This window comes from Plectropomus leopardus, chromosome 14, assembly GCF_008729295.1.
Source record: "Plectropomus leopardus isolate mb chromosome 14, YSFRI_Pleo_2.0, whole genome shotgun sequence".
Taxonomy (NCBI): domain Eukaryota; kingdom Metazoa; phylum Chordata; class Actinopteri; order Perciformes; family Serranidae; genus Plectropomus; species Plectropomus leopardus.
The window spans coordinates 6,368,250-6,656,607 of NC_056476.1; the positions used below are offsets into that span (position 1 = coordinate 6,368,250).

Genomic DNA, 288,358 nt, shown 5'->3' on the forward strand with positions numbered 1-288,358 from the left:
AGTTATGACGTGCTTGCTTCTTAGATATGTACCTGGCAGGTCATCACATCATCATTTAACCAACGTTTAGCCGCTGTGGCCCGAGTCTATAGCTTCATTTACACTGCCTGCTCAAGGTGGGAATATGATGCCGTTACGCTGCCTCGCCGTTCTGTATATAATGTCCGATTGCAGAAAGGGGGGACAGAGTGGTCTCTCCTCTGATCCGAAACTAGAGGTAGTATAACAGCACCATCATCATTTGATTCTGTGCAAAATTGCAAGGGCAGAACAAGAGAGTTAAATATTAATCAATCTATAAATATCACTTCTGAATATCTTAAAAGGTTTCAATACTCATTTTCCATACTCCGTATCACTGCACTTTCTCACTCTGTTATTGTTAATGTTTACTACAGTCATTCTGCTGTTCTCTGCTCCTAACCGCCAAAAGTCGCCTTTGTTATGTAATAGCTTTTGTTACATTTATCTTTAACAAAAGAAAAACAAATGTTACAGCCAAAATGTCAATTTTTCCTTGACATAGCAAACACTGATAGTTTTCAAGATATTGCACTTAAGTTAGAAATTCCAGCATCGTGACACCACTACTTTCCACAAAACAGCTTTTCCACAACAGTCTGTGTCCCTCTTTTAACCCATTAGTGACACTTATGAGCTCCAACCACATCAGTTAACGTAAACACATGTAAGGATCTTTGCAGGACCTTGTGGGTTTACACACAGGCCTATTTCAAAGGGGACAGCAGCACACAGAGCTTTGTGCATCTTTCAGTGTCTAAACAGTGTGGCTCTGCATATAACATAATGGAACGGCAACTCAAAGGAGTTGACAGTGAAAACAAAAAGAGCTGAAATAACTTTGTGTTTTCAGTTAGCGCTGAGTACCAGACTGTCATGAGTTTGCAAGTCTGAGTACAAAGACTGAGGGAAGCAGGGGGAGGTCAGAAAACAGAAAATAAACCTGGTGATGACAGGGAGAAGCCGAGATGATGCAAGAAAAGAGAAAGACAGGGACAGTCAATAAGGAACTGATACGTGTAAGTCCTGCTGACCAAGGACATTAAAATTCAAATGTTTCCTGTTCTGAAAGTTTGAATTGGGTTCATGAGAATTAAGTTGCATTTCTTCAGAAAAAGGATGGAAACTTCACATGGAAGCACCATAAAACAGCCACAGATTGTCTCTTTTCTTCTCTGCAAGGATGAGACATCTTAACTGTTAGACAGAATGAGGAACAAATAAAATACGTTGGCAGCAACATGCCACGTCAAATGATGTTTGAGTCTTTAGCCTTCCAGCTAAAAAGGCAGCAATCCCAGGTCAGCTTCACTGGTATTTAACTTTGAGGTAACATCAGCACTCTGCTAGTTACTGGTGAGGCCTGCTTAGCCTCAAAACTATGACACTATCAACAGATCTGTGCAAACTTGTCAAAAGTGAACAACTTCTTCAAAAACACTGTGGGGAAAAAAGACATTATGGGGAACTTGTGTGAGAAATTTTTCTGAATAAATACACTTGAGACACGTCAACAGCCACAGAACATGAAGACAGCAGTTTCAACATTGACAAATGACTGCTGTTATGAGTAGTGATCAAGAAATATTGATAAGTAATTGATAAGTTGACAACCTTTAAACAAAGGTTTGAGCAAGTAAGGGACTGTTCTTTATTCATCAGAGGAGGAGGGTTAGTTGTGACTTTGTTTGGTTTTGTTTTTTGTGACCCTCAAAGCTACAAATATTTTTCCTTAAACCTCTCAGTGACTTAGGGAAAATGTATGACCCTCCCTCCACTATAAATTAGTTATTAGATTTTTATTTTTTTAACTGACCCTTTGATGTTTGAAAGCACAAAGTTGAAAAAAAAATCTTGGAGTTGAAAAAAAAATGTTGTTTTTTACTCTTGTCATGCATGAAAGGGGGAAAAAACGTGTAGTATTGTGATATTTTGAGTGGCAATATTGTATCGATACACAGGCGATACAGTACCTACTTGAAGGATAAAATCAACAGTGTTTTTAGTCCACTAGATAAATATTGCTGCAATAAAAAATATCTAAATAAGATGAAAACTTTAACATACTAGATAAAAACAGGTTTAAAAGTTTAACCTTAATATACAGTTGAAAAGGGCAATAAATTACAGTAGATTGCAATATATATTATCACAACACTAATCATATCACAAAATATTAAGAATCGCAATAATATTTTTCATGACCTTAGTATTGTGATAATATCAAATCGAGGGCCCTGTTTATTCCCACCCCTTGTGCTGATTAGTTTGCGCAAATTGTTTATTTTTGGCAGAACTTTAAATGACACATGGAAAATGTTGTGATTTTGATTAAATGTCACTACTTTAAGCTCAGTTTTGTTAATGGATTTTTTTCTGATGGAAGCATTCATCCAGTCAGTCAGAAATCTGAAAATCCAACAATAGTTTCTGTTTTTACAACTTCTTGTTGTATTAAGTGGTGTAATTTTGGCAATCTAGAAAGAAAAATGCCGGCATGTTTTCTTTATAAATTAATGACAAAACAAATACAAAATACAGCTATTTAAAGGTGTATGCACTTCCCCTAAGCCAGGACTACGCAACGTGCAGCTCCGGAGCCACATGTAGCTCTTTACTCCCTCTCAAAGTCAAAGTCTTTGACTTTTTTTTTTTTTAAACCATAAAAATGAATAAATGTCTCTTTTTTTTAAAACATTTTTACTCTCTTTCATCATTGTTAAAGGCCTGAAGAAATTCTTACACTTTCCAATTGTAATAATTCGCAGCCTATGCCCTATATGAAAAAAAAATTGTCATTTTTTCCACAGCCTGGTGACTTTTCCTCTAAATTTTGCCAAATCCTCAATAGCAGTGGCTAGTCTTGACCCTACCTATGGCATCCAAAAATGTAAATGTGTATGAAGAAAATTTGAATTTAGTAGTGGGTGGAAAGATTTGTTTGCTTTCGATGCTAACAGTGAAAAATTACAGTACCAAAAAAAATTAATACATAGCCAGCCTACTGCAGAGTAGCCACATTACAGTAAATCATATTTCTGACTGCTCATTTAAACCTGTTATAAATATTAAAAGGCCTGTGTATACCTAATGGGTTGTATTACCATCATGCATGAATATGTTTTGAGGCTCCAGGCAGATTTTTAAGATTATTTTTGTTCAAAAATGACTTTATTGATAGTAACAGTTGCTTATCCATGCCCTAAGCAAAAATAAACATAATACGTCCCTTCCCAGAGCTTAAAAAACATTTGACAATACTCCCCCTTTCAGCACCACCCCACCCCCTCTCATAAATAACGAACAGTCCCTAAGGAAACTTGCACCTTCATTGAATCTCCACTATAGAAATACGTGTTATGAATGCAGTTTAAGTGACTTTGTCAGGATTGGTAAGAGTAGTAATCACAATGTTACCTTCCGCAAAGCTTGCACGAAGAGGCCTCTCCATTTGTGACTGTTCTCGTCACTTGAAAAGTCGTATATCTGCTGGGGCTGCATTGCTGTAGCGGCTCCTGGCGTTGCCGTGATCCGGGCTGAACTGTCAGCATCGGCCCCGGATAGATAGTCCTTGTGGGTGGGTCAGTCCGGGGCAGGCACGGTGAAAAAAACTCAAACTGTCCGGCTTGCAAATACGAAGAATATCACCAAACCACACTGCAAGTCCGTAGCAGAGTCGGGCTGAATAACAAAATATGAGCTACAACATAAAATAAGCACATGTAGCTATAAAGTTAACTCGCTAGCTTGGCGGCTAGTGCGGCTAGCCCGCTGCTGCTGTAAACAGCGGCTAACTGAAAAGCTAACGGCTAATAACAATGTTGCTAAGTGTTATACTTGCTACTTGGCGTTTGTCGAAAAGCTTATAATAGGCACATTTAGTCAAGTGTTAAGTGACGACATTGGAGCTCAGCTTGCTGCCAGCTAACTACAGCTACAAGTTAGGTTTGGGTATTTGCTGCCTAAAACACCTGTAACGTTAGCAGGCTAGCAGGAGAGCTAACTGGTGCTACAGGCTGCTGCTGGCCTTGATGCGCTCCGAGTTTTATGTTGTGGCACACGACCCGTTCAGCTCCAAACAAGGCACACTTTCTCCTACGCTGTTTACTTCACGTTTAGGCATCTTTTTCCGGAGTGATCGGGCGCTAAAAATCCAACGTAAATCCCCCCGAGGAACAACGGTGAGTCCGGGGCATGTCCGTGAAGCGGGGCAGCTGAAGAGCAGTCGAGGTGTTTTTGGTTTGAGAAGTCGAAGATGTTCGTACCAACTCCGCTGCCTGTCTGTCTGCTGCTGCTCGCTGCTGCTGCGGCCGACGCGCGTCCGCTGTCAGGCACGCACGCTGCGTAATTTCACATTTTATTGGACAGAGAAAAACAAGGCTGGACTTCTGTCTCATTACATATTATGAGTCCCGTATCTGTAGAAATCAGATTAATACTTAAAAATAAATATATAACATGAAAGCAGCATTAATTAAGTGGCTTTTCTATTGTAAGTGTTTACAACAACAACAAAAAAAGGTTGAAAAATTTTATCGAACAAGTAGATCCATCTTTTCAACACACCCAAACCTGAGGAAATTGGCTTGTTTTTTCTAAAACATGGGGAAAAGTTACAAGTTACGTGCTGCAAGGAAATTACCAGAAATTTAACAAAATAAAGGGAAAGTGAGGGATAAAAAGAAGGGTTAAAAAAGAAAAGACACCAAAAAGGTAAGAAAAACAAAACAAAAAAGTTAACAAAAATATGAATAACAACAGCAACAGCAGCAATAACAATAATAATAGTTTGGGGTTCACAATATATCTGCATGTCATCAGTATAAGCTGATATATGCTTTAAGAATGGTAAAAAATTACCAAAAGGTAAGGAAAAAAGTTATATGTAATAATGTTATTAACAACTACTATAATAATAATAATAATAATAATAATAATAATAATAATAATAGTTAGGGATGCACAATAATATTTGTATGTCATCAGTATCAGCTGATATTTGCTTTAAAATAAAATATCGGCATTAGATATTTACAGGCTGATTTCTACAGATATGAATTACTAATATTTCTATTTATATATTTCTGTAATGACAAAGTAAACGAAACTAAAACTAAATTTCCAGTACATTTTACTGTCACCTTTTCCTAATTACTTTATTGTCCTAATTTGTAGGACATCTTGTGCCAATTTGCTCAAGTCTGAAAGGTTAAATCATGTGAAAGGCGTCTAAAAGCAGCAGAGCACAAGTGACGTTGTTCCAGGTTTCAAAGGGTTAAGCAACCATTAAAAAAAACTTCAAGAACATGAAATATATACATTTTTTGTGCCCACATTGAGGCTCATACTGTGTTTGTTGCTGTGATTCTGCCTCCTTGTGGACAAAATGAACAAGTGCTTTATTGAGGAAATGTTGCAAACTGCTAAGGGACTGTTTGTTACTTAAACAGGGTTCCCACATATTTCCATGGACAAAATTTCCAATTATTTTCCATCACTTTTCATGGAATATATTTAAAATTTCCATGATCATTCACCTGGTATGACACAGACTTCCTCTTCCACCTCAAGGATGCAGTACATTTAAACAGAGGTCGTGGAGCAAAGCATTGCTATGGAAACTTTGGCATTTATAATTCAACATGTTCAGCTAGCTGACACATATGGAGGGTGAAATGAAGCACTGGGAGAAAATTAAGAGACATACAAGAGCTAAGTTAAGTCAACAGCTACAGAAAATAAATTTGCTATTAGGTTACATCACCTGTAAGGTTAGCCACAGAAAATTACTGTAACAATTAAATTTTACATGCAATAAATTACATGACTTTTCCAAAACTGTCAAGGATTTCCAGGTTTTCTGGGGAGGGACTTATATTTTTTATTTTGGCATTTTCTTTAAAATTCCCCCAAATTACACCATTTATCATAGAGTAAAATTATTTTAAAAAACAGAAATTATTGTGGATTTTCACATTTCCAATGGTCTTTGGACACATTGTGTGTGATGAACACATACATCGGAAAACATAACTAAATCAACGCTTAAAATAGTGATATTTCATTGAAATCACTTAAAAGTATCTCATAATATGCAGTCTATACTCAAAAGTCATTTGGCACAAACCACAAACATCGGTACATTTGCGACTCAAAAATATGTATTCATTGTAAAAAATACTTTCACATTCATTTGTCAATAAATGGCATGCAGTGACAGCAATTTTATAGGAACATTGTCTGGAGAAATATTAGCCATATGTAAAGCCTTTGAAGGTGGAACAAAGAGCAAATGTGAGCAGAATTACATGAAATCACAAACAACCCACCCACCCACATACAACAGTTTATAAAACATGTAAGTGCTCGCAGTTGACATCAATGTAAATATGACGTACGATTATTTAGTGTTGACATGATTTTAAATTGTTATTTTAGCAGACAAAATGCCGAAACAACAACACATCTTTTTCCCCAAACTGTGCGTTCTGCAGGTAGAAGTATATGTTACATGAAGACTTTCAACTATCTTCAAAAATTAACACCCTACTTCCTTGTTCTGATCTAGGCATCATCATCATCTTTTACATTATATGATAAAATATACTATTTATGGCAACAGGATCCTACTTTTTTTTCCAAATTAACTTTTGAGATTTTTTCACTCCTGAAAAAAGTTATGAAGCAAATCAAAAGACTTTAAAACGACAATATAATATTTATATCTATAATACATACTATGGACTGCTGCACATTCCTGTCCAAAGTTGCACAGCTGTATGGTTTTTTAAAATTGACATATTGTACATTTTTCTAGCATTTACTGTTGAATTTTTATTATAAGATTTTCTATTCTTTATTTGTGTTTCTTGACTTTTGCAGCACTTAATTTTTTCTTTCTCTTGCACCAAAACGCAAAAGTAAAGTCTGTGAGAACCTGCTGGACAGTAAACCTGATTCATGTAGTGTGAAGTTGTGCCAAAAATCCGTTCTTTGCTGCAAATATTACAAAAGTACCTCCAAATACAGGCTCTCATTTGATATCTATGTAAGTATGACGTAAGATTTTTTAGTCTTGAGATGTTTTAAAATTGTTTTTGATGTCAAAATAATTTGGGCAGACAAAATGCCCCAAAAAACAACCCGTTTTGTCCCTAAACTGTGCGTTCTGCAGGTACAACTGTGCATTACATAAAGAGTTTCAACCATAGAAATAAAATCATTTTATTTATTTCTATGGTTTCAACAATTAAAAAACTAAATAAAACCAACTTTCTCATCCTGAGTGTGGCACAAAACCTCTTTACATTTAACAATTAAATATTCTTTTTTTCCTCTCTTCTTTGAGATTTCTTTTTCTCCCAAAAACAGTTTCATAGTAAACCAGCAGATTAAAATATTCAAATGAAAGTGACAGTTGGCTTTCACGCAGTCAGTTGCTGAGGAAAAAAGCATAACACATTAAAAAAAATCCATACGAGATTTATACTATTAAAATTCCTCATTTAAAATGGTCAGTCTCTTTAAAAAGTTATATTCGAATTCAAAACAGTATCCTCACAGTGACAATATTGAAGCTAAACCTTTTTTTTTTCGATGTCTAAAATTTTCACTAAGAGTAACTCACGACGTACTTTGTTTTTAAGCAGAAATGTGGCGCGAACAAAAATAATTTTAACTTGAAATGTCGTGGAGTAAACATTACGCAACCTGAAACAGCACTACTGCAGTTTAAACTGCCTTAAAAAATGTAATCAAGTCAAATTTATGTCACTTTCTCCCCCTAAATTAAGGCTTGACCTGCAATAAAAATGTCTCCACGCTAATGACAGTGATGCTGAGGTAGTGACAGCCTGATACAGCATAGTTTCACTTTGCCACCTCAAGCTGGATTATTTTTGGTTTTCTGTTTTTACTTCTGCAATCATTGTGTTGCTCTACAGCGAGAAACGGCTCTCCACCTCGTCTGCGATCATTTCACCGATGGCGAGGGAGGAGGTGGCCGCCGGTGAGGGAGCGTTACGCACATGAAGCACCCGGCTGCCCACGTCTCCGACCCCTCCGTCAAACACAAAGTCGTCCACGAGGTTTCCGTCTCGGTCGAGCGCCTGAGCTCGAACTCCAGCAGGACCCCTGAAGAGGAGAAAAACCACAGTTACAGAAAACAGTGTTGAATCCTTTATCTTCTTACTTGTGCTGGCAAATGTGCGTCTATTGACAAACATCTCTATTTACTGTGGTGTGCATGCATTTTTTTAGGTCTTGCATTATTGCTTTACCTGAGCACGTCACTCAGCGACAGTTCAGGGATGTACTTCTGCAGGATTTTAACCTGTGCACCAATGAAAACCCCTCTGTACATCTCTCCAATGCCGTATGTTAAGTTCTTCATTACCAGCCTCTGAAGGCCCCTGCACATAAAAAAAAGAAATACTCATGCAACAATTACTCTGTAATTAGATGATTTCAGAATCTGTGTCCCTGGAAAATTTAGTTCAAGGACACTACACTGGAAGGAAAATAAAACGATTTCCTTTTGTACCTGAAGGACAGAGCATCTGCAAAGTCTCGAGCATTGAAGTCGTACACTTTGTATCCCTCCCTTTTGAAGGCGAGGACGGCGTTGGGGCCGAGCCAAACGCTTCCATCCATCCTCGGGGTGAAGTGAACTCCAAGGAAGGGGAAACGAGGGTCGGGGACCTGCATATAATAGAAAGAAAAAGAAGCAGAAACAATGAAGTATGTATGAATTGTCTGAAATCATTCTAATAACAGTATTAGGGATGCAGAACACAGAAAAAAAGCAGTCAATACAATTTATTAATACTTAATGACACCCATAACCCAATATTTGGAATCGATATGCATTTACAATAAAACTGAAAATATTTCTGTCAAAATTTAGTTTGGAATATCACAAAGTCCAACTCAAAACTGTTTAATTGCCTTAAGCAAATGTCTTAATGTAAAACTGAAACTTTCTTTGCAGGTATTGCAGACTGCCTTCCCCGGTGTTGGTTGAGTGTAAAACACACACTTAATCATTAATTAATTTTAGCGGCGATCATTAAAATAAAATGCTGATACAGATAATCTGCAGTATGACAAATATTGGCCCCAATAATCGAACAGGCTGATAATCTGTTGACACCGTTTTCGGTTTTACTTTAAAAACCAACATCAGGAGCATAAAGAAGTGACAGGGAACAATAGCTAATAAATATCCGGTGTGCACGCCGATTGCTCATTTTATCAATTAGTTTGTCAGTAAAATTTAACATGGATACACAGCAGCACTCAATACTGATCGATCAAAGGGATCAAAACTAAAGATGGAATCCAAAAATGTTATAAATAGCAGAGAATTGGTGCTTGTTTTCAGAGAAAGTTGGACTCAATAACAGCTACACCTGTTGGGATTTCATCACCTCCACGTACCAACAATGATAAGAATAAAATAAATAAAAAGACTGCTGTTGTGAATTCTACCAAACTTTAAACAATAACCATCTCTTCAGCCACTTGAGGCCGCCACAGTTTGAAGTTACAAAGCAAAGCTTTAAGGGAGTGGAGATTTTAAACAGGAGAAACATGAGGAGAGACATCTGAAGATCAAAAGACTCATGTAACACAACTATAAGGTTGGACGTATGGACATACAGTACAGCTCCTCCGCAGACTTACAGGGTAGATGTTTCCCTTCACCAGATAGTGTTTCTCCGGCTTCAGGACCAAATAATCTCCTCTGAAGGGGACGATCCGCGGCTCTCGACTGCATCCGGATATCTGAGACAAGCGGTCAGAGTAGAGGCCGCCGCAGGTCAGGACGTAACGGCAGCGCACCTCGTTACCCTGTGAAAACAGTACAAACATCAGAAACAATAGAACACAATCTAAATACTGTGATGATTTTAACTGCGTGTGTCTTACCTTTTTGTCTCGGACTGCGATTGGATATTTCATTCCTGCAAATAAAATTTAAAAAAATAAAAAAGACACATTGTTGGCCGGATATCAAATTACTCAACAGTTCCTGTTAAATTATAACTGTTGACACCAGAAGTGGAAGTAGTAGTCAGATATTTTTCTTAAGCCGAAGCAGCAGTACCACAATGTACAAATACTCAAATACATGAAAAAGTACTGACTATGTAGACTGCACCATTTTGTTATAATGTATACTATATTTCAATATGAAAAGTGCTATATAAAGGACGTTTTATATATTATCATTATTATTACTATTATAACTGGTCCTGTTTATCACTGTAAGATAATACAGGAGCAGAGATTATATTCTCTATTCATCCTACTCACAAGACGGTGTGGAGCGACAGCATCATGTTTGTTGAAAACACTGCTTATCCTGTGTACGTGTTTTTTTGTTTTGTTTTCAGTTTTTTGTTTCTTGTATTTTTTCTCTCTTCCACTTGTTTTAGTTGTGCTGATACAGTTTATTTTTGTAAAAGTGCATTACACAAAAAACAAATTAAATGTAACACAGGGTGAGTAACTGATAAATGATCACTTTGTGGCTGAAATATTTCTTTACGTACACTTCTTTCCACCAAATGGTCGACACATCGATGTACAGAACCAGTTTATTACCTTCTGTGCTCCCCGCTGGGCTCTCCTTGACCATGGAAATGTCGTTGATCTCAGTATCGGTTACCACCTTGCCGCCTGCCTCCTCAAAGTCTTGGCCGTAACTGAGAGCCACCATCCTCCAGTCCACAATGCCAGTGTAGGGCGAATCCAAGGCCATGATACCCTGTGAGGACGACACACTTTAGACCCTCACTGCCGTCTTCTCTTTTGTGGGAACAACAACGGCGTCTCCGAGACTCTTACCCTGCAGTACGGCTCTCGCTCTCTGATCCCCTTGGCGTCGACAATGCTGAGGTCACGCACATTGTTCTTCATGCCGCGCTCGTACAGAGCTTGAAGTCTGGGAATCTCCTCCTGCTCCACAGCCACGATAAGCTGCAGGAACACACACATCAATAAGTTTGTATCACATGCATGTTGTAATGTTTAGTGGTTTGTATTTTATCTGGTTAAAATGCTCAGGCAGACCTTTCCACATTTCTTGTAAGGGAGCCCTTTCTTCTCGCAGTACTCGTAGGCTAAAGTGGCTCCTCGCACACACAGACGGGCCTTCAGCGAGCCCGGCGTGTAGTAGATCCCGCTGTGAATGACTCCACTGTTGTGCCCACTCTGGTGCACAGCTGGTGAACAAGAAAGTGACAAGAAAATCAAAAGAACAAGATGAAGAAGATGAAAAACAGAAAATGAGGCTTTATTTAGATTTTTCAATTGTGCATCAACAACCATTTTCAATATGTTACTGGAAAGTTTTTTCAGTCAGCTTCAGCTACACTACTCTCAAACCAAGTATGTATTCCTTCCTGTTTCCCATCGGTGCAAAATAATGAAAAATTAATCAAAACTTCATCACAAATGTTTTGATAGTAAAGAATTAATCTGTAGTCAAACTCAATAGCAGCTACTGTACATTTTAATTACCGTAATTTTATGCGTCTTTGTTTTAATTCTTATGTTTTTTTATTTCCTTGCCTTTTCATTTAATAGTATACCATATTTGCTGCCAAGACTGACTTTTTTATTTATATATAAAATTGGTTATAATTGAAAACCCCCAATAAATATATTGTTAACAAAAGACAAACCAAAAAATTGTGAAAAAAAAAGGATTTCCAACTAGCAGTGCATTTGAGTTTGCCTAAATCTTTTCTTTTCTAAGGCACCTGCAATTTTCCTTAAAATTACCCATAAAAAATGTGCCACTTTTAAATCAAAGTCATTGTTCCGTTTCAGATGTGCTAAAGTTCAGCGCCAATTACAGAAAAATTGTTTCACTTTCCAAATATTCACTGGCAGCACTGTGCAACTGGTTTTAATCACCGTGACATGCAAAACGTTTCACTCTTTAGAGCACATCGTCTTCCTCCGTCACATCAACAACCTTCAAAACTCAACCCACCGAGCTCTTTCTCTTTCTCCAGCAGGACGAAGCTGAGTGACGGGTGGCGCAGAATGAGCTCTCTCGCTGTCGCCAGGCCCACGATGCCCGCGCCCACCACGGCCACGTCATACGTGCTGGAATACAGAACACAGAGAGGTTACCGACAGGTCATATTTAAAATGTTTACTGATAAAGAAACCAGCTTTACAGGCTGCAGAAGGTAGAGAGCAGAACAGAATATTTAGGTCACTGGTTCAACGTCCAACTGTACGCGACTGTATGAGCAGTCGATAGACCTTTGACCCTGATCAGTGCAAGTTAACTTATTTGGAGACTCTTCAGCTCTGTTAAAAGGCTACACAAAGTAAATCCCTTCATGAACATAATTACCACAAACTAACTCGTGTGAGGGCTCAGAGTGTAAGCAGCAGTTACAGGATATCAAACTTGTCCTCAATCGACCACAAAATTTCACATAATGAAGCACTTTAAAAGAGCTGGAAGAACACAATGTTCAGCACGAGAGAACAGTTTATATCACTATGCCCTCCCGGATACAAAGGACTCTGGGAACAGTCAACATCTTGTTTTCATTTTTTAAAATTAGAACCAGGCAAATAGCTCTAACAAGGGGAGGAACCAAGAAAACAGACCAGAGAAAAAGTTTGATGATATTTGGGAACATCACAAATGGAATATCTACAACTTTAGGCTAAATCTGGTCCCTGATAGGGTGCCGAGTGGCCCCCAAACCATATTCTAACTCACAATAGAAATACAGTGATTCACAGTGGGAATTGTGTTTGTACTGTTAGTATACGTAAGGTGCCAGAGGGCATTAAACAGCATCAAAATAGAGCCTGTTTATCAAAAAAGTGCCGGTGGAGGATCCTCTGTGCCCGTGATAGAAGTCTTAGCTAAGCTTCTTATGTCCTAAAATCCTAGAAACTTCCTAATATCTGAGAAATGTCCAAAAATCCTAGAGATGTCCTAAAATCCTAGAAGCGTCCCGAGATTCAAGAAATGTCTTGAAATCATCCTAAATTTGACAGGTGTCCTAAAATCTGAGAAATGTCCTAAAATCTTTCAGATTTACTAAAATCCTATAAATGTCATAAAATCGCAGAAACATCCTAAAACCCTAAAAATTTCCTTAAATCCTAGAAATGTCCTAAAATCTGAGAAATATCCTAAAATCTTTCAGATACACTAAAATCCTGGAAATGTCATAAAATCCCAGAAACATCCTAAAATCTTAAAAATGTTCTTAAATCCTAGAAATGTCCTAAAATTTGAGAAATGTCCTTAAGTTCTAGAAACATCCTAAAATCCTGGATATGTCCTCAAATCCCAGAAATGTCCTTAAGTTGCGAGAAATGTCTTGAAATCCTATAAATGCTCTAAAATCCTAAAACCTTGTATGGGGCTACTGCAACTGGCCCCTGACCTCCTGTCATTTGGCCTCCAAGCAAATCAAGTTGAGTATCCCTGCTCTTCACCTGTACGTAGATTTGGGGTCCCCCAAAGCCACATGTGCTAAAAGTTCAAATGTTCAGTTAAAAAATTGCTTCAAGGATTTTTGTCAGTTTGCAGTTAGATGAGTAGAGGGGGCGGCTGCCTGAACTTGTAAAAACGTGTGCAGCTGTTTTCTGCTTCAGCTTGAAGAACATTTGATCCGTTAACTTGTCTTTCATGAATCTGTGTCCTGATATCATGCTCGTCTTATTCAACCAGTGCAGGTGTTACCTGCGTGTTGAGAATCAATAAATTTAAGTTACAACATATGCATTTCAGAGTTTACTCAAAGCAGACTGGAGAGGGGCCCCATTACATAACCTGCCGTGCCATGGCCCCCGAGTAGCCTACAGACTCTATAGGTCTAACATGAAACACATGCTGCAGGCGTGTCTTCACCCAGTGACTTCACCCAGTGACTTCCTGCTGAAACTAACAAAGAAAATCTGCATCTTTTTATAGTGACAGTTTCTTTTATGTCTGTAAAATTCAAAATAAACTACAAGACCCTGTTGATTACAAATAAGGCCATGCACCCCGTTACATTTCTGATGTCCTGCTTCCTTATTCGTCTTCTTGACCACTCCCATCCAAATATCTTGGCCTCTTATCCATCCCTCGCTCCCACCGCAAAACAAAGTTGTGGATTCGCTGTTTTAGCCTCAACCCACCTGAACCATCTTTGCCAGTCTTTTAGATTTGCCGTGACTGCTAAAACCCACATATATAGGCAAGCCTTTTCATAAATGACCTTCATGTGTTATGTCTTTGTTTGTTTTGTCTGTCTCATATTGCTCTGTGTTCTTTTTTGTAATTTATTTTTCTTCATTAATATATATTTTTCATGTGTTTGGGTGTAGCACGTTTCCAAATGTGTGTGCTATTGTTAGAAAAGCTTAACTTACTTAATTTCCCCCTTAAAATGAAAGGGTGAAATTAAAATGAAAAATGAAATGCCATTTTTAAAGAAGCGCTGAAAGATTCTATTACATACCCTTTAAAACTAATTTTCAGGTCACTTTCTTGTCACCTTCTCCCAATTTCTAGCTATTTGTGGGGCATGTCATGCCAAGTAACCTGCTTTTTCCCCATAAAAGAAATCTAACCAGTTTGCTCAGGTTTCAAATGGTGAAACAGCTTAACCACATTTGGATGAAGCTATCATTGTTAGCTAGGCACAATGCAGACACAAATGTTTCGTGTGCAGAAACAATGTGGTGGGGTGTGCAGATCAGGTTCTGCAGAGAGCAGAGACGTTATGCAAGCTGTGTCTTGGTGTTGAATGTCCTTGGAAATGCCTGGAATCAATTAAAAGTTGCGTGACACAAACAGGCAGTGGCTTGTTTACCTTTTTTCCGAACATGTCTGTCTGTTCGTGAGAAAAATAACTGTACCGGAGATACAAGTAGTCCTCAAACTCCTCACGTGTAATTGAAGTCCCACACTGTGTGAAGCCTCCTCTCCGTGGTGTCTTACCTGTGCAGCCGCCTGCTGGTTGTAATAACGTCCTTTATCGGCTGCGCGGCTCCGACAGCCTTAAAAGTCGCCCCGCTGAGTCTCCGGATCATCGTCGCAAAATTTAGCAGCTCCTCACAGTTGCTTTTTCATTGTCCAACTGTCAGAAAGACTTCACTGAGCTCTGTTTTTTTTGTGTTTCCTCCTCCCTGCCGCCGCTGTTAACCCCCCATCCTGCTGCTCTATCCTGAAAGAAGAGACGTAACCACGCCCCCCGGCGTCCCCCCACTCCCAGCCAATGAGAGGGCACGTTTATCCTTACGTCACTAGGTCAAAGGCGACAGCGATGGACGCTCGTGAGATGTAAACAGTCCCGTGTTTGTTGGAGGGCAGGTGAGATTATTTTATCCTGTTCTCATGTGTCGCGGCTTTTTTTGTTTGTTTAGCTGACTCAGTCAACTATATAACAGTAATAAAATAAAAAAGCTACAATAGTAGAGTTTATTTTGTGCGTGTTTTTCAGATATGAGGCTTTTATCGAGGGCAGTGCAGGCTGCTGTGGGTCAGAGGGAGTGGAGCCGCAGACACTTCTGGGGCTGGCTCAATGCAGTTTTCAACAGGTGATACAACAGCATTAATGGGTTAATAATACAGCTACGTGTGCCAACTAATGGCTACATAGCAATGCATAGACAGGCAGTTAACCCTTTGAAGTCTAAATCGTTTTTTATGCTGCGTTTGGATGATATTTACAAGCATTTAAATCTTTGAAACATGAGAAACATGGTTTGATTTTGATTTTTTTTTTCAAAAACATGGAGGAAAGAAGGCAGTCAGCAACATGGCATGCAATATTCAGTAAATTATGAAAAAAATTGTGACAAGAAAAAGGCCTTAGCTAAGAGAAAGAGAATCATTAGAAAATTATCAGATAACTAGCAAAAATATTTTTAAAAAATCCATAGAATTATTTTAACTATGTGATAGGATTTACAGAAAAAAACAAAACATAATTTTGTTTTATTTGAACACTTTTTCATGTTATTTCCTGTTTCTGTTGTTTTACTTTTTTGTTTCCTTTTTTTAAACTTCGGGTAATTTTCTTGTAACATTTTACTAATTTATTTGCAAAATTTTGAGTCATTTCTTGTTAAGTTGCTCATTGTATTTTCCCCCTATATTTTCAAAGAAGAAATCAAGCGAATTTTCTTGGTGTTCAAAGATTTAAATACTTGTGAAAGGTTTCTGAACGCAGCACAAAAAAGTGATGTTGATCCGGACCCTAAAAGGGTTAAGTATGTCTGTATATAGCCTACTGTTTACACCCAGTTGTTCACACTATTTGTTCCCTTTACAACCAGAAAATTCCATTCAAGTTTTATTACATTATAATAAACTCAGTCTCATATTGATAATATTAATATGTTGTCCAGCCCTGTTTTGCTGCATATTGATTCAACACATTATCGTCGGTGGGTTGCTGGTTTTTGTGATCCTAACTCAAGGGCTGAAACTAACAACTATTTCAAAAATGCAAGTCCAGTTTTTTAATGAACACGAGTCTACAAAACGTCCAAATTGATGACCAATGTCCATCACAAGGTGTCACAATCAAATGTTCCCTGTGGCTTTGTTTACTTAGTTTAAGAAACAGTATAAAAACCTAAAGTACTAAAAAAAAATGGTGATCACTCATTTTTTATAAAATAAAATAATATAAAATATGGTGTTTTTACTTGATAAATAACTAATGAAATAAACAGTGAGTGATCTGCTCTGGTTTAAACAGCTGGCCTGGCGGGCAGGACGCCATTTGAACTTTTTCTCTTCCCAGCACAAACTGTCACATTATGTGACGTCAATGTGTTTGGTACACTGAGTGTTTGTTGATGTTTACTCAGGGTCGACTATGAGAGGATTAAAGCTGTTGGTCCGGACCGAGCTGCGGCAGAGTGGCTGTTGAGATGCGGTGCCAAAGTGAAGTTTCAAGGTTTCGATCGCTGGCAGCACGACTACAACAGTCTGCCAACTGGGCCTCTGGGCAGATACAAGATCCAGGCGATAGACGCCACCGAATCCTGCATCATGTACAGAGGGTTTGACCATCTGGGTCAGTGTTACAGTGTGCAGAATATTGTGTTCTTGTCCTTGTGAATTGTCCCACTCTCATTTCCACTTACCTCCAAATGGTCATGGCTGGATTTAACAAGACTAAACCAGAAAAACACACACAACATTAGTGGACTGATGAAAGTTGAAGAGAAAAACCTTGCTTTTCTTAGATTTTTACCATTAATGAGATTTACAAAAGGGTGCAAGTACCATAACTAAGTACAAAACGTTTAGCACATTTACTTATTTGTACTAGCTTAGCTTAACATTCACACTCTGGGAAAACAATGAGATGTGGGAGCTCCTTAGCAACTGAGATCAGCCACTATATTACTGAGACGGTAAATGTTGTTAGCGCCACATTAATGCCATTATTGTTCATAAATCGCTGCCAATGTGCAAGTTTTATGTCACACTAGAGACCAACGCTTTTGTGTTAAAAACAAACCGTCACGCCCCATTTGATTCTGCAATGCCGGCATGCTGTCTAAAATCACACACTGGAGCGGCACTATGCCATTGTAGTTTAGTTCTGTTTAAAAATGCAAAGGTGGCACAAAGAAGGGAAGTAGTAGCGGCCCTACAGTGTGATCTCCAAGTATAACAAAATGTTTTTTGATGTCTTACTTGGAAAGAAAATGCATATTTTTCCACTTAACTGTAATGCTTTTTATCTACATTGGTTTGGTGTGAGTTGCAGAGTGTTGGAGATATCGGCTGTAGAGATGTCTGCCTTCTCTCACATTTTACACCCTCCAACAGTACCACAGCACAGAGGGAGGCTTGCATCTACTGCTATTTGATGATTTCTGGAAAGAGACATTGCTGTTGAGTTTTTTTAACTGTGTATTTTGGTGCTTTAAGCAACATCTCTATTGCCGATATTTCCAACACTCAGCAACTCACACTAAAACAATCTAAAGTGAAAAAGTACTACAGGTAAAAGGAAAAATATGTAGGTTTTTTTGGAGTGAACTGTACCCTTAAGTTATATGAAAATGTTTATTTATACAATATCCTGTTTTCATTCAACAAAAGGGGCCATTGTTCTCATATGTTAAATGTCTTAATGCAAGCAGCTATTCAGTCTTAAAAATAACCTTAAGCTGCTTGATTTGAATCAAGAACTATCTGATCAGAGAATAAGGAAACAAGAAAATCAATCTGAGCAGACATATGATGCCGGCTTTTGATACTCGGTCAGAACCAAAGGAGTGTCAAGTTTCGATACCCGGGCCTATCAGTGTTGGATTAACAGGCTAAAGAGCCTGCTCCAATCAAAGATTAAAGCTAAGTTCAGAAAGTGTAAATTTTGCATTAACCGCGTTAACATGAGCTTGACCTCGACCGTTGACCTGAAAGTGATTCCCCTCTTTGTTAACAAGAAAGCAAAGGCGACGGTGAAAGTGCATCTCTCCCAGACTGATTATCCAAAAGTGACGCAAGTGAGCGGGAGGTTTTACACTCTGCCGGCACACACAGTGCAGCGGCTCTGACCTGGTTGGCTGCTACACTCACACACACTTTGGTGCCAGAGTCCACTCAGATTTATTTTGGTGTAAAGCCCGTTTTTTGGCCTACAGAGGCATAACGCATTCACATGAGTACAACATTATTATCTCATTAATTCATAAAACCGCAGAATTTCTCAAATGACTGCATTATGCCTCCGTATTTGCCTTTGCAAATATATTCAGTAAAGAGTGTGTTTGCTTTGTGTTTATTTTTCCAGATGGTTTGAAACATGTGGACGAAATCAAGTTCAACAAGTGTATCTACATCGAGGACGCCTGCCTGGAGCGGCTGAGCTCAATAGAGAATCTGCAGGAGAGTTTGTACATGATGGAGGTCGTGTCGTGTGGAAATGTGACCGATAAGGGCATCATCGCCCTACACAAACTCAGGTGAGTGTTAATTAGCTGACAAAAGAGTTAATTCAAATCTTATGTTTCTGTGCAAATAAATTTTAAAATCCACATTGTTGATTTAGTGAAAATACCTAATATTATGTATTATTTCCTCACAGGAACCTGGAGTATCTGTTTCTCAGTGATCTTCCCGGATTCAAAGACAAAGAAACGACAGTTAAGAGACTACAAACAGCACTCCCACATCTGGACATAGCGCTGGACCTGGAGTGATTGAAAACAATGTCCTGATATAATTGTAAAATTTGGACACCTTTTGAAAGGTTTTCAGGTAAAAGATCTGAAGAGCTGTTGGCCGGCAGGTAGATCCTTCAGCTATATCGTCAAGTGTATCTACATGTGAATCATTACTTGGTGTGCAGCGGCAGCAGAGAATAATTCAGGTTGATGTGTCACCTTTCAGCTTGAAGTATAATCAAGCTTTAAAGGGACAGATCGTCCTTAAAATCAAAAACATATTTTTCCTTTTACCTGTAGTGCTATTTGTCAATCGAAATTATTATTTGTTTTGTGTGAGTTGCAGAGTGTAGGAGATATCGGCCGTAGCGATGTCTGCCTTCTCTTCAGTGTGATGGAACTAGAGGTCGCTCGGCTTGTGGTGCTCAAAGCGCCAAAAAAATACATTTGAAAAACTAAACAGTTATGTCTCTTTCTGGAAATCATGACCTGGTTACTCAAGATAATCCACAGACCTCGTTGTGAGCAGTTTCATGTAGGGACTAATTTCTTTCTACCGAACTACACCGCTATTTGTATCACTGCGCAGAAGGAAGCGTGCATCTACTGCTAGCTCACCTAGAGCCACTGAACGAGCGAACATTCAGGCCCAAACACACCGAACAGACATTAAAAAAATAGTGTTGATGAAGGCTAACTGTTGGGTCCTTCACGTCGCTGGTATCTTGTTTAAAAAGTTACACCTGAACACGCTGCAACACCTACAACCGACAGCCAACCAGCACGTTTTGTTCAACACCTGCATGAGAGGAAATACCTCTCCACAGCTGCAGGAGGGAAAACCAGAAGACCAACTGGACACATTCAGGATGCTAGTTAGCTCATTAACAACACAACCTGATATTGTAAGAATAATTACATTTACCTTGTGCTGAGATCTGCAACACTCTGCAACTCACACCAAATAATCTAGGTAGATGAATAGCACCACAGGTGAGGGGAAAATCTGTCATTTTTGATTTAGGAGTGAACTGTCCCTTTAAAGAAAACGGCAAAGACAAAAGCACTTTATATTGTTCGATTGAACTATTCAATTTATTATATTCTCAACATTAAATGTATTAAAGGTTACTCCGTATGTGGGTACAAAGAGGAAAACAGTTGAATGAAATTCAAAAGGAGTCTTTTAAATAATTTCTCTTTAGATAAATTTGGCATTCGTTGAATATCTGAGGACAGAAAGATGGCTGTGAACATCCTTAGCACCAAAGTTCGTCAGATAATGTGTGTTTTGTTTCTGTATATGCTACTAAATGTGGGTTAAAGGAATATTCACTCCTGACGTCAATAAATAGTTTCAGAAATGCTCAAAAAAAAAGCTTGTGTTCTACGTTATAAGTTACTCAAGACATAAAACTCACTACCAAAAAGATTCACTCTTTTAAGAGAGTCCATCGTTATATAAAAAAATACATTTGGCAAACCAGGCAAGGCAGTAGTTTTACCTTCAGTCTACTCAGCGACCACCAGCAGAGCAGCACATCGCTCCTTGTCTTCTATACAAAATACAACAAAATCAGCTCGAAACGCAGGCAACATACATAAAAACCAACATGTGTTGAGTCCACACGTCGGGGAATAGTGCATAGACTGACATCAGTATCAAGAGACGCCCGACACACCCCACGTGATGGAAACAAAACCTTTAAAAAGTGGTTGAATCCTGAATTTGCTTCACCTTCTGAGTTTTCAGAAAACGCTGCTCATTGATGGCGTTCGGAGTTGATTCAGCTCGTGTTCAGATGTTCGGGAGGTGGTAGTTGAACTTGCGTAGGTTGTTGTAGTATTTCTTATTGTCCAAAGCCGGGAAGATGCTGCTGCTGGTCAGCTGTGGCAAATACTGCAAGCAGGAAACATAAAATAAAATGTCAAGGATGAAAAAATGGATGTTACAAAGCGCTTCACAAGACAATAAAAGCAGAGTAAAAAAACAATAAGGTAACTGTCAAAAACAACATCACCATTAACAATATAATATTAAAACAAAGTGGTGAAACAAGGTGTTAAACCACAAATACATAAATATGTTCCCTCCCTTCCCTGGTTAGGTCATCAATCATTTTTGGCTGCCAAGTATTTCTTTTTAGTCCCCAGTTTGAACGAGTCAATGATTTGACTGATATTTGATTTTACCTTTTTTTTGTCTTTTTTTACTTGCAAAACATACACATGCATCCACTATTTATCCCAGAATTTCTCTAAAACAAAGCGTTGCTTGCAGATGTCACAGATGTTGGATAGCTGACTTGAAGATATGCAATATTTAAAAAAACACTGACATTAGCCCTCGAAACGGCAGCAAATTTGTGTTTTTTAAGTAAAGTCATTACTCTTCGTGCAGGAGGTTACTGACCCCGGGAGGAAGGTGTTTGCGAGGTAAACGTGTCCTCTTGTTGCTGGAGCGGTCCTGCTCTCGAGATGTGCTCTCACTCTTTTCTTGCAGGCTTTCGAAGTACGGATGTTGGAGGAGCTGCTCACAGGTCAGACGCTCGGACGGGTCCATCCTCAAACAACCCTAAACCATCAAAACCATCGTTTTCAGTACTTTTTATTACCTTTTCTAACACACATATATCTTCAAAAAAAATTAAATAATTAAATACATAATGTGAAACATGCACATTTCACTGGACTAAACTCCAAATTTTATTATGCAAAGCTTGTAAATGTGTCGAGTGAATTAAAAAAAAACCTGAAAACATGAAACAGAACATAAGACTGCAATCACGACATATTTACCTTCATGAGACTCAGAGCTTGATGTGAGAGATTTGGATATTTCTGCTCCAAAGGTTCCTACAGAAAGACAAAAATATTTTAAAAAATCTGTATGTTTTGTGATTTTACTTAATATTTTGCGATTTGTTTAAACTACCATGTCCATTTAACTTTTTCTTGTCTTTCCTCTATTGACTTTTTAACCTTTGTTTGCTGCGTTCAGGCTGGTAAAACTCACTGAATATCTCAATTACAGAAAGAACGACAGTTTCTAAAAACACAGGTGCATTAGGCGATGCAGCGCACCTGGGCACAGCGACAGGAGAGGGGAAAAAAACGACAGCACAGGGACACATACAGCTGTAAAAGTGGCTACGCTCACATGCACACTAATATTCAATTTTTGCCAAATTTGATGCGAGTCATGTAAACAGCATATTGTGTTTGTATATTCTGAATTAGGACGTTTACTCAATGTAGAATTTTTTAATTACGACATGTGGTATTAATCAGGTATTATTTGGGTGTTAAGCTTTTGAAACCAGGATCATCATCACATCATCATTCACACACCTTTCACATGTTTTTAAACCTGTTTTTGGAGGAAAAAAGGCAATGAGCAACTTGGCAACAAATGTTCTGCAAACTGACATTTTTAAAAAATTTAAAAAATATGTTGTTTTTTTTATTATCTGGGCTAAAATGACAAGAGTACTATATTTAAAATTGTCATCAAATATTAATATATATAGTAAATTAATCAGGTATTATTTGTAATAATTTTTAAGCACTTTTTTTCAGTTAATTTCATTGCCTTTTTGTTGTTTTTTGTGGGGTTTTTTTAGTTATTATTTAACTTTCACATGTTTTTTGTTTGCGTTTTTGTTTTTTTCAAGTAATTGTCTTGCACTTTTTACTCTTCTTTATTTTGACATGATAATCAACATGTTAGGGCAATTTTATCGGAGTATGCTGCATGTAAACAGGAATTTAAGTAGAATATTATTTTTTTATTAGCCATTTAAACAGCTTAGAACGAGCATTGTCTATTCTGAAATAAGGGCAAAAAAGGTAATATTTTGTGCATGTAAACACTGATGTCGGTAGGTGGAGCACATCTGTGGGTCTCACCATCTCTTGAGGCTCTGGGATGGAAACTCCGCAGAAAAACTGGTTGTTGCTGAAGACCTGCTGGTGTCGAGGGATCAGGTCTCCTGCAGAGGACGAGAAAGACGAACATAATATCTTTAAAATTACTCACGTGACCGGTTTAAACTATGTACTATACTTACTTGTGTGAAGGTTTACAGATATTTTACAATTTTGTTCTGTCCTTGGAAACATTTCCAGCTTCCAAAACCTTCTTTTTTCATGACATGAAGGAAAAATGTAAGCACAAGTATCCAAAATACAAAAGCCCTTTAATACGTGCCGGTGCCGCAGGGCTGTGTTTGTGTTCTCTCTGCTGTGTCTCTCCACGAACTCCTCTTTGTTTTGGAAAGTGGTTTTCAGTTTGCCTTTGAGCTTTGGGTGTAACACATAATTTTTCTCATTGTTGCTCATCAAGAGACAGTTCCCTGGGCTTAATCAGGGAACACAACACTCATCTGTGATCACGACTATCCTGATAATCCAAAGTATTGCAACATTTTCCATGTGATTCAAAAGTGCATGCTTTATGCATTGTCATTAATTGAAATTCCTTACATTAATGACCACTATACCTAAACAACAGTGCTGTGCAAAAAGTCTTAGGCTACCATAGATGTGTTGCAAAGTTGCAATGAATTTATTTACTTATTAGTATCTTAATTAAGAGGCAAAAAAGAATACAGAGGACACATACAATGCATTAAAACACCAAAAGAGTCAGAAATAAATTACTTCCTCAGACTGAAGTCAATATGTAGTGTCACCTCCCTTTACACGTAGAACCTTATTTTTATTTTAAATAATCTGCTGGTATACCAGAAGATTATTATTCTAAATCTCACATTGTCTGCCAAAGAAAGACAAGGTACACTAACTACTTGCAACTTTAGTCTGTTAAGGTTGTTTTATTCTGAAATATTCGTATTTTTAATACTGTATACATTACAGTACTGTATATAATAACGTTAAGGTTTAGCTATCCTGTTTGTTAAATAACTTTGTGAGAGATTCGAATTACCGAGAGTCTTTCTGATCAGGTAAAGTTGGTCCATGTCGGACTTCCCGGGCCACAGAGGGATCCCCGACAGCAGCTCTGCGAACACACAACCGATCGCCCAAACGTCCACCGGGGGGCCGTACTGAGTGTCTCCCACCAGCAGCTCAGGGGCCCGGTACCAACGCGTCGCCACGTAGTCTGTGTAGTAGTCACATGGACCGGCTGGTGATACAAAACACAGAAACATATAAGATGTGAGGTTTCTTTTTTTTTTTTTTTTTTTACAAATCACACAACCACTCTGTTTTCTGTTAAAGTTCAGTATACTGGTTTTATGTTATGAAATATTTCTCAGTGGAATTTAGTATTTGTCCAAAAGTTTGCAGATAGATTTGAATATTTTTCTGGCTAGTAGGGATAAAATTATCACTATTACCCTGAAAAAGGAAGCGAAAGGGCAGAAAAAGACAAATTCCTTGTTTTAAAAAAAGTATCGTCTTCGTTAAACTGTGTTTTTAATTATCTGGCGACTCCTGACATTTATCTTTGGGGTCCTAATGGAGTTTGGAAACAACTGCTCATTAAACTATACCCTAAATTTATCCCTTAATTTAGTCCAACAGAATTATCAAAAGACTTGATAAGGTAAAGTACCCTTTTCTATTACTTCTTAAAACAACACAATTTATAACACATTATCTTGCTAAAATCAGAAAGTTGGACTTCTTTTAGGAAAAAAAGACAATGAGCAATTTGGCAAGATATGTCCTGCAAACAATTGCAACAAACATCGCAAAAAATTGATTTTGATAATTATTATTAAAAATGAGCTGGAGAAATATAATATTAAAATAACAATTGCCATAATTATATATTGAAAGATTTGTTGCAGAATTTGTTATTTTTAGGCACTTTTCTCCAAATCTTGTTTGCCTTGTTTGTTTTGTTTTTTAATATCTTTTTTATTTATTTATTTATTTTACCAATTTTCAGGTAATTTTATTGTTCTTTTTACTTGTTTCTTGCTAATTTTGGGGTTATTTTTTCATTCATTGCTCATTGCCTTCTTCTCATGTTTTTGAAATACAAATACTACTAATACTAAAAAGCCACCAACAAATATTAGCGTCCACCAGGTGGCACTGTCAAATATCCACCAGCTGTTGAAGAAGCCTTAAAACTCACTGAGAATCCGGGCGAACCCAAAGTCACACAGTTTGATGACTTGATGTTTGGTGATGAGAATATTTTCCGGCTTGACGTCTCGGTGGATGCACTGCAGGAACAGAAGTGATGAAATTAAAATCACGATGAGCTGAATAACGTGCTCAGATGCTGTGTGGTTGTGAGATGCAGAGAGTTAAAGGGTGTGTGTGGGAAACAGTAAAAAGGCAGAGAGACAGTGCTGTTAAATGGGGGCCCTTGTAGGTCTTGTTGTGTCTAGGTGATACATTAACTGCTGCTCAGCCAAGGAGAAGGAATTCTTGTTAAAAAAAAAAAAAAGCCATTAAGCGAAGGGCTCGGTGGGAGGAGACGAGAGGAATTCAAAAACAAGCTGAAGCGAAGCTGACAACTGAAACACACACTGTTTGACTTTATTAAAGAAACTATTCCTCCTAAAGTATAGCAGTATAGCAAGTATAAAGTGCCAACGCAATTAAAGTACCAAAAATTAAAATGACTAAGCCTGTGTGAACAAACTTGATCTATTTATTTGAATGTAAAATAAGTCAAGCTAGACACTACTGACACAATACTGACTGCCAGATTTAAGGCTAAATTGGACCTATAAACAATAATTCAGTTTACGCTTTAAACAGTTTAAGCTGGCTGGACAGATAGCAAGTTATAATGGGGTGGCCAATCAGATTTAAGGCCACGCCCTGGACACGCCCCTGGTTAGTAGTCCTCTCCTCCCGTCACCCTGGGACCTTAAATCGTCTTATTCGTTTGTTTTTGGACTGGGATATTTTGTTTTAGTGCATAACATCCGTAACAGTGTCCCCTACATTAGAGCGAAAACACAGATTGACGGAAAATCTCGTCAATGGCGAGGAAAGAGTTAAAAAAAAAAGAAGACGAAACTATGGGGGAAACCCTGCTGCTGACTGATGACATGTTTTGGACTGATTTAGCAGCAGTTTGACACGCAGCGTAATGTAGTGAGTGTAGTACTGGTGGAGCGAAACCCTGGGCAAAACGCGCGAAATCAAAGCAATTTATGCTCATTATTATCGGCTCTTTTTATCTGCCAAAAATTTGATTATCGGAATTATCGGTATGACGTCATAAGTCCCATTACGATACTTATCGTGCATCATATATATATATAGATTACATTACATTTTCATCTTAAAAAAAAAAGGTCTGTAATCTCAGGCCTCACAAGAACATTATTTGAAATGATAAAACCGCCTTAAAACGTTCTTTGAACATTTGATTAAAACATTATTGCAACTTTAACGTTAGCCAGCGTTGTGGAGGTGGGAGGAGAAATAGAAAAAAACAGAGTATAATTTACTCACATTTTGTTTGTGACAGAAGTTAACCGCCTGCAGAGTCTGCCAGGTTATACTTTTTACCAGATGCTCTGGAACTCTGTAACACGAGAAGGAAATCAACACGTCAGGATGATGAGTTCATTAATCACCAAACTTACTCCTGTAAAACAATCCTTTTGAGGTTGAACAATTAATGTCAACTTTAGAAAAAGTAGCATGAAAAGATTCACCAGCTGAACTTTTCATACTAAGTTAAAACTGATTATTCTCCTGACAACTGAGCAAACAGCATTTGTTGATAAAGGCCATAAAAACTGGTACGAAAGCTCCAGAAACGTCCAATTAGTGAAACTTAAGCTAAGAAATAGGATTTAAATTTGCTATTTTTTTAAAGTATTTTTTATAGAGATATAGAGAGATAGAGATCTAGATACAGAGAGATAGAACTATAAGACATAGAGTTATAGATATAGATAGATATCGAGCTATAGAGATACAGAGAGATAGATAAATAGATATGGAGATATAGAACTATGGATATAGATAGATAGAGATATGGAGCTATAGATATAGATAGATATGGAGCTATAGATATAGATAGATATGGAGCTATAGATACAGATAGATATAGTGCTATAGAGTTAGAACTATAGATATAGAGAGATATCGATATAGAGCTATAGAGATGTAGAGCTATAGATATAGATAGATAGATAGATAGATAGATAGATAGATAGATAGATAGATAGATAGATAGATAGATAGATAGATAGATAGATAGATAGATAGATAGATATAAAGGTATAGAGCTATAGATATAGATAGATATAGTGCTATAAAGATAGAACTATAGATATAGAGCTATAGAGATGTAGAGCTATAGATATAGATAGATATAGATAGAGAGATATAGAGCTACAGAGATAGAGATATAGAGCTATAGATACAGATAGATTTAGCACTATAGAAATATAGAGCTATATAGATAGATAGATAGATAGATAGATAGATAGATAGATAGATATAGAGCTATAGATCTAGAGGTACAAAAGGTATAGAGCTATAGATATAGATAGATATAGTGCTATAAAGATAGAACTATAGATATAGATAGATAGAAATATAGATATAGAGCTATAGAGATAGAAATATAGAGCTAGAGATTTAGATAGATATAGATATATAAAGGTATAGAGCTATAAACCTTTATATATAGATAGAGAGATATAGAGCTATAGATAGATAGATGTACAAACATTCATCTAAAAAATAAACTAACAGCTGCAGAACTAAGATTGTTTGGGTTCTTTGGGTTTTATAGGGTCATTTCTAGTTTTCCAGCTCTGTTTTCAGACGTCTCTTGTCCCTCGGACGGCTCTGTGGAGGACAGCGAGCAGCCTCCACTGTTCGTCTGGATGTCTAACACTGAGCCTTTGTTGGTTCAGAGGCCGTCATCTATCAGTGTTGCCGTGGAAATGGCTAAATCGAGCCTTGTGACGGGCAATTAATAACAATCTCCGCCCCTTCTACCCCACTTTGTTTTCTCTTCTTTTGAACCTGCTGTGTCCCGGCCAGCAGCAGAGGGAGACGACCAGACAGCGAAAACACTCCGTATAAAATGTGGCCAGGCCTAAAGAGTCTCCCCAACAGCAATGCATTCTGGGAGAGCGTCACTGTAAACATTCCTCAGTGAGCGGGTCAGCGTCCCCGGAGACGAGCACCGTGTCCGTCACAGCGGGACAAAGCTCAGTGTACGGTGTGCTGTATATGTAATGCAGAGATAATAGAAAGCACACAGCGCTGTGTTTAATCAAAAGCCACCTTCACAGATTGATGCGCTCATTATCTCAGACTTTATGTCGGTACAGTAAACTCAGCTGTGTGCTCATTTCATATAATCCAGAAAAAATGTCCTTTAATAAAGAAATATATCATTTTCATTGCATCACTAATACAGGTTTCTAAAGCTTTCACTGCTCCACACACACACAGAGGACTGAGTCATACAGTTTAAATCTTCATCATGATTTCAGTAAGAATATTTGAAGCAAGTAAAAATGATTTTAACTTTGAGATTTTGGTACATATATGCTGTTTACAGTTTGCTTCATTTTGTATTTTGTGTTTCTGCAGTTTCATGTTTAACATCGTGACTTTGTGTTTGCTATTTGGGGATTTTTTTGACATTTTAATTGGAATATTTGTTGTTTTATTGCTATAAATTTAACATAAACCAACGTATTTTGGGAAATGTGAAGACTTAAGCAAAATCATACATACATTTTACACTTTTAAATGTATATAAAATGTTAGGGTTTTCTTTTTCTAAATCCATAAAGTTTAAAGAGGTGAATTTTTTAAAATCATATGCACACAAGATAATAATGTGAGCATATGATTTTAAAAAATTCACCTCTTTAAACTTTATGGATTTAGAAAAAGAAAACCCTAACATTTTATATACATTTAAAAGTGTAAAATGTATGTATGTTATTATTTCATTTCCTACTTATTGCAGTTTCATGTTGGTTCCGTCTCTGATGTTTTAATATTTCCTTTTTAAAAATGTTACGTTTGTGCCTGACATATGTGTAATGTCCTTTTTTCTAATTGAGCTGCTCTCTGTTTTTACACAATCTGTATCTGAAAAACCTTCTTCAGTTGTTGCATAGTAGCAGCTTCACTCTTTATCCACATTTATTGTCTATCTCTGTTTGCAAATATATATTAAAAGGTAAAAAAAAAAAAAAAAGTAATCTAAAATAATTATAATTTTCATTTTTGACACTGTGCTACTGTTCAGTATCATAAAAACTATTTAAATGCATTTAAAACCTTCATTTTTAGCTCTCCACCTTTCAGTAGTCTGGCTTGCTTGTCTTAATTATTATTTTATTTTACTGTACTTTTATTTTTTTTATTAGCCAGTCTTAATTATTATTTTACTTTATTCTCATATTTTAAACGCTTTTAATGTCTTATTAATTCTTACTGGTTGGTTGTTGATCTTAGTTATTTAAATTTTATTCCCACTTCTTCACATGTATTATTTATGTGTGTGTTTCAATTGTGTTCACTCATGTCTATTATTTGATCTTTACACTGTCCACATAGAGTTTGTGTGCTTTCACCTGGAATGAAATGTGCTTTATAAATTCAGTTTTGCTTGCTGTTATTGAGGAGACGCACGCACCCTCTGGGATGTCGGTCCAGCTCGTTGAGGACCGTGTGGTCGCAGTACTCGAACACCAGGTGAAGCTTTCGTTTACGCCGAAATACCTCGATCAGATTCACCAAGTTGGCGTGTTTCAGTTGCTGCAGAGACACAAAATATAGAAAAAGATCACACAGGGATCCTCTAAAATCATGCACATTATCAGAGAGATACAACATCCACACAAATACAGCTCAATAACACCAGTAAACCAGTACAGTGCACTGGTGATGGAGCCGCACCAGCTGTGGTTTGCTCTTATCAAACAGACTAAACTGTTAACAGCTGGTAATAAACATGCTGTTGCCCCTGACGACCGTCCCCCTCCTCTCCTATTTATGAGCCCCTGATGTTCAGCTGGACACTAACACACCCACCCACCGCATGACTAATTAAACCACCAATAACTGCACCGCTGCATCTTTGATAATTACGATGCAGCAGAAAACAAACAGGTTTAAGCCTTTACTTTAAAAAAAAGTTAAATAAAATTAGAAAGAATCAATGTTTTTGGTGTTTTTTGTTTGAGAAAACTAAGAACTGACTATTGTTGATAATTATGTTGTGTATTTCCACACTAATAAAGTCTCTAATCACTTAATGCAAGCGAGCACATTTTATTCCACGTGGAGGCAAAAAATGCACAAAGTGGGAGGCACAAGTTGCAGGTACAATACAAAGCCAGCAACCGACCATAAAAGTGACTCAAATGCATGAAAACTGAGAGTAAAACAACATAAAATGATTAAAATGAAAAAATACACAAATAAAAGATTAAAAAATGAGAGTTAGAGCGGATATAAAAAAAAAAATGAAATAAAATAATATACTAAGAGTTGACCTTTAAAAGAGGACAATACATATGAATTAAAATAATAACAGAATAAAATAAGATAAATAGACCAATAAAAGATGAGTAAAACTAAGAAAATGAGACAAAATAATACAAAAAATAATGAGTCACTGAAAGTAAAAGCACACCTGAGTTACGACCAATAAAAGACAGAAAATAAAATAAATAAATAAAAAAAAAATTAAATAAAAATAAAAAAATAACAGGATTACTTGATGTAATGGTTTTAGATTAATTAACTGACACGAGTCTTAAGTAACATTTTACAATCAGACAACCAAAAACACACTTTGACCAACTGGAACAGTGATGCAACCTGGTGCCAAAGTGTTTTTAATTTTTAATTTCCTGCCATTAAATAAAAATCAGAGACATTTCAGAGTCTAATTTACGCTCTTCAGTCAGTCCCGACCCTGCAGGGTTTTTCCTTCACTTGATTACAGAGCTGTAAACCTCTGCTGAACGCTGCTCTTTTCTCTGTGCAGCAGCTACAAAAATGCTTCCCCCTCCGTCTGCAGAATTAACTGCAGGCTGTCCCTCCTGCTGGACGCTCAGCGGAGACGAAGACACTAAAAACAGGATTTGCATCTTCGAAAAGGTCAAATCAAGCTTTCAAATAACGTGTTACATCGTGGTTTTTTTTTTTTTTTGAATGTGAATTATTACAGTGAATTTTCAGGGTAAAATATAAAGTAAACTTCTTTTACACATAAATTGAACTTCTTTAATTAATGCAGACATGATGTTACTCAGTGTAATACCATATTTCATCATGGGTGATTTTTAGACGAGTTGTTTGCATGAATTTAAAGTATTATGAAAACTTCATGGAGGCAAGAAAAAGAAAAAGGAAAGATCAGTTATACCAAAAATAAAATTGTTATTTAGTCAACATTTTAATTTAGAAAGTCAAAATTGGGAGATAAAAATCTAAGTTTTGACCGAAGAGATAAAAGACATTAATGTTTTGGGTTTTTTTTGTTAACTCAATAAATCAAAACTGACTTAGATGCTCATACATTTAAGTTTTACCTGATTTTTTTGTTAATTTGATAAGCCTAAATTTACTTGCTTTTCCCATAAATTTGGCTTTTTATCTCAAAATTTTGGTAAACAATGCAACATTTGATATGATGTTTTTTATTTTTATTTTGATGTATTATCACAAGTCTGACTTAATAAACCAAAATTTTATTTAATTTTATAATCTTTTTATCTTTTTATCTTTTTATCTCATTGTTTTGATTTAACAAGCCAACATTTGATTTGCCATCTCATTTTAAAAATTTTTTTTGTCCCATAATTCCAAATTAATAAACCAAAATTTGACTAAATATGTCATAATTCCTTCTTTTTAATTTTTATTTTTATAATTTTGACATTTTCTTTCCCATGTTTTTACTTCATAAGCAAAAGATTTGATGTGTTATCTCGGGAACTTTGAATAAATAAATAAAAAAAAAATTTCAGCCGTCACCTTGAGCATCCTGATCTCCCTCAGTGCGATCTTCTTGATGATGGGGTCGTCCTCGGACTCCACAAACTTCTTGATGGCGACGATCTGCCCCGTGTCTTTGTTCCTGCACTTGAAGACGACGCCGTAGGAGCCCTCTCCGATCTTCCCGATCTTCTCGTACTTCTCCATCCTCAGGCCACAAACATCCAGAGGTGAAAAACACTTTTTCAGGAGGGTCGGAGGAGGCGGGACGGTCTGAGAGGAGACACAGGAGGGTTCACAGCAGGGACACAGAGAAGAGAGACACCTGGTGCTTTCAGGAATATCTCTCTCAATTAAAGCTGTAATTAATTCATTATAAGATCAAAACTGTATTTTTCCTGCAAAAAGATACAATAATGCTTTTCTAAAACCAAAAATATGTTGGTATATTTTGGTGGCTTTTCATGTTATGATATCAGAAATACAGACACAGTGTGCGTCAATATAATACTATATTTATATTAAAGTTGATATTTTAAGTAGCTGTTTGCTTGATTTTGAAGTATAATTACAAACTGACAGAAAATGAAGAAAAAGAAGTTGGTCAAAACAAAAATAAAAATGCTCTTTATGAGCCAAAGTTTTGACTTACTGAATCAAAATTGTGAAATTTCGAATAAATTAACCCTTTTTAACATGGTTTGACATCAGTTTTCTTGAGCTGTATTCACACACCTTTCACTAGATTTTTGACCCATTTAAGATTGAAGATATTGGATTTCCTTTGAAAAACATTGGCAAAAAAGGAAATAACCAACTTGTCAAGAAATGTCCCCCAAATTGCAAGAAATAAGTAAAAAAAAAAAAAAAAAAAAAGACAAGAAAATTACCTTACAAATAGTTATAAAAAAGAAAGGAGAATTATTATGAAATTATCGAAAAAGAAGGAGAAAATATCCAGAAAACTATATTTCTAATCCTAATTATCTTATTTTTAAAATTATGTTACAGAAAACTATATTTTTCAGGGTTTTTTTATTTATTGTTTTTTGTTGGGCTTTTTTGTGCTTAATTTCAGGTTAATTAACTGTAAAAAAAAAAAAAAAAAAAAAAAGTGATTTTTTGTGTGCTAATTTTTGGGTCATTTCTTGTTTCTTGTTATTTCTTGTCTTCCCATGTTTTTTTTTTTTTTTTTTTTTTTTTTTTTTAGAAACCTAACAAATTTGCTCAGCTTTCAAAAGGGTTAAGAGATACAAAGTCAAAACTATGCCTTTGTTTTATTTAAAATCTCATTTGATATACATTCTTTTTAACAAGCAGATTTTTTTAACCTCTGCATCATGGTCGTGAAAGACAAAACTCATGCACAGAAATGACTTATGCATAATTACCAAAATATACTGAAAAGCACATTAGAGAAATTAAATTTGAGGAAAATTTAAAAAGTATCTGCATCCAAGCTCAGATTGTGTTTAACTTCTAGGAGATAAAATTAAGATAAACCTCTTAAACTTCCTTTAAAAAACAGATTTAATTGCTTAGAAGCAACATTACACCTGTCTACCAACAGTTAGATTGCGTAACGAAACATTTGCAATGCAAAGTATATTAGGTCATTTCCCTGAGGGAGATAAAGAGCGAAAACAAATAACACAGAGTGAACAGCCAGGGGAATGCAATCAAAGTGCTGCACTAATCTGCACATTAATATGCAGCTGCGATCTTAGCAAAAAGGATTATAAACACCTCAGGCTGCATGTTTAGAGTTTGTTAAAAGGTTGTATGTGATGCACAAATTCTGCTCCAGTGTGCTTTTAATCCTGAAGTTTGAGCAGAGTTGCCTCTGAGTGTATACTCTGCTGAGTATAAAAGTGCTCACATTTCAAAATTTTGGGGAGAAATATTTCAGTAGAAACACGTCCAGTTTTTTTTTTTTTTTTTTTAAATAAAGTGAACTTACTTTAGTTTTAGTAGAAAATGTTCGCAGGTGTTCAGTCAGTCAGATGCTCAGAGTTCAGTGAGGAGCTGCAGCTGCTTCCACACGGACCAGGTGGACGATCACAGCTCGACTGTCCCTGAAGACACCAGAAGCGTCACGTTTATATCAGTAAAGGCTGATTGCATAAACCAAAACATCCGGTTGCACCTTCAAAATAAAATACAAAATGTGCTACCATGAGTTCTGTTTCATGTTTTGTGGGTAATTAAAAGACTTTAAAATTGTCCTATAAACATGATGTCTTTAATATAATATAATATAATATAATATATATAATATAATATAATATAATATAAAACTTTTGCACATTTTTTTCCTTTTTATTGCTCTTTTTAATCTTTTTGGCTTTTTGTTTGTTTGTTTGTTCTGTACATAATGTACATATCTTTATTATTATTATTGTTATTTTATTTAATTCTATTCAATTTTATTATTATGTCCAGTGCCTTCCTTTGTGTGTGTATATACATATATATATATATATGCCTTTTTAATAAATTTCATTCAGTTGTCGCTCTCTTATTTGTTTTACTTAAATGTTGGAGCTGGTAAACACTGAGGTTTATTTTGCTTTTTTATTTTATTTTTTACAAAAGTATTTATTTAATTAAAATTACTGTAAAATGTGTAAAATTACTCAAGATTAATTATGGTATGAATTAATAGGTGATTACAGCATAGTGCATTTTTTAAATTCATTATATCTTATGTTGAAATAATCATTTGATTATATTTCGTAACAATAATATAAGCCATTGAATAAAAAGTAACATATTTGCCTCTAAATTACAGTGAAAACTGAAAAATTGCAAATAAATAAATAAATAAAAGTAACCCAAAAGTAACTCAAAAGTGTACTTATGTAGAGTATTTGAGTAAGAGTACCTACTTACAATCTTCAAGTTATTTTCAATAACATCTGTTAAATTTGGCACACAACAGCCAGAAGCTGTTTCACATAGTATAGTTTTCACATATTCACATAGTAGATTACAGTCTTAAAACACACATTGAAACGCAATATATAGTACACAATACAAAACAGAGTACAGATAACCAAAACAGAACAGAGGAAGCAATGAAAGTAAAGAGCACAACCTGTTTCATCATCGGTTTTTATGAGAATCACTGGCTGCCTCCACCAGAGGGAAAACTTGGCAGTGTTGTTTCTGGATTTTATTTTGAAGTCGACATTATCAGACTTCCGGTATTTTCCACTGACTCAACTTGACACATTTCTCTTTTTTCCACCTCAGTTCCCATAGGAACAACTGACTGACTCCACCTCCATAAAAACAGGAAAAGCAGACTCCTCTGTGGTTTTTTTGTGGATTTGTAGAATTTCACACCTGACAGAGTGTCAGAGGTGAATTTCAAAATAAAGAGAAAAGTCAACGGCATCCACCTCCATTATCTGAAAAAAAACACCCAAACACTTAAACAACTTGGTATATTTGCAGATGAAGAATTCACTGATGCTTCCGTCCTTAACTCTTTGAACCTGAACCAATTAGTTTGATTAAAAAAATAAATAAAAATAAAAAACAATGGGCAACTTGGCAACAAATGTCCCACAAATTGTTAGAAATTAGTAAAAAGTGAAAATTACCCACATATTTGTTTTTACAAAAGGGGAGGATTATTAGAAAACAAATAAAAATAAGTAAATAAATAAACAATAAAATGGGTCCAGAACAGGATATTTGTAATTATTATAATAATATATTTAAAATAATGTAACAGAACAAAACCAGAAACATATACAGTATTTTTTATTTTCATCACCTTTTAGGGTCATTTTCTTGTTTGTTTTTTACTTTTCTTCTTTTTCAGCTAATTTTATTGCACCTTTTTACTAATTTCTTGCTCATTTTTGAGCCATGTCTTGGTAATTTGCTCACTGCCTGTTCCCCGTGTTTTTGATAAAAATCAAACCAATTTGCTGAAGTGACGTGTTTTCCTGTCACTCTGAGACTAATTAGTTCAGGTGGGAGAAGTCAGAATGACAGACTAAACAGGGAAATAATGGAAACTAACACTCACCCGTATTCCCCCGCTCCTCCCATCAGAGACTCATCACCAGTGAGGAGTAACCCGCTGCATCAGCTCTCAGAAAACACAAAATAAACCTCAGTCCATTCACGTTATCTTGTTAACAGCTTTTTTTTATTACAAAAAACCGCATACATTAAACATTTTGCGAAGGGAATGCAAAGATGTTAACAAAAAACCTAGCATTGTCCCTCATTTTGTCATTTTATTTTAAATTAAAAAAAATGTACAAAAGTGCTTACATGGTGCAAATAATGAGAAGTAAAAGGTCTATAAAAGATGAAGGTAAAGAGAAAAAAAATATACATTATATCCAACTTCTAAAAACGCAGCAGAGCAGGAGAGAGGCGACTATATTACATAGCAGTAAAAATAACCCAAAGCTGCTCAGGAGCTGTTCACTAGGTAGTTAATCCTCACACAGCAGGACTGTACGGTCACTGTCTGTTAACATGGTCTGTAAATCAAACATACCCTAACAGGAGGTTAATAAATATTGCTTAAATAACCCACAATGCTCGTAGGTTTCTGTTTAATCTGAGCTATTAGTTGACTACAAATCTCCTCTCAAGCCGACTAACGTTTGCCGCTGGCAGTGATTATGAGCGACATGTTACAGACGATAACACAATAAATCTCCCACCGTTTTCGCTAATACAATCACAAATTCTTGTGAATTTTTAATGGCACTTTTTTGTCAATAATACCTCTAGATAACGTGTAACTCAGTCCACAGTACAGAGAAGTGAGAAAATACTAAGTAACAACATCTGAGATTTTATCGTTTCTCGGCTTTCTGCTGTTAACGGTTTTCCGTGTAGAGCGGCGCTACAGTGAGCTGGTGTAAGGCTACGCATGAATCCAGACTGAGGAGGCTCCTCGTCTCACTGACCTGTCCATCCCGAGATCAGTAACAAAAGCTCCCAATAACTGTTTTATACCAGGCGTTTTCCTCTGCGGGTGACAGTCTGGAGTTTCCTCCCAAACACTGAGGCGTGTTATCCGCTTTCTCTGGCTCAGTAACTGTTCTCATGACCTGCTAAGATGTAGAGGTTGCTCAGGGCCGTGGGGTTGTCCGTGGGTCGGCTCTCCAAAACCACCACCCTGCAGAAGAAGAAGACACCACGGTAAGAACAATACACAAAAATACCGAATGATGACGGTCGTGATACCTGGTTGCACGTGGGGCTGTGGTGTTTTTTTTTTCTTTTACTGCCATGAAAAAGCAACAAGTCACAGTGATTTGGTGGTTAACTGCGGACCCCCAAACTGTATACAAAGATGGACAACATGACAGCTCCCCAAAAAGTAACTTTTCAATCTTGATCGCCCCCTGGTGTCTGTCTGCAGAATAGGTCATAAAGCCCGCCCATCCATCTTCGTGAATGGGACACAAGCCAAACTAAACCTCAAAGTACACGCCCAATATTTTGTTTCCAAAGAGGATTTCTGCCACTGAAGGTAGCGCTCATCACCCTGATGTTTGTTTTTATAAGTTTGGTTTTAATTAGTTATCTAATTCTACAAAAAGGGGATTTTTCCACCACGACTGACAGTTGTGAAAGCCAATCGAAGCGCTCGCATTGAAAGGGGCTGCTCGTGTTTGGTCAGGTGGGTGTTTTTTGGCGGGAACTATGGCGCAGGCTCCAGCTCTGCATGACGTCACCGGCGCAAGATCCGGGATATTTTAGCTTCACTTCAGTATAGCGGGGTAACTGTGGGCGCGTCGTCCATCTTTACATACAGTCTATGATGCAGACAGAGGGGCTGCATCAGAGCCAAAGCAGCTCATTTTTCAGTGGATTTATCATAATAATAATTATGGTGAAAAGCTACTGATATGACGTCATTTACAAGAAAAGAGTAAAACGCTTGAGGATCATGTTAGTGGTATCGATCTACTCAGAGAACAGCGAAAAGGACAGTTCACGGTAAACGACACGTTAAGCGTCCTGACGTATCCGTCACAGTGAGATCAGGACGTCAGTGGGTGCATCTTCAGATGCCATGTGGCGCTGACAGGTGAGCAGGGAAGCTACGGTCCATACTGTCCGTTCCATCAGATGAAATTACAGAGGCATGGAGAGACACTCACACCAGGCTGGCAGTGCCCGGGCGGCGGTGAATAAAACATGGGGGGCTGGGCAGAGAGAGGCCTGGCTGCGGTGCCACAGGCAGGGCGGTTTCATCAGGAGTCCTCGGAGAGCCTCCTTTCCTGAGTGCGTTTGTGTGTGTGTGTGTGTGTGTGTGAGGTGAGGAGCTAAATCACACCCTGCTGTGTCTGCAGCTGAAACCGACCATGACACCAGTCCAGAGCTGAAATCTTACATCGATCAACTCTTTTGATAGTTGTTACATCGTTTTAGCTGCTATTCAAGCAAACGTGCCAAACATTTCAGGCTCCTCCGATTCTCAAATGCGTTTACGTTTTTTTCTGTTGTACCATGAAACGATTACAGCTGAGCAGAATCTGAAAACACGCTCTCCTCCTGCAGCTCTGCCCTCTCTGTGTGAACGCTCGTCCACCACACGAGCACAGCGTGATGCACAAACTTGATACGATAACCTGTAAGAGGCCAAGTCACTTATTTTAACAATCTGATTGTGACTGTGATTCTGATGGTGAAAATTTGAAAAGAAAAAAAAGAACAGCGTTTCTATGGGATTACTGCCGTGTTTTCTTTGCAAACTTGCAGGCCTGTAAAGCTCTTTGAGACAAAACCCTCTGATTCGAAGCTCGAGCTAACGATTGCTATATAAACATAAAGATGGGGTGTCAGCGGCTTAGTGGATCGAGCGGGTTAGCTATGCACAGAGGCTGAGTCCTTGCTGCAGGGGTTGCAGGTTCGACTCCGGCCTCGGCCCTTTGCTGCATGTCGTCCCCTCTCTCTATCCCTTTCACACATACACTCTGTCCTATCAAATAAAGGTGAAAAAGCCCAAAAAAAAATCTTTAAAAAAACAAAAAAACAAACATAAGGCTGTGCAGGATCACAACGCCCTGACGATGGACGTGTAGGTATTTTTTTTATATCTTTCCAGTCTTTCCTACATCTTTTTCTCTCCGTCACAGGAGTGCCTGCGACCACTTCAAAAGACGACTCCACCAACTGGTTCTTTTTGGCTCTGTTTCTTTTCTTCAAGCATTTAACCCACCACAGAGCACCTTGTTTTACCAGAATTAACCTGACGCACACAGAGCATGCCAGTCTCCATTCATTTTTTAAACAAAATGAAGCCTTTGCTCCGGTTAGCAGAAGGTTAAACTATCCGCAACATTTTGCAGATACTGACACGTGTTTCATTTAGTCTGTTACGAAATAGCAAATTTCTGCATTGGTATAACAGCCAATACAAACCCCCTCTCTCTGAAATCACCTGTGATTGGCCAAAGTCAAAGTCATCAGGAATAGATTTTCTAAAGTCCACAAAGCAAAGAGATAGGCGTGGGCGATATATCAAATATACTTGAGGTATCGCAGCTTGTTACACTTCAGACATATAAAAATGACTATATCTCGAAAATTGGGCATAAACTGTCATGTCGTTTTTAGTACCCACTGGCGTTTCAGATCTCTCGCTCTTTTCTGTCTGCCTCTCAAAGACACACACACAAAGCAGGGCTTTTGCAGAGCTCCAGAACGCAACTATTTAGTCACGTTTTGTGACCGTGGAGCGCTACTGCGATCTGCAAATACTATTAATATATTAACTGGAGAGCTGTTAGTTTGTTTCCAGCTTACAGTGAATAAATCATCAAGTTTAATGGTGCTGTGGTAACAGTCTAACTCATGAAGCAGTAGTGTGAGCAGGTGAGGTGTTTGGGTTTGTATCTGCAAAGCTCTGATTGCGACTATTTAGTCACGTTTGTGACCACGGAGCACGGAGTGTGACTTGCAAATATTAGTAATATTTGAACTGCAGAGCTGTTTGTTTGTTGCACACTCACAGTGAATGAATCCTCACATTAAATAGGCACCATGGTTACAGTTTAACTTAATGCCAGATAAGCAATTTCAACACATTGGGCTCTAACAAAGTTATGACAGGCATTTCTTACATTTTTTTCAAATCTTATAGATGAATAATTGCATAAAAGATTCATTGGCAAATCTAAAAATTATTAACAGGATTGTGACTTTTAGGTATCTAACATTTAGCTCGACTTTCATGTCTCAGCTATCAGAGCATCTGAAGCAACAAACATGAAACATCAGAGTCAAAAGGGCATTCAAGCATAATGTCAGAGGGGCATTCAGGGACAGTGGGGTTAGTATAGAGAGATCACAAGAAAAACAAAAAAAAGTCAAATCTAAGAAAAAGAACAGATAAAGACAATGAAATCAGATGGAGGAGAGGCGGGTAGAGACCAGCAGCGCAGTGAGAGCTGTATCAGGGGCAGCAGGAGATGAGGGCTGTGGGCTCACAGCGCAGGAGGTGAGCAGGCTGTTTGGTGGTTTCCAGGTAACAACACCTGAGGGAGGACGACCATAACACCAGCGCCTGGTGTTATAAAACCAGCGCCTGGTGTTATGGAGGTCATGGGGCTGATAAATTACACCCACAGTGGTATTTATGAAAACACAGATAAACAGGGTAAGTGAGGAGGTAGACAGAGATCCTGTTTGTTTATGAGGGGATGTGCTTTAAGGGGCCTCTGAGATTTTTTTGCTCCTCCACTCGATGCGTTTGATCAGTCATCTGCACTGACGCAGCTAAAGATTGGAAAATTTCGGCACCAACCTGTCAGATCCAAGGAGGCGGAAGACTCTGCTCGGATCACAAATCTCCTGGGTCACCTGGGGAAGGGAAAACACATCTGACTTAAACTGACAGCCGATTTTCTGTTTGTCTGAAGCGCTGGGTGGTGCTGAGGGGCTTTGAAACACATAAATATTTTGCATGGGCGGCTCCTTAAGCAGCTTAAGCTTAAGCTGGGCAAACTCCAAACATTTCTATTTATCGTGTATGTTATATACTGCACTTTTTAAACTGCTGCTCCAATGTTTTGACTTCTATGCTCACAATGTACGGATCAAATGGCCGGTCAAAACATAGGTGCTCACACTGAATGTAAACACGTCCATTGACAACTCCAATAAAACCTACTTAAACAACATGACCGAGCTCTCTGTCCATCCAGCATTTAAGTTTTATGCTACCAACTGGGCTGAGGTGAAAAACATTTGCAGTTGAGTCTGTCTTTTTTACTCTTTTATAGCTGAAGTCATCAAAAACTTGCATTCACATGTTGCCTAAGCCATCTTGACAATTTAACAAGCTTTAAGCAAGCTTTAGACATTGAATTGATACTGTTATAAGCATAAAAAAAACGTTGCGTGTTTGATTGTCAGAATCGATATTCTAACAGCAGATTCAGGTTCGTGTTTCCATTTAACGATCGACTGTTTACTGGTGACTCAAAAGTATGAGATGTGGTTGTTCGCAAAATTTTAATGCTTCAGAAATTGTTGGCATAGATAGATAATAAATACAGATGAGTGTGTATTATAAAATTGGTTAAAGTTGAATTAAAGACTTTTATGACGATATCTATATGTTCCACTCATTTTCAACAGCTGCGGTCAGTATGAACAAAAAACTACAGCTCACACTGTCGAAAGCATATAGGGACTTGTATACTCATATATTCCTGCTAATGTACACACTAACGCTAAATTTCTCCACCAAATATGTGTATTTATCTGGTCACTGATACCTTTTCACTTCTCACTAATGGATTTGGAAGTCCATCACAATTTGTCAAAGTCAATTTCTTTAGCAAACATCCCTGATCTTTGGTGGTAAATGTCCTTACATCACTTGACAAGCTACTGAACTCCGACACACTTTGTTGTCGGACTGTGTGCGCATCATCAGTTTACAAGCTGTGAAAGGGTCTATTTTTTAGGCTCATTCTCTGTTTTTATCTGTAAAAATTACTCGTGAAAATTTAGCTGATTTTAACTGATCAAAATGAGAGCAATTGTACTGCTGTGTACAAACATCACTGATCATTTACTTAAAACATTTTTATTTAGCTGTTAGGTGTCAAGCTGTATAGTGAAAGAGCTGTCAATCAATTTCAGAGTCAGAAAGTTCCCGTGCTGTGTTTGAATTTTGGTGGCAGGGTGACTGTTTACATTGTAATGACTTATTGTGTCTTTAACAACAAACTGTCTTTATGTTTTTGAACAGACTGTAGGTAACTGAGTGCTGTCTCCAGGGACTCTGTGTTTCTGTGTACCATCCTGGGTCTTACCTGTTTAGTCACAAGATGTAGCCTGACACTTCGCAGTGTAAAAGACGAGGGCCCCTTCAAAACACTCTCTCACGTGTTGACTTGTCATGAAAACTTGTCAACAGATGCGAGATAGTCGGCGTGTGACACCTGCTAGGTGTAAGTCCTTGGCCTCGGGAGAGATCTGATCTGTTTAAGTCTAAACGAGAACAAGGTCTCGGGTGTTCAGAGAAGCACCCACCGGAGCAAACACGGATCAATGGGCCTGCCCCCCTTGAATGCCTTCGCTTTTCAGAGGAATCATAACGAGACAAAGGCTGAATTATTTAGTGCTGCTCCCTGTTGTGTGACGGGTTTCGTTTATGATTGAGCATAAATTTTGCATGGCCGCTGACATTTCAAAAATCCTTGCTGTGGCAGAACTGTCAAGCTGGGCTGAGCGCAGACTCTGCAAACGGACCTTCTGTTTCATACGAGCGCCACGGGGCCACGTCTGACACGGCGGGCTTTCAAAAGCGTGGCCCCTATCGCCATATCACTTTTCATAAAAACAGAATGCTTCACCTCCCTGTGATCTCTTGAACTTTTATTCTGCTGCTGAGCGCGACTCGTGATCAGGTTTACATGGAATCCCTCCCTGAAAGGAGGACAAATTCATTACCTCGTCCCGAAACAAAGACACTTTGTCTGGCTCCACCTGAGGTCTAATCTCCTGGGTTCGTCTACAGCATGTAGCCACGCATGTAAACAGCCAGCACTCAGGGTCTTTGTTGACGAGAGCCTGAGGTGTTTGTTCATGTGACGAACAAACAAGCCTGTATTCACTTCAGGGATGCCGCTAACACTCAGAGTTTATACTCTGTAGTCACTGGGAACACAGGAATTCAATATTTTGGTTTCAATATTAATTTTTAAGTGGAAAAAAGCTTTACAACAAATTAACGGGAAAACGTTGTAGTGAGTCGAATAGCATCTTGGCTTGAGCAAATTCAGAGTGTAAACCTCTTTGTAGAGACTATAAACTTCTTAAAGGGATAATCAATCTCAAAATCAAAAATACATATTTTCCCTCTTACCTGTTGTGCTGTTTATCAGTCTAGATTGTTTTGGTGTGAGTTTCTGAGTGTTGGAGATATCGCCCGAAGAGATGTCTGCCTTCTCTCCAATATAATAGAACAAGAAGGCACTCGGCTAAAATGCAACAGCAAACAGCAATGTCTCTTTACAGGAATCATGACCAGATTACTAAAGATAATCAGACCTTGTTGTGAGAAGTTTCACGTAGCAACTATTTACTCTCTACCAAACTACACCCACCAACCGAATCACAGCACAGAAGAAGTGTGAATCGTCTGCTAGTTCACCTAGCACCACTGAGCTAGCTGATTTTACAGTGCAGCCGAGGAGCACGCCATCATTGTTTACATCTCGTCCGTGAATAGATGCACGCTTCCTTCTGTGCGGCGATACAGTTGGCGGGAGTTGTTTGGTAGAAAGAAAATACTTTCTACATGAAACTGCTCACAACAAGGTCTGTGGGTTATCTTGACTACCCAGGTCATGATTTCTGCAAAGAGACATTGCTATTTTCAAATGTATTTTTGGAGCTTTGAGCACAACAAGCTGAGTGCCATTTAGTTCCATTATAGTAAAGAGAAGACTGACATCTGTACAGCCGATATCTCCAACACTCAGCAACTCAAAACAATCTAGATTGGTAAACAGGAATACAGCTAAGAGGAAAAATATGTATTTTTGAACTGTCCCTTTAAGATAATACACTTGCACTATAGAGCAGAAAGTGCTCGTAACAATTAAGTGTTACAGTATCAAAAAGAGACACTTTTGGAAATTTATATGTCAATGTAACCGCCGTCCACCTGTCGAGGTCATGAGATATTTTACCTCATTAGACTTGAAGCTCTTTCCCTGCATGCCGTGTTTCCAGAAGGCCAGGACGCTGTCCTGAAGGCACACTGTCAGAGGAGAAAGTTAAGAGGCCATGTGTCAGTGCACAACGGTCAAGGTAACCTCTGAAACACTGCCAACTTGATTAAGAGGAACAATGCAATTCATTTTGACTCTACAAAAAGGCCTTTTGTGAATGTAACACACAACCTTAGTGGATATTAAACCTGCTCCTACAGTATACCTGCCAGCTTGTCATGTTGGGAGGTTTTTGTATATTTCCCAAGAGGGAATTTTGTTAAAACATTATAAGGTCACATAGAATTACATTAAGTGGATTTCTTCTTCACACAGTGTAAAGTCTAAGACCTTGTGTGTAAAAGCTTACCAACAGATCCGATGCAGAAGTCGAAGCTGAGCTCAGATGCCAGCTTCTTGTTGGACTTCAGTCGGCCTTGAAGATTAACGATCTTCAAATTTTCTGGGGAGAAAAACAAGGCTGTCAGATTTATGTGGCAAATCATTAATCCTTACATCTAGACTGTAACAGTTTTTCAGTTCAATTTATTCACACAAAAAAAGGGACACCCTGATAAACTATCTACAGCTAGACGATCGATGGCCCAGACACAAAAAAGCAAATATGTAACTTACTTGCTGTCTAGACTTAAAAATAGAAAAAGAAAACAAAAAAGAGAATACATGTTTTATACAGTGACGGAAGTCGAAGCTGATGAAAATAGAAACTTACGGTCTAAACACACCAACACTGTGTCTCTCTCCAGCTGGGTGACATGGATCGCATCAACCTGATTATGAGCTGTGGGAAGGAAAGACGCAACATGAACAATCCTGTTCTCCAACACCCCCTTCAATGCACCATTTGTTTCCTACAAGTCCAATAATTTTCATTTGTTTCATATAAAGTTAGTTCTTCATTACTGTCCTAGTCATTTTGTTATTTTTTGATATAATTTTGATTTAATTCAAACATGTCAAAAATAAAATAGAGAAATGGTCGTACAAACAAGCAGACAGACAAAAAAGGTAATATTTACAGACAATCAAAAACATAAAGCAAAAGAAATAGTCAAACACATGATGACTTGGTTTAAAGATTCAAAAGGAGTTAGGAGAAGTACAAACTTATATAATGACACCCCTTCTTCACAAGTCATTGAATTTTCATTAACAAGCTTGCTTCATAATTTAAACCCATACAATTTTTCCCTTTTAATCCCTGTACCTCGTGAAAATCACGTCTTTATACATCATCTTAAACTGATTTATGTTTGGACATCGTTTAACCTCCACAGTAAAACTGTTCCATATCTCTTGGTACGAACACTGTAAATTATTATTACACACTGTAGTTTGTAGCGATACTTTTTATCAGCCTGTTTCACTTCACTACATCTTTTTTTACTAAGGGGGCTCTCTGTGGCGTCTTTGCCTAATGGAAGCAATGGCACAGTATTTTAGATGCTAATAAGTGAGAGTAAACAGAGATCCATGTTATCATATGTTGTGCCCGGTAGTTCAAACTTCAAAACAGCCCTTCAAAGGGGATGTTGTATCTGACATGATACCAATGATGAACCAACTAAGATGCGAGGCTGCATTGAAATTGACAAATCTGTTTCTGCAGAAATCAGCCATTCTACCACGTCGCCACAAAACACAATGTGTCTTTGTATAGATTTCATGGTATTTTTACGGTATTTTTTTATCTCTCTCTTTTTTTTCTACATGTTAGACTTACTTGTTCCCATTTCTGTGAACCAGGAGGAGCAGGAGTTGAGGTTGATGGTCTCAAAGCGGACCACCTGGCTCGGCTCGGTGCCCTGGCTGATGGCCACACACACCAGAGGATACTCCTGCTCCGGGACCACGAGCATCTCAAACACCTTCAGTGGACTGGGAAGAGGGAAGTCAAAGTGCTGCCGCAGGAAGAGAGAGCATACACCGAGGTCAGTGTCAGTGGTGTGCTGATGTTTAATGAACAAGGTTCTTACACATTTTTCATTTCAAAATTACATTGTTTTATAGACTCAAATTTCCAGACTTCTCTGTAGATTTTTAGACTATGTTTGACATACGAGAGCAAATAGATAAAACGCAGCCATTAGGTTCCCTAAAGCAGGAGGAAAGTGTTTCTTTTCTGATAACTACATCACTGCATGACTCGGAAATGTTTAGACGAGCTTCGTATTTGGTTATTTGTGGTGTCTGCAGTTCAAACATATTGATGCATTTTCTTTCTCTCTAAATGTGGATGTCAGGCATTTGGGGCTAAGCTGTTTTGCATTTGGGTTGCGCTACCTGCCTGCTTCAAATGCTTGTATGATCCATTCATTTTTAGAAATTTTAAATATTAAACCTGAGACCCATTGATAAACTATACGAATAATCTACCTGGCCTGGAATTCATACCTTCACAAGTGGTCTGTCCTTCATGTGCTTCCCTGTCTCTCTGCATTTCTATTCATATATGCACTTATATCATATGTTAATGTCTTGTCTGATAAATCTCTATAAATAAAGTGTTAAAAAAAAGCAATTCTAAATCTAATAATTTAGAAAGCTGAATCAGAACAAAATTCTGGAAACACAAACATTTTTGCATACTCTCTTTTCTTTTTTGCACACTTATCCAGACCCCAAAATTACTAAAATAAAATTATATACTTTTTCATACTGCGAATGAATCCTCAATGATGTTTGGACTTTATTTCATAGTGTAAAGCTCGCACTACTAATGTGTTATGCTTCTAAAAAAAATCCATGAAACATGAATAACTTGTGTTTCAGAGAACAGGAGCAATTCTAGTTCACTGAAGTTATCCTGATCCTTCTTTATTTACACAGATTGATTAAAAAATGTAATCACAGTCGTGCTCCTAAAAGAATATACATACATACTGTACAACCCTGCAGTAAAGACACGAGTCTTACAGGGAACATTTGTGGAATAACAGTGATATTTGAGATGAAAAAACAAAACAGTCAACTGACCTTGATGAGCATAAACCTCTGCATGGGCTCATACCACTGCAGCAGGACAATCCCGGACTGCAGCGCTCCACACAGGTACTTGTGGCCTGTATATGGATTTCTCACTGTAAAAAAGAAAAGACATTTAAGACATGTGGCTACATTGAACTATGAAGGTCCTTTAGAACAGATTATCGGGAATATGTAAGCTAGGAAAACTTAATTTCAAATCAATTTTATACAATTCCCAATCACATCAGATGAAAAGTGATGAGGGCTTACAGAGCAAACAGTGCAGCAAAGTAAAGGGGTACATGTCCAGAATGGAGATGTCCCTGATGTGTTGACTGATATGATGGAGGAGTGAGTAAATAAAACAGAGTGGTTGGGAGCGAGAGGTCACTCACCAATGCAGCACTTGTGACAGCCCTTTGTGTCGGGGATCTTAGTTGTCAGGGCAAACCTCCTGAGGAGAGAAAACAGTCAAGTTGTTGTGACGACAGTCCTAAAAAGAGCTGATGACGTCCAGAATCAGGGAAGTCGGCCAGTGGTTCTCCTTTTTGTCTACCACCGCAGTCGTTTGTCACAATGTGTAGACGGGGAGGAACAAAAAGACTGCACAGCACGAGTGTAGAAACATGCTTTAAGTTACAAAAGCAGAGTTGTGACCTTATCACAGAAGTGACAGGAGTGCTGCTGCGAATGTTACATATGAGACAAGATACAGACCAAACTAAATTATCGCCTCGTGGTTGTACAGAATCTCTTTGCAGACCAGTCAAGTTACAGTTTACGTTCGTCTCATATGTTACCATGACAGTAGACAATGCTTCAAATATGAATGTTGCTGCAAAGAAGCTAAAAATTTAAAATAAAGATGCTTCAGACACATCTTCAACCAGCACAGAAGTTCTTTACAATCAGCACAGTTTCAAGGTGGACACCCAAGATTAGTGTCACCAATTCAGTATCTGACCAAATATCCCCTTCTGTTCCTGAGATATGATATTAAATAATGGCCGGAAAAGTGTTTTTGCAGAACATTATGATGTCATAGTGAAGTTGACCTTTGACTTTTTGGATACAAAATGTCTACGGATGCACATTACTGGATTTTCTGTAGATATGCTGATATATAACAACTCATTTAGCTGATTTTAGTGATCATAAAACCTCTTCTGTAGTGGAATTAATGTCATATTATGCATATTCTTATTGTGATGGCCCACCAGCAGATGGAAACATAAAATACAATGTTTTTTAAAGTATATAATAATCATTCATTGTGCAAAATAAGAAAAAGCATGGTGGCTGATTCTGATTTTAAAGCAGATATTGTCTGATACCAATAATGAAAAAGCCATTTCAGAGAGAAGCAGACAGAAGAGTCTAAAATATGTGTTTGAAGGATATACACTGGGCGCTAAACTCAGTCTGCAGTGAAAACAGGTTTAAAAGATAAGATAAGTTAAAACCTAACGACATCTTACAAATCACAATGTAAAAGTGAACCAACACATCACACAGAGACAGACTACTGACAATAAAGGGAAACTTCGCCATTTCTACGCGCCATCAGTGTGTGCAGGTGAGAAGTGTTTGGTTTTTGCCTCGTGCCACTGGTGCATGTACCTCCACCAGCGGACAGGCGGGGAGCCCCTAGGAGAAGGCAAACACCGTTCATCTGCACACACTGATGACACACAGCTGGTTAAATATCGGCAAAGTTTTCCTGTTTAACTTCACTGTTCTTGTACAGCAGGGTAGGTCTTTGTGTCTTTGTTGACTCTTACAATCAATATAAAGCGAAGAAGCATGTGTATACATAAAATAGGCTATACTCTTAGTAGCTATCTAATCCTGTTCTTTGGGTTTGATTTTAATTTTGAAGGATGCAAGTAACATTTCTTTTCTTCCAAACTCTCTCCTTAAAGAAAATCATTATGAGACAAGCCCCTGGCAAAACAATTTGTTCGAAATCCACAAAAACAGCTGCAAAACAAAAAAAAATCAGTGACATGCGAGTCTGCGGAGCACAGTAGTTATCTGAGCAGGCCGACGCTGTGCTTTGAGTGTATGAAGGATCAACATATTTTGTACGGTCACAGTGACCTTGACTTTTGTGAACCAAATTCCAATCAGTTTATCTTGGAGTCAAAGTGAACGTTTGGGCCAGATGTTATGAATTTCTCTCCAGGCATTCCTGAGATATCACATTCATCAGAATGAGACGGATGGACGAACAACTGAAAACAAAATGCTTCTGCCCCGACAAAGAATAAAACCCCAGATAAGTTGGTCTCACCTGGGTAAGATTTTGTCTGGGAAGCGGTGAGTCTGGAACTGAGCAGCCAGGCCGGGCTTCTTCAGCTGCTCAAACAGCCCGATGAGATTGTGGGAATACAGCTGGAAGGTTTTCCCTGCAGCAGAATATTTAATCATCAGCTTCATGAGTAAAAACATTGATTGATCAAAGCCAGCAGCTAAAATACACTCCCATTCAATATGAAAGAAAAGAACAAACCAAACTTTTCTTCACATTGTAAATATTTTAAACACAATTTCTTGAACAAACTCTGCCGTGAAGCAGCTCTCACATGTAGAAATGTTAGGTGTGAACAGGGGTAAAAACAGAAGTGTGATGATGATGTGAAGCATGATTACCTTCTGATGAAGCCAGTTAGTAGAATATCAAATCAAGCCAGGCGAGAGGAGGATGGACAGTGTCCAAGGGAAGAGAAGAAGAGAACAGAGGTTAAGTATACCAAGGGGCAAACTGCTGAAGGTAAAACCGAAAGTAGACCGCGCACTTTGTAATCCCATCCTCGACTGTTAAGCTGAGAAAAGGCTTCAGCTTCGAGTGGGGCAGCCAAACACAGACAGTTTGGTTTCAAGTGATAGATTTGAGTTCTCTGACAACAGATAAAATGTCTGTTTTTATGTATGAAACAAGCTACTCTTGCTTTTGCAGTTACCACACATTGTAACTAAAAAAAAAACAATATATCTGAGTGCAACAGGCTCTAAAGCCAGATGTGTCACTCATGAGTCACTTTCCTACAAGGACTCAGTTCCTGTAGAGGCTCTCTCATGGCAAACAAAAGAAACAGTTATTTTAGAGCTGCAGATATGGAGTCTTGCCCTCAGGGGCAGTCAGATAACAGGACAAAGAAGCAGCAGGTTATGACAGTGGACAGTGAAGCAGGATGCTGTGATAAATCCATCACTCACCAGATAAAGACATCAGGTTGTTGTTGATAACGTACAGCCATGTACACTTCCTCGGGAACAGCTACAGAGGTAATTAAACAAAGATGGTACAATCAAAGGAGAGAAACTACACAGGTTTCCATCACAGATTTGAACAATACTTGAGTATATTTTATAAATGATGATAAAACACAATTGCGAGATGACTGCATTTCCAATGACTGATGTTATGCGACTTCTCCTCTCGCGATAATATTCCAAGAAGCATGGCGATCGATGTTCAAAACATTAGCAGGAATATTATTTCTTTTTTTAAAGATGAGTTTTTGGCAATTTTGCCTTTAATAGATAGGACAGAAGATTGATTGTGTGAAAGGGGGAGAAAGGGAGGATGACATGCAGCAAAGGGACGCGAGCTGGAATCGAACCCACTGCCGCTGCGGCAAGGACACTGCCTTCAAACATGGTGTGCCTGCTTTATCCACTGAGCCACCGAACACCCAATTAGCAGTTGCAGCCAGCGCACTAGCGAGGTGACACAGGCGTGTTATACAAGCGATAATGGAAAGGCAATCCCGTTCTACGTGAGAGCTGCCACGTATGAGGGATTTTTTGGGAGGTTATAGTCCACGATTTCAAAGAGGAATTTTGGATTCAAGACTTCAGGATGATCCGCTCAACTTTTACAGAGTTGTGCGATGCAATAACACCTCTTGTAGCGCCTGCTGCATCAGGCCTGGGGGAGCCAGTTCCTATTGACAAGTCCATAATGTGACCTATTAAGGCAAAAAAAAGTGTTTCCATTGCAGTTTTGTGAAATATGGCTTTTTCGAATCGCCTGAAATACCACCTCACGTGAGCGTTAAAAAACAGAGGCAGAATTTGTGATAAACAACAAAAACATCGGCATTAGCATCTGCTGTCACCAATTCTGTTGTGTTTAACATTCGGCATGAAATATCACAATGGGTGCATCCCTGGATAAAACTGTGAGTTCATCTGCTCTAACATGCAATTGAACTCAATCGTTAGCATGCCCAACTACTTAGCTTTGCACCCACAATAGTTACAGAGACTTACTTTGCTCAGTGAATACCTCTTATACTCAGTTTAAAAAGTATAAACAGACAGCAATTCTTTTTATAGTGCTGTAAGTAACTCTGGAGAAAGATAGTTAATTATGGAGTCTCATTACCAACACATACTTCTGGTTGCTAGTCGGTTAGTTATCAACAACCTTTCTCCAGAGTTACTTACAGCACCGTTCACTAATACTGGTTATAATACTTGTTTTTTATTGATTGTAGCTGCTGTTACCTGCTCCATTGTGGCTTCATGCAGCTCATTAAGATTCAGCGTATAAATGCCATCCTCCGTCCCAAAGATTAGGTACTGATCTAAAAGGAAAACATTTATTGTTAATCAATTATTGTCAAAAATAAAACATGTTTGTGCGCTGCCCTTGTTGCATAACGTTGTACCTTTGGTGTCTGGATGAATCCATGATGTGGCACAGTTGATCTTCAGTGGACAGCCATCAAACACTTTAGAGAAACAGGCTCCCATCTGAAATGAAAAGCAGCACGGCTCAGCACAGGCTGGCTCAGTGAAGCGCTAAAATGTCAGCCAGGGTTTAATGAGCTGAATCTGAGCTGGAGCTGCGGAGAGGAAACCACAAAGCACAACGCTCCGCAGACCCCAAATATCTACAGAATGTACAGCAGCAGATCAGACAGGAGTTTAATAATAATCAGTGCCTGTGAAACCAGGCCAGCAGGGAAGACAGTGAGGGACAATGCAGAGGGTTCACTCACCAGTACTTTAGGAGTGGGTGGTAGACCGTTGATGGCTGGTTTCTAAGGAGGAGCAGTGGAGACAAAAACCATAAGATATGTAGATGCAGAACTCACAGTCAATTTAGGGACTTAATTTAGCTCCAGCCTCAACAATAAGCTGCACAAAGAAACAATATAGCCCGCTTTCTTTTGTTCTGTCAAAGTATTAAATCTTAAACATGAGTCGAAGCCAAATTTCCCTCTTTAACTGTTGGTGTTTGGAAGTGATGAGGGGAAAACATCATATTTGAGGTTTCACTGCAAGGCCAGCCAGCGAGCTGGAGACACTCCACATATAAAATATAGGCTCTTTGACCACAGATGGGAAGTGCTGCAGTCATGACTGAAACACACATTGCAATGTAATATATTGAGGAATGTCTTCAGACTCACAGGGAATTCCTTCTTCTCCTTCCCTCCGGTGCTGACGGTTGGGTGGCGCCTTGGGACTGCCTTCCATTCACACAGTCATCCGAATCATTATCTGTATTGAGGGAGCAGGAAGATGAAAGTTACAGTTGTGGCATTTCATTTTCATGAAATTTTGTTAATTAGATGATGACTAAATATGTTCATCAACAACATTTTGCGCATGACCAAGATGAAACGATAACAAGACGACACTGATGTCATTAAACGTTAACTGTGACCGCATCAACATGCAATAGATTTGATGAAAAATCTAGGACTAAAACATTGTTGAACAATAAAAAATACTAATATAATTTTCTTCAGGGCAGCAGCTATGTTTCCTGTGCTGCGAGCGCCATATCATAGCGACTCCGGCAGCACACAAATGCAGTCAGGAGGACTTGGAGTAATTTACTTACGTAAGTTTAAGTTAACGATGATAATTAAAGGCCTGTCTGAGTGTATTCCTTTAATTGACACCATCAGACCACGAGACCAAACCCTTTCTGCCAAGCTGCATTTTTAATCACTTAATGTGTCTTTCATCAGCTCATGATAATATCCTTTGTGAAATCAATTTTATTAAAAAGACAAAAATATTTGTTTTTGCATAACTAGATTGACTGACATGTTCAATCCAATCTGAAGACTAAAAAAGAAAACTAGACTAAATATAGATACGGTTTTCTTAGACTATGATAAAAATAAATGTCCAGATTGTTAGTCAGCTAAAACTTAAAGAACAAAATACAAAAAATAGGATGAGGTTGACTAAATATGGTAAAAACTAAGAAGGACAAGACTACATAAGTTAACCTTTAAAAGAAAAAAAAGAAGCTTATAATATTCACACTTGTAGAATATATTTTAAGTATCAAACAAGCAGTTTCTCCATCCAAAGATTATCAGACTCCCTTACCTTTACATTTAGATTTACTGAGAGCTTGTAAAAATGAAATAAGTTCTCATTAAGAGACGCACTTGTTTTAAGAAGACAGACATAATAAAAGACATTATGAAAGACATCTGAATGGGTTGTTGCACATTATTAAAATGACTCACCAGGATCCGAGGCGTGAGACAAAAGGCCAGGGCTGCTGACGCTGACAGAGAGGAAATCTGGAGACGAGTGCTCCGCCTTGTTGCCCAGGTGCTCAGGTGTGCTCTGTCTGCGAGCCACCTGGCTCGGTCCGTTCTCAGAGTTTGGAAACCTCCGAACCGTCAGCGACCTCTCGTCGTTAAGGCCAAGCTCCTCTGACGAGCTGTTCAATCGTGGCTGAGAGGGAAAGAGGGAAAACAGTTTGCCGTTAATTCAAACCACCAGTACATACACGTTGTCTTCTTCTTTATTAGATTTTCAAAAAATCTGAATGAATATACAATAAAACACAAACCAAAAAATAGATCCAACAGTAAATAAATTAATAATTAATTAATAACAAATTAACTTAAAATGAAAGAAAACAGAAATAAAAAGAATGGGGTCATAAAAAAGACCCCATACTTCTTTTTGGATAGTTCTCATTTTCCTTTAATATAAGAGCTAGTTTTTTTGTAAAGATATACATGCAGAGAATTAATTTAGCAATTTTTCAATACTTGTCATACTCATCAATATCTTATCAATACCCGTTTACATTTTGCCATGGTAGCACTATCATCCATTTTGCCTATAAAGCACAGATCTAAAAAGATTTCCTGTTTTTTCTTTATTTTATGCCCTTTTGGATAACAACCTAATAAGAAAATCTTGGGCTACATAGTTTATTTTATTTATAAATCATTTTCCGTAATATATTTTACCTCTTCCTAGAACTTTTGTGTTTTTAATCTTACTACATTTTAAAACACAAAGGAAGCAAATGCAAACTTTTGCACATACCACAAACACTTTTAACATGGACTATTATTGCAAAACTCATAAACATACAGTTAAATATATTTTGTGTCTCACCTTTGGGGGCAGAGGAGGAGGAACCCCTGGCTTGAGGGTTGACCTGAAATTGAGGTTTTGTACGTGTTTAAATGATGTAAACTACTATAGATTAATGTTTTTGAGTTCATCATGAACTCTTAAGATAATGACATCACTCACAGCTCTACTTCTTCAAAGGCATCTTCGAGGTGGGCGATGTGTCCCCTGCAGGACACAAACACAGTGATCAGTGTGGAAACTACAGCTCATCAAAGCTCAGGAGGGGCGTTAATGGTGCAAATGTTTATGTAAAATCCCTCCTTAGAGATAAAGAGAGTATGACTCTAAGGAGAAGGGTGGTGTAGTGGTTCAACCCCTAGTGAGCATCATGGGATGGAAACCACAAGAAAACACATTTGGAAAGCTGTGTTTAGACTTCAAACAAAAATCTCTGAGGTCTGTCTTCATTTACTATATTTACTATGACGTTAGTTAAAAAAAATTAATTCTAGGGTGGAAACAAGGTCTGCAAAAAAACCTTCAACATTGTATTCAACAATTAATAAAACTAGGGTAATAAGCAAGTTATGCAACTTGTGCTTTTAAAGTTCTTTAGATAGTGCCAAATTATTCAAAAACCCATCAGTGGCACAAAGATTTTAAAACAATGCACATTATTGTACAGTCTATTCAGGGTTAAGTCTGAGAAAAACACTTTTACTGTAGAACTACAGGCAGCCGTTTATGTATTTTTCAGTCTTTTTTTTACATCAAACTGTTCTACCTGCCTGCCTGTCTGAGACTCATCGCTACAGCAGTATGAACAGTTTGGATCTATAGCTACAATCAAACCACACACAGTGAAAGGAGAGGGGTCAGGGAGGGTGATTCGTGGATATGTTGGGCGCTAAAGCTCACTGCGAAAAAAGAATGAGGACCAAGCGAGGGGTGGAGTGGATGACGTTGGAAGGGCACTACAGCACACGCAGTGTTAGCGTTACCGTTGGAACAATTCGTCCTCAACGCTTTTGAGCAGGCTCCTTCTTGGGATAGGATGAGAGAGAAAGCGACAGCAAGAGAGGACAGAGAAAAGTGGAAGGAGAAAAACATTTATAGCACATGAACATGTGAGAAGGAGCTTACAGGCCAAAGTAACATTTCAAACTGCAGATGGGGAGAGTGAGTTCATGCACAGACAAAGACAGATTAGCTCCAGTGACGAATCAGGTTAATGTGAGAGACAGTGAGAAGCATTCATTAGAAAATTAATTTACACTGCTTGTCAGCATGGGTATCAGACTACAGAGCATAATAACTAACAGGCTTTAGGCCCAGATCAGACAGAGTGTGTTTTAGGAGCCTGGTGTGGCTTTTTGTAATGGTTTTCAATATAAATAAAGCATTTTGTTTGCTGCTTTAGCATAGCTGACAGCCTTGCGTTCTTCCGCTCTACGCGCTTCGCGTTTTTGTAGGAGCATTGTATAAGCCAGAAAAGCACCCCACACCACTGCAGTTTTGACAGTTATGCTACCAGTGGTAGAGTAAAAAAGACACAGCATACTGCAAAAAGTACTCTGTCTGATCATGGCAGGCTTTAGCAAAAAAAGGCAGTGTAATTTACCTCACCTGCAAGACAAGCTCTGACCTTAGTCAAACTTTTCATTATAAAAAGTCTTGCTGTCTGGAAGTGTTCTTTGTTATGCAATACTCAACACTACCACTACCACAAAAATCTTGTTATTGTGTTTTTGATGTGAAAAGAATCCAAATAATTACAATAAATGCAGACACAAAACTTGACCACATGTTTACTTTCTCTTGATTAAGAAATGCATCCATCTAATAAGTGCGCCAGGTCAAGAGAGAGTGAAAGAGAGAAAGTAGGAGGTTGGAGCAGTTCCCGTGACAACAGTTTCCATGGATTACCTGGTTGTTATTCCTCCCTCTGTAAAGGGACTCCAGGGTGAAGGGAAGTCATTATCTTTACTCACATCCTGTGGAAAGACACACGACAATAGAATTCTAAAAAAAATGTAGATATTATATTTCTGCATGCACTTAAAAATAACTGATCACACACAGAAACTGGCACATGAATATTAGCACTGATTAAACTGAACATGATTATCACCATTTCAGAATGAGCCTCAGTTTCCTTCCGGAGTGGTGGTTCAAACTGGACCTTGTCGACTGTAAATTACAAAAAAAAAAATCAGTTTTGCTTTTTGTTTTTTTTCTTGCACACACCTTTGGCACTAGAGGGCATCAGTGACCAACACTTTACACACACAAAGCCTTGGAAGTAGTACAGTTTAGCATTAGTAGCAGTAACACAGGAGAGAAATCACGTGTAAGAATGAACCAACAACAGATCAACAGACTCCATTACAATGTACCTGCAAAAACACCACAGAGGTCCCTCACTGATTTATTATACTGCTACGTGAATGTTTGGTCTGGAGCCTGATGACTAGTCGGTCACCAAAGATAAACACAGATTACACTTGACATTAACCAGATCTGCTCACTTTAGGTAAATATTGGTGAGAGAGAAAAAATTGCAAATAAATCATGGAACAGATTTCTCCAAGTTTAGATTTGAGGTCACATTCTGTCAAACAGTTGATCCCATAGAGGAGACTGGTTTAGTGTCCAGTATAAACACGGTGCGATCCTGCTGTAGTTATGAAGGCGAAAGAAAGGAACCAACCTGCCAATAAATTCTCCCACATAATCAGCTTCTCATTAACAAAGAAACTTTGTATTCAAGAATTCAGACCACAGATTATTTTGTTCCTGGTGTGTTTTTCAGCTTGAGGAATGCTGATAATGTGGAGGCGCTGATCACAGCAAGAAGGTGAGTCACAATCACACTCATGAAACCAACCAGCAATACATTTAAGAAAGTGAAGTCCTTTTTACACTGCCTGTTCAAGGCAGAAATGTTGCGCAGTTTTTCTGCCTCGCCATTCTGTTTAAGGGTATAGTCACACATGAGTTAAATGAATAAAAATAAAAACATTTGCCTACAGTGGGAACAAAATGCATCTTCGCAACACATGGAGCTCAACTTTGACCAACGAAGTCGCAGCCTCATCTAATAGCAAAGAAGTATGTGTGGAGGAAGAAAAAACAAGCAGAACTAGAAAATTTTATTTATTTAGTCTGGGCAAAAATGAAGAGAAGAGACTTTTCAGCCACAAAGCCATTATCAGCGTCAGAGACAGTGATGCTAATGATGGCTTCCCCCATAGCTGCTTGCTTCTGCATATTCATTTTTGCCCATGTTAATCAAGTGATATTTTTTTGTAAATATCAGTGTTCTGTGTGTTTTTTCATTCTCGTCAAAGCGTTGCACCTCTGCATTTTTGGAGATGATGTTTTTCATTGTGAGTGTGATGGACATTAATTATTGTGTCTAACCAGCCGATATGTATAACACTGGGCATGAAAAATGGAATGTAAGAGAATCAAGATGCAAAACTGAAATCACATTTTGGGGTATTTAGCAAGATAGCAAATAAAAAGATAACTAGCAAGCTAGCTTTCTGTGTGCTTTAAATGAAGTAATGCCTACGTTCAGTGCCAATATTCCCTTGGGGAGCACTGAACACTCGCCTGCAGTCTCTCAAATGTGACCATGCCCTAAAACATCAGCTGGGAGTGGAAGTGGTAACAGCGCCGAATCAATATCTGTGTAAAAAGTGTGAGCTGGTGAGATGGGATGAGTGTGATGTTTTGATGATGGGTTATATGTGTGACCCACCACCGGAAGATAAAAAAAAGAAGTTGGCAGCTAACTGAAAGAGGAAGAAGAACAGCAACCAAAAAAATGACAATGAAGTCTGAGAGCTCCTTACCATCCAAGCAGGGGACGAGGTCAACTGATACATAACAGAGATGGTAAATGATTGTTAATTGCAATGCTATGCTATTTTTTGGGGTTAGAAAGCATTGCCCAATGTGTATATATGATATGTGATTCGTCACACATCACGCCTCTTTTGCTTCTGGAATGCCGCTGTAATATCTAAAATCACAAACTGTGGCGGCATCATGCCAGCGATGTTTGGTTCTGTACAAAAAGCAAAAGGTGTCATGATGATCAAATGAAATATGAGTTCTTCCTTGTTAGAATCTGATTAGTCATCTACAGTGTAATGTTATTTCAGTCAGTCTGACAGGAACCAGGATATCTCATTGTCCAAATTACTCAACTTTATTAGTTGACTTTAAGTGTCCACCCAATGCAGAGGAACTCCTCTTATTAGTGCCACATAAATTTGAAACACAACGTTCTGTTTTATTATCCTTTTTCTCAGGAGTCTTTGGGGGTGAGCTCGGGAATTAAGCAAACACACACTGTCTCACTACACTGTCACTGACCTGCGTCCCCCCTGTGCTTCTCAGTGAAGCTAGGACTTGAGCATGGCCCTCCTTGGTCTGTCCCATTGTTTGCTTCATGTAGGAGGGAAAGTCAGACGTAATTGTGAGAAATATAGATATGGCTAAACAGGAAGTGCATCTGGTACAATCACAGTACGGACAAAGCACAAGACACAATGAAGCACAGCACGTATCGCTACAGATAAATACGACAAAGACACATATCTCACCAGGGGACTATTACTACCTCAACCAAAAATGATAAAATGAGGAACAGTCTGGTACAACAGGCACAACAAAGCGTTCAACTTTATCTACAACTACTGACGACAATACAGACAACAACTTCCCTGAAGGGTTGCAGAATGAGATACTGGCACAATCTACTGAGCTGAATCCTCAGCCTGATTATGAATCAACCAAATTCCTCAAGAAACCTTTATGACCCCTTCAGACAAGCTATTTCACATCACACAGTGGGTAAAAAAAAAGAGGGACCGTTAACTTAATGGACTATACTACATCCACTCTCTCTTCTGTGAATCCCGGGGCTATTTTTATACACATTACCACATGCTGTGGTCTGGAAAAGAGCCAGCCCGTGCTGCAGGATTAGTGGATGACCCTCAGACAAGCCGACAGACCTCTATCAACCTACACAGCCAGTCTGATTGACATGCTGACCAATGACAGGACAGATTCACAGCAGGGGGTTGGCCTTGGTGATGCATTTGGGCTTTTTGTTCACTTACAGTTTATCTCTGAGCGTGTCCTCTCAGCTCTGGCATGTTTGTTGGTGGAACGGATGGTGTGTCTGACTGCAGAGAGGGGCTGAATAAAGCAGAGTGAAAGAGATTTAAAGATTAGGAAGTAGGTTTTGACAGTGAGAGAAGCACTTGACAAGACAAGCACAGAGCAGGGTGAAGTGTTATCAAATATTGTAACACCGACGCTGCGTCGCCTTGAGTCATTTGACACCATTATCTGTTGAAACAATCTGCAAAACCAAATCCTGAAACTTGTATGTTGAGTGAGAACTATGTTTCTATCGATGCATCATCACATTATTATGCATCGCAGAGGCTGTTTGTTTGCAACAGGCTCCATTGCTTGCAGTCAATAGCCTTCAGGGTTTTTTCATTCATGGTGGCCAAGACAGTGCTACTGCTGTCAGGGGGGAGAAAAGCACAATGGTCTTTTAAAAGGCACTGGTACCACCTCTTTGGCTGCCACATAGATGTGATGTTGATTCCAGTTGGAATAATAATGTCCATGGAGGGAATCAAGAAGAGGGGGAAGGGAAGCTTTAGGGGAACATGAAAACAAACTTCAGAAAAGCTCACCTTTGATCATTTTTTGCAAAGTTGCTGAAAAAAACATGCTGTGCTAATATTTACATTCACTGCTGACAGAGACTGTCAGTGTTTGCACTGCAAGTCTGTTTTACAACAACATTTGGTCAAATTTGACAAGGACTAGTTGGGGTTTTTTTTTTCAATAATTTTGTTGTTTTTTTGTAATTTTCCTGCAACAAGACAGTCAAACAAACAAATTGAGCACATTTTACATGTTTCCAAGTATATATGTTCAAAAAAGTTGCCCATGTGTCTTTATCTTTGGCTCATTCTTTGTAGGCTGAGTATACTTTCAATGTTTATGTTTTATAGGTGATGGAATCAGACTTTACCTCAAGGTCATCATCATCCACCTCACTGTAATGCTGGTGGTTGTCCGGGTTGTTCATCTTATCGAGGAGGTCCATAGCGAGCCTCCTTGTCAAACCCGTCTGGGCCACATACACATGCTGCAGACAGATTACAAGTTGTCATAAACCGGTGCATAACTTGAGATTAATAGTTTATACTGGCGGTCTGGAATCCCTTAATCTCACACACAAGATTCATGCTAACTGGAGCATCAAAATCCCTGCAGAAAAAAGTCCAAGTTTCACTGTTGCAGAGTAATTAAACAAACTGCATTAATCATAAGACACCTTTCCTCAGAGACATGCTTTAAGTTAATGATGATAGAAACTATTTCTACAGACAGTACTCTTTGGTGTATGCACACAAGCTGGAGCCTCAGTCTACTTCCTCTGGACTGACACTTTGTTGACATTTTCTATTAAAAAATGTAACTGCTATAACTTTTCTTTCATAAATATACTGTAACTGGATTTTTAACAACCGTTTAGGGCCATGGTCTGACTCTGACCTATAGAGCTAGAAATTCAGCCAAACCACTGAGAGGCTCACTGGGCCAACTGAGATCCTCTACTTCTTTGCCCGGCCTTCAGGATTCACAAATGTAATAAATGCAACTTCTAATCTCAACTAAAGTAAGAAACTGTACATGACACAACACAGACATGACTTTTGAGACTTGGCTGCTGTGCTTCCTGTAACTGTTTTCAGGCTAAAAAACTGAAAAACATTCCTTATTGCAAACAATTCAAACTTTTACTATTTAATGTCTACCACATGTCTAAGAAATGTTACCGATAGAAGTTTTTCTGCAGTCGGCCTCTTCTTTGGGTTCTTTGTCAGAGACACTTTGACAAAGTTATGGAAGGCAGTGGACCTGGGGAACAAGATCGTTTTGTTATAATGCAATGATTGTCACTACTTTCCTCTCAGATCAAATGTTTAAGTATCACAATGTATTCCCAGGACACCATGCTGAATATTCTGGGGCGCTCACCATTTGTTTTTGTCTTTTAGCTTCGGAGGCTGGAAGCTGCTCTTAGACATCAAAAACAAGGCCCTGAGGAAAAACAGAAAACATGGATTAAGAGTGGTTTAGACAGTCTTAAAGAAGGAAATAAGTAAGGTGAGCCAAAGTAAGCCTGAAACCTCTTCTAAAAATAACCTTAATGTATTTTGAGTTGAACAGAATGAGCACTGAAGTAAAGAAAAGGCATGATGAGGCATTACTGTTACGCAAAATAAGAAAGTAGACTAAGAACTTTCTGAGGAGGCTCTGACTCATAATTTTTGAGAAAAGTCAAACAAACCTCATCGGGTGGAGGTCAAACATGGGAGGCTGGAGCTCGGCCAGCTCTATCGATGTGATGCCAACAGCCCAGATATCACACAGCTGGTTGTAGCCACCGTTCTTCTCCACTGCTGCTACTTCTGGAGCCATCCTGCATAGATTAAGTACAAGAATTTAGAGACAGTGCTCCAAAAAGTAAGAAAAAAAGAAAAATAGGTTGGCTAGGAGGCTTATTTGAAGTAAAAGCCAGTGCTGATATGAATAATAACAATATACCCTGTTAATATATATCGGAAAACTGTTTTCTCCATTTAACAGTGCCTTTGGAGGTCAGGTTCAGTAGGCGAAATGTTGTTAAAATACAATTGCTAGATGACTGCGTTTGCATTGAGTGATGATATGCAAATTCTCCTGTCGCAATAACTCTTCAAGAAGCATGGCTTATAAGAAGTTATGTGATGCAATAACACCTCTTGTAGCGCCTGCTGCATCATGCCCGAGGGAGCCAGTTCTGACTGAAAAGCGCATTGCCATAGCATCATGTGACCCATAAAGGCCAAAAAAGTTTTTCCATTGTAGTTTTGCAACATATGGCTTTCTTTAATCACCATGTCATGTTAGCGTCAAAACTTTTTTGCGAGAAATGGAAAGTTTTGCAATTTGAGGATTAATGGATGCACAGCTAATGACGGAACATCGGCCCTGGGGCTGATAACAACTTTGTTTCTTACTCGAAAACACATCACTTGCTGTGTGAATTTAAACTTGCATCAAAAAGGGGAAGCATCTGTCTGACCAGCATGTCCACACAAACTAGATTCTGCCCGATAAAATAAATATGGTGACATAGACACATGACTGGAAATGTTAAAGTAAGTGACTGAATATATTAAATGTAACTCGAGACAAAAAAACAAAACAAAAAAAAACTGTTCTTGAACCTGTTTAACAAAACCTGTCAAAGGCTCAATGACTCATCTGATGAGGGTGACACACCACACTCACCAATAAGGTGTTCCAATGAAGGACTTCCTTTTGGCAATGGTGGCTGTTATTTTGGCTGCAACTCCAAAGTCAGCTGTAACAAGGTTTGACAGGGCTTTTCAGATTATGTAATCCACATACATAGAAAAGCTGCAGACGAGTTCAAGTCCTTGAGAATTAAGATGCTTAAGAGCAACTTACCTAACTTAACATCTCCGTTGTCTGTAAGAAGTATGTTGGCACCCTGTGAAAAAAAATCCCATAAACATTTATTTAACTTTGTGAAAATACAAAGAGAGCATAATAATATGTAAGTAACATGAGACTGAGGCTGAAAATAATGAGCTCGGCTGAAGTGTTGCCCAACTGGTTCATAACAAAGTGCCAATCGTGTCTTGTACTCTCTCAGTAACATCTGGTTTAGTTGAAGAAATAACTGATTTATTTCTGATCTGACTGCCAGTTTACTTGCACCAGTATCACATCTTTTTAACAGTTTCAATGAAAGTGTTTCTGTTGGCTGTGACTGACAGTCTCTCTGGTGGCATCCTGCGGTGAGAGTAGAGGAAACAGGAAGTGCTCGCTGCGTAGAGCTGAGTAAAGATAATAGGTCCGGCCCTGACCTTCTGTGATAACACATGAGGCTGAGGCTGCCGTCTGTGTGAATGCACCAGGCGTGATCGACTTCAGCTCAACCTCAAAACCGCTGAAAGTGACACCATCGGTCACATGCTTTCGAGTGAGCACTTTTCCTGTGACTTCAGTTCACACCTCTGCAGCGAAGCTGCGTCAGAGAGAAGTCAGACCTCTAGACTGGTTGAGGCCAACAGATGAACTCACAGCGACATTGTTTTAGAGCTGTGCAGCTCTGCTTCTTTTGTCAATCTCACTCCTCGCCTTTTCTTTTTTTCCTCCCGTTTTGAGATTAGTTGTTTAAATATTTTACTGTAAATCTCTCTGTGTTGGTAATGAGGCATAGTGTGAGTGGCGCATAAGAATAGGCCTGAACTGGAAAAAAATGAAGACAAACAAAACAAAACAGAACAGGAAGTATACCTTGATGTCACGATGCATCTTGCCCTTGGTGTGCAGATATCCCAAACCCTGTAAAGAAAATTAATATATTGGTTAATATGTTCTACTGAAATTCCAAACGTTGACATATTCATTTGAAAGAAGTATATGAAAGTGAAATTACCTGTAAGGTCTCTCTGCAGACATATGCTATCTGAAGCTCTGAGAGAGGCCCCGTCACTATAACAACACAAAGTCATTCCATGTTTGCATGGCAGAAACAGGTTTTACAATGTATGTACAGCATTTAAAACCAATTCATGACCAAGCCTGTCACCATAACAACTTATGTTGATGGCACATTGTCTCGGAAACCATTAAATAAACAATATTTTAAGTGATATCTCTTGTGACTAAAAGACAACTTAACCAAGCTCCTGAAACACCCCGGTTACCATTTTAATGCGGCTAGTGTTCAGCCTGGAAGCGGGGCTGTTTGCTCGTGGATTATTTGAGAGAACGATAAAGTAGTAAGAACTGTGCTTATACAGCTCAACAAGTGCAGCTGCAGGCTACCAATAAGGTGTCGTCTTTGAGCGTTGTTGGGGTAAGAGGATGGCAGCGCCCAAATAATATAATCGTCGGAAAAAAACCCTGCTGTTTATTCCGGCATTTTGTTGGCTAAATGTTGGGGACATTCTTAGATATACATGTAAACACAACAGGCAATGACTGAGGTAATGTTTATATATTGTGTGCAGTAAGTCGTAGTTACTGTGACAGGCCTAAATCTGACTGCATCGTCCCAGTTTTGAATAAGAGAAAGCTCACCATGATAAATGTCCTGCAGAGATCCTCCGCCACAGTACTCCATACAGATCCAAAGCTTCTCTCGACTGATGACATCAGAGGAAATGATCAAGTTAGGGACATTTGCTTTGCCAGTTGACTAGGCAAACTTTTCATACAGCTAAGTAGCACAAGCATTCTTAAATGATGCTTTGTTAAATGAATTAAGCTGCGCAAATCAGCAAATGTTTCCCGAAACAACTTCACCAACACACGTTAAAAAAAACAGGTGAAATACTTCTGTTGGTGAACTGGATGTCTGATGCGGGAGAGTAGAAAAAATGATGTCAACCCTCTGACTAAAAAGCTAAATATAAGGCTTGTGTGTGACTGTGATCAAACTGTGACAGTTGAGGCGATGATACTGTACGCTGCCCCAGATTCCCACTCACAACTGTGCTACTTTTTACACCTTCTAGAAGGACATGGAAATAATTTTAGTTTAGGAAGCAACTCTGAACAGAGGCTTGAATTTCCCTGCATAAAACTGTGGTTCCTCTAATGTAATTAATCTAGTTTTATAATAATTAAGGCATTGTGGGTTTCTCATTAACATTTACAGTAACTGTTTATGCTCTGTGTGGCGAGACTGTGCTTCACATGCCTGCTGTGATAAGACATGCATCTCTCTGGACTAACTACCATATAAAACAGATCAGAGGCTCATATTCCAGTTAAACCTGCTGGAAGTCTGAGGCAGTGGTGGGCGGACCGGCCCTGCTTCCTCTCAGATACCAGCCACAAAACACAGGCTCCATTAAAACACAAGAGCTGCATCCTGACACTGATGGGCCGAGTCAGCACCCATCAATTGAAAGGGTTGAGTCACATTTTCACACACAGGTGTGACTAAGTAATTAAATACGTCATGTGAGTTTCAGGCAGCTGCCTGCTAAATCCCTTTGACAGTAACGTATGAATTCCACAAATGTTATACCTTGGGACTGGCTGCGAGAGAGGAAAAAATACAGAGTATAAAATGACAAAGCAGGGAGTATTTTAAGCTGGCTCTTACCAGAGGTAGCTCCCAAAGTAGGCCACAATATTGTGGTGCATGCATTCCTTCACCATGAAGATTTCCTGCTGTATGATGGAAAAGTCATCCCCTGGAAACAGAGAGAGAAATCACACAGACACATGGACAAAAAGTTATATTTTCATTTTTTGCTCAAGGGACAGTTTCATTTTAAAATGAGATATTTTCCATTTGGAAATAAACGCCTCACAAAATGATTGTGGGCGTGAAATTACAATGACTCGGGTTACAATTCATCTACAGAATATTTTTTTGGACACTAAACTAACCACTAAAAGCATATCGGATGATACAGAAATGGTGCACACCTTAAACATGAGGTTTTCAAAAACACTTTAATCTTTTTATTTAGTTTGCGAAACTCAAAACCACAGAGCAAACAATATCGCCCCGTATTTCGCTCTGAGCATATGGTTCAATATTTCATCACAGTGTAAATACAGCAGATTATAAAACAGCCAATAACAACAGAGGGAACACCTTGTACTTTCTAAGTTTATGTGGTATAGGCTGATATCTAGGCTGCTTTCCAGTTCTGCAAAGCACACTGCACATCCGACCAGTAGGAAGTAAGAAGACTAAAATATGTAAGCCCAGCTGCTCCCAATTGTGCAGAGACATGCTCCTGGAATACATTAACGGGGGGGGGGGGGGGTTAAGAGCTACCAGACTGTGCCAGCTTTTAGTGCTCTATCAACAGACTGTCATCGAAGTCATCAGTCCAGATTAAGAACATTTAACAGATAAAATCTCTCCCAAAAAAAAAGCACATTCCTTGTTGTGGAAACTAATGTCAACAAACCAATTTTTTTCTGCACATGGCCAAGTGTGTCATTCCTGCTCACCTACGCTGCACGTAAACAACCGTCTTTTGATGGCTGAATTCGGTCATAAAAATCAGCTGTCAAAATAGTCCAAGTATGTAGCAAATTTTGGCAGCTACCACCAGCTGTGGCCTGAGGACAAAAATAAATTCTTGACCTGCACTTTAGTACAACACATAGCTGCAGACACTGTCCCGGTGGCTTGTGGTCCAGCCAAATTAGAACGATACAGGGGCATTTAGACTCTGGAAGAAAACATCTCTGGAGATACATCCTGGACCACAGAGGACATTTTTTTTAGCGCACAAACAAAGTTCTTACTCAGTGAAAAGAGCAGTCGAGTTTCCAGTCTGACTGGGAGGGTTAGGCCCTCTCACGTGAGCGTCTGAATTAAAGTCTGGTTGGAATGCCAACACGTGCAAAACGATCAAGCCGATAAACAACAAACCAGTAAACCTCAGCTACCAATCTGTGTTCAGTGACATCAAAAGGCTTGAGATAATTCAACCATTAAATACCTAAACTACATAACAGAACAACAACTATGTATCTGCATATCTAGTGACTGTGGCCATGTATTTATTAGAAACATCATACTTCTTTACATGAAACAGAATCATCAGATGAATGTAAGTGTCAGGTGGTATCACTTTGTCTCAATAACAAGACTCTTTTAACCATGATGGAAAAAATGAAAGCCTTAAAGGGTAACTTCAATATTTTTCAGCCTGGATCCTATTTTTCCATGTTTTTGTGTCTAAGTGACTCATTTTTTAAATTGGTCCAGTATTGAGAGAGTGCTGCAGCCGCAGCAGTATAACAAGTTGCATTGTAATCCCTAGGGGCAATCGAGGACCAATCAATTCACATCCACTAAAAATGCTCATTTTTCCATTCACAGGTTCAGCTTGTTACTATAGTGTCTGATAGCATGACAGAAAGAACCCTTCTGAAGAAAGTAAAAAAGTGAAAAGAAATTGCACATTTGGTTGTTTGATATTGTGACCAAGTTTCACTGAAGGAGAAGTCTCGTACTGAAATCTTGTGAGACGTGACTTGTTGCAGGGAATAAACATTAGTGGAAATGTTCGTCGGAGAGAGGAGTGCCGGAAAGAGTTTGTTGTGTTGGAGTACAGTGAGTGTAGCTTAGTGTTTTCTAAAAGATTTTCAGTGCCATGGCTGAATATTTAGATCATTTCGACAATGTTGAAAAAGTCGGGTCAGGTTCAGGTTAAGAAATACTGAAATTTACCATGAGCCAACACATGGACATTGCTCACAAGGACATCCCACATCAACATATGTTGATGTCCTAAAGAAAGATGCAGGAGCAGAAAAAAATGGCAAGCTAGCCAGATGCATGAAGGATCGAGACTTGAGACACCGATGGAGGGCTCATCTGAGGACGGCTGATTGATGATGGAAACATCTTTTGCCAGCAAATCGAAAATAACAAAATTAGCAGCGAATTGATCCTACTGAAAAGAGGCAGATTTTGATCTTTCCATTTGATTTGTAAAAAGTAACGAAAAAGCAGAATATAAGCAGAATACATAGCACACAATATTTCTTTCTATCTTTAACACAGGTGTGATGTTGATTGTTCAAAAGGAACATGAGATGTATATGGAAAGACTGAGTGCAGTGTACATCAAACTGGATTAGCTTTAGATGTTGCTATTAACTTGACTTTTTTTACTCAAACTTCCCACTTAAATTCCCTTCATGGGAATTCTCTCATTTGCTCAGCCCGCTGCAGCAGTCCTGTCTCTGCATGCTGGAGACCCGGCTTCAGTAATTTATTCCTACAAGCTCATGATGTCCAAGTCTTTTTATTATGCTTGTTACAAATGCTTTGCAGGTCTATAACCAGAATAAAATAAGTAAGCGCAAGCGCCTATAAAGTGCCAATCATTCAGTTTGAACCCCTTTGTTCTGTAAAAATAAAAGTTTTTTTATGTGGCATAATCGGCATGGACTGAATATCTCGGTCTCACAGAAGCTAGTGCTTTTACAATCTTCTTTGTTTGCTACATAATGGTTGATAAAGGTCATGCTGTTTGGGACTCATTAATTAGGTTGCAATTGGATGTTACTGTATTTCTAATTACAGTGTTGTTTAGAGTCATTTCACAGGAGGAACTACAGTTGATCACAAACATTTTCAGCATTTGTCAACAAAGAAAACGATGCAGGGAGCCACAAAAATGTGAGCAAGTATAATTTCAGTGACATGACTCTCAGCTTGGTTTAAAAAAAACAAAAAAACATAACACAATCTTTCGTCTTGGTGAGTTGAGGCCTAAGAGTGTAGCCACTTCCTCTCAGACTGAGCGCTTCCCTCTGCTCTTTGAATATACACATCCTCACTCACAGCTTCAAGTTTCAATTTTAAACCCCATACCAGTATGATCTGAAGGATGTGCTGTCAGTTTACACATTACATTAAATCTTTGAATACATTTCTGAAAATGGATAACTAATCATTAAGTAGGCACCATACAGGGAGGTTTAAAAACCTTTTAAAAAGTCAGTGCTTCTGTTGTGACGGAGCAGCTTTTCGAGTATAAATGTAACTGCATGAGGAGATGAGAGACATTGTTCCACACCCCAACGGCTTGCAAAAGGAGACACTGCAGGGAGGAAGAGACAAAAAAAAGAAAAGGTCTCTCTGTTCTCCATCCTCCCTCAGTGCTCAGAGAGTAAATGCCAACACTAATTTGTTCTTAAATAGTTGTTTACCATCCAACTTATCAGATTAACCTGCTCTGTGCCCTCTAGCCCCTGCAGCCAGAAGGTTTCACCACTCCTTTTTCTGTCTGCCCCTGACTTATTCGCAGCGTCACTCCTGGTCAAACCTGTTTGATTCTGTGGTCCGCCCAAAGCTGTTTACCTCAAGCACAGAAAGGAGTGACTCTTGCAAAAAGGAAGGGGTAAAGAAAAGAGAGTCCTGCTTTAACAGGATGACCTGGGCATGGGTTAAATCCTCATTCCATCTAAAAAAAAGAGCAAATATGAACAGACAAGATACTGTATGAATAGTGTTTAAAGATGCTGATAGGATAACCTGCCCAGAGCTTTGCAACCGACTTACACGTACAGGAACATTTCTGACTAGACAATTCATCGTTTTAAAGTTTAACAAAACTCTAAAACAGTTTAACATGCATTAATCGTTAGCTGTGCACTAGGCCTAGTTTCACAGTTTCTCTGATTTTTTTGCTACTCTTTACTTATCTTTTAGCATTTCAGTTTCAAGTTTTTTTTTAGTTTTTCAGTTTTTTCTGTATTATTTTCTATAATTCTACATTTAAATATCTTTTGAGTTTTGGATTGTTACTCAGACAAAACATATTGACATATTAAAGATGAAATAACTAATCAATTTATCAAGAATGAAAATAATCATGAATTGCAGCCCTTTTATCTCTACTTCTATTTTTTATAGAATTTATAGGATTTATTTCTATTCACACACACACACACACACACACACGCAAATGCACAAAAACACACAAATTCCCCCCTTTTCCCCTATTCCAGCAGAATATATAAATGCCATAAAAAGAGCTCAAGACTACTACAGACTTATTAGAAAGCTTAGAAAAAACAACAAAGAGATCGTTTGACATTGCAGCTGAGAACCAGGACAAGATGTCACCTGAGGAAAACGAAACATGTAAATCTCAGATAAGAATATCCCCACATCCTCTCACTTCCAGACTAACACAAACAGTGCCATGATGAATGAAAGAGAAAACAAACAGGAGTGAATCTCTTCCTTCACTCACTGGTAATCATCTGGGCTCAGTCTGGCCATTGGCAGTACAAAGCCCTCTATGTAATCCCACTAATCTGGATCGCACTAACTCTGTCACTAGGTCATCACCGCCACAGACACCAAAGCTGAGCACGGTCACAAATGTCCTCCTCTCCTTCTTCACACGAAAGATCGAATATCACACCACTTACGATAATTTATCAGATATCTAAAATAACTGCAGGACTGTTGCCATTTACAAACCAAAGGTCGTCATTTCATGTTTTAAAAAAAGTCCAAATATGTTAAACACTGGGTCTATGAACACATACATTTTTGATCAGTTGTACTGTGCAACTTTTTTCCCTTTTCAGCCTTTTCAGTATTTATTGTGCAATTCATTCAAAACCCTGGGAAGTATCAGAATTATTTTCCAGACTTCTCCTTACTTTTCAGCTCTTACAAATACACATTTTTTCCTCACTGTGACAAGGAAAACTGAGATAATGAGAAAATCACTCTTACCTGGTTCCAACTTAATGATCTTCACAGCAGCAAGCTCCCCTGTTTGTATGTTTCGAGCCTGAAAGACACAACAGCAAGATGGTCAGCAAGGCCTATAACAATACTGTTTGTATTACTGCTTTAATCAAAACTTCTGTTCCAAATGTTTATGACAAAACGAGTACTTTGGATAGTTGACCTACAGAATAGTAGGTTGGCAACTATTTTGCTAATTTATTCAAGTTATTTTTCCATAAAAAACATTGAAAACTGAACATTTTGGAGTTCCAGGTCCTAAAATGTGAGGTTTTGTCACTTTCTGTTTTTCTTATTGGATAGTAAATTGAATATTTTTAGGTTTTGGGCTGTTGGTTGGAAAAAAACAAGTCATTTTTCAACATTTTCTGACATTTTATATCCCAAATGTTTAACTGTTTAACTGAGGAAAATGATCAACAGTAGGGCTGCACAATACTGGATTTTCTGCAGATGTACAATCATTTCCAGCTAATTTTGGCCAACTGCCAGTAATGATGTATAAGTATATATTTTTCCATATCATGGCAGAAAACAGTCTCTCCTGTTGTGGAATTAACATATAGTTATCCCTCTTATCACGATGGCCCACTGGCAGAAGTCAGTTAAAATACAAGGCTTTTTTAAAAATTAACTCTTAGAACTTGTGATTGTTTTTTTTTTTTTTAAATATTATTTTTAAAGCTAGAAAATTAATTGAAAAAAATCTCAACAGATTAGCTGCTGATGAAAATAACAGTTACTTGCAGCCTTGGACATTATATAACAGGTTACTGTATTCTGGTCAGTTACAGTTTGACCTACATAAGCATTTAACCAATAAACGTCATCTGGGTGATCCTCCCGCCTCTGCGAGAAGTGGCGTGAAAACATTTGACTGTTGGATATAAATGGCAGCACCTCCATCACACAAATTCAGCATCTTTATGTTCTGTAATAATGCCAAACTGATAAGTTAATTCTGACCTGAAGTCTGATTAAACAAGCATCACAAGCAATGTTAGAAAGTCTAAACTTTTAAATGTCCCTGCTGTAGATGACCTGAGATTTAGTCTGTCTTAAAGTAGCATAATTTTGCTCACTCTTGATTTGCTTTTTTTCCCCTTTGTCACACTTTGGTACTTTTTTTTCTCCGTGGCAGAATATTAAAAAAACAACAAACAAAAAACTCCATTCATCATTTGTGAAAATTTCCATCTTAAAGTAGGTTGCAGTGACTTCCAAATCCAGGTCAAGACGGGATGCTCCCTAATCCCTGAGAGTGAAGTGATGGGACGAGCAGCTAAATCAACCGTAAACCATAAAACCCTCGAGCGTGGCCACCTTTCAACACACACAGGGAATGTGCTGGTGATTCACACACACATAAACAGAATACCACACACAGCTTCTATTTGTTCTGCAGCTGAAAGTAAGTGCATAGACACAAACAAATAATAGAAAACTATTCTACAAAAATATGCTTTTGTCTTGCACAAGTATTCATGTGTTCACATTATTTCAAGTGACTCTCCATCGTGTTTAAGTAAAGATCCAATACTTGCTCTTAGCTTGTGTCTATCTTTACATTTCCTGAGGTAGCTGAAGCTAACCTGAAAACTAAGCCCAGAAAGAGGAACTGGCTGCTCAAATATGTTATGCACCAAACAACACAAGCTTTAACAACCTCGAGCAACCTTTGACAGGAAGAAGGTGCAGTCTAGCATGTAACAAAGCTCTGGAGAGACCACATCTGACAGAAGATCAATCACCATGTCGGACATAACAGGTGTGCCTGATGTCTAGATCTGAGCTCAGCTACCTGTAGAAAGAATGTTGACTTGACAATAGGCATGAAAATTGTTCTATATCCAACTTTTAACAACTTAAAGTAAGTTCTTGCACGCTGTCAGGACATAGTAAGGTGTACAGGATCAAAAAATATTTAAAACTCTCGACCAAATACTGTTAGTAAAGTGAAGAAAAGTTACAGACATGATCAGGATTTCTTAGTTCCTTCTTTGTCATCTTGGCACATGCTCAGGCAGAGGCAGAGCTACTGCAGTATCAGTACTCCACTCAACTACATAACTGAGCTTTTGGAGGTACCGTTAGTGGTATTTCATCTACTTATACAAACTAAGCTTTTTGGCACGAACAGAGTAGGATTCTGGTACATAATGTGGAGTAAACCTAAATTTCTGGCAAATTAAGGGAAAAAACAACAACTAACTACACTAAGAGCCAATGGAATGACATTATAATGAAGATAAATTAGTTAATATTACCAGGAGGGTTCAAAGACATTTTGAACAATGAATTTTCAAAACTTTATCATATTTTTTCCATAATATTTTATCCCATTTCCATGACTTTAAGTAGTTTAAAAATGGCCTGCCTGCACACCTCTCTGACAACAAGGGGAATACGTGCGTTTAAAAAAACATGGGCGAGGAAAAACATAAAGAATAGATGTGTATCCGTCAAAGGGGTAACGCAAATTTAACAAATGTTTAATAATATGGAAGCAGAATGATGTAAATTTTGGGATATCAGTACATTTTGTGTGATATTTTTTGGAATTGTGTTATTTGTTTCTGGTTTTTTGTCCTTCTGTTGTTAATTATGTTTGTGTTTTTATTTCTGTTTTGTAAAACCTAGTAATAAATAAGTAACTAATGAGAAAGTGAGAAATAAAAACAAGGTATGAAACAAGGTACAATCAAAACTTTTCCAAATCACTGCTGCTGGGGAAACAATTTTTCTAATCTCATAACTTTTCCAAAGATTTCATGACCATGGGGACCCTGCACCATTAAAAAGAGCAAGAATATGTGATTCTCAAATGAATATAACGCGATAACAAATCACCGAAAGCCAGGATTGCTGCGTCCATTAAAAGTAAACTGAGCACAGCAGGCCGAAGGAGGACTTTTCCCAATTTGAGGTGTTTCTGCTGTCAGTGCGGCCCAGAACACACCCATAGAGAAACACATGTTTAGACAGGGGCCTGATCATATTTCAGCCCGCTGCAGCCCTCAGCCTGCGAGCTGTGGGAGAATACCAGGCGCAGCATTCCACCGGTGGCCTGTCTGGGGGTGGGGGCTGGCCAGAGAGGCTTTGTATGGAGAGGGACCATGACAGGCCGCCTGAGCTATTACACTCTGGATCAGATGGGTCGCCTGTTTATCTGTGGCAGATGGATAAACACAAAAACTCTCCAGCAAAACACACCTCCCTACAGCTGACAGACAGTGGGGAAAACGTAGATAAATTATCTTGTTTGGTTAAACTGTCTCTGTGTAGACTTGATTCATTTTTCTCATAACTCGGAGAAACTTTCAGTGCAATGATGGAGCACAGTGTCATCCGTCGCTTTAGTACATGACAATTCAGAATATACCATGATTCTTGTAGGGGTAGACAGATTATCGGCTTGGTCGATTATCGGGGTTGATATGTGGCATTTTGCTGATTATCAGTATCAGCATTTTATTTTAACTATCACCAATAAAATTAATTAATGTAAAAGTGTGCGTATTACACTCAACCTACACCAAGGAAGGCAGTACAGTACAGTAACTTTACTCTAAAATTGCATCCATTTGATAACAATACTGCCATAAAGCAACATTTTCGGGGCGCCTGGTGGCTCGGTGGATAGAGTGAATGCCCCATGTTTAGGGGCTGTGTCCTCACCACAGCAGCCGCGGGTTCGATTCTGGCCTCTGCCCTTTGCTGCACGTCATATTCTCTCTCTCCCCCTTTCACACTCATGCTGTCCTGTCAATTAAAGGCAAAACGCCCTAAAAATATCTTTAAATTTTTTTTTTTTTTAAAAGCAACATTTTCTTTCGATTTTACGCACTAATTTTAACTCTTTTGTCAATCATTTTAATTTTACTGCTGACTAAAATGTTCTGACTCCAGGACAGGCCTGTTTTTGGCAGTTCGGTCAGTTTATTTGACTCTTGAATGACTGCAAATGTGTTGCTGTCTGTGAGTGAAAGACTGCACTCTTACCAAATTTCGTCTGAGTAAACTAAAAATAATTGGGTTAAACTGGAAGGGCGTTTATAGGCAGCAAATAAATATAGTATATGAATGGTTCCTTCTTCTTCCACACTAGTCAAAATATTATGGCAATATGTACGTATCATTATGACAGAATCGTCACACTACCATCCACCATGTCAATAATAATGAGGACAATTTGTAGACCTTAATATTTCTTTAGTTTATTTAAGATTATTTTAGATAAATATGAGTATTTCTACTGAATATCCTATATTGTATCTATTTTGTGGAATGACCACTGCTGCTTTAAAACTGCTGATTTAGACCAGGGATGGGTAATGTGGTCTCCACAGTAAAAACAAGAGGTGATGTGAGTGGAATGGACAAGCAGGTACAAGCATTAACTGTTCATCTAACTCAGCCCAAACGGTAAAACAAGTTCAGGAAATTGTTTCAGTTAACTGAGATGCATCTTGCTCAACCAGAAAAACAATAATACTGCAGCAAATACTATTTTTATTGTTCTGCAAATTTTACTCTTGATTCGAGTTGTTTGACCAACAGTCCAAAAGATATTTCATTTATGGTCATATGTGACCACAAAAAGTTGCAAATCCTCAAATTTGGCATTTATCGTTAATTGCAGATTCACTTTTCTGTTGATCTAATTAACTGTCTATCACTCCAGTTTAACTTGCAGTGATACACAACACAATGCAAGACCGGAATTGACCTCCAACTCATATAACATAAGAAAAATAATGATATGCTACAAGACAATTCATGAATTAAGTAATTAATGAGAACTACTTGGCGCGTTAATTCATGGCCATTCTATTCTACAACATTTTAGACTGAGCAATTAATCAATTCATTGTGAGATTTTTTTTTCTTTTCAAGCCAAAATGTCAAACATTTGCTGATTTAAGCTTCTTAAATGTGAGAATTTACTAGTAAATGAGAAGTCTTTGGATTTTGGACTATTTGTTGAAGAAAAGAAGCAAACTAAGGAAGTAATTTTGCATTGGAGGAAATTGTGACAAGCATTTTTCAAATTTTTTTGACATATTATAGACTGAGCGATTAAGCAATTTATCTTGAAAGTCAAACGTTAAAAGAGAGAATTTGCTGCTTACTTCATCATTTATGTTAGTAAATGAATTGTCTTTGGGTTTTGGACTAAGCAAGTTATCGCGAAGAGTCAAACATTTGCTAGTTAAACCTTTTTAAATGTGAGAATTTGTTGCGTTTGTCATTCATTACAGTAAATGAAGAGTCTTCGGGTTCTCTGAAATTCGGACGAGATGCAGAACTTGGCCATCATTCAACAGCTACTGTCAAATGTGTTGGCCACATGTTATCATGACTTAAAAGACAAACAACTCTCTGTCTTCAATTATGTCAATAAGTCGTGTGATGGTAAACCGAGCTATCTCCAGCTCTAATGACAAGCTGTGGGAAACTACACTGTACCTTGTACACGTCCCCATATGTGCCACTTCCCACTCTCTGAATGAGCTCAAAGTCATGCTGAGGGTTTCTCCTCTGGATTTCACCGCTTGGCCGGGGGAAGATATCCATGGTAGCTTTACACCAAACGATCCTTTACATTTAGTTGATCCAATCTGGTGGCGGTGACTTGATGAGGATCCTGATAAGTTAATCACTGCTGCTCAGACGGTCCTTCTCCTGGCTCCATGTCCTGATAGAGACACATAAGGTTTTATTTATAACTCAGGTATTGTTTTCAATACATTAAGTAAATAATAAACATAGATAGTGTCAGAGAAATGAAAAAGATATTGATATAGTCATGATGTTCATCTTTACTCAAAAGTACCAATGGTATCTCTGTGAAGGGTCTTGTATACAGTCCATTTTAACAATATCCTTTTAAATTCTGATTGTTGTATTCTCCATATGTGTCACGAAAGCGAAGTTTAAATAGAAACGTGTTAAATAGACCTGAATTAAGTTATAAAAACGGTTATTAAGGTTGCAAAAAGTTGACAAATATCTATGTATGTGCGTCAACAGAAAATACATCCTGACATATACAGTGACATCTGTCAAACAACAACAGCTTAACCTAAACTAACACACAAATTAAAGTTACTTTAATACATTCCTGTCACTAAAATACCATCATTATGTGTCCAACGTTAGCATATACCCCGTGGTCACCCCAGCAAATAGCCAGGTCCGGGTCCAGCTTGAGTTAGGGGGCTTAGCATCCAGGCAGCTAACAGCTAATGCTAACTAGCAAACGTTAACTTAGCTTCGCCCCTGGCTCCAACTTCAACCGTCCGTACCTTTTACAATGCAAACACCGTGGACGTCTTCCATTTTAAATCTTTTCGGGTCCTTTGACGGCACTATGGCGTCGAATAATGGCACTAAAAAAACGCAGAAAAGCGTCCCCCTTTGTTATCGAGGAAACAGTAATAAAGTTGTGCTGCTGTTCACTCCGTCTCCTTCAGCGCGGACGTTACAGTCTCGGTAAGTTCAGCCGCTGACATGTCATTTCCCTCCGCTGTCAGTTTTAGAGAAGACTCGTACTCATCGTGTAAAATAGAAACGGTCAAGTAGATTAATAACGTCAAGTATTACTCTTCAATTTATTCTCCCAAAAAAAATCACCCGTAAAAGCAACAGTCTGTTGTTGCTAATCTCTGTGGAGTCGCAGTCACTGGATCCTGGTGCTGCGTTCACGAGCTCCTCGGAAAATCTAAAACCTAACAAAAAATCAATACAATGCAAAATGTCTAGCGTCACAACAACAACAATAATAATGATAATGATAATAATAAGAACAAAAACAATAATAATAACTTCAATCACTTCTCTAAATCCATTTTTTATCCATTGTTTTGCTTTTATGTGATGTCTTTTTATTTTATCTTTCATTTATTTATCTTTTTAATTTATGTTTTGTCTATTTGAGAATTTGGTTTGATTGCTTTTCTTTTTCCTGTTGTTGTTTTTTGGGGCTATTTCTTTGTATTATTTTTATATTGATGCTATTTAGGCACTATTCATCCTATTTTGCATTATTTGTCCTCTGGTTTTAATTTTATCCCGACTCTACCCTACTTTCTTCTCATATTGTTCAATAAGACTGTTCTGTTGTTGTATTAGCATCTATGTATCCTATTTCTGCTTTGTAAAAGCAGTTTTCAAAGGTGCTGTATAAATAATAATAATAATAATAATAATAATAATAATAAATAATAATAATAATAATAACTTTATCTTTATAGTGCTTTTCAAAATAAAGTTGTTAAGTGCCTTGCAAAAACAAAACAAAAACAAACAAAAAAAAAACAATAGACATATGAAAAAAAAAAAAATAAAAGTAGTTCTAAAGTCATTCCAACATAGGGCAAAAGGAGCTACACTAGAAAAAGTAAATTAAGTAATACAAAATTAAAAACTACAAAACAATCAATAAAATAAAAGGTAAGAGTAAGCCTTTGTATATAAATAGGTTTTAAGAAGTGACAGATAAATATAAGTTCAGGCCAAAAATTACCTGAAAAAAAAGCAACAAATAATGATTTAAAATTTAAATAATAATTTATATATAAATATTCCCCACTCTGACAATGCAGTTTATTTTGATTATTTAAATCAAATGTATTGTTTTGTTTTATTTTAGCTATCTTGCATATCAAATTGTGTCTATTTTATATACATGCCAAATATGTTTTTTGATTGATTTTTGCTATATTTTATTGATATGCGCATTGTTGTTTATATAAAAAAAAAAACACTTTATCAATTAAAAAAATCTATTCACATTTTCACGACAGTACTTGAAGGCAGCACTTGTTTCATTCTCGTGTATCTATCGCCACCTATTGACGGAAGCTGGTAGCATCATTTCACAGCAGTCTCGATGAAAAAAGACTTGACATGAACTGGAACAACCATACTTAACATTCTCGGCGGTTTCACTTATTCTAACACAATATCCGCTGAACCACATTCATTTTTTTCCCGCATTATGAAGCTGCAACATCACGCAGGGCAGCAACAACAGACAACAGCGCCCCCTGGCTGCATGCACGGACCCCTGCACGACGCTGGGAATAAAAGCTCCATCATCCTCCTGCGATGCGAGCATCGTTTTGGTGGAGATAGGGCATCCTCCCAACCCTTCGACACCAATGACTACCGACTAGGGTCGCACATTAACGGATAAACAGAGGGGAAATCAGGACAGCATTATGGCGAAACACCGCAAAGACAGAGACAGCTGGGGTGAGTGTACGTACATTTGATAATTTCATGCTTTTCCTTGACGCGCATACATATTTTTTTTCTTATTGCTGCCGAGGCGAGGGTGTAAGCAATGCAGCCAATTAGATGTTTGTTTTCCACCATGAAGGGCTTGTTGTTGTTTCGAGAACATTTTTATTTTCATCCTCATTATATCTCATGAAATTGATGGTTATAAAATTTTTTTTATGTTTGTCAATGCGTGGATGTCGGTCAATCAAGCATATCATATTTCTTACTATTAAAATCTTACGTGGAAAAAATGTTTTCAGTGACAGGAAATACTGTGTCCAGGCCCCAACGGGCCTGAAAATAACCTTCTGATTTTATTGTCACACTGAGCTTCTTATGATGCTGTGTGGTGCATCTGGCATCAAATTATGTAATGTTGCATCAGTAAATAGCTTATCAGCATCATCTTTATCCTGACTGCTATCATGATCATCACCTCCACCACCATGATTATAATGATTTCTGATTGCCACTGACATCACTCTAACTTTAAACACAGGCCAAAAGGGAGGAGAGAATGGGACTGAATGACTGAACATCAAGGTTGTGGAAAAGGGGAGGAAATGCTGCTATTTGTCATTAGAGAGTTTATCTGGTTTGACCCACTTTGAGCAGACAGGATTTCTGACGTCTTGCTTTAAGAGCAGCAGCAACATGATCTGGTTAACTGGCCACAGGCTCGTGCCGAGGCCTTTGCAGGAGAGTCAAACTGACAGTCCTCTTCAGGCCTGAGAGGGAAACCTTGGCCGATTCCTGCTTAAATTATTCACCGTGCATTCTTGGCACCCTGCGTTAATCTTTTAGCACGCTCCCAAATTTTGCTACTCCTTAATCTGTCACAGTGGCATTGTGACACTCACAGTCATGCTTAAATTGCAATTACAGCCTGGAAATTAGCATCACAGCCTCACAGATGGGATGGAGTGATACCTCTGTGTGTGTGTGTGTGTGTGTGTGTGTGTGTGTGTGTGTGTGTATTTTCAAAAATCCTTTTGTGCTTTGTGCAGAACATACATAGTCAGACACAAGTTTGTTGTGAAGCATACATATCATGAATGGGGTTTGTGCATCAGGACGATCATGCAGCTTGCACGCTCTATATGAGACAGCAGAGATTGGAAACACACTGAGTCACTGCCAGGAAAGCGCCAGAAAAAGCTCTGAATGCACATGATCTCATTGGACACAAACAGATGGGATGGCTAGCATGGCGTGATTCATTATTAGTATTAACAAGCTTGCAGGCGATGCTATTGATCTGCTGCAAACAGGAAGGAGTAATGGACTCAACTTTCCTGTTTCGTCCCGTTAATGGACCACTACGTTTGCCTCTTATCGCTGGGAATAAGTTCTGGCTGATCACTCATATAATAACATTTTAGTTGACTTTCCAGAGCTCATTACGAGTAGGAAATATCAGCAACGTTATCATTTCTTTGCATCAATGCAACCATATTCAAAGTTAAAAATATGTTCAGTTAATTTTCCGTCTTTCAGGTCTCTTTCCCCCCTCTGATTTGTCCTCCAGGGTCCCTTAGTGATAAAAATGTCTATGACTGGAGCTCAGAGGAGGAGGAGCCGGACGGACGAGCCCGGCCTGTGCAAGTACTGCTGGTCAAAGATGACCACACCTTCGAGCTGGACGAGGCTGCGCTGAGTCGCATCCTGCTGGCCGAGGAGGTCAGAGACCGAGAGGTGGTGGCCATCTCTGTGGCCGGAGCTTTCCGGAAGGGCAAGTCCTTCCTCATGGACTTCATGCTGCGTTACATGTACAACCACGTACGTGTCTGTGCAGGTGACGGGGTCACGGGCGGGTTTTAAGACGAGAGAGACCTGGGCACAGACTCCTACAGAGGAGCAAGACAAACACACTTTGTGGTAGTTTTGCCTATTTTTCATGTTTTTTCATGTCTCTTTGTGGTTGTTTTCCCCTTTTTGTAGTTATTTTGTGTCTTTTTGCAGTTCCTTTGTATTACTTTGTGGGATTTATTTGTCTTTTTGTGGTCACTTTGAGTTCCTTCCTGGTCATATGGATGAATTACTAAAAGGACACAGGTGTCAGAGCCCCTCTGGCCCTCACCTGCAAAAAGTCACTTCAATTAATAGGCACTGATTAAGAAAAGACACAAAAAGGCCACAAGGAGATGTAAAGGAACTGCAAAGAGACACAAAATGAACATAAAGAGATACAATGATCTCAAAGAGACACAAAGTCACGACAAAGAGGCATGAAATGACAACAAAAAAAGACACAAAACAACAAAAAATCACAAAATGACGAGGAAACAAAATGACAAAAAAGACACAAAATAACCACAAAGACACACAAATGACTACTAAGAGACACAAAATGACATCAAACAGACACAAAACAACAAAAAGACAAAATGGCCTCAGAGAGACACAAAATAACTAAAAAAATGAGCAAAAAGAGACACAATGACAAAAAAGACAACATTTAAAATAAATAAGATGCGGTACATAAAGTAATCAAACAAATTCAGTTGGTTTAATAATAAAATGAAAATAAATGAAGAAAAATTGCAAACTAAAGGAAATAAATAATGGACAAAAATGGAAAATAAATCTAATATATGTTTTAGACTCATTTTTTGAGGTTAAAAGGATGTCTATTAAATATTTTGGTACTGGGATGGGTTGGTTTGCATGGATTCTAATATATTTCTTTTTTGTTTGTAATTATTGTGACCGTCAACAAGCTAGAAAAGCAGCAGACCACAATCACACCAAGCATCCCACACTTAGAATGAAAACAACAAATTTAAATCCACTAACACTTGTGATCCGGCTGTGCTCAGGCATCTGAAGGCTGGCTCGGAGATGCAGACGAGCCTCTGACCGGCTTCTCCTGGAGGGGGGGCTCAGAGAGGGAGACCACCGGGATCCAGATCTGGAGCGAGGTCTTCCTGGTGGACAAGCCCGACGGAAGAAAGGTGAAGCAGTGGAGAGTAGATTATCACAGTGCAACAAGGTGTAATGAAATCTAATTAAATATGACAGAGATACGTTATTAACCTTTAAAAAATATTTTATTCATCCTGCCAACAGGTCTGCTCCTCACTTTTATATTCACGTAGTCACACACATTCACACATAGAAGTTAGTTAAAACACACTTTAAAGAAGCAATTTTCGCATTTAGACTCTTATAAGTAGCTGATTTTACTCCTGCACAAGCCAAATGTCTCTCATCTTTAGTCTGCATAGTAGGCGGCAGACAAAAAAAGGAGTGCTACTGTTGTCAGCTTTAAATTTCATCCTTATTTATTGTGCTTATTTTGTTAAATCTGAGAACTTTTGGCTATTTTCAAGATCTTTTCTCCATTTAAATCTCCATCAAAACCAGATTATCTCGCTGCTTCCTTGCCCATTCTTCCTGCCTGCGTTTCCGTACATTGAAGGACTTCCTGCATCTCTCTAATCCCTCACACACTCCATTACAGCTCACTTCACAGAGCCTCATGAGAAGGGTTACCTTGCAGCACATGTCAGTGTCTTCGTCTGTCTCATTTCACAGGTGGCTGTGCTGCTAATGGACACACAGGGCACGTTTGACAGCCAGTCGACTCTGAGGGACTCAGCCACAGTGTTTGCACTGAGCACCATGATAAGCTCCATGCAGGTACAGTGACTTTCACCCGTCTGACCCATCTGCACTTCAGTGCAGGCCGTGCATATTTATGTTAATGAATGAATATAGGTTTGCATATTTAATCAAGCTCGCAGGGGAGTTTTAGAGGCGGTCGGTTTGTACAGCTTTGATCCAGACTGAAATATCTCAACTACTGGATGCAGAAGGAAAGTCACGGAGCATCTAAATCATTGGAATTCATCTGAATTGGGAATCTGGGAACGCTGAATATTTTTATGAAACTTTATGGAAATCTAATGCCACCGGGAGTTTGACATTGTAGTTTTGAGTGAAATGTCTCAAGAACTATTAGATGAAATTTTGTAAACACATTCAAGGAAGAATTGTAATCCATTTATTTTGCATCTAGTGCCATTGTACGCACAAATTTTTAATTTGTCCACACTTGTTTACTCCTCAACTCCTCCTTCAATGGCAAAAAGATGTAGCAAGATTTAGGGTCAACTTTAATATCATTTCTTTTTAAACAACGTTGAGAAAAATGACAAATAAATCTACCTTGTGCCTTGTAATATGCAAATATTAGCATGCTAATATGCCAGACTGAGATGGTAAAAGCCCACAAACCAGCAATACTCATCTTACAGCCCAGTCAGATTAGGCTCCAAACACACACAAAAATCAGTGTTGGCTTTCTACACTGAATGCACACTTTAACAAAAAATAAAAATTTAATTAGAATATTTAATGCATTTTTTTTTTTTATACAAAGAATCTTAATGCAGAAATTGCCTAATAGTAAAAATGACAATACATGGACTTAACAGACCTTTTTTCAGCAGAGACATGAGATTGTTTTTCATACTTGATAAATTATATCAATAAACAAAGTGATGCTTTAAAACATGTTACGTATGTATTTTGTAATGTTTTTCATCACATCACAACTCAAAATATCCTCAATTTTGGAAGTATTTCCAGACAAAAGGGGTTGAAATCCTCCTGATCTCCTCCTAATTTTAAGTTTAATCACTAAGATGCATATATTGATATTAGCTTTTAGCTGAAAACACTAACACTCACAGAGCCGTTAACGTGGCCGTAGACTTTAATATTTTTTGTTCTTTGACTGTTCTTCAAGTTTCACATACCAAAAATAATCTATTTAGTGGACGTACTCTTAAAATCTGTTTCAAAAAAGTTCAACTGTGAATGAACGGTCTTTTTCAGGTTTACAACATCTCGCAGAACGTACAAGAGGACGACCTTCAGCACTTGCAGGTAACGCTGTCGACACTGATCCATACCGGAGAGCTCAAAGAGGAGAGTGCAGATATGAAACCTTTTGCTGGTCAGACATGATGCATATTATTATTTGGCTATTTGCCTTTTCACAAACGTAAATGAATAAATATGAATATATCACTGAATCCAAATTCTGGCCCATATAATTTCTTACACCGTAAAATCTGACAAGTTGATCTTAACTTAAAATAATCTTGGAAACTGATTACCTTGAAAAAGTAAAGTAAATATAAATGTTTATTTTTATGTTTACTTTACACATACGTGTTAAGATTACTTGAAATACTTAATTTTGTGAAGTTGTTACAAAAAATGACAAGTGAAATTACCTTTCTAAGTTTACTTTTACTTTTTAAGTTTACTTTAGATCTTTTAAAAAGATAACTGTGATATTTTAACATTTAACATCTTTATTCATTTTGTCTTATTTCAGCTTTTCACTGAGTACGGCAGACTAGCTATGGAGGAGACTTTCCTCAAACCGTTCCAGGTACTACAAATCATTTTCGCTGGCTGGATGGATTTGCAACAGTGTGCTGATTGCATTCAAATGTCAGGAAATGACATTTAAAACTATTATTGGTGTTTGCTTGCAGCATCTTAAGATATTGGATTGAGGTTTGTTTTAAGCAGAAATGTAACGAGCAAAGAAAAGTTTAGATACCGAAAATTATTTGAAAGTGTGTGTCACTCAAAAATACTGTGAATTATCTGTATGCACTATTTGAACATACAAGATAGCCGCTGACATGCATCACGTTAGCTTTTTTTTCCATCTCAGTCAATGATCTTCCTGGTTCGAGACTGGAGCTTTCCCTACGAGTTTCCTTACGGACAGGAGGGAGGCATGAAGTTCCTCGAGAAGAGACTGAAGGTCAGCTGTCTCTGATAACATGCTATTTTAAACAATCGCTGTCCAGATTCATATCAAGTGGACTAAAACAAACTAATGCGCATTTCAAATTTGACTTGTGGTCGTGTTTGCGGTTTAGATCTCAGAGAACCAGCACGAGGAGCTGCAGAACGTGCGTAAACACATCCACTCCTGCTTCACCAACATCTCCTGTTTCCTGATGCCTCATCCCGGCCTCAAGGTCGCCACCAACCCAAACTTCGATGGAAGAATTATGGGTACTCTTCCTCTATCTTACAAAATTCAGTATTTCATGAGCAGTTTAAAGTTTCCTGTCAAAGGTTTCTGACTGTGAGGGATCATCAGAGGCAGGTCTGAAATGGAGGCATTTAAAAAAAATAAAATAGACATTTTTGAATACAGCATGACCGGTTACAAAATTTAGAAGACCTGACTGCAAAGAATCATAAACATGTATCTACAAATCTAAACAATGGCCTGAATTTCAGAGGTAAACAAGTGTAAATATGTAACCCTGCAGCCACTGCAGAGTAGTTATGAACTGTGCAGGAGCAGGTGGCGCACTGGAGAGCTCAGGGGGAAAAAAGCTGTTTGCTGCTCTGAATTGCTAAATCTTTCACATTTATGTCCCGCTCTTCCACACATGCCACCAGAAACCGAATATAACCGAGCAAACACTGTTGAGTTTCAGCGCACACACACTGTACACACTCACCAGTCTTTGCCTCTGCGTCTAGAGATCGACGGCGAGTTCATAAACAACCTGAGGATTTTGGTCCCGTGGCTTCTCAGCCCTCGTAACATCGACGTGAAGGAGATCAACGGCAGCAAAATCACCTGCAGAGGCCTGCTGGAGTATTTCAAGGTCAGGACAAAAAAGACAAAAAAACATGTTAATATGAAACTCACAAAACGACAAACCACTGATATTGTTTTTTTTCTTTTAAAGCTAAAAGTTTACATTCAAATCGTCAGCTCAAATCCACCTGTTTGTGTTGTCCCTGTACACTGGACGTAGTCATAATGTCCTTTTATTATGTGTTAGTAATTAAATCCAACAAATTTAGATTACCTAAAGAGTAACTTTGGAGTTTGTCAACCTGGACCCTAACATTTTTTTAGATTGGTTCAGTATTAAATGAGCCAGCAGCAGCGACACAGGCTTAAAAATATTTGTTTTTTTGCCACCAACAGGTTGAGGGTGAGGGGATGTCGTATGCTGTAAAGGCCTTTGAGGCAGGTTTGTGATGGGCTTTGATGAGCTTTAAAAATAAAATTGACTTGACAATGATAAAACCACTATTTTTTTTTTAAATGAAGTCTGGTAGGATTGGTGAAAGCAATTTTAGGGCTGTTTCTTTTTAAACAATAAGAATCTTACTCTTTAACAAGAAGGTCTTTCTCTGAGTCTGTTGTCGGACACCTAGAATAATAATCTGAGTCTGTCAGGGGCAAAAACGCACTTTTAGTGGACGTAAATTGACGGTGCTCAAATGTCCTAAATGATTTCTAAGTGTAAAACTGGACCAGTTCCAAAATTGTCACTCCCATTACTCACTAAGACACAAAAACATGGGAAAATAAAGTCCAGGTTGAAAAATACCAAAGTTCCTCTTTAATTTACAGGTTGTGTTACTTTCCATGCTGTTTTTCATCCATGTGTTTATTTTAGGCATACATCAAAATTTACCAAGGTGAGGAGCTGCCACATCCAAAATCTATGCTGCAGGTACATTTTCTCCATCTTCTTACATTTACATTGCAAATTCCTTTACTGCTTTTGCCTCAATAAAATTTAACGTTAGTATTTATGTCTGTATATATTATTTAGAACCATTTTTTATATCCGAGTCCTAAGTTTTTGTACTTGTGCTGCTATGAGACATATCGCTGCACAGGATCAATAAAGTTCATCTTATTTTATCTTATATTACCTTAAAATAAAAGATGACTGTGTTTTCATCCTCCTCCTCTCAGGCAACAGCAGAGGCGAATAATTTGGCAGCAGTCGCAGCCGCAAAGGATCTGTACAACAAGAAAATGGAAGAGGTAAGTGAAACTGAATTTTTCAAATCACCTGTAACGCTGAATGTTTAATCTTTATTCAGTGACCCTCTTCATTCTGTCCTCAGGTCTGTGGGGGTGACCGGCCCTTCCTGGCCCCCAGCGAGCTGCAGACCCGACACAGCGCCATCAGAGAAGAGGCCCTGCAGGTGTTTCGGGGTGTGAAGAAGATGGGAGGCGAGGAGTTCAGCAGGCGCTACCTGCAGCAGCTGGAGGGAGAGATTGACGAGGTGTTTGTCCAGTACATCAAGCACAATGACTCCAAGAACATTTTCCACGCAGCCCGGACGCCGGCCACCCTGTTCGTGGTCATCTTTGTCATGTACGTGGCTGCGGGCATCACAGGCTTTGTGGGCGTGGACATCATTGCCAGCTTGTGTAACATGATCCTGGGCCTGGCTCTGATCACTCTCTGCACCTGGGCCTACATCCGGTACTCCGGGGAATACCGAGAACTCGGCGCCGTCATCGACCAGGTGGCTGGTGCACTGTGGGACCAGGTAAATCAACCAAAACATAAACATTAATGAAGTCAGGAATAAATCTGTCTCTGGCTTAATCAATATTTGAATCAGTACTCACCAACTTCACTTCATAAATAATGCAAAATCACCAGCAAGAGTCTTTGCAAACTGCACAAAAAGATGTAAAAGCTTTGAAATGTGCAGAAGCATACAGACAAACCAAAATAAACATGGATACACACAACATGCAGATGAAATTACATCACACAGAAAATGAGCTTTAGAAAGTGCTAAAATAAAATATATAGAGAGAATAAATAGAAGAAGAAATACAGGATATTTTTCCTGATTTTTGTTTTTTTAAAAGATTATATCTAATAATAGTTCCAAGTCATTTCCTTGAGACCTTTTGCTTAAACTTTTTGCAATTTGTGTGACATTTATGCCAAGTTGCTCTTTGACGTTTTTCTCATGTTTTTGAAAGAAATTAAGCCAGTTTTCTCAGGTTTCAGAGGTTTAAATGCTTGTGAAAGGCGTCCAAACGCAGCACAGGAAAAGTGATGTTGATCCAGGTGTTAAAATAATAATAATGATAATAATGACAATAATAAAAATAATAATAACAACAATAATGATAGATTTTATATAAAGAGCGCTTTTCACAATACTCAAAGACACTTAACAGAGACAAAAACAAAGTACAAATACTGCACACTACAGGGCATATCAGTATTTCTGAGTAACTGTCATGATGGTATTTATAAACCACCAGAGGGCGACAGTCTCCTTTAAATCAGTGGTAGAGAAAATAAGACCACATCAGTTTACAGCAATAATAAACTGTTATTGAACATGTCACATGCTGTATAATCATGAACGTACTCACACTATATTTGTATTTTTTTTAATGCCTCTGCAGGGGAGCACAAATGAGGTAAGTGGAGAAATCTATCTGGGAATAGTGCAAATAACAGAAATAATGAACATAAAATAGTATATTTTGGGAAAGTATGGATGGTCTCAAGTTTTCTTTTTCAAATTTGCAAATAAATATGAAACACATTTGTTCTTTAAACTTCTATGAGTCACATTGTGGGCTATTTTTGTCACCATCCACATTGCTCCCAAACTTGTACAACTGTATATCTATACCGACATTATCTTAAAGGAATACTCCACCCCAAAAATGATCATTTGTGTATCAGGTAGTCATCCCTTGATATGCTGAATTTGTTTAAATAAATAAATAAATAAATAAGAAATGCATCTACTCACAGTGAACAACGAAGAATCCGAAAACTGGAAACTTTTGATGAATTGAAGTCATAGAGGTCCAGGTTTCACAACAGCCACGCTATATTGAAACATTTGTTTAAAAATTCAGAAAAAAAACTCATGCAGTGTAATCCAAGTCTCATTTAATCAATTATAAACTCAGTCATTCCCCAAACAGACAGCTCTCTCTAACGGGGAAATGAACTAAAAGTAAAACTCATCCGATAAAAACAGTAAATGAACCATGCTGACGCTTGGAGCTGCTGGTCTACCACTGCCTCGACCGTTTGTTTGTTTGTTTGTTATTGTGTCACTTTGGCGTTTTAAAGGGTTAGTTTGGATTCAACAAAGTCACACAATTACACAAACAAACCAACTGACTGAGGCAGCAGTAGACCTGCAGCTCCTGTGTTCAACGAGGTAAAATTGCAGATTTTGGCAATGAAATCTGGCTTTAAAGAGAGAAGAGATGAGTTTCTTTTTCAGTTCATTACCTCGTTGAGAAAAGAGCTGTCTGTCTGGGAAGTACTGAGCATACGACTGCATAAATGAGACGTAGATTATACCACAGGAGTCGTGTAAAAGTTTGGAAAATGATATTGATGTACTTGTTAAACTCCCTAAGACTTAAATTGAGCAAGTTTTTGGATTCTTTTCTTAACTTGGAGGCATGCGAGAAAAGTTTTCATCATGATTTCAGCATAAAATATGGCAACTAATTGATATACAAATGATCATTTAGGGGGTGAAGTGTTGCTTTAAGTGATTTTAGGGGCTTAAATCCTCTGAATGTAACCACCATCCGTCTCTGCTCCATCAGGCTCTCTACAAGCTGTACAATGTAGCGGCCAATCACAGGCACCTGTACCACCACGCCTTCCCCGGCGGGCCTCAGGTGGAGGAGGTCGCAGAGGAGCAGGACAAGAAGAGAGACTGATTAGATAAGACAGAGGACAGCAGGGACTTCCTGGTGATGGACAGGAGGAGGAGGGACATCCTCACCCATCAGGCACTCTTTTATTCTGGTGTTGAGTGGCGCTGCCCACCGATACATCCACTACTTTAAACCTAATAACGCACTGTTTAATGTTCATGTATAGGCAGAGCGTCCTCTCAGCGGGTGCCTGTTTTCAAGCGATGGATGCCATTTATCATCGTCTCACTTTTCGTCTGTGATAAAACATCACCTGTACAGATACTGAAGTTCTCCCAGAGGAGACCTCGGCAACCTCCAGTCAGCTGTTGATTTCACATCAGGGGCCAAATGCATAAACAATGTGTACGCACACACAAAAACCCACGCTACTGCTTTTCCCTCATATACACTGGTGTTTATAAAGAAGAAATGTACGGTGAGAAGGTGCACACCTCATGCATTCGTACACATGGTTTAAGCGGAGATAGCTGCAGGTGAAATGATAAGAGCAAAATTTAATGTAAGTTGAGAGACGGAAAACAACATTTAAAGGATGTTTGCCGATTTCTCTAATCGTGTTACAATCTTTGCTCTGTGTTCTGAAAAATGTCAATCAAAGGCGCATTTATATAATTCATTTTTAAGTATTTAAAAGTGATTAACTCATCTGTATTTTTATTTACATTTATCTCTGTTAATGATAATTTTATTTTATAAAGTGAAGCATTTTGTAAAGTCAGTTTCAACATGAGCGCTATAAATGAATCATTGATCATTCTGACATTTAATAATTAGAATTAGGGATGCACGATAATATCAGCACATCACTGGTATCAGCCAATATTGGCTTTAAAATTAAATATCAGTATTGGCCAACGTGCTCATTTCTGCCGATATGACAAACAGATATTTATTCTTATTTTTGTAATTGACAATGTGAACAGATACAAAACATAAAGTTTTTAAGTAAGTTGAAGTATTTTCCTCATTTTGCACGATATATGATTATTACATGAACTGACAAATATTGTATTTCATGTCTCCAACTGCTGACGAGACTTCATGATCACTAAAAAAAAGTGTATATATTGACATCGATATAAATGAGATGTTTTAAATCGGCGTATTGTGGATTCCCAGTCAGAATGATTGGGATTTTATTACGATGATGGTTTGCCTGTGATGAATAAGTGAAACAGATGCTACAAATACACAGAGTCGTGTATAATGACAGCTGCTCAGGCACTGTGGGAGAATCTCACTGATGCGACACAATCACGCAAATTAGTCTTTCTTAAAAATATTTTTTACTGGCAGGTCAAATTAACGGTAAATCGGCACAAGTATTGATGTGCAAACCGATGTTTAAGGGAGTTTCTGCATCCATTTATAGTTATCTGTGGGTCCGGAAGTGAGCAACAGTTATTGAGATTCATAAACAGACTCAGGCGTTCACACGGCATATAAATGTGACGAAAAGACTGCACATTTCTGTCTTTGTGCGCACACAAAGCTTCAGTCATGAATCTACACAGAGTTTTATGCATGTGGCCCCGGGTTTTTTCCTCCATCATTTGATGATTTCAAAGTATAGCCAAATCTGTGAAACCCCCATTCGTGACGATTGTTCTGTTCTTTGAAGTTTAGTGCTGTTTATAAGAATATCTATCGACCTGCGATGTTTGAAAGCCAAAATATGTACTGTATGTTAAATAATTGACAAGCATCATCAGCATGGTAAGTGGTTTTAATGTCTGTCATCTTTAAGCTCTGAAACCAGGTATACTTTATAAAGTTTTAATAGTTGTGACAAAGTGGTATCGTGCCATAAAACATGTTTTAAAAAATGATTTCACATCTCCTGCAGCCTGGCTACATGCAGACACTCAATGGCACATTTATTAGTTGTATTTTGTTTTGGAGGTTGATTTCTGCATCAGGGACTCTCAAATAACAGCACCGGGTGGAAAGACAAAAATAGCTCAAAGTTTACACAACATAGCTGACATTATCTCTCACTTTGTAGTGCAGTTTTGTAATTACGCAGTGATCCTCTATATGTTTGGTCTTTGAGGTTGAGGGGGAGAGAGCGTTTTTCATTGTGATGCAGAGGTGGTGGGTGAAAACCATTGTTGTGTTTCTCTCTGAATGTTCGAGCAAATCCGAGGAATGTAGCTATTCTGTGGCCACTGAGGAATCAAAGCTAGTTGTTATTAGGCGGGGCGACAGAGGGCCTGCTTTAGGAAAAAAAAAAAAAAAAAAAAAAAAAAAAGGATCCTCATTCCACATCTCTTTCATCATCTTCACACACTTAAGTTGAATCATCTGTGAAAAAAACTGTTGCATGGTGAAGGAAGCCAGGCCCCGGCGTTATTTTGTGTTTCTAAACCAGCTTGCATTTGTAAACAAAAGGCTTGTACGGTGTTTGAATACTTTGGCTTTGTAGACTGTTACTGTACATTTGTGTGGTTATTGTTTTTTAGCTCAGAGATTAACCCCCGAATCACAGAGCGCACTGTAAAGCATCACACACAGCTGCAGCATCGAAATGTTTTTTTTTTTCTTCTTTCTGGTCATCGACAGTACAGGAACACTGTCATGCATATTTAGCAAGTTTATACTGAGGTTTGACCTCAAGGGTTGGAAATTTAAAGGCACTGCAGCAGAGTGGCTTCTTGAGTCTTCCACAAGGTATAATCAGCATGAGTGAGGCCTTCACACAAAGACCCATCTAAGTCCAGTTTAAGATTCGTGAGGTTTTGAAATCCCATTTCTTCGTTGCCATTCGTGAGTCAGAAAAGTAGCATTTGTTTTCATTGTATTGCAAAATTAAGTCATAATAGATGTTATCTGTTAGAAAAAGACAAATGTATCACAACACATTATTCTTGGATTTAACCATTCATCCCTGAAGCTGCCCCCATCGACACTTAAATCACGTCCGGACATCGTGGGAGCCTCAGTGCACTGAAAGGTCAAATGAATCAACCTCTTCCAAGTCGACACTGCTCGGTTTCCGCACACAAGCATTGCAAAATTTCAGTTTCAAGGAAATAACTAATAAAGTTGGACCAAATGAATGAAAACTAGACTGACCTATTTTTTTTTACAGATTCCCTCCGGACATGTTTTAAAACATAAAAAATGCTTGTGTCTGATTATTTTTAACCCACAAGAGTTCAGTTAACTTTTTGAAATGTAGAATATGACATCTAAGCATAAAGGTGAGATTAATGTTTTATTGGCAGCCCAGTCGCCAGAAGAAATGTTGGCATTGTACGTTTCTGCAAATCACAAATATGTTACATTTGTACATTTAATATGTATCATAACAACATTTCCCAAGTGACGTAGTAATGAGCTGACTGTCATCCGAAGGAGGAAATGGTGGACAAAAAAACACCTGCAAGCCTGCAGATCACTGTTGCCAACCGACAAACAACAAAACCAGCTGTTGTTTAAGCTACTATGTTCTGCGTTTTCGCCAAATGTGAATCTTATGTTCACAATCTGTTGCCTTTTTCCAACCAGGGACTGCGCAACAAAAAGTGTTGATTTTTACCAATACATCGCTGTGTTTCTTGCAGAGATTGTGGCACAAAAAGTTGTTTCTAACAGAGACAATGCCGCATGTCCTGCCAGGATAGTATCACAAATATTGGTTGTTTTTTTTTAATAGAGATTGTTGCTTTTCATGTTGCATTAGTGCCACAGGATACGCCATGAAATCCATAAGTCCAAACATGATCTTTTTCTAACCATGACCAAGTGTTTTTGTACAACTAGTTAACAACATTGTTCTAAAACGTTAAGTTTCAACATATCTGCTATATAGTAAATTATTAGTCATTTGCTGAAACCTACAGTGCAAACATTTTTTTCTGCCGACTAGGCAGTAAGCAGAAGTTTCAAAATTATATCAGTTTAAGGCTCTATGTAAAAATGAACCAGCAGCAAGCGGCAACAACGGCACAGTCAGAGGTTTTATTTTTCTTCACTGCAGACTTTATTGCTTATTGTCCTGTATTTGCAATCCACAAAATCAGATATGTACAAACTGATGACACCGCTCTGAAAAGATGTGATTGAGACCTTCTTGCGTAGTTAAGGACTCACTGAAACACAGCTCTCTAGAAATACATACCCCACTGTTAACTAATCAGGCAGCCTTTTAGGACATTCAGAAATGTCTGGATTTGTATTAACTCTTTTGTTTCCTTATCTTAGTGTTAAAATTGTGGTACATCTTGAAAGTCATTTGGCCTTTTTGACCCTGGCGAGTGAACTGAATGGAGCTAGCATTATTCTTGAGTAGACAAAACTCCCAGCTTAAAAAAACATTTCTGAGAATCCCACGAGGGGCCTAAGATGACTGATTAGTGATCAGTAAAATATGCTTCCAAGAACCTGCACTTCTTCCACAGAAGAGACGCGCCAGTCCATAAAAATAAGGCATTACCAAGGCGAGAAATATCCAGAAAGAATGAAACAAGGAGAAGTTAAATTGCACTTGTTTGGCAAACTTAATGTGTCGTCTGATTTTATAAAGTTCCAGTAGCTTATTTATGTTTCATTATACACACACACACACACACACACACAAGAATATTCCTGACTTAGAGTAATGCCGAGAGCCAAGAGATGCTCAAACCACTGCATCAAATGTGATGCTTCATCCAACAAAAGGTCTTTTAAATAAAGACGTGTTTCATATCAAAACTTAAATATCTGTGAAAGTTTTGGTGGATTGTCTTAGAAGGATATGTCATACAAAAAAGAAAAATGCACACTTTAATGTAAGAGTGCGGTTTCAGTTTATGATCAAAGCAAAGGAAAAAATAGTCATGAAGTATTTCATATAGAAACAAATTAGAAGGAGCTGCCAGTCACTTTCCCCCGCAGGAAAAAATGACGGAGTAGCTGGTGTATACAAGACGTGAGCAGACATCGTAAAAATGCTGCTTTTACTTTATTAAAAAGGCACAATCTCAGGATGTTTTTGAACAAATATCCGCCATTTTTCGGACTCTGTTCTCCTCAAGTCTTAAAAACAGAAATCCATACAGCAATCAGTTCTCAGGGCTGTAAATGGCACCAGAAGCAGTCTCCCCACATGCAGCACATTTTCGGTTCTTCTTCTTCATTGGAGTGTTTTTCAGTCACATGGTCGTTCAGACATCGAGTGTCACACATGGGGGGACGAGGGGCCCCCAGCCAATGTGACTTCCTGGCTGATATATTTGGATCAAGCGAAGGCACAGATGTGTTTGGTAAAGAGGCAATTAAGAGTCAATCACGATTTCAAAGTAAAACCCTGACCGCTCCCAAACTGTGGAAACCTCAGAGAGGCGTGGCAGCGAGACGTCCCCGCGCTCACACACACATCACATGTTCCCAATGAAGTTCTTGTTGGGCTGCTGGGCGTACCACTGCTGCCGCTGTTTGCGTGCCTCCACCTCTGACAGCAGCGCCTGCCGGTACGCCTCGTAGGATTTGACGATGTGTTCCAGCTCCTTCATGAAGAGCAGCTTCAGCATGCCCTGATACGTGTCCAAGTCTGCCAGCTGGAACAACTCCCACTTCAAGATGTGGTCGTACCTGATGTCAAAGGGAAGATATTTATGGTCCTTTAAGAGGTACTTTGTGAGGCGTTGGATGACAATGACTGCCTGTATTATTCGAACAGCTTGTTCTACCCACTATAGCCTGACTTGAGCTGGAGTTTTGAGGCTGAAACGAGTGCTTGGCTAGTGTGAAAATGTTCAAACTGGTTTGATTTCTGGTCAAACGCAAAACTGGACTGATATACTGAGTTTTAGCACTAGATCTAGTCGCATTTGACTCAGCACCGGCTCCCGAGTGGAACATAATGACAGTGTTATCTTCCTACGTTTGCAATTTTTATAACGAAAACACACCTTTTATTTTGATATTTACTGGAAAAGCAGGTAGCCTGGCTTAATATTATAGTCATTTAGCTCACCCGAACCTTTCAGCTCCCTGGCGACGCCTCCAGTCAACTGCCACCTTATTCTGGTTTTTGTAGTGAAATAAGGGGGTTTCGTAAAGACCAGCAGTTTCTCACATATTGCACATTGTGGCACTTTCAAGACGTGTTGTCTGGTAAAAGTTGCGCTCATAACGCCGCTTCAAATCACTAGCAGCCATTCAGGACACCTCTTTCTTTGGCCTCAAATCGAAGATGTTACCATATTGGTGCATGTTTACTTTTCTTGTGAGAGTACTGCGTTGTCTCCTCACCGCTGTTTCCCCTCCCACCTCTTTTGAGGTTTGCAATAATGTCAAATGCTAGTTTGGCTGGTTTGCATAAAATCAAACTCATCACCTCATGAACTGGACTGGACCGGCAAGACTAGAAATCAACCCAAACCTAGCTGAAACTGATACTGATATTTGGAAGTTCAATCAGTTAAAGATATATCTACCGCATATTTTAAAAACAGATACAAAATCCTTAATTTTTCTCTCTGCTGGACAAACTATGTCATGGTGAAACTGTTTCTAAAAGATTTAAACCTAACTCTAAAGCCTCTGCACACCAAGTTTGTAATTTTCATCTAAAATTGCCCCACGCTGAAATTAAATACAACTGACGTTGTATTAACAAAGTTTTTCGCATCTGTCAAACGAGTCGTTTGCCCAAGAAGCAGTAAAGAAAGTTAGGCGTGACGTGATGAACACGTGTTTTAGCAACAAGAGAGAAGAACAGGGCAGAGGGCGGACGGCCAGAAAAAGAAGTTAAAATTAGGGAAGAAATGTGCTTCTTGAAATCTTCCACAACAAAGAGAAGGCAACGTTAGCCTATCCAGAGATGCATAACAGCAGTGATGATACTTGCAGCAGAGTGAAGTCTAATAGCGGCACATTATCGTTTCATAAGTCAGGCAGAGAGAGGCGACATCTTAAAGCTGTAAACTCCAGTGGAGAGAAGCAAGGGAGCAAGTGTGCCATTACATTATGCCACTTATTTCCATTATTTGCAATTAATAGAACAATAAAAACAAGGTTCTGTGCATGACAGTTTTTATCAGACTATCGATTAAAAAAAAGGCGTACCAAAAAACAACAAAAAAAGCCTTACGTCATCCAATGATAAATACATAAATACCAATTTATCTGTAATAAGCTAATATTTGCCAGTTTATCTGTCTAGCTGTTCTATCCAAAACCCACAAAAGGAAGCCACACACACTATTCACATTTCATCTGACTTCAGACGGTGGTAACAGATATCAATATTTGTTGACAAAGATAGAACGACAGCTGGTATAAGCTCCAGCCAACCCGCGACCCTTACGGGGGCAAGCGGTTACAGACAACGAATGACTGAAAGATAAACGACTTCATTAAACGGGAGGAGAAGAGAAACGCATGCTAAAGTAAAAAAAAAAGGTTTTGCAAATGTTTTATAAAGTAGTAAATACATTCAACACGTTTATGGCCTTGAGAATACACAAAATGTGCTTAACATTAGAATGAGATGCTTACGATAAATTACGATAAAAAGCCTCTGAACAGGTGAGGCGTGAGCCAAAGTATGATGTAAAAGTTAAAAGTTAAAGCTTGTGACTCACACCTGGTGTTCTGGTGCTTGTTAGGCCCATGGTGTAGGACAAAGTAACTTTGTTCAACAGAAAACATTTTGACGTGTCCTGGTAGGAAAAACGCAGGTGTGAGTAATTGAATTAATCATGGCTGAATTGCATTTAGCCGCTTCAGTTTCAGGATCATTAGAAACGCCTGTGCCTTTCTTACTATGACAAGTCAAAATGCCTGCTGAGAAAAAGCATGTGCAGTATAAATTACAGGGTTAGACGCAATAAAAGTGACACCTGCGCAATATAATGCAGTGCAATATAACAGCCCTGTAGTAAATATAGCCTTTGTGAAGCTTAAAAACGTTTCATATTTGCCAAAAACATGCTTTGGAAAGATTTTTGGGGCCGTGGCCATTACTGCTTTAAATAATCTGGTCATAATGTAACAGATTTATTTTTTGTGTTTACTTGTCTGTGTGTTTAGTGTTTATTTGAACAGATGTTGAAAACTAATTTCCTCCACGGAGGACAATAAAGTCTGAATCTGAAAAATCCAATTTAGTGATAAAACACGCAATTTTATAGACCAAACATGAAAGAAAATAATTGGCTGACTAATAAATGATGAAAATGATGCTGTTATTATAAAAGTAATGATGATATTAAAGACTGTCACAGTCGTACTCACTTGAGTGGGGCACGGGCGTAGACCTGCAGCCAGTCTGGGATCTCCGCTGTGTGGTACGGGTTGGCTGGCACCAGCACCGGCTGGTTTCTCTCTGCAGGACGCGGCTGATAGGTCACAGGAGGCGGCAACGGTGGAGGCTGATCATAGCGGGGCACACTGAACAGACAGAGAGCTTATATAGTATTTATACCTTTTTTTTATATGTGTCAAAAATATATGGAAAATTTAAAAAATGTGCTGTCAACCGAGGTCAAACCTTTTGTGGATGAAAAAAATTCAAACTTATTAAAACTACATTTTGTAGTGAGTTTATTGTGATGAAAGCCAATTCCTGCCTGTGTAATGAAAAAAAAGAAAAACACAAACAAGATGCTATAAGACATCATAATGAGTTGTCTCAAAATAAATGAGAAAGAATACTAAGTCATTATTTTGAGATTTTAACTGATTTTGATAAAGATTTTCATTATTTTGAGCAAGGTTCTCATTACTTCATGACTCAGTTTGACGTACTAATGGATTATTCTGGGAAAGTTTCTCATTATTTTAAGATAAGAAGTCATTGTTTCCATAAAAAGAAATGTCATTATTTTACACTAACTCATTTTTAAATACTAATTTATTATTTTGAAATACTACGTCATTATTTTTTTTTAATAATTAGTCATTATTAAGGGAGAGGTTCTATTTATTTTACAATACAAAGTGACTATTTTAAGAGTTTCTCATTATTTTGAGAAAATCTGTAATTATTTTGAGATACCTACTCATTATTTTGAGAACGTTTCTCTTTATTTTGAGGGTTTCTCATAATCTCATAATGACAAAAAAAGTCATTATTTTAATCAAGTTTCTCTTTTTACAATACTGATTCATTATTTTGAGAGTTTCACATTATTTTGAGGAAGTTTCTCAGTATTTAGAAATACTATTGATTGTTTTGAGCTACTAATTGATTCTTTTCAGCGTTTTAAGAGAATATCTCATTGTTTTATGATAATTTCTTAGTTTGAGTTTTTCACTGTTTTGAAAAAGTCTCATTATTTGAAGAAAGTTTGTCACAACTTTGAGAAAGTTTCTTATTGTTTTATGATACTAGAAAATGATTTTGAGATACTAACTCATTTTTCGATACTAATTCGATATCGTGAGATACTGATAGAGAAATCACACTGCCGGAAATGGACTTCCATATATTGTTCCAGGAAATGGGAGTATTAAGTGCTTTAAGGAAGGGATCAAATGTCCAAAAAATAAATGTAAGTAAAAAAATGTGGTTTTGTGAAACACATAATCTTCACTTCTCACTCTGATGACGTACCTCGGAGCACAGGGGTGTCGATACTGTGCCCTCTTGTTGATGTGATCCACATAGTAGACCCCAAACTCAGCCGACTCCACCTTTTCCCAGCCTGGAGGGAGCCCTTCCCTCTCCAGAGGGTGGCTCCAGTGTGTAGTGTTCGTGTTGTGGTCAATGTAATACTTCCTGCCACGGATGGTCCAGTCAACGGTCCAGCCGGCCGGAAGGGGGAGGTCCTCTCCCCCTAGACTGGAGAGGTTCCCGAGGGACTTGGCCTGTATTCGACCTATGCCTGAGGAAAACAAACATTTCTTTTTAGGAACGTAGAGGGAGAGGGAGAGATATCTGACCAAACATACAGCGGAGCAGCTGCCAGCTAACAGCGCCGCTGGGAAAAAAGAAATAGTTTAGGAAATTCCTTAAAAACATTGTGTGGGAAAAACTCATTTAAAGGAAAGGGATGTACAGCATTTCAAAGGTCATTCTGATGTGGCAACTGAATATACAGAGCGAGATTAGAGAGGAAGGCAATGAATCACGACCTAAAGAAGTATTTTACTGACATAACGGAAGTCCTCACATAAAACTAAGCCATCTATGCAGTACAATGATGCAAATACTTTTGACATTGGTGCTACATTACGAGAGAAAAAATAGTGGAAAAAATGGCAGCGGGCTATCTCGTATTACAGTTAAACAGAAAGCTAAAATATGTTTCTGAAAACATTTGGAGCGAGAAATATGCAACTCAGTTACAGAATCTTGGTTTAGATTCAATCAGCACTGCTTAGTTTTTTTGGTTTCTTTATTCTGCCTCTGTTTTCACTGCAGGAAGCAGTATGGCGCCCCCACTATTACAGCTAAACAGGGCACTAAAATACATTTCTAAAAATATTTTAGGAGAGAAATAAGCAGCTTAGCAATATAAATCTTGATTTATATTCAATCAACGATGCCTAGTTTATCTGTTTGATTGGATTTCAGTAGAGAGAAAGAGAGAGAGGCTGATAACTCTTGATCAGCTATATATTCTTTTTACGCGCTGTTGGCGGGCAATACGAAAAAACATAAGTGCAGCCTGTAGTTTGAGCAACAGCAGAAAGAGCAAGCAAAACTCTGCAAAACGACATAAGTTACATCATTCAGTGCACTTTCACTGTAGGGGGAGAAGGGAAATGTAGGCATTGGTTAGATGGAGCATAATTTACCACAGTTCATCTACACCAGTGCTTCCCAACTGGTGGGTCGCGGTCCAAAAGTGGGTCGTAGGACCACTATGAATGGGCTGCAAGTGACTCACGATCATGTCAAGTTAGTGAAAAAAAAACAGGCTGTCTGGGTTTTTTTTTTTACCCTCCCCAAAGGTACAAATATTTTTTTCTTGAGCCTCCTTGAGTGACTCAGGGGAAAAGCATGAAGTGTTCGTCCCACATGATGAGTTCAAGGACCGTCAGATATTTGAAAAGTGAAAATAAAAGCCAAAAAATTTAGTGAAAAAGAAAATCATTCAAATTAAAAAAAAAAAAATACCCAAAATTTTAAAAGAAAAACAAATTTAAAAACAAAACAATTCAATTCCATTGTGTTGTACACCCACATTATTTACATTTTGTCAAATATAACTGAATATGTGGTAATGTATCTAATATGTGGACCCTGAACTAATGACGAAGGAGAAATCTGGGCCCAGTGTGACCACATGTGAACCATCTACTACTAACTTTTTAAAGCATGACTGTTGCAGTTTTAAAGTACTGCAGGGACTGTGTACAGTCATCGATCCCTTTGACTGTTGTGACAGAGCATCTTATTCTGACGACATCACTTGATGAATAGCAGGAAATGGGAGTGCTGTTAGGTTTGGACAGGAAGGCAGAGATCTCTGCATGGCCAGACACACACACTGGAGCTTTCACCGGATGAGACCAAACCACTGAACTCCCAAACGCTCTCTGTAAGAGCAGACAGCAGCAGAGTGGTTTCATTCAACAGGTCCTGCACTTCTACTAGTGAATAATGTCAGCGAGGAATGTTGAGCCAACAGCTGTGTGGATGAGTGAGAGCTATCGTGACTCAAAACCTAATGAGCCTGGAGGGAGCGAGGACGGGCTGAAAACACAGCCGAATGCGCGGGGAATGAAAGTATCTCAGCAAAATGGCAGCTACAATCTGATAAATTCTGCACGAGAGTGACAGCAACAGAGCTGGAGCTCGCTGCCAGCCGCTGAGTGAAGGGACGGAATGTGCGAGCGCTCCGCAGAAATGCACTCCTCCACCTCCTCATCATCATCATCATCATCATCATCATCCCTGCCCTTTTCCTCAGAAAAAATGGCAGAGTGCCATGCTCGCTGCAGACCTACAGCTTAATGCATCGCAGGAATTTCACTGGATATAGTCGAGAATAAACAAATATATTTACAACTGGTGATGCAGTGGTTGTACGAAAGAGATCGAGTCAGTAATCATCAAAAGTATGAATTTCAAAAACATACTTAAGTTGATTATGGTTCACTTTTTTTCCTAAAAAAATAGCCAGACCTTTTTCTAAAGATAGGAGCAGTGTAAAATGTATTTGAACATAGACTTTATGTTATTCTGCATCCAAAAGTTAGAGCTATTTCTCCTGCAAAAAAAAAGGTTTTTTTCCCCTTCAGTTTCCAGAAACTGAGTTACTTTCGCAATGACCACATCTTTAAAAAATGTTTCCAGTAAAAGAAGGCAAAAGGATAATGTGGGAGACAATACAAATGAAATGCTTATTATGTGCAATAAATGCTCATGAAGATTATGTGTGACTGGAAAAAAAAATGGTAAAACTACACCGTGTCCGATGGTGTCTGTAAAATAGTTTTTAAGCCATATAACCCATATTTTTGAATTGATTGTCGACCAATGTTCACCCATTTCTATTTGAAAAGAATACCAATAAAAGACAGATTTTCTAAATGAAAAATGAATATACAAAGCCGTAAAAATATAAATTATATCATTTCAAACTGCATCTTATTTACTTTTAAGTACCCACATTGTAAAATGTCAGATTTCCAGTCTTTTTTATTAAAAAGCAGGTACAGGTGCCACATAAATACTGTGAAAGTCGTAAAACACGGATATCACGTTACATGTCCGTTGGAATTATTTTAATGATCGCTGATAAAAATTAATTAATAAAAAAGTGTGCTTATTACACTCAACCAACATCAGAAGGCCATCTGCAAAACATGCAAAGACACTTCTATGAATCATCTGTGTACAGGCCACATTGTACACGTATAGTTAATGCACTAAGTGGTAAACAGAGTTGTTTTGAAGCTGTCGTCTACCTATAATCAGCTGAAGCTTCCTTTTTTTTTATTTTGAAGGAGCGTAATTTTTGTACTGTAAGAATTAAGGGTTGACGAATATTGTTTTTTCAGGGCCGATATTGATAATATATAATTATTGTAAATGCATATTGCTTCCAAATATCAGTCATCATTCAGCACTAATAATCAATATCGGCCCTGAAAAAACAATATTCGTCAACCCTTAATTCTTACAGTACAAAAATTACGCTCCTTCAAAATAAAAAAAAAGGAAGCTTCAGCTGATTATAGGTAGACGACAGCTTCAAAACAACTCTGTTTACCACTTAGTGCATTAACTATACGTGTACAATGTGGCCTGTACACAGATGATTCATAGAAGTGAGCAGTCTGAGACATTTGACTTGGGGCGGTCTGAAAATTGCTAGTTTGCCGACAGAAAGAATCAGCAAACAGAGAGGTGAAAAATGCCGAGCCCCTAATGCTTGTTTAACCTCACTCCAAACAAGGCTCCATGATATGCGATAGGCGGGACTGACATAATACTAAACCATACACACGCTGTTGACAAGTCAGCCACATAATAAAAGGTTCTCCACCGTTTGGAGTGGGTTGGAAAATTCCTGCGACCCCCTAAACATTTAATCTCGGGGAAATTACATGCTTACATCATGCTAATGTTTACAATGTAGAGCAGTAATTTTAAAAATATTTGATCCCTCAGGAAAACTGAAATAAAGTTGCTCTTATGAGCTCCTCAGTGACAATCAAAGGCTTGCATTCCTTTCACAGTGGCCTCTGTATGATCCAGAACCCATCCATAATCATGCAGCTACTTTACTTCAACTGCAGCATTTTCTCTGGACCCCAAAGCTGGCAACGTTTTCCCCAAAAGAAAATCTGAAATGTTTTAGACTTGTTGGTGTGATTTCACTCATCCTAAACCACCACTGCTCCACTTTCAAACCTCAGAATTTGCAGACAAAAAGTTGTTAGAAAAGACAGAGTTTTAGTCCCTCAAGAGAATATAACTTCCTGCCATGAACTTTCCAAAACCATTTTTGCAGCTCAAGAATTCATCTCCTGATCTTTGTCACATTTTGAACTCTTTCTTAGCTGCCAATTTCTTGTCCCTGTCCCTTGTTTACTTCCAATAAAAAAAATACATGAACCAGTACTCTGAGTTCCCACACATTTTCATGGATAAAATCTTAAGACCTTTCCAAGACTTTTTTTCTTTTCCTACTTGCCTGGCGTTTTTTTTAATCATTTCAGATTAAAAACTTCTTCAAACATGATTTCAGCTAGCTGCCGTACATGAAGGGAGAGACAGAACGCTGGGAGAAAATAAAGAAACGCACATGATGGTAAACTTAACATCACACATCTACGCATACTGGAGCTACGTTACATCGACAGCTACCGAAAATATATTTGATGTGATGTTTCGTTGCGTGGAAGGTTATCCGAGGAAGATTACTTTAACAACTTCATTACGCACGACAAAATAACATGACTTTTTCAAAACGTTCAATATTTTTTGCTAATTCCAAAACTTGATTTTGAAATCTCATGACTTTTCCAGGTTTTCCATCACCATGGGAACCATGAGGACTGTCAAATGGAAATGAAAAAAACAAATTTACCTGAAGGGGGTCTGCTGGGAGCTGGGGGAGTGTGTTGTCGTGGAAGTCTTTGGAAGTTGTGTTCATTGTGTTCATAGTATCTATAGTCCTCAGGAAAGCGGTCCGGGACCCTCCTGGGCTGGCGTTGCTGATGCTGCTGCTGCTGTTGGTGCTGCTGGTTGTCATAGTAAGGTTCAGAGGGGTAATAATACCGCGCAGCATCTCCGTTCTCGGACATGGGGCTCACGTCTGTGAGGAAGGACTGTGAGGAGCCTCCATACTCGCGGGGCAGGTCTCCCAGACTGCGAGGCAGGTAGGGAGGTGCTGACATTCGGTGGCTCTCCCTTCGGGCCACCTCATGAGGAGGCCTTTGCACGGGGTTGCGGAGAAAGCTCTTGTTGCGGGACACCACAGGCTCCCGGATGGGTGCCACAGGGTAGGCAGAGGGCCCCACGTCTGGCAGAGGGACCTCTGTGCGTCTGGGAATAGTGGGTCCATGACGGATGAATGAGGGCATAAGATCTGCAACCAGGTAAACAAACCAAGAGCAACTGTCAATATCAGTGGAAACAAGAACAAAGTAGTACAACCAATTGTTTAACCAAGAAAACTTACTCATGTACTAAAGCCTTTTTCGTTTTTTTTTTCTCACGTACTAAGCTTACATACAGTTTGAAAGGTATTTATAATACACATAAGTATTAACTCTGCTCCATTTTATTGTGAAATATTGTACTTTTTACAAGGGCTGCAAAGTTAATCAAAATGTTATTAAAATTGCAAAAAGACCAACTGCAATATCCAAATTACAGGTGCAATTTTTTTTTTGATAAAGGTAAAATGAGTCAAGACATACCATTAAAGCTAATAAAGCATTGTGGTGCTACAGAGACACCCCAACCTACAATTCATATTCCAGACATAAGAGAATATGCTGGTTTGGTAAAGACTCCAGCAAAAATCACACCATCATACTTTTATTTTATTTATATCTATTTTTTTAGTGAAAATGAAATGCAAAAATTACTTGGCATGGAAATCTCGAGAGGGTTCATGATACTATATTTATTCACGATACTTAAGACACGAGACAATTTCATTGCAATTTTAAAACATTTGCAACGTGCTAAACGTGTTAAAATAGACTGCAATCTATCTAGTGCAAATTATTAAGATAAAGTTTTCTTTCTGTACAGCTCACTTCAATCATTAATTTTGATGCAGCAAAATGGGACTGTCAACAAACCGATCCTGCTGTGAATAATATCAATTCTTAGGGTCTGTGCATCGCTACAATATTACAAAGTCAAATATCACAATACTTTGCTGTATCTATTTAGAGGACAATTTAACAAATCCACAACAGATTACAAAATTCATTAAATATATAAGCAGTGGTGGAAGAAGTACTAAAATCTTTCACATAAATAAAAACAGAAATACTACAGTGCAAAATATTCTGTTGCAAGTCAAAGTGCTGCATTCAAACCTTTACTTGAGTAAAAGTACTAGCATCAAAATCTGCTTAAAGCACCACAAGTAAAAGTACTCCTAATGTATAATTTAGGCCTTTTTGGAATAATATATATATCATATTATTGGATTATCATTATTGATGTATTATTTATCCCTTTAATGTTGCAGTTGGTGATGGTTCAGCTAATTTAAATTAATGTGTATATTGCAGGATGGCTTAATTCATATAAATACAAAATAATTTAATGGCTAATTATAATTTGTACGGATAATTACAATATGTAGAGTTATCAAATGAATGTGATGGAGTAAAAGTACAATATGTGCCCCCACGATGAAGTAGAGTAGAAGTATAACGAAGCATAAAATAGAAATACTCAATTATAGTGCAAGTACCTCAAGTGTAGTAAAATACTTAAGTAAATGTACTTTGTTTACACAACTCAATTCAAGCTAACTAGCAACAAATCTTAATTTTAGTCATCATTCTACTCAATGTAGCGCCAAGAAAAGTTTCAAATACAGTTAATAAAAAGTAAAATAAGGGTTTTATTTAGTTGTTTGGTGTTTTTGCTCTCAGTCCGAGTAGTGACCGTTATCTCAAACTTTCCTTTGACTCTGCAGCTGAAGTTAATGTAGCTATGATGATGATGTATGTTTAGCTAGCTAGCACTTTTAACTAAGTTAGCAGTTTGTTTACGGTGAATAAAAACTAGATTAAACAGCTGGTTATAAGCTTGTGAGACACATTAATAAAGGATTGTGTTTCTACACATTCACTCCACCCCGTTTGCTAATGTTAGCCTGCTACTTTCTGGCACTTAAGTGAACTGACGCTTAGCAGGCTAACTGGTGCTAACGCTGAGCTAGCAGGCTAACTTGTTGCGCTTACTTCTGAGGAGCGGCGACGTTTCCTTCTTCACATATTTCCCGTGTACCTCTGCTGGTTTCGACGCTTCGTTTTTACTTTTCTTTCGTGAGAGCATAACTCAAGGCTCGGAAACATCAACAGCAAACGTCATGGCACAACTCTTCGACCCCGCGACCGTCCCGTTCAGTTTGCGAAGCGCGGAGAGGAAACATTTTAGCTTCAGATTAGCTAGCAGCCAGTTAGCCAGCTAACTCCAGCGGCTGGATGAGTGTTTCCTCCTCCAGTCGGTCCAGTCCGCTCTGAGCAGAGATCCACTCCCACCACTGGTCCTCACTGGGAATGGTTACTGTACAGTCCTGCCCACCATCTACCAACTCTCTCTCTCTCTGTATGCAGACACACACACACACACACACACACACACGTAACTCATCACTCATCGATATGACACACAGCTGAAAGAAAAAAATAAATATCATCATGTGGATTGATTCTTAAATCTCCTGAAACCTGAGCAAATTGGCTTGATTTCTTTCAAAAAAAAAAAAACATGGGAAGGAGGCAATGAGCAACATAGGATAACAATGACCCAAAAATTTGCAAGAAATTAGTCAAAAAGTACCAGAAAATACCTGAAAATTACTTTAAAAAACAAACATATAGAATGATGTGGGAAAAAATGTAATACATTAATATAAATCGAGTGGGGGAGATATATATGCAAATAAGCAAATAATAATACCAATACCACACTGAAGTACATAAATATTAAAATGTATTATAAAAGTTTCAAAAGCATAGTACACACTTTGCAGGATTTTATCATTATTGTTCACGTGTTAACAAGTAAAATTAAAAAAAAGTTAAATATCATAGATGGTCAAAGTGGAGCTTGGTATCATTTTTTATATGTGTGTGTAAAATATTATGAAAAATCATTAGTAAATGTACTCATTAAATATCTACAGTGGAGTAAAAAGTAAAATATGTATGTGAATATATGTACGTAAATATGTATATATGTAGTAGAAGAATTAAATAACACATAACAGAAATATGCATGTACAAATACATTAAAATTTCATTCAAATGCAGTATTTGAGTAGAATATACTTGCAGCAGCACAGACAAAAATTAATCCAGTGAGAAATTAAATGAGACATGATCCATGTTTTTTATTTACACCTTAAAAGTGAAACTTTACCCTGTTTTCAGCTTTAGTGCTTTTGCTTCATTATAAACACAAGGTCCTTCATTTGTAACTAAAACATTCATAATGGCACATATTTACGTACAAAACTTTACATATTGCATCAGTTTATAGATCTTAATCAAACGTATTTAAAGTATTTCCACTTGACATTCACTGTCGTAACTTCAGGTAGCGCTACGTGAAAGCAAACACTTTGAAAAGGTCACCGGATTATTCGACTCTTCTGTTGACATGATTTTACCTCCGACAGCTTTGTTTTTTCTTTACATAAAGGCGTCAGAAGGAAAGGAGAGACAAGATTAACACATTAATCTCTTTGACAACACAGACACAAGAACACTTATAGAAAGTGCACTTCAGTATTGCTTTCTCTCTCTAAAAAGAGAATTATAGTGTCATGGTAAAAACTAATTCATAAGTAACAGCTACTGCTTTAAAAAATATATTTTAAAATATAAATTACTGTAGAATACCATGTTTTCTTTAAACCTCACATTTGGCTCTTCATGGTTCCAACAAAACATCAGCTCATTATTGCTTAAAATAAAATGAACAAAATAAAAATACAGCAAATTTAACAGTTAAATTTTAGGCTTAAACAAGATAAAACATCTTTTATTTTCTTGTGCATTTGACTGCATCTGTTGCACAAGAGTTCAAGCTATGAAAATTATATTTTAAAAGACTTTCTGTTAAATAAACAGTGCACTTCATGGTTGACTTTGGACACTTGCATGAGGCTTTGCAAGTGCTGTTAACGTCCCGAGTACCTCCTCCAGGTTATGTGCATTTGTAGTGATAGGGCAGTGACAGGAGGGGCGAGGGGTTGAGGTCCCGCACTATCTTGTTCAGGCTGGAGATTTTCTCCTCCAGCAGGTAGTTCTTCTTCTCTGCGATTTTGTGCCGCTGCTCCGTCTTCTCCAGAGATCTCAGCAGCTGCGTGTTCTCCTCATACAGGTCTTTGATCAACATGTCCGCTTTGCCGTTCTTGTGCAGCTAGAAAAATCAGAAAGTGGTTGATGAAAGCTTTCATTTTTCAATAATTAATCTCATTTCATGTCGACTACTAGAGCCCCGAATAAAAAACATTGCACATGCAAAGAAATTAAAGATACGTCTGCAGTCATTTGGAAACCAATACGGTTTCTTTTTCAAATACAAGGTATTCTGTTTTCTTATGTATTTATTAAACATTATTTAGCTTTGGCAGCATTGTAGCTGAAGCATCCATGCAAATAAATCTAATCTTAATATGAGAGGGTAACTTTGACAACCTCCTCAGAGGACGTTTACCTTACTAGATCTAGACTTTACTCTGATAATTTGTTAATTCATGTGATGCTTTGACGTCCTGTTGGAAAAGTTCCACTTTTTCAATTTTGTTGTTTTTTTTCCTCTTTTAAAAAGGGCCTTTGTGATATTGTTTTCTTTAAGATTTAAGCTCCACTTGTTAAATATTTAGATAAGTTCTCTGTGATTTTCGTTTGATCAGGATGGATTTATCAATTTTAGATGTGGCTGTTTTGTTTGGATATTTGGCACAGGTGTTTTGAGGTTTGGTTTTCCCGTTTTGGTTGGTTTTTAGAATTTGTGGCTTTAGTAGAAAGATGTTTATTCACACGATGAATTTAAAGCCTGATTAAGGCCCATTATCCAAAATGTTTTGTTTCTTATAAGCTCTAATGACAACTAATGACAACCACTCAAAGGGATTCAATATCCCTTTGAGTGGTTTTGTTCAAAATTAATACTTGTCCATGTATCATTATCAGATTTTATAATACTCAAAAATCAATATCAGCTTTTAAAACTGTGGTTGTAATATTGTAAATCACAACTTTGCTAAGAAATCAGAACTCCCTACAGTGTTTTTTTTCTTCTACTTATATTTCCATGTATCATTATTTTTGCACTCAATCAAAATTATATGCAGGGAATTTTTATTTTGTTGTTGTTATTTTGTTTTGATAATTTTTTTGAACTGACCTGGTCTTTCAGCTGAGCAACCTTCTCTCTGAGCAGCAGTTTGACGTTATGCAGCGACAGTTCAATTTCCCTCATTCGCTCCTCCATATTCTTCATCTTCCTCTCTCTTTCATCCTGGTGAGAAGAAAGTGAGCGATATCAACACATTGCTGAAAATGCGATAAAAGGATGATGAAATTTGAATTTTCTTCCCTTTGATCAAAAATCAAACATGTAGACCACATTCTAATGAGCTAGATGCTTTATTTTGTCTTGATTTCAGCATTAAAATGAATTATGGTACATTTCTAGAGAGGACAATACACTAAAAAAAATAAATTAAAATATAAATAGGTATAAAATTATGCCTTGTATTCCAGATACCTCTACAAAAATAAATTAAAGCATAAATAAAACAAAAACTGATTCTATAAATAGGATAGTTTGGATCTTTTGAATTGGGGTTGTGTGAGGTATTTATCTACGGTCAGTCATGGAGTATCGCTGCTGGTCAGCAGACCCCCAGTTAATGGAAGCAGGCACGAGTACTAACACAGGAGATGAGAAATGTAACGCTGTGGATGGGAGCAGCAACAAAACGTTTTTAGCCACATTACAATTCAAATGTACTCTGTAATTTGAAATATTTTCACTGCAGTACCTTGCTGTCAGACAGCGGTTTAAAACAGGGAACTGATGTTATGTCGCTCTCTTCAAAGCCAGACGCCATTTAAAAAAACACTGATTTTACTTAACAGAACACAAGAGTTGCTGTTTTACTGCTACTCTGCTAGGTTATTTTGTTTGTGTTAATGTGTGACTTTGGCATCCGAAATTGTCAGTTCGGATTCACCAAAGTCACGCAATAACACGAACTAACTAACTGATCGAGGCAGCCGTAGACCAGCAGCTCCTGTGTTCAGCAAGGTAAAATTACCATTTTTTTCAATGGAGTCTGGTGGCTTTGACAAGAGCACAGATGAGAAAATGAGCCATTTATGGCCTCCCTGTCAGAACGGACTGTGTATCGTTAAAGTAAAGCAGTAAAAATACTCTCAGTACAGTGTGTACTTTAACTGAAAAGGATTTTTTTTAGGTTTTGCTGCTGATCTGTTCACAGGAGTACATTGTTTAGCTTCAGTGTCAGCACTCCTGCGTCTTCAAATTGGGGGTGCGCTGACCACCATCTACTGCACGTTATACACTGACTATAATAAGAACCTAAAATAACCCCACTTCAAAAAATCCTGACTTTACCTTTAAAATAAATAACAAAACAATAAACCAAATAAAATACATTTAAATCTATACATGGTGCAAAAAAAACAAGACTCACTAAATGACTCAAAAAAACAAAGCACAGATATGACATTAACAGGTCACTGCTGGGGACAAACAATGATTCGGTTTCTAACAACAAACACCAGATAAACATTCAAAGTTGTGTGACGTGTTTGAACAGAAAAAAACCCTCAGAATGATTCACTTTGGTTGTGCAGCAGCAGCAGCAGCAGACACACAAACAACAAAAACAGGTAGTTTGAAGAAACATTCAACTATAGGTAGTGTCAAAGAAGAAACACAGGCATAAACAACAAAAAAACCAAAGAGTTAATGGAGAAATCTCATACTGGACGCGGACAGTAACGTCACCTGGTTGCTTGATTGTTGGAAAAGGCTCAGAGGGCTGTTAGGCACTAACCTCGCCTCAACTTAACACTCCTCGATGATCGTAAGGCAAGCTGTCACACAAGATTTAGCCTCTGAGGATGTTTATATACCCTGTCTCACACAATAATAAACAGCACAAGTGCATAACAGAACAAACAGAAAATATACCCTGCGTTAGAAACATTCCCTGTATTCAAACTACAAAAAAAAGGATTGGACCCTTTTAACAAAGTGTTTTTGTAGATGTTAAATTTGATATGGCATGTCAGACAACCTTAATTTCAGTGTCACTATTTTATAAAATCCCATTGGGAAAGGAGCCTTGTCTGTGTTTCCCTGCCACCTAGCAGCAGAGGAATACAACTACACATTCATGCCCTTTGAATCAGGCACCACATTTGTTTACAATCTCCTATAAGGATGCAGAACGGACGGCATCACGTGCCGCAGTCAGAATTTGGCTCCAAACGCAGCAGAGGAAGAGGAAGAGGAAGCAAAGAGGCTAAAGTGAAGAGCGAGGAAAGACGCTGGTGTTAGAGTCCACCGATCCGCCGGTAGCTGTCTGCGTGAGCCGCCCGCTGCTCCGGCATCGGCCCCTGGAGAGAAAAGGCAGGTACACTTCACCACGGCTCGACCCTCTCCTCTAACCCTAAAACCCTAATATCTACGATATGAATAAACATGGATAAACAGACAATAAAACCACAAAATTTAAACTTCAGCTCACAATAACATTTCAATACACCATTCTTCCCTTAATGTGATGAAGAATGGCCTTGTGACATAAAACATAAAGATAATCATTCAATCAGTGATTAGCTGTTGCTTTGGTCTGAACGTGTGGACAGCCAATCACATAATGAGCTGAAAAATGTGGTTATATTACATATTTAGTCTGTATGCATTCATTTATATTTATTTACTAATACCTCATTCATTCATCTGTAACCCCCAGTTGATGAACTTTATAAAACTAGCACAAAAACAATATTATTGTACTTGCATATATCTATATCTATATCTATATCTGTATATTTACCATAAGATCCCACTTCATATAACAGCTGTGTATATTATAAATTTATATTGTTTAAGGGGCATTTTATTCTTCTTAAAGAGTACTACTCAGTTTTTAAATGCATGCTTCGTTATGAATGTCTCAAAACATTATAGAAGTGTTTTCACAGGCTGAATTATGAGTTTTGAGAGAAGTGGGCATTCGGGAGGCTGGGGTGAAATCAAATCAGGGTTGGATTCTTGCATAATATCACAAATTCAGCTACCTCGAGGCCCTCAGAAATGACTCAGCCTTGTAGCCAAACAGTTTCTTTATCATGATATATACTGTTACTGTAATATAAAATCACGTGTACAGTGATTAAAGATTTGGCCATATGAAATTGCTAGAGTGTCCCTTCAAAGTATGTGCCATCAAGACTAAGAGAAAAATATCTTGCTATAGATAAAAGCATCATACTTTATACGGATAAGAAACTATGTATTAGTTTTTTCGTGACCTCAATCTGACATACAATGTCATAGACATATAACAGACATATATTTGTTAAGATTATTTTATATTATTTATAAATTTTTGTTTAGATTTATGTGAGGCTGTGTTTCATTTAATTTAATTTAATTTAATTTAATTTAATTGTCATTGTCAAACTTCTCCCAGAACATTAAATAGGCCTTGATTGATTGGTAGGGATATGATCATTAATCTAAATAATCCCAAGAGATCAAGTAAAAAATAAAAAAACAACTAAAATGACATAAAACAGCATAAATATGTAGTATAAACAAACATGATATTACATGGGATCATCTTCTCCTTTCAGTACATTTATGGTAAACCTGGTGATAACTAGTAGTGTCATGCTGCAGATAAAATAACAATAAAAAGTCAGATGCTAATAAAATACACTGACACAGGGATGACTTAAAATCTACACCTATCTAGTCGGGGAGAGGTGGAGGTTTGTGTGACATGACTGTGACAAAAGGTGACAAATGGAAAAACAGCCCGCGGGGCCACACCCAGAAGATCACAACACTGCAGCTACTTCAGTCCCGAGATGGAAAATTAAATAAAGACGGTGAGTTCAGAAACACACAGGCACCACAGACTAAACACCAAACCCAAAAAGTAAACACAACACATAAATGACATAAGGAGGTGAGGACAGACAGGTGCGGAGATGGATCTGCGACAGCCACCAAAACAAGGAGCACTGCAAAGCCACGTTCAAAAAAAAGGTCATGGCAAATAAAAATAAATGACGATTATCACTAAAACGTGATGACACTCAACTCAGGTGACATGAGACACTGTAAAAAGCAATGTATTACTTATTGTCACTTTAACTTCAGTTAGTGTTTGCTTTTCTTAAGATTTGGAGCCAAATTTAACAAATACAAAGCACCTGAGTTGAGTGATTTGCTTTCCATACTTAAGTGAAAGAAATACAATGGGTGCGTTTACATTTAACTCCCATTATATCCCAAAACACTTCCAACAGGTTCCCATTTTATAGCCATTACTGATGCATTTATGATAAAAAACAGATGGCTATAATGTGACAAAAGAAAATGACAGTGTGAGAAAAATGGCAGGAGATGAATAGAAAACCAAACTGTGCAATGATGCAATGGCACTAAATCTTTGCTCTTTCTAAAATTTCAAAGCAGACTCAGAAAAAAATGTATTTTAAAAAGAACTAATTTGTTTATCCTGTAGGTGTTGATGTAATTTAAAAGCCTACCGGAGTCAAAATTAGACAAGCAGCTTATGTGTTTTTATAAACATGTATTCACCAGCGTCTGCTCTCAGGGAAGGTGCAGGTTGTACTGTACCTGCATGTTATCTGGATCTTCTCCACGGTGCTGTCCTCTGGGCATCCTGTGAGGTGAGGGAGGCAGAAGTCCGACCAGCTGAGCCTGAAATGCCTGGACAAAGTAGAAAAACAAGTAAGAGAAGATGAATTATATATAGCATGAAGCCATTTTATCTAACAGTAACCTCATCTCAGTTTTAATTTCCTTCTTTCAAAAGAAATCTGACAGTCGCTTGAAGGGAAATTCAAAAGTTGTAGCCAGAAATAGTGAATATAAGCAAAAAAACATAAACATTAACCCTTTGAAACTTGTGCTGGGTTTAGATGCCTTTTACAAGTCTTTGAATGTTTTAACCGTGAACAAATTGATTTTATTTCTTTAAAAAAGGAAAAAGTATGGAGCAACTTGGTAAGAAATGCAAGAATTAAGTAGATTTAGATTTTTTTTAAAGCTAGGGGAAAATGTCCATTCAGTGATATTCATAATTATTAGAATTGTGTATTTAAAATTACGTTACAGAATGGTTAATATCTCTAGGGCACTTTTTTCAGGTCATAATCTAGTTTTTTTTCCCTCCTTTTTTGTGCTAAATTTCAGATAAATTATTTTTTTCCCATGATTTTGTGCTATTCTGGACAATTTTTCCTTAAGTTTCTCATTGCCTTCTCACCATGTTTTTAACAAAAAACAAGCATCAATGTCAAAAATCAATGTGCTCAGGCCTCAAGGGGTTAAGGCACCGGTTCTAAAACTATGATACATATATTTGTGCTGGTACGCAACTTCCATCTAGTGGTAGGAAGAGGAATGTGCAGAATTAAATAAAAAAAATGTAATTGAGAAATTTAAATGTTGATAATTCCATCAAAATACTATAACATCTGTCACGGAAATAAAAAAATGTATCTATTTTTAAATATTTATTTTTTACTCAATACTTTCTGTTTTAAAAAAATGCTCCCTAACAACATTTCTGTGGTAACGGCTTTTTATTGTGCAATATTTGCAGGACCGTGTTGGTGAAAATGCAGTGGCTTGCATGACTTAGTAAATGAGTGGAGTACCAGCTATTAGTTGTAGAAATACAGTGTCACTGCAGCTAACAAAAGTCAAAAATAAATGCTCTTTTGGTTAGGAATAAACCTGCTTCTGCATGAACTGTCCATAGCTGAATAGAGAAGACCTTTGCTATTGTATTCTAATGTCAAACTTGGTACTTAGAGAGCTTAAAGGTGGTGGTGTAAAATACATTTTATCTCAAAACTATTATAATAAGAGGGGGAAAGATGGTACCTCTAGCAGCTGTGTAGACAGTCGAGCCATTTGGGCCTTTAGCACCTCATTCTCTTGTTGAAGGCCGTCCAGCTCCGTGTGTCCTTGTCCTGCTTCATGGCCCTGAAACACACACATAGCACATAAGAATTTAAACCACATAATCAACTTGCTTTAGAAAAAAAGTAACAAAGGTTATCTGTTAGAGGACTGCAGATAATACCTTGGTGAGCTCCTTTTGTGCCTCGAGCTCCTGCTTCAGGGAGGCGTTCTCCTGCTCCAGGGCCTTCACCAGCGAGGACTGACTCTGCTGTGTGTGCTGCTTCAGGGACAGGATGGTGGCATCAAGCTGACGGACCTGACGGTTTATAGATGAGTGACAGAGAGAGAAAATGAAGCACTGTAGATTTTCAACATTTATTACAGTTTACTGTAGTCCTCGACTCACTTTTTCTCTGGACTGCACCAGGTCTCCTTTGACGTTCTGAACTTCAGCCTGAAGCCTCTCGTTCTCCTGCCTCAGCAGCTGCTGCTCCTGGTCCACCAGCCGAGACATCTCGTCTCTGTACAGCTTCTTGCTTGGACTCTGGACGCCACTCGAGTGAAAGGCCATCTCCAAAATGTGGTTCTGTAATAGACAGGCGAAAATCAAGACTACTATAGAAAATGTGCTCCCTTGCAATTTTTCATCACTTTCTAAACAACCCTAATAATATTCATTCTTTTATGTTTTTGATTCACTTAATTGTGTGGTTTTTAGTTCTCTAATTGAAAAAATTCTTACTTTTTCATTGACATTCTGCAGCTGTTTGTGCAGCGCTGCGACTTCGTGTTTGAGGGAGTCCCTCTCTTGCTGCAAAACACGGAGGTCCGACTTAAGATGAGCACTTTGATGGTTCATAGCCTGAAGAGTTTCATCCACTGCCTTCACCTTGAGTGGAGGAAGGAATGCATTTAGTCCAGAGTAAAGGTCAAAACATATTATTTTCTACGTGCCACCGACAAAGACTAGACACACACAGACACTCATAGACTGGCTGCAGCGCTGCACTGCTACACGTCAGGCCATGGTCCTATCGCCAGCCTTAAAGCCCCTGAACAAACATGTTTTTTCTCCACTTGCTGCCTGCTTGTTCATCCTGGCTCACTATAAGTGGCTCAACTCCTCTTCTCACCACTTGCCATTGCTCTCTCTTGTCAATCTTGTCATTACAAATACAATGGCAAAAAATATATTTAATTAGTGGGTGTCCAGGCAGGATTTTAAGCAAATGCAAAGGTGGAAAATTATGCACGGTGTTTAACTCTTACAAATCGGTTTAATTATGATGAATGTTACTGTTAAATGCTTTAAAATAATGACAAATAGCCACTGATTGACACAGATGATTCTGTGTGTTACGGCACACTCTTACCCTTTCTTGAGCTTTGGCGAGCTGGTTGCTGAGGCCCTGAGTCTCCTTATCCGTGCTCCTCCGCTCCTCTACCAGGTGGCTGAGTTGACTCTCCATTGAGTCTACTTTGATCGCCTGAGAGACAAAAAAATTATCTTTGATGTAAATCTTCACTGCTAAAGCTTGATCACACCAAAATATCTCAGCAGATTACAGTAAATATTTCTCAAGCACTTTATTTTGTCGTTGAAGGTTAAAAAATTCATACATTCTTGCATTTGACTAAGTCATTTCATAGCAAGTGCACGTGGTGTTAACTTTTTTATCGCTGTATGTCACTTCACTGCATCTTTCATTAACCCCATCATATGTCCTGATGCTCACCTTCTCTCTGAGGCCACAGAGCTGCTGTGACAGCTGGCTGTTCCTCTGCTCCAGCTGTGCAGTGTCCTCCAGAGCTTTGGTCAGCTCTGCCTCCAGAGCAGACACACACGCTGCCAGCTAACGAAAAACAGCCACCGATTAACTACCCGCTACGACCACCACGGCACCAAGATCACCCTCAGTCTGTTCTTAAAACTGTTTACCTTGTTTTTCTCCTCAGCGGTCAACGCCTCCCTCCTCTCATTCTCCTTTATCAGCTCTGCCAGCTGCTGCCGCAGATTCTCCATGTCAGAAAGATTTTGGGCATTTTTCTCTGACAGCAGCCCGTTCTCATCCTCGAGCAGCTCGCTCTGCAAACGCAGCTCTGAAATCTGCAGAGAAGATAAACAAACATCTTAAGTGCTTCTGAATGACGAAGGAATTATCTGTGTGGAAACAAATTTGACACCAGCGGAGAATGACAGCGGAGCGGACACAGCTGGAGACACCGTTATTTAATTTTGTTTTTGAGCGCGACAGCGGCATCCCTCCAGCGTGTGGCGCTCTAGTCGACCTCCTGTAGCGCCTATGCCAAGGGCTGCCCTGAACAGTGTATTTCCTCCTCATTGACTGATGATCCAAATAAGTCATTAAATGTTTCTCCTGTTCCGTTTTTTTAAACAATGCTGCTGAGAGGGTCTGAAAAGCCGCTAAACAGCATAAAAAAATCAGCACATTAGTAGCCCTTTCCTCCGTCACCCTGGGACCTTAGATTGTCTTATTCGTTTGTTTTTGGAGGTGGAAATGTTGTTTTATTGCATAACATCCGTAACAGTGTCCCCTACCTTACAGTGAAAACACTGATTGAAGGAAAATCTCGTCAATGGCGGGGAAAGAGTTAAAAATAGAAAAAGAAAGAATGGGGGAAACCCTGCTGCTGACTGATGACATGCTTTGGACTGATCTAGCAGCTGCAGTTTGACACACAGCGTAATGCAGTGAGTGTAGTACTGGCGGAGTGAAATCATGGGCAAAACGGGCAAAATCAAAGCAGTTTATGCTCATTATTATCATTTTTTTTTTATCGGCCAAAAATTAAATTATCGGTATGTATCGGTACAAGTCCCATTATAGGGCAGATAATTAGCGTCCCTACTAAAGACTCTTCTATGAACATCTATGTGAGTCAGTAAGTAGGTCCTCCACAGCTGAAATCTATATATAAAAAAGGATGTATTGCCATGACATTTTGTAGACATTCATTGTATAGCAGAGGATGAAACCTCTGTCGTCTATTTTAATTTATCTATTCTAGTTTGTCTTTTAATTTATTCTTTCATTGTGTCTCGATCTTGCTTAATTCTCTTATTAGTACTAACCTATTTTGTCTGTGTTTACTGCTAATGACACATGCTGGAGGCATCACCTGTGTTATGCACAAACGAAAATGACCACAAAATGTTTATCTTGCTCCTTGCCACTTCATTTGTTGCTTTCAAATATTTAATAAAACGTTTCTGGTGGAACCACAGTTTAGTAGCCTATCCCTAAATCACTGCTATGCTACCTGCAGATGCCATTGCCGCAGTCAAAAGTTACGACACAAAAATAGCAGACTTCCATTTTTCATTCAGTACCTGCTTCTTGAAATTCTCTGCTGCCTTTTGAGCAGCAATCTTCCCTTTCTTCAAGTGCTCCAGTGTTTGTCTAAAACCAAACATTAGAAGAAAATGTTAGCATACGAGACAAAATAAAAATGAGCAGAGGTCATTATTAAATGTGTTCATATTAAATGTGTTGCTTCTTACACCAACTCTTCCTGAACCTCCTTCAAGTCCTCCTCCTTCAATGCAGCAATCTTTTGTCTGAGAACGAGGTTTTCTTCAGCAAGACGACTCGCTTCAGATCTATAAACAAACAAACATACATTAAAGACTCCAGTAAACCTACACGTCAGAATACTCATTAATAATGCAGTGGGATGATGCATAAAGAGTGTCTTGCTATATATTGATTAAAAGCATCTTATTCTACGATTTGCACACATTGAACTCTTTTCCGCTGGAGATATACAGGGATCAAAGCAGCACGAGTGATCAAGATCTGTTGCATTGCACAAAGGGTTGAGGAGCCTAATCACAGGTAGGACAAACAGCTCTATGTTTTGCTTGGGAACAACTGGAGGAGGGCTCTTAAAATTCAAAGCACCACAAGGATGGGAGGGGGAGTCACAGGAGACACGGGTTTTTCTCCATGTTACCTATGAGCCTGTGTTGTCTCATTTAACGACTGCGACTCATCCTGTAGCTCTGTGATGGCTCTGCGAAGTTCAGTGTTTTGCTTCTCAAACTCCACACAGCTGTCCTCCAGATCTGCCTGAACTTTATCGGGGAGAGACTCCTCCATGGGGCTCTCCGAAGGTCCAGCGTCTGAGTGTGTGGCTGAAAGAATCTCACTCTGCCTCTCTAATTCACTAAACAACTCCGACAGCTTTCTGTTCTCCTCTCTCATCCTGCCGATTTCATCCACCAGAGCAACCTGTTGATCTTTATAATCATGGAAAAAGTTCATCCTGCTTTCAAGGCTCCAAACTCTCCTCTCGAGTTCACTGTTCTGGTCCTTCAGTTTGGCATTTTCACACATGCAATCTTCATATCTGATCTGAAGATCTGTCATCGTTAAGGCCTTCATCTCCAGCTCTTTGACGTGCTCCATCAAGAGCAGCACTTTAACTTTGAGGCTGTAGTTTTCCTCCAATATCTGGTGGCCAGTTTTGATTTTTTCAGTATTGTGGGCCAGAAGATTCTCCAGTATTTCTGTCTTCTGTTGCAGCAGAGAAATCTTCTCATGTAGGAGGATGTTCTCCTCTGTGGTGGTGTTGTGCAAAGTCTGCAGTTTAAGGAAAGAGCATTCTCTGTCTTCGCAAACTTCATTCGAAGTTTCCAGACAATCATGTGCACATTTATCCTTTATTTTGGTGGTTAAATGTTCCCAGTCTAGTTCAGAGTCCTGTCCGCAACTGTGAGACTTTTTTGGTAAACATGTAACCTCAGCATCCTCCAGAGACGGTTCATCTGGGTCACCTGTCTCCTCCAGCATAGAGGGATCAACTGCAATCTCATGACAAGGTTCGTCTTCATGTGAGCAGCTTTCATTTTTCAAAATTTGTACATCTTGAGGTTTAATCTCCTCCTCACATGATTCAAAAGCTACTTTAGTCTCACCATCTTCACCTTCAAACGCCTCGAGGGATGAGACATCGTGCAGCATCTCCTGAGAATCTGCTTCGCTTTTTGGTTCAACATTTGAATTATTGTCAAAAGATTCAGGGTCTTCATGTTCCATTTCTGCAAAACAACAGCTTACTTCGGGGTCTATTTCAACGTCCTCAGGGCTTGGATCCTCGTTCTGGCAATCTTTAGGAATAGCAACAACTTTATTTATTTCTGGCATGTTGTCGTCCTGATCATCACCGGTAGGAGTGATCCCTTCATCGCATTCATTATCAACATTTTTGATATTTTCAGGGTCTCCATCTACTAAATCAAGTGCCTTATTCTCTACTTTTTCTGTTTCCTGTTCTTCATCCATTAATGTATTTATTTTGTTCGATTCTTCCATTTCTTCTTCTGTTGCCTTTTCTGCACAGGAAAAAACCTGATTTAACTCCATCTCTAGCTCTTTAATTCTGATTTTAAGCAGATTTATTTCCTCTATAAGCTCTTCTCCTTCATTCTGTGGATTCTTTTCTAACTTCTCCTCAAGATCAGATACATGTTCTTGAAGTTCCTTCCTCTCAAGCTCAAAGTCCACTGCTGCCTGGTTGAGCAGCATCTCCAGCTCCTCGATCTTTATCTTCAAATCGTCGCGCTCAGTCAACAGTTCAATCCTCTCGTTAATCTGCCTCTCTGAGATGGAAAGCATCTGGCTGTATTTTGCCTCAAGCTCTGCCTGGCTGCTCAGAAGTTCTTCCCTCTCCTGTTTAAAATCGTCCACAGTTTGATTCAGCAGGAGCTCTGTCTCCAGCGCTTTCTTCTCAGACTGAGCGAGATGCTCGTCTTTGGTTTCCAGGCTTCCTTGGAGGCGGTTATGGAGGTCATTCAGCTGTTTACTCAGCTCGATCTCTTTCGTCTGAGCCGCACTGATACAGTCATCTAGCTCCTTTTGCAGCTGCTGGTTTTTCAACACAAGTTCTGCAATTTCTTCTTTATGAAGACTCTCAAGCTCATGTCGTTCTTTCGTCCACTCTTGATTCAGACTCTCTCTTTCTTGCTCCATGGCCTCCTCCATCAGTCTTCTTTGTCCCTCTGCGTTCTCAACGGCCTCCTGTAGCTGCGCCTCCCAGTAAAGTTTCTGCTCGACATGACTTTCAGAAATAGCTTTCAGCTCACTTTGGTAATGCTGCTCAAGCTTCAAAACATCAGCCTGAAAACGCTCTGCAACAGATTCTTGATCTCCTGAGAAACGACTCTCCACTTCCTTGATTCTCTGGGTGAAGCTGATCTCGATTTCCCTCCTGCACACGGTTATTAAATGATTGTTACAGCAACAGTTATGAACTCTTAGCCCAAGTTAAAAAAATGTTTAAAAAAACTTGTTAAGCCCATTAGTAAGCCTGTCACAATAACTATTCCTGTTGGACAATGTATCGTCCCTGAAATAATTGCAATAATAATCAATGTCACTTTGAAACCATTTTGTGCCACTGATATAATAATATTCTAATAATGCAAGTACATCCTTTAAAAGAGCAATGAACCTTAAATTATTAAGACTATTCAGACAACAGAATCAGAACAGGGTTCTAACAGCATCATGCAAGTTATATTTATTTTTTTTTAATGCCAATCAAAATAAAAAATCATTACATAAAAAAAAACAACAACAACAAAACAAAAAAAAATCCATGACCCAACACCTATTAGTAAATATTAGGGATAATTTTGCCCAATTGTTTATTATTATTAATAACTTAAACATGACTTTTTTTGTCTCATGGTGGCGACGAGACGAGAGTAAAACAGAACTGGTGAATACTTCATGTTTGTTGGCAGGTTCTCTTGGCAATTGGGCTTCATGCCATTGTGCCAAGTTTGAAAACATTTTGCACAAAATACATAGGGCCTCGTATGCATTGCCTTGTGCTGGCTTTATCAATGCCGTGAAATCTTTGTTAAATAGCTAATTTTTGTAGAATTTGCACCTTCTGCCGACGGCTAGCGAGCGGACAGTGGGTCCTCTGCTCTGAGCAGACTGACTAAAAAAACTAAATGTAAGTGCTGCTGGTTCCACTACACTGACTGAAGTGACGTTAATGCAAGTGGAATTCAAACCAGTTAAGGTCCCATTTCTAGATTAATGGATTCAATGCCTTTTAAGACTTTTTTTGGATCGTCTTTGAAGTGTTTTATTTTATTTTTTTGATCATCGTGACAGGCCTAGATCATTTGAAGAGGATGCATGTTAAAGACAAACCAAGTTTTACTGATCAAAATCTCAAATATCTCACCTCTCCTGAGCGATGTCCTCCTGTAGTTTGTCCAACATGCTGCTGAGAGTGTCCCTCTCTTCATTGTGTCTGTCAGTCAGCTCCTTCATGGCTTCCCGGTGGCTCTCCTCTAGATGAGCCCTCTCCTCTGCCATCAAGCGCTCTACTCTCTTCTCCTCCTCCTCTCTCTCAGTCTCAAGCTTCTCCCTCTCCTCATTCAGCCTGTCCTGGACCATCCCTTCGTAATCCTCCTCCAGCTGCAGTCTCTCCCTCTCCCACTCCTCCTTCATCTTCTTCTCCCTCTGCTCAAACATCTCCTGTACCTGCAACCTTTCTTGAAGCCCTCTTTCGAGCAGAGCCTCCTCCTGACGCTCCTGGAGTTGGGCTCGCTCGCTCTCCCACTGCTCCTTGAGCTTGGCCTCCTTCTCCTCTTGCTCCCGGACAAGTCTCAACATCTCTTCCTCCAGCACCACCTGCAGGGACTCATTATTCTGCTCGTCCAGCTGAGCCCTCTCTTTCTGCCACTGCGCTGTCAGCCTCTGCACAATCTCCTCACGCTCCTCCTCAAACCTAACCTTTGCCTCCTCTAGTCTGGCCTTCAGATCCTCCTCATGGCTCTGCTGCAATAGCTCCTTCTCCCTTTCCCAATCACCGAACAATCTCCTCTCCAACTCAGCCTTTTCTTCCTGCAGTTTATTTCCCTCCTCTTCCAGTTTGGCTTCACAGAGCTCTACATGCTCTTCTTCCAGCTTCTTAATCTCATTTGTGTGTTGTTTCCTCAGCTCCTCCATCTCATTGGCGAGGTTTTCGTCCGTCTCTGCCTGCTGGGCTTCGAGGGTCTTCAGCTGCTCCTCCAGGTCTGCAGTGTAGGTGTGGGCCTCCAGCAGCTGTTGTCTGAGAGTTCCCACTTCCTCCTCTTGCAGATTCTCGAGCTCCTCTCTCTCCTCGGCCTGCTTCTGCTCCAGAGAAGTCCGCTCCAGCTCAGCCCGCTCCAGCTGCTTCTGGAGCTCCTCTCTGTGGCTCCGAATGCTGGCCATCTCCTCCCTCAAAACCTGGATCTCCTGCTGGTACTGGAGGGTTAAGGCAGCCTTCTGTTCTTCATGACTTGCCCTCTGCTTTCCCACCATCTTATCAAATTCATTGATCTGTGGTGATATAAAGAATGAAGAGGAATTAAATTAACAGTTTAACTTTTTTGTTTGTAGGGATGCATTATTTATTTATTTAACTTTTCTTTATACAGCTAATCTCATTGAGACACGGGGTCTCCTTCTCAAGAAAGACCTGTTTCAGACAACATACAGATAAGAAGATCCACATCACCTCATATTTGTATGCTAAATGTAAAGCTACAGCCAGCAGCCAGTTAACTTATAATAAAGGCTGGAAACTCAGAAACAGCTAGCCTTGCTCTGTTCAAACATACCAAAATCCAACAACCAGCTGTTAAATAGCAAGCTGTTTCTCCTGTTTGCAGTCTTTATTTCAGGTAAACGAAGCTAATAAGACCATTTACAGACCAATTAAACAGTACATATCTATGACCAAAATGCCATACAGTATATTGACTCTATTCACAATATTGGTATTACATAGATATGTATCCCAGTTCCTCCTGGGTCTAGTTTTTTTTAATATGAATGAAAAAAAATGAAAAAAAAAAACCCAATGTACAATTAATACATTTGGTAAATGCTTGCTTCTGATTGGCCGCAGGGTGTCATTTAATTTTTGATATAAAGTGCCCCAAGAATGAGTCCTAAAACCCGGAAATAAGTTTGCATTTCAGCACTCCAGGTTCCCTCGAGATAAGGTCTGTGTTCAACACAGGCTGAGGACTTTCATGTTTCATTATACAACATAAAATACTTCAGTAAATACCCCACGGTGAACTTTAAAGGTTTTATGTGTCTTAAAACAAGGTGGTTGGTAATAAATGGTTAAATGAGACTACAGAACATCATCAAGCCGAACACAGCTTCACAGCCCCGCTGTAGTGTTAACGTTAAGTCATGCGACCGTGGTGCAGTTTGTTTAAAGCCTAATGTGAGCTTTTTACTTTAGGTGATTGCACTGAGGCTTCAAATTTTATAAAAGTGGCGTTATTTGTGAAGATTATCTTGCTAAACAAAAGATGTAAATATCATACATGTTTGTTGCCACAGAGCTTATTTTCATATGTTAAATAAGGCGTAATGTTTGTTCATGATCAATATTGATTTGGGGACTGTGACATGGCTGGATAGCTTGCTAGTCTTGTTTTTAAACATAATGTCAAATTATATTTACTGTCTGTCAACCGTATGCAATGTTATTGACTTTGAATCATGCTAGAAAAACATCAGCTTTCTGGCTAATGTCTGAGCCAAAGGGTTGTATGAGCTTTGTGGACTAGAAATGTCTCCCGTTGACATTCGCGTTGTCTTCCTGTAAGAATCTTTTGGGGCGGTGATGATTGTTCCAGGGATTTGGTAAACCCTCAGATGTTACCAGGGAAACTAAGTTATGGCTTAGGAAAAAAAAACACAGATTTTAATTTTAAAATGCATGAAAATATAAAATAACGGTCCTCTTTTTTTCTTTGGAAAGTGACCAAAGTATAAACTGGATAATGCTATTTGAGATGCCCGTAATAAGGAATTAATGGCCTCCATGTCTGACATTATCCCTCACGTATGTGTGACACTAACTTTGCTTTCCAGCTGGTTTCGCAAGTCCTCCATTTCCTGAAGGTGTTGCTCCTTCAGCTGCTCCAGCATCATCTCTGCCTCCAGGCTCATGCTGAAGGGCTGAACCTCCTCTGAACCGATGCCTGCAAAAAGTCAGAAATGGGTTCAGCTAGTGACATTTCACATAACGTCTCCTCGTTTCTATGCAGAATGTTTATGTACTGATTGTTGTCATGAACAGATGTAGTTAGGACTCTCTAATTAGCTCTCTAGGGGCTGTATGTGTGTATATATGTATGATGTAATTATTAATTACCTGGATCAGACTCCATGCCGGGGCTTTTACTCTCCAGCTCTTCAGAGAGAGGTTTGTGGCACGGCTGATGAACTCGTCCAAGACTGTGAAACTCCTGTAACTCGGACTGCAGCTCATCGATACGATCCTGCAGCTCCTACCGAAGGAAAGCACAAGTTAAACATGCATTTGACATCAAGTCTGTAAAGACAAAATCACTGTCACCACTACAGGTCTGTTCATGTATGGACATGCGTTTACCCTGTACTGAGCTTCGTAGCCGCGGCGTATTTCTTTAATGCGCTCCTCTTGAAGGAGAAAGTCTGCACTGCCGGGATCCAGGTCTCCAAACTAAAGAAAGGAAGGCAGAAGAGGAAAGAGAGAACACGGAAAAAAAAATCATTAACACAAAAAGCAGATGGATAAACACTACAACAAACAATGGCATCAAATGTTTGAATAGAGAAAATCAGTATTGAAATAATGGATAAAATTTATAATATATCTTTTTTACCTTTTCTTTCATAACATTGTCCAAACTTGTCTGGAGTTTTGTATTTTGGTTTTGTGCCTCCACTAGTTTTTCAGTGGTGTCCAGCAACTCCATTTCAAGGCGTCTGTTTTCCTAAAAAAAAAAAAAAAAAAAAAAAGATACTGTCAACATATGTTTACAATTAATTTTTATCTTTTCATTTTGTATAATGATCATGATAATTATGAAATGTTTGGTAAGAAAAATGAGGCCATGTAAAGGTTCATCAGTGAGTGATTTATGCTTCGATAAACAGTATCAAAACTCATCTAAACACAGTCGTGGTACCTTCACAGAGATGGAAAGGTGGTCCCTGAGAAAAGATTCGTCCTCTCTGATCTTTTCAACCTCTGCTTCCAGTTCTTTACGCTGCACGTCGGCCTGCTGCTGCATCTGGTCCATCTCCTTCATCAGCTCCGATCGCACTGCTGTGAGCTTCTCTTTGTGCTCCTGGTCCAGCTTCCTGTAGACATTTAGGCACACAGACAACAAACAGAGTGTAATGCTGACAAAGAACACTATAACACCGACTCTCTGACTTTGAGTTTAGCAGGTTATTATGGTTAAATAAATAAAATGTAGCATATATATGAGGAAATGTAACATGAAAGTATAGAAAACTAATTCTGAACAGCTGCTGTCCTAATGAATAAACTAGATAACAAGATAAAGTGTGACAGCTATAACCCTGCTTTATTTTTTATCCTTAAATTCTAACTCAGGAATGAGGCCTGAGATGTACGGAAGAAAGAAGAGTCTATTAAACATGATTAAAATTATTCTGTACACCTTAAATGGATTGAGGCCTTTTGCTGTTATAAAAGTTGGAGAAGCAAAAGGGGACAGGTGAAATGTGAGGGGTAAATTACCTGAGATTGAGGTTGTTCATGTGCTCGATGGCAGAGTGACGCTCATCCACTTCGGCGGCAAGTTGAGTTTTTAGTTTCTCTGCTTTTTCCAGGTCAGATCGGATTTTCTCTTTCTCTCTGAGTTCTCTGTCGACACGCTCCCTGACAAAAGAAAAAAACGACCAATGATTATACAAAGATTTATCTATGACACAGGACGACAGGAACCAACCAACTATAATGCTACAGATGTTATTTCAGACTAACAGTTTCAAAATGTATTTGCACAAAATGTTTTTATCAAATACAAATGAAGAGCATTAATATTAGAATAAGCTGCATTGGTGACTCATACTCACAGAAGATATCTGATCTCAGCTTTGAAACTCGCCAGCGCTGCTTGGTGAATCCCATTCTTAGTCATGAGCAGCTCATTCTCAAGAGCCAAAGTGAGATCACTGAGGCTCAGTTTTCCATCTAGGTCAAAATTTAAAGCCTGCAAAATAATAATAATAATAATAATAATAATAATAATAAAATAATAATAATAATAATAATAATAATAATAATAATAATAATAATAATAATAATAATATAAATCTTTCATTTGTCTTTTTGAAAAATGCTAGAAAAGCATTTACTTATTTGAATCATAGAGTAAATACAAAAAAAATGACAAACTTTCTGTCATCAGCTGCCTCAGACAGTGTATTAGGGCCATTAAGTATAAATTAATAAAAAATGTAAAAGTATGGAGCCAGGGGATGGGGTAATATCCCGAGAAAAAAACTCAAAGATTAAAGTTGTAGATTTGTGCAATAAAAACTTGAATATTCTGCAAAATTACTTTTACTTTTACTTTTACTTGTAATTTCATGAGAAGAAACTCACAAATATATTTTTTAACCTATCACGCTACAGACAATGCTGCTTGCCATTTATTAGGCTTGCAGTGGATGACCTAATCAAACTTGTGTGTCAAAATGTACAAATTAAAGAAATTCATGAATCTGAAATACTGATAATAATTAACACTAAAGGCCACAGTCACAATTAGCAGAATAATTACCTGCAGGATCTCAATGCTGTTTTCTATTCCCTCTTCTATCCAGGCATCCAGGATGTATTCGACCGGAGTGAAACCGCTTCCGTCATCGAGGGTGGAGAAGAGACGCATGCCGATGGTGCTGGTCAGGGCAGAGGGAGTGGCTATTCTGCGGCCTCCCTCATCAAAAGGCTGTACGGGGGGAAAAGTTTGTGTTTTTACTGGAGAAAACTGAGTTAATCTCCAAAATTCAAATGCAACCTGAGACATAAATTTCAATGATTCTATGACAGAGAAACTACAAAAAAACATGTTTTTGGCAACCGTTAATTTGTTTACTGCATGGTTATATTTTCTTCAATAAAGCGTGCACAGATAAAACAAAAGCAAATATACTGACAACAAGGGAACTGCTCCGCATCTAGTTACCTCGTCAAGCTCAGTAAACAAATACCTGAGTGGAGAGGTGTCGTTTCAGCTGTCTGTACGGCGTGGAGGCGGACGGCGTGGGAGGTTTGTTGAGGCTTACAACGCTGGAAACAAACTCCTGAACATTCATCACTCCATCGCCAGTTAGACTCTGGAGCGCATCCATATTTATCTGAAAAATAAATTAATGTTTGAAGTAGCAACATTAGCTGGTGCAGGTGAAACAATGAAGCAACTGCAGAGGGCACATGCAGATAGATGAATATAGCCTTTTTTTACTAATGATAAGTTAAAAAAAAACATTTATAAGAACTTCAATTTCTATTCTTGCACAAAATATAGAAATTCAAGCAATTTCAATGATCCGTGCCTATTTACGTGTATTTTTACCTATTTAAAAAAAAAAAAAAAAGGTAAGGCTTTTTTTCCTCAGTTTCATAAACTTTAAAGGATTCAAGGACCTGTGTGAACTCTTCACAAGACTTTTGTTGCAAAAATGTATTTTAAATTGTGTGTCACTGAGTCAGAGAGAAATGCAGAGTGGTTTTATTAAACAGTGATTTGAAAACTTTTAAACAGTCACTCTATTCACTTTTAATCTTACCTCCAGGCCCAGGTGTTCACAAAGAGCGAGCAGTTCGGTGTGAGCAGCACATCCGTCCCATGATATCTGCAGCTCGTCACAGGCTTCACGCAGTCTCTCCTCTAAACAGGAGGACAGAGGGCGGATGGATCCCCGAGGTGTACTCGGCTCATCGGGGTTCCAGAGATGCATCTGACCTACACACAACATGAGACAGACTGTGATCATTCAGCCACAAACTTCTATAAAACGAATTTACTGAAAATACAGCGAATGTGACATACCCTCTGCCTCGTACTCCTCTGTGCTTGTTTCATGAGCATAGCGCTGTTAGAGACCAAAACACACAGAAATTAGTATCACAAAGAAGCAAGCATAATGTGACCTGCCAACATGTTTCTGTAAAAGATCTAAATTACAGAAACTCATTTGTGAGAAAAATTACCACATTAAAACTCTGCAGGCTGATTTTCTCATGTGACAATCAGCTGTTTATGAGTTCAAACATGTTTTTAAATTTGGTGAGGTTGAGTCTGGCTGCAAAGTGGGGGCAGCAGAATCCAACAAAAAGCACAAAAGAGCTTTTGTGACGACACGAGGGCATCAGGGACGGTCAGTGTGCAAATCACCACAGAGAAAATGTGTCAAGGACAATCACACTTCTCTATATTTTCTTTTCTAAACTTTAAACATGCTAATAATATACTATCCATGCCAATGTCCAACATTTTAAAACTTAACTTACATAACTTCAACTTAAAATTACATAAATAAGAAAAAATCAGACTGCTCACTCAGAAAAAAATGTTTATTTGCAACCAAAAAAATATTTTGCTGTTTAAAATCAAAATTCTAATGTGAGTTTAAAGACTTCAGTGTAAACTCAGTTATGTTTTTTAGTGCTTGTCAAGAAAAATATAAAAGGAGGAGGGGTTTATGTGGCCGAGCCCAGCGTGACGATCTATTGTCTGAGAAGCAAACAGTGAGGGAATGAAGAACAGATGGGATCCTGCGAGAGGCGTTTTGATACATGGTGTATAGGCATCCCAGAGGGTGGGGGTAGTGGGGGCTCATTGTTCCTCTGTCACAGTCCTGCACCCTCCTCCTCCCAACGCACCGGGCCTGCAGTCTCTGTGGCGGAGCCCCCCTGACCCATCCCCATCTGCTGGTCCCCAGGCCGGACATTGTAGCATTGTTGCAACCTAGATTAGTCAATGCTGAGACACGCTTCACTTCAATGTCTCGAATAGTGTTTGTCTTGACGCAGGCAGGCAGGAGCACAGACAATACGCAGAATATTAACACATCCATCCGCGCACAAGCTGAGCTGGACATCATTATACCATTTTGGTGACCAGTCGGAGACTTTTCTTTGCTGTGATTTATTTTGCTGCAGCACATTTATGCCTGCACGTCCATTAGTTTGAAAAATCAACCTGGTGTCCAAAGGCCATGGGAGTCAGTAAATCCTAAACTTACAGCTGAATTTAGCCATTATTCTGGTTATCTATGTTTTTTTCTTTAATCAATTAATGGTTTAGTAGGTCATATGGCTGCACAATATATAGTTTCAGCATGAACACTGCAATGTGTGCGTGAGCAATAGTCACTTCACAGGACATGCAATGTTAAAAGACGTCACGCTACACATTTTTTTTGCTGTTTGTAACAAAAGGAAAACTGGCATGGTTCTAATTTCTCATAACTAATGTTACCAGCTAGGTCTACCCCTTTAAGACAAGAAGAGTGAGACTCTCCTACTTGTGAACAAAAATACTGTAACTAAATAGCTCTATTTGTCAGAACACAAGACTATAAAAGCTGCAAGCCAGTCTAAAGCTAACTGAGTTAGCCTAAAGAAACCGGAGGTCTCTCAACTACAGTCCAAAGTTGTGAAGCTGGAAAGGTAACGTTAAAACTACTGTTAATCTACAGAATAATTCTGTATGGTAAACAACTAAAACACAGCGCACTAGTAGTCAACCACTACCTGAAAAAGAGCAAGGAACAGGAGGGAAGCAACATAAGGGAGCCCCCTTATTTTAGGGTCAGCAACATGCATTATAAATGTAACATGTTAGATCATTGACTTCAGCCTGGATTGATTGAATAGTCAAACAGTGTATTAAACTACCTTATCCCCCCTCCTCGCCCACAGAAAAGTCATTTTTCAGCTCTTATTATTATTTTTAATTTCTATGCAGATGTACTCCCCAACAAAATAACACCAGTAATTCTAGAATAATTGTTTTTTTTCAAAGCAATTTAAGTCATCTTATGAAAATCACAACGCCACTTTTTTCCAGTATCATGCAGCCCTAGTCAGTAAGATGTCCAAAGACATGCAATTTAAAATGCTATAAAAGGAGACAAATCGTCTACATTACAGCCAATAAGGCTGGGCAATATGGAGAAAATAAAATATCATGACATTTTTAAGCAAATATCACAATATTGTTACGATATTGTAGGGTTGACTTTAGGTTGACTTTCACAAAATATTTTCACAATGAGAATTTGAAAAATAATCACCAGTAATGTGGATATAATAACAAAGGGGGTAAAGGCGAATAATACGACAGTCTAATGAATCCAGAAAATTTCATCACTTTTGTGTCATGCAGTCATAAAAACCAGGAAAAGAAAAAAAAAAGATATCTTGTCTCATAAATGATAACAATATAATATTTATATATTGCCCAGCCTGAAATAGATTTTCAGTACAAAATGGGACCTCTTGCTGGGATTACTGTACATTTCTCACCCTAATTTCCATTGCAGGCCACAGACGCACAAAGTATGAGATTAGACCTCTCTACATATGTCAAACAACTCTCCTTGTCAGCAGTGAGAGCCGGATAATCCAAGAAAAGGATCTAGAAGATCAACCAGAGGAACCATGCAGAGTGTTCAGCTGTGACTGAACTAATGCTTTACAACTCTGCGACACAGACACACGTCCCAGTCAAGCCACTAATGTTCAGTGCAGACAATGGGAGACACCTGCTTTCAATCTTAAATAAAGAAAAAGGACCTGACAGCAACCCTGGCAACCCTGACGACCATAAACACAACGACTCTCCTTATCTGCTGACAGCTCTGATCTGTTTCAATATGATGATGTAAATTCCTAAATCACTGTGCTGTTGGCTTGACGACCACATCGCAGCAAGAATATACACTCAGGGCAAAGTTCAACACTTACACAGAAGCGTACGATGACACATTAAATCGACGACTGTGTGTGACGTTACACAAACACTGCAGTTACATCTTGACTACTGCAGGCTTATTAAACAGTAATTATGCTCCCAGTGTTATTTACAGACAGTGCTGCGTTGTTATGCAATGTACAGGGCCTTGTGATTCCTGCGTTTGAGTGTCTATATTACATTTCAGGACCTGCCCTGCGTGCCACTAAGCTGATTAGCTAAGAATAACGGCTCGCTGACGGCCTGTGTCGCCGAGAAGCACAGCACATACAAGGACAGGAGGTGATAAGGACGGCATCCGAGTGTCTGGAGGTTCAGATCGGTGCTGGAAAAAAATCAGAGAACATCAGCCTTAGCCTTTTACCTCACGCTTCCGGGGAACAGCTGAGTCATAGTTGTCCTCCTGATCCTCCTCCCCCTCCGCCGGGTTTGTGTTTGCAACTTCAGAGAAGTCTGAAATAGGCTCAATGAACTCCGGTGTGGAGCGGCGGCCGTAACGTTTACTGCCCTTCACGAACTTTGGTTGGATCTCTGGAGATTCTGACGAGAAGCAATGACAAGATCAAAAAAGGGGAGTTATCATTACATCCACAGCATTTAAAAATATCATAAGAAGGCATGCAGAACAAAGGTTATTATTAAAAACAGAAAGAACAACTGATCAATGACTAATACGTGCTGCAGCCTGCAGCATCTACTTCTCCAAAAGTGACAACTTCTCCAAAAGTGGTAACTGCAGAATCTTTTTAAAGTTTCCATTTGTTTGAACCAAACTCTGTAGGTTGGACAGACTTCATTAACGGCAAAACTGAAATGATGCAGTAAACTTACTGTTGATGCATCCTTTTTTCTAATAATACTACATTGTGAACAACAACTCTGTGGTGAAATCACATAAAGAGTGGCGCTGCGTGACTCTGTTTGTTTTGAATGTATTTCTTGTCATGGAAACCAGTAAAAAAAACTTGTTTTGAATGATGTTATCACATTGTTGGTGATGTGTCTGTTTTTTTTCCGGAGTTCGGCACAGACACCTGCATGCCCACCAGATCACATCCCCTGCTCTGGATGCTACTGTGGCCTGACTACACGGCTCAGAGGTCCTGAGGACCACCGACAAACAACAACATTAGAATTTTAGGTTCCGAAAATGTGCTGAAATTCACACATATACATGTATATATATATATATATATACAGCAGATGCTGTCTTCACTCAACACGTCTATGATGACGATTTACTGTCCAGGGGACACACTGTGTTTACATTTTTTAGTGTCTGTTTCCAAGAAATTGATCATTATAAAACTAACATTCTTTACGTTAGTTACATAAAAACAAACAAACACACCAACCATGCCAGTGGTCCAGCCATGATGGTGTAAATAGTTCAACTGCCGGTTAATTGGCTTTGAACCTGCGCTTTTGGCTCTGAGCCTCTGTATGTAGATTTACAGCTGAATCAGCATGTGGGCTGTTCCACTCCTTCAGCCTTCACAATCACCTTCTACACTTGGCTGGCTTGTTAAGCGGAGAGAGTGTCGTTAAAGTTCAATATTTAACTGACACTAAATCACAGATTAGGTTAATGATACGGCCTCATGCTTTGTGCATGTTTTCAGGCAGGTGTTGCATCTGTTTTAAAGATATTTGCATGCGATTTCTGTGAAAACATGAGAATCAAGACTTTACCTGGTTTCGACAAGGTCTCCTGTTCTGCTGGTGGTGGCTCAATAGATGATGACAACACCAGAATCAGTGCATTCTTGAACTGGTTGAAGTCAACCTGAAACGAGAATGAAGAAGTACAGAAGTAGTTACATAAATGTGAGGAAATGCCAGCAATGCTTAGCATGTGGAGCAAAAGTTTATGAAATTCCTCAGACTGGATGTAATATTCCCCATGTGCCGGGTGGAGGCTGGGTGTCCCTGGGTGTCTGGGTGGAGGAGGGTTTGCTGAGCAGAAGCAGAGAGGTCACACTTCAAGAATCAACAGCTGCTAACCCTGAATATGCTGATTTTCTTTGTGTGCCGAGGCTGGCGGCTGCCGGCTTTAGGTAGGGGGTTTTCTTTTTTGACTTTATTGTTGGATGCCATGGCTAGGCAATCAGTTCGCTTGCCCTCTGCTAGCATTTACCCCGCCCACACACACACACGCTAGACAATAGACATCCGTCTGTCCACACGCTTATATACAAACCCAACTTGATGCAAAAGTGTGGAGGTAAGCAGTTTGGCTCAGTGTCATCCCTCTGTTTTATTCTGAAAAGATAAAAACTTGAAATCCTCTAAGTGTGCAATCCATTGTACACATCCTGAAATCCACTTGCACAGATTAGACCAGTGTCGTTTCTTTTTCATACATTTCCACATGGAGCACCCTTAAAGAAATGCATCTGTGGATGGTGATTATCTGGCTCTGTTGTCCTGACGACAGACACCTGGGATCAGGGCTGATGGGGGCACATTTTCTCCTCAACAAGATGGCTAACAAAGCACCAAAAAGCCCAGAGACACAAAGACCTGAGAGCTGGAGTGGCTCAACGCAGGCGTCTGCCAAATTCAAAGGATGCAAAGAACTCTTTGCACAGGGACGACTCACATGTGCATCAGAAAAAAACTATATTTTCCTGCAAATACAACTTTTCAGAGCAAAATACTGTAAAGCATAACATGCCTGTAGGACAAAAACAAACCAGGGATGTCCCGATTTGATTAAGGCATATTTTTTTTTTAACTTATCGGTGTCAGCTATATTGGGCTTCAAATCATTTGTTTTATGTCAGTTGTTTTTACTTTCACGCAGAGCAACACTGGGTGTCAACTCTTCAACTCTGCTGTCTCTCCACCTGCGGTGAAACATCAAACACTATGATTGGAAAAATGCACCACAAGGCCGTTTATTTACTGAAGTTAAGAGCAGCTCAGTGTGAGAGTCTCGCATTTTGTTTTCAATAAAGCGCGTGGTGTTTCTCCGCTCTGTTCGCAGCAGAGACAGATACGGTGCAGAGCTTACTACAACCACACCCACCACGCCACTGCAAATGCAGTAAATGCGTAATCAGCCCAAAAGATGTCACAATGACCAAAATAAACACTCAGCAGGATGCAGTTCATTCAGGTAACTCAGGCAAGGCTGCACCAAAGCGGCTAACACTGGAGAACACACGCGGGGACAGAGACATTCCTTCAGGACATCGACGAGACCAAAAACATTAAAAAGAGGTTTGTCTTTTACTTTATTTAGTCACTTTTACTTTATTTACAGTCAATAATCAATGGGACTGAGAGTAAAAAAGGGGACTGGGATATCCCTAAAACAGATGCTTTTTTGAAGTGGCTGATGAATAAACTCACCCTGGCAGTGAGGCGGTCCTGGCTCTGCAGCAGTGTGTGGAGAAGAGCAGGTGTAGCATCGTCCAGGTGCAGCGACTGGCAGAGGTCAGACAGCTCATCCACACACAGCGAGCCAGAGCCGCTGGCATCAAAACTGTTAAAAACTTCTTTTAGGCGCTCCTCGTACTGGTCCTGCTCCTGGGTGTCATCCATCCCACAGGACAGCACCCTGCCCTGAAAGACAAGGAAGGAAAATCCTGGTTTTATATAAGACTTTCCTTCGATTTTAGCTGATGTGTCCATCCAAAAACACCAGAACTTCAGGCATTCGCAAAAAATCAAAACAAGAGGTCAAAATCTGTTCGGTCTAACAGCATGATATATTCAGTCACCGTTAATACTCACAAACAGGGTGGAAACATCTATCTCAACAGCATGCGTCCCTAACAGCTCCTTCATTTGTGACTGTCGCTGAGCGACTGAGCCACCAACACACGCCGCTCCAGCGTCATTTGTGGTGGAGGCTTTGGCTAATCCAATTAGAATGATTAGACAATCAGGTAAATTGATAGACGCGGCCAAGTCTGACACTGACCATGACTCTCTTTCAAAGCCTTTAGCTTGGTTGTTTCATGTAGTTCAATCTGATGCACATGTGAAAGGGGGAATTCATTTTGTATAGGCAGTTTGATGTATTTAAATGCATTTGTTATAGATAGTGTCAATGAATATAATATCAAAATGTGAGGGTTAATAATGATAAAAATGATAACAAGCAACATGTTTGAGGTTTTTAAGACTGAATGCTCCATGAAATAATTCACACTGGTGATAAAGATGAAGGACAGAGACACCAAAGTGGCTCTGAACCAAGTGGAACAAGAAGCCACAAACTAATTGGGAAGGTCACAACAAAAGCCTCGAGCCAACACTCAGTGGCGGGCAGAATCAGTTACAAAGACACGGACAAAGTTGTTACACTTTCTGTTTGGATGCATCATTGCTGTAATTAAGAAACAATGCGAACCATTTGACAAAGAGCAAACCCCATTTGTGTCCCCAAAAACAGAGGTCTGGAGTCCAGAACAGCACAATTAAGCCATGTCTGTCTCAAACAACGAAGGAAACGCAAACTATGAATTCTGATCATTTTTGTTTTAATGAAAGACCAATGCAAGAGGTAATCATGCATCACAAAAATAGAAAAGATGGAGTCTGACTAATTTAAGCACTGACATAACTCATAGACGCAACAGCTCAGGTCAGCCACCTGAAGCTTAAGGAATAATGTCAGTTAACATGACTGGAAATAGCAATACAGAGCTGAGCACAGTAAAACATTCACCTACTTCTATTTTTACTTTCCACAAATTGTATGTCTGACTGTTACAACACATTTCTGCACGCTACATGAATACTTGGACTGCTGGCACCAGTCGTATGTTTATAATGTGCCCCTACTTTATATTTTTCAGCTTTCGCCATATTTCTTTCAACTTGTATTATTGCACTTTTAATTACCCTCCTTCAATGTATATGTGAACCTGTATCATGAACTCTTTTTGTGCTTAATCCAGTATTTTCTTTTGTTTAAGCTTAAATCTCTCCCTGTACGATGAACAAATAAGGCGTCTTGTTTAGGATCTTTTTTTCATTTACTGACTGCACATCTTACTGCCTCTTTGTTTCCTTCGAAGCTAAGCACTTTATTTTTTATTATCTTTATTCTTTGTGTTGCAGCTTTTATGATACACCCTTTGTTTTTTGTCTTATTCTGAACTGCATACATATCACAGCACTTTAACACCTTTAGTGTTTCTACAGAGTTTAAGTTTCATGTTTTTAAGTGTTTGTCGTGCTGCAAGAATAATTTCTTCTTGTGGGATGAAAAAGAGCTGAACTAAACTTTGTTCCATCATAAGAATTGCAGAAATGTTGTGTATATGACCTTGTGAACTGAAGTTTGAAGAGTGTGCAATTATATATCTGATGAGTTAAAATACAAAGAGCACCCTCCTCCTGACCCCTGCCTTTCCAGCTGCTCTCAGCGAGATCATCGAGTGCTCGGCCAGGTGTCCCCCACACCCCAGACTTGGGGTTCCCATTCACCACAGACAATAGAGACAAAAACCAAATCAGTATTCTGCATCTGCACTTTTTAGCAGCTTATGAAATGCAAGAAAATCATGGCTCAGCAGCACGGCAGTTTGTCTAAAGCTATAATGATGGGAAAAAAAGAAGACATCAAAACAAATGTATTAAAACTGAAGGAAAAGAACACTGGCCTGACCTTATCTAAATTATTTCACTAAGTTTCCCTCCTCACACTTTGCTTGTTTTGTCGCACTGTTTGCAGTTTGCATTTTCCAAGCAGCCTCTGAGCCAATTATCCCGGTAGTCCTCCAGCTCGGCTCAGCCACAGTGGCTCATGGTGGCCGAGGTTTGACAGCTGCTGCAGCCAAAGAATCACTTGTCCAGGTCACAAGAAAAAGGTTAATCCTTCACACCATCCCACCATGCACTTTCACTGCTAATTATCACTAACAGATGTCAAATCTGGAAAAACTAAAAAGTTCAATACTTGTACAGGCATAGGAGATGATGACAATTCAACAAACTCCAGTTTCTTGCATATTTCTAAGCAAACTAGAGAGAAAGAATCACACCATGAAGAAAACTTTCTTATAAACTGCAGCAATAATACATTTGTAACTTCACAATCTCGATACATTCACCTTAAATATGCACCAAAACACAAAAGAAAATTCCTTGTATCTGAAAACCTTCTAAATCTGAATTTACTATAAGAACTATATATAAAGCTTACAAAATGTGATTGGAGCGAAGACGTTTTCATTGAACATTTTGGGAATATCTAATGAAAAATAGTCTAATTTCTGATTAAGCATATGAATGCATATATTGTATATTTATTATGTTCATCAATCCTGTAGGAATGAAACCGTCACTAGGTCCTGCAATTGCTTTATTTCTGCAATTTTTATGATTTTTTGTGAATCTTTTTGTACTTGACCCCAACAAAAAGCCAAAAACCATATTGCATTTCTATTTACTTTTGCATAGCTTTACACAGACACAAAAAAAGTGTATAAACTTTGAACACAGCATTGCAAAAAGCGACTGATGAGACCTTAGAAAATGCTATTTTTGCCCTGTTTGCCAAAGGTGCACCTGGCATGTGACTGCAAATCTACTCACTGTCAACACTTTCATCATCTGAGCTGATGAAATAAGAGCAAATATTATTTTTAGTGGTTTTATGATTCAAAACAAAACAACTCTTTTTAATTACTCCATGTTAAAGTAAAAAATAATGTGGTGAGATCATTTTTAAACTTTTCCACAGTCAAGTATCTATCACAGTTGTTTGTCTGGGATGTGAAAACAATGTTTAAGTTCAAAATAAACTATTCCCAATGCACCATATCACAAGTTTTTAACAACCAAAAACTTGTGATTATCATGTCAGCTATAAACCCTCTTCACAATAAAAGTGCAGTAAAATATGACAAGAAAGACCAATATCAAATGTTAAATCGCATAGGTTCATGTATCCAGTTATGAATAAATAAATCTCCTCTAGCATCAGTGACTGGAAACAGCGTCAAAAGTTGCCCCTGTAATGCTTGACTGCAGCTTAACTTCACCTGAGTGCACTTTAAAGTCAGTTATGGGTATAATAAACATAACTATGAAGCGGTTTAGCTTAAAAGCTAAACTAGTCAAAGAGGAAACTCACAGAGATGAGCTATGCTAACCCGGCTAAGTTACCGACAGGCATGTGAGGAGGAAACAGTTTGTCGGGATTGCCGTTGGCTCCATCTTCATCCTTAAATGTTTTATGTTAAAACTGTGAAAATCTGAGAAGGAACAGTATCGACATTGTTAGCCAAAAAAACTCACCAAAGTCTCCGAACTTGGACGATAGTTGGCTCCTTTTTCAGCTGAATTTTGGATATTTACGCTAACTTAAAGGCGGGTATAAATAAACTTTTGCAGCACGTCTCTTGTGCTCGTGTCGCGGCTCCCTCGCAGGTATAAATCTCCAGATGGATAAGTTATATGAGTCGTTAGCTTGTAGATAAAGTGGTTTTTTGAGGGGTTTGTTGTTTTATTTCCAGAGGGCTTGGTGGTCGCTTTGTGTCCTCGGCTGTGTATCATCCTCCTGTGGGCTCGTAGCGGATTTTGAAAAGCGGCTGGTAGAGGAAGGGGCGGTGACAGGCAGCCTGCGACGGGCTGACTGGACACAGTCCCGCCCCCTGTGGAGCACACTAACACGGCCAAATTAATATGATACCTCCCTGTTTTAAAAGATAATAAAATGTTCATCTCGGTGTTAGTGGACCGTTATGTTATGTAATTGTAACATCACAAATTGTTCATGAGGAAAAAGATAACGCCTGCACACTTACTCAGTGCCACATGAGTTTATCCCCATGAGACCCCGTAGAAAAAAAGTTTTTATTATTTTGACTTTTTAACATAACTTGAGTAATTGATGCGTAAATAGGAAATTACAAAGTTTTTTTTATCCCTCAAAAATGTTATTTATTGGTGTTTCATAACATGTCACTAAATGTACATTTAATTAGCTATAAGGACCACCACTCAAAAAAGTGCATGTAGTATGAAATAAATAAGGAAAAGGAAAGGGTCTCAATAAGTTCTGAGTTATTTACATATCAAGTAATACAACCATACAATTTGACCTACAGTTTAAAATAAATTTTAAAAAATTTACTTTGGTTGTAGAATTTGATGATGGCGTGGCATTGTCGGATGAAACAGCTGATTGTCTGAAAGCAGCAAAATGAGACAAACAGAGTGGAGCAGCGCGGATCTCCGACAGCGCGGATCTCTGACACAGAGGTTGGCGGCGCGGATCTCAGTCAGCGTGGATCTCCGACAGCGGCAGCGAGTGTGTTGTATGCAAAAACAATGTAATTAGTTACTAAACCTGTTGGGTTTTTGTAATGGAGTAAAAAGTGCACATTACCCTCTGAAATGTGGTGGAGTAGAGGAAGAAAGTAACATGAAAAGAAAGCTACCTCTATGTTTTGCACAATCTTGCATGCAGAGGAAAAATATGTGGTCTCAGGTGTCAGAGCACAGTGTGTACACTCTAAACAATGTATTATGCAATACAAAATTCAGACCAGTGTTTACTCAAAACATCAAATATTTCACATAAAACTGTAGGCACCTTCCTTAAAACATGACAAACTTTACTGAGTTTGATCATTTGACTGAAGACAACAAATATAACTTTAGAAAAGCTTTTCATCTTCCTTCTTTGGTGTCAATTTTAGGTCACTGGACCTTTTTTTTTTGGAAATGTGCTCTTGTCACCAAATCCTGGGTAAAAGTGCACTGGATGGTCAGTAGGGTGCGCTATTATAAAACTTTTAATCTGGAGTGTCTCTAAGTACATTTTGTATTAACTGTACTTCAGCCATTTAAAGGTTGATTAGGAGTTTACACACAAAACATAATTAACATGTCAAATATGCACTGCATTAACCCTTTGAAACCTGGAGTAACATCACTGCTGTTGTGTTGCTTTCAGATGTATGGTGAAAAAAAATAGTGAAAAACTATATTTAAAATTATTGAACAAAATTATTGTCATTTTAATGCACTTTTCTGGGTCATTTGCTTGTTTTGTTTTAATTTTCCAATTCTTTAAAATTTTCTGGTAATTTTCATGTACTTTTCACTAAATTTCTGGTCAATTTTTGGGTTACTTCTTTCATTGCTCAATCCCTCTTCTCATATTTTTTAAAGAAATCAAGCAAATTTACTAAATTTTCAAAAGGTTACATTACTTTAAAGTATAAAGTACTTGAAATAAACTCCATCAGTGCATCAATAATAGTAATCCAGTAATATAATATATACTAATAATACACTATTACAGACCATTCTGTATTATGAGGACGTAACTGGTGCTTAATTTGCATTTTTAAAATAATAATTACTTGCTTTAACTTGATTTAACTTTTTAATGACCGAATCAACAAAGTATTTTTACATGTGGTACTGTGCTGCTACCGCTACTACGTCAAAGAACTTCAACGCCCACAATGCCTTGTATTGGACTGTGGTGACGTTAAACACACGTGACCTGTCAGCTGGTGTGTTCGTTGCTTGCAGTGTTTGAATAACTGTATTAAATGTGAACCAACTGCAGCAGAGGAGATGGTTAGATTCAGTTGAACGTTGACCTCTTTTTTCTCTGTATTTCACAACAGTCATATTGTCAGAGCTCAGCTGGATTCTCCCTGACTTCACGGCTGAATTAAGGAAAAGGGAACACACTGTTTTTGTTGTTGCAGACAGGAAGTAAATTCACTTGAGGCAGGAATGAAGAGAGCGGTGATATTTCTGATCACTGTCTACGCCTCAGTGCCTGTCATCATCTACCTGTTCCCCTGGATAGTGGGACATGTCGTATATTCCCACTTGAGTAAGTAATTTGTGTTTCCTGTTCAGAGAGCTTTTCTGATGTACAGTCAGAGGAGAGGTAACCATATGGGTCATACACACTGTGGTGGTTACTTTGTGAAAGTGATATATATAATATGTATTTGGATATTCTTATTTTAATATCTGTGCAGAAACATAAATTGTATTAATATGAAATAGCCTGTGGACCAAGTTATGTGTTGTAGTTGCAGTGAGATGTATGCTATTTTATGTTATAGCATGCTATTATCAACGTTATTGTGAACGTTATACGGATTTAGTTGTGTAAAGATAACCCATAAATACCTACAAATGTTCAAATAGCAAATGCATTCCAAATTATGAATAAAATCATCAAATTGTGGCTCAATACAGTGTCCCACTGTTAAGAAAAGCTCTAATAAGCCATGTTTGTTAATTGTACATATTCCTACAATAAGTGATGCACTAGAATTCATGTATGTCCTGTGAAATCATAAGATAGTATTTCGTATAATTCACCTACAAAACATACAATGATACAATAAAATGCAATATGATATGACACAATTTGATAAATACGTTACAATATGATGATGCATTACTGTGTGGTGTTATAGATTATGGCGCATGATAATATACTACTGAAATACAAAAATCAGTACTGACCTTGTGTTTTCTTGCCTGCTGCAGTAAGGTTTCCATTCTTTGTGGATCTCAGCAGACCTGAAGACGTGCTGAACCACACATGCAACTTCTACCTCGACACGGAGGAGGGGGTCTCAGTGGGCGTCTGGTAGGTCGTTTTTGGGTCGCTGTTTTGTCCTTTGAAATGCATCAGTACTTGAAAATACCTCGAGCACGTGCATATTCGGTACAGGTGGCTCCTGAGGACAAAGGACCACAATTTAGTCATTAATCTGCACGAGACCACTCAAAGGAACCCTACTGTAGATCTGATAACACAAGCAGATTTGTTTTTCTTTCTCCTCTCTCGCTCTCTATCTTTGTGTCTCATAGGCACACGCTCCCTGCCAGCCAATGGGAGGAGGCCGCAGGGAGAAGCCCTGAGTGGTACTGGGAAACTCTGGGAGACGGCCATCCTGTTATTATCTATCTCCATGGCAACACAGGGACCAGGTGAGGATAGGGACCCTCGAATTGATCCTAATGGAGTCTAGTGGGTATCACATGACTGCTCAGGCCCCTGGGCTTATCCACAGGCACAACGAACACAACGTTTGTGGGCTGGAGTAAAAGAGTCCTGTTTGTCTCTATTCATTGCTCTCATATCATTTCTGCAGGGCCATAAATCACAGAGTGGAGCTGGTGAAGGTACGGTTCCTGTTTGAAAGCATTTTCCAGGTTTGATGAACAGTTTGGATTTAAGATTAAATTCAGATTTTTGTGTGTTGCAGATTTTAAGTGCTGCAGGGTACCATGTCGTCTCTTTTGACTACAGAGGTAAAATGTTTAATGCTGCTCTTTCAAGTGATAATATTTCTGCTAAATATGACCCATAATCCCTTTTTGGGGTCCTGAATTTTCCTAATTTTATAAACTTATAAACATATTTCTTTCAGATCCCAAATTAATATCATTTAATTTTTTTAAAACGGTTTTCATGAAGAGGTTTAAAAGGGACAAATTTACTCCAACCATTTGGTAACAGAAACATACTGTGCGTTTGTCTATAAGTGACTATTTTTGCAAAAATAACAACAATTCAAAATGACAACAAAATTTAATTATTCATTCAGACCCCCTATAACACGTTAAGCATGAAATGTTTCCTTATTTAATATTATAACAATATGTAATTATATGGTATCCTTCCTTGAAATATGAAAATAAGAAAAAAAATGAACTTGTTCTCAAAGACCACCCTCAAAATAAACTCCATATGCTTTTACATAAAAAGCCCTTATGGGTTTCATTGGCACTTTTATCAAGGTTGTGAATTTTTTTGGGACTAACATTTTGTGCCAGTGCCTTTTGGATGTCCCATTATAGCAATACGTTCTGGTAAATTCTGTATTTTGTCACTTTTAGTGATTGTGAAAGCCCAGTTTGTAAAAAAAGGGAAGGGTCATCACTTCAGTACTTTTCCTTATATTGGCCAGAATAAAATAAAAGTTGATTGTCATTATTGTTATTATTTTCTTAAATGAGTAAGGAAGTCAATGTCAATATCACAAAAGGGTTTAAATTGGTAGTCTTTCCACGTTTACAACAGAGTATATTACTGATGTATTATCCTGTTAATGACTATACAATGTTATCTGGAAACATTCATGATTTTGAGGGTTGGTATGTCTTCTAATTTAGGTTTTGGAGACTCTACTGGGGAGCCAAGTGAAGCTGGACTGACCACTGACGCCCTCCATGTTTTCCACTGGGTAAAGAAACGCAGCAGCGGAGGTCCTGTCTATCTGTGGGGACACTCGCTCGGATCTGGGTGAGTTTCAATAAACAGTGACATCCATTACCCATGACGCCAACTGAAATATAAGAAATGTGTAGCACATACTCTTCTTTTGTTTTCTTGTAGGGTGGCAACAAATACTGCAGTGAAATTACAAGAGGAAGGTGAGTTTTTGCCTTTAAAAGGCCCTGGATTAACATAGGGGATTTTAATCACTTTGGCTGATTAGATCTCTTAAGTCTTTGAGGGCATGTAAAGGCTGTTTGATTGGCATCTCTCTCACTTTTTTGTTAGTTTGCAGATGTCCAATAATCAGCCAGAATAACTCAAAACACCCGTGTGTGTATGTGTGTGTGTGTGTGTGCCGGTCCCTTCAATGGCAAGGGCAAATAACTTTTAAAAAATGCACTGAAAATCACAAACTGTATGCTGAATTTCATTATTATTAATTTTCTGCATATCATTTTTATACGGTATATTTTTTAATCGTGTTTTTAATCATTTTTGTCTTTATTATCAGGGTCTGTTGTTGATGCTTTGATCCTTGAAGGAGCATTCACAAGATTAGGAGAAGTCGCAACCAACCATCCGCTCACAAAGGTGAGGCCAGTTGTTACATTTTTTTGTCAGCTCTCAGCTCCTCAGGGTGTTTACCGATCCATGAAAACACAGCTGTTTAAATTTGCTTTTGTTTCAAAAAAGCACATAAATACAAAGAGAACAACATTTTTTAAACTGCAAATGTTGGGGAAATAATAAAAAAAAAATACAGGACATTTTTAATTAGACAGCTGATTCAGTACAGAGACTGGGGGGCACACAGTAGCTCACCTGGTTGACTCCAACCTGCGGCCTTTTGCTGCATGTCATCCCCTCTCTCCCCTTTCACACTAAGGCTGTCCTAAACATGATAAAGCCAAAAAATAATCTTAAAACAGTCTTAAAAAGACAAGAAGGCAAACAGGAAACAATGGGAAAAGAAAGGTGAAATAATACACAAAAGTCAAATTTGGATTTAAACCAATGAAATCATGTTCATATGACTTAATGAAGATTCACAATTAGACCAAATCAAATAAATACAGTAGTAAGGCCTTAAATGTAAATATTTCTTCTTAGATACAGATATTAAGACATGTTTACTATGGTAAAATCACTTATTGTTGATAAATAGTGAAAAAGCTCACTTCTATCACTTTCTGTACCCATACTCATACCCATACTGTCCCCACACTATCATCACTCATTTGAAATTCACGATTTTAAACCCAATACCTATTTCTATTCTGCAGGTATTTGTGTTTTTATTGTTTAAGGACACAGGAAATTGCAAAATATTTCTACTCAGCTTTTACCCTGTTTTTCTTCCCACCAGATGTACATGTTCCTTCCGGGATTCGAGAGTTTGCTGTGGAACATATTGGATATGAACAACATTGTGTTTGATAACAATAAAAAGTAAGTTCCTCTTTTTTAAGTGCTTAATTTGTGGCTCTTATTCTTCTTGGTTTATCAATCTTGCAGGGTTTGCAACCTTTTCCATCTTTAAATAAATGCAGCATGCAAAAGAATATGATAAAATGGTACAAAATAGATTTTGTATTTAGCTAATCTATCTCTGACTGTGAAAACATCTCCACAGTTTAAAGGTCTTGACCAGCCCACTTCTTCTCCTGCATGCAGAGGACGACCACATTGTTCCCTATCACATGGGTGTGAAGGTACAGTATGTCTTTGTGTGTTTTGATCATTTTCTAGTGGATGTTGCTGCCTCTTTGCTGAATTATTTTGCTTTTTTCTCTATCTCCAGCTGCATGAGATATCACTCCAGGCTAAGAAAGAATATAACAGAGATGTTCAGGTTGAAATGATCTCCTACAGTGCAAACCTTGGATATCGCCATGACGAGATCTACTTAGATCCCAATCTGACGAATGTAGTTGGGTAAGTTTTGTCAGAACTTTAAAATGCATGATAAACTAATGTGCAAAACCAAAAGAGCACAAGCGTAAACTGAACTTACCACCACGCGGTTGTATGCCTAAGCGTTTGAATTCTTGAGGTATGGCCAAAAACATGTTTTGTGAGGTCACTGTGACCTTTGACCAACAAATTGCCAAATTTGAAGAAATTCCCTCAAGACATTTTTAGATATCGCATTCTCGAGAATGGGATGGACATACATGCATATGGACAGACAGATGGACAATCCAACAACATAACGCCATGGCTAATGTTGGCACGGTTGCATAAAAACTATGTTTTTCACTCGGTTAACTGTGTTTTTCTTGGAAATTCTGTCCGTAAAAAAACAGAAAACAACTGAAAATAAATAATATTTTATCTGTTTTGTTTGCAGGAAATTTCTACAAAATCTGAGGCCTTAGATCGGCTCTTCCTCCTTCAAAAAGGACCAATAAATCCCAACAAAAAGATTTATTTTTGTCACAAAACAAAAGCACTAATTCTACATGTTATATTATACAGTAGGTTTGTATTTCAACACTGGGACAAAATACCGTAAATCACAAATGAAGTAGATTCATATATTTCCTCAGCAAAGCTACACTGAAACAGACACAAACAAATCGTCTGACTTCAGTACAGACAGGCATTGTCACTCAGTGCATACAGCATTAAGTCGCAAGAATGTGATCAAAAATTCGGTGAAGTCAGCTGCTCTGTTACTAGCATCCCACTGAATTCCCGACATGCAGAAGCCCCCACCAATCCTGAACTCCAGGAATGCCAAAAGTGAAGAAATTATTTGACCTTCCTCGACACTGACTCTTGATATTCTGTATATATTGACGCTGAAAGACTGTAACAGACAATTTTTTGAATTCAAGTGTGTGACTCAGGTGCTGTGACAATAAAAAGTGATCAGAAAATGGTAACGTGCAAATGTGAGTTCTGAAACACCCACAGTTCTTGACGTGTGACTTCAAGGTTAAAATAAAGGAGCAGTAAATTATTTTTAAACATACAGGCAGCCCCTTGGTTGTGAAACAGCCTCACATTTTCTTCAGAGCTCTTGTTTCTTTGATGACCCCTCTCGGTCGGCTACACGCCCCACACCTCTGTGGCGTCATGTGATGGTTCTGTCGCTGGTCACCATCTTCGTCCACTCCTTTGGATTCTTTTAGAGAAAAATAATGAAAGATTATTATAGGTTTGTAAGTCCCTCCAGGATTTCGCAATCACATCAACGCAAATTCAATTCCTGTGAATTCATTTAGCTTTGCAATTTTGTCCAATCACCCCGACTTTACTGCAAATTTGACGACTTAAAATGGTTAAGATCTCATCTGATTGTAGAGCTGCACAGCATATTGATTCACTCAGCCCTTCTCTCTGTATATCACCAGACTGCTGCTGTGCCAATGACAGAGTCACACACACACACACAGACAGGAGTAACTGTAAGCATCACACAGATAACGTTACCCACTGTGCTGGTGTGAGATTATTGGTACCGTTTAATGGCACAGTGTCCTTTGCTCGCCGCTGCTGCTGTTGTATTATCTCGTGTCGGGTAAAGAGACAGAGAGCAGGAGGAGAGAAGCTCACAGAGATGGTTTTTCAGTGTTGCTTCGAAACAGCAGCAAGTTGATTGTCAGCTGTTGCTATTCCCCTCCCATCCACCCCCCTACCTTTATAAATGGTTGAGTGGGAAACACCTAATGCTCATAACAATAAGCTCAGAATTTGATACAGCAACACAACTATTTTTGCAATTTTCACTTGCCCCCTTAATTTCATTGTAAAAACATGTCTAAAGTATTGTAACTTGCATTGCAATAAAAAAAGGCTGCCATGAAACTGGGTATTTCAGGCTACAACAATCAGCTTGTGAGATCCTGGACAGACTGATATGTACTTTTGTATTTCTGCCTCTGCAGTTTTGATATCTGTGATAATTTCTGTATTTATTTCCTTCTTGCATGTTTAAAAGTTGTTAATGACTTTATGAGTTAAGTTTAAATTTCCATCCCTTCTCAAAAGTATAAAGCACTTGAAATATACTCCACCTCCACCTGCTGTAACATTAACATTTTGCTTGTAAATCAATGCGAAGATGATTATAACACACACCATTAAAAGACCATTTTCAAAGTACTTTTTTGAATACAGACTGTATGTGCTCCTGCTTAAGCAAACTTCTGAATGCAGGAACATATTTTGTATGAGGTGTAGCTACTATGTGCAGTTTAACTCCCACACCCACAATGCCATACCGTGCAGTTTGATGATGTTGCAACACAGTAAACTGTCAGCTGGGTGTGTTTTTTGTTTGCATTGTTGAATAATAATATCAAATGTGAACCAGTAGCAGCGGAGTAAATAATTAGTTTCTGTTGAACAACCTTTTTTTCTCTGTATTTCACGACATTGGTGTTGTCAGGAGCACAGCTTTGCTGGATTCTCCCTCACTTCACGACTGAATCAAGGAAACGGGATTATTTTGTTTTGTTGGTTCATATAGGAGATAATTTTAACTGAAGCAGGAATGAAGAAAATCGTGTTATTTCTGATCACTCTCTATGCCTCATTGCCTGTTGGTCTCTACGTGTTCCCCTGGATACTAGGACATGTTGTATTTTCTCACATGTGTAAGTAATTTGTGTTTTCTGTCTAAAGTATTACTTTAGTATACAGCCACTACATGTTAGATCACCATTAAACATAAAAAATAGCTTTTTTTCTAGAGCAAATGTAACCAAATTAATTATACACAGCGTTGTGGTTAGTTTGTAAAAGTGATAAAATATATTAAAGTATTCTTCAGGTATTCTAAAGGTCATGCAGGGACATATGGTATTTCTCTGCATGTATAAACTGAAGAAGCCTGTTCATCAAGTTATGTGTTGACATTGCAGTGGGAACTTGTTATTGTACGTTATCACACATCATTCTCATTATGAAAACTACTCACATTTAGATGTGTAAATTTATATTAAACATGCAAGACCCGAAAAACCTACAAATCCACTCATAGCTGACGCTCAGCACAAGATTTTAATGGTGGTATCCTCGGCTGAACTTTTGTCAGTTGGCTCGGTCATGCCAGGTGAACCAGCAGAGGATCTGTGCTGTGTTTCAGTTGTTGGCTGTGGTTCAGCAGAAAGAAAAAAGTTTCTATATGAAACCGCCCGCAACATAGGTTGCTTTGAAATGATACAACATAAGATACAAAACAAAACACTATGTGAGGATATAATACAATTAGATATGTTAAAATATACATTATAATATTGCATTTTAAGATACAATACAAAATAATGTGTTATGTTACAAAATATGTTAAATAATACGATACTATTTGGTATGATACCATATAACACGATCCCAACATTATGTTCACATTGTTTGCATTATGTTACGCGATGATATGATTCACGGTGACAATATAATATGATACGATACAAGACAATAACTTATGTTACAATTTGATGATACAAGATACTTTATAATGAAACACAACAAAATGTGATACAATATGATGAGATATGATTAAATACTCTACAATTTTAAAAAGAACTGAGTAAAAATCATTACTGACCGTTTGTTTTCTTGCCTGCTGCAGTAAGTTTTCCATTCATGGTGGATCTCAGCAGACCTGAAGACGTGCTGAACCACACATGCAACTTCTACCTCGACACAGAGGAGGGGGTCTCAGTGGGCGTCTGGTAGGTACTTAGTGGGTTCAGCACGTGCATATTTGTTATAGGCAGCTCCTAAATGAATGAGAACACAATTTAGTCATTTATCTGCTCAAAGAAACCCTACTGTAGATCTGACAAGACCAGCAGATGGGTTTTTTCTCCTCTCTCGCTCTCTATCTTTGTGTCTCATAGGCACACGCTCCCTGCCAGCCAATGGGAGGAGACCGCAGGGAGAAGCCCTGAGTGGTACTGGGAAACTCTGGGAGACGGTCGTCCTGTTATTATCTATCTCCATGGCAACACAGGGACCAGGTGAGGATAAGGACCCTCGAATTGATCCTAATATAGTCTAGTGGGTATCACATGACTGCTCAGGCCCTTGGGTTTATCCACAGCCACAACGAACACAAGGGTTTGTGGGTCGAAGAAAATAAATATGAAAGACGCTTGTTTGTTTGTATTCATTGCTCTCATGTCATTTCTGCAGGGCCTTACATTACAGAGTGGAACTGGTAAAGGTACAGATTATTTTTTAAGCATTTTGTAGGTTCGATGAACAGTTTGGACTTGAGATTAAATTCAGATTTTTTTTGTGCGTGTTGCAGGTTTTGAGTGCTGCAGGATACCATGTCGTCTCTTTTGACTACAGAGGTAAGATGCTAAGTACTGAAAACTCTAATGTCCTGGATTTTTCCTGATCTAATGAGAATTACTCACAAACATGATTTTGAACATGTTTCAGAAGTCTGCCACACAAAACAAAGCACATTACTTTTGAGATGTCAGCTTTAAATGATGGTAAAATATAATCAATTTTTCATGTTTTCTTTACCTGTGACTGGACCGACTGTTTTCAAGGGAGCATCATCCCAAACCTTGAATAAGTGCATTTGGATTTCTGTTATTCGAATTTTAGTTTGTTCATAAGAAGTCTAAAAGCATTTGGGAGAAAGTACTCATATCCTTTACTAAAGTACAAGTACTTATACCACCTTGTAAAAATAAGTATAAGTCCTGCATTGAAAATGTTTCTTACGTAAAAGTAAAGTATAATCAGGAAATGTATTTAATGTATTAAAAACTATAAGTAGTCAGAAAAAATATTTTAAAAAAAAGAAGAAGCAAAAAACAAAAAAATGAATAAAAAATATTCAAAAATAAACTAGAAAGTGATTTAAATGTTTGTCAAAAATTGTTGCCTATTAATTTTCTGTTCATCAGCTAATTGCTCAATTGACTGATTGTTTAAACTGTACTTTTATTAACTGGTGGGTGGACTAATTCATAACAAAACATCATATTTTATGATCTTGTGTCATGTTTTATATGTCAAAATCTTAATTTGTGAAGTAACTAAAGCTGTCAGATAAATGTAGTAAGGTAAAAAATACCCACTTTGAGATGAGGTGGAGGTATGAAGCAAAATACAAAAAAATAGTAGTACAAGTAACCCAAATTCATATTTCAGTAAACTACTTGAGTAAATATACTTAGTTACATGTCTATAAGAGACTTAGTGGGGTTTACATTTGTGCGTTAGTAACAAGCTACATGATAACCTAATCGCCTAATTTAGGTTTTGGAGACTCCACTGGCGAGCCAAGTGAAGCTGGACTAACCACTGACGCCCTCTACGTGTACCACTGGGTAAAGAAACACAGCAGGGGAAGTCCAATCTATCTGTGGGGACACTCGCTCGGCTCTGGGTGAGTAACGTCCATTGTTTGTGACACTAACAGAGACAACAGAAATTTAAAACACATGCTATTTTTGTTTGCTTGTAGGGTGGCAACAAATACTGCAGTGAAAATACAAGAGCAAGGTGGGTTGAACTCTTTAAAGGCCACAGGTGGTTTTAGTTTTCTTGGCAGATTAGATTTCAAGTCTGTGTGGGCATGTGGACACTGATGGACATCTATGAGACACCCTGTTTAGACCTGGTATTAACATGTGTCTCAGGTGATCTGATTTCTTATTTTTTTATTCATTTAAGATGGGGCAATGTACAGTAATTCACATTTAAACAAATATAATTACACCCGAATTAGATGGGGAGCTAGTTTTCATCAGTAGGTCCTTGTCTGATTTTAATAGGTGTCCTGAAATCATGATAAAAAATAAAATGTGAAGATACAATACGTACAAGGTTAAAACAAACAACATTAAGGTGACAAACAATATTAACCTTCTGAAACCTGGATCAACATTAGTTTTCTTACACTGTGCTCAGATGCATTTTACAACCTGTTTAACCCTTCAACAACACGCGAAAAAAGGCAGAGAGCAACTTGGCAAGAAATGTCCCACGAATTGCAAGAAACTGCTATAAAGGTGACGGAAAACAACCTGTTATGTTAAAAATAGGAGGGAAAGAGAGATAGAAAAGGAAATTAGAAAATGATCAAAAAAAAGGGTAAAATGTCCAGAAACTGTTTTTATGATTATTATAACTGTAAAAAAAAATATGTTACAGATTATATATATATATATATATGTGTGTGTGTGTGTGTGTGTGTGTGTATGTGTATATATATATATATATATATATATATAGTTTTTAGTACTTTTTTCAGGTGATTTCCTGTTTTTTTTTTTTTACCTTCCTTTTTTGCCAATTGTAACAGTAATTTCTTGCACCTTTTTTGGGTCATTTGGGTCAAGCAGATTTTTCAGATTTCAAAGTGATAACTTACCCATTTTATGTAAAGTTGGATGACGTGTTGTGTGCCCATCCCTCATTTTGCCTTTTGGAAGGAGACGAGTTGAAATCTGTTGACACAGTTACTAACATGACTACTGAGCGTGCTACAGACCAGCGAGGAAAAGTATTGACATAATAACTGTTTGTAGGGCAGTAACTGAATCAACACATAGTGATGAGCTGAGAACAGCATTGTGTCTCAGCTGTCCACTTGTGTCCAATCAGCCAGAATAACTCAAAACACCTGTGTGGGTGTGCAGGTCCCTTTGAGGAGAAGGTGGCTGACAAAGACTGACTGCAAGAGATGAAAAATTCAGCTGAAAATCATGAACTATACACTGAATTTCATGCACAGATTATTCTGTAAACCATGTGACACCAAGAAGTCAATAATTTCTGACTTTACAAGCCTTGAAATGTTATTTTAATTACTCCACTGTCCATATCTTTTGTTTATTTTATCATGTTTTTAATCATTTTTGTCACTGTCTTTATTTTCAGGGTCTGTTGTTGATGCTGTAATTCTTTACGGAGCATTCACAAGAATAAAAGACGTAATGGTCCTCCATTCCCTCACTCAGGTGAGGCCATTTGGTACAAATGTTTCTACATTTGTTGTGTCATTCTGGAGTCCCTCAAGAAGTTTCCATGAAAACACAATTTTGTCCAAATTTATTTTCTTTTGCCATGTCCTTTTATTTATTTTATTTAATTTCTTTTACTGCAGAAAAAGTACAGAGATGTTTTAAATAGACAGTTGAGAAAGTACAGAGGCTGAGATACAGGAAACAGAGAGCGAAAGATGAGATAACATGCAATAAAAGTCAAAGTGGATAAGACTGGTTAAGAACCCATAAAGTTATGTGTGACAAATCCACTGAGCTTTACAGCGTCAAATGAAAGCAACATTTAGACTAAGTTTATATTTAAAAAAACTTCAAGTGAAAGTATTTCTTTTTAGACCTCAATACGAGGTGTTTACAATGTTAAAATCACTAAACAGAAATCTCACTGGTGACACAGCTCACTTAATATTTTTTGTATATTCTATATGCTTTATTGCATTGCAACTATTTCTGTTCTAAAGTATTTGTATGTTTATTGTTAAACCGAAAATTGCAGAATATTTCTACACAGTTTGCTCCCTGTTTTCTTCCAGATTTACATGTTCTTTCCAGGATTTAAGAGCTTGCTTTGTAATGTTTTGGAAATGTAACAACATCGTGTTTGCCAATGATAAAAAGTAAGTACGCATTTTTTTCTAAAAAGTGCCTTTTTGTTGCTCTTATTTCAATATTTTGCTTGTAAATGCAGGGAGCAGTGTGCAAAATAATAATAAAATTGTGCTTAATACATTTTATGTTTCCATCTCTCACTGTAAATATATATTTTACTTCAACCTCTCCATAGTTTGAAGGCCTTAAAAAGTCCACTTCTTCTTCTGCATTCAGAGGATGACGATACTGTTCCTTATCACATGGGTCAGGAGGTACAGGAGGTCTTCACATGTGTTAGATCATTACTTACTGAATGCTGCTGCCCCTTTACTGAAGTATTTTGCTTTTCTGTCTCTATCTCCAGCTGTACGAGATATCACTTCAGGCTAAGGAAGAATTAAACAAAGATGTTCCCGTTGAAATGATCTCCTACAGTGCAGATCTTGGATATTCCCACAGCATGATCCACTTAGATCCTGATCTGGCAAATGTGGTTGGGTAAGTCTGGACAGGAATGAATTTTAAAATGCATGTTATGGTTATGTGCAAACTGCTCCCATTTAAACTTGACTGAATTAGAGAAAACAAGATGAATCATTATGTAATTACCACAAATTTTCAAATTCAGTTGACTTAAAATTGTAATACAGCCTGGAAGCTAACTTTTTACTGTTTTACAGTGTGTCTCTCATTAAGTTTGCTGTGTTTTTTTGTTAAATCCTGCTCATAACACAACAGGAAATAAGTGTAATATATTTCTTCTGATTTGGTTGCAGGAAATTTCTCCAAAACCTGTGACAGCAGATCGGAAGCCCAGAGGATAGACAGGCTTTGTGACTCAGTGCACACAGCATCAAGTCGCAGAAATGTGATTTAAAATTCGGTTTAGTCAGCTGCTCAGTTTCCGACATTTTGAATGTAATCCTGACTAAACATAATATAAAGTCACTGTGAGGGTCTAAGGACAGAGGGATGTTCTATGCTGTAAAGTCCTCTGAGCCAAATTGTGATTTGTGATGAGGGAATTTATAAATAAAATAAAATTAAATTGAAATTGAATTAAACAGCGATATGGGTTTAACGCTAATAGAACAATTTTGTTTGCACTCATGGAATTTGTAGAGAAAATAAACAATAGAAAATAGAAAATAAAGAATATGCAGGGGTGTTCCCAGATCTCAAAAAAGCATGTGACATCATTGAGCATGAATTATTGTTGAAGAAATTACAAAGATATAAAATTAGAAGTACAGCTCTCTCGATGTTAAGCAGCTACCTGATGATTAGGCACCAGTATATCCAAATAAATAACTTAAAATCACAATTTCTTAAGGTCACTTGTGGCGTTCTCCAGGGCTCAGTATTGAGACCATTGTTGTCTATTTTTTACATAAATGATATATGTGAGGTCTAATAAAATAACTGTATTCTATGCAGATGATACTAATTTATTTTGTTGTAAGGCCTTGATATGACTGTTGGATACAGTGAAAAAATAATTGAAAATGCTCAAGAGTTGGTTTGATTATAATAAACTAACACTACATTTAAATAAAACAACATTTATAATATTTGGGAGTTGTTTAACTAACTCAAACAAGTGCCTCACGATGAACTAAAAATGGAAAAAAAAGAGCCTGAAATTAAATTTCTTGGAATAATAATTGATAATAAACAATGCTAAATAAAATATCAAAGTCAACTACATAATAACTGTAATAAGTGTAAAAAGCACTTAGAGAGAACCAACAAACCCACTTTTTATCAAATTAAAAGCACTGAAATTCAAAGATTTGGTTGACTTTCAACGGTTCAATTCATGTCCAGAACAAAGATCATTACCTCATTCTACCTTAAAGTTGTTTCAAATTAAAGAAAGTTTTCATGATTTGAGAGAAATTATCGTTTAAGAGTTAGTGAAATGTTGTTTTACAGTCAAATGTGTTAGTTTATGGAACAACTGTAGTGTGGAAATCAAAACATGTACAACATTTAATAAATTTAGTCTAATTTTTAATTACATATTTAGGGGATATGGGGTACAGGATATGTAGGTCATTTTTGAATGTATTGTTTTGTTTTTCTTGGTTTTGGGGGTTTGTGTTTGTGTTTTATGCAGATTTACATGTTCTTGTTTTGTCTCGAATGTGTTTTTTTTTTTTTTTTTTGGTGTGTATGGTGAATACGGTGGCAGAAAATGGGAATATTTGTGTTAATTACTAAGCTTTTTGATGAAATATTTTTTTAAAAAAAGGGTTGATTTGATAAGTATTCACTTTCGCATACTTCTTTTTGGTAATGAAGTACTTGCACTGTTCACTGTATATGTCTGCAGGGTATTCTGGTTTTGTTTTCGTACTTGAATGAACAAAGGACTTGACATCCTTCAACAAACTGACTCGTTTTACTGCATTTGTTGGCGCTAAAGAACTGTAACAGACAATTTTTTTCAATGCAAATGCTTTGACTCAGGTGCTTTTACAATAAAAAGTGTTCAGAAAATGAGAAGGTGCAGATGTTATTTCTAAAACAGTTCTTGAAAAAGTTGAAAAGGAAAGGAGCAGTAAATGATTTGTAAACATGAAGGCAGTGCCTCGGTTTTGAAACAGCCTCAGATTTTCTTCAGAGCTCTTGCCGTTCGTTCGATGGCCTCTCTCGGCTCGTTCGGAGGAGGGATCTTCAGGTTGGTCGGCTGGACGCCCCACACCTCGGTGGCGTACTCTGTGATGGTTCTGTCGCTGGAGAACTTTCCTGTGGCAGCGATGTTCTTGATCACCATCTTCGTCCACTCCTTTTGTTTCTTTTAAAGAAAAATTAAACGTTTTTATTATGGGTTTTATATTTATGTAGTAAAGTAAAAACTAAAAAAAAGGAAAAAACAAAAACAAAGTACATGGAAAAAAGAAAGGAATACACAAAACAATAACAAAGTAAAACAAAAGAAGGAATAAAAATAAAATGAAAAATAAAACAATAACAATGGAAATGGAAACAAAACGAAAAAGGGAAAAACAAAAATCTAGTAAAAGACAGCAAAACAAAACAGTATTGGAATATATTTGAAGCCTGTACAATGTCAAGAAACTCTGCTGCTGATAAAATAAGCTTTGTATAATTAAAATGCAGAAAGATATTGGTCTAACCCACTAATCTCACACTGTGGCAGACAGCCTCGAGGTCGGTTAGAGAAAAATGTTACCTGGTAGAGCTTGCTGACTTTCTCTTGGCATTTCATGTAGTCCTCAAAGTCTGCAAACACTTTGAAACTGAAGAGAGACACAAAAGGATAAATACATCGTCTGACAACTTGAACTCACTAAAAAAATGTTTTTAAAAAGTACACAGAAGTCTGACATCCTTCAAAGGAAATAAATAAATGAATTACTGTTGACAGGACAGTGTCAGCCATTCTGTGATGTTTGGTACTCATGTAAAATCAGTTCGGAGCCTTGGAAGTTGAATTCAATTACGTAGGAACTTAAACTTGAAGACACAGTTTACAATATGTCTGTATGGTTCTCACCGGTCATATTTAAAGAGCATGTCAGTGAGGTCTTTGAAAAGGCCTGGATTTTTAGGGCTGAAGAATCCACTCGTGATCTGGTCCATCACTTGTTTCAGCTCTGGGATCTTCTCGTAGTACGACATGGCATCATATCTAAAAAAAAGTTAGTATATCGATGAATGGATAGATTCTTTATTATTCGGTTGAGCAAACAGTAATGCCCAGCCTGCATGGGTTTACAAAACGCCAAAAAAAAAAAAAAAAAAAAAATCAAAACAAGCCATCAGAGTTTAACATATGTACTTTCAGATAACATTGAAAGGAAAAAAAAATGGAGCAAAACGAAAAAAGCATCTTACATAATCAGTTCATTGTGTAAGGACGAGTGTAGGGATCACTCACAAATTATTTACTTTTGAAAAGAAATCTAAGTACTAATTAAACAAACTTTCTTGCCTTCTTGACCAGGTTTTTGTAACAAAATTTTAAGCCATTCTAGCTTTTGGTCATTTCAGCACCAGAAAATGTTAAAGTGTAAATGAGCCATTTCATGAAACAGAAACAGAAAAACTTGGTGTCAGTAATGTTTTTCAAAACAACTTTACATATTGGGGCTTCAGGACACTTGGGTTACTTCAGGACGAGCAGCATAGAGACATTTTATGGTTTCAATAAGTTTTTTTTTATTCTACATTTGAATCCTGGTCACTTTAAGATTCAGTTGTTTGTGAAATGACAATAACACTTTTTCCCCATGAAATTACAGCTGTATTTTTTAGATTGTGAAACTTCACTCAACGTTTCATCGACATGAAGGTGAGTAGATAATGACTGAATTTTTATGTTTGGGTGAACTATTCCTTTAACTCTCCTAAGTCATCATAGTATTTTAACAACATAGACAATTAAATCCCCTCACCCCTTTTTGTCCATTTCGGCTACGTCCTCCACCCTCATGCCGAAGATGAACAGGTTCTCCACTCCGGCCTCTTCGGCCATCTCCACGTTGGCGCCGTCCATGGTGCCGATGGTCAGAGCTCCGTTCAGCATGAACTTCATGTTACCAGTGCCAGAAGCTTCGGTGCCGGCGGTGGAGATCTGCTCCGACAGATCTGTGGCAGGGATCACTGAGGAGCAGCAGATCATTTTGGTGAAGTATCTTTTTCATTTAAAGAAAGTGTTCTCCCCATATTGGATCATATTTTGAAGTTTACCCTTTGAAACTTGAGCAAATTTGTTTGGTTTATTTCAAAAACATGTGGAGAAGGCAATGAGCAACTTAGAAAATAACCCCACCCCCACCGAAAAAAAAAAAAACAAAGAGAAACATTTTTTTATTTTTTTTTTCTTTTACATAATTTAAAATATAACTTGATAGTAGATATAAATATAGCCCTGCTAACATTTTTTGGTAATATTTTTCCTTCCTATTTCCAAGTTGGTTATTCCCCCCTCCATAGTTTTCAAAGAAATGAAACTATTTTCTCGGGTTTCAAAGAGTTAAATAGATTCAGAAAAGGTGAATGCAGCACAAGAAAAGTGACGTTGATGCAGGTTTTACAGGGTTAAACCCTGAACATCTGAACAATACCTTTCTCTGCCAGAGAGACCCTGTAGTTCTCTAGGTAGATGACCTTCAGCTTGTTTCCCACCACGGGGTCATTGTTCACCACATCAGCCACTGAGGTGATCAGCCTGATGATCAGCTTTGCCATGTGATACCCGGGAGCAGCCTGCAGAGGGTGACAGACTTCACGTGAAACGAAAATATCAAACCGCTGTCTGCCTGTTTATTGGACTTCCTCTGTTATGTTTGTCATGACGCCTGTCTGAGCTGGTACCTTTCCGCCGATGATCACCGTCCGTGGTACGAAAGGTGCGAGAGGTTTCATTCTGATGCCTTGGGAAACCAAAAGAGGAAGCATTAAAAGTGATGAAATTTTAACAAAAACAAAAAAATATAGATTACACATGAACAAAATAGTGTAGCATTTCAGGTTTTCTGCATTGACTATATATATGTAAGGTGGTTTTAACAATTTATATTTTTTGCCATTTTAGCACTGCGCTGCCAATTTAGCACTTCAGTTGAGACTGAAATATCTCAGCAACAATGGATTGCTGTGAAACGTTGTACTGGCATTCATGGTCTACAGAGGATGAATCCTAATGACTTTGGTGATCTTCTGACTTTTCTTCTAATACACAGGTTGATATTTGTGGTTCTGAGTAAAATGTCTTGACACCATTTGATGGATTGCCACAAAAAAATGTATAACAAGCATTCATATTCCCCTCAGGATAATTTGCATTAACTTTGGGGAAGGCTTAAAGAGACGGTTCACCCCAAAAGCAAAAACACATACTTTACCTCTTACCTGTAGTATCTAGATTATTTTGTGTGGGTTGCCAAGTGTTGTAGATATCGGCCGTAGAGATTTTGGCCTTCTCTACAATATAATGAAACTAGATTGCACTCGGCTTGTGTTGCTCAAAGCACAAAAAAATACATTTGAAAAACTCAAAAGCCATGTCTATTTCCAGAAATCATGGCCCCGTTACTCAAGATTAATCCACAGACCTTGTTGACAGCAGTTTCATGTAGGAACTATATTCTTTTCTAATAAATACCACAAACAATCTAGATCAATTAATAGCACTAGAGGTAAGATGAAAATGTGTATGATTCTCATTTAGCAACATCTTCAGGTTAAATATTTTTAAGACCAAATACCTACAAAACTAAAGACATTCCCAACAGCCTCTGTGTACATTGTGTTTATTTTTACCAAATTGATTCTTTTATGCAGTTTCGGGATATTAATTGACATTTTTTATGAGATGTACTAATTACCTGCCATATTTGCAGGAAATATAGCCAAAAAAGGAAAAGCTTTAGATGTTGCAGTGTGATTGAATGGAAAATTCCCATATTTGTTTTAAAAGGAAGATGTATCTCAGTCTTAGAGTCTGTTGTAACTTGTTCGTTAGTCAGGTGGGAATCCTCCACCTGACTAATATGAGATTGCATCATGTAAAGCACAGAGCCCTGCGGTGTGTTGTGAAACCTTCTGGTATTCAATAATGACAACTTTGACGTACGGTTGTACATGGCGATGATGTGCAGGCAGTTGAGGAGCTGCCGCTTATACTCGTGGATTCTCTTCACGTGAACATCAAACATGGAGGACGGGTTGATTTTCACCCTGTACTCTTTCTCCAGGTACTGGGCGAATTTCATCTTGTTGTCCTGTGAGAAAAGAAGAATTACGTGACTTGGTGACAGAGGAGTTACTCATTCAGGGGAAGTTGCTGAATCAGAGTTGTGGCCTGTCCAGACATGTTCTGACTCTTAAGGCGGCAACATGCAAAGCTGCAATGCACAAATAAAACAGACTGTTAAGTCTTTGTCTACAATGATGTGCAGAAAATGTAAAAAAATAAGAGGTTTAAACTGCATATGGCAATTAGCATTAACAGGGTCTGGATTTTAACTCACAAAAATAAGACGGAGGCAAGGTCATGTTGTCCTTGATCTTTGACCACCAAGATCCAATCAGTTCATTTTTAAGTCCAAGGGGACAATTGTGCCAAATTTGGGTCATTCCTTCAAGGTGTTTTTGAGATATCATGTTCACAAGTAATATGGGCCCAACAGATGGAGAACCCAAAAAATAAAGCCTGCGGCCAAAGCTATCGCCGGCGTGGAGGCATAAAAAGCTTCTAAATCTATTTATACATAGTGAGATAAAGTTATATAGTATCTTAAAATGGAAACACTCATGTAAGGTACCTCAAAGTTTTACTTTAGGACAGCATTTGAGTAACTGTACCTAGTTACCTGTTTCACTTTAGCGATGTCTCGGATGAAGGCAGCATCATCAACAAAGGCATTCAGCTTCCTCAGCTGACTGAGGTCCTTCACATAATCCTCCCCGATGACCTGAAAGAGACGTGAAAGGTCACAATAAAATATGTGCAAAACAAACTGACAGTGTTTACTACACTGCACCTCATATAAGTCAAGCTGTAAAAGACTCGGGAGAGAACGCTGTGCCAGGATTCGATCGCACGACAGCTGGAGAATATGTTATTGAGGATTCAGGGGTCTAAACCACTCGATCATTTATTTATTTATTGCTCAAACAGACCTCGGCTATGAGCTCAGCCAGTCCGGGGTTGCAGAGCAGCAGCCAGCGTCTGGGAGTGATACCGTTGGTTTTGTTCTGAAACTTCTTCGGTTCTATTTCGCTGAAATCACAGAACCTGTGGAGGGAAAACAGGAAATATTGTTTTGGTCTATCGGGACAAAATAATGGAAATTAAGATTTTTGTTGCTGACCTGGAACACACTTGAGTATTGTTTACTTCATTGTTTGAAATGGACAACTTTGATAATAACTATATGCAATTAAAACACAGCTGCGGTTTATTTGCAATAATAACATCGATCGACTCATCAGATAAAATTTCTTACTGATCAGAAAGTTTTCTGGTGTTTTTTCCGTATTTTTGCATCTTCCTGAGTTGCATATTTTTCAATATAGACCCTTTTCTTATGTTTTTGTGACTAATGAGAAAAACTATTTTTGAAACTGGTCCAGTATTTAGTGAGACCAGCTGCAAACAGGCTACAATGTAACCACTCAGGGCATGTTCACATGTCAGTTTATGTCTCCAAAAAGTGTTGTTTTGGCTACTGACAGGTTCAGATTATTATTATTGTCTGACAACATTATTAAAGGACCCAATCCATCAAACCCAGATCATTTTTGTTAAATCAGAAACTGCCCCGAAATTGCTCTTGCCAACTCCACCAAACAAAATGAAAGTCGTACAAGCTGTCTTAGTTTGTCTTTCAACTGTTCCAACGATTACAAATTTTGTTTTGGTTGAGATTAACCTTTAATTCACATTGGTTTGCTGATGGCTGTTTCTGTTTTGACAAAAACAAACTTCACCTGCAGAGATCCTTTACACAATGTGCTCAGCAGGTATGATATCAATTAATCAATGATCGGTCGTTAAGACTTTAATCGAATATGTGAATTTAACTGATTAATCAAAGTATATAAAATATATAGCTATAATCTTTGACTGAGGAAAAAACATTTATGATTGTTTGAAAGAAGCAAAGTTTTTATGTTTATTGATTGTTAATTTGACCAATAATCATTTAAGTAAAGTGCTCACAATTTGCAACCCTAGTTGTCAGATACTTATAACAATAATTGGAGCCTATCAATGGCAAAAACAGACACTTTTAATGGATGTAAACTAATGGTCCACAAATGTCCTAAATGGTTACATTGCAGCCTGTTTCACTGCAGTGGTGCAGCGCTCTTGCTCAATATTGGACCAATATCAAAAACCGTTGTTCCCATGAGGTACCTAGACTCAAAACATGGAAAAGTATGGTTTGGATTAAAAAAAAAAAACTAACAGTCACCCTTTAATAGCAGTCCTGCCTTTCAAGTTCCCATCATAAAGTCATTGTTCAGTGTTAACAGGAGATGATTCAGTCTTGTGGTTATTTCTGAGGCCACATTCACAACATGTTTAGCAACTACTGGATTATTGGTTTGAGCTTGATGCTTTTTGCTGCTGTTTCTTCATTATTTGTAAGAACTTTAATTTTTTTTCTGACCAGTGAAGCTACAGCTTGGTGTTGGTTGCATACATTGTTTAGCTTTACTGTGTTTTCATTACTGCATGCACAGATTCATGATTTGAAGGTGTGTATGGGTCTTACACGTCAGTCTTGATGATTTTGGAGTGTATCTCAGCGACCCCGTTGACAGCATGAGATCCCACAATGCACAGGTGCGCCATGTTCACCCTCTTGCACCCGTCTTCTTCAATCAGAGACATTTTCCTCAGTTTGTCCATGTCGCCTGGAAAAAGAGCTGCAATCCTCTGCAGCAACAAAACAGTCACACTGTTAGAATATCACATTCATGTGTCAGAGTTTGTTCAGTTAATAAAGGACAATCTCTCTCTTCTGGTGGTGTCTGAGCTGCGGTACGTACATCGAGGTGGGCCTGGTTGATCTGGTAGATGATCTGCAGGTGTCTGGGCAGCAGCGTCTCCAAGAGCTCCACAGGCCAGCGCTCCAGAGCTTCAGGGAGGACTGTGTGGTTGGTGTAGGCGAAAGTGCGCTTGGTGAGGTCCCAGGCCTGCAGAGGAGGAAGAGGAGGGGGAGTTTCTCTGATTAGACATCACACTTGAGCTTTGCAGCCACTTGCAGTCTAATCTAAGTCTAAATCTCTCCTGCTTTCTTGCTGATGTTCCTTCTTTCTACCATATCTGTGTATTTACATAACAAACCATTAACAAACTACCTCCTGCCTGCCTGGATTTTTGTTTCTTAACCAGGAGGTTTGGACTTAGGTCACATGGCTTGGACTTGAGGCAATCTCAAGACACAAATTTGATGACTTTTAGACTTAACTTAAAAAAAAAAAAATCGACTTGCAATTTGTCTTTAACATTTATGACTCATGACTTTGCTTAGACTTCAGCCTTTTGACTCGAAAAAATACTAAATACAGTCCCCCCAAAGTCCAAAAATTTAGTTTACGTACAAAAAAAACAAAAAAGAAATATGTGAAATGTACATATCAAAAATTACAGCAGAAGACGCACAAGTTCCCACTTCGTTCGACAATTGAAGCTGCACAAAGAACAGTCACTTGAGATCAATATTAAATGGACCTGCACTTGTCTGACACTGTTCTAGTTGTTCAACCACTTTCACGTGAGTCACATTCACCCATTCACACACACACACAGTCATACACTGATGGCCGAGGCTACCGTACAAGGTGCCAAATGCTTCTTGCTCTTTTAACCATTCATACACAATCACGTACTGATGGACAGACATCCATACATTTAATATTAGCATTACTTACATTGTAGAGCGCATTATGACTTGTTACCAGCTCAAAAATCAAAGTTTAGGACTTTGGACTTGACTTGAGTCTTGAGTGAACAACTTTCCCTATAACATCATGCAACACTGAAATGTCTCATTGACCTGTCATACTCTTTGGTTTTAAGCTGCTATGATTTCCTCATTCAGTCTGGTTACCTTGAGTCACTCCCAAAAACCAACATTCAAATCTACCAAATCTGACTCACCGTGTCCCAGTTGAGTTTCTCAATGTCCACAAAGATCCTCATCAGCTCGGGGATGGCCATTGCTGGATGAGTGTCATTCAACTGGATGGCGACCTGAAAAACGCAGCATTATTATTATGACATCTTCTGTCTCATTGATTTGACATTCTACAGCTGTTAACAGGAGATTAACCCTTTGAAACCTGGACTGACATCACTTTTCTTGTGCTGTGTTCAGATCTCTTATTCAAACCTTTTAATCCTGAGCAAAATTGTTTAGACAGGAAAAAAGGCAAAGAGCAGTTCTTCAAGAAATGTTCTGCAAATTGCTATAAATTAGAAGATCTGGCAATTAAAAAATAACAAAACAAAACTGGGCTGTAGGCATTTCAAATCTTTGAACTAAAGACACAAATTGCCTTAGATATGCCACACCTTTGCACAGAATCACAATATTATATCTGCAGGGTTTCTCACTTGGCACTTGGTAACATGAAACATGATGTCTGCTGTTGCAGTAATACTTTTTGCTTTCAGGCCAAATTTGACAAAGCTGTGCAAATATAACAGTTCTTTTCATGCTAATGCATTATTCACTCAGCAGATGTTTCATTTGGTTCTCTGCTTTATTTTTCTTTAGTTTAACTCCTTGAAACCTGGAACGACATCAGTCATGGCAGTGGCAACTTGACAAGAAGAAGGGATTATTAGAAAATTATCCAAAAAATTATTTTACAGAATTGTATTTATAAAATAAATACATTTTTCCCAAAATTTCATTAGATCTTTTTTAAATTTGATTTTGTTAAAAAAAATCTTTTATAAAAATCTTTTTTTGCTAATTTTCAGGTAATTTTATTTTATTATTCATTTATTTATTTACTAATTTCCTGTTAATTTTTGAGCCATGTCTCTTGCTCAGGGTTAACTAAGTTTCAGGCCTTAAATCAGGAAGATGAACTTGTGCCACAACTTTGTATAAAGAGAGAAAGAAGAAGAAGAAGAAGGTCTAGAAAAGAAGTAGAGTAACAGACTCCATTTTCATTACAGGCCCTGTTGAGCTTTTCTGCTCCTTTGCGTCTTCCACTCATCAATAAATAATACATTTTGAAGCTCACTTTGTCTGGGAAGCTCTCGAAGGAGGTTCGGCTGGCGGAGCCCATCTTAGTGGTCTTAAAGCGGCGGATGATGTCTTGGAGTGTGGCCGCCACAACAAAGTACTCCTGCTTCAGACGGAGCTCTTTTCCTTCAAAGAACTACAAAACCCAGGAGAGAGCATTTACGCAGAAATATTATCAGTGTGTCGAGAAGATAATCAGAGAAGATAATCTGATGATGCAAAATGTTCAGGCAGCAGTGTGCGGACATCAGTATCATCCCAAAATGTAAAGACAATAAATATGTGCTTGATTACAAAATATTGGACTTACATTGTCATTGGGATAGAGAACACGGGAGATGTTCTCCGCCAGATTTCTGTCCAGAACAGCCTGGATGTAATCTCCAACATTAACTACAGAAAAGTGACGTGCATTTTAGTTACAGTGATGTTATATTTATACACATTATATATTGAAGTGTATCTTAAAGTCAGAGGTTAAACTCTGGAGAAGAAACTGCAGCATTTGAGCTGTTTTGCAACACAAACATCTTTATGCAAGTTGCCTCTGTTGCAACAGTTCCCTTCTTTCTCGCAAAGTGTTTCTGTTGAAAACTAAAAGGAAATGCAGAGAGTGTTTTGTAAAAGTGGATTTTACATTAGAAACAGTGAAAGAAAAAACGGCTTCAGCACTCACAGTCTCTCAAGTTAAAGTCGTTGGGGGCGCGGGCGGACCACAGCCTCATGGTGTTTACAGTGTTGTTCATGTAGCCGGGGATGGGCGTGTCGTAGGGCATCGCCAGAACCACCTGCATATAGAAAAGCGAAAACAGTGCGTCAGCAGGAAGACACAGCTGAATGAAAGCCTGTAATCCTACCCAGGGGCAGGTTTACAGACTCACATGTAAAACCAGATGGTTCTTGGTACCAATGAATACATCAAGTAAATTAAAATAAAATGAAATAAAATCAATAATTGTTTATCTGTTTGTGACTCCAAATAGCCTAAAGCCATGAACACATTATCAGGTACTGGCCTCTGAATAGGCACGGAAATATGGTCATCTCTGTAGTTGTTTTCAGTCTTTTTGTCATTGTTTCATGTGTTTTTGTGGTTGTTTTGAGTGTTTTCATACAGTAGTTCTTCTGTTTTACTTTGCGGTTGTTTTGTGTCTCTTTGTGGTTGTCCTCCGTCTCTTTATGGTCCTTTTGCATCTATCTGAAGTAGTTTTGAATCTCTTCAGTGACTGCTCTGCATCTTTGCAGCATTTTGTTTTTCTGAAAACCTTGTGCCTTTTTTGTGGTCACTTTTTAGGTTTTTTCTTCGTTCAGAATCTCTTTGTAGTCATTTTGTGTCTCTTTATGGTCGTTTTGCATCTCTTAGTAGTCATTTTGCACCTCTTTGTAGCTGTTTCACATCTCTTTTTAGTAATTTTGTGTTTCTTTTTAGTAATTTTGCATCTTTTTGTAGTTGTGTTACATCTCTTTGTAGTCATTCTGTGTCTCTTTATCTTTTTTTCCAATAAGAATTGCTTACAGTCACCTCATACAGAGGCTCTGTTTCAGGGGCTGCTAGGCTTGTACCCTCCATGATACATGAACTGCCCATCATCCTCTGACTCTGATGGTGGCCACTCCTTTGATCCACCTCTGCTCCTACCCATCAGCACCTGCGATAATCTGTAAACATCTTCAGTACCTGAGTGTCGACCCATTTGGAGCCATCTCTCGTTTCCTCTACTCGTCCGTAGAAGTGAACCGGCAGCATGTACTCTGGACGTGCTTTCTCCCACGGGTTTCCATGCCTCAGCCAATCATCTGCTTCCTCCACCTACAGCAGGGCATCAGTCGGGGCAAAGATAAAAGATTTAATATGATAAAACACAGTGTAGTAACAAGAGTCCTGAGAGAAAGAAAAGAGTCATTGAGCAAGACACAAACTACTTTATCTGACCTCTGACCTCTCTGTACAGCAGACTGAAGACAATTAATTAAGCATTATTTTAATGCCATCAAGCGCAAAAACTATATTAGATTTTGTACAATGAAATGCATCAGCTTTCACTGCATTTACTGACCAATAGCAGCAGGTATTAAATGTAAAGGTTCATCAACCCCAGTGTTCAGGAGTACATGTTTACACTGAGGCTTTGAACAGCAAATAACCTGGAGAATTCAAAAGGGCAAAAGCCTTTAGTTTGGGGATCTCTTATCACAAAATACGCAACATATTTTGTTTTTTTCACCTAAAACAAACCAACACCAGCTTCTGCCGGGAGCTTGCACCACTGCAGTGTGTGTGAATTGCTGTTAATGATTACCTTGTGATGTATTCTGACCTAATTCATGTGTCTACATTGGCCATGCTCAACTTTGACCCCTGAGAGCATGAACATGACCTGACAACAGAGTCCTGAAGTAAAAGATAAGAAAGGATCCAGAAATCTAGAGAGAGAAATTGTTGTGTTTGTAGGGAGATGTGTCATTATTTAGAGAAAAATTAAACGCATACGACTGTAAAAAACCTTTTCTTTTAGGCAACACTTACCTGCCAGCCGTCTCTTATCTTCTGGTTAAAGATCCCATATTCATATCGAATGCCATAACCGTATGCTGCAAGACCCAAGGTGGCCATTGAATCCAAGAAACATGCTGTGCAGAAGAAAAAAAATTACACATAAAATCAAAACACAGACTCTACAGAACTAAATTGAGACACAAACTGTCTTTGCATGGTGCAATGCACATTTACACATCCTGTTTCGACATTTCTGGACGTTGCTTCAAACTTTCAACAGGTGTACAGAGGTATTTGGACAACTGCCACAATAGCCTAGAAGCTACAATAGAGTATTGTTGTTGTAGAGATGAAGTGTTTGCATGCAAAGATTACTCTCCGTGACCCGTTTAAAGTCAGTTAAGCCTTTTTTTTTCCTGTTTCCTGTTTTCCTATTATAATAGAACTCTTCCTCTCATTTCCATGAAGTTTCACATAAGCTTAAACATCTGCAGCTATTTACCTGCCAACCTGCCCAGGCCTCCGTTTCCCAGACCTGCATCCTCCTCCATCTCCTCCAGCTCCTCCATGTCCAGGCCGAGCTGCAGCAGAAGGAGCACAACAAGCCCACTATTGACATTTTTATGAAAAGGCAAAAGATAACCACAAATAGCACAGTCATTGTGTGTGTTTATAATTGCCTCCATTTCCTGTTTCGTCTGACCTGGTAGATGGCTTCATCACAGGCGTTCTGCAGCCCAAGGTTGATCATTGTGTTCTGGAGCGTCCTGCCCATGTAGAACTCCAGGGACAGATAATACACCCTCTGGACATTTAAAAAAAACAAAAACATATAACTTTGCAATGTATCTTAATGGATCAAAGATTAACTATGAATAAATATTCATGTTTCACTTTGTTTGATTGTGGCTTGCAGAAAATGCAGTGCAGAGCTGGGCAGTGAATGAATTAAATCTGGAGCAAGCAAACATTTTCCTGGCAGTGTAAACATGATGCAATGACCTAAAAATACTGCACCTCTTGGAAATCTGGAGACTTTTATGCAACGGAAAAACATTGCACAAAACTTCTCATAATAATGTAAAAAACATGTCAAAGAATATGCTCTTTAGAAGAAATGTTTGGATGTCTTCCAAAACAAACACAAATCATGACTGCAGAAATTATATGAAATGTAGTATAAGTAAGCAGAGCATGTTTAATTTGTACTTTAATGCTTAAAAACCTTTTCACTTCTCTTGTGCTGTGTTCAGATGACTTTTACAACCCTGAGTGTTTTGATTTCTTTCGAAAAAGGCAATTTGCAACTTGACAAGCAAGGTCCTGCAAATTGCAGGAGATTAGTAGATTTAAATTATATTTTTAAAAAAAGCAAGGGAAAAGAAATCTAGAAAACTATATTTGTAATAATCATAATCATATTTTTAAAAAACATTTAAAACAACCTATATTAAACCCTTGTTTCAAGTGCATATGATATATGTTCTTCTCAGTGTAGGTTTCAAGTGTCTCAAACATTTAAAACATATTTTAGATTACTTTTTTCAGTATTTTGAGGTACTTTGCAATGTTTTGACGTTTAATCATACTCTAAAGTATATGCATATGTACAGTATGAGATGTATCTTTGTCTCTGTAACTTGTGATCTTTACCTTTGGGTCTGCTTCATAGTAAAACTGCTGTGTTCTGATCCATCTTCCCACCAGGTGGTCTCTCACAGTGTGAGCCAGGGCAAAGTAATAATCCCTGGGTGTTGCAATGTTCCTGTCTTTCACCAGAGTGAAGTGCAGGTGACGATTGAAGCCTTTCTTCAGCTCTGCAACATTCTCCACTCCCACAATTCCCCTGATGCTGATCTGCTTGTGCTTCTCCTGGTCGGTGATAGGGGTGGCCATGGCTGGAGGGTCAGGTTGGTCCGGTGCAGTGGTTGTGCTAGTTGAAAGTGAAATGGAAAGGTAAAATGGTAGCAGGTTTTCATGCAGCAGTGCCCTCCTTCTGCTGCTGCTCATTGGTGAGTGCAGGGGGAGGGTGTTTCCCGGGCCGGCCCCTGCTGAGCTGAGCTGCAGGAAAAGGTGCACAGAGAGACTTCAGAAAAGGACTGACAGTCTCGTGCAAGTTAGTTTGGCATAAACCTCAAAAACCAACCTTATGCTGAAAATAAAAGTAACTTTTGTTAAACCTCGAGTGAATTTATTCCTACTTTTTAGACAGTAGAAGGGCTCATGTTTTACTATTTAATGTTAGTTAAAGCAAATATAATCTGGCTTTTTTGAACACTGATCAACAACAATCAAAAAAAAGTTTTAAAGCTGTAGTTTATAACATTTATAAAAATAACTTTTTGTCATATTTGCAGACTGTCATTATATTCTAAAAAGTACAGGACAGTAAATTTGTGAAAAAAAAATCATGTTCCTCCTCTTTGTAGTACTTCTGAGGGCGTTTGTTAGAATAAACTGCAGCACATCAAAAAAACAACCAATCAGAGCAAAGGAGTCTAACACAGCTGTCAGTCATATCAGCCGCTGATCATGACCTGCAGTCAAACTGTCAAACTAGGTTGCTGATCAAATATGGATCAATATTGTGTCAATACATTGTCTATTTCTCATCTCAAATGTTTTGAGAAAAACATTTTAGTGCACTGTTTGGCTGTAAAATGAGAAAGCTTTTATCCCCCTGCCACGTTGAAAACAGTCAAGCAAAAATCAGGAACTGCCCGACAGTTGGAGCAAACTTTCTCATTTTTGTTATTATCTGACTTATGTAGCCTTCTACTGTTTGTATCTAGTGACAGTTTCAGCAAAAAGGGCTTTGTTTTTTAACAAAAGTTATCAGCCACAACTTTAATGTTAAAGTGAAAACGTATCTATACTAAACTGATCACAAACATAAAATAGAACATACCTGTTTGCATACATATTTGCACCCTTTAATAGGACACACTTGAATCATCACTAAGACAGCCAACTAGTTTAACTAAAAAGTCACATATTTAGCTAAATGAAGATCACCTGTGTGTGTTTCAGGGGGTTTCAGTTGAAAAAAGCCACATTTGATTTAGTGCTGTAAGACAAGTAAATATGAAAACCACCAGGGGGTACTGCAGGCAAGCCTGGACTCAGAGTGATATGTGAATGGAAGCTAACTGTTGCCACACATTATGTGGTGCTGTCCACAAAAAAGTGTTAAAATTAATGAAAAATGACAATGCAAAGTCAGTTAAGATCTTTTGTTGTGGTGGGAGCAGGAATTAAGTATAAAGAGCAAGAAATTCTGCAAAGGGCAGATGACAGGGGTTGTGGTCAAACAAACATAGACTTTCACCCAGGAAACCACTGTTTGAGAACTACATTGACTTTTGGTTTCAAACTAACCACAATCATTTTATGTCCCTGCAGGCAAATAAAGTGTATCATATCGTATCGTATCGTATCGTATCGTAGGTGCTTTGTGTAACACGCAAAGCACATAAGAGTACATCATTTACATCTATTTACATTATTTTTTACAAAAGTTTTTTTTTTTTTGTTTCAAAACCTAATCAAGTGTTTTTCTTTCCCTAAATCTAAACATAGTGTGATATTTGCAGTAGACCTTGCATTGACATTGTTTTCATGTTGCCAACTCAAAATTGTAACGCTTTTCATGCCCACCACCTCATAATGCAATGTTAAGAGGTTGTATCTATTTCACACGTTTCTGTGAGACTGTGCACAGATGGACATCTATTCCAGGCAACACCTATTTATGACACCTATTTATTGAATATTCACACATACAAAAAAACACAGAGGCTCATATTACACTTCAGATCATCATAATAATAGCAGTAATATGGTAATGATAGACATTTAATCATAACAATCATAATAATTGTAATGTGTTCAAATTATAGTGACAATTTATATTCATAAAATTCTCCATAGACATATTTCAGTATCACTGTAAATAATATCAAGTGATGACATTCACTTCAGATCAAACAGGGAAAAAAATCACTTTGGAGATAAAATGAGGTTATAATGCAGGAAAAACACACTCACACACACTCACACACACACATACTGTATGTATGTACATTTGGATATATAACACCCAGTGTCGCCCAGCGACTGTGCGTACGTTTTTAATAATTCATAAAAGTTTGAGGAGGCTTTATGACTTGAAATCATCTCCGGATCTAAGTTAAATATCATTTAAGTGTATTTGGCTGGTTTAGAAATAATAAATGTTACAATCACTCACTTTTTAAACACCGTGTTCAGTACAGAGACACACATTTATGTTACTCGTCATTCACAGATATAACTCACTCACATAGACAATGTTCCCTAAGAAGAGAATCTGTGTTGAAAAGTAACAGCTGTATGTGTCATCTCCTACTGAACATGTGGAAAATCCCCTTAATGACTGATTTGCTGAATGAAAGTCATTTTTCTATGTTTGTCCTTGAATCTGAGATTGTGTAATGCTGCGATAATGGTTGAATTTGTCTCTGTTTGAGTCAGAAGAAGGTCTCACTGCTCAGTGACCCTCTGCTGAACAGGCTGCTTTTGTATTATTATAATTACGGCTCGCACAAAAGGCTTACCTTGAAAAACCACCAATTAAATGTTGCATAAATCAAAGCTTGAATGCAGCCTTGCAGCAAAGGCCGTGCAACTTGCTGAATGCTGGTTTATCATTGCCAGCACACATGCACATATCATATTGAAGACTATATGTGTGCAGCCATTTTAGCAGCCGTGTATCAGTCCCAGATAATTTACAATCAATATCACCCCGGGGGAAGAGAAAAGAAAAGGATCATGTTAAGAAAGACACCTGACTGTAATAGTCCCTTCAATACTGTGGTTATTATATCCATAACAAACACGGTTGTTGTTGAGTTTGCCCTTTTTGCCGATAGAAAAAATATGTAGCAGCAGGTGAAGTCAGGCATCACAGATGTTACAGTTGACTCTGCTGAAGCAATGAATCTAGTTTTTAGCAAAGTTTCATAAATCTTGTGGGTACTGAAGAGGGGAAAAGGCACACCCATGAAGCTCAAACACAGGATAGCACCTTATGTGTATGCTAGACATGTATGGTATGTCTTAGGGTGACAATACACCATGAACGTTTCTGGGCAACTTGAAGGGCAACAGTTTCCTCAAACTGCTTTTCAACATTTTGTCTTTTCCTTTTCTTGACATGCTAGATTGACTGGAAATATTTCAACATCTACATCTTGTAAAGACATTCTGAACAGACATTCGTGGTCCCCAGATGATGAATCCTAATGACTTAATGAACTTTATGTACTGTAGTTTACTTTATGTAGGCCTACCTCTAGTGCCACCAAGACACTGACATATTTGTCTTTTAATAAAATATCTCAACAGCTGTTGGCTGGATGGTCATGACATGTTGTCCATGTATTGTTCCCAGAAGAGGAACCCTACAGACTTCTCTTAATCCCTGACTTTAACTCTGACACCTTCGACAGGTCAAAATTGTCACCTATGCTGTGACATCTCTTGATATCTTCAAGTTCACATCTATGGTCCCCAGAAGATGAATCCTAGTATCTTGGTGAAACCCTGACTTTATCTCTAGTGCCACCAAGATGTTGACATTTTTGTCTTTTGGATGAATTTTCAGACAGTTTTGCACATTCATTCATGGTTCCCAAAGGATGAGTCCTAATGACTCTGGTGATCCCCCTAACTTAAACTCTATTGCAACCATTCAAATTTGTGGTTTGGAGTGAAATATGTCAACAGCTGTTGGTTGGATTACCATGAAATGTTGCTCTGACACTCATGGTCCCTAGAGGATGAACCCTAGAGGCTTTTCTCAATCCCTGAATTCAACAGGTAAAAGCTGTCACTTTTGCTATGAAATATCTCAATCTATCAGTTGGAATGACACAACATTTTGTACTAACATGCATGATCCCCAAAGGATGAACCCTTATGATTTAGCTGATCCTCTACACTTTTCCTTTTGCACCCCCATGGGGGGGGTCACATTTGTGGTTTCTGGTGAAATATCTTAACAACTGTTGGATGGATTGTAATGAAATTGGACACAGACATTTATGTTCCCCTGCAGATGAATCGTAACAACTTTGGGGATTACGTAATATTTTTCTCTAGTTCCACCAGATTAAACTCTGTCTTTGATTCTCAATCAAATATCTGCAAAACTACAAAACTAGCACGCTAACATGCTAAACTAAGACAGTTAACATGTTAAAGTTATACCTGCTAAAAATAAGCATATTAGTGTTGTGACTGTGAGCATGCTAGTGTTAGCATTTAGCTCAAAGCACCACTGTGCCGAACTACAGCATCACACAGCTGATAGCATGGCTCCACGATTGCCTGTTGAGGAGACTGTTGCCCAATATTAACGCCACCTGAACCTCCCAGTGCATCACCACCTTTCCTGTTGCTTTTGTAGGACATAAACTGGTTCTCACAATCACTGAAAAGTCTCTTCAGTTTGAGAACAAACTCCAAACTACATTTTTAAAGCAACAAAAAGATTCAGTTTGTTTCCTTCTGTAATGACTATACATCAAATAAAGGAACAATATTGAATTCTCATTGAAAAACTCTGAACATCAATAACTTATTTAGCTATACACCTCTTTGCAGTAGATCATTTCAATAACAATATTACAAAACTACCAGGATCCAGTCACCTACGGTAAAAAAAGCCAGGATGAAGCGAGCTGCTGTAGCACCTTATTCAAAGAGCTTCACAGTCATCATCTTTAACCCATTTTCATCACACTTCAAAGCACACAATCGCTCGCATTTATGATACATTACACCCAAATCTCCTCTTCTGAGAGCTGCACCGCAAAGAAAGGCTGCATGAAGGCCTCGCTTCCAGTAGTTTTTATGTGCCAATGCTGTATTTTTCTTTGTTTTTTTTTTTTTTACAGACGATACAGAAGGATCACACAAGTTAAGCCACTAAGAAAAGCGCCTCATGTACACGGATGAGGATACAACAGTGATGCGGCTGAGAGTCGGACTATTGCTCTCGTCCAGGGATCGTTGCAGCTGCTGACACGTCCACCTCGCACACAAACACACGAAAGACGACCTGTCATGCTCCCCTGGTGTTTTAAAATAGTGGTGTTCATGACTGATGGCAAACAAGGAAATAAAGAAGATATTTTTTTAAGAAAGAAAGATAAGAATGGGGAATATATTGAACTGTATGTTGATGGTATGAAGGGGGCTACTTTTTCTAAGTCGACTCATTTACAAAACAAACTCCTTACCTTTAAGGAATACTTCAACATTTTAGGAAATATGCTTATTTGCTTTCCTTGCAGAGAGTATTTTTGTGCTCTTAAAACTGTGTTGTTCAAACATGTCAGATTCAAAATGTTTTTAAAGATAATTTCATCTAGCTGGTATACATGAAGGGACAGATGGTACGCAGGGAGAAAATGGAAAAAAGTATGTGATGATAAACTAAGTGCTGTCAAACATCAGCACATATTAGAGCCATGTTACACGGACAGCTACAGAAATAAATTTACCATGGAAAAGTACTGTAACAATTTCACAACCAACAATATTCCAAAAATTCAGTGATTTTTAACCCTTTGAATCTTTTTCTTTTTTTTTTTTTTTTTGGTTTGTTTGTTAATTTCGTGCTGCGTTTAGACACCTTTAACAAGCATCTTGAGCACGAAGCAAATTGGTTTGATTTCTTTTGAAAGCTTGATGAAATGTCGCACAAATTTCTAGAAATTAGTAGACTTAACCCTAACCCACAAAAGTATTGTGAGAAATGTAAAAAAAAAATATATATCTATCTATGTCTTTATATATATATGTAATTATCATAATCATTTATTATCATTTATCTTAAATATTTTCTACTGGTAATTTCCTTGTTTGTTTTAACTTTTCTTTTTTGTTGCTAATTTTCAGGTGATTTTCTTGTACTTTTTACTAAATTTTGGGTAATTTCTTCTTATAAGTTGCTCATTGCCTTTTTTCCCATTTCTGAAAGAAATCAAACCAATTTGCTCGGGCTTCAAAGTATTAACAAGTCTACTTCTTTTCTAAAACTTTCACATATTTTTACTTATTCCGTAACTTTTCAAGGCTTGGAAAACATAATTGTGAAATGCCATGACTTTTCCAGGTTTTCCATGACCATGGGAACCCTGTAAAATGGTTCAGTGAGGCGTGGACAGTCCCACTGTTTCTATTCTTTATGCTAAGCTAAGCTAACCTGCTGCAAACCGTAGCTTCATATTTAGCGTACAGACATGAAAATGGTGTCAATCTTGTCTCTGCAAGAAAGTAAATAAGAGTATTTTCCAAACTATTCCTTCGGCTGGATATTAGAATCACACCACATAGTTCCAAGCCCGTTATTTTGAGACTATTTTTCTTCAACTATCTGCATCACGTCAAAATACAAGGTACGGATCGCAAAACACGGTCCGTTTTTGTCCCGCAGATGGTCCAAGTGTCCAAGGTTTAGGCATGATAAAGGCATGGCTCAGCGCTGGATGGGGCCTCTTACAGAGAGTCATGGGGTCAGTGGGTCAGGGGGACAAGAGGAGGTGGGGACGGGGAGGGTTGGATCATAGTTATTGACGGGCAGGATGAACTCCTGGAGAGGTTTTGCCCAGCCGGTGAGGGGGGTGGTGAGTCTTTAGCACACAGAGCCGGTGGGATCCGCCTCCCCGGGAGTGTAGAAGTCAGGGATGGGTAAACCAGTGTGCAGTGTGACCTGAAGAAAAACACATTAACATACACACATGTGGGTTAATAAATCATGGCGAACAGGTTTATTTTTCTGCCTGCAGGTGGAGCTGCTGAACCGTTTGCTCACTGTGTGTTTTGTTTGGGAGGCGCTTTCATCACCCAGAGACGGCATTAAAAAGGGGAAAACTAGCTGAAAGCAATAAGAAATTCAAAGCTACTAACTGTTGTTGAGTCTTTGAAGCTTCTTCTTTCAAGGTTTAATCCTCTGAGCCCACATTTGTAAAACTTGGAAAAGCAATTTTTAATGAATATTAACTGTGCGCTTATGAAACTTTGTTGATCTACAAGTGAAAACGTTTGTTTTTGCCTGCAGCGCTACTCAGGGTGGGTGAATCTATAAAATAGCACCCCCAGGGAGAAGTATAGCCGAAAAAGCTTGCAATTTGACCAGGTATTGTAAACATAATGTGTCAGGTAATTAAAATGTTATCATATATGATCATGATAGATAAAGGCTATTGCAAAATGCTGAATAATTCAGTAAAACGCACTAAACCAGACTACTTTAGGCAGACAGATTTTTCCAATACTTTGAATTTTGCTGCAAATACATTCTTTTTTAAGGGGCACTCCACAATTTTACTTTACTTGTCACAAAGAGTACAACTCAGCCAGTAATAACAACTCTATATTATCTTTTATGCCTCTGGAGGGAGCTTTTTAAAGTCTGAGAAACTCTCAGTTTCAGTTTGGAGATCCTCTCAAGTCCACTAACTTTGTGAAAATGCACCATTAAATTAGCACCACTTTACATATCAAACTGACATGCTATGGCTTGAAGTTTGTAGTGTTTGTATAGAGGAATCATCATTTTATACTGGCAACATATTGTGTGGGTCAGAAATTTGTCTTAGCATAAGAATTTCATGATTTGATTCAATTTGAGGAAAACAAAAGGAGAAATCTGTATGTTGAGGGATTCATTTGCTGAAATAATTATCCATTCAGATAATCCAATTCAGAAAAATAAAGTAGTTAAAAGGGGAACCATTATGCTTTTCTGTATTCTGTGTCTTATATATAGTGTAGCAGTGTTGGATGCTCATATATAGTGGCCAGAGTTTCAAATAATGAGGCACAGCAGACAGAGTGTTTACATTATTTAGCCTACACTGCTATACTAAGCTACATGCTAACTTTGGGGAAACATGTAATCTTGGTTGCAGATATTGTTAATTTCTTTCCGATTTCAGATCTGGTTCTTGCTGGAACATCTGAGGCTGTGTTTGGAGGCTTTCACTGGTTATTTTTAACAGGAGAAAGTGCCACTATTCTCAGTTACAGTCACTCCCTGGCTCAAAAGAATATGCAGCAGTGTTGCCAATTTATTTTCCAATGAAAGTAGCCAGCACTAGCTCGGAAAGATGCATAAAGTCACCAGATGACACCATTGCACATTCATTTGCATACATAATAATGGAAGCTTTGCTGAATCAGATTCAATATAAAAATCCCCCCAAAAAACATTTTATTGTCTTGAGAAATACGCTGCTTTTCCTATAGAGCGTCACTTTCTTGGGCTCCCAATCCAGAGAGCGAGAGCATCAACGTAACCATAGAAACCCACTACAGCTGAAATCCTGCTTCTGTGAGACACTGCGCTGATGGCGGAGGACTCTGATTATTCTGTATCAGAGTAAATTACAACATATTTCTCTTTTTTCTCCAATGATCTGAATAATTAGCTATATTTGTTGCCCGTTGCTTTTCAGAAATAAAGTCACTGAGAGGGTCTGAAAAGCCACAGTTCAAATATACATCATTCTGTACCTGGACGTTTCTGTTTAGGCTGATGGCGGGATAATAGACGCCCTCCAAGGACTCAAAAGCCACTGGACCCTGCTGCTCATCATTGATGAGGAAGATGAGGATCCCGCGGGAGAAGTCCAGCAGAACTCCTATTGTAGCTCCTTTACCGATGCCACCGTCCGTCCTGTACAGAGAGAAATTATAGATATTACATTTATCCAAGTAAATCTTTCTGCTACTTTACGATATTTCAGAATAAAATACTGATGTTTTTACTCCACATATTCCATGGCTTCAGCTACTTTTTTGCATAAAGATAGAGCCCAAAAAACATGAAAATCATATGAAACCACTGGTTCCCAACATTTTAAACTTGTGACCACTTGTTATATATAACAAGTGGTCTGTTATATATCAGATGTCTCTGACTTGTTACCTGTTTTACTTAGAGACATTTCCCTTTAAAAATTACAGACTTAATAACAGTTTGAGGCACAAATAGGTGAGTTTAAAAAAAAAAAAAAAAAAAATTTTAAAAAAAAAAAAAGGATTAATTTCACCAAAAAAAAAAAAAAAAACCCAAAACATATTGAGCATTAAAATGTACTGTTGACCTTGGAAATAGTCATTTAGCAAAAAAATAAATAAAAATTGAATGCAAGACTATTATTGAAGCATTTTGAAATTGTTGTATTGGTACTTTTTAATCTTAACAAAAGATGACAATAATAATTTTCAAAGCATCAGTATGCATCTCAGAACAATTCCTTACCTGTTGGTGTGCGAGTTGTTGTGCATGAACCAGGAGCGGTTGTTGTCCACGTACATGGCCCACGCTTTGTCGTCCTTCCCCAGCATCACGTCCTTCAGCACATCAGCCCGAGCGATCCCGAACGCCGGGTCTGGGTGGTTGTCGTAGCGATCAATGGTCATTTCCCAGTAATGAACGCCACGGGAGAAAGCAGAGTTACCCATGACCACCCTGTCGTCGTAGCTGTTGCACGACACCGTCAGGTTGTCGTTGGAGAGGACGATGTCCGGGTGAGCGGAGGCTGGGTCAAAGGTGAACCAAGCGACTGTGCACACACACGGGAAGAGTCACACACACGCTGCTGTTTAGCATCAATAATATCAGTGACTGCAGGACCTGATGCGATGATGATGACTTTACAAAAGTGACATGAATCTGGAGGCTGGAGGTTAGATGAGGTGAATTTACATTTACGCTGTAAAAACTTGATGAAAGAATAAGAAAAGATTAACTCTTACTATTACTATTAATAACTCTTAACTTACCGCTCTATGACTTAACTTATAACTTACTCCTAAGAATCTTAACAATATTTATAATATCACACCTGTGTCAGACAGTTTGCACATAATGCACATAATTTCCGTTTGATTTCACCTGCTTGGAAAACCACACGGGTTTAGGGCATCCATATAATAAGAGTTAGTACTCATACTCATACTTTGACTTTCTGTAAGCTCTTGCAACACAGTTCACTGCCGCAGGCAGGCTAAATCAAACGCTGATAAGTTTGCAAACTGTTTGACTCAGGATGGAAAGTATATTAAATCACTTTATACTCTACACAGAGAAATATGGGGTGTGACAGATGGGCGTTTGCTGTTTATATGGGCTCCACTGGACGTACTCGTCCACCATCTTTCACCGGTGTCACTATGTGCAGTAAAGTTTCATTACATGCTTTTATTTCCCAAAGGAAATAAAACAAAGACGTTTATTAGAAGCCTGTATTGAACATTTATTAAGTGCAGCCCACAGTGCAGCAAACTGTCCACCTGCTGGTTTGAGAGTGAAGCACGGCACGAATGACACGGGCGATGGCAACGAGCAGGATTAGAGTGGTCTGCAATGAGAGCCGTCCATACCTGTGCCTATAGACTGAATATCACATGGAGGGAGTCCAGCTGAAACGTGAAATGAAAGGGAGGAAAAGAAAGAAAAGAGGGGAGAGCGTAGCGAAGCAGTGAAGCAGATAGTGTAGAGGGGGTCGGGAGGGGTGGGGGAGAAGGTAAAAAGCAAGTTTGATCAGGGAAGTTGGTTTAACCCTTTGTAACCTGGGTCAGTTTTTCTTGTGCTGCATTCACAAGGCTATCACAAGTATTTGAACCTTTGAAACCTGAGCAAAAAGGTTTAATTCTGCTCAAAAACATGGGAAAAGAAAATAAGAAAATTAGAAAATTGGTAAAAGGTGACAAGATGACAAAATAAACTGAATAAAAATATTTAAAAATATGAGAGAAGGAGAATTATTAGAAAATTATCCAAACAAAGGGAAAAAAAGTGCACAAACTATATTCATTTATTTCACCAAGTTTTATATTCAAAATCTGTTATAGAATATATAATATTTTTATAATAATAAATAATAAAAGATAATTTTATAGTTTTTTAGTACTATTTCAAGTCATTTTCTAGATTATTATATTATTATTATTTTGTACTTTCCTTATGTATTTATGTTTCTAGACAGTTTCCTTGCAGATTTATTATTTTGCAGCACATTTTGGGGTAATTTTTTAAAAGTTGCTCATTGCCTTCTTCCCATGTTTTTTGAAAGAAATCAAACCAATTTGCTCAAGTTTAAATGCCAAAGAGGAGATGCCAAAAACAAAAGCAAAACATTCTGAAAAACCAATCAAGAGAAACTAAAAAGGGAACAAGCATGAAAACAAAGAGAAAGACGGCTCTGATGGAGAAATTTCCTCATAAATAAAACAGACAAAATCAAAGCCGGTCCGGGTGCAGGATGTCAGATCTCTGCAAAAACACTGAGTGGTTAGATCACTTTGTCTGAGCTGCTGAGTGCTCCCTGTCAGGTGTAGGGAGGCTGTCTGTCCTTTTCAGATCCACTGATGGATGACAGGCTTCCCTGTGTGCAGAGCAGCATTAAACTAATGGAAAAGCAAGCACACGGGTGGATTATAGCAGCTGCTACTGGATGTACCTGGTTTAAAAGCTCCAACACACCCTCAAACAGAGTCAACATCCTGCTGCTTTTGGGTTAAAACCTTGCAAAGGAGGCTTTTACTGTTATTATTTTTGTGTTACATGAAAGATAAAAGAGGATGACGACGTTTGACGGCCCTCAGCTCTTTGAAATCCCTTTGAAACCCATAATTAAAAACTCAAAGTGCATAGTTTTCAATCTGAAATCAGAAGTTGCAGGGGAAGTCGTGGTTAAAAAAGTTATCTTTTTCCCCAAATTCCTAAGAAGTTGTCTGTCTGAAGATGCAAGACTTTAGTCTAGCAGCAACAATTTATTATTCTTAAGATCTCTGTGAGTTCAGTCAAATTTTGATGATAACGAATGCTTCCATCCCAAAAAGACGAGGGGGAGCTGAGGCGAGACTCCGGTCTGTGATCTCATGAAATAACAATAAATGCAAGAACATATTATTACTGTTATTATAAAATACCTGCCATCTGTTTGCTACAGCACACGTCATGGCCAGTCTTAATCCAATGTGATATCAATAGAAATGTACAAAGATGTAGTCATGCAAAAAATGTGTGTCAAACTAAAATATCTACAACACTAAAAAGCAAAAAAAAGAAGGTGTTAAAATACCTGGGAAACACAGAACTGCACTAACAAACATGTAGCAGGCATTTGGAAAAGCAAAAGTGCTTAAAAATAAGAAGTCAGAGTGGTAACGGAGGACAAACTGATTGCAGTGCTGGCAGCAGAGATGTATATTTAATCATGTCCTTCTGCTTAACTTTGAAACAGCTGCAGAGAAGCCAAATCAGTGCACACTGGCTTTTTGTTGACCTTTTAACTTCATATTTTCTGTTTGTTTTTTTTACACTGTGGGTTCTTGCTTGAATATATTTGTATTTATCTTCTTTCTTTCATTTCCTCTATTTGTCATGGCCACAACCAGTTTTTTATATCACTACATGTTTCCTTATCTTCGCTTGCTCAGACCAGCTTATTCCCTGTTCTGACTTTTTTTTTGTACACTTTTCTTTTGTATTTTTTAATTTCATTTTTTAAACTACGCTTGAAAAAAGACAAATAAATCTACCTTGTACCTTATCAACTGGGGTAAATGTAAATTGTGCTTAAACTTGAAAAGTGCTACATAAATAAAGATTATTATTGTTATTATAATTATCAAAGCCCCAATAAAGACCAGAAGCTGACATGTGACAATAAAAGTGTTGCTTGAGTTTTGACCTCTTCAGACCTTTTCCTCTACTTCAGACCAACTGCTTTCAAAAAGTCTAGATAGATACTGTCAATAAAGTTTGCCTGATTAATAACAAATATATTTAAAAAAAAAGATCAGAACTGCCAGTGGGGAACTTAAAAGTGTCTTCTATAGCAACACAGACTTCAGTCTCAGCTCTTTTGGGACTCAAACTTTGGGGAAACTTATAATTTTTTTCCAAACACTGACTGAACGATCCCACATCAGAGGAATTAATGAATGAATTCTGTTTGAGAGTGTGTTTTTATCTTAACGAAATACGCCATATTAGTCGGAAGAGGAAGAGGAGATGATGCTTAACGTACTTTCAGAGGTCTGCATGATCAGTGTCTTGCTGTACTGGCCCACTCCGCTGGCATTGAAGGCCTTCACTCTGGACTTGTATGTGCTGTTGAAGTGGAGCCCGTCCACAGTGCAGATGGTCTCCGTCCCCACGTACACTTCCTGTAAGGACACACAAATGTTTCCTGTCAAACTGGCAATTACATCAAGTGCATAATGATGACACAGAGAGTCCTGCCTCTTTTCTAACACGGACGGCTTTGCCTCTGAAGGAGCGTCCCGTTTGGATTTTGGCAGTGAGTGTAATAAGCAAAAGTGTGAGTTTGTACAACTGAGCGTGGGAGAAGCAGCCCACGCCGGAGTATAAATAGACACGGGGACACACAACTTGCCAAGTTCAGTGTGGAGCTGCGTTGGCGAGCCTCAATGAGTCAGAGGAGAAAGAGAAAACTTCCTTCGCATTTTGGAATGTAAATAGTTGTTTGGCGAAGTGAAGCAAAAGAAACAGGTACGGCATAAAATCATCCGAGTTCAAGTTAAGGACTAAAACAACACTTTGACATCTAAAACACTCAAAACTTGAGTGGAACTATAAAGTTGAAGAAATACTTTCTAAATTCACGCAGAAAATGTTTTTCTTGCATGCCTCCACAGTGAATTAAGAATCCAAAAAAGGAGAAAATGCTTGATAAATATACGTCCTAGGTTGTTGTTTTTTAAATTCTTGTTTTCCACAACATAACAGCTGCAGTACAATCAGCGTGAAATAAGAAAATATAAAAAAACTTGCATGTTGTTTCTTTTTTTACCCCTGAACCCCCACCAGAGAAACTGAAAGACAGATTATTTAAAACTAAAATGAAAGTATACATACATGTATACATGTATACATGTACACATTTTAGACATACATAAGCAAACAGTAAAATAACTAAAAATGTAAACATAAATACTCACACACACATATTAACACAAACAAATAGATGTATACTTTAGTCACAGTTGTCTATAACCATTGTGATTTGCTTGGAATATGTAATATGTATATTTATCAAGAATTTTCTGGTTTTTTTATTGTTCACCACGGAGGCATGTTGAACAAAAAAATTGTCTTAATGAATTCGGCAGGGTGAGTAATTGATGTACAAATAGTCATTTTTTGGGCTGAGTATTTCTTAAAACACAAAAAAATCTTCACATAAGGTCACAAAATGTTCTCTGAGATGCTCTACATACGTTTCTGCTTTGAATCTCTAATCGCTAACAGTGAAAATGTCTCAAAGCTGTAGCACAATTTGGCATCGGCCGCTCGCCAATTAGCAGTTAGCGGATGCAGTTGGTGAATCTGTCGGCAGATTGGGTGTAAATGATCACCCTCTCATGCAACAGTTGTAATTAAGACAGAAGGACGGAGGCTCGTACAAACAGACAGCTGGCTTTAGAGAAGGAGAGCAAAATGACTGAAAGTCAATGGCTGCTTTTTCTAAATTGAAAACACAGGATTCCTCAACCATCAGCTGCTGGAGCATTCAGATCACACAGGCTGAGTATTTGACCGGTGCTCTGAGTCGAGAAGAGTTTCAGCCTCCTCGCAAAGTGCTGAAGTTGACGGGGTCATCTGTTTACAGTTCTAAAATGTGTAAAAGTCAATAAGACAGTTACACAAACAGAGTATGCAACCAGCTGTGATCTCCATGAGCCAAAAAGTCCAATATTTAGATCATTATCTCGTGTTTAGGGTCTTTGAGTGGAAGGATCCGGTTACTGCTGTTGGCTGTGTGCAAATAAAACATTCAAACCAAATGAAACCACTTAAATTCTGCAGCAGCTGTTTATGTTTATGTTTATCTGACGGATGTGCTTTTGAGCTCTTCAGGACCGGTTGTGATTTATTACAGTTTGAGGGAGAGATTGAAACATGGGGGCAAAATTGGTATTTTGGTGTATTTAATGGTGAGAGCTAGCTCATAATTTTAGGTCATAATGGAGAGTTTCTGTATTAAATTATGTAATCAACTGGATTTTTTTTTTTAAAGTAATCCAATTGGCACTTGTAATGAATATATTGAACCTTTTCATATAAAATGAATGCAATCACAAAAATTTAAGCTGAACAAATACAAAAACAGTTGCTGCTTAAACTTTCCATGTTGATGCAGCACTGTTCTTTGTTTCCTGTCAGATTTGCCACAAAGTGAAGCATTTGTTTAAGAAACTTTGTATTATATAATATTACTGTCAAATTTGAATGAAGCGTGTTTTATGATGATTAAATTACTGTTTATTTAAATGGAGTCTGGTTGCAGTGGTGATTTCAGGGTTGTTTCTGGTTAAATAAAAAGGAACTTTTCGCATCCACTTTTCGTAATGTCTGTTGTGATTTGTCTGATTGTTGTATGATTTTTTTTTTGTTTGATTAAATGTTGCTTGTATTTTTGTATTTTATATGTATTTAGGAGAAACTGTTGATGTCCTGGGAGGCGAGACATATTTCAGAATTATTCCTGACAATAAAGTGAAATCTAATCCGATCTAATCTTTAACCAAAAGGTCTATGTCTGTAAGGATCCTTTCCAAACTTTGCCAGAAAGCCTGTCAGAGGCAAAAGCAAACACTTTTAGAGGACGTACATTAAAGGTGCCACCTGCCCCAAATTGTCACATCAAAGCCTGTTTCACAGCTTTCGGCTGCAAATCTTTCACTCAATACTCGACCATTTTTAAAAATTGTTGCTCCAATGAGCCACTAAGACACAAAAACATGGGAAAATAGGCACCAGGTTGCAGAATACCAAACTTACCTTTAAACACTTTGAAACCTGGATCGATAACAGTTTTCTTGCGCTGCATTTGGAAACCTCTAACATCAATTTACACCTGAGAAAATTGGTTTATTTTCTTTCGAAAACACGGGGAAAAGCAACATGGTAAGAAATGTCCCAGAAACTGACAAAAAGTCAAAGGGGACAGGAAAATGATGTAAAAATTAGCTGTGGAATACAAATGAAAAATACATTTATATTATTAGCACTCTCCTCGGGTAATTTTCTTGTTTGTTTTTTTCTTTTTGAGGTAATTTTCTTGTAACTTTTTACTAATTCCTTGCTGTTTTTGGGACATTTCCTGTTCAGTTGCTCATTGACTTCCAGTTTGCTCAGGTTTCAATGAGTTAAGAAAGTGGAAAGATTGATTGTTATGAGAGGTAACATACTGACTGTATCATATGAAGAAATCGCTCTTTACAGGTTTAGAGGTTAGAAACAGATATGCGCCTCCATTGTACTGAGCGTATTGTTCGGGAGGTTTAAGTTGCCATTATAACAAAGCCGGAGCCTCAATGTATAGAGAGCTGCGGAGGGTCTGAGCTGGGTGGATTACATGGTGAACCTCTGAGAGGGGATGAATACCGCTTTGATCCCAGATCTCACTTCCTGTGGGATCATCTCAGCTGGCAGCTGCATTACAGACCCTTTCTCCTGATGTTGTGTCATTCACTGCCTCGCTACAGTGTGTCACATGACCTGCTCTCATATCACTCAGAGTGTGTGCAGTACGACAGAGCAATTTCAGCGACAAAGCGTTGCTTTCATATCCCCCCCTGGCCGAGCTGGTGTCCTCACTGGCACCAAATGAAGGACTCTTTGTTGGGAGAGAGGCTGGTTTGTTCTGTAAAGGTGAATTATTACTCTGACTGGTGCCGTTTTTCTCTTTTCGTCTTGTGATCTAAATGTTAATCCAACAACGATTCCCCTGTTCACGGGTAAAACTAATGTTTGTCTTCTGTTAAAGTCGACAGATAAATCTTAAAGAATACCCGCAGAGGGAAACCTACCCTGAACGGCCCCATGTTTCCATCGTCCAGCTCCAGGATGTATCCGTCCACGGCGATGGTGGAGAGTGGTGGTTGTTTCCATGACAACGTGGCGCTGTTGTTCTGAGTGCAGCATTCCTCCAGCTGGAGCATGGGAGCAGCTGGGACTGAGGAGGGGAGAAAGCAGGCCAGATTACAGCCCACTGAGATATGAAAGGACGACCGCACGCGCACAAAACACACACTCACTGCATATGACTCTGCAGTGCCCGAAGACCTGTTCAATATTTATCATTTATAAATTCTATTATGAATACATGAATCCATAACTCCTTTAATCAAAGGCTTCTGAATCATGAATATAAACACACCAAACTTCTTTGACTTTCTGAGTGATTTATCGAATATTTTAGCAAACACCTGCAGTGTGTCAGAGACATCACACTGTGTGAAGCCGGAATTAAACTAAATACAAATGTCACAAATTCACCAACTCAGATGACTGTTTATTTGTGAAATAATTTGTGATTTTAAAAGATAAAGAGGTCACACACGCAAGAACAAGCTGTTTCCAAATTGCAACTGCAAACTCGAGGGACTGTAATCACAGAAAAAGAGGTCACTCTCCTCCAGAAACCACAAAACAAAAACAGAATTAGTGTCCATAATACAGTTTTAGAAAGATTCAACATATTGAAACACCACAGTAAAATGACGTTTTGACATTTATGTAATACCCTAAGTAAAATTAAGTTTCTATAAATTAATGATTCAGCACTGTATATGTATATATATATATATATATATATATATATATATATATATATATTTATTATTTATTCATCATTATTATTATTCAGGGTTCCCACACATTTTAAGAAATACAATTTCAAAAATTTCCATGACTTTTCAAGGATTCCTAATATATTTTTCACCAATTGCACAGCGTTTTATTCACTTCTAGTCTTCCATCAGATTCACACTCTATTGAAACATAATTCCAGGAAGCTGGAGAAAGATCATTTGGGGCGAAAATAAAGAAATGTACACGATGGTCAACAAAATGCCACACAATGTCGCACATTAGAGCTACATTATGTCGAATGCTACAGGGAAAAAAAATGTAGTTATTTTACATTCTGTGGAAGGTTGTCCAATCTCTCAAGTGCCCGTGCTCATCATCTCCTCTCTTTTTACCTTTCATTTGGACAAAGTCCAGCTGATGGATCGTCTGCAGGAGGGGTCCGCTGTCCAGAGTGAGGTCAAAGTCGCTGGTCATCCTGGGGGTCAAAGTTCCCTTCCCCCACTGGCCCTCTGTCATGAGGACCCTCCGGATTAAAGCATCAGAGATCTGAGGACAACAAATTAATGCACAGTTAAAACTCTAACTGTAGGTCTGGCCCAAATATTTGGCTGTTGGAGACAAATGTCATTTCAGTGTTTGTGAAACTGCAGCTGCGCCTGTCACACACACACACACACACACACACACACACACACACACACAGTGACAAGAGGCATGATCATTTTAATCAACGCTTATTAACAGGTTTATTGACTGAGTTGAGCCATTTGTGTGTCTGTGTGACACAAACACGTGAGGCCCCCTGCAGCTCATCCTGAGCGGACCTCTGTCCTGCAGCACAGAGCAGGAGAATTTCAATATCTTACATAATGAGGATACACATCATTTCAGACGCATAACAAAATTCAACAAATTGCTTTAAAACACTGAACACAGATTATTGCATTGCATAAATGCTGAAGTTATTTTTAACTTTACACACTATACACAACCACCGACAAACGGTCAAAGGCACTTCGGGCTACCTCTCACCAACAATGACGCTCCATACTGTAATACTGTAACAAATATTGTAATAGGGACCAGGAAAATCCCATAAGGTCACAGATGTATTTATGTTTAATTAATGTTTATATCATCCTTTGCCAAAAAACACGTACACTTTGTATTTTAATTTAACCTTAAACAGGGAAATAAAGACAGGTGACGATGCAAAGATGTGAAATTTGTCTACAGGCCAGCATACAATTCAGTGTAAATAAAGAATAATATCTAGTTAAGTTAAAAAAAGAACCTTTTTTTTTTTTTTTTTTTTTTTAAAGAAAACCCCATTTGTCATATATTTAGCTCTAAATTACATGCCTTTTCCCAAGAAATCCTCAGGAAATCTTGTTTATGCCATTAGAGAAAATGTTACAATGACATGAAACACCAAATTTGTAATTCCTCTAAACATTTAGCATACTTTGTAAAAACAATTTTGGGCCAAGCACACATTCATATACTGTAATACTGTGTTGGCTCATCATCTCAATCTTGGGTGCAAACACAAAGCACTGATGTTTTCAGCCAGAAAACTGTTGAACTTAAAATGAAGATGTCAAATAGATTTGATTTTAACAGGGTGAAACTGCGCAGCAGAGGGAGTAAAAACGTCCCCTGGCAACAAACAAACTGCAACTTTACTGCAGCTATCATTTTTACTTTGAAGTAGAGTCAACATTATCTGAAATATATTGGGTCTGAGTCATATTTGCAGCCAGAATTTATTCTTTTTTTAATATAAGTTTTCTTCCCTAGAGGAGTGTCACTAGTTCACCACCATAAGAAGCAAAATGTGGGAAAATTGAAGCTTTTAAAACACAAAATTAAAAGCAGTCACCATTTAACATTACATCAAGTTTTCTGGGAATTTGTTCCAGATATGTGATGCATAAAAATGTGATGCTGCTGCTGTGTAATGTTTAGTTTTGACTCTGGGGACAGAAAGGGTCCCAGACCATCTGAGAGGTCTGATGGTTCATAATGGAGCAGCAGACCAGTGCTTTTTTAATCTTGTTTAACTGGAGGACATTTTGCCACATACAGTCCCTCATTTATTGAATACACTTACTCACAGTGCTTGTGTGAAACCATCATCACCTGGAGATATTTATAAAACTGTGAGTCGTCTGCATAGTTACAGTAAGATATTTTGTTTTCTATATTCCTGAGTTCATGGTAGCGTATAGGTGTAGAACAGAAAAGTAGAGTGGTACAGCATCTTAAAGACAGGAATATTTAACCGCATCACAAATAATGCGTTAATACTTACAACCTTAGTGTTTTGCATTGACATTGTGGGGGCAAGTGAAAACTGCAAAAATAGTTGTGATGTTACCACAATTTGGAGCTGATTATTATACGTATTTAGTGTTTCCCACAGAATTAAAATTTAATTTTGATGGTGGGGGCATCAACAGCTGATCGCCGACATTCAGCAAATCAGCTCCACAAGTAGGTGAGATGTCTTAAACTGTAAAATTTGGGGTAAATTAGTGGTGATTGGAAAAAAATTGCACGGTCATGCAGAATTTACAGGAATTGGTTAAAATTGCATTGCAAATTACATTAATTATTACAATCCTAAAATTGTAAAATCGTGGAGGGACTGACCTAGGACATGAAAAAGTTTGGTTGTAGCTTCTGGTAGAAAAACAGACTTGTTATGCGTCTTACCTGCAGGAAACCACTGGGGTCATTCTCCTTGATGACCTCCAGACAGTACTCCATCAGCCCCGTGGTCTGACGCAGCTTCACCGTACAGTGGGAGATCTGATCCCTAACCACCTGGGAAAAGAGTAAAAAGAGGGATTATGGAGGGGGGAAAACAGCCACAAGGGAAAAGTTCTGCAAGTATAATACAAACAACAACAACAAGCAAACAGAAGATAATCATATGTTAATCATCAGCCTTTTCGTGTAATCACACTGGAGTGGAACATGAAAAGAGGGTTTAGTAAAGTGTGCGAGTGCTGTAGAGTGTAAACAGGGCAGAAAAGCAAAGGAAAGACTGAAGATGCAGAGAAATTAAAGTAAATATGCAGAAGGTGGCAGAAATGTTGATAAATGAGAGAAGAGAAACAAAGAGAATAGAGGAGAAGAAAGATGATGCACAGAGAGCTGAAGACAAGAAAATATGGCGACACTGAAAGGAAGAAGGACGGAGAGAGAAAAGAGGAAGGATGGAGGGAGGAGGCTGGAAAACACAGATTAAACAGAGACGACCAGGAGGAATACCAATAATGAGATTAGCAGCAGGATTGTCAAAGTGATTGAGTGAGTAAATTTTTTTCCTCTTGAGACATGCACACAGATTGAGGGAGGAAGAGGAGGCTGTAGGGACATCACAGACTTGATCCTGTTATTGACGTTATTGGAAGGACAGTGACATTTTGTTTTCGCATGTGTGAACAGTCGTCAGTATCAACGGGTACATCGGAGATGGGACTGCTCGGATACATATTTCTGTCCATTTGAGCAGCTACAGAATCAAAACATCTAAAAAAAAAAAAGGAATTTTCTGTGCACAGTTATAGATTTTTGCCTCAGAAAACATAAAAATCTGTCCCATTAATAAGTTTTAATTCTTGCCCTCTGTTCATTCATACTTTATTTTCCCATAACATGATCTGAATACAAGGGAGCACATTTAAATCTATAAAAAAAAAACCTTCATGACATTTACAACAAGAGATTTGATTAATTTGATGACATATTTGATGGACCTGGGAGATTCCCTCTGCACCGCAGACACTACTGATGTCCACAGAGCCTCCTCGCAACAGTGTGAAATAAACGAAGGTGCTGGACCGAGGGTTGCTAGGTAACAGAAACTTCACTGTTGCTATCTGAGGGGCTCCAAGGCTGAATGGAGAGGAAAATCCTTTCTGCAGACCGACAGTACACATGAAGATGATTTACTGATGACTGCAGTCGCAGCGCATCAGTATGCAAGTGTTGTAAGTCTGATAGATAACAAACTGTACAGACTTTAATATAGTGCATGATTAATCAGTATACAGTGTACAACATGACTATATGGCACAGAGGGGGAGTTATAAAAGGATAGTTCATCCCCAAATGAAAAATACATATTCTTCCTCTTACCTACAGTGCTTTTTATCATGCTAGATTATTGTGATGTGAGTTTCTGCGTGCTGTTATCAGCCGTAGAGATGTCTGACTTCTCTCCAATTTAATGAAAGTAGACAGCACTTGTCGAGTGGTTCTCAAAAAAAATAAAATAAATAAAATGACTATTTTTTAAAAACTCAGCAGCGTTGTCTCTTTCCAGAAATCATGACCCAGTTACTCAAGATAATCCACCGACCTTGTGAGCAGTTTTATCTAGGAAGTATATTCTTTCTGCCAAACGACACCCACCAACCGTGTCAATGTATAAAAGATAATGTGCATGTACCACTAGCTCACCTTGCACCACTGAGCAAGCTAATGTTACACTGAGCTCAGCTGAGGACATTAAAGTTGACATCTTGGCTGTCACGAGCACTAGCCTGGCGTCCATGAGTAGATGCACACTTTCTTCTGCACGGCAATGAGGATTGACAAAATTGGCATGTATATGCAGGATTTTTAAAAACAGGACAACTCACTAATATTAGGCAACAGTCCTTTCCAATTGCCAGTAGACAGGTATTCCTTATCCTGTCATATTCTGCGCCATAAACATGCGGAAAAACAGGTAAGTAAACAGTAGAAAGTAGCATGGAGACCGGTGAAAATGTTATGGTGGTATATTAAAAAGGGGCAAAAAAAGTGCTTGCACCTGGCTGTTATATTACCACCACTGCCATTTGGAGCTGATATAAACTCATGACTACTGCAGAGTCACTCGACAAGGGAATGAATGCAGACTGTTTCTTAAAACAAAAGCCACATTACTAGATGTCAGTGGGTTTATTTGTCCAGTAGGAAAAGAGCATAAGAAGGTTTTGATGAGTTTTATTTTATTTCCGTCAAATTTGAATTAAATATTTTTTACGATGAACTAACAAGGCAGTTAAGGCTAAAGTTAGTCTTCAGTGAGAGAGAGAAACTTGGATTGGTCCACTGGTGTATTTTTTGGTTTAATGAGGAAAACAGATTTAAGAAAAAGCCAAAAAGGATTTCTAAAACTAGTGACTTCACAGCCCCACTGACATATGTTGTCACCAGAACCACTAACCACAATTTCCATTTTCTTTTGCACAAATGATCACAGCAAAGAGTTACATTTCCCTTCTACTCATCCTATTTCTACGGTGTAAATACTCAAATATATCGATTGTGGTCAAAATGTCAGCATCAGACAGGCCACTCGTGTCACTAACACGGTGTGATCAATGTTTTAACCACTTATCAGGTTCTGCACAGCATGGGCGGGACAAAGGGATCGAAGAGGATGACTGTGTTAGAATTACTTTGTTTTTTTTCCAGTTTATTTAAACAATCTACATGTTAAGGGCACCACACAATGTTTAGCGTGCTTTATTCAAACCTCAGGGAACTTAAACCTCATGTTCCCAGTTTGGTTTGTTTTCGGCAGCTGAAAACAGTCTGAACTGACCACAGGCGCCTTCGAACAAACTGCAGAAAGACTAATAAAAATGTGGATTTTTAGTTCGGAACCACGAAAGAACATTTCGTCTGTTTATTCATGTGCTCTTATCTGCTGCAAACACCAGGGAAGTAAAAAATCTGCACAAAAGTTGATCATATTTCCTAAAGTTACAGAGTCTGGAATCACATTTGTTTTCACCCCCTTCACGCTGCCAAGAAATCTGCACTAACAGGCAGCAAAGATGATTGAATACTTGCAAAACGTTGGTCCATTCGCTCTAAGACAGCATGAATTTAAATGAGCCAAACATAAAAATGCAACTCCTCTGCCAAGGTTCACACCAAATAAAACAAACTGCAGGTCTGACTGCACTCCAAGCGGATTAAATATTAAAGATTTTTCAAGGAAATAAATATTTAGAAACGCAGCTAATAACATTCTAATTATTCCCCTGGACCGTGTTTAACCTCTCCCCTCATACAGTGAGGGGAAATCTCATTCCAGCTCTGATGACTCGGTCTATATTTCTCTGGCTGCGGGACAAACCCTCCCTGCTGTGTCAAGCCTGGAACACCCACACCCCTGCAATGGCCTGGCAGAGCTCCAGGAGGAGTTTCTCACTGCTGTCACCGCCTGCCTAACAATCAGAGCTGCTGTCACTCCTCCGTACGCAGCTGGAATCACAATCTCTTCATTTACAGACGACAATACATGTGGGGGAATTTTGCAGTCAACTTTTATCCTGTCTTGTCCTTTTCCCTGCTCCTTCCTTTTTCTCTCTGATTCGATACTCACTGACTACTGAACAGCTTCCCTCATCATTCCAGTCATCTTTCCCGAAATCTGCTTTAAATCAGCTTCGGAAAAAGATGTAAAACTTGCCACCGACAATAAACGCTCTGCCGGCTGATCAGCAGATTGGGAAGATTAATTCATCTGAATTTCAACACAAACTGAAGAGACAGCAGCAGCTTGAGGTGGGAGGATATTAAACATCTTGAGAGAGATGTGGGAGTGATGAAATAGGAGAGGGAGAGTCGAGAGGGGTGAGCGCAGGACAGCGGTAGAGGGCATAGCAGGCTGTGTAAGTGGGCCACCGTTTCTGCAGCCGCAGAGATGAACTGAGCTCACGGGAGGAAACAAACTCCGTCCTCTTGTCCTCTCAGACATATGTGGCTGTCATGGTGATTAAACACATCGTCACGCAGAGTCGCAGCAGCTCGACAGCGCTGCTAAAACAATCCCAAACAACGAAGAGGGCCAAATTAATACAAACTGAGCTCAGAGCAGTGAGACACAGTTTACAATTATTATTCCTGTTTGGAACATTGCATTTCTTCAACCAAGGACTCAAGTGAGAAATGTATTCTGTTGTCATGAGACTCATTAAAACATGTTCCTTCTCCTGTTAAAAAAGGAGCCGCCGACATAACCTGACAACAGATTCCTAAATGGTAATTTTAATATTTAAAACTTGCAGTAACTGGCTTTTTTGGCCACTTGGGGACAGTCAAAACAAGCTGAAAACACAACATCGACATATTATCAGAATTTAAATCTGAGGTAGGCAGAAATCTGAATATCAGAATCGAAAAATGGGAGGACCGCTTTTGGGTTGTTTTGCAGTGCAGCAGTTGTTGCTAATTCTGGAATAGCAACTTTCTCTGCAGGATTCTTCACCATTCAATCAGACTTTCACTGAAGGGACGTGCATACAGATCTGCATTTTCCAATAGCAGCACTCTCTGTGAAATGACGAGATTTTCTGAAGCCTGAAAACAGAGCCAAGAGGACGTGCACAAGTCTAGTTTTTTTTTAAATTACAATATGTTGAACGTTTTTATGTAGTTTTTGCACAATGACCCCAAAATTAAACTGCCAACCCCAACTTTAAGTTGATAACATGTTAGCAAGACACAATCTAATTTATGCTTGCAGCAGATAGTGAACTTCTTTGTATTGGGAGTTAATTCTCTGGCCACCTGATGAATTTAAGAACAACACTCTAACTTAAGCTCAGTTTTTGGTCTCCACCAACTTCTGAGGGAAATTTTAGGGTCTTTAGCTTCTAAATGCTCCACTATGGTCATTAGATAGTTGCTAAGTGTATTGAAAAATAACATGTTGAGAGGAAATTAATGAGAAATGAGGCGTAAAAACCGAACTAATGACACCAAACTCATGCACCAGCAACCCAACTACAACCAAACAAGGCCGGATATTTAAAAAAGGGCTCAACATTATCCAGCGTCTCATCAGCTGCACATATTGTACTGTGAGCGAGTCTGTAGGACCAGCTGCCTCTTTGTTAAATAAATTACCTCCTGCTATCTGTTTCTGTTGTAATTATTAGGCCACTGCGGCACTTTTGGCCTTGTGAGATACTGTGGCTGCAGTCTAACCTAATCTGTCCCTTTACAGCAGCAGCAGCAGCAGCAGCGGCAGTGGCAGCAGCAGCATCAGCAGCATCATCAGCGGCAGCGGCAGCAGCAGCAGCAGCAGCAGCAGCAGCAGCACAGGCTGGTTTAGAGACGGTCAGGACCCTGGCATGAAGTCTATGACAGTTTGACCTTATGGAAGTACATGAAGATGATTTAATGATTCTGACATGGGGTGAAATAGGGAGAGGGAAGTGAAGAGAAAGAAGAGAAGAGAAAAAGATGGAGGCAAAAGAGAAGAGGACGAAAAGAGGTTAAGGGGGAATAGTAAGGGAGGAGCGGAGGATGACAAAAAGAGATACAAGAGGGACTGTAATGGGAAACATCAAATAAAACGGTTACAAGATGAAAGAAGGTAGCATAAAGGGATTAAAATCGCTTTGCTTCCTGTATGCTTCACGCTGCAGTGACGGTCAGAGAAAGTGACAAGTGTCACTTCCACAGTCGCTCAGCTGTCAGCGAGGATCGAGGCGCTTCCTGCTCGGCTTTAATGTTTCTCTTATTCTGACGGATGCAGTGAAAATGCAACGGAGACATGAGCTTCACTTCCTTGATGCAAACATAACAAGACATTCAGGGGTAAAATAGAGTAGTGGTCAAAATGACACATGCCGCACTATATTCATTATTGACTGATCGGTCAATTATTTTTTATTTACAATAATTTATAAAACAAAGAAATGCAGCAGAATTTTGCATTTTATAATATGGAAATAAAAAAGTTACCTTTTTTTAGCTCAATAATAAAATGTTTATATTAACTAGTCATTTCATCAAATAGTAAACAGACTAAAATAAAATAAAAATAATCAGCAACTATTTTCAGTAATTTTTCAGAGTAAAAATACTGAAAATAAATAAATTTCCCCCTTTTCTTCTTCTTTAATCTGTTTTATTTTCTTGAAAAATTAATATTTGGGTTTCTGCAATGTTGGTCAGACTAAATAAACAATTGAAATACTTCATCTTGGATCTTAGGAAACTGGGTTGGACTTTGTTTTTTATTTTTATTTATTTTTTGCTTTTTAAAAGACTAAATGATTATAAAATCAACGATGAAAATTATCCTTAGCTGCAGCCTTAAAAATTGCTGCAAAGTTTTCTGTCGGTGGACAGAAAGTTGAATCTTGGACCAAGTACAAAGAAAACCAAAAAAAAAATGCTGATAAAAAATCCCCTGATACTGAACTCAGCGGAAGTTTCAATATTTCATGCTCATCTCTCTGCTGCAGATCCCACTGCAGCGATAAAAAACTTTTGTTCACAGTGAGAGAATTTATCATTCGATAATTGCCTCCAGTATTTTTTTGTATTTCCTGATATCATCTCTGCAAGTCCAAACTGTTCCCCATGTTTGAGTGCTTGAAAGAGGAGGACCCCGAGGGACAAGGATCCCCTGGAGTGGTGCACTTAGTCAGATGACATCAACAGGGAGGTCAGCAAATCACTACAGTGGAAATAAAAATAGCCTCGGTGTAGCTGTACTGATTAGATGAACCGGGCTGAGCGTCCAGAGGACGAAGCATCTGGTTGAAGAAGACGCAGAATAGTTTGTGATTCACTTTGTGTTGCTCTAATCAGCCCTCAGATGAATCGCTCATCAGTTTGCTGCTGACTCTGTGAGCTCAGATCCATCACAGTGAGAGGGACTGACAGCAGCGGCCTCATATTTAATACATTCTCCACAGCAAAGAACTCCACTGCTGCTTAGCTTCGCATAAAGACTGGAAACAGCTCCGTCCAAAGGAAACACAATCTGCCAACCAGCAACTCTAAAGATCACTAATTAACACGTTATATCTTGTTTGTGTAATCCATACAAAACCCAAGAGGAGACCCATCATTAGGCATGTTTACATGGAGCTTACTAATCTGATTAGAACAGATTCAAAAGCCAAAACAGATTAAACACGATCCATATAAACACCTCAGTCAGCTGAAACAAGCCCAAACCGATTCAAATTTCAATCGGTTGCAGAGGAGTAGTTTAAACCTTTTTATTAACTGATCAAAATCAAAATCTCGTCTTTGGCTGTGTTTTTTCTGTCCATGCTCCGTCCCTCGCGTAAGAAAACGTGACAATGTATGTTTCTCCACTTCCAGAAAATGGCGACTTCCGAAAAGAAGTGGAGAGTTTGTATTGGCTGTTGCTTGACTAAAAGCATCAAAACAACAGCAAATACTGTGGTGAGCAGATGATAAATATCCATTTTAGCCATAAGTTTGACTTCAGCTTCCGGGGCGGACAGACAAGTTATGTTTAACTATAAGAAGAAATTTAGTATCAGGGACCTAAGAAAAGGTTTTCGTGGTTTGCCTTGGCTATGAATTGCAAATCACTACTGTATGGATGTTTGAGTGAGACTGAGTGAAGGAGCTTTGTAACTGCTCAGTGTGACAAAGTGCCATAAAAGCACCCTCCGCCTCTGCAGCCACTGAACAAACACATAGGTCAGTCCCCCTGATGTGCAGGAAAAGACTGAACCTGACTCATGTTATTAAAGAACTACTTCTCTTTTCTCTACAGCCTCAAACAACACGGTCCAGTCACCATGGCGACTGCACTTTGGCGTCAGCGTGCAGGACCATCGGAGGAATCTTTGTCGGAGATGCAAAGTCAGCTGCAGCAGTTTAAATCAGTTTTAATTGATTTTATGTTTTTATGGTGTTTCCTCATAAAAACAGCTCCGTGTGACTGAATCAGCACGAATAATCAGGACACTTCATTAGCTGCTTAATTGGACACAAATAAAATGCATAGCTGGCATTTTGTTTTATGCAACAATCTGCTTTTTACATGGAAATAAATCCTATCTGAGTACAGAATACACATAAAGCTGCATTAACATCGAGAGAGCACCAGAGACTGAAATGTGTCTCCTTTAATTACAGCTGCAGGAAGACTTCTCCCACCGAACCACATGCTAATGAAGCAGAAAGCGTCCCATTGACTGGCCATGTCAGAGGGGCTCCAATTACTGCAAGTCAACTCCAAAAAACAAGCGACGCCTCCAGTTATCCTTTCTGCTTTACTCTAGCTGATATCTACCTCAAATGATCCCCGCTGCCCTCTAGGAGCAGAAATAAAACACAGAACTGGTGAAACTCAGAGTTTCTGGCATCACCGGCTCTGTGGGAAACTCCTGTGATGGCAGCGCAGTGTCCCCGAGTGAGTGAGCAGCACAGATTCACATGAGAGATCCACACACTGAATAAAGAATATCACATCTGTCATGGAGAAATGTGTCTCTGGCATTAGGATTCAGTGAACGCCACATGGAGGCACTGATCTGTCAGCTGACAGGAGGGATCAGATCTGCGCTCAGATACATTAAAAATTCCTCCGTCTCTGAGGTGTGAACGTGTCCGATGCTCAGCATCAAACAACCATCCATCACTTAACAGCCAATCAATCATTAACAGAAGAGATTTTGCATGTTAAGATCTGCAATGCTGCTGTTTTTGAACCTGCAGTTAAACCTGCGCCTCCTACAGGCGATAAAAGCAGCGATGGTGGCAATTTAGAGCTGCAGCTGTAAACATGTCACAGTATGGTTCATCTACAGGAGCAAAAAAAAAGTAAGGGGCTATAATTTTAATATTTGCCACACTGCAAAAAAAATGAACAAAAAAACAGTTTGCAACCTGCAAAATGTACAAGTTTTCTTGACTGGAGCATATTTGTTTTTGCAGATATAGTAAATACTGGAAAGAGGACACACTGTTCAGAGTGTCAGATATGAGAGTGGTTTCATCATCTCGTCCAACTCTAGGCCGGAAAGCAAATGAGCGTATGTCCCAAACTGATGTCTTTCAGCTTTTTCTGGCATTGTATAATCAGACAATTGTGTCTTCAAGTGTGAACTGGAGGAATAGTCTGTCTTTGTCCACAATCATTTGATTTGCAAATCATTTTAGCGCTTCCAAGGACCAAATTAAAAAATTTTGAGCAAAAGTTGTATTCAACTATATTGATGTATTTTTAGCCACAATTTCTTCTCTTATTTTTCTTTCCTGAGTTTTTTTTCATTAGACGAAAAAAAAAGTCACACCAGCATCCCTTCCTCTGCAAAGGATGTATATTTAGGCCAACTATTAAAGAGAGAGTTCACCCTAAATTGAAAAATACATATTTTTCCCCTCACCTGTAGTGCTATTCATCAGTGTAGACTGGTTTTGTGTGATTTGCATAGTGTTGGAGATATTGGCCATAGAGATGTCTGCTTTCTTTCCAATATAATGGAAGTAGTTGGCACTCAGCTTGTGGCACTCAAAGTGCCAAAAAATACATTTGAAAAACTCAGCAGCAATGTCTCTTTCCAGAAATCATGACCCAGATAACAAAGACAATCCACAGACCTTGTTGTGAGCAGTTTCATGTAGGAACTATTTTCTTTTTACCAAACTAAACCCAACAACCGAATCAAGGAAGCATGCATCTACTCACAAAAGAGAGGCTTGTGCTTGCAACAACGCAAGTCGTAAACTTTAAAGGCGTCCTCTGTGACTGAATTAAGCTAGTTCAGTGGTGCACAGTGATGCACAGTGATGCGGGTGACGAGTGTAGTTCAGTAGAAAGAGAAAAGTTCAAGATATGAGCATGCAAATTTTTTTTTCATCTAACAATTGGCAAGAAAGCAAAAAAGTTTGTGAACACGTAAAGAGAAAAATTAAGAACATTTTAAGTACAAAATGCCTTAAAGGATAAAAGAAAACCTCAAAAACCTATAAAGTAAAATGCAGCATGACATGTCATATCATTTGTAACACTCATTGCTTCTAAGTGGTGCAAATTTGCAGCAGTTATTGGTTTCATTTTTCTGTATGTGTTACAGGTTGTCAGTGTAAAACCTGACAATCACCCAGCAGCTTCTCCTAAAATTTAAATGAGCAAGCTGTTGAGTGATCAATAAAATGCTAATTTTCGCACATGCTAAATATTTCCCATATCAAGAAAAAGAGAATGTGTGTTAGTATGCTCATGTGTTGCCGTGCACAGGCTGTGTTTCTCAAACCACCTACATGTGTGAAACCTTGATTCTACAGAGTGTCCAAGCGTGAAATTGGATGCTGTACAGCACAAATGTATCTCTCCCTTCCCCTCCTCCTCCTCCTCCTCCTCCTGTTGACTCCATCTCTCAGTTATGTCCTCCGTCGAATGTGTTGAAGACGGTGTAAAGACAAACGCGGCTCTTTGTGTCTCTGAAATCACTGGAATCGAGTTTAACTTGTGCTAAATTTGAAACAACGAGCATTTGTTTCATTCTGTTCTCAATTTTAAACCTACAGTGAGAAAACATTCAAAATGCAGAAAAAGCTTAAATAATTTACACTTCATAATGATAAATTCAACATTACAGCCAACCATTTTTCAAAGCTCCACATTAATATTTAGATTTAATTTCGGTCCTTCCAGGCAGAAATTTCTTTATGTACAGAAGTGATTCTCTTACTGATCGTGACGCCACCAGTTTCCAGTAAAAGACTGGCTCTCAGACACTTAAAATAATGCCTGAAATGTCAAATTCATGACAAATATTTTTACATTTATTTTTGTCAAGTCTGTTTTTGTGCAGACTGTTTTCCCGCTTTCAAAACGGGAAACGTTTTAAAGCAGAAGTAGCCCTACTGACATTACACTTATTTTTTATGTTCTTCATTAGATTTTTCAAAAAAATCTTGTTTCTTGTGATTAAGTGCACAATCTCATATAATTTTTTAAAAGCTCGACACGTTAAGATGTATATTTTTTGTCTGAGCATGCTCACCTTCAGTTTGTGCTCGTGCTCTTTGTTTACTCGAGCCAGCAGCTGGGCTTTGCGTCGGTTCAAGGCATCGATGAGGGCGTCGCACTGCGCCACCAAACAGGCCTCAAACTCCACTCCGTTCTCCTGCAACACAACAGACGAAGGCTGAAAAGAATAAAAGACCGAAAATACATAGGAACTAACTTTCAATTCAAAATGTACAGTTCACAAAACCAAAAGCAGAAGAGATGTTCATTAGCGGTGTATGTTGGGCATTTGTGGACACCAATTTAACGGCAAGACGAACACTGAAATTTACAGAGAATGTGAGTTTTATAGAAACCATAAAGTTCCCTTTGAGAAAAGTTATTTCAAAACTGCATCTTCAATTCACACGCCTCCTCCAGTAACTCAAAGTCATAAAAAGTGGGTGGATAAAATCACCAAGAAGCGTCAGCACCGTGCGATGACTGAGTAATGTCCGTACAATTATGCCTAGTAGAGTCACACATCCCAAATTTCCACCCCTCCTTCGCCTCCTCTCTTATCCTGCATCTGCCACCCTGATGGGTCACCCTTGAGCTTCATCTGACAAAGTGACGATAATCAACGAGGGCATTTAATCACACCCTGCTCCTCTAATCAGCCTCTTAAACTGACCACAGCTTTGTTTCCATGCGCAGCATGTAAATCTATTTCTGATCGATATATTGTGCTTAGACTAAGCACTGTACATGTGATACTGCTAAATGTAAACGGAGTACATTTATACTCAAATCAATATCGTCAACTTAAACCTGCAGCAGAGAAATACTGTGCTGTTGCTATGGCGATGCATCAGTTTCTTTGAATGTAGCTGCTTTTATTGATCACAGTGTTCTTTAAATCCTGACAGTCTGTGTCCACATATAGAGCACTATTTATCACTAAATATATTTTAGCACAAACTCAGTTCGTTAATCATGCCACATGCTGAAACTTCCATCATTTAAAGTAACAATGTGTAGAATTTAGGGCGACAGATTGACAGAAATACAATACACATAATTATGATTTTAATGAGTGTATTATTATCTGAAACTAGTGCTGCCTTCACATGGCCAACAACTTCTGTACGGCATTGGAAAACCAAACAGTCCGACAGATTGGCAGGACGGTAAATATGAAACATCCATGACGAGATTTTGCAATAATGACACTACGCTGTCAAAAAAAAACTGAATAAAATTTAATTACTTACTACTTAGAAATGCACCTGAAAACCTCATTATTCTCAAGTTCTTTCAACTAAATGTTATTATTATTATTTTCATATCATCATATTATATTTCATATGTTAGTTTAAATCTTTTAAATAATTTTTGCTTATTCTTTCACTTTTCTATCTCTCTCCTTTTAACTGTATTGTTTTAACCTTGATTTTTGTTAATTTTCTTTAAATTAAATTATTCTTTTTTATTATGTTGTTTTTTAATCTCTCCGTTCAGCAACTTGAACCTACATCTCGTATGTATGAAATGTTCTTTATGAATAATGCTGCGTTGTCTTACCTTTTTTAAAATGTATTTTTTCTGATAATGACCATTAGTTGTCCAGATTGACAATGTTTTGTCTTTGTTTGAGGAAACTACATAATTTCCATCATAGAAGATGGCAAAAAGATGGAATATTTTAACTTTGAACGGCCATGACTTCCATTATCTCCATTGCAAGTACTGTCTGCCTGCCTCACCAAATATTACCGTGCTTTTTTCATCCTTTAAGATGACATCCATTTTGCCGTTTATCGTTTCCCTGATTCCACATGAAAGCAGCATAAGATTCGTGTTTTTATTTACTCAGAATGACCTGTTTATCTACACAGGGTGCGGGTCCGTGTTTCTGCAGTAGCCAAGAGTGAGCAAACCAAAAACTGGCTCTAGAGAGGGCCTTTTGCATTTCTGTGTTACCTGAACACCTCTGTGGATTCTCTACATGTTTGGAAAGACAGGGATGAGGGCAGGGGTATTCAACTGGTAGACATCTACAACTTGAATGCTAGATGCCACTAAATCCAACATACTGCTCACTTAAATGACTCTAATTTAATGTATGATGTGTTGAAAGTGCACATAAAATACAGAACTTTCATCTGAAGCTTATGGTACCTTTTTAACAGAACAAATTTTAACTTTAAGTGTTGCTATCAGTAAGCTTTGATATTTTTCAACAACCACCATACGCCAAGCCAGAGATTACAAAATGTTAACAGTACAATAATACAATAAGCCTTGCTGTGTCTGTGGTGGACTGTGTGGGATCACAGAGGGGGATGAGAGACGGGCAGCAAGCTGCCAAGACAAGTCAGTACACCGGATCGAGGATGCAGAGGGTAAAGCAGCTGTTGTCTGTGTGTTTGTGTATTAAAGTACCTGGATGTGCTGCACCATGTTTCTCAGCTGAACCAGGAACTCCTTGGCCTCAGTGGCTCGGTCTGACAGGCCGTTGAGCGCCTGAGACAGCTGACCCTGAGGAGAGCACAGAGAGAGAGAGGACATTAGAGATGCAGCAGCAGCACCGCAGGTTGTGCTGCATACAAATAAGAATAAATCACCACTCCATTATAAAAAAAATATATGCTGAAACTTCAGGACAAAAAACATAAAAGATCATCAATATGACAAGACTCACATTTCAGCAGCCACTCGTGCATGAACATTTTGGGCTGCAAATGCAAACTGACAACAATGAACCAGTCGATTATGTGACAAACTGATATGCAACAATATTGAGGGTTGCAACTAAGAGTCATTTCAATGGTGATTAATCAATCAAGTATTTTCTTGATTAACTGATTAGTTGTTTGGTGTGTAAAATGTCAAAAAATAGTGTTTCCCAAAGCCAAAGATGACGCTCTCAAATGTCGTGCAACGACAAAGATGATTGGTTTACTGTCATAGAGGAGGGAAAAAACAGAAAATATTCACATTTAAGAGACTGGAATCAGAGAATTCTGACTTCTTTTTTGTCTCTTAAAAAAATATTTAAACCAATTAATTTAACATCCATTATCAAATTATTTCGCATTAATTCCTATAATTGACATTTGCAGCTCTACAGCCAAAAGAAAATACCATAATCCAAACAAAAACTAATAAAATAAGTAGATGTTCATGTTATAAGCAAATATCAATGAGTTTCTAGTTTTGCCATCTGTCTCCAAAAAATGCATCCCAGTTCTTCCCCTTTTTCACTCTTTTCTATTCTTGAAAAATTACAACAATTGTAAACTTATCTTACACTCAGGGACTAGACAAATATTTATAATTTCATATTCAATATTCCTATGTTTGGGGCAATTTAGCAAACCTATTAAATAATACAAAAAAAACTTAAGGTGACACGTTGAGCTAAAATAAAAGGTAAATTCATCATGATTTGAAGCTTTTCTTTGTTTTATGTGATGGTAAACTGAATAACGCTGTGATTTGAACATCTGATTTAACAACTAGTTTAATTCATGAAATGAAACTTGGCATTGTTTCCACACAATTTTCAGCCCAAAAAAATATTAATTGAAAAAATAACCAGAAAATCAATCCATCATGATAACAATCATTGCATTATTAGCACCTCTCTCTCTCATTAAAGCTTCAAACACAAACAGCATGACTCCCAAGATTAAATAAGGTTCCCCCATCTCCCTCCATCCTTTGCAAGTGGTGAGGGGGACTTTTGTATGTTTGTAGCACTTTTTTCCTTTTTAACTCTCAGCAGACCATTTTCACAGCACACATGTTGTAATGTTATAATAGGAAAAGCACCAGTGGATTCAATTCAACATTGACAACAGTTTCATTCCACTTAGGGGAGGCCCTGGTGTTCTGCATACTGGTCCACTTAAATAGCTTACCAGGACACTTAATGGAACTGAGCCATTGTTAATGTTACGTTTCACAGTGCTTTTCCTACCACGACAGGGCAAAATGACTGCGGGGAAAAAGAAGTCTATAAATAAATCTACAGGAAAGACACATGGAGGCAGCACAGCATGACACTCCAAGCAGATGCAGATTCCCAGGCCACTGTGGTCTGTCCACTTCAGATTATTAGCCATATGAACAGCCTACATACAGCCGTCATGCTGTGAAAATCTCACAACTCTTAATTTGTCAGTTTTGAAGTTTCCGATGAACTGAAACTGGTCAATTTACCAACAAAGCTGCTTTTCATCGCTGCTGAGAAACTGACATTTTGAAGAGTCAAAGTTTTCACCCTGGAGACAAAATGAACTGTCACGCATTCTCACACACAAAATGACATTTAAACACTAAGATGATTTATGTACAATGAAGCACTTTGCTGTTTCATGGTTTTATAATTGGATTTTGGTCCCTGGTCATGTAGAGCAAAGCTCTGTGCACGTGACGGGAAATACCACTTCTTTGGACTTGTGTGATGACACACAAATGCTGCTGTTTGGAAAAAAAAAGAGATGGGGTGTTCATGTATGTGAGGCGAGGCTGTGTGAACAAGGAGGTGACGGAGCGAGAGGACGCGGCCTGACCCTGTGGGAACCTCGTTCGGTTGAGTGAACAACCGTCAACTTGGGGAGTGTATTGTCTTCTGGGAGGAAAAGAGGGTACGGGGCTTTATCGAGCTAAAAGGAAAAAAAAAATCACTTCAACTCCGGATGAGAGCAATAAAACCTGGAACTAGCTGATACAGTGAAAAACGCTGTGAAAACAACTCTGTGTCAACGCAGCTCCTCGTATCTGACGTTAGCCGGTCGAATGGGAATCTGTCTGCAGGGGCCAACAGCTGACCTTTGACCTCAGCGTTTGGAAACCATGACAGCTGCCGCTAACATGAGTCTACTGCACCAAAGGACAGTCTGAGCTGGTAACAGCTGAGCAAAGACTGAAATGTAAACTTTTCGGATTGTGGAGGACTTCAAGTGACTTCCTCTTTGGTAACTTGGGACTCATGTTTCAACGTCTCAAGAGATCTGCATGAATGAAAATATATGATCTGTATGTTTTCTCCCATGTTAGTAAGTTTGTATAAAGGTTATCTCAAATGATATGGACAGATTTTTTTAGAACTGCAGCTAAAGATGTGCTCATTGTCAAATCATTTAGTCTAAAAATGTGAAAAAAAAGTCTGTTCCCAAAGCCCAAGGTAATGTTTTTAATGCTTGTTTTGTCTGATGAAACAATACCTTACAGACTTACTAAAAGCTATTGGGATTACGATAATATAAAAATGATAACAATTTTAACATTTACGAAGTAGAAAACAGCAGGTGTTTTGCAATTAAGCTCGTTAAAACAACAAATTGATAACTTAAGTTTAAGTATGGCGCTTCAGCGCTCTCTTTCGCTGCTGGTGTCTCCGAATTACCGCTTCGCACTCATTGTCCAACAGTTGATTCAAGTCAATGACTTTCTTTTACAAAACAGCGATTTTCCCAGCATTTTGTCTAAAATGTCTTTTTTTAAATGAAAATGCACAAATTAAATTCATCTGTAGTCACCACACCTCAGCCTTTCATACCTTCAGGTAATAATAATCAAGCAAAGTGAAATTATAAGTTATCTGTATTTTATTGGCCACGAGAAGCTGAAAATTATCGGTTTATGGTATCAGCTGAAATAATCATTATTGTGCATCCCTGAAAAAAAGTACTCCTTTAAGGTAGGCTATTGCTATTTCACCCAAGAGGATATAAATGTGAGCAGAGGAAATCTCACGGATTAGAAGAGAATAAACGAGTACATTTATATCCAAAACAGTAAAAACAAAAGCACACAGTTCCCATCCGTGCCTCCTGAAGTGTTGGTTCACTCCAGGTCAGCCTCACTTTCCAAGATGAGACTATTTCTGAGTCTCTGATATATCGAGATCCGTTTCACTTTATGGTTTTAAGATCCTGCCATCCAAAACGTTCCCTCAGACTCTGGTGGTTTCATTACACATCAGCCAGGTCACTCACACCTGCCCTTTCAGCTCGTCCTAAATTGGAGTTCATTTTCTCGTTCAGCTTTCTCATCTTCCTCTGGGTGATCCAGTGACGGACGCTGAGGGAGCTCCTGCATTTGTTAACAGTTAACAGTCAGCGTGCGCTCAGTGACAGAGCAGATGAAACGAAAAACACTTGATCGTCTGTAGGCGTTTTTCCGCAGTGTCTGTTCGAGAGCCTGCAGAGCTCAGTCCTCAAAACCAGGTCAAAACGTGCCATGAAAGCAGACGCTGTTTTATTTCAGCACAGCTTACGGCTACTTCCTGCTCGGTAAAGACAACAGTGACATGGTCGGCAGGTTGGCCTATGTTAAGACTTTAGTGACAAATGGGTTGAAGAGCATGACAGTACTGACACCAAAGCATGACCAGAGCAAGTGTGAGAAGCATTTTTTATTCAAGCTTTCTCTTCTCATACTGTGCAGTTTAAAGTGATAACAGTGGCAAAGTGAAAACTAATGAGTCCTTGATTTCAGAAAAGGGTGAGCTAAAAAAAGCTTCTTGTACAGTCGATGGCTGATTCTGTTGACTAGAAATTACAATATGACAATAACTAACAATTACTGAACTGCTGGTTTAATTAATTGAAAACTCAGTCTACAAGTCTTTTAATTTTACCGCTTGTTTACTTGAATAAGAACCCTGTCAAATATGCACATGATGACTACATGATAACATGCTTAAAGACATAGGCTGATATCTCTCACTCACTCACTACATAGGGGATCTATGTAGTGGACTCCATACTAAGTTTATCTGCAACATGAAAAGTTTTGGTTCATTTTCTCTGTGCCGTTAATTAACTTCATTGCTGTTGCACATTTAAAACATGCCGAATCAACAGCTGCTGGTGGTCCAATCCATAACAAACACAACATGCAAATTTGTAACAAATACATTATATTTCACAAAGTGTATTTCCCCAAGTTTAAATAAACATAACGTTACTAACTACTTTGTGGCTGTTTTTGTTGTGATGCGTTGCTCTGCTCACAGTAAACATATAAAGTTATACTGTCAGTCTGACAAGGGGAGACAGAGCAGCATGTTTCATAATGGAAGTAATATTCTGTTTAACATTTGATATGCTGAAGTTTGTTTAATCAGTTAGTCATGTAATAACTGGTGAATTTGATGTGTAATATTATGCATTATGTCATTATGGGACAAATCCCAGCAGGCAGTGAGCCAGCATTTTAATGTTAGTTGGCGGTGGTAGCCCTCTTCAGTAGAGCACCAGAAAATATCAAATCCTGATTTATTTTAACACGACCGATGACTGTACTAGTTAAACATGTGCAACAGGTTGCAAACAAGCTGCTCTCTCTCCTCTCGTCTGTCTCGGTGTCCGTCCCAGACGGTCTGTCCGTTCCTTCAGTGCAGTGTATATAGTGTTTGGTTAGCAACCATTGGTTGTGCTCTACCACTTTGCGTCCACTATATAGGGTTTAATAATTCCCACAATACGTGTGGACAGCATGCCAAAGTCATTATGGAGTGAGTAGTGAGGGATTTTGGACACACCTGTTGTTTAATACATTCCTCATAATTTGTGTTCTTGGATTAGGTAAGACTACAAACAAGACATCACCGAAACTCAGGCCTAGTCCACACGTACACGGGTATTTTTAAAAACACAATCTTTCCTCCTCCGGTTTCAAAAGAATTCCCGTCCACACCAACGGTATTTTAAAATAAAAACCTCTGGCCACATCAAAACATGAACGCAGGCTGTCAAGCGCAGACCAAAGCAACAGGTGGTGATAAAACAGCTACCTTAAGGCCACATTGACCAATCAGAAGCCTGAAGTCATACTTACTCATACTCCTCACACTTTTGCTCTTATGTTTCATGGTCAAAATAAAGACAGCACCCTCCAAACTCTTAGCAAACAGTCACTTGTGGGCAACAAGTTTGCCAATAAGAGTTTGTGCTTGACACTTACATTAATGCAACATGCCTTCAAGCTTGTTCATGGACGGTCAAAATAAAAGCACTACGCAACATTAGTGTAAAAAAGAGGATGCTGGAATGTTTGCAATAAGCTACGGAGGATTTGTTGAGGTGGTGGGGGGTGTAGGACGTCTTCTCTATTTGGGAGCTCTAATCATCTCAGTAATTAAGCCGAGTGGGAACACGTGCATGGCATGAATAATTCACAAGTGGCTCCGGGGCCATTCAGCGCGTTTCATTTTCTCTCTGCGGCCGAGCAGACTAGCCAATCTGTCACAGGAAAGCGCGGATGTCAGAGAGGCGTCAGAGCCAATTTGGATTAAAGCCCCCACTAGGAAGTGGGAAGTGCAAGGAGAGGAGGAGGAAGGTGTAATGTCACTGCTAAGCTCTAAAGCCACAGCAGAGGAGAAGCATTACTCTTCAAGCTAATTAAAAACACATATATCCATAAAATGTTTTCACGGTGAAGACAGATTTTGAGTTCACGTAACCTACTTTCAAAAAGCTGCGTTACCTCTCAGAATTTTTTAATATCTGCTCTTTCTAAGAGATTCAGGGTTAATACATTCTTTGGTGTTCTTTAAATGGTCTCTTTAGCCTCATTTAATCCTGTGTTTAATACACACTCATTTGGTTACACTCCGTAAACAAACTGAGTGAGGTCAACTTCTGGTGAAAGAAAACACCAAACTAACTACTTCCACTGAGGATCTACAATGAAAGAAAGTGGAAATTAATGCAATTTGGCACAGCTTGATTACTGATTGTGTTCCCCCTACAGTTATCAGTAACCAGAGACTCCAACATGAAAGGTTGTGGTTGTTTACACACGCTGCGGCAGCCCTCCGAGAATACAGTTTGAAATATTCAGCAGGCGACTTGATGATATTTACCATCTTGGGAACCTTTCTGTTGTTAAAAATTAAGCTCTTACATCCTCCAACACACTGGAAGAGTTAATACTTGGCCAGATTGTGATACTCCTCCGTGTTCAACAAGATCTCACATGAAACCCATCTTCTGCAAGCAGAGCCTAAGTGGCTGGTGCATTATTCATCGCTTATATCTGCTGTCATCAATAATGCAGAAGAAGTCGTTAACTATCCACACACAAAAAGGCCATGAAACTCAGATTTAAAAAAAAAAAAAAGTTGCCACAGTTTTCTGCATGTGAGAAAGAGTCCTTATTCGACGGACACCTGGGATTGCACAGCAGGAAATGGGGCAGAAGTGATCTATTCTCGTCAGCGCTGGATTTATCTGGCAGGGCGGCGTCTTCTGTACATGATCAAGTCGCCTAAACATGCTGATTAGTTTGAATGTGTCTTTCTGTACACAGAAAGAGTGAAACAGAGAGTGTTGATACTGCTACATCTCTGGAAGAGGAAGGTATGTTTCAAAAGATCCTGTCAGGTAGTCCGGTCAGGTGTCCGCAGTCCTATTTCATTCCCAAGTCTTCAAAGGCCAACACTTTGTCAGGGAATTTCAGCGTCAGATGCAAAAAAAAGCACCTTTTAGAGCAATATGATACACTGCCAGGTTGTAAGTCGCTGGGGCGGTGGGAGTGAGGGAAGTTGGATGGGTACAACAAACCCTGGACTTTCAGCTGGGAGCCTGCTGTTGGTTTCATGTGTGAATGTTGGGCCGAACCATGATGTTTTTTTCTTAACCTAACCACAAGGATTTGTTGCACAAAGAAACTTAAAAGCAACATGTTTTACTGATGTAGATAGACAACTGAGCCCAATCAAACTTCAAAACTGCATATGGAAAAAAATGAATAAATCACTAAATATTCATATTAACAGCCAAACTGGTTGCAAATTGCAAGATTCTGAGTAGAGTACAGCCCTGGTAAGCAGTATGTACTTAGCATGAATAAAGTTTACTGGGTGCCGTGGCGGCCTGGGAACAGCACCATTTTGCATCCAACTGAGGATCTCATCACTCTGCCGTTAGCTGTCTAATAGAGGCATAAAATTCTATCAAAAAAAGGTTTTAAAAAGCAAGTTTCTGCTACTTTTTGGATTTAACATTTGAGACTTGCCCTTTGGCTACTGTCTGTTAATTCCTGCAAACCTCATCTCCTCCTCTGAACCTTCGATGATGCAGCTTCTCCCACTAAATCCTCTTTCATCTCTGTCGTGTGCGAATAGGATTTAAGTCAATTTGTTTATTTGTCCTCAAAATAAATAACTTTGTTTTTTGAAGGCCCTGCACACCCACACAGGTGTTTCAAATTACCACTGTTGATTAACCTCCTGTGAGGTAATGATGTCAGTGTTGTTGCTATGGTTACCTGCAGCCTAATATAAAAAGGGGAGTACAGGATAGATAGGATGGAAAATTTGTTGTAGTGTAACCAATACCACTCAGTCCAACTTCTCATTTTCATCAGACCAAAATAATGATATGATCTGGCTTCTTAGGTTCATGCAGGTTATCATATAAAGTTTGCACTTATAGGGTGAGATAGTCACGGCGCTCGGCAAAGCATGAACTGCAAAAAAACATTTATTGGGGTGAAATACAAAGTTTTTAGGGAATACCCGTCAATTTGGATTTTGGCCCACCCACTGACATCTAACTCGACCAATAAGATTGTCTCTAACTGTCCATCAAATCAGATTTTTGCTCTGTAAGGTGTCAACTGTCTTTTGGTCACGACACTGAACACAAACTGAGGATAATTACATCAGTTCCTCCTGAAAGTTTGTAACCTTATCAGCTAAATCGAAACAATGTCACTGATTATGATTATGCTGATGATAATTATGGGGATGATGATGAAAACAGGTTCACTGCAGGTGATAACCTGTCATGATCATCTGCTGCACAAATTTCATGTTACCTCACTTTCTTATGCAACAAACTGATGTCCTCATTTAATGTGGGCTGACTGTGTTAGGGCAACCAGATGTGATGGAACATAATAAATTATTCTGTTTTGATGTCCTCATAAAATCTGACAACTTTCCTTTGGTTTAGACTCATTTATATACAGAAAATAATTTTAAAAAGTAATTTCTGTCTTTCTCTCAGTCGGGCCACAAAGAAAAACTGGCACATTGGAGTTTTGAGGCATTTATCTCTCTCAGGTTGAAATATTCAGCCGGACTGTGTTCCCGACCAGCAAAGTTATATAAAAATATATCAAAGCAAAAATACCTTCAGTGTAGAAGCCAATGTTTTCTGTGCGGGCTAAAGATGACAAGATGACCCAGACTGGACATGAAATATTCTGTTTCTCATCAAACACACTGAGACATTCAGTGCACTCTCTTTCCTGCTCAGTCACTCTTTCACTTCCTCTCTTCGGACATTCTGGGTCATTCTGTCGCTATCATTTTGCTGTCCCTTATCTCCCTATTTCATTAGCATTTACGCAGCTAATTTCTTAACATGGTAGCTCGAGGGGTAAATAGCGCTGCCTGTAATGGAGCGTGGTCGACCTAAACGGCTTTGAGACATCCAAGCCACCCTCACTGTGTGCATCCCGCCTTCGTCCCCCTTCTCATCACACAGTCATAGTCTGCTATCGAGAACAATCGAGCATACGTGTCTTTTATCTGCACACAATCACTTATCAAAGACAATGTATACTTAAAGAATTAGTCTCTGTTGACACCACGGGCCGCTGGCTGACGTCGTAAATAACGTACGACTCGGGAGGACACTCCACACTTCTTCACTTACAAAAAAAGGGCAGAAAACAAAAGTAACGTCTTGCTGCGTACAGTTTGGTACTAAAGCCAAAAAACAGTCTCAACATGGATCAATTTAAAAACATTATCAATACATTAACTAGGGCTGTGTAATGACAATAATCTAATACAGGGGTTTTGATTAACAATATTGCGATATATTGCAATAATCACACCGACATATGCATAAAAAAGTATGAAATAAAAACAGTGGGATCTGTATTTTTAATTATCATAGTCCCCTCAACATCTTAGCACTAATTTCTGCAATCTGAGCAGATATAGCTTTTATTTGGCTATATCAGAAAAAAGTCCTCACAAGAGTCTTTAGGTCAACAAATTAAGAAAATAAAAATCAACAAATAAGAATCAATTGGGTATTTGAGGATAGTACAGTATCACAAAACACAATATTATTAAACTCAAATGTACTGATATTTTCTTGCACTCCTAATGTTAACTATCTATTTACTCATGCAATATTTTTAAGTCAATAAATGGCATAGAGCCCATATGGTTGAACTGAGAATACAAAAGTAAACCAACAACGTTAACCTACAATTTCGACCAACAAATCATTCAACATTACAACCAAAAAATCCAACAATCCTGGACCACGTAGCAGACTGGCACATCCCATTTAACTGCAACATCATATTTCGACTCTGGCCTCTTTGTTGTATATTAGCCCGTTCTTATTCTAAACTGACGGTGTATCATCTGTTCTGTGTGATATCAACACTGAAGGCACCCATTGGCATCTTTATGAGATGCACCAAGTCAGTTTTTTCTCCATCTACCTCCAATCTAGTTTTTACTAATATCTGAGGTAAATATCTCTTTAGCTGCTAAATGTTCAACTACATTCACCAGCTGGTTGCTAACTGTGTTTTTCTCTGCCATACAGCTGCTTTAATAAGGCTATTTTGCTGAAAACAGGTCAATTAAAGTATTGATGCTTCTGCTTTGCTGTGATTAAAGTTGCAGGAGCCTGTGGTGGAAGCATGTGACCTGATCAAAACTAGGTGTTTATAGGGGGCAGATGACATGAGCTAAAGGATTTTGATGAGCGACTTCTAATTTTAACATCTACAAATGTTTGGTTAAATCAGCAGCTGCACTGTATATTTATTATTATTAATGTTGCTAATGAATTCTATCAAGTTCTGTGCGAAAGAAGCCAGGTGCACATGTGTTTGTGTTCTCCGTTGCCATGCAGTTGTTCGTGGTAAAGCTGTTATGCTGTATTTTCCATCTGGACTATTATCTGCATGGCACATTTAACCAATAAGGATTCATTAATCATCTGTATGGGACAGTTTGATGCTGGTCTTTGTCTGGATGTCCTGCATGTTGAGCAGACACACAGCGGGACCGACTGCAGATACAATGGGTCCAGAGTGACAGCCAGCCTCATTACTATTAGCAGACAGGAGTTAAACCAGGTGAGCAGGACGGGGATCCCGCCGCCTGTGTCTGACTCTTCAAGGCTTTCCTCCCCAGCTCCCGCTGAGCTCAGGCAAAGCTGCAGGTTGCTCATCCAAATACGAATCAACTGCTGCTGCTGACAACATCTGCCTCGTGATTGAGACAAGTCTTTTAATATTCGCCCCAGTACCTGCTCTGTCTGTCCTCATTAGCCTGCTTTTTGGGGCATCTTGGATGGGAGCTTGCAGAGAATCTGTCTGTGTTAGCTTTTGTGTGAGGGTGTCTGTTTATGTCAGGAGGCTTAGGATCAAACACATGGCGACATTAAAGGGGAACACACGTGCACACTGAAAGAGAGAAATCCTTGAAGGTGAGGTGTGTAAGATTTAGGGGGTGTTAGTGGCACATTATTGTGATGCAGATTGCAACCAGCTGAAGCTGCTCCCAGTTAGAATTCCTTCAGTGTTTATTATTATGACGGTTTTAATGGGGAATCTTATTATGCTATATATCATCTCCAAAACAGAAGGACCAGCACAAACACTGAATATACAGTTTCACGTTACACTATACCAGTGATACTCAGCTTGTGGCCTGTGGGCCAAATCTGGCCAACGATAGTGTGCCAGGTGGCCTGCCGACCATTTTCTGATGTACAATAACATTTAAATTAATTCACAGTGCTATTTCTTTTTTCTTTGAATGCAAATAAGGTGCCAGAGTGCATATAGCATTTAAATAGATTGATTTTTTCATTTTTTACCCAGAAAAGTGCCAGGGGAGGACCCTCTGACAGAGGTCCCTGCTAAGTATTTATATATTTAGTATTTATATCTTATTATTATTATTATTAATGTTCTTTTATTAACTGGCTCCTGGCCTCCTGGCATTTTACGTAAGTGGCCACCAGGCAATGTAAGTTGAATATTCCTTGTCCTACACTGTTTGGCATGACTCAGACAGGCTGCTGGCCTAGCACCTGCTAATGTGTGCTCAGCATTTTTGTCTGATAACTTAAAATCCAGATCTTTAGGAGGTTTTTACTGTGAGCCGAATTATCTGCAGAGGTCTCTCCCTCTTTGAAACAAACAGACCCAGTGATTTTAACCCATAAAAACACCAAATAAGGCAGTTTCACGTTACAGGTTAGTGCTTTTCAAATGCTTTTCAGCATGGTGGAGACAGGCCGCGAGCCCAGCAACTGCTGATGTGGGCTCATCTTTTTTCTCTGATAATTTAAGGCACAGATGTTCAGGAGGTTTTTACCAGGAGACAAATTATCTGGAGAGGTCTCTTCCTCCTCAATACAAGCAGACTGTAAACTGGTAAAAACACTAAATAAAGGGTTAATACTCTGGGCTACTGTAGAAACATGGATGCCCAAGATGGTGGACTCAGCCATGGAGGACCCGCTCCCAATGTGGATACAATAAACAGCTTATTTTAAGGTACCAAAAACACTACCGTTCTTATTTTTTGGTTGATTTTACCCTAAAAGAAACATATTTAATATGTTATATACCATTTCTGCCAATGTATTCTCCTAAACACTACACACTGAAACTTTAAATCACTTGTGAATTCCTCAAATTCCTCACTTCTTCAACCTCCTCCTGCAAGCATGCAGAGCTCAAAGGGTAATTTTCAGGCTTGTCTATGTTAAAATCTCCTCTGCCGCCTCTGATTTATCTGTCCTTTCCATTGCAAGAGGGCAAATTACTAATTTTCTGCTACAATCTGCTACTTATTTTCTGCACACCCACGCATCTTCTTGTACTTAAACTTCCATGTGATTAATCACCTTTAATTGCCACTAAACACACTGAGGCGACAGAGCTTGACCTAGATTGCATTTGGGGTCCTGCGCGACCTCCTGTGACACCCGTGAAGATCTGAGGACCACTCACCATGTAGAGATTTAACAGTCTGACGAAGCCCCTTTACTGTTTTTAATATGATTTACAGAGATTAACACAGACATCCTGTCACCACATAAAACCCTCTGACACAAATCTGAAGAGGCAGACGAGAGCCGGGCGAGTCGCACTGTGTAGCTCTTAAATTTCTACTCGTCTTTCGTGACTGAAATTGACTTTGGAGATGTGAAATTGATTACCATCACAGTTTAGACACGGTCACGCAGTCCAAAAGGGAGGGTTGGAGATAAAACAAAGTGGGCTTTTATTGCCTGTGAGACAAGCGGAGAAGATGAGAAGATGTCTAATGATCTGTAGCCACATTCATTTAGACACACATGTACTGTAGAGGCGAGAGGGAAAAAGCTGTAAAGCATCTGGGATGGATTCCTCATGGGGTCCGGTATCTCGGAGACCTCTGCTGCTCCACACAACATCAAGAGGGATTTGGTTGCCATGGCGGCAGGTGGTTTAACTCTGTCTCCATACAGAGAGAAATGTTTCACAGCGATAGAGCGAGCACAGTTTGTCCCAACGCACCAAAACGACGACACCAACGATGATGCTGCAGATTAAAAACCTTGAAGAAAATCCCAGTTGTAAAATAGGAGAGATCTTATTAAATGATATAAGCAAGCTTGTTTTTAGCTCAGAAATGTAAATGCTGCAGGTGTGCATTTAAGATGTTGTCGCTAAGTAACAAGGTTCAAGTTTCTTGGTGTTGCTCTCACTGCATCAACATTAGACAGTGATGCTGAAACATGCTGCAGCTCAGTCAGAAGATCAAACAACCAGCAGCTTTGATCAGTTTTGAGGGGAAAGCACGGTGTTAATGTGTGAGTGTGTTTGTGTACATTTGTGCATTTTGTTGTGCTTGTATGAGTGGTTTACTTGGTGAAAGAACATGTACTTGAATATGGATGGTATTGGGCCCAATATAGAATAATAACACCATCAGCGTTTAGTTCCCTATGAGCCTTATTTTCAATATGCTATTCTCTCTGCCAACATGTACGATCTCCTGGGAAAAGGAAGGCAAAAAAGGAAGTGCATCAACCACTGCACAACAAAAACAAGAAGAGGATAGCACCAAAGCTTTCCCTGGTAGCTCTCCCTAGTTATCAAAGAGTTTCAATAGCCCTTTGTACACAGAGATCGTGCGATAGAGCCGTTACAAACTCCCCTCTTTCCATTTGCTTTGCATTTTTACACTGAACCAAACAACGTTGGCATCATGACACCCATTATGGCATTTTAGACAGCATGCTGCCGTCCTGGGAGCAAAAGAATCATGATAGGCGCTACGTTTAACACAACAGCACCAGCCTCTAGTTTGCCATAACATTTGCGTCTGCAGCTGTTTCTAAACATACCAATGGCACAGCATGCTGACAACAATCATTTACAGTCTCTTTTTCATAGCAGCTGATCTGGTCCTCTGCTCAGAGGTCAAGGAGCTCCTAGACTTTATTTTCTACCAACTTTACCGACATGCCAAAAGCCTGTTTTGACCACTTAAGACTGGTGTGGAATGAAGTAAATACAAATAAGCAGGTGTTTTCTGGGCCCTGCTTCGCAAATGTGAGAATTTTCTGCTTTTGTCTTTTTTCGAGCATCATATACGCTAATATATAGCAGGATTGCAAAGATACAACAAGGGCTTTAAAGTTGTCACCTTGGGTTCTTGGAAATCATTTTATGATCTAAAAAAAAAAAAAAAAAAATGACGGTGTAGTCCAACTTAAAACAACCAAATCTTACATTTCAGGCAACAGCCAATAACAAATGGGAGAATGGGGGGAGTGACCAATCAGAGGAAGCCAGTGCCACCGCTTTGGCTCCATCCTTGGGTCTCTACACTCTGTGTGCATTATGCATCAGTGACACACAAGAATCTACTGTATGTCTGCGGGATATGGAAAACAGTTTCATTTTTCCCCTGATGGCATGTGAAGAACACCCCCAAGCTCTGAAAGATGCCCATCCTCAGCGCTGCCAGCTCCGAACTCTCCGCCATCTGTTAGAGTCCTGCAGGCAGCAGCTTCAGATAACAGGTCAGAAATAAGCAGATGCATGGCAGAAGCCAAAAACAGGGCGACAGGCTGGTACCATTGCTTGGTTTCTAAAAATGCTGCTTTCAGCTCTTTTTTTCCAGTTTGGATTCAAGAAAGATGAAGGAGCAACTTCTCAAGTGATGGCAATTTGATGTGACAGAAATGATCAGCCCCCCTCTGATTTTTCCATCAATTTTATGATTGCCTCATACATCTGAGGTGATGCACTATCTTCCTCGACCATCTAGAGGAGATGATTGGTTCTAGAGATCTGTTAAATGGCTGTTTTTGGACATAAAAGACCAATTTTAGCTGTACATGAAGAGGATAGCTTATCTTCAGGTGTGTGTGCACAAAACTCAATGCATTCACCTCAATTTGGCAACACCATCACTACAGATCATCCTCTCTGAGCATGTGGGTGCATGAGTGAGTACTGGAGAGCGTCTATATCTGGCTCTACATCCTCCCTCGCCACTGGAGATTGTGGAGGTGAGGCTGCAGAGGCGTGAATAAAATCAGCTCTGCAGCCCTCTGAAACACCTCCCTACCCACAACAACTCAGCCTCCAAAATAGCATCTCAGTCCACAGTATGGGCCTGCATCTGTGCTTCAGTGCTGGCTCTTATTAGCTCCAGTATTAGCCATGCCTAATGATCTCTGGGGCGCCTGTTGAGCTGTCAAACCACAAAGGGGAGTGGGACATATATTTAGAGTGCTGGAATCTGCTGTATGGAGGCTCAGGAGACAAATGGTCAAGAGCTGACATAATACCAGATTCAATGTGCAACTTAAAGATGAGACAGAAGCAGTTTCATATTGATAAAGGCAGCCTGCTCCTGGTTGTCCACTCGTGAACAGAATTTCAAACAAAGCCTCCTGACAGCTTTGCGCACCAAAGATACCACAGTTCCCACTTTGGAGACGTGCACATTCCTCGTAATGTGAGCTGGAGGTGTGTCAGGGAGCAAACGCATCCACATACTATACAGTGCATTTTAAAGCATTCATTTAAATCCAATGTGACAGAGCAAACATTCCCAGAGCTCCGTACATCTACTGGAGTCTAAGCGGAACTGACAGGATAGCGCAAATTATTTTCAAGGCAGACTTGTTGCTCAAGAGAGTGATGAATCATTGTGAATAAACGATACACACACAAACAGAGAAAAAGACGCACAGAAAATGAAGATTTAGCAGCTTTTTACGCACGTACCTTATGCAGTTTCCACATTGCGCCCAAAGCTTTGACTTCGTGTGTGCCGTGTTTGCCTTCTTCCAAACACTGATAACACACAGGCATCTTACACTGCACACAGTACATGCTTAGATTCTCAAGTTCGTGCTCTGTGCAAGTTGAGATTTTGCGCGGACTCGCGCGGCGACTTATCCGCCCCTGCGCTGGCGGAACCAGGCGATGCTTGGCGAGGGGGCCGCGGGGAGGGTGGCACCGGAGGCGGCACGGGTCGCAGTAGAAGACGTCGCACTGCTCGCACATCACGGTGGCCTCCTTCGGACTTTTCTCGCACAGCTGACACTTGAGCGCAGCCGCTTTGCTCTGCTGGTACCTGTCCACGACCCCCTCCAACACTCGGTTTTTGGGGAATCCGCGGAGTCCCCGGTCGTCCAGGATGAGGCTGCGGTGACACTGCGGGCATGTGATACAGGAGTTGCGGGGGATCGGGGGTAGAGAGCCAGGTTGTGGGAGCAGGTGCTGCTGCGGTGGAGGCTGGGGGACAGTCGGGGGGAACACCCGCACCCCGTTTGGTGATTTTTGGCAAGGGGTGGTCGGAGCGCTAACGAAGCCCCCATAAGAGCCATATCCACTGTCCGCCTCACTGTACAAACTCATTTTATCCAAATCCAGGTAATCATAGTCGGAGACGCCGGATCCGGAGGCTCGGCTGCTCTGTGGGGACTCAGCGTCTGGGGTTTGCACGAGAATATTCCGAGCACACGCCAGGCAAATGTTGTGGGAGCACGGCAGGATGATGGGCTCCCGGAAAAAAGAGCCGCAAACAGGGCATTTTAACTCTTCCTCCATTTCATCCATGGCTGCTTCTGAGAGGTGGGAGATTCCTCAGCGGAGTGTAAACAGGAGAAGTTAGAGCGGAGTCTCAGCTGATTAGTCTGCTGCTCTGTTTGTGCGTAAACGGAGCTCCAGTCGCGTCCTACTGCGATTACTGCAAGTGCAACCTTGACCAGAGGAAAGGCATCAGCAGCGAGGAGGCAGACTATCCGATACCACACACTCTTCACCAATAGGCGACCAGCATCAGCTCAGACTGGGTTACCATTGGATAACCAGTGGATTCCCATCAACCATTGGGTGACTCAACTGTCAGTGTAAAGAGGTTCCGTTAATAAGATTTACTGCCAGATATAACAGATAGTAGTTTATGGAAGAACTACTGAACCTAATTGTCTAGGGGATTATCAGGAAAACAATGGTGGACCATCCTTTAAATACAAAACTTAAATGTGGTCATGCGGATATAATAGATCATTAGTATTCTTCTATTAGGACAACCAAACTAAAGACAATACTGTGTGTTGTTTTAGAAGATGCCCTCTTAAGCTGATTACAACCATGTGAATTTAATTATAAGTAAGTCCTACATGTAAAATAAAGAAAAGGCACTTAAGTATTATCTTCAAGTTAAATGATTAAATATGATGTAGGTCTTATATATTACAATGAGTACCAAAAGGCTAAATTATGTGTTTTTATATCTAATATTAGCATTTTGTAGTAATGATTAATTAAATGTTTATGTTCTGGTCTCCATGTCTAATTTCAACATTCATGACAATTTTTAAAATTGTATTAAGGCTTAAAGTTACACATATTTAAGGGTGGGCCACTTTGATGGCCAAAATGCAGAACTTGAGGCTTCAAAACAGGAGTCCACAAATCAGTGGGTCATGTCACTGTGGCTATGTCCTTTTTTTATAACAGTCTTTGGTACATGGTATAAATCTGTGAAGGCTTACTTTTTTCAACACAGAAAACCAATCAGGAATCAATAAGGGAATCCATAAGCAATCAGACCAATAAGCAGAATCAATAATGGCACTAATATCAATAAAATCTTATCAATTCCATGTGTAGAGAGTGATTGATTAAGTGACTAAGCATTCCAGCATTACACATCTGTCAAATTAACTAAAGTGTCTGAACAGTATTGAGGTATTGTAAATAAATGCACAAATACCCCAAATTGTACTTAGTTACTTTCCACATCTGATCTTCTGACTGACAGCGACAAGACCAACTATCTAAAGATTCCTTAAGCCAGGATCTGCATAATGAAACCCACACGGCTTTGAATCGCGGCTGCACAGTATAAACTTGCAGGATTTGGGCTGTTTGTTATTTGAAAAAGCTTCTCCTCTCAGCTGCTGAGGGAGCAAAGATCACTCCTGGAGGAGATTGAAACATGGAAACTGACACCTTGCAAGATAAGATAAAGCGGCGGCTCTCCAAAGAGGTTTTTCTTTCAGTTTCCAGAGCCTCTCCATTTCTATGGCCAAATACCTCAGTCATCTCTGAGACATCCATGGCAACGTGAGCTCCATGTTTTTAGTCTTCAGCGAGGCCGTTGATGGGGAAATTAAATGAAATAATCCCATTTTACGCAACGCTTTCTCAGACCCAAAAAGGGCATCGTGAGGCCACTCAGTGTGATTACATTTGCATATTTTGTTAAGCAGTTTGAGAATGAGAAGAGCATTAATATGGACGTCTTTGTCTAGTGGAGACAATGACTCAGGAATGTGTTCAATGCATCAGATTGTTGGCTGGCTGATAAACACAGCAAAAAAATGTATATACAGATCGGTAATAATGTTAATTGAACAGAAATGTACTTAAGGAAATCAAAATATAACATTTATAGTTAAAAACAATTACCCCCATGTAAACATACATATTCCATCATTATAAGACAAAATAATCATCTACAAACTCAAATTATTCTCCTGATTTTCACTTCTGTAATACTATTAAAGCATTAGGTGTTTAGTTTTTATCGGTGCCTTCTCTGCTGATAATGTTTCTGCTCATAATTTATAAGATTTGGGAAAATATACAACAAATGGCAAGTTTATCCATGTAAATATTTCCCCGGATTCAACCAAATACAACGTTGATCCAACCCAAATGTTTGTAACAAGACCATCAGCTTGGCTATTTTTGGATGCACGCTTGCTGACGCCTCCAGCAATGATGACATTGTTCTCTGTGTAATCTCCTCAGTTTGGGGCCACACTGCATCTTTCCTGTTTGCCACCTTCGAGTAGAAAAGTGGCCAATTCTCCTGAATCTTTTTCATCTTTTTGTGTCGTTGCCAACTCTCTCCTGCTGCCAGGACAGACACACCAGGCGGCTCTGGGAGAAAATCTTCACAGATTTCTTTTTACTTTTAGGTGATCACATCCCAGAACGCTCCTGTGGTCTGTTTTTATGCTGCTGTTTTTCTTGTGACCTCATGTGTACTAACACAGAGGAGGTAACATGAGGACAAATGTAAAATAGCTGCTGACAAACTGGCTGGTGACAAGGCAACAGCATCAGCAGATACACAAAGTTAAATTGATGAGAAAGTGACACTTTTGCAAACTTTCTTATTTATGTAAGAAGACTGTTTAAGGTCCAGTGTGTGGGACCACAGAAGCACATTTTCTTCAGTGTTTAATCAATGAAAATTAGAATTGTGGTACTTTAGACTGAGCTTTTTATATCTACATCTAAATGAGGATCCTCATTTATGTAGATCAGCATGTTGCATCGGCATGATAGCTCTGGACGGACAAAACTGTTTGTTACGGACAAAACAAACACCGGCTCTGGATAGAGTCATATCGGTTTTTGCATCAGCCACTGTACTTAGAGGCCTACACATTTCACAATAAGTTTTTCAGACATGTTTGGTCTTAAAAATGCTCCTGAATGCATCACAACACCCTCAATACCTGAATCTCCTGCACACCAGAGAAAAAAAGCCCCATTGATGGCGTATACAACCTGCACTTCAACCATCCGTGCTTGAAGCTCACGTAATTTATTGGAGTCTTCCCCTTCATCGATAAGGAATAAAGTCTCCTTTGTATGTTGCACCGAGTCTATTAACTCCTCTCAGCGCAGACTCCCTCTGCAGCCCCAGAGGCATCAAGACGTCTGTATAAAGAAGTACACAGACTGTCACGGCACACAGCTCAGGGTAGATAGGAATCTCTATGGGACGCAGCGGAGATATTGTCAAGATATGAATAGAAAGTGTTTTTGTTTCTGGGCTCTGGTTTAAGAAAAGTTGTAGTTTTAAAACTCTATAAAGGATGGAGATACTGTAATTTTGGAGAATGGATGGTTACGGTTCCAAAATTACACAGTGAAGGAAATGTTCCTTCTAAACAAGCTTTTATATTTCTATTCATTTGAGTTAAAGACAAAGAAGTAGAATTACATTGCTTTGTTCTCCAAGTATAGTAAACTCAAATTAGTAAGAATGGATGTTAATTTTTAGCAGGAAAGATTTTATATCCAATGTTATTCTCACTTTCTGCAACATCTGTGTAAAGCAACAGTGGTTAATGGCAAATGAACAAATCATCCAAATTAAACTGAAAAATCTGTTATTCCATTAGTCAATGTCCTCAAGAACGACACATACTGTAGGAGTATTTTCTGATCTGGCAATAATTAACATGTTTTTAAAGATGGTGGTAAAGATGAAAAAAGGCAATCTTAACTGTCTGCTTTTTTTTATTGAAAAGACTGATGCTGTCACTCTATTTTGGAAAACAGTCTCCTAATGAAATATGGTAATGTTATATGATTGATTGATTGATTGATTGATCTGTTTATTTAAGTGTCATGCACTTAATTGTGCCCAGCCCACATGGATTTATATGACACTGACAATAACAATACAGAAAGGATACAAAGATGCGCACGTAGCCCTTTCTAATATGTCCACATAACAAAATATAAATTATACAAGGAGCATTTCATATGATTGGGAAACAAAAATTCCTGCTCAACATTTAAAAAAGATCAGTTACAGTTTACAGAAACTCTCCTGCATATTAGGCTTCCCACATTTCCATAAACCACCCCAACAAACACACTTTCACTCTGTTGCAAAGAGTTAGCAAAGAAAAAAAAGGAAATGGCCTTAATAAAATGCTACAAAAACAATTATTTTTCTTTTTATCTGTAACATAAATTAAATATGTAATTAAGAGAATTATGTATATATTATTCTGAAACCCAAGTTTCAGAGGTTTAAATGCTAGTGAAATGCACCTGAATGGAGCACAAGAAAACTCATGTCAATCCAGGTGTTAAAGGATTACATCGGACTCGGGTCCGAGGCCAATGGTGCCTTCACATGCTACTCAAATGGTTGTTCTTACGATTTCAGTTTGTTGACGAGCTTTAGGTTGCAGAAACAACGTGGACGCTAAAAAGAAGATGTTTTTTATTACTACGATGATGTTGATAACAAAGAGCAAAGGAAACAGATTATGTAACACATCAAATATGATCAGGAAATAATATTTCAGACTTTTCTGACATCACATGAATGCAGCACAAGGCTGCAGAGGTAACAGGGACGTCTGCTACTGGCACCTCAAAGAGGAACAGATCATTGGTCAGTGACATTTCCAGAACATCACATCAAGCTTACATCAGTACGCAGGGACAATGGACTATTCATGCAGTGTGTTTGCACTTGACAAAGTTCATGGCTTCATCTAACCTTCAGAAAGTACTGAATCAAACTTATAAAGTCTCTGCCTAAACATCACTTTCACCTCCAGTAACCTTTCCTTATGCAACAGCTCTCCCATTATCACCATCTGCTATTATGGCTCGCTGTAGCAGAACGAACAACTTAGCTGACAAAAGCCCAAAGTCACTGCGCTGACTTCCTGACATCTCAGTGCTCTGCAGCATCTTCGACAACCTCAATTAAAGTCATGTTTATAGATTCAGCACCATCTGTGCCCTTCACAGTGACCCAAAAAATACTTTTTTTTTCCCTGATGCAATATTTGTAAATTAAGCCTTCGGGGTGAAAGCGGGAATGGTGCCGTATTTATGATTATTATTTCTAAACTCAATATGCTCCAGAATTAATGACAGTAAACACAACGTTCAGATCTTTGCTGCTGTGGTTATTAAAGTTGGTCTTTTGGTCTCAAGATTGAAACGAGGAAGAAGTGATAAGGAGAGTGAATAATAAAAGAGATTTTTCAATTAACAACAAAAGGAGGGAGATGTTGGTCTTGTTTTTGTTTTTGTGGTCAATGAGTTGAAACCAAACAATGTTAAGGCACACTGTTTTGCAAAAGTTACAAGCCTTTAATAAACAGGCATGACACCTATGTGTTTCAACCGACAGTCTCCATCAGGGCATGTAAAAAGTCAGGTCAGTCAGTCAGTCAAACACGTCAGGGGCCAGGCAATCAGAGCAGCATTAGATAATTGTCACTAGAGAGAGTGTGCACACACTGGTCAACTCCAACAAAGCAACAATGTGCTCAAGATCTCACAATCAACAACATCAGATAAAGATACTCCTTTTTTTTGGTGATTTTTGTCCTTGAATCCAAAGAGCACCTGTTTTTGAAACCTACACACTTGAAGTAGCACTCCTCAGCCAAACTTTTTAAATACAGGCTTTTAGATAACCAAATCGCCAGAAAAAAATGTTCCCATTGAATTATTGTAGGTTCACTAAAAAACACTCAGTTTGGTTAAAAAACAAAACAAAACATTTTTTTTGCCACAAACACTGCCTGGAAAAGCTGTGATGTGCTGCTAAAATCACTCAAATTTAGTGCAACAAACACTGCTGGGAAACGCTAAAGAGAAATGCTGCGCCACTAAAAATCATCTATGTTTGGTCATAAAATGTCAACATTTTCTTGTGGCGACTGGGCTGTTTACAAACATGGCCTAAAAGAAAATTTGCCGATCACATGGGCGCTTTGCATTAGGTCACACATCTGTCCTCAGTTCAAGAAAAATAAAGGAAAGTTTTACAGCTTGTTGTGTGTATTCGTTGAGAAAACTTTGCAAAAGGCAAGTGGAGTGACATTTTCAATTTGTGGAACAGCTGATTCATATCTTCCTTTTGACCACAAGTCTTTACAATCTTTTTCTCTTCACCACTCTGATGCAAACAAAATACAAATAAGATGGATCACACATTAGAGATTCACATTCATTCTTTTGGTCTTTTGCAGAAATCAAAAAACAGTTTTGCAAAGCTTACTGCCTTACTGATTGATCCACTGAAAGAAAAAGAGCATTTTTGCATGCTGACTTTAAATACTGCAGTTTTGTGCAGGGAATGAGAGGAATGCCATAATGATGTGTTTCTTAGCCACTGACTTGGATTGGCTCTTTGCTTCTCAGTGCCATGTTGCCAGTGAAGATAGAGCAAACTGAAATAATACATATAAGTGCTCCGTTGCGTGCTGGGTGTTCTTTTCTCTCAGCACACAGCCTTCCTATAAGAGGAGTGTGGGTCAGAGTTATTGTGAATTCCCACAAAACAAGCAATCGACAATGCATGCACCGCTGCATTGCTAATGGAGAGACATTATGGTGAGAGTGTAATTGTCGTTTTACTGTATGTGTGGGCTGCCTTGCCTGAAAAGACATGTGAGTGGGGAAAGGCCTCCACGTGCAGCAGCACTCTCCACGTCTCACATGCACACCACCCAGGCTCTGCAGGGAATCTGTGCTGCAATTAATAGCCTAATGATTTTATTCTAAGTAGGACTAAAGCCCAGCTCTCCTGTTGCACGGGGACTCAAACGATGTCCTCCTAACCCAAAGAAGCCTGACAAAATGTAGAATATTGATTATTTCCAGTGCTGTAATTAGTCAAATTTATTTCTGTGCTCCTGTGGGCTGAAGCACAAATTATGTGACATGTAGCTGAAATCAATGTGTCTTTACGGATCATTTATTTGAATAATAAAGCTGTGTAGTTCAAGGCTTCAGTGCAGGCATTCTCAGTGAGCTTTGGGGGCCACTTTTACAAAACAAGGAGGAGGCCAGGGGGGCAGTCACAGCAGCGCCATACATGTTTTAGATTTTAGACTTTAGGACATTTCTAGGATTTTAGGATTTTGCTAGGATTTTAGGACATTTCTGGGATTTTAGAACATTTTTCGGATTCTCTGACATTTCTTGGATATTAGGACATTTCTTGAAATTTGGGATGTTTCAAGGATTTTAGGACATTTGTAGGATTATAGGAGGTTTCTTGAAATTTTCGACTCGGCTCGCCTCTGACCATCTCTCCTCGTCTCTGCCCCGGTAAACCTAACAGCCTTCCGTCTCCGACCACGAGTTTTGCCTGTGCACTTCCTGGTTCTTGTCTGCCTGTGGCTGTGTTGTGTTCTACTGCGTCGGCTCCGTCGAGAGAGATCGCCATTCTTCCGGCGGTCTTCAGAGCCTTCCACCGAGCGAAACATCTCCTCCGTGTGAGTGCCTCTGGTATTTATTGTTCTGATGGTACATCGATTCCCTGCCTGTCCTCATGGATCCTACTTCCTGCTCCTACTGGATTCATCTGCTCTGCTACCTGCCTGCCTGACAGCAACTCTGCCTCCTCCTTGACCACGAGCCCTGCCTGGCCCTCTCTGGAGTGCCTGCTTTTCCCACAAACTCCTTGTTGTAAGTGTTTATGTAACTTACCTGATACATTCACCTGCCAGTCCGCTCCACATTCACAATTTCCCCACTCAAACTCTGACCTATCACCAGTGAACGTGAGCTCACCCCACTCTCTATGAACGAGTCTCTCCCAAAACTGATAAATCTCCCTATTTACCTGCAACCTGGTTATTCTCACCTCTGCTCCATTCAACCTGCCAAAAGATTAAATAAATGTAACTGCCAACTACTCACCTGCTTTGTTGTGCTGCAATTGACTCCTACCACACCCTGTGATAGTGATGTTTCTTGGGTTTTAGGACATGTTTGTCAGGGTGTGTGGGGAACCCTCCACTAGCACTTTTTGGAAAAACAAGTTCAATTTTGATGCTGTTTTATGCACTCTGACACTGTATGTATACTAAAAACACTTCCCAGTGTAAATCATTTTATTTTTTATTGCAAATTAGAAAATGGTTGGGGGCCAGATTTGGCCCGCAGGTTGTAAGTTGAAAATCACTGGTGTAGAGCCATTTATATTGACCAGATCTGTCTCTCCTCCAAGGACTTACTCTGACTAAATACTCTATAACCCAGAAATGTCAAGAAAATTAAGAGTTATGGTGTGTGGGCGATGCACAAATTGATTCCCAGATGGATAACTTATTGTGTACCCTCTTGCAGTGTGCTTCGCAACCCTCCGACCATACATCCAGTTCCTATCCCAACCCCCACCCAGCATCCAACAGGGACTCCCCTCTAATGGAGTCAGCTCTTGTTACAGCAGGCTTTGTTACAGACCTTCTTTGTTTACCTCCAATTTAGTGAAAACAGAACAGGTGCAGAAAAATGGAGCACAAGGATACAAAAAAAGCCTGTATGATGTTACAGCCAATGCTCGTGTTCATGAGTGGAAAGTTGCCAGGTAACTAGAGGAGGTTCAGCTTGCTGCTTTTACAATCTGTGCTTAAAAAAGATAGAAAAGGAGGAAAATACATTCTGGTCCAATGAAAGTTTGATGGTGATATCCATCAGTAGATATAAAGCATGGGAAGTCCGTTGGGAGTTGTGAAGAACAGAGGGAACAGCCCTCATGCTGCAGCCCGAAGCCGAAAGACTTAAACCCATTAAACACCTTTATCAAATATGAAGAGCATTCACAGCAGCTGGTGAAATATGAGTCCCCTCTCTCTGTCTCCATGCTGCACGACCTCAGGGATTAGAGCTCATAAAGTAGTGATGCTATTTCAAATCTCAGAGTGATGGAGAAGGCAGTTTTACTGTTTAGGAAAAGTTATTGAACATGTAATGAAATATAAAGACCAAACTGTGCTGTGTTAGCTCACAATCTGTGAGGCTAGATTTGACTTTAAAAGGAATATTCTGGGGTATTTGTCACCGAGGAGGAAAACTTTGCTTCAAAAAGTAGGACTTGGAAAATCCACAGATCCCAAATGTATTACTGCAACAAATTCAAATTGGTACTGTTTTTTACGCAAAACACAGAATATGTTAAAATAGTATTTTTCATATGTAACAGATATGTTGAAACTTTACGAGTCTTAAAGTTTCAGTTTTATTTTGTGATAAACAAGCAGCAACCTGCGGTGTAGAAAAATGAAGACAATGCGCCAGTGCCAAAAACTGCTTTTCCTGAAATGGTCACTTGACGCTGACTGCAAGAGTGAATCGAGTGTCCAACTTTACAGTATAAATTTTTTTAAAGCCTGGTACAAAAAATGGTTTTCGTCTCTAAGGCTGATTCCAACATTTATGACAACAGTACAAGGGGTAGATTTTTATATGACTTACCCATTTATATATTACTGCTTAAAGTTACTCTTATTTACAGGCGGGGCACCTTGAGAGACAGGCTGTCTCTGAGCTCCCACCTCTCGTCCAAAATAAAGCCACTTCTGGCTCCAAAAATCCAAGATGGCAACTCAAGGCTCCAAAACCGGAGTCCACAAACCAGTGGGCAACATCACAGTAGCTACGTCCATTATTTATACAGTCTATGGAGTTGACTCACGTGATTAACATCAACCACTATCTTTCCTAACTGGAGCAAAGTAGTTTTGTTGTCTAAATATAACCCAAAAGATACAACCCAAAAGGCAGTTTTTGTGTTTTTTTCAGATGGCGTCAGGGACTACCCAAACATCAAAATATGATTACAGATGAGATCATGCTGTCCTCCTAATGACAAACTCAGCTCTTATTCATGTATTATGATTACATCACTGTAAAAATGTTGATATGATACGAATCAAACAGCCCGTTCTCACTCCGAACTTGTCAAATACATTCACTTTGTCAGTTCTTTGGCGTACGAGCGTGACACCAAAAGCCAACTTCCTTGTCCAACCAGAGCACAGCTGGACGGCGTCAGATGAGAAAGCGCTCGGACAGAACTGGTGACATTGTTATTATACGCCAGTTGAAAGCCGGACGGCAATGGGCGCGTCCACATGCAACGCTCACAGGTGGCGTCACTTGAGAATGCGGCCGGATGGAACCGGTTGCAAGCGCACGAAATACTGAAAAACAGTGTAAGGTAATAACACTGCCAGTAACAACGTGAAATAAGCGTCTGGAGTTTGCTTCCCGTGTAGATGTGAGGTTTTTCCTCTACATCACGGTAACAGCATCCCAGAGCGTAAACAGCTGATGCAGAAGGATGCCTAAATTGTTGAGTAGACACAGAAGGTCACTGACAGAGCAGCACCATGTGATGAGCTGGGATTTGAACGTGTTGGTATGAAAACCAGAAAATGTAACATATTTGCAGAAAAGCTTTTCATAATGATTAGGCTGCGGCTGGACCGAACAGATCTCCATATGAAAAACAACCACAATTACCTTCCATTCAGGAGGATTTCAGTAGGAGCTGTCCTCAAGAAGCAACTGAGAACACCCTTTTAGGACAAATATAAAATAATACATTTCCAGTGATATCAGCTTTCTACTGTAGTATTGTGATTTTCTTGCCTACTCGATCCTTCCTGTATTCTTTCTTTGTCTGTATTTAAATACCTCCCACAACCACGCCCAGGTCTCATTTCTGCCGCTGAGAGTTGACCTCCCACAGACACCAGATGAGGACCGAGAGGTCGGCTTGGTGACCATTGATCCACCGCTGGTTTGCTCATTGATGCATCCCCCCATCTCAGCAGCAGCAGCTCCCCTGGGGAGCAATAAGAGGCTCGATGGGGAACACCAGCTCCAACATCAGAAAGCTAAGAGTCAAGTGCAGGCATTGGCCTCGTCGGATAAATCACGGTGAAAGGTCCTGATTGAATAGTTGAATTTTTATTTTTCTTGGAGAGCAGAGAGTCTTGGGGGAAGCATAAATTATTTGGTTTATGTAGATGCACAAAAAAAAAACACTCTTAGTGTGCATGAAGACAAATTAATGTTTTGTGGGTATTTGCGAGTTCTTGTTTTTATTCAATGCTATTTTATTCCTTTGTTACTATGCCGCTTGCTGCTGACACAAATTAATATTCCAACTGTTTCTTAGAAATTCAGTCTTAACAACATAACGTGAGCATGACCAAGGTTGTAAAAATACTGCAATGTTCCTTTAACACACTGAGCAACACAGGCCAAGTTTACCTCTCCACACAAGGTACTACTGCTGGCCTTTTTGAGAGGCAAAGTGCTTAAAAATAGAAGCTCAAATGGGCCACAGGCAGCTGAGTTTGTTGGAGAGGCCCTCTGTTAATGCACTTAAAACTACTACACAGACTATGACTGAAAGCTTTAAAATGTAATCGTACAGTAGGTCTCTCCTGAACTAATATTAGACCCCTCACAACGTACGACAGGAGGACACTGAGGAACAAGAAAGAACAAGTGAATATTTACATTTATGACTGCTCTACATTCCTGCTAAAACGTTTGTTTTTTTATATTTTGCTTTAATGCTTCTTTTATATGACTCAGTTTCTTGTCCTTATCAAGACAGGAAAGTGCAAAGAAACAGTTATTTTGCTTACTTCTGTAGATACGCACATAAATCCCTAAAGAAATTGTCAGAAAAAAATGTTGGTATTGTATGTTTCTGCAAAACACAGACAGGTTACATGTATACACTATTATGGAGAAGATACTCTGAAATGTTACATTTCAACAGCACTGTGCTTAATATGCGATTTTGTTTAAGTGCAAAAGCCACTTGGTTATGCATTGGAAAAGATCATGTTTTGGCTTTAATTATCCAGTTTGAGGAGCACAATTCTAGCAGGAAGCAGAGCAACGTCTCATTTAAAAAACTGCTTTTCTGGCACTATTCTGGCAGGAGACATGGCGATGTGTTTCCAGTAAGAAACGCAGCAATATCTTGATAAAAAAAATATAGATATTGTGGCAATATTCTGCATATTCTGGAGAAAAAAACAGCTTTTGGTGGCACGACAGCAGCAGGAAATGCAACGCAATGTTTCGTTAAAACAACTGTTTTTCATGGAGACATGGAGCGATGTCTGTAACATAACAATCACCTTTGTGGCACTATCCCTGCAGGAAACACAGCATTGTCTTATTATAAAACGATCCTGAAAGAAAATGCAGCAATGTCTCTGTAAAAAACAACCACTTTTAAGGGATAAAAAGCAAAAAACAAGAGATGTTGTTCCAGTATGGGGAAAAGGGCAATGCACTTATGCAGGTGCTGGAAAAAAAGCATTAGGTCGCAGAAAACCACCCACGTTTGGGAGCAAGAAGCTGCAATCTGTTTTGTTTGTTGGTCTCGAACAGTAGTCTGCAGCTTGGCAGGCGTCTGGCCAAGGTTTCGTGCCATCCACCACCACCACCCCCAACCTCCACAAGTCAGCTTATAAACTACAACACTTGGAAGGGTCAATATGATACATATGACACATATAAATGCAACATAGTCACAGTTTGCAGAAATGTACATTTTCTTCTGGCGACCAAGCTGAAAATATACGCCTACATAAGTGCATCGCCCTTTTCCTCATACTGGAACAACAGCTCTTGATTTCTGTCTGGAGTTCAGTACAACTTATAAGGGAACAAAGTCACAATCGTTACACAAGGCCATCAAAAAGCCACCCTCACAACACAGTCCACCAAGGCTTTAAAGTTGATATTTTAAAATTTTAAAGTGGAGGTCTGTGTGTCTGTGATGAGCTGGGGGTTGCAACAGATTGCAGCAAACGGGGAAGAAAAGAAAAAAACTGACAGACTGCAGTAGCTTCATGTTAGCTTTCATGTTGGCTTCGGCTCGACCATTTGGTGCTTTTTGTTGTACTGAGCAAGGATTATGGATTTTTCCCCACCAAATTGCATCGAAGTGTAGACTACAGGGTGGTGCTGCATGTCCAGTACGAAGAAAGGAAAAGAAGTCTTTGAAAATAAAACCAATCCAGTGTAGTCTGAGAAACAGTTGAAAATAGGTTGAAAATAGTGAATTCCTACCAACACTAATGCTTCTCTTGCTCAACAATTATAAATGTTGCAGATCAAAGCATGATTAATGTTTATAATCCAAGAAAATGGTGTTTCAAGCTGTCAGACAAAAAGGATAAATAAATGAATAAAAAGCTTGCTTTTTTATAAGCATGTTATTGGGCAGCAGAGTGTATGAAATTTTCTCCTCTGGAAGGTCACCTGTGAGAGCATTACATCACATTTTCTTCACACATTTGGCCACCTAGAGTGTTATATTTTATCTAAATTAATTACCATTAATTAACATCACATTTGCATATAAATGGAAATTCAGGACCTTTTAGATACAAATTAAGGTTTAGATACCTGTAATGTTATTTTCTTTTGGACCCTTGAGACCTGAGTAAATTTCTTTTTAAATCATGTGAGAAAGGCAATGAGTAACTTAACAAGAAATTTAAATTAATAATTAATACATTAATAAATGCAGAATTAAAATAAGGAAGAAATTCTTAAAAAGTTACACGAAAAATACCTAAAAATTAGCAAAAGAAAGGAAATGAAAAAAAAGACAAACCCAAAACAAAACGAAAACGAAAACTAAACAAACAAGAAATGACCTGAAAATCATGCTAAAAGTAAATATAATTTACTTTAAATATAGAATGTAATTAATACATTTTCTGTTTTATTTTTGGCCAATAATTTTCTCCTGTGCTCTCTTTACTGTCTCTCTTTTTTTCAGTTTATTTTCTTGTCAGCTTTTCTTAGTTTCTAGCAAATTGCGTGACATTTATTGCCAAGATGCATGTTGAATTTTTAGCCATGTTTTTTAAAAGAAATCAAACTGTGAAAAGTATCTGACTGTAACACAAGTAACTGATGTTGATCCAGGTTTCAAAGGGTTAAGGAGGTTTTACACTTTAAAAATAGTTTAAAAATGTTAAAGAAGGTGAAATTTCTAAGGTTTATATTTTAAGGGATTGTCATCCATTAAAATGTAAGAATTTTAACTAAATTCATGCACATGATGTTTTCAAAAGTCTTAATAAGGCAGGTTGAATGTATAATATTCAATATCCAGGTGAGGGTCAAATGATCAGCTCCTCTCTCACCTGCAGAGTCAGTCTGCAGACTAAAACACTGCAGATAATGTAAAGTGATAAAAAACAAAAAACGGCTAAAAATTTGAAAATTCACAAACTGAAATCGACGTGAAATGAACAAACAGCGTTTTTGTTTGTTTTTTGTTGTTTTTATGAACCCTCACACACACTCATCACATTCACTCCTGTGTGGCATACCTCAGGCAGGGACCGAACCCATGTCCCCACGTCTCTGTGTCCCTGGTCATGAAGCCTGCGATATGGTGCACTGCAGAGAGAATGGAGATGGATTAAGTGACTGTCTGGTTCGTTTTGGTTTTCATAAATATTTTCTAAAACCTTTGATTCAAGCTCATGATTTATTTGGAACCTGGCTGACTCATCAAAGCATTAAAGTCTTTATTTTGAGGGATTTTCTGAAAGGTTTTGGAGAAAAAGTAAATGTCCGCTTTTCCCTCACAAAAAAGTGGCTGGACATGTTTCAGGCTCCTAACTGCTTCACCAGAAACAGCAGCTTCAATCCTTCAAAGAGACATCCTGTTGAATCAATGAATTACTTCATGTAAATGCGTTTGGCATCTTGACAGTGATGTTACCGCTCAGTATACCGAGAGATACGCTGTGACAAGAGAAACCTTTTACGTCACATCCGAAAGCAGTGACTGTTTCATGTTTATTTTTGTGAAGGAATAGGGTTTATTCATGTTCTTGCTCCGGGCAGGAAGCCCATTACGTAAATATATATTTTTATGGTTTCTGATGAGTGTGTGTCTGTGTGGGCGTCTGTCGGTGAATGATACGCCATTGTGTGCTTCCCACCGCTTGCTATTCAGGCTGTTCCCTCACACTTTTCTGTCCCGTCCTCCCACAGCTTCCGACAATCCTTCCTGCCTCTCAGACACCAGCAGCGGCCTGTGTGAGCATCGTTTGTCACTGAGTCATGAATGATTTTACTTACATGGGCATTGGGCATTGTAAGCAACGAGGAAATCCACCTTATGTAAGAATCCCATTTTGGTTATGGATGAATCTGAGCAGGATTGATGGGATTTTAGCAGCACAGGCCTGCAGAGGGTACAAAAGGCGTAAAGGGGCGCTAGTTGACGGTGAGGTTTCTATGGGGTTGAGGGTTTTTTTTTATTTTCTTAACATCTTTTCCCAATTTCTCGCAATTTGCGGGGTATCTCATGTTAAGTTGATCATTGCCTATTTCCCAAGTATTTGAAAGAAATCAAACCAATGCACTCAGGTTTCATGGGTTTAAATGCCTAAGTGCCTAAATGTCGCACAAGAAAACTGATAACTAGGTGTCAATGAATTAAGCAAATAGTAGGTTTAGGTCGGTGATAGAGAGAGACTTGGATTGATGTATTCTTCTGTCTAACAAGGAAAATAGGTATCGGACTATTTCCTCGCCACTCTGACCACCCTGCTATACTGATTTGTACAGGAATGTCCGTTCTACTTTCAGTCTATTTCTGTGATATATATATATATTTAACAATAAAACTATTGGCCTGTAAATTTTCTCGCAAGTTATTTTGCAAGGTTTGCAGACACTAATAATACAGATCGGATGAAGTCAGGCAGGATCAGTCATTCATGCAAACAGCAAGTAAGCATATCGCGTACCTCAGATTCAGCTGTTATGGTATCAGCTCCACATACTTTATTGTCATCTTAACCCAAGACCGCAGAGCAAATTACTTTAGTAAATATCCTTGTTTGCTTCCCACCACTGACTCCTCCAGACATATGAACTTTGAAGTCTGAGTCACTGCAGGATCTGGAGGATATCATCCACAAATTTAATTTTGCACCGGGAAAACAGAGCGCAAGCATACAGATCCAGACATAAATGTCTGACCAATCAAATAACCCGACAGACTATGGGAGCAGAAATCAATAAACTAGAGGCAAGTCGAAAACATGCACAGGAGCTACAACAGTGATCCCTCACAGACACAAAGCAGCATCTCCTCTTAAACCTAATTTCAAAGGAGACTGACTTTGTCAGCTCCATTATGTCTCCACACACCCAACAGTCTTCTGATGTCTCTCAATTAAATATGCCATTAGCAGCAAATGAGACACCAGAAGACGCCATTTGTTTCACAGTTTATTAATGTCACACATGTTCAACACCTCTCGCCTTCACCTTCAGATCTGCACAGAGGAGTGTCAGCATTAATGGGAGCATGTGCTGCACGTTAATGGCCTCCTCAGAGCTCGAAGTGTTAATGCGTCTAAACTGAAGTTTGGGTGAAAGCAGCAGGGAGCTGTGTTCATTTTTTGGATAAGGGTGAATCACTAAGCCACAAATAAAACAAAACAAACAGAGCGGTGCTGCTTTTAAATGAGATTGGATGAGTGTTCTGGTACATTGTGAGCACAGATGAGGGCTTATTTGGTGTTTTGTTGCATTTCTCCTCAGGGGGATCACAGGGTATTCAGGTAAAAACAGCTTTTTACTAAAATATGAGGCTGTGAAGTGGAGGTGAGAAGAATCAATTGAACCACAAAATAAGACCTACTGTACTGTGTGTGCTCTGATGTGCAGCCAGAGAAGAGCAGAGAGTGGTAAGATGTTTGGTTTTTCTTTTCCTGTGCAATTCTAAGAAAATCAAAATGTTTTTTTCAAACTGAGAAAGAACATAGAGGGAGTAACACAATCATCAGAACTGTACATTTCTCCAAACTCTGTATATGCTGAAACTTAATGTTTCTTCACATTTAAAAAGCTGTGTATTATGCATGGTTCTGTTTAGCAGTTAAAACTTGGTTATGGTTAGGTAAAGATCATGTTTTGACTCAAAATACCCAGTTTTGATGCCTCAATCGCAGCTGGAAATGCTGCAGATGCTTGAAAACAGTTGTTTTTGTTGTCTGCTGATCTTGAACAGTGGTCTCCAGCCTGGCAGCTGTCTCCCCTAAATCTCACGCCGTCCACCATCCCCTCCTAATGACAAAGCCAGCTCGTATTCATGTATTAAGAACTGCGTCACTTTGGAAACGTTGATATGATAAGTATCAAATTTATTATTTATATCTGTGGTTTGTAGAAACTTTAAATGACAAAATTTTCTCTTTGCAATACTGACACTCGTCCACAGAGATTGCCCCTGAAAAGCTCCAGTAAATGGGTGCTTCCCAATGCATGCTCATGCTCGCTCTCACCTAATTTTGATCCGTCAATTTCACAGGTCATATGGCTGGCCGCATGCGTTTTTTTTGGAACAGTTACATACAAAACAAAAAAAACCTTTCAAAACAGGCTACATTTTACTAAAGCAACTATAAATATAATTATAATTAATATAGTTAATTATTTTTGTTGTTTTTATAAGGTGAATATTTGAATATTAATGGTGAATATTTTGGTTCAGAAACAGAATTTGGTTATCATTACTTATGGATGAACATGATTATTGCTGGCCTCCATGGGCACCTCCCTCGCAGCTGGACCACAGACAATCTTTCCCCTTTTCCCTCCTTATGGGCGGCCCTGCGTACATTAACAGCACTGAGGCTGTGGGTGGACCAAGCGACAACTTACAGGGCTAAAGAAATGAAGCCAAATAGAAATGCAAAAAACTGCACTTGCTTGTATGAGGCTGACTCCAAAACAATCAGTCCCCATAGACCCTCATGTAAGAATGGCCAGCTTTACAGCAGAAATAAAATGAAATGTTTACAGCCTGGCACAAAAAAACAGTTTTGGTCTCTACAGCTAATTTCAACATTCATGACTGTACGAGGGTTAATCTTATATAACTCACCTTTTAAAATGTTATTAAAGCTTAGTTATGCATATTAAAGGGTGGGGACCCTTGAGTGACAGACTGTCTGTGAAGCATCTTTATAGTCTGTGGGTCAGATACACCCTCGCTCCTCCACAGGTCCAAGCTTTTGTCAAAATTTGGTCACTTTTGGTGACGCGAGGCTTAAAAACAGCAGTCACAGAAGTGCTTAGAGCTAACATCAGCATTTTAAAATGCGCACAGTGGCATCCTAACATGCTGATGTTTAACAGGTAATATTCACCAGGTTTAACATCTTACTTTAGCATGTTAGTATCCTGACATTTGCAACATTAGCAATGATTAAAATACAGCTGATGGGAATGTCATTAGTTTTGAAGATATTTGGTCATAAACCAAAGTATTACACAGTTCATCCTGTAGGGGAAACTATTATCTGAACTAAATTACGTAGCAGTTAATCCAATAATTGTTGAGATATTGATGTCTGGACCAAAGTGGTGAACCAACAAACCTGCTGGCATCGCCATCCCTTAAACCACAACACCAGTGTGGTTGAAGTGACTTCAGTTTCTGCACTTTCAACGGATGTAAACATCCTTTCAAATTAAAGCTGAGAGTCTGCATTGGTTTCATTCTAAAATTAATATGAAGGCGTTCGGAGCTGACACAATAAAAACGTGTCAGTGTTGATTGCATGGGGATGCTCTGACAGCTTCTACAGCACCGTGGGGGTTTCTCTTTCTTGTGCACACACTTAATAATATAAACTTACTGTGGGTGGTGAACACACGCTTAGCTTGTATTCTTACAAATGTCAGTGCCGTCTCTAATATTGGCTGTTTGTACAGCAGAGGAGTGTGTTGATTCTTCCTTTACGCTGTTTGTTAAATCTGCACCGTCCTCTTCCTAATGTGTTTATTATTATGAGGTGATTCTTGGCTGCACTTTTGGTTCTTCTACAGCGTTGAAGTCGGAGAATTGAAAATGTCGAACAATAGGTTGGACTGTGTAGGATGAGTAGAATAAAGTCTTTTGTTCCAAATGAATCCAGGCCTCCTTCCACACGTGTAAATCCAATTAGAGGGACCAGAGGAGCTGGCTTTCCCCTGCTGCTGCCTGACACATTTACAGAGCCTTATAAAGAGGCATCCCAGGCAGCGCACTATTAACCATGAACACTCCTGAACTAATCGTCACCATGCAAACCTATCCCGGCTGCTTTGCAAAACCTAAACAGAATATGCAAACAAATGCTCTTGTGTGTTTTCCATTAAATGAATAGACACTAATACAAATTTCTTTTAAATTTAGCACACTTACTCTCCACACAGTGACATTAAACAAACACAAGCAGAGCAACAGAAGAAGTAATTTGATTATGACCTCTTTCTACCCCTGTTAGACATGTCTGTAGTGTTTTTAAGCACTGCATGAGCTCTGTGTCCTAAGCTATGACAGAAACGTAACGGCAGGGAGACATTAACTCGTTGAAACCTGAGCACATATTTCTTACAAAGCATGGGAAGAAGGCAATGAGCAACTGTAAAAAAAAAGACCCCAAAATTAAAAAGACATTAGTAAAAAGTTACCAGAAAATTAGCAAAAAAAGGAAAGAAAAGGAAAATACATTTTTAAAAAAGTGCTTAATGATAATGATAAATCTGTACCATAGTTTCAAATATATAATTATGATAATTATAAATGTAATTTTATGGACATTTCCCCTGGTCTTATTATGAATTTTCTAAATCTACAAAATCTTGCAATTTGCAGGACATTTTGTGCTAAGTTGCTCACTGCCTTTTTTTTCCTGTGTTTAAATACTTGTTAACCCTTAGAAACCTTAGCAAACTGGCCGTATTTCTGTCAATAACACTGGAAAGAAGGCAATGAGAAACAAAAAAAGAAATCCAAAAAATACCAAAAAAACTAACAAGAAATTAGTAAAAAGTACAAGAAAATTCTCCAAAAATTAGGGACAAAAAGGGGACAAAAGGAAAAAATGATAAAAATTAAAATGATTCTGTAATACAAACTTATAATTATAATAATTTGCTATAAATATAGTTATAAACATTTTCCCTTAGCTTTAAAAAAATATTTTTCTAAATCTACTATTTTCTTGCACTTTGTGGAACATATGTTAACTGCCTTTTTTCCCATGTCTTTTAAAAGAAATTGCACTCAGTTGTTCAGGGTTCAAATATTCAAATACTTGTGAAAGGCATCTGAAAGCACAATAAAAGTAATGTTCCAGGCTTCAAGGGGTTAATAAGGAAGTGTATTAAAAAAGTGTGCAAAATGTGAAAAGAACTGGAAAATGTTTATCTTGCATCAAAAAGTGTCCACAAAGCAAAGCACCACAGACGATTCAAGCCGTCAAACACAAAGGAATAAAGGTTCATTCAGTCAAAGAACTCTTGGTGAGTTAATGTTGAGGCACTGACACGTTTAATTACTTTTGAAGCAGTAATTTCTGCCCTTCACAGCCTCAGTGGAAGTCATAAAGTGCCGATAGAGATTAGAAAATGTTTTCGAGTCAAGGTGTGTAAGCTGAGCTCAGCAGAAACAGCGGTGCTCCCCGGCCCAGTGACCCACTGTCCGACTGATCCAGTTTCAACCGCACCTCATCCTCTTATGTCACTCAGTGCATCACCCCTCCCTTTCCCTTCCTTCGCACGCCACACTGCGACACGGCCGCTGTGCTGCCCATAAACCTCAGAGCACTGCAGTGACAAGCGGGGAGAAATTTGCAGAGCCTCACTAGACTCAGACACACACAAACAGCAACACAAAACCACACAAATCACAATATGATTAATGAAAAGGATGACCATGTAGGAAAAATGCACACATAGAGAGGCTTTAAAAAAAACACATGGGCAAACAGCCTCAAGGAGATTTAGTGACGTGAGAAAATGCATCACGAGCCAACCATTGCATGTAGCTGGCATTTTCAACAACAAGACAGATGCATCTAATACTACAGAGGAGGATTAAACTAAACCTATTAAGGAAATCAAATTTAACACTTATCTGTGCTCAGCTGTGGCACTGACCTAAAGTTAAGGCTTCCTAAGCTAATCTCACTGTTGCCAAAATTATGTGTGTGTGTTGGTAAAACATTATTATCATCCCTTGTAGATTCCTCTATGTTTCCGCTGTTTCTGCTTGGATGGCTGGCAGAATAATGTAATTTTCTTTCACAATTTGCATTTACCATTTTGTATGGTTGTTCAGCTCTTGATTCATTGTCGTAAATCATATTTAGAAGCAGTTTTTTCACTTTACAGGACTGGGTTGTACCAACTATTCGTAAATCCATCCATAAGTTTGTGTGTCAAGTCTTTTCTAAGTTCTTATAACTATTATTTCCGATGGCCGAAGGGCAAATGCACTGCAGCTTAAGAAAACACATGCATAGAGACAAAAATGCTACAAAACATCACAACACAACTGAAGTGTTCCTAGAGGAAACTTCATAGTGACGCACTTGTTTTGGCCGCAGTTTGTGACTTATGTTACTGTAGTCGGCTATGTGTCAGCGGTGTTGGAAAATAAGCAAAAATGTAAGTGTTTTTTACTGCAGTCAAGCCAGCCTCCAAAATATGGTCTAAGTAGATGTTTCCAATTACCTCCTTTTAAATGTGCATTGTCATTAACACTTAAAAATCCTTAGTTAAAAAAAAATTTTAAATTATAAAAAATATTGCAAAAATGTTTTTACTGTTACTCTAGAAACCAGGTCCTGATTTCTGGAAAGAGAAATTGCCATTGAGGGTTTTTTTAAAGGTTTTTTTGGCTCCTTATAAGTCAAACAAATGACTTACTTAATTGGGCTGCACCATTAAAACATGAGATTTTGGGGTTGTAAGCATATCAGGAATCTTCATCCATTTTTAAGACCTCTCTCAGCTAGAAAAATGGTACAAATCAATCACTAAAAATTTAATATTTATACATTTGCAGCACTTGAGAGCATTTTAACTCTGTTGGCATTGATGGATTCTATATTTTGCTGCGTTCCAGCAAAGGTTGTTTTCAGGAGAAGTGTTTGGTAATTAGTTGTAACTATCTAGGTGCTGATCTGCGGAGCATAATTAACGCATCGCATCAGGAAACAAACCATTTATCATCCAGTGTGCAACACATCCAAATGTGGCATATGGGTTAAATTCAACACTGTCCCCTCAGGTGACTCAGACAAGAAAACAAATGGCAGCTCAGTGGCACCTTTAAGAGAGCTGAAGGAGGAGAGAGACTCATTAATCAGTGGCCAGAGGGTTCAATAGCTCGACACTCTGACACGTCTGCAGGCTGCCGAGCTGAAGACTGCAGATACTGTTTGTAGCGACTTCACAAATGAGAAAAGGCATTATGTTGCAGAATCTCTAATGTGGTTTGGGGAAGCAGTGATTTATAGTTTTTATGAGACGAGGAGGAGGTGTTGCTTCGGTTACAAAGGCAATTACTGTGGTTTGGATTTTACACTGGAGACAGAACTCATAACAGTGTAATTGGGAGAATCGGTAGAGAGCAATATAATGCTGAAAAATTTCTGTTAAGATTAACTTTTTACACGCAGTTCCCATGAATGACTGATCACTCAGTATCTGGAGGTTTTAGGTGGTATCAGATTGATAAGACCTTTTAAAGCCATTTAGAGTAAAAACTGACAAAGATTTCGCAGCAGAAATTAACCTCATATGTGGAAATCAGATTCACAAACAACATCTTGCGCACAAAGGTTTAACTGTATTTTGTCTTTACGACTGAGTACAGTGCTACGCTGAGAAAAATAAAATCTGATATTTTGAGAATCAAGTCATAAAGTTGTAATTTCAAGAAAATCATAATAACATGGGAATCAAGTCATAATATATCAAGAAAAAAGTCTTATTATTACAAGAATAAACAAGTAATATTATCAGGAAAAAAAGGTTGTATTAAGTGAATAAAGTAGTAATTTCACTAGAAAAAAAATAACATAAATATTACATAATCTATATTTAATAAAAAATGAATGATATTTATATTTCTAATAAATTTAAGAGTTTGTTCACATAATTAATTACCATTTAATTATGACTTTATTTGTGTAATTTTTATAATTTTTTTGTAAAATTGGCTTTATCCTCCTACTTTTTTCTTGTAAAAGAATGGCGTTATTATCATAAAATTACTACTTTATTAATGTAATATTACAGCATTTTTCTCTTGTAAAATGATGACTCTATTTATATAATGTTTTGACTTTTTTATTATACTTTCATTTACGTAATAATACATTTTTTTCAAGTAAACTTTGCAACTTTATTCTCCCAATATTACAACTTTTTTTTCTTAAAATAGCTTGACTTAATTCTTATTACATTACTACTTTGTGACTTTTGTCTTGTCTTGTAGAATTTTACCTTCAAAATCTCAGTTTTTATTTTCTTAATGTGGCTCTGGCACTTTATAAGTCTTTCGATTTACATAGGAAGGTTTTGGATTTAAATAACTGTTTGTAGATTTCCCTGGTTTAACGGAAATTGTCCCAGAAAATTAAACTTTAAATTAATCAATGAATTAAAAAATGCATTAATTAACACACAGTTGCTATAATAAGACATAGTGTCACATAATTAATATCAGATTTAGTTATCCAGGTTACAGTGAGTGATGTTGTTATGATGCTTTGTGTCACAGCAACAGCTGGAGTGTAACCACGCCGCCTGAAGCTTGTAATGTGTGAGCAGTTGGCTGTGAATCTCACTAGACAGTCTGAACCACAGGAAGACCTCACAGTGAGGATGAGTAAGATGTATGAGAGGACACGGGAAAAAAAATACCATGAAATCTCACAGGTAACGAGGATCGCTCCGGTGGCTCCAGATGTTGACGGGGATCCTGGAACAGCTGCCATGTAGCTGTTATTGTCACGCCAGGCTTTTCTGCTTCCGGGTATGTCTGGTGTTGTTTGTCGCTCAGCTGGGAAACATCCTGTCTTCGTCTTTCAGCTTCTCCTCGATTCTGCTGACATGACACTATTTTAAAGAAAGAATGAGAAAAAACACACTCAGACTCTTTCTTATGCACTAATTGGATCAAGTGAGGTGTACTTGATGCTGTTAGTTTGACAATAATGATGAAGTTTTGGCCCACCACAATGCATCAATGATTATACATAATGTATACGTATTGAATGTATATATAGGCCTTGTTCATATTTGCCTTTTGCCATTAAAATATAGGTGGATAATACATTTTTATTGCTTCTTTTATTTTCAATGTTATTTTGTTTCATTATACTATTTTTCTTTTTATATTTACAATTTTATTACATTTTTCTTCAGCAAAAGTATTTGACATGACCGTATTTGTAGGAGTGGAGTTAAAATTAACAGCTTGAATCTTCATTATCTGGTCCAAGAAGGAGATGCAGAACTTAATGTGGAAAATGTTGAAATTACAAAACTGAAATTGTGCTGTTGATTGACAAAAAAACAGCTGATTATCTCATTTACACACATAAAATAGATTGAAATGTCCAAGTTAATCTTTAAATTGCATTACTCAATTTCTGGCCACTTGGGGAGGTAAAACTCCAAATCAAGCTGGCAGAAGTTTGGCCTCAATCCAAATGAAGTGCAAATTTTAACCAAATCTTCACAAAATTGACCAAAGAAAATGTTGAAAGCTATCCAGAGGCGATGAGGAGAGCTTGCAGTGGCCTGCATCATTACTATTCATCATCATTTACTCGCTGAATCTGTATTCATTGCACTTAGTTGCTATTATTCCACCACGACTAAATGTTAATAACATTTTGCAATATTTACATTTTTTTTTGCTCAAATTCGGCATTTTTTCAGCTTCTTTTACCTCTGTTTTGGTCTCCACCAGCTCCTTAGAACAATACCGTATAACTGGCTGTTGAGCTGCTGAATGTTTGGCCTTTTTTCATCAGCAAGTTGCTAACCCGGTCTGACTTCTGTGCGACTGCTGGTCAGGTTGCGTACATTGTTTTTATCAGTGTTTTTGCAGTGAACATTTTTCTGTTGCTGGTTGAAACGAGGTTGATGAGAGTATCTTATCACTTGGTTACCAAAAAGAGCAAAGACAGTGAGTTAAAGAGAGACAGACTGGAGCTTTAGACTTAACATCACTGCAGTTTGTGTGTCTGAGGGAGAGGTTCGGGGACAGAAAGAAGTGGAAACCCCAGAGAAACTGATTGTACAGTCACTGTTTGAGAGGCTCCTCTGTGATTGGAGTACATGCTCTACCTCCTCACTCCCACACTGTGCCACTTCTCCCTCATCACTCTTGAAATTACCATCAGCTGTCACGTGGATACTAACTGTCTCTGAGAGCTGTCTAACAATACAGCAACACATAAAATGTAGAACTGCCCACGGATGGCCTTCACATTCATGCAGAGATACAGCTGCAGGCCGACTGTAAGCAAGTAAGAGTGCTGGGTCTCTGAGCTGTGTGAGCTAAGCAACCTTGAAAATATTGAAAAAGAAGTGGAGATAATTATGCCTGCAGAAAAACAAGCAACTTCTCCTGCTGATGCTGCAAAGAGTGTAGATTTATAGGCGTTTACACGTCAAGGGTCAGTTTTGGACTCTCAGGGACAGTATTTCAATTTACTGTTGAAACTTGCATTGTCTCTATTCAAAATAAATGCTTATTCTCATGGAAAATATACAGCTTCTGCTTGTTAAATGGAGATTTGGGACAGTCCTAGGCAACTGTTTCCTAACATATTTGCAATGAAAACTTTAAAAGCTGCCAAAAGTCAATAAATAAATACATCTTTAATAAGGTAAAAATCAAATTTTTAAGGACACTGATGGTGTTGCAAACCAACCTCACCTGCAGTATATAGCTGTGCACATTATCCTTCTAAAAGAGCTGAATCCTTTAACATTAAACAATATCAATAATTCAACATCCGTGCCTTTCCCACAGTGAATAGGTCACATCAGCTGCATGAAGGAATACAACCGCCCACGCACACACGCACACACGCACACACGCACGCACACACACACACGCACGCACACAGTGGTGTTTAAAAGATTTCACATCATGTTCCAGGATTTGTCATTTCGTATATAATTTTTAAAACATTTTGTCAATATGGAGTTTGAAATTAACAGATATTTGTGAAAACCACTTGTGAGATACATGTAATATGTGCCTGCTTTAAAGGCAAATCAATAATATTTCTTTAAAGAGCGTAAAAACACTGCTGTGCTGCACTGTTTGACCCTTTGAAGCATTCAGGCAACAGTTTAATCAGTGAAGTCAAAACAGGTGAGTTGCCAAAGACCTCTGATGGAAAACACCTGCTGCTGCATCAATGAGGTGTAACAATATCTTCTACTTTTGCTGCTGCAGGGCTTCACTGTCGACCGCTATGATAGATTTTATTCTGCAGTAATTACTGTGAATCTCAACAAGATCCGAATCATGGCGACTCACCAAAGCAGAACTTATAAAGTGGACTAATCCCATTTGACTTAATTCACTTGACTCATTTCCTCAGACATATTTTACACATATTCTGGGATTTGTTACATTAGTACTGAACCGACTGCAGTGTAATCCAATTACATTAAAGATCCACTGTTACATTTGCCATTGGGGATTTCTCTCCTCTCCTTAAGTTTCTACCATTTCAGTCTTTGTGTGCAGAGTGAGCTTCAGCTGAAGCAGCCAGCAGTAACTGTGTTTGTTAAGATGCATGATGTTTGTAATATTGGACTACACAAATAAAACTTTAATTCACTCGACTAGACATTTGACACTGGATACTGTTTGAAAATGATCATATTATAAGAAGATGTTCAAAGTTCAGTCTTGACATGGAAAGAGCCATCGCCAAAAAATGGATCTCACAACTCAGTTAACGCCAACATTATGTGGTATTTACAACCTCATGAGTGGAAATCTCCGGGAACAAACAGCCTCATCTTTTTCCTCTGATAATATGCCTTTGCATTACCTGCATTACATGACTTGCTTTCTAGCTTGCTAAATTTTTTGTCTCTGTGGCATCTAGACGTCGACAGTAGTGTCCACGTTGCTATTGTCTAGCAGCTGTGATCTCAAGACTTAACCACTTAAACGCCAAGCATGTCTTGTACACAGCTTCCCATGTCGAAACTACGTGCTCATGAGTTCTGTTAAAACGCAGCCACATAACAATTGTCAATAACACAGTAATGTAACTTATTGTTCTTAAATTCAGCAATTACAACACAGTTACCGATCAAACAGTTACGTTGTTACTTGTGTTACATAAGTTCTTCAATTTTCTGAATAAGACATCGACAGAAAAAGAAATCATCAAACTTGCCAACAACAGCGACGCTGTTTAGTGCCATGAAGAGGCTCTTGAGACTATGCAGTCTTATGCTGACTCACAGGAGGAAGAGGCTCTCTGACAAATGCTTTGAGAGACTCCCACTCATGAGGTAAAAGTGCTACTTTAGTGATAAACACGTCAAATGAGCTTAGGTAGTCTACACTAAAGCTAAGACTTGATAAGCCAGTGACTCAAGTGTGTTCAGCTTACTAAATGCAGTTCTTCTGCCATTTTATTTTTCTTTTAAAATATGTCATCTATTAGTGTTAGGAATACTGGTCTCTATTTCTTTAGGCCTATTTATATATTTTTTGATGCAATTAAATAATATTGGTACTAGGTGGTGTTTTGTGCTAATATGTGGGAATATGTAACTTTTGCATATGTAACTTTTGTAACATTGCATTGCAGGCAATGTTGCAGAGGAGAGCAACAGCAATGTAATGAGTAGTGTAGGGAGTTACTTTGGGGGCTACAGGGAATAGTTAAAGTAATGCATTACTTAAAAGCAGTCTTTCCCAAATGAGTCCTCAAGTAACACCTGTCCTGCAGGTTTTAAATCTCTCCCAAAGCTGATTGATAACGAGCTGGTCATTTAATTCAGCTGTGTCGCAGCAAGAAATGATCTAAAACATGCAGGCCAAGTGGTACTCAAGGAGAGGTTTCGGACATACTGCTTTAAAGTAGGTTTTGAGTGACAAACCCAACACTGTTTAGGATTAAAACCAAAGAAATGTCTTAGCAAGTAAACACCTGCTGCCCAATCAAAAGCAATAAACTATATGTATAAAAAGCCAATTATTGTAGCATCATGAGCTGCGACAGAACCTACAAAATTAACCATTTTGCATTGTAAGCTTAGATAAGTTGTCAATTTTCAATCCCATTGCCTCCTTTACTTTTCAGTCTGAAACTGGTTGCATGAGCAAATATTATCCAACTTGCATTACTTTTATTAGTGGGTTCAGTCAGTTATGTAACAGTTTCAACTAATTTCTTTGTAAAGAACTTTTTGTGTGGGCAACCAATTTAAAATTACCAATGCACAGATCTCCGCTCCATAAAACACTAATAATGAGGGTAAATTTAAACTTAATAACAGCTGGTGCAACGTGCTCCTAGACCCGGAGCTTCCAATTATATTTATCACTTGCCATCTTTATTAGCATGCGGACTTCGCTATTGAGTAGTAGGTGTTTCTATTGTTTTTATTAGAGCACAATAGACACTGAGGTCCAAAGTTCAGTCTTGACCTCAGAAACAGCAGCTGAGGTCCATTTGATGGGTTAAGCAATGTGTAACTCGTATCTGAAAACAACAGAAATCCAACAGAAAAATAGTTTTGACGTTACTGTCTGTTACTGACATCCGCATGCTGCACTGTAGCCGAGCAGTAACCATGGCAACTATCAGTCTCTGGCCAGCCATCAACAGTTTAATCAGAAGCAAATTAAAAGTAAAATTACTAAAATCTTCCATAGTACAGTGTGTTTGTTGGGGTGCATCATCTTATCACATCAGTGGGACACTTGAGGGCACAGTTACGTTTGAGATAAATCAGATAAAAAAAGGTCAAGATATTACCAATATAAAGTTCACCCAAGACTGTGAATGTTTGTGTCAAATGATTGTCGAGATATTTCAAGTGTTGGACCGTCAGATTGACCAAACAGGGCTAAAAAAGGAGAGAAAATGCCACAGTGTTTCTGTTTGAAACCAGCAGCTCAGTAATGGTGTTTGAAAGAACAACACAAAACAGTGCTGCAACCCCCCGACCTGCCACTTATCTTCCTCACTGCCACATTAAGTTGAAGGAGGAGAGCAGATGACTGCCGAGCAGGAAGGAGATTCATTTTGCGCTGTAAGTGGAGCAGAGCTGATGGCTGGAGAAAGGGGGCGATGGTAGGGGCACAAAAGGATGTCATCTGCAGGGTATTTTTAGAGTGTGAGGTGCACTGATAACCGGCTGCCATTGCAATCTGCCTGCAGGTTCCCAGCAATAATAACTGCTCTCATTCTGCACATTCGTTCAAAGTGAAACCTTCTTGTGCAGAGGACTGATTGGGTCTCACACTTTCTTGCACACACACACATATTGGCACAAAAATATGGAAGTTGACGAATAAAAAAAAAAACTAAGCACAAAAAACTAATTCAAGCTGTCAATGTGCAGGGTGAGATTTGAGGGTGAGGGACAGATTTGCACAGAACATGTTTTGTGAGCAGAATTTCATGCTGGTCTGAACTGAAATCTGCTCTGAGTATTTTCTCCCAAAAAAAACCACCCCGAGGCACTTGAACTTCTGCGCAAGACGCACATGAAGAATTCTAGTTCATTTATGTTTCAGTCAGTTTCCGTTCATGATGTTTGGGCAAAAGTAGTAGTTAAAATATATTCTCTTTTGCAGGGTGTATGGACCAAACACAGACTACATAAAATTAAGTAACGCATTAGTTTGTGGACTCCCATTTTTAAGCTTAGACTTAAAATAATAACTAGACACCAGACCAAAGATGATTCCTTTTCATTCCAACGGAGTTGTTTATGCCAAAAGAGTTTGCTAGATTCTGGGTTTACTTCCACAGTATGCGGCCCACTGAATACGCACAGTAGTGTTTCTCCCACTCATCTTATAGACTTTACATTGTTAAGAAGTCACTGATTTAAATCATTGTTCTCAGCTTTAGGAAGGTTTTACAAATATAAAAACTCCATCGATCAAAAATTCAGAATATAAAGATTCATAATTGACCTTCTTTGCAGTTCGAGGTGTCCTTACTTAAGTTTTACAGATGTCTCTTTCACAGTGATGGTCTATGAGAAAATGGGGCTTGTTTTTAAGCCTTAAATATGTCATTTTAGCCATTACCTTGTTGGTTTTACACTATTGTGCTGTAGGTACAGAGGATGCAATTCTTCTGGACATGACAGGGCAGCATATACACCCACAAGTGTTCTATTCTGCTGTTAATTATGAAAGGAAGGAGGAGGACACCTACGAGCACTGAACAGCTACAACACATGGAAGGTGGTGACAAATGCAGCTGCAGAAAATTGAAAAGAAAAGTGTGCTTTCCTGAGGCCAGGTTAATTTTGTTAATGCTTTGCAATGGACGTTTGCATATTTACATTATACTAAGAATGGCAGCAGCGTGATGAGGTGCTGAGCGTCTATTCTGATCGCCCAGAGCTGAGAAATATTCAGCTTTGGGTAAAATGCTGCACTTATCACAGTCAATCTTTACACCAATCGTAGTGGAGGAGGGGCAGCTGGCTGAAAAAAGACCAAACATGACATCTTACATGTTCAAGTGCTGCATGTGCACCTCCTGTAGTCTCTGCAGGTTCGATCCATCCTGTGGTCCTCTGCTGCACGTCATCCTCCTTCTCTCCGCCCACTCTCCTGTCACTCTCAAGCTGTCCTACAATAAAGGCAAAAAGCCCAAAGAATAATCTTTAAAAAAATGCACAATTGCTGAACAATAACAATGGAAAAATATATTAATATACTTTAGGCTACATATTAATATATTAAAATAATGAGCCCAGTTTATTGGAGTTTCTTAAAGTCAATGTTGCTTATTTTCAGAAAAAATTACTGTGAAAGTAAACATCTTTACTGTCTTATACTGTCTTAACTGTTATTCTTAATTGTGTCTGTTTTACGCTCAAATGTAAGGGTGTGTTTTAATTTAAATACTGTAGATATAAAAAGCTTAAGGAAGCAGCCTTTAGTGTTTTATAAAAATTCAAGCTGAATATTGATTTTAAATGGGACTTTTGTGAGTTGGGATTTTCATTGAATTCCTTGTTTTTGCTGATTTGTGTGTTTGTTTGTTGTTTTATACTAAGTCTGACCATTTCACTTGCTTGTAATGTTTTGATGAATTGATAATGCCAATAAAAAAAAATGTTAAAAAAAAAAACAAAAAAAAATGCAGGCTGGGGCCACAAGAGGTCCTAACCCCCAATCTTTATTTTTTTTCTGTAAATCATGAACTAGTTTTAGTTCTTTTAGACTTTGAAAATGATTCTAATAAACCAAGGGTAAAAATATCTGTGTTTGGTTGAACTGGCAAACACATGCAACCAGTAAGAGAGGTTGTAAGTAGTAGTTTACTTTTTATTTAATGGGTACACAAGCCAGAACGATTGGGAACTAATAGTTGAAATGACAGGTTATGATTCACACTTGCCATGCTGCAAAGGTTGAAAGAGTTATTCAGAGCTGTAATCATTCTTTCATAGCAGCTGTGAAGTGATCCCTCCCTGATAGGGCTTCACTGTAAAAAACACACAACAAAATCTTCATTTTGTACAAAAATGCATTCTTAAGCTGATATGAGACCTCAGCGGGCTAACTCTGACTGCTGTTTTCATGTACAAATTTTAAAATAAACCCGTCCTTTAAGGAAGTTATTTATCTGGAAAAGCACAAGTAGAACTGCTGCTCCTCCACATTAAAATGAACACAAGTGGTTCAGGTACACAGGAAATGTGACAGGAAATAAATGCATGTTTGAGCAGATTCTAAGTACTTGAGAATAATGGAGGAATATCTAACATTAAGGGTATTTAAAAGTTTATCAGACAAACTAAAATATGGAGGAGAATACAGCTTGACATTCCTTAGAAGGCAGGGTCTTAATAGGATTGCACTTCACCTCCGGGTCAAATCAAATGGATTTCACTCTGCTCTCTATGGTTTCTTTTTTTTGCATGTGCAGATGCAAAATGCAAAACACTTTGATCGTGCAGCTTTGAAGAAGTACACACTGAGCGAAGGACACACTTCCTCTTGGATCAAAACATTGATTAAAACTCACTATCAGAATTCATCAGGAGCGTGAGCCTATTTATCTGCACCTCAAAACCTGGAGTCGCAGATTACTTAATGATCACATTTGATTTGTTTATTTAAGCAAAAATTGTCATTCACTGCTTACAGCTTCTCAAGTTTATATTTGCTGTTTTTCTCTATTTAATGTCACCGTACACTGCATTTCTCTGAGTTTCGGGCTGTTTATCGGACAATATAAGACATTTGAAGATGTCAACTTGAGCTCTCATAAATTTTAATGGGCATTTTTCACATTGTTCCAATTTATTTGTCAGCATACTAGGTAAATGTATACCCAAAATATGTCCCGTCCATAGTCAAGTGGTGAAATATAAGTATATAAATATAAGTTTTCACAAGCACATCATTTAAGTACAATTTTGAGATACTTGTATTTTACCTGACTATTCCTATTTTATGGCACTTTTCCACTTTGTTATATTTATTCGATACCTTTAGCTACTTGTTAATTTGCACATTAAGATTGTTAATGCTCAATATAAACCAGCTAATAGAAACTGATATTTTATTATTGGTTAATCTGTATCAGTTGTGGGTTCAGGCTATCTGAGGAACAGGAAGAGAAATAAAAAGGGCGCAAGCACAAAGAAGGTGTTCTAGCATGTAGGACAGCCTATATGGCACTGCGTTATATTTTCTCAATTTTAAGTCTGTCCTAGAAGGCACTACATTGTATTTACTCCATTTAAGGGCACCCATTAGTGTGCTACACCATGTATTCTTCATTGAAGTGCAACCTGGAGGGCACATTATCATTTTAACTTCCATAGGGGCATCCACGAGGGCACTTTTGCAGTGTTTCTTGTCTCCTCCCAATTCAACAGTGCCCTGTAGTATATAAAGTAAATGAAATTAACTTCACTTTTACCAGCTGCAACACTGAAGCATTGAGCACATAAAGACATCACTATTTAAGTCAAGGAATATGATATATTGTATATAAATGATTCTTAAATGTGTTATTCTTCATAATGAATAGACTACTTTCATTTTGGGCACCTTGATGCTGATATAAGAGTTTGTATGCAGGATTTTTACTTAAAGCAGAGTAATTACACTGTAGTATTATTAATTTTAATGAAGTTACAGATTGAAATACTTATTTAATGACTGACTATAATAGCTTCATATGCCTACATTTCCTCTAAAATGCAACAGTCATATCTACCTCCTGTCTGAGTTATTTTAAGGACTATAGCACCACCTGCTGGTAATACACAATAAATTAGAACTTCATGTTTTCATAGACTTGACAAGCTGCTGTAGCCTTTAGTTTAGTTGAGTATTATTTTAATATTCAACAGGAAAAAGCCTGTCCAAATTCATTTAGGGACTGCTCTTTATTTATCAGAGGAAGGGGATGGCTGGGGTGTGACTTCCCCTTTTGTTTTTGTTTTTTTACCCTCCCTAAAGCTACATTTTTTCATTGAGCCTGAATGACTTCAGGAAAATATATGATCCGCCTCCACCATAAATTAGTTGTTAGATTTTAAAAACTTTGATGTTTGAAAATGAAAAGTTGAAGATGAAATGGAGAAGTTGAGGAAAAAAACATGGCAATATGTTTATTTTAGTAATATAATGTCCTTTTTCTCGTATAAATACAACTTTATTCTTAGAAAGTTACGCCTTTTATCTCATAAAATTATGACTTTATTCTTGCAATATTACAAGCTTATTCTCAAAACGTTTTTTTTCTTGTAAAACTACAACTTCACTCTCATAATATGGCGACTTTTTTCTCATACTACAATTTTAGTTTCAAAATTACAACTTTATTCTCGTAATATCATGACTTTATTTTCAAAATCAAACATTGTTTTCTTTAACATGGCCTGAATCCTCCGTTGCAATGCTGAGGCAGAAACAGCTTTTCAGTGACAAGACAGAAAAACACAAGTCCTTCCCCAGTGCTAAAAAATGATTTGACTTGCCTCCCCCTTTTTGCATCACCCCCTCCCCATTTACAAGTAACGAACAGTCCCTTACCGTTACACGTCTCCCATCATCTACCTGAGCTTCACATCCTTATATGCTAACATCTGCAATGCTAACGTTGCTTTCTTCACTGTTTTACCACCAAACAAATGACACCATTTAACTTCTTATTTTATCTGTAGTTACTTAAGATAATTTCAGACATTTTTTTGTGAAAAACAACCCACCTGACTGGGACGTGAGGGCGCACAGCGGAAGTGAGCAGGCTGTGTCAAACAGCTCACACAGACATATGGCGTGTTTGCTAGCTAGCAGCTACAGAAGCTCAACAATGTTTTCTCTAACACGACCAAAAAAACAACGCTCGTGGATTTATTATTTGTCTCTGGTGGTGTTTTTAACGTCGTTTCCAGTCTCGGCAAAGCGGGACAGCCTGAAAGAAGTGACGGACGGGACCTGGGAGGAAATCCTGACAGGAGAATGGATGATTGAATTGTCAGTGTCCTGCTAACGGCTACTGCTAACGGCTAACCGGCTAGCTAGCCTGTCAGTTAGCTTAGCTATTTTGAGCTCGTATAAACAAAACATAATCGTCAGTGTCCGCTCAGATTCAAGCTTAAATCCGCTGTTTTATCTCACTTTTATCTCATTTCTCCCCACTTGGCGTTGACAAGTTACTAAAATGAGCAACAAAGCTAACAGCTGCTATCCTTAGCTAGCTAACAAGCTTACCTGGGAGTTATATGCTAGCAAGTTTGCTAAGTGACAAGCTATTGAAGTACACAATTAGGTCATTTCGGCTTTTACTCGATGCTTATTTTGTTGTTAATGAGTGTGCAGTTTATCTGAGGCTTTACTTGTGAAACTTGATACCCCTCAGCTACGCACCGTGGTGTCCAGCCTGTCAGCAGCTCCAGCCGGCGTGGAAGGAGTTCGCGGACTGGGGGGAGGACATGGGGGTCAACATCGCCAAGGTGGACGTGACTGAACAGCCCGGTAGGCTTGAATGTCCTTTATCGGCTGACAGCTTCACTGTGACAACATGCACAATACAACAGAGCTGTGAAGTCAGTGCAGCATGCTCATACTGTGCGAAACAGCACAACAAAAACAGCTGTAACAGCTCTGCAGTAAGCATCAGTAAATTAAGGCTTGTCATGTCCAGTTTTTGTTGACATCAGTTTTGCATATTTTGGCTATATTCCAGCAAAGATGACACTTTGCTTTTCGTAATGTACTGTACAACTGTACATTAACCCTTTGCGACCTCAGCAAAATGGTTTGATTTCTTTCAAAAACATGGGTAAAAAGCAATGGGCAACGTAACAAGGCATGGCCCAAAGATTATCAAGGGGAAAAGGAACAAGAAAATTACCTGATAATAAACAAAAAGATATATATATATAAGAACATTATTTCTACAGTTATCAACATCATTCTCAGCTTTCTAGAAAATCTATCAAGAGACTTGTCATATATAGAATAACTAGTCAGGAAAGTCTAGTAAATTGAATGGCCATTTAGGCTATTTTTGCTTGTCACAGTAGGAAAGGCACTGGTGTTATTAATGATACTAATGATGGCTCTGTTCTGTTTGTGTTCCAGTGAGAGAGATATTGTGCCAGCATGTAGAATAGGCCTTTTTCACAGAGGACATTTTTACTTGTCCCAGTAGGAAAAGCACAGGTGTAAATATTTGAAATTATTGATGGCTGTGTTCCATTTACCTGCTTTGATTTATTGGTATTCTACATGCTGGTTTGCAGATGCATACCTTTACAGTCACTACAAAGTTATATGATTTTGCAAGTTGAATTGTCTCAAAATTTGCTTGTTCATTGTTTAAATGAACAATAGTCGCCCGTAGACTCTTCAAATATTGGCTGAAAAACAGCTTATTTTGGTCAACAACACGGCAAATTACAACCTTAATATCAGTTTAAACAAAGTTGTAATCACCTCGGGCGCACATTATTTTATGGTTTTGTATGTTAATGTTGTTCTCAGCGCTGTGTTAAATGTATTCATGTTAGTCAGTGGTGCAGTGGAGCTGCAATCAAACATTAATTCAGGCCGTCTGCCAAGTCTGAAACTCCTCTCAGCTCCATTATGAGTCAAACTGTTCTTCCTGCACACTGACTGTCCTCCGTCTCCTCCGTCTAAAGGTCTGAGTGGGCGATTCATCATCACTTCACTTCCTACTATTTACCAGTAAGTTCTTTGCTATTCTGTGGTTTTCATGGCTTCCTCTTTTGTGTGGCTACTTGTGGTGTATGTTATGTAAATCTTAAAAGAAAATGATTTAGTGGGTTTAACTAAGTTTAGTATGGATTTAAGCAATTGGACTGGGGACAGCAGAATACTTTCAGTTAAGGGTTGCCACTATTGTTTGATTTATCCATCTATTCACTGTTTTACTATTCAGTTTATAACATGTAAAGAAATGGTAAAAAAATAATGAGAAAATGAACAAAGTTGTTAATTTTCTCCAAACTTTCTATGAACTAAAAAGAATCTTCTTAGTGAATAAATAATAAAAAAAAATGTACAAAACAGCAAATTCTTTCTTTTTAGAAAGTGGAACAGAGCAAGATTTGTATTCTGTCTTGATAAATGACTTAAATGGTAAATCAGTTTTCAAAAATTATACAGATTTGGTTGTTTTATCACCTGATAGTTTCAGCTCTTTCCCAGTCCTCCTTACTGTCAACCAAATGTAACACAAAAAAAAATCAGAAACAACACTAACAGATTTGACTCATAACAAATATTGTGATGGCTTAGTTTCCTTTTTGTTTTTCATCATCACTCAATGTTAAGTCATTTTTGGTCGCAAAAATACATTACAGATTTTTAAATAAAAGAAAAAGAAACAAATGCAGCTATAGATGATTGTGGTTATAATCTTTGCAAAATGTATAGTTGCTCCCTAATTCATGTAATGCTTTATGAAGGAGAACATTTTCACTGACACTTTGGCAGCTATATGACTGGCCTGCTGCCCAGTTTTTTTGTCTTATTCTTCAGGCTGTCACTCAGCATTAACTGTAGCTGTCACACTCTGTCAGGAACAAAACACACATTATTTTGTGTCAGTCTGTGAGACTTTCATCAGGCAAAGTGTGTCTCAAAACACTCCACTGTTCCTAAAAGTGGCTCAGATGTTTTGTATCTGGTGTTTTGTGTTTCAGCTGTAAAGATGGCGTCTTCAGGAAGTACCAGGGAGCTCGCACTAAAGACGACTTCCTCAGCTTCGTCGATGAGCAGAAATGGAAGTCGGTGGAGCCAGTTTCCTCGTGGTTTGGGCCATCCTCATTTCTGTGAGTATCTACAGTTTTACAAAACCATAGCAATGAGAGTGCAATGAAGGGGTTACATGGGGCTGATTTTCCATTTCCCTACAAACTTAATTATGTATATTATATATTTAAAAAAATATTTAGATAGATTTTGCCCAGCTCTAAGGATACACACGGTGATAACAGATAAAATTCTCATCGTAGCAGCAGCCCAGTGTTTTGTATTGCTATTTTTGAAATAACAGAAAACAACATCAGACACCTGCCCTGTTAGCTCTATTCTTAGTGTCTTTTGTCTTGGATTAAAATCAGAACCACAAACATTGCCTCCCTCCCCCTACTTGTTATTTTTCATGTTTCGTCTTTGTAGTGATGTTTCAGTTTGACAAATCCGCGTTAAATTACACGTTGTTGTTTCCCTCCTCTTTTGGCAGAATGAATTCAATGTCTGCTTTGTTCAAGCTCTCCATGTTTATCCGGGTAAGTGAGGATTTCACTCTTTGGTTATGCTTACTGTCAACATGTAGGTCGTTACTGGAAGGTATTTATTTCATTTCCCACAATCCATTCAGAAGAAAAAAGTGCTGCTCAGTGTGCAATTGCATCGGGGAGTCAGACCGGCTTTTTCGTGCAAAACACAATGGATGTTTAAAGAAAAAAAATCCAGTTTTTCAGGATACAGGGCTGACACATTACAGTTTTTACTCTGTGCCTGTTTTAGACAAAGAAAATAACCTGTTATAGACCTCACATGTAGTGCAGACAATGCATATTGTGGGACAGACGGCTACACTTACAGGAAATATATACCAGTATATCATCCTGACCAGTGTCTCAGGTTTTAAATTTAATTATTTTTGAAAAGCTAAAAAAGTCTGGCCTATTCTGGTAGATGACTTGCTATTTCCAATTTTAAATGATAAAGCTGGCATCGTTTTATATTTATATATATATTAAATTTATATTTTATGTTTTATATACCTAATACACATGGCACTTCACTCCAAACTCGTGACAGCATAAATCTTTACAAACTGTTTTTAGGTCTATAATGTGATTGGGTCTTTTGTTTTTTTGTTTTTAGTATTTAGCAAAGATTACTTGAAACAGAAGGAAATTATTTGGGGACTATTTTCAGTGAGTGTTTCTGGCAGCTGAGCAGTGTATGTTTGCCTGGAAACCAGATTAATTTACAAGCTCATGTTTTATTGGCTCCAAGCAGATGATCAAATCTGATCTGATCAAATGATCAGATTTCCATCAGACTTGACCCAATTTGTCAAGCAACCACAACCATCTATCTAATATGTAGTGGGTTGGATATGATGACTGACAACTTGTGGGGCGTTCACCCTTCATGCAAAATATGTGATAACATTATTTTTGGATTGCGCAACCTCGTGACATGGACACTAGGGTGAACATAAACCTAGCTTAGTGAAGAGGAGTTTCGTTGAGGCATTTTCCGAAAACAAACAAGATGGCTACAGCTGATATGCAACTTTCTGTTGAAGTATTATTTTCAAAAATGGCAACACTTTTTCACAGATGTATTGATGCTACAAAATCACAGCTTATCTCTGCACACTGTAGCATGTCTCTGTACGCTGTAGTATGTCTTTGCACGCTGTAGTATGTCTCTGGACGCTGTAGTATGTCTCTTCACGCTGTAGTATGTCTCTGGACGCTGTAGTATGTCTCTGCACGCTGTAGTATGTCTCTGCACGCTGTAGTATGTCTTTGCATGCTGTAGTATGTCTCTGCACGCTGTAGTATGTCTCTGCATGCTGTAGTATGTCTTGGGGGCATTTTTGTTTATGTCACATGTTGATAAGGCCCCTCTTGATATAGAAAACTATTTGCAAATTGGTTTGTATTAAGTTTTAGCTGTTGTTGACTGTCATTTGTGTTTTTCAGCGTTGTCACAACTACATGACGGAGCAGCTGGGGATCCCTGTGTGGGGTTCTTATGTTATCTTTGGCTTGGCCACTCTGTTCTCTGGCCTTGCACTGGGACTGGTGAGTACTTGTGCAACACTTTTTTATGATTTTTAACCAGTGAAACCTATAATAACTGCTCCTATCAAAATGAATAAATGTACTGACATCAAATTAATGCTTATTGTTATTGTCTTGTCTTTGCAGTTACTGGTGTTCATTGCAGATTTTGCTTTCCCCTCACGACGCTTTTCTTCTTCAGATTACTACCAGAGTAAGTTTCATATACAATTACAGTTAACATTACTATACACTTACTTTATATACATAAGTGACAGAAAAAAACTTGTTGGTTTTGTTTATAAATGGCCACTAATAGTTTTAAACGTAATTCTATAGAAAAACAATCAATGGAGCAGGCGAGGTTAATCCAGCGACAAGAGGACGAACACGAGGCTGACGGTGAGGAGGATGACGATGAAGACGAAGAAGATGAGGACCAGGACGAGGTCTGGAGGAGGAGGAGGAGAGGGTCCCCAGAGGGCCGCCCAGAACCTAAGGGACAGGGTTTCTCTGATGAAGCTCTGAGGAAGAGGGCAGTGGGCAAACGTGAGGAGGAAGAGGAGGAGGAGGACACCTAAAGAGCTGTTCCTACCTGTTTGAGAAGAGCGTGACGGAGTCAGCAGAGTCGGAGGAGCTTTGGTCCTGAGCAGCAGTGTTTACAGCAGGGAGCCTTTAAATCTCACCCCCCCGCCCTTAACCTCTCGTTCTCCTCTCCCTCCTTCTCCTCGGGGTCCCCAGAAACACCTCGCTTCTTTTCTTCTCCCTCCCTTGTGTTTTAACGGGAGCGCTTTAGACTCTCTCTCACCGCCTGAGCAGCAGGCACCACCTGGAAAAAGCAAAAACACTCCTGACACCTGTTTCCACTCGTGGAGACAAATCGCCTGGCTGAGGTTTAGGTATGAAGTGCGGTAGAGCTGGATTTTGCAATGTTGTTTATGCTATGCATCGTTTTTTAAAGATATGTGTGTTATAATATGTTTATCTCAGAATTATTATTATACCAGGCTTGTGTTCCAGGTTTATTCTGTTAAATTTTTATTACTGTTCCGCTAATGCGTACATACGGTTATTTTATGTTTCATATATTTTACAATCCCTGAAGGTTCAACCCAGCGTAACAATGTTCACACACCATTCCTCATTTCAGTGTGTAATGGCGGACAGAGTGGAAAGAAATGGCACTAGTGTTTGTTATAATCCTTAAGATTATCCTTTCGGTTGGGTTTATTTGGTGATACCTGTGGTTACCGTGGAAACGCAAAGCTTTCTGCTTGTGACCTTACCACCAGCAATTCTAAAAACAGATCTACTTATGAAAAATGCAGAAAATGACGCATTTTCTTTTGAACAGCTGTCAGTGCTAACCTCGACAAACACCTGAGACTCCTTCACAATAAAGCTATCCTGTGTTTTGCCAGAATGCTTTTAGTGAAGTAGCAGCAGCAGGAAATGTTTGTTGCTAGCAGTATTTTAACAGCTCTGATACTGCTTTAGTCTTTATTCATAAAGGGATAAGGCAAAAGCATGGCCAGCTATATTATCGCCAAGCATAACATCAGGTAACTTAGCTAAATAAAATAGTAATGTATCTGACTTAGAATTATGGCAGCCAAATCAGATTTATAACCACAATTACAAATTTTTCTTTTACCACACAGTTTGAGAGTTTGAATGAGGTTTTATAACACATTCAGGGTGACAGTTATGTTCACATAATTTAATAAACAAGATAATGTGAGCTAATGCGTGCTTACTAGTCTAACGGCAGGTTGTAATTGTTCAGAAAACTTTTTGCAGGCACAAGATTTCAAACAAAAGTCACTACCTGTACCGGAAAGCAGGTTGAAGTCAAAGAGCGTTCACTCTGCAGCTAAGTCCGGAGACCGACACTTCCAAAAAATACCAAATGCTCGACTTGAAGGAATCTCAGTCGACCTCAGGGTCTCTGACTGATGATTTAAATCTTTAAATCTCAACTTTCAGTGGGCCATCCAGTAAAGTTACTACAGCTAGAAACAAAAACACATAATTGGCTGAGGCTTTGCTGTGTCATTTGAGCACTGAAAAAATAATCTAGTTAGCCTATCCAGAGAGGTTATTACTGAATGTAAATACATTGAACGGCTATTGCAGAAAAAAAAAACTCTCACCACAAATGGTATCAAATACTGGATTTGATTTCACAAAAATCTTAAGGATTGTACCTTCAAATCTCAGCCCAGTCGGTTTCCTCGGTCTGTGTAAAGTGTGCATCCTCTCGGTTCAGGTACGTTATGGGGCGGGAAGCCTTCATACGGCGTTTGTGCTTTGCTCAGCAAACACCAAAACTTTGACTGAGCTCCGCTGATGTCGGTTTGCTGAAACATTAGGTAAAAGCGGATTTTTAGAAAAGGAATTATATTCACTCCGAGTTAAAGGCCTGGTGAATGTTTTTCTGTACTGTATGTCCTCATAATATATCATACAATTAACCAATGGGATGTTTGTTTGTTTTTTATCTTATGTTAACTTGTGATTCTCTAATTATTAAAGAGTGTTTACTGAAAGAACCCAGATCTCGGCAGGTCTACACTTTAGTAATTGCATGCTGCAAAAATATTTTAAAAAATTACAAAAAAAATAAGAGAGGAACATTTTAGGGACTCTGAATCGTTAAATATGGAGAGAAGTCTTGCATATCCGTCCTAACGCTGCTCTGCTTTGTGGAACAGCCAGAGGACCAGAATGAAGCTCTCTGCCAGACAAAGGGAGGCGAAATCCAGTTTAGTGTTATCTGATTTTAACCACTCTTAATTTGACCTTTTTTAAGTTCAAAATTTCAAATTTAACCTGAATTCCTGAGTTGAATTTATCTGAATGAGTGCTTTTCTGTGTGCAATTGTTTATCATTGAAACAGTGAACAAACTGGCACTTTTATGCTTATTTTTCAAATATTAATGCCACTCAGAGCTCAGCCTGTATTCATTTCAGTCTTGTAAAGCAGAACAAGGAAGTGTGTGTACGACCAGTGTTTTAAATACACATTTCACTCTGATGTTTTGACCGGGCTCATAATGACTGCTATACACTTTTATCTTTGTGTTTATTCCAAATAAGAGGATGACTCATTTTGGTGACGGTTGAAACAGGATGTAATTTTCTATCCAACCACTATTAACAGCTTGTAGCATTCACACTTTTACTCTGAGCCACCTGTGCTCCTTTTGTTGTTTGAACATTTCTTTTAAATAAAGGGTTAACTCTGAAATCAGTTTCTCTTTTGTTGCTTCCAATATTTACCTGGCACAAATACAAACTTCCAGTATTTATATTCATCAGTGATGCACACAGGAAATGGAAGAATTGCTCACAGCTGGAAAAAATTAAAATTGTAGAACGTGCTGAGGCAGCAAGTATCAAATATTTGGAGAAACACTCACCCAAAATATTTCACAATGAAATTCAGCACATACCGTTGCAGTGGTGGAAGAAGAGTCAGATCCTGCATCCTCCTCCTTTAGTGAAAGTGCTAAAGTTTTACCCAAAAATGTACTGAAAGTATCAAAGTTAAAGGTACTGATTTTACCTCGTGAGTAAAACATGAGGACTTGTCTTTGTTTGTAGCAGAGAACAAAACTGACATCAACAGAGCGATAAGGCACAGCTAATGTATCGATGCTGCAGCAAATTAGTGTATAAATCATATTCAGAATCATTATGCAGCGGTATAATTTAAGAATATTCAGAAAAATGTACAGACATATTAAATATTTAATAAAAAAGGATTGAAGTTTGAATCTAAATCTGAATCAGAATACAATTAATTGTACAAGCAACAATAAAACAAATAAATTAAAAGTTTCCACATTTGTAAAGCTAGAGCCATGTAATGTTTCTGTCTGAAAAATGACTTAAAACAGTTGCCAATTAATCTTCTGTCAGCCTGTTTAAGATGTACAGGTAGTTTCATCTACATTAAAACATCATGTTTTACATGCTCTTCGTATGTTTCAATGCAAAAATCCTTGATTTGTAAAGTAACTAAAGCTGTCCATTTTATCACAAAGATCCTCAAAACATCACTTTATTTTGTTTTTTTTATTTTTCTACAAATATGACCAATCAGATTTTTCCAAAAACAGTATAATAAATGTTACTATATGGCATCTTATAGTTATTTAAAAGCAAATAATAGAAGAATAAAGGGAAAAATAGTTAGTGCTCTTGCCATCAGATGTCACTCTTGCACTCTTTTGGGTTTATGATCACAGCATAAGAGAAGTTTATTTGTGTATGACTTTTCAGCAACAAGGCAAAGTGGTTTACATAGAACATAAAATGCATTAAGAAAATAAACCAAATGCAACATCAAAAACACTTAATCAGAGCATAAAATAAAATAGAAATAATTCAAAAGAACAGATACAGTGCAGGGCTCGTGGTTTATCACAGCACTGCACTTTGGGGAGCAGGTGACAGGAAATTTACAGTGGCACTTAATGTGTGTTTTAGCAAAGCTACAATTCACATTTCCCTCCATTTGCTCTACCGGGCTTTCCCCATTTCCTGAGTGGAAGTTACATCCACCTTCTCGAGCGGTGTTTCTCCCCTGGATTAAGGAGGAGTCGGTCTCTAGAGTGGATCTGTAATCAGTCATTGAAGCTTCTGCACGTGCTCAGTTTAGCAGGGTGTAATCTCTCTCTGAGGGTGGAGGAGGTGGAAGGTGTTTGGAGGGTTTCCCTCTGCTGCATCAACCCGCTGCAGGCCCCTCTGATGTCTCAGTGCAGTGGGATTATAGTGTGTGTGTGTGTGTGTGTGTGTGTGTGTGTGTGCACATGCGAAACACGGAGCAGATGCTTGATAAAAGCTGCCTGGCTTTGATTTATCAGGGCATGTACAGATTCTCTACATTGGCTGGGCAGTCGGCTGTTTTAATGTTCTGCTATGTAAAGTGAACGCAGATGGCTCCGCTGCTGCTTTACTGGTTTCTGTTCTTGTCCATTTAGCTCGCTCTGGTCCGTGTGGTTTTCAATGTCCTTGCTTTCACTTAAACAGGAAACTTTTTTAATGTGTGCAGCAACAAGGAAAAGCTGCCGAATAGCAAAATTAAGTTTGCAGAGAAGAGTTAATCCTCCTTGTTAGCCATGATCGTAATGTGGCTTTGGGGTGTTGATTGATAAGCAGATGACTTTGGTCCAAGCTGAAATATCTCTACAATTATTCAATCCACTGCCATAAAATTTTGTTAAGACAGTCACAGTTCCCAAACAATCAATCCTACCAACTTTGGTGAACATTTGACTAAATACTCAAGGTCATGTTGGTGGTTCTGGATGAAATATCTTGACAAGACTTGGATGGATTGCTATGGAATTTGGAGAATAGTCAAAAAAAGAAAGAAAAAAACAACTACATCTTGTGTCTTTAACACTTTCCCTTGACCTTGATGGAAAAGGTCAAGGAAATATGCAAAGGACAAGGGCTAAGGGAAAGACAACTGGAGAGAATCCAACTGCACTGAGAGTAAACTAAGTAATTACCAGTATGCAACAGTGGATGTTATTTATGTGGGTCACTTTAAATCTTGCTGTAACAAGGATTTGTTGAATGGAATTACCTGTTCTCCTTTTCTAAAGGATGGTCCGGTGCATCCTAAACTAACGGAGACAAGAAAGGAAGCATCTTTTCGTAGCATTTAAAGAATCTGACCAGCTCTCATTATGGCTGCTGCTTAGATACTTCCTGGTTATTTGACTCAGTTTGTAACCTCTCTAAGCCAAACAGACTATTCAAGCACAGCAAAGGTCTTTATGGGATACATGCTGATATCGTCCAAGTGCAGGTGATAGTTAAGTGTGGCCTCACAGAGCAGGGAGGCTGTAAATTCCCTCCCAGCAAGATGTTATTGAATAAATGTCTTTCCATGTTTAATTTAGTTGCAAAATAAAGTTGAAAAGGTTGTTTCTGTGACTAAAATGCAACATGCATTCAATTCATGAGTGACTTACAAAAAGCAAAGACAAAAAATAAACTTTTTTTTTAAATAAATCATTCCAGTTCAAGCACAACCACAATCACTCCTGATGCAACATAAACCCAGATATATAGAGCAGGGAGGCTGTAAATTCCCATATATATATATAATATATATATATATATATATATATATATATATATATATATATATATATATGTATATATATATATATAAAGAGAGAAAGGAGTAAAAGAATAAAGAAGCTTAAATAAAAAACAATTATATTGCACAATACTTGAATAAATGCATTTGGTCACTGTCTGTGGTAGATAAATGACGTGAGATTGTCTTTATCTGTCATGGCTTCAACCTGAGTCATTTTTTCCACCTAAATGATGAGCAGTCTGTTATCCCTCACTCCTCTACTGTTTCCAAACTCCAAATTCATTTGATTTTCAGTGTAAATCAATTTAATTTCCATTTTGGCAACTCAATTTTCCGTGAATCTCATAATGATAATGGGAATGTGCTCCACCAAATGAAGAAATACATCAATATGATTGGCAAAGTGCCTTTCCCTGCCTGAAAGTTTCACACTGTGAGAACTGAGATCCTCTTCAGCCAGCAGGACGAAGCAGAGGCATTTTTGGATTGAGCTCTTTTTTATTTTTTTGGGAGTTAAATCCCCGGGCCAGTGGCCAGGAGGGTTTTTGCTCAAACCACAAAAATCCATGAGAAAAACAAGGCAGTGTTATATGATCCTGCCTCGCTCACTCAGCTACTGGACGCCAGCGAGGTGCGAGTGTGAGCGTTCAACAAGGCAGCACTTGTTCTCCGAGCTGCTGTGTCCCCTCAGTGTCCTCCGTGTGGTTAGACCATTAAAACCTATGAAGGAGATGAAGAGATTCAGATTCCTCTGTTTGGGCTTGTAATGATGATTTATTCCTCAATCTGAAATGCAGTGGGAGATAATCAGGAGACGGAGACAATTGGCTTTGTTCTGTCTGCTTTCTTTCTAAAAAGCTTTTCTCTCGTGTAGAAAAACTCAGAGAAACTGTCTAAAAATCAAACCTTTGAAAATAACAATAAATCCTCTAGCAGATTAGTTGTTGTTGATTCAAAACATAAACTCATATTTACAGCACCACAAACAAATAAAATCATTGATAAAAAATCAAAGACTGAAATCTCTGATTTAGGCCGACATAAGTATTCAGACATTTTGCTGTGGCACTCCAAACTGTGCTCAGGTGCATCCTGTTAGCTTTAATCGTCCTGTCTGCAACTCGACTGAAGGCCACCTGTGACAAATAGATCTGATTAGAGGACCAACAATCCATGCTGCACGCCAAGACAAAAACCAGGAGGTGTAGTCTGTGCACATGGCATGAGGGAAATGCAAAATGCTTTTTTGAAAATAGAAAAAAAAAAATCGGTAAATTTCAAATTTTGGAGAAAGCAAATAAAAAAATTTTAAAACACTATTAGTAGATTATGCAAAACCATTTTTTGTGGATAAACTGTGTTTTTTTTTTCCTTTTTAATTTTATTACAAAACAACCAAATGTCAATCAAGCAAACAAATACAGTATGCCACTGGTTTGTACAATAGATAAAAATATATAAAAGTTGAATATAAATGTTTTAAACACTATCATTATGTTACTCAAAGCTTTATTTTTGTGGATACATTTTTGTGGGGGTTTTTTTGTGTTTGTTTTTTGTTTTCAAATTAACCAAATATCAATTAAGTAAACAAATATACACTGTATGCCCCCTGGTTTGTAAGATATTACAAAAATAGTGCCCCTGCAGGTTAGTTTGTGCTCAGAAAATTCTCATAGGAATTTGTGGTCATGTTACATACTTCATGTAAAGTCATGTACTCAACATAATGTGACGACATACCGTAAAATAACTCAAATAACACATTTAAAATCATTACACACATTACACAAACTTTCACACTTTATACTTTGTCATCTCTGGATCCATCAGTTTATTGGTCATGTGATTGCAGGATTATAATGGTTTTATACAAATGACTGGCTTTTGATGTCATTGGTTATAGACAAACTCTGGTGCAATATTTTTGTAGCTGTATGTATGAAGAGTGCGTGAGAACAGCCTGGCGCTCCCATTGGAAATGCATCAAACTTAGCAGAATAGTTGAGTCACATTCAAAGAGATGCAGAATAAACTGTTTAACCATTTTTCTTCCTGAACACCTTTGAATTCACTTTTTTTGTAACCTTCATGACTAAATTGTTTGGAGCCGAGCGCCATATTGCAGCTATAACACCTCGTTTTTTCTTCAGCCCACATACATCCATTGTACCGTGTCACATCCATCACTCTGTTTAGTGACTAATCATTTCTCCACTGTGATTACAGTCCAACAAAATGATTTTTTCTTCCACAAACACACCGCCCTTCGCTCACCCGCATTTACATCTATGTGTGTGTCACTTCCTCTGCAGGTCACATAATTACATGGTACCTAAAACAAAAATAAAGCACGAACACAAAGGGTTGTTGTTGTGCCCCCCCCCCCCCCCCCCCAACGCCAGGTATATTTTCAGAAACCCGTCATGCCAGAGAGAGAACCCACCCTGCCTCCAGTCCTCGCCTGGATGCAAATGTCTTTCTCTCACTGTATGCAGGATACTAAAATAGCAACACATGCTCCCTGAAGTATAAACACAGGAAAATATACGGGCTGGTTCGCAGTGCGTCGGCCAGTTCAGGACAAGGGCTGCAGCAGAGAGAGAGATCCCAACGCAGAAAGAAACACAGAGAGGTCTATTTACAGAATTATAAATGTAAGTGACTCATATTTTTTTTTCTCATGCATAAAGGAAACTCCACAAAACGGCTGCTCCTAAAACGGTTTTCCTTTGGTTTAATAAAAGCCTCTGAAACCACCAACATTTAAATGGAAACGTAATATATAAGCTATAAAAAAAGAGGTTTCCACAGCTTAATCACAACCTGCTTATAAATGAAACCTAATAAATGCATTGAATTTGTAAAACTTTCTGTAAAACATGGTTAAATCAAAGTGTTAACCTGAGTGCAGAGGTGTTGATGCACTCCTTTATGTGTCTTGCGGTGTGCGTCGTTGTGAAGACAGAAGTCTTCCGGTCATGAGGAGGTTGATGTTTACTCAAATGTCAAAACTTTAAACTGAACTCAGTGAGCGGTACAGACGTTTCCATGGATCTGACAGTTTGTTTTGGAGCACATCACCTGATGCGAATCACACATCTGGTCCTCTTGATTCATCTGAAAAGTCCCTAAACTAACAAATGAAACACACCCACCAGTTTAAGCATCACCACAGGTCAGCAGAATGAGAAAAATTTGGCTGTGAGTTTGGGAGTGTGTGCGTGTTTAGACATTTATTCATAAATCTTTTCCCAGGAGATGAACAAAAGCAAAAGGGAAAGGATGTGACCATTATTCTCAGCCTAAAATGTGACAAGTAATAACTCTGTGCTGAGAGTTAATTCTTGTGTATGTCTGTAGTTTGCCTGCCAAACTTTAAGTACTCAGATCCTTTACTGAATTAAAAGTACCAAAACGTTGATGTAGAAGTTTTCCATTTAAAGTTAAAGTCCTGAATTCACAATCTTTAGTTGCTTAAAGAAGCTGTATGTGACTTTCAGAGGATATCTGTGATTCACAAGACAGGTTTTCATTACATATTTGCACAAAACTTAAGCGATATTTTCAAAATGTAAATAAAACAAAATTGCGAGATGACCGCATTTCCGCTAAATGATGTTATTCAACTTCTCCTTTCACAACAACATTCCAAGAAGCATAGCGATGGATGTTTAAAACATTAGCAGGTTTATTTCTATTGCCGCCACCGCACTCATTATTTCCAATCGAAGGTGACATATGCATGTTATGCAAATGATAAAGGCAAGTCCCTTATACATGGGAGCAGCTATGTAATCTGGGGTTTGTCGGACCCATCCACCGCCCCTCCTGCCCGCCTTGTAAGGACCCTCACGCTCCTTTTACATTGTTACTGGAAGCGTTTCAACCTGATGGTGCACGCCCACTATACACCATTACATGCGACCAGAAATCAACTCCTATTCATTTTGTATTGGAAGCAACTGATTCCCTATACAAGGCATGCTGGGATATTGTGATGTGGACCAAGCTGGCAGCGTGACGAGAGGGACAATTTCAACAATTCAAATGTAGCTCACGTCAGCACAACTAGCCAAGCTGTAGCTCCAGTGACTTTCCACACGGCTCTGTATAAATCCAGAAAGTAAAACTTTCTCTGGTCGAGAAGGGGGCGAGGGATTGTGGATGGATAAAAGCGACCAGCGGGGCAGGGCGAATGCAAATTAAGGCAATTTTGTCGAGTATAGTGGGTATGCATCGTGATGCAGTCCAGTGGTGTGTTATAAGGCCGCGAGCTAACCATCTGTGTTTTATAACACCCCGAAAGATGGCTTTTGGAGTCGTTATCTTACGCAGAAATAACTCACTAAAAACAGGCTGGACCCCCCTGCACTAACGTGTGTGTGTATCTGGACCGTCGACCACAACAAAGAACAGAGAAGCTCATATTCGAAGTTGTAGCTCTCAGACCTCAGGGTTGTGTCATGCTGTTCAGCAGTCACCTGAGGACACAGAGGTAATGTTTTCGGCTAAAGGCCAAAACAACCTGCCACTACTGGTTAGAGGAAATGCTTTGATGCTCATCTGACTGTGCAGCCATAATAACCACGAATTACACATTTGGCTGTGGGGCATCGCCATCGCCATCCGCTGATTATGTAACAGCAGAATAAAGTGAGACCGTGGACTCAAAGGTTTGCTTAAAGATCTTCTGGTGCTCATGAATAACAAATATCTAAACTCTGACATTTTGTTTCTGCAGCAGGTTTGTTTTCATTACCATATGATGACCTGCACAACACAAATTCAACCTGAAAGGAAACATACGAACAAATAAAAAGACTTAACCTTCACAGCAGGCGTGTTGCTCCAGGCTCTGATCCGGCTCTTATCTGAGCTGCTGTTCTTCCAGAGCCTCATATCTGCTTTTATGAGGCGGACACGCGGCTTCTGTCAAACTCTCAGTCTTTTAATCAGCTTCTACGACCTGAGAGAGTCACCAGAGACAGAAGTGCAGTCAAGTGCTGCAATATTGTCTTTCCATGAAAATGCTCATTAGTTTTATTAACATTGAGGGGTGCAGGGGAGGGGGTATTTTTTTAAAGCAAACTCAAGATCTACCTTTGCAGTTTGGCTTTTAATGGAACTTTATCTACTGAAAATGTGCTATACATTCACACAGTTTTACTGCTTCCTATATCCTTTATTTATGTTTATATCTTTCAGTTCATAATTTTGATCCTAACTCTGGTGTTTCCTTATTTATGGTAGCGTTTCCTCAGTTGTGTGTGTGTGTGTGTGTGTGTGTGTGTGTGTGTGTGTATTCACATACTTGTGTGCATGTTGCATGAGCAATTTCCTCTTTTGTTTTTCTTTTTAATTATTTATTTATTTTTATTTTAATTTTTTAGTTTTTTTGCTATATTTCAGGTAATTTTTTGTAACTTTTTACCAATTTCTTGCAATTTTTTGGTAATTTTCTCTGAAGTTGCTCCTTAGATTGCACCCCATGTTTTGGAAAGAAATAAAGCCAATTTACTCAGATTTCAAAGGTTTAAACTTCCATCGCATCTTTAACCATTTAGATGTATTTTAGTCAATCTAAAATTGAATTACTCTCCTCCCAGGATCTTTCGTGCATCCAAACAGGCAACCTTTCAGGATTAAAATCTCCTCTGTAACTGACTGCTGCAAGAACTATCAATCAGGCACGTCGGAGGCCATTTTTCTAACAAATCATGTCTCTTTAGATGATGATCAAATAATGAAAGACTGTAACAATATCTCCATTACCCACTTATCCACCATGCAGAACAGCCAAATCCTCTGATCCCAGCCTCATCAAGGTGGCCTCGACACTTCCTCTAACCCTCTACAACAAACTGCCTGACACAGTTTCTGCCATACGGCTCCTTCTTCCTGTTTATACTTGAGACAAAGTGTCAGGAAAAGAGCTCGAGGCGCAGCAGATGAAGCTGCTGGAGGAGGAGGTTGGACTATTTCTGTTCAGTCCTGCAGGGAGAAGATGCCTCCCTCACCATGAGGTAATTACAAGGTTTATGTGACAGGGGAACAATTACTGAAGTTCGTCAGCAGCAGTCACTGGGTCTCCGAGGCCTTTTAATTGCAGGGCTCTGGTGTTTGTCAACATGTATTTTTAGGGGGAAGGCTCAGGAATAATAGAGGGGTTCATGTTGGCGTATTGGATGTTTAAAATCCATAACTTATTGACCCCCTGTGAGTCAGAAGACATTGTTTGTGTCATTACAGTGATGATTTAGCAGATAGTCAGCAGATCTGAGGTCAGATAATGTAATTAACCGTTGAGGCGCTCATGCATAGAGAGTACTTTGAGTGAACCAGAGACTCTCGATGCTGGGTCACTTGAAAGCGACACAAACTGCTGTGAGCTGATTGGTCAAAACTTTGAATAACTTAAAGCATAAAACACCACATACTGTCAGTTATTCACACTCAGGTCACAAGCACATTGCTTTTTTTCATTAATATTTTAGATTAGTAGATTACAATTAGTTTTCAGTGAATAATACTGGAATAAACGGTTTTGAGTTTTGAGACTTAATCTAAATAAATGAAAATGAACACTGTTTTTGGGGTCAAAAATGAACTCTAAACTAAACACAGGATAAAATCTGAAGTATCAGCTGCACAGGAGTCGTGGTGAGTCTGAGCAGGATCCTATGAGGATGTTAGACTACACAAGATGAAATATGATTACAATAATATTATGGTAAAATGTCCGTGGGCTGACCAGCTGACACTGTCTGACTTTGCAGAGAAATGGAGTCCATAGAGGAAGAAAAGGACAACAGGACTCCCTCGTCCCTGACCAGGAGGGAGGACAGATTTTATGACCTGCTGGTTATAATTCAGAGGACGAACACGAGCCTTAACTCACCTCAGTAATGAACTTATCAGCAGCTCGTGTTTCATGTTGTCTGAACTCCACCACGACCACTCTGCAGTCAGCTGATGAATATTAAAATGAACTCATTCTGTCTTTTGACATGTTCATTACTTTCCAACCATCAACTATTGAACCCTGTGTGAACACGAGAGCATATGACGCCGTCGTCTTTAAATCTTTTCAGTCATGTTTGTCCCCTGAAGGACACCATTACTCCCGTTAATAAGTCGGTACATGTGACTGGGCGGTGTTACAAAGCCGGATGTCCTCTGGAAGATATTAATGTTCATATGGTTAGTGAGAGATTCACTCTGTGTTCCAGTGCCATACTACCATGCTATGTAGTATGTCAGAAAGAGATTTAGTATGTCCCAATACGAAATATGTGAAATGCAGGTAGACAAAAATACCAGGATGTCCTACTACATTCGGCCACATTTTGCAGTATGCAAGCCAGCATGCTTTTCTGGCTGTTCTGACCCACAATCCTCTGCGCAGCGGATGATACATCACACTCTTCACGGTGTGTCGCATGAATATAAACAAAGCCGCATTCAAGTGTAAGTACTTATAATACATGGATATAGGAGCAAGAGAGTCAAAGTTCAAGGCGCACTCTCATTACAAAGTAGTATGTCCCAGTTGTGTGCATACTGCAAGCAACAGTATGTACTTTGTAAGGGCAGCTGCAGTACGTACTAAAAGTAAAAAAGAAAAAGTGTGCAATTGGGAACACAGCATCAGTGATTTTTCAGAAAGATATGACAGTTGTTAAATTAAGATAATTTAATTAATTAAAAGTACAACAATGCAAAAATACTCAAGTGAAAGTCATATATATATATTCTTACATTCTTATAAATATTGAACACACCGATACAATAATTTCAGGATGCACTTCCATGTAAAGTGTATCAGTGTTGCTCTGAGTTGCAGGGTAATTGTTCTAATAAACAAATGTTAGTTTTTTACAAGTGAAAATAAATGACTCATTGATGCATGTATATCCACGATCATGATCACGATCGACATTGGACGTAATGCATTCAAATTTATAAAAACAGACAAAAAAAACAAACAAACAATCAAAAAAATCTAGAATATTTTTTTAATTTTTTTTTTATTATTATTTTATTTATTCTGAGTCCCCAGAAGTCCCGGCCGAAGATGGCGACCGTTTGACGCATCCGACAACCCCGGATCGCCCCGGATGCGGCGTCTACGTAAAAATGTCTGCGTGAGTGATGAAGTGACAGCTCTGTCGGCAATATGCAATCTTTGGTAGACGCGGTGGTTTTTGGGTATTCAGTGGCAGTTTTCGCGGTTTGTTGGATTCCGGGAAATCTGTGCGTGATACTACATTATCTATTTTTAATAGATCCATGGATACTACAGATGAGGTGACATAACAAGGCCATTTTACTTGTGAATTGTTTGTACTTTAGTGTTTTTATCCCCAGTCAAACATCGCTGGAGTCATAATTTTCATCAAAATGTGTGTAGAAGTTTTAGCTTCTGTGCCGCGGAGGTGTTTGTATGTGCTCCGTTAAAAAGCTGGCTAGCTTTGTCAAATATTAATGGACTCTGTGTTTATTTTCTGTAATAATAATGCAGAGATGAAAATGAAGAGAGGGGAAACTCTGCAGCAAACAAAGCTCAGCCTTTGTTGAGACCTGCAGCAGGACAGGGAAAGACAAAGACAGTCCGCTCACTGTTCACACAGTTAGCATTATGTTACTGTTAAAACTCACTGCTGGGTTTAAATGAATTTAATCTGGCTGAATTACAGCAGAGGATTAGGGCCATGTCCGAGAAAAAAGGTTAGATTTCGAGAATAAAGTCAGAATATCAGGGGACTAAAATCTGAATATTATGAGAAAAAAAGTTGTGATATTTTGAGAGAAAAAGTAGCAATATTATGACAAAAAACTCATAATGTTACAAGAATAAAGTTGTAGTTTTAGGAGAAACTAAGCCATAAGTTTATGAGAATAAACTCAATAATAATGCGAGAATAAAGATGTAATTTTACAAGAAAAGAAGTCGTAATTTTACGAAAAAAGTCATAATTTTATGAGAATAAAGTGGTGATATTACGAAAATAAAGTCTTAGTTTTACAAAAAAAAAAAGTCATAATATTCAATAAAAAAGTCAGAATTTTATGATAAAGGGAATTTTATATTACGGAGGGGGAAAGGGAAATGACATGGCTTAGGGGAAATGTAACAGAGTAAAAGTGCAAAGTTTGCAGAAATACAAAGTACAGTACAGTACAGATACTCCCAGAAAATACTTAAGTACTGTAATTAAGTATTATTACTTCACACCACTGGTCAGTATCACTCACATACAAGAACAGATACATTTTGCTACTGCCATCTAACATGGTTTTAAAGCTATTGTTATCCGAATTTTGCTTTCCAACATTTTAAAATACACATATTTACAGCATACATAATACTTCAGTATCTCTAAAACCCTGTGTACGGCCCGGTCCCTGTTACTTCAGTTCATGAACAATGTTTGCCTTTTTTGGGATTTTTTTGTTCACCTTGGAGGCATGTGAGAAAAACAAAGTTTTCTTCACAAATTCGGTGCAACACTGAGGGAGTAATTATGATACAAATGGTCATTTTGTAGGTGAAGTATAACTTTTAGTACAATAAATGCACTTGGTTATTTTCCACCATGTATGACAAGTAAATGTGCAGCTCCAGGAAGATACCTCAGCCGTACATCATGGATTATATAACGCTGTAGGATCCTGTACAGTCTGCTTACAGCGGAGAGATGGAAGTACTCAGTGTGACTAAAAAGATTTTTTTTTTTTTCAAAGTACAAAAGTTTCTACATGAAATGTCGAATATGTAGAGGCTGAACTTTTGCTACACAAACCATCAGTGCAGCAACATATCGAAGTGCTTCCACGATTCTCCTGCCGTAATAACTTCTCTGTTTACGTTTCTAGTTGTTTGTCTTTGTTTTTGTGGTCAAACAAGACAGACTCAATGATTTATGATGTAAAGTTAAACAGTTTATAGATGCTCGCACGCCCATCAGCTGCTTTCATCTCCCGCCACAGCTGCTGTTCTTTCATTTTTGTTTATGACCACCACCGTTTCTGGTTTCCTTAGATTACACTTAACTCTTTAATCCTCGTACTTTTGCGCTGGTTGTAATGTACAAATAAAAACGCAGCACAAAGCCACACACAACTGTACACTAATTCACATTAGTATACATTATGTGTCTAACTGCATGTTTTTGGTGCAATTTTTCACCAGATTTACACTTGAACCATTAGATTTTTTGGGGATTTTGGGGTTAGTGCAACAAGCTGTTTTTACTGCATGCCGCTCTATGCATCTGAGTGCTATCAGCTCTTTCTGCAGAGACTTTTTCTCTCTCTGTTGTCATTCATGAACTGCAGCCGCACTGCTTCAAAGGTTTTGCACAGAGAGATTATGAAATGTGACACCAACACGTTGTCTGGGCTGCAGGCTCAGCTGACACTGATTCAACTGTGCAGCACATCAAAAGAGTCCAGTTTTGTCGTCCTGGGAAGTTCACAGTCTTTCCTCTTTAAATTCCAGCCACTGTTTCATTAAATAAAAAACAAAGCGAGTCAGAGGGAGATAAAAATCTGCTCTGATGTCTGATGATGTCTGAGGTGATTTATAAGGTTTTCAAAAGGTCAAAAGTTGACTTCTCAGATCCTGCGAGTTATGTAAAACTTTCATCACGTCTCACACCTTCATTTATTAACGCTCGCATGTTATTTATGGACACACAGTTACATTTATTCTCTTTAAAACTGCTCCAGACAGACGTTAAAGCATACAGGAACTTATTGTACAGTAGCCTAAAATAAAAAATATTTTTGCGGTTTTTAGTTGTTAGCGATGTTGGTCAGTTCAACACAAGACAACAACAACTACTGTATGTACACACATTCATGATCCTGCTGACATTAACCCTTTAACACTGAAGCAAATTGACTTGATTTCTTAGGAAGAAGGCAATGAGCAACTTAACAAGAAATGGCTCCCAACATTAGCAAGAAATAAGAAAAATAATGCAAAAATTATCTGAAAATAACCACAAAAAAAAGACGCAAGAAATCAGTAAAAAGGAGGGAAAAAAAGAAAAGTAAAAAAAAAACAAAACAAGAATATGGTCTTAAAAAGTGCTAAAAATAATATAGAGCTATTCTTTGTAACATAAAGTAACTTTCAATATATAATTTAAATATATAATTACAAGAATTATATAATAAATGCATGATTACAGTGCAGCCTCACATTGCTGCTATCATTCTTTTGTGATGCAAGGTGCTGAAACTTAAATCTACTCTCTTCCTTTTTTGTTCAGGTGAAATCCCGCTTTGAGCCGCTGTTCACCGGAGGAAGGCCTCATTTCTTAGCCGCTCTGAACTGAAGGAGGAAACTACAAACAGATGGCGGTAAGAAGGTATTTTTCCAGCTGTTGGACACCAAAACACACGAAAAACCTCATTCTGTTCGTCTTTATCTGGAACGAAAGACAAATCAAGCATCTTCTTATTCTCCAGATGTCTGCAGATGCACTTTAAGAGGACTGACCCCCCCCTGAAAAGACTTAAGACAATTTCACAGGTGCCCGAATTCCTGAACCCCCAGGGGGCAACTCCGGACCGTCTGCACCGTGACATTCCTCCTGCAGCATGTGGAAGATTCATTTTCCTGAAGCTCGCTTCCAGCCCTCTGATGCCATGTTTGACTCGGCAGCAGCCGCTGAGAGTCAGTCAGGAGGTGAGAGGTCGAGTCTCAGGCAGCCGGGGTCGCGAGGGTTCACGCCACGATGATTACTGTGCGTCTCCTCTAAGAGTTCCCTTCCTGTCTGATGGAAAGAGCGACTCAGGGAGTTTTACACAGAATCTGTTAACGCTGCTGCTCTGGCTTTGTTCGTGAAATGTTTTGTCTGTCGAGGAGTTATTTCCAGTGGGGCTGGGGAGGACGTACATCTCAAAAACATATGAATCTTTTGAACCATAAAAATCATGCTTATTGAGCCACTGTTTGGCCAGCAGTCAGTTTCTAGCTGAAAATATGATGAGCTGCTGATTTCACACAGAAGTACTCAAAAAAAAAAAAGAAATCCGCAGAGGAGCATATTTAGCAGAAAATCAGTACTACTATTCTGGTAGAATTTAGCATTGTGGCCAAATTAATTATTATTATTATCATTTTATTTATTTACTTACTTACTTTACCGTAGTCCCTAAATGTATGTAAAAATGCAGGTAATGGGATTGAAATGGCTTTTTTTTTTTTTGGGGGGGGGGGGGTCACCAGACCTACATGTTATTCTGACCCCACTTCTCAAACCAAAGTTAAGCCCTTGACTGTTTTATTCATAATGTTTGTGAAATGTGAAGCAAATGCACGTGTAGGCTTGTTTCTAAACCAAGCCAGTACGCTGTCCAATGTAGACATTAAAACATGGCAAATATTTATATATATAAAGTCCTGGAGAAGGTTTGTAGACATCTTTGGGGAGGTTGTAGGGGTCTCTTAGAGGAAGTCAGGACCTTAAGGAAGTTTTAGAGGCCTTGATATAAAGGTCTTAATTCAGTTAAATGTTAAATACTACAATTGGCAATAAAAAATGATACGTCCTACAGGATAACTTTAATACTCTTTGTAGAAATAAAAATATGTTAAGACAAAAAATATGCTCTTTGCAATCAATAAGAAAGTAAAAAACTCTATGCATATGCAAATATTTTGCAGAATCTCTTTTTTTCTCTTAATGTTAGATATTGAGAGCCATTTGACACTGAAGCTTCAAGTAAACTACAGTTTGTGGAATGTATCACTGTATTTTTTTCCATTAGGTACCTTTATGTAACTTTTTGGCAGACTATCTTAAGTTACGTGTGCCTTTTTCTTTGTGTAAGAATGACAAAAAACTTGTGTGGAATAATGATCTGAATCTGTATTAATTATACTTTTTCTACACAGTAACCTCCATATTTAGCTTTCTGAATTACATAAGAATTTCATCTATTTTTGTTGTTTCTTGACTTAATTGCCTGCTGCACTCACTGCAATTTCAGACTGTGTGTTTAATGCGGTTGCAATTTATTCTCATTTCAGAGGAGTGTGTGTGGAGCTTGTAGCGCTCGTTATCCCACCTGCAACTTGTTCTCCTGACTGACGAGCAAGCCCGAAGAAGCATGTAGTGTACAACACATGATGCTCGACTGAAGCTGGTCCAGGGGTGAGTTCGTTGGAAAAATCTATGTTAGCATTATCCCGTATGCATTATTTATATGGTGAAACACTGTGAATATAAAGTAGTGACTTATGTGAGAGCTTCAGTGGAATCTTGTAGCATTTTTAACAGCATCTTAGTGAAAACAGAAAACTCAAAATGAAAATTGCAAATGATTAAATCAAACTCTCAAAGAATAAAATGTGAACACCTCCATTAAACATTAAGTTCAATTAATCCCAGCTTGAATATTAGAGAAAAATCTGGCATCTGTTTACTGTTTTCTATCAACATATTTGGAATTAAGCGACCAGTTACAGTACTTTAAATTTGAGCTCTTCACGCCCCAAAAAGCGAGACTTTTTTATCTTTTCAGTCATCATTTTTAGCATACAGAGCAGATTGCATTGCACAGATTTCACGCTCTATATGGAGACACATTCCTGCATGTCAGCTTAGATCCAGCTCTCTGAATGCAGGACAGGCCGTAACCTGTTCACGGCTCCCCTGACATCCTGCTCCCGCCCTCCTCCGCAGCGCCGTAACCCAATCACTCACCTATGCTCTTTATACTGGTCACACTAAACTGGCCTTGTTACACACACACACACACACACACACACACACACACACACACACACAATCAAATCTATTATAAAATGCATAAATTCCTCTTTTGAGCTTTGACCTGTTGTCTTTTTTCCAGCATACCACCCCCCTCTCTTATTTTACACTTGTAAACACCCAAAGTATTTAACCCTTTCAAACCTGGATTGTCATCACTTTTCTTGTGCTGAGTTGAGACGCCTTTCACGGGTATTTAAAGCTTTGAACACGAAACAAATTGGTGCAATTTTTTCCAGAAACATGGGAAAAAGGCAATGAGGAACTTCGCGTTGAGTTTCCCACAAATTGAAAGAAATTAGTAGATTTATGTTATTATTTTTTAAAAAACTTGGAAAAATTATTATTGTGATTTTAAGCAGTTTTCCAGGTCATTTTTCTATCATTTATTCATGTATTACTTATTTATTTATTTTTAACTTTCCCATTTTCTGTTTTGTTTTCTTTCTTTCTTTGTTTTTGGAGTTTTTCTTTTTTTGTTGGGTTTTTTAAAGTAACTTTCTTGTATTTTCTTTCTAGTTTCTGTGTAATTTCTACTTAAGTTGCTCATGCTTTTCCCCCCATGTATTTGAAAAAAACAAGCAGGTATGCCCAGGTTACAAAGGGTTTAAGAAGCTTTACTTGGACAAATCCCAAACTGAGTAACTTATAAAGCAGAGAAACAACACAGAAACAAAACCTCCAAACTTGTCAGAGCGCCTGAATTCACTCCTTCAGTAAAAGTCACCTGCAGGTCCAGACATGTCGAGTCAATATACAGGTTAAACTGAGCGCTGCATTTCAAAGATGCACTCTCACAATAGCAGAGTGTTGTTTTGACGGAAACCAGTTACATATGTGTATCAGTGACTGTTTGCTCTATTTGAAGTTCTCACGTCTTTGTACCAGCATTCATCTTAAAGGGACAGTCCACCCCAAAATCCAAAATACTCTTCCACTCCCCTGTAGTGCTATTTTTCAATTGTTTGAATGTTTTGGTGTGAGCTGCTGAGTGTTGGAGATATCAGCCGTAAAGATGTATGCTTAGATGCACGCTTCTTTCTGTGCATTAATTCGATTGGTGGGTGTAGTTTGGTAGAAAGAAAATAGTTCCTACATGAAACTGCTCACAACACGGTCTGTGGATTATGTTGACTAACTGAGTCATGATTTTTGGAAAGAGACATTGTTGCTTAGTTTTTTAATGCACATTTCCAAGGTATCCTCAACAGTTTGTGTGATATCTAAAGAATTAGCAGCCCACAAATGGGATAAAAATAAAGTTACATAGGTGAGTTTAAGGAGTAAGTAAAGTTACTGTGGTTATCTTTCGGAAAGTACTCAGCTCAGGAGGACGCCATAATGTATACATCCAGCCCGTTCTTATTCCAAACTCGTCATATACCACCACATTTGCAGTGATTTCGGCATAAGGTCCTGACTCCAAAAGCCGCTTTGTGCTGCTGTATGATCCGCGGATAGGTGGCGTCAGCTGAGAACGTGGCCGGACCGAACCTGTCATTTCTGCATGATATGGCGCTGGATTGCGTCGTCTGCATGTGACGTAAACAGTCCTGCAACACAGCGAGTGACGTAATAATCATGCCACACAACAAATCAATTATTTTATTCATTGCCAACACATTAAATAATCGATTATGATTTATTTTATTGATCTGTTGTTGCAGGCCTTATCTTAATCATCCGACATGACAGCATGTGTTTGTTGACGTCTCATCGTTGGTTGCCATGTGCTTTTGTTGCCTAAACGTAACCGTGTGCAGCGTTATCCCACTATGCTTATAGTGACATCACAGTAGCTGGAGTCAGTAGCAATATTATAGTAGTAGTAGTAATAATAGTAGTAATATTTTACAACTTGGGATGAGAACGTATTGATACATCTCATGTTGTCACAAGTACGAGCCTGTTTTTCCATGAGACGATGCACACTTCCTTCTGCACACTGTTACACTAGTTTCATTATATCGGAGAGAAGGCAGACATCTCTACAGCCGAAATCTCCAACACTCTGCAACTCACACCAAAAAAATCTAGATTTATAAATAGCTCTACGGGTAAGAGGAAAAATATGTGTTTTCAATTTTGGGGTGAGCTGTCCCTTTAAAGTGACTTTGCTGAACTTGTGCATAATGTGCCGAGGTTTTCGAACGGAGAGAGACGCCTGGGTGACATGTGACAATTGAGCAGCTTTAAGAGTCTCCAGGAAGTGTGAAATTTGTTAGAAGTTTGACACCAAAGAAATGAAAGGGAAGGAAGAAGTGCGGTTATGGTTACTGTGAAGGAAATAAGCTTTTGATGGCGTATCTCGTGTCAAATAGAGACTCCTATAAGCCGAGCTGGAAGTGCAGTAAAGGAATGAGAGCCTCCCTCGGTTTCCTCCCCGTCCTCCATTTGTCCTCGTCATGTTCTCCCCTCATCGTTAAGACACAGACCACCAATAACAACGCTCAAGTAAGTCCATATAGCTGCGGCGGGGCCGTTACTGTGCATCGCTCCACATCAAGAGGGGTCATGAGTTTGTTCTCCACCACAGCCAACATGTCTGTCAACAGCCGCCAGCTAAACGGCCAAAATGCAAAACGTGATGCCAAATAATTAGCCTTGTACAACTCCCACTGTGCTCTGATAACGCTCACCCCAAACTGGTTGGCGTAGAAAAGTTAACCAAATAACCCTCTATTATAGTTTCACCGCTCTGGCACGGACCACAGAACAACAAAAATAACAAGAGTCATTTGGCGCCCCAAACATCTCCAGCATCTGTCGAGCATGCTGAGGCTTTGATAGTTTCTGGGTCGCCCGCAGAGTAAACCAGATTCCTTCTCTCAAAATAACTGGCTGTTAAAGTAGATTATGTGTTTAAATCTGCACCCTTTTGAGGAGATGCAGAAGTGGGAATTTCCCACTTGTCATTTAATGTGGGAGTGTAGGGAAATAAACATATGACACTGGTGAAAAACAAATCAGTCTAAGAGGTCAGAGAGGGAGGATTTCAGTTTTCTTGTTAGAGTCAGAGTGATGTTTGCGCTGCTTTCTGAAAAGCGTTCTTTCTGCAGCATTATTCAGATGCATCTTTTCACAAGTAGAAGTTCCCGTAACTGGAAATATCTTGTTGATGCCTGCATAACCCAGTGTAGGAAGGAGCATTGATTTAATATTATATTAGGGAAGCTCATTATTGGATTTTTGCTGATATCTGATATGCCAATATTTATTTTTTTTATATGATAGTTAAACACATGTTTTTTTCCACCTAACTGCAGAGAACATCAAGTCCCTCCTGTAGGTGAATGAACATATTACACCTACACGCATAATAAAAGCCTCATCATATCGGCAGAAATGTTCATTTCAGACTGATGCTGATATTTAATTTTATCTGCCGATACTGATGACATATTGATATTATTGTGCATCTTTATGTTAAACATGTAAACATATATATAGATATATGTATATATATTTTATTTGGGATGTAGGTACGGATGCTACCAGCTGCTTCTCTGTCAGCTCTGCTGAAATTGTGCTAAATTTAGGCCCTTATGTCTATTTAAAAGACTTGGTAATGCTTTCTGTGGTTGGCTTTGGACGATGGTGGCGTGTGGCTGCAGGTCATCATCATGATCGGGAAATTAACTCGACTCTTTGTAAGCTCTCCCCCTGCTGACCTCTAAGCGCGCCAGCTAGGTCGATGTTTTCAAATGAAATTTGTAGATTTAGAGAATTATTTGTAAAAAAAAAAAACAACAACAAAAAACTAGGAAAAAATCCTGGGGAAAACAATATTTATAATGTTACAGAATTATGGGTTTAAGCATTTTACATGTCATTTCCTTGTTTTGTTTTGGGGTTTTTTTTACACTCTTTTTTTAATTATTTTTATATGTGTATATATATATATATATATATATATATATATATATATATTTTTTAAACTAATTTTTCAGGTAATTTTCTTGTACTTTTTTTTTATGAATTTCTTGCTATTTTTTTGTTCATTTCTTCTTTTGTTGCTCATTTCCTTCTTTTCATGTTTTTGAAATAAATCAGGCTAATTTGCTCAGGTTTCAAAGGGTTAAAGGAGCTTTTAGGATCCCATTTCACTGGAATTGTACCAGGTATCATTTCCATGTGACAAATAAATGATGGTTGATGAGATAAACTAAAAGTGGATCACCGTCTCATCACATCTGCCTGCTCTTAGCTGTTTACTGAGTTAGCACCATTAGCTGCTAACCACCAGCTTCGCCTCCTCCATGTTGAGAACTGAGTGCAAACTATCCGCCCCAGGAGATCTTTTCCATCTTATGTTGCATAAAAACACTAAACTGAAAAAAAAATCATCCATGAAAACCAGAGGTTGTGTATGTGCCTGCTGCACAGCCACATGTGAGTACATATAATAAGTACCAGCTCTACTACATGAGTCATAAGGTTTGACTTTTTCTGAGAGCTGATTCTTCATCGTCTACTGTACCATGACAAAGCTAAAGTTGTTTTTTTTTTTTTAAACTATAAATCAAATGGAATTCTGAACCACAAGCACAAATGAACAGCTTCATTTTGAGTCTAATAGATAGCCTGTGGGTTCGGAGGCTGAGGTCTGACCCGCGGAAAGTGCTGCGTATGTAGTTAACATCAGCATGTGAGTATGCTGCTCTCCAACCCACCGGTTGTGTAACAGCAGGCTCGGAGCTGCGGCTCTAAGTCTCCATTTGGAGCGAATGGAAGCGGTTTCCTCCCCAAAGAACGAGGGTGGATCCAGTAAAGTCCCTACGAACTCGCTTTGTTTCAAAACTTTATCCTGGGAACAGAGGAACAAGATACCGAACAAAAAAAAAAAGCAACGAGCCAGATTCCACCCAAGAGGAAAATATTTGCATCATCTAATAACGCCAGCCTGAAACCATAATGCTTGTCAGATGAATAAATGATGCAGCGGAATGTGAAAATCTGTTGTTTTCAGTGAAAATATACACGAGCCATGGAGACTAATCCCACAAAGTTGTTGCCTCTCCAAACTTCCCCAGCCCGAGTTTTGAGTTACAACAAAAGCAAGTTTCCCCAGCCAAGACAGCCATCGAGGATTTCATCTCAAAATTTATGGACTGTCATTACTGCCTCAGGTTCACAGTCTTACAAAATATCAAGGGCCTTGTTGTCTCCTTTCGCAAATCAAGATTTCAAACCTGCACCAACTCTCTCTCCCCGAAAATACATTTATAAATTACTAAATGGTCCAACTTGACTTGGATTTTAGCCTTTTGACGTGAAATACTCGATCCCTTCCCTCAAAGATCTAAACGTGTGTTTGTTTTTTTTTTCAAAGTGCCACAAATTAATTCATTAATCTCCCTCCATTTTCCTGAATTATCAGAGTATTCATTCCTATGAAGTTAACACTTAAGTCCCAGAGTCCCCTGCTTTGGCTTGGGACTTGGTTTGAGCGCAAAGACTTGAGGCGTACTCGTGACTTGCAAAACAATGACTTGGTAACACCTTGTCAAATAGCTGCAAAACGAGCGAACATGAATATTGAAAGCATTATGCTGCTACACATCCGCATGTTGATATTATGAGCATGTCACAATGCTAATGTTAGCATTCAGTTCAAATCACTGCTGTGCTTCACAGTGCTGCTAGCATGACTAGAGCCTCCCGTTTCTTTTATTTGTGCTTTCACTTTGGACGCAGGTTGTAATCTGAGTTAGTCACACAGCAAATATGCAGGAACGAGTCCCAAAAAAATATTTTAGACCACAGCTCTGCCCACGTAAAGGCCAAACCTAAAGCCTTGTTACGCACTTCCTCTTAAGTAACAGACCTCGTAGTCACCACGTCACTTCAAAGACGCCACTTCAGTCGCTCGCAGCGTTAATATTCTCCAAATGAAAAGCATACATTGCATAATAAAGGGCCTCGGGATAGGAATAGTTGCTGCTGTGAAGCACAGGAAGAGACCTGTTTTGCTAAGGCCTAAAGCTGGAGCTGGTTTGCCTCGGTGACGCTGGGGATCAGCCCAACCCAGAGCCGGATCACAGCGTTCTCCGGCTCATAGCTGCAGAACATCTGGTTCTGTTTAGGCGCAGTGTTTATTCCACGCGTCGTTCCAGGGGCTGTTTGTAATGCGTTCCTGGGTCTGTAGAGTCAGCAAGGTCCCAAAGGCGGGAGTTCGGCCAGAGATAGCAACGTTAAAGCAGAATTGTTCTTGTTTTAAAATGTGGCAACAGCTTGCACTCAGTTTATTGATTTGATTTAAAAAAATTATTTTAATTCAAATGAATGCACATTTTTATATTTGGGTGTATTCTCTGAAGCCAGTTAATTAAATTGGTAACACAGCTAAATAACCTAAGCTTAATTATGTTAAGTATATCCAATCTTTTTTTTTTATTTAAGACAATACAATTTTCTATATTTTTTGTTTGAAATTGGTATTGATTTCATTATTTAGAAATTATGTTGCGGAAATGAATAAGTGGAAAGTGTGCAGATGACAAAAGGCTGGGTGAAAGAAAAGGAAAGAGCCGCGGAGTGACTTTAATTTGACTTTAATTATTTTAATTGATCATGTGAAAACTAAAAGTCTTTTTGATTATTGGGAAAGTAAAAACAATGTAGATAAATGGTTACTCATATATATATTAGCCTTTTGAAACCAGAGTAAATTGGTTTGGTTTCTTTCAAAAATTTAGGGAAAAGGCAGCAAGCAACTTCACAAGACATGGTCCAAAAATTAGAGAGAAATTATTAAAAATATTTGACGAAATCCTTGAAAATAAGGGGGAAAAAAGCAAAAAACAAAAAAAAAAAAAAAAGCTTAAAAAAAAAAAAATATATATATGTTTTTATTTTATCTATATTCATACTTATAAATGTAAAATTAATATTATGATAAATGTTGTTCTGCGGACCTTTTTTCTTATTTTCTTGGATAATTTTGCCAGTACTCCCCTCTCTTTTTAAAACAAATTTTTAGGTAATTTTCTTTTCACATTATATTAATTTCTTGCAATTTGTGGGACATGTCCTGTCAAGCTGGTCATTGCCTGTTTTTCAAAGAAATCAAATCAATTTCAGCAGGTTTCAAAGGGTCACACAGCTTGAGAAACACAAAAAACCCCACTGATGATGATTCAGGTTTCAAAGGGTTAAACATTTTAACTTGATAATTATGTCTCCACACCAAGAGACCATAGCGTGGCCTTTTTACAGTGTGAGCTGCGGCTGAGATGGATTTAATCTTCCCTAACCTTGACTGTCAGATAAGATCCCGTCTGCAGTTTGGTCTCGTTGTCTTGTGTCTGTGTGAGCGTAGAGGCAGGTGGTTTAGCTCTGCACTTAGACGGGGAATTTCCTCATAGTGGATAACACTAAAAGCAGGCTTTTGTTTTAGGAGGAGAAAATTGCACCGTTGAATCCCTGAAATAGAACGTGGAGGGAATGACACATCCGTTGCTCCAAAACATAAAGTTACAAAGCTGCACAGAGAGCTGTAAATTTTATTTTTAAAAGAAGTGACTGAAATGTGGAGAGAGAAACGCGCATCCCAACGCTATTACCACCATTTCCACCTCCACGCCTAACCATATTCCCAGTCCCCCCTTCAGCCTCCGGCTCCACTCAGCACTCCCAGTCCACCAGTTTCCTGGCCCAGTTTATCACGGCCACCACGCTGATCTCCCTGACAATTAGCAGGAAGTGGATGACCTCAGCCGGCTTCAGATCAGGCATTGTGACCCGCGGGCCGATTATGAGGAGCAGCACGGATACAATGAAGCGTGTTTTTTCGAGGAAAGCTGTAAACATATCTACAGGCGAGGATTGTTTACAGAACCCAGTGGCCTCCAGATCTGGTGCCAGACTGGCTGAAGAAAAAAACAGGCAGATCTCAGCGAGTACTGCCTGA

General features: G+C 38.5%; 12 protein-coding genes, 2 long non-coding RNA genes and 1 pseudogene across 21 annotated transcripts in view; 5 read left to right on the top strand and 10 right to left on the bottom strand.

Annotated features, from left to right (window-relative positions):
* Positions 1-4,335, bottom strand: part of sos2 (son of sevenless homolog 2 (Drosophila)) — a 42,873-nt gene extending 38,538 nt beyond the window's left edge. For both annotated transcript variants that reach the window (XM_042500218.1, XM_042500216.1), the window contains exon 1: positions 3,439-4,335. In XM_042500218.1, coding sequence (XP_042356152.1) covers positions 3,439-3,522 — 84 coding nt within the window. In that variant the 5' untranslated portion in view covers positions 3,523-4,335. The remainder of the gene's footprint in view (positions 1-3,438) is intronic.
* Positions 4,336-6,160: 1,825 nt separating this feature from the next.
* Positions 6,161-15,236, bottom strand: l2hgdh (L-2-hydroxyglutarate dehydrogenase). Its single transcript, XM_042501074.1, has 10 exons — positions 14,999-15,236; positions 12,026-12,141; positions 11,098-11,249; positions 10,873-11,004; positions 10,630-10,792; positions 9,952-9,986; positions 9,706-9,873; positions 8,564-8,721; positions 8,301-8,432; positions 6,161-8,154 (listed from the first exon to the last, which is right to left on the bottom strand). The coding sequence occupies exons 1-10, from the start codon at positions 15,088-15,090 to the stop codon at positions 7,959-7,961; spliced, it is 1,344 nt and encodes a 447-aa protein (XP_042357008.1). The 5' UTR covers positions 15,091-15,236; the 3' UTR covers positions 6,161-7,958.
* Positions 15,237-15,295: 59 nt separating this feature from the next.
* dmac2l (distal membrane arm assembly component 2 like) lies at positions 15,296-19,512 on the top strand. Its single transcript, XM_042501211.1, has 5 exons — positions 15,296-15,370; positions 15,501-15,597; positions 16,879-17,087; positions 18,822-18,993; positions 19,116-19,512. Exons 2-5 carry the CDS (start codon positions 15,503-15,505, stop codon positions 19,228-19,230), a joined length of 591 nt encoding a protein of 196 aa, XP_042357145.1. The 5' UTR covers positions 15,296-15,370; positions 15,501-15,502; the 3' UTR covers positions 19,231-19,512.
* Positions 19,513-19,753: 241 nt separating this feature from the next.
* Positions 19,754-32,356, bottom strand: cdkl1 (cyclin-dependent kinase-like 1 (CDC2-related kinase)). Of its 2 annotated transcripts, XR_006106517.1 has the most exons (10): positions 32,167-32,356; positions 29,816-29,937; positions 26,647-26,719; positions 25,307-25,397; positions 24,143-24,343; positions 23,104-23,186; positions 21,994-22,050; positions 21,608-21,769; positions 20,933-21,094; positions 19,754-20,750 (listed from the first exon to the last, which is right to left on the bottom strand). XR_006106517.1 is itself a non-coding variant. In XM_042500657.1 (9 exons), exons 1-9 carry the CDS (start codon positions 32,332-32,334, stop codon positions 20,993-20,995), a joined length of 1,059 nt encoding a protein of 352 aa, XP_042356591.1. In that variant the 5' UTR covers positions 32,335-32,356; the 3' UTR covers positions 19,754-20,992. The 2 variants fall into 2 exon arrangements, 1 of the variants encoding a protein (XP_042356591.1); XM_042500657.1 differs by having other exon boundaries at positions 19,754-21,094.
* Positions 32,357-36,273: 3,917 nt separating this feature from the next.
* On the bottom strand, positions 36,274-77,782 carry map4k5 (mitogen-activated protein kinase kinase kinase kinase 5). Its single transcript, XM_042500689.1, is given in 38 exon segments — positions 36,274-37,282; positions 40,922-40,977; positions 44,325-44,395; positions 44,716-44,808; positions 45,079-45,147; positions 46,090-46,267; positions 47,343-47,446; positions 47,729-47,787; positions 49,627-49,741; positions 49,986-49,988; positions 50,553-50,613; positions 51,849-51,928; positions 52,013-52,097; positions 52,346-52,387; positions 52,760-52,780; positions 52,782-52,820; positions 52,822-52,850; positions 53,840-54,053; positions 54,732-54,774; positions 54,873-54,917; positions 56,619-56,686; positions 56,824-56,882; positions 58,553-58,576; positions 59,079-59,150; positions 59,831-59,909; positions 60,766-60,882; positions 61,577-61,658; positions 61,779-61,841; positions 62,092-62,223; positions 63,078-63,150; positions 63,258-63,300; positions 64,113-64,160; positions 64,255-64,310; positions 64,902-64,966; positions 65,935-66,025; positions 71,065-71,122; positions 76,549-76,777; positions 77,388-77,782. Coding segments are annotated over 37 exon segments (2,733 nt in total). The 5' UTR covers positions 76,657-76,777; positions 77,388-77,782; the 3' UTR covers positions 36,274-37,194.
* Positions 77,783-79,171: 1,389 nt separating this feature from the next.
* On the top strand, positions 79,172-90,496 carry atl1 (atlastin GTPase 1). 2 transcript variants are annotated; one of them, XM_042500690.1, is made up of 14 exons: positions 79,172-79,338; positions 80,897-81,147; positions 82,188-82,322; positions 82,906-83,010; positions 84,211-84,261; positions 84,719-84,775; positions 85,067-85,159; positions 85,278-85,416; positions 85,897-86,024; positions 86,832-86,888; positions 87,137-87,208; positions 87,292-87,723; positions 88,607-88,621; positions 89,783-90,496. In XM_042500690.1, the coding sequence occupies exons 1-14, from the start codon at positions 79,305-79,307 to the stop codon at positions 89,897-89,899; spliced, it is 1,686 nt and encodes a 561-aa protein (XP_042356624.1). In that variant the 5' UTR covers positions 79,172-79,304; the 3' UTR covers positions 89,900-90,496. The 2 variants fall into 2 exon arrangements, with proteins under 2 accessions (XP_042356624.1, XP_042356625.1); XM_042500691.1 differs by lacking the exon at positions 88,607-88,621.
* On the bottom strand, positions 81,138-85,957 carry LOC121953526. The gene is made up of 3 exons (XR_006106518.1): positions 85,875-85,957; positions 82,165-82,295; positions 81,138-81,215 (listed from the first exon to the last, which is right to left on the bottom strand). It is a non-coding gene; the product is annotated as an uncharacterized LOC121953526 (long non-coding RNA).
* Positions 90,497-93,847: 3,351 nt separating the features above from the next.
* sav1 (salvador family WW domain containing protein 1) lies at positions 93,848-107,035 on the bottom strand. The gene is made up of 5 exons (XM_042501229.1): positions 106,727-107,035; positions 104,380-104,880; positions 99,447-99,717; positions 98,126-98,281; positions 93,848-95,476 (listed from the first exon to the last, which is right to left on the bottom strand). The coding sequence occupies exons 1-5, from the start codon at positions 106,818-106,820 to the stop codon at positions 95,263-95,265; spliced, it is 1,236 nt and encodes a 411-aa protein (XP_042357163.1). The 5' UTR covers positions 106,821-107,035; the 3' UTR covers positions 93,848-95,262.
* Positions 107,036-108,299: 1,264 nt separating this feature from the next.
* Positions 108,300-140,049, bottom strand: nin (ninein (GSK3B interacting protein)). 4 transcript variants are annotated; one of them, XM_042501023.1, is made up of 29 exons: positions 136,264-136,317; positions 135,880-136,092; positions 134,215-134,308; positions 132,887-133,062; positions 129,595-129,637; positions 129,332-129,507; positions 128,753-128,899; positions 128,323-128,490; positions 127,613-127,749; positions 127,275-127,415; positions 126,694-126,868; positions 126,388-126,498; positions 126,135-126,224; positions 125,895-126,030; positions 125,600-125,721; positions 122,931-124,054; positions 119,682-121,937; positions 119,230-119,328; positions 119,059-119,128; positions 117,646-117,813; positions 117,443-117,559; positions 117,080-117,193; positions 116,449-116,595; positions 116,113-116,292; positions 115,888-116,022; positions 115,686-115,787; positions 114,411-114,503; positions 109,905-110,018; positions 108,300-108,914 (listed from the first exon to the last, which is right to left on the bottom strand). In XM_042501023.1, exons 1-29 carry the CDS (start codon positions 136,315-136,317, stop codon positions 108,699-108,701), a joined length of 6,918 nt encoding a protein of 2,305 aa, XP_042356957.1. In that variant the 3' UTR covers positions 108,300-108,698. The 4 variants fall into 4 exon arrangements, with proteins under 4 accessions (XP_042356957.1, XP_042356959.1, XP_042356960.1 ...); XM_042501025.1 differs by lacking the exons at positions 119,682-121,937; positions 136,264-136,317 and adding an exon at positions 139,783-140,049; XM_042501026.1 differs by lacking the exons at positions 117,443-117,559; positions 119,682-121,937; positions 136,264-136,317 and adding an exon at positions 139,783-140,049.
* A 1,974-nt stretch (positions 140,050-142,023) lies between these two features.
* On the top strand, positions 142,024-147,641 carry LOC121954059 (lysophosphatidylserine lipase ABHD12-like). Its single transcript, XM_042501382.1, has 12 exons — positions 142,024-142,345; positions 143,017-143,119; positions 143,344-143,463; positions 143,628-143,658; positions 143,742-143,787; positions 144,652-144,781; positions 144,875-144,912; positions 145,269-145,348; positions 146,124-146,206; positions 146,391-146,469; positions 146,559-146,692; positions 147,108-147,641. The coding sequence occupies exons 1-12, from the start codon at positions 142,243-142,245 to the stop codon at positions 147,133-147,135; spliced, it is 975 nt and encodes a 324-aa protein (XP_042357316.1). The 5' UTR covers positions 142,024-142,242; the 3' UTR covers positions 147,136-147,641.
* A 167-nt stretch (positions 147,642-147,808) lies between these two features.
* Positions 147,809-153,275, bottom strand: LOC121954061. Its single transcript, XR_006106537.1, has 3 exons — positions 153,108-153,275; positions 150,312-150,486; positions 147,809-147,887 (listed from the first exon to the last, which is right to left on the bottom strand). It is a non-coding gene; the product is annotated as an uncharacterized LOC121954061 (long non-coding RNA).
* LOC121954060 lies at positions 149,102-156,362 on the top strand (annotated as a pseudogene).
* A 164-nt stretch (positions 156,363-156,526) lies between these two features.
* pygl (phosphorylase, glycogen, liver) lies at positions 156,527-171,542 on the bottom strand. The gene is given in 22 exon segments (XM_042501381.1): positions 156,527-157,021; positions 157,024-157,132; positions 157,532-157,598; positions 157,856-157,990; positions 158,757-158,964; positions 159,429-159,570; positions 159,679-159,737; positions 160,940-161,087; positions 161,679-161,780; positions 161,989-162,103; positions 163,590-163,753; positions 163,867-164,013; positions 164,981-165,073; positions 166,078-166,215; positions 166,390-166,472; positions 166,756-166,867; positions 167,758-167,889; positions 168,607-168,710; positions 169,079-169,157; positions 169,280-169,381; positions 170,230-170,637; positions 171,485-171,542. Coding segments are annotated over 22 exon segments (2,916 nt in total). The 5' UTR covers positions 171,533-171,542; the 3' UTR covers positions 156,527-156,800.
* Positions 171,543-176,602: 5,060 nt separating this feature from the next.
* On the bottom strand, positions 176,603-221,269 carry trim9 (tripartite motif containing 9). 2 transcript variants are annotated; one of them, XM_042500705.1, is made up of 11 exons: positions 220,323-221,269; positions 204,462-204,557; positions 202,072-202,194; positions 190,982-191,092; positions 188,656-188,809; positions 187,480-187,625; positions 183,672-183,810; positions 181,018-181,056; positions 179,894-180,197; positions 179,143-179,305; positions 176,603-177,337 (listed from the first exon to the last, which is right to left on the bottom strand). In XM_042500705.1, exons 1-11 carry the CDS (start codon positions 221,157-221,159, stop codon positions 177,260-177,262), a joined length of 2,190 nt encoding a protein of 729 aa, XP_042356639.1. In that variant the 5' UTR covers positions 221,160-221,269; the 3' UTR covers positions 176,603-177,259. The 2 variants fall into 2 exon arrangements, with proteins under 2 accessions (XP_042356639.1, XP_042356640.1); XM_042500706.1 differs by lacking the exon at positions 181,018-181,056.
* A 34,092-nt stretch (positions 221,270-255,361) lies between these two features.
* On the top strand, positions 255,362-263,782 carry tmx1 (thioredoxin-related transmembrane protein 1). The gene is made up of 8 exons (XM_042500904.1): positions 255,362-255,729; positions 256,115-256,230; positions 257,400-257,445; positions 258,426-258,554; positions 258,968-259,013; positions 260,451-260,552; positions 260,679-260,745; positions 260,871-263,782. Exons 1-8 carry the CDS (start codon positions 255,527-255,529, stop codon positions 261,110-261,112), a joined length of 951 nt encoding a protein of 316 aa, XP_042356838.1. The 5' UTR covers positions 255,362-255,526; the 3' UTR covers positions 261,113-263,782.
* Positions 263,783-288,358: the final 24,576 nt, after the last annotated feature.

Excerpts from the sequence above, each read along its gene's own strand:
- l2hgdh (XM_042501074.1), bottom strand. The coding sequence starts at position 15,090 with ATGATCCGGAGACTCAGCGGGGCGACTTTTAAGGCTGTCGGAGCCGCG. Across the intron at positions 12,142-14,998 it reads ACCAGCAGGCGGCTGCACAG|CACGTATGACGTGGCCGTGG; the intron begins GTAAGACACCAC and ends TCTGTATTCCAG. Across the intron at positions 8,433-8,563 it reads GCAGATGCTCTGTCCTTCAG|GGGCCTTCAGAGGCTGGTAA; the intron begins GTACAAAAGGAA and ends TTTTATGTGCAG.
- dmac2l (XM_042501211.1), top strand. The coding sequence starts at position 15,503 with ATGAGGCTTTTATCGAGGGCAGTGCAGGCTGCTGTGGGTCAGAGGGAG. Across the intron at positions 17,088-18,821 it reads CAGAGGGTTTGACCATCTGG|ATGGTTTGAAACATGTGGAC; the intron begins GTCAGTGTTACA and ends TTATTTTTCCAG. Across the intron at positions 18,994-19,115 it reads ATCGCCCTACACAAACTCAG|GAACCTGGAGTATCTGTTTC; the intron begins GTGAGTGTTAAT and ends ATTTCCTCACAG.
- cdkl1 (XM_042500657.1), bottom strand. The coding sequence starts at position 32,334 with ATGGAGAAGTACGAGAAGATCGGGAAGATCGGAGAGGGCTCCTACGGC. Across the intron at positions 26,720-29,815 it reads CTGGACCGACATCCCAGAGG|AGTTCCAGAGCATCTGGTAA; the intron begins GTGCGTGCGTCT and ends CTCGTGTTACAG. Across the intron at positions 21,095-21,607 it reads GCAAACACCTTCCTCCCGGG|TATTTGCCACAGCTGACCAG; the intron begins GTCAGTAACCTC and ends TCCTGCTTGCAG.
- atl1 (XM_042500690.1), top strand. The coding sequence starts at position 79,305 with ATGGCGAAACACCGCAAAGACAGAGACAGCTGGG. Across the intron at positions 84,262-84,718 it reads ACGACCTTCAGCACTTGCAG|CTTTTCACTGAGTACGGCAG; the intron begins GTAACGCTGTCG and ends GTCTTATTTCAG. Across the intron at positions 85,160-85,277 it reads TCCTCGAGAAGAGACTGAAG|ATCTCAGAGAACCAGCACGA; the intron begins GTCAGCTGTCTC and ends TTTGCGGTTTAG.
- sav1 (XM_042501229.1), bottom strand. The coding sequence starts at position 106,820 with ATGCTCTCACGAAAGAAAAGTAAAAACGAAGCGTCGAAACCAGCAGAG. Across the intron at positions 104,881-106,726 it reads AACGTCGCCGCTCCTCAGAA|ATCTTATGCCCTCATTCATC; the intron begins GTAAGCGCAACA and ends ACCTGGTTGCAG. Across the intron at positions 95,477-98,125 it reads TACGCCCGTGCCCCACTCAA|GTACGACCACATCTTGAAGT; the intron begins GTGAGTACGACT and ends CTTTGACATCAG.
- nin (XM_042501023.1), bottom strand. The coding sequence starts at position 136,317 with ATGAAGGAGCTGTTAGGGACGCATGCTGTTGAGATAGATGTTTCCACC. Across the intron at positions 134,309-135,879 it reads AGGACCGCCTCACTGCCAGG|GTTGACTTCAACCAGTTCAA; the intron begins GTGAGTTTATTC and ends TTCTCGTTTCAG. Across the intron at positions 125,722-125,894 it reads CGGCATGGAGTCTGATCCAG|GCATCGGTTCAGAGGAGGTT; the intron begins GTAATTAATAAT and ends GACTTTTTGCAG.
- LOC121954059 (XM_042501382.1), top strand. The coding sequence starts at position 142,243 with ATGAAGAGAGCGGTGATATTTCTGATCACTGTCTACGCCTCAGTGCCT. Across the intron at positions 146,207-146,390 it reads GTGTTTGATAACAATAAAAA|TTTAAAGGTCTTGACCAGCC; the intron begins GTAAGTTCCTCT and ends ACATCTCCACAG. Across the intron at positions 146,693-147,107 it reads AATCTGACGAATGTAGTTGG|GAAATTTCTACAAAATCTGA; the intron begins GTAAGTTTTGTC and ends TTTTGTTTGCAG.
- trim9 (XM_042500705.1), bottom strand. The coding sequence starts at position 221,159 with ATGGATGAAATGGAGGAAGAGTTAAAATGCCCTGTTTGCGGCTCTTTT. Across the intron at positions 204,558-220,322 it reads CAATGTGGAAACTGCATAAG|GGTCAGCTGTCTCAGGCGCT; the intron begins GTACGTGCGTAA and ends TGCTCTCCTCAG. Across the intron at positions 188,810-190,981 it reads ACCCCAGTGGTTTCCTGCAG|ATCTCTGATGCTTTAATCCG; the intron begins GTAAGACGCATA and ends TGTTGTCCTCAG.
- tmx1 (XM_042500904.1), top strand. The coding sequence starts at position 255,527 with ATGGCGTGTTTGCTAGCTAGCAGCTACAGAAGCTCAACAATGTTTTCT. Across the intron at positions 258,555-258,967 it reads TTTGGGCCATCCTCATTTCT|AATGAATTCAATGTCTGCTT; the intron begins GTGAGTATCTAC and ends CTCTTTTGGCAG. Across the intron at positions 259,014-260,450 it reads AGCTCTCCATGTTTATCCGG|CGTTGTCACAACTACATGAC; the intron begins GTAAGTGAGGAT and ends TGTGTTTTTCAG.